Source organism: Lissotriton helveticus, chromosome 4_1 (genome assembly GCF_964261635.1).
Source record: "Lissotriton helveticus chromosome 4_1, aLisHel1.1, whole genome shotgun sequence".
NCBI lineage: Eukaryota > Metazoa > Chordata > Amphibia > Caudata > Salamandridae > Lissotriton > Lissotriton helveticus.
The window spans coordinates 581,262,838-581,551,195 of record NC_136063.1 but is presented as its reverse complement, the minus strand read 5'-3'; the positions used below and the strand labels follow the sequence as shown (position 1 = coordinate 581,551,195).

The 288,358-nt window shown below is 46.5% G+C and overlaps 1 protein-coding gene across 1 annotated transcript; it reads right to left on the bottom strand.

Annotated features, from left to right (window-relative positions):
* Positions 1-90,164: 90,164 nt before the first annotated feature.
* Positions 90,165-275,187, bottom strand: LOC144828756 (COP9 signalosome complex subunit 5-like). The gene is made up of 8 exons (XM_078687201.1): positions 274,389-275,187; positions 227,206-227,440; positions 164,472-164,600; positions 139,526-139,591; positions 130,185-130,270; positions 103,061-103,172; positions 100,282-100,430; positions 90,165-90,512 (listed from the first exon to the last, which is right to left on the bottom strand). The coding sequence occupies exons 1-8, from the start codon at positions 274,541-274,543 to the stop codon at positions 90,425-90,427; spliced, it is 1,020 nt and encodes a 339-aa protein (XP_078543327.1). The 5' UTR covers positions 274,544-275,187; the 3' UTR covers positions 90,165-90,424.
* Positions 275,188-288,358: the final 13,171 nt, after the last annotated feature.

The following is a 288,358-nucleotide window of genomic DNA, read 5'->3' as shown; positions in this document are numbered from 1 at the left end:
GAAAACTTATTTACATGAGAAATTGGAAAACATAAATGCAATGCATAACTTGTGCAGGTAACCATCAAACTTAGAAACAATAGAAAACTTAGAAAAACGATACATCGGATAGAGTTTTGGCTAACTCTCTCACTATGGGGGTCTATCTCATACATGTCAGAAACCTGTCTAACCGTTTCACCCGAGGGGGACTTAGACAATTAAACTGGCTGACTTATTTTACTAGACCGGAGTTTTAACTTATACTCCTGCTGCGGAGTTTTCTCTAACAGAGGAACTTTCAGTTCGGGATTGAGATTAATGTCTGATTTAGAGTCTTGTTTCAGGCAGTCTTTAAAAATGGAACAGTCTTTGGAATTGTCATTAAAAGTCTTTTTCCGGACTCCATGAAATTTCTTGATATGCGACAGATGGACCCAACCCTTGCGGCCTTCCAACTTCACGGCCGTACGGGTGGTCAGAAGGACTAGTCTCGGCTCCTTCCAGCGAGGCTCCAGCGGACTTGAACGATCAAAGTTCCTGACCAGTACTAGGTCACCTGGGATGACCTCATGCGGTTTCACTTCGGTATTATCTGGAAATGCAGCGGCAACCTGTGAACGACAAGAGTGTAGGGCAGACATCAAGGAAGCTATGTAATCTGTCAACATATTACTGGAAACATCTGTAATACTGCGGGGTCTAGGTGTGCCCCACATGTTTGGGGGGCGGCCGAATACGACCTCATAAGGGGACAGACCTGATCTGGAATGTGCAACCATCCGCATGAAGAATAAAGCAACTGGCAGGGCAACTAGCCAGTCTACACCTTTCTCTTTACATGTCTTGGCAATACGGATTTTCAAGGTCTGATTATGTCTCTCTACGAGACCGGCTGCTTCAGGATGGCGTACACAATGGAACTTCCACTGGTACCCTAACAAAAGGGAAACATGTTTCATCAACTCAGATGAGAATGGCTGGCCGTTATCAGAATACACGACCCTAGGGAGTCCATAACGGGGGAAGAATTCACGAACCAGCTGCTTGGCAGTGGTCGCGGCTGTGTAATCTGGAACTGGATATGCTTCTGTCCACCTGGACAAAGCGCATACAACTACGAGGACATACTTGAAACCTCGACATCGCTCCATCTGAATATAATCCACTAGGAGGACTTCAAAAGGGTGGTCAGGGGGCTGGAATCCACCTTGTTCCACCGGGACACTTTTACCTGGATTGAACTGGCAACATATCATACAGGTACGGACTTTCTGCTTGGCTGCAGCTCGTAAGTGCTTGTTGAACCAAAGGTTCTGTATACTGTCTAGCATGGCTTTTTCTCCTAGATGTGCTGGACTATGTGCGGTATTGATAATGACTTGAACCATAGAGTCGGGGAGAAACCATGTGGCTTTTCCCTTCGTCACCCATCCCTGATCTGTCTGGACCCCTCCTTGTTCGGACCATTTCTTGATTTCTTCAGGAGTAGCATGTAACTGTATGTCTATGACATCTTGTGTAGGGTCCTTAACTGTCATACATGTAGTCTGTTCTGGAATGAATGTCTGTGTCTTGTTAACTGGAATGTCTGGTGTCTGAGCTGTAAGCTTGGCTGTTCGATCTGCTAGATCATTACCTTGGGAAATGATGTCAGTAACTTTCGTATGTGCCTTGCACTTCATGATAGCGATAGCTGTCGGTAAATGTATTGCATCTAACAGAGCTTGAATGAGGAGACCATGCTGAATCTTGGTTCCATGAGAAGTCATGAAACCTCTCTCCTGCCAGAGTACTCCGAAGTCGTGTACAACTCCGAATGCGTAACGTGAGTCTGTATATATGTTTACTTTCAGGTTCTTGGCACGTATGCAGGCTTGGGTCAGAGCAACTAGCTCTGCTGCTTGAGCAGACAGGGTGTCAATACGGTGTGTTTCAATAACTTCTGTATCAGTAGTCACTGCATACGCGGCTACTAGTTCTCCTGTACTAGTTCTCATACATGAACCGTCCACATAAAGTGTCAGGTCGGGATTAGGTAATGCAATGTCTGTCAGGTCTTGTCTTGGCTTAGTCATAGTGTTAACTACTTCCACGCAGTCATGTGTGGCAGGATTTAAAGTAACTGACGGTAACAGAGTAGCAGGATTTAAAACGTTGCAGCGTCTGATTTCTATGTGTGGCTGGAACAGTGTCAGTTCATAACCTGTTAAACGTGCAATGGTCAAGTGCTGAGTCTGTGTTCGGTTTAAAAGAACTTCCACGGAATGTGGAACTTGTACTGTCAGGGAGTGTCCTAATACTATGGAATCACTTTGTCTGATAGCTAGAGCTGTAGCTGCAACTGACTTGAGGCACGCAGGCAGAGCCTGGGCTACTGGATCTAGTGTGCTCGAAAAATAAGCACAAGGCTTGTACTGTCCTGCTTGATCTTGTGTGAGAACAGATAATGCAGTACCATTACGTTCAGTGACAAAAAGTGTAAAAGGCTTACTGTAGTTCGGTGTAGCTAGAACAGGTGCTTGGCATAAGGCTTTCTTTAATTCATTAAAACTAAGTGTATGTTCCTGGGTCCAAGGGAGGACAGTCGATACGGCTGCCTCCTGTGTCGTTAACTGTATCAGTGGCTTTGCTAGAAATGCATACTGAGGAATCCATTGTCTGCAGTAAGAAGTGAGGCCGATAAAAGCACGTACCTCCTTCTGTGTCTTGGGCTGTGGAAGAATCGCTATTAACTGGATACGGTCTGGTGTCAACTGCCTACCCCACTTGGACAGTAAGTGGCCTAAGTAGATCACTTGCTGGACACAGAACTGGAGCTTCGAAGGGGACACCTTGTGCCCCATCTCAGCTAGGAAATACAGAACTGTAAGTGACGCTCGCTCGCAGTCACGTTCAGAACGGGCTGTGATCAGTAGATCATCGACATACTGGAGCAGGGCAGTGTCAGCTGGCATGTGAATGTTGTCTAGTTGTCTCTTAAGTGCTTGACTGTAAATGCTAGGACTTTCTGTGAAACCTTGAGGAGCTCGTGTGAATTTATAGCTCCTTCCATTTAAACAAAAACCGAAAAGGTACTGGCTGTCTGGATGAATGGGAACACTGAAAAATGCATTCTTGAGGTCTATTACAGTAAAAAATGTAGCTTCAGAATCAATGGCTGTTAATAGGGATGAAATATCTGGGACTACTGGATACTGAGGTATGATACATTTATTAAGTTCTCGAAGGTCAATCACTAATCGATATACTGGAGGTGCATTTGGATCAGTACGTTTCATGACTGGAATGATAGGAGAATTACATACATTGGAGTCAGTTTCTACGACCACTCCTTGAGCAATAAGCTCGTCAATAATTTTGGATAAGGCTGCTACAGCCTCAGGTGGCAATCTGTACTGTCTGATTCGTGGCAAGACTATACCTTGCTTGAGAGTCACACGATGGGGTGTGATTTGCATAAAACCTACATCAGTTGGACCTTGCGCCCATAAATGCTGTGGTACATTTGATAATTTTGGATCAAAATCGCGTAATACATAGTGACCTTTAAAGTCCCTCAAGAACAATCGGATTCCTTCTGGGGAACAGCAAATTACTGCACCTAATTCTTTCAATGTTTTAATGCCTAACAAATTTTCTGGACATGATTTCGTAAGTAATAAATCAGTAGTTCGGGACAATGGACCAATTTCTAGAGTAACTGGCTTTGATATCTCGTTTACAATAGGCTTTCCTGAAAATCCAAGGGAAACATTTCTAGAGCCTGAGAGCGGAGCCCCTGGAACCTCGTCATGACTGATAGTAGTCCTACTTGCCCCTGTATCAATCAAAAACTTTCTGTCTTTCCCCAATACTTGACTGTGTACATAGGGACCCTCTTGATCTACAGGTATCTCGATGAGAGGCAAGCCTACCTCCCTCTCTAGGCTGTTTCATGAATACGGTTGATACTCTGGATACTCTGTCTGGGCATACTGGTACATCTGCTGTGTAACATGCTGTGTTGCAGCGATAGGCTGCGGTGCTGGAACTATCTGTTGTGCATTCTGTAGTGGCTGAGAAGTCGGTGAAACTTGTTCTTGTCTAGGCGGACGTGGTCTTTCTTTAGTTTTTCCAGTAGCTATGTTGTGTTTCAGAACTGCACACTCGTTTATAAAATGACCTGGCTGTTTACAGTAATTGCATGTCCCTTTAACGGGAGCTGTAGGATGACTGGCTTGATTCGGACCCCTCTTCTGACTGTCTTGTGGAACAGATTGTGCAACTAGTACTTTCATTTTCGTGTCTTTCATACGTCTTTTTTCGTGTTCTTGCTCTTCCCTGATTCTGTTCTGGTGATACTGGAGCATCTGAAGCATTTGTGACGGGGTACTAGCTTGCCAGGTACTTTCGACTTTCAAAACTCGATTTTTAACTTGTGGACTTGAATTCTCGACTAGTTTAGTAACAAAAAGATGAGGGTATGATTCGCTACCTGTCTTCAAACCACTGTTGATAATGAAACATTTTTCGAATCTAGAATAAAAATCACTAGTATCTTCATCCTGTTTCTGTTTGCATGCTGAGATTGCATCCCAATCTTCCTTTTTCGTGGCTAGTAACCTTGGCAAAACTTGAATCAATAACTCGGGCAATTCTTTACATTTCTCCCCAAGACCGGTACCTGGTACTCGTATTTTATCTTCAGCTTCTAGAGCTGTCCAATCTATCTTCTTCTCTCCCACCTCCCATTCTTTTTCCTTGAGTTTCTCATATACCCCTGCGGGCAACAGGACCTTTAACATTTTAATGATATCTGGATACGTGTATTCTCCCATACGGAGCATGTCTTTTAATTCTCGATGGAACCCTGCTGGATCTTTGTCGTGACAGGGAATTAATTTCTTCATCTCTAAGAGTTCCATCTTTGTGATAGGGGTGTAAACAAATACTCGTTGCATTTCACCACCCGGTGTCCTAACTGGATGTACTTCTCGTAACGGATTCTGTCTATCTATGTAGAATGATTTACTTTCTGGGGGTGAGACGTGAACAAAATGTGGATTCAGAAACGTTCTATATTTGTGGCGCTGTTCTAGAATGACACTAATTAAATCGGTACCTAAACCTTTCCATTTATACTGGAGTAACTCGTTCAGAACATCATGTAACGGACCTGGATCAGAATGTTGACCCTCATACAGTGAGATGAGGTGCTGGATCATATACATACCCACCAGTCGCTGCTCGGCTGGGGGCAGTTTAAGAAACATTTGTGCCACTATTTCGTCTGGAAAAGTGGTAGAATCAGTAGCCCATCGGACTGCTGATCGGACTAGTTCTTGTTCATGCATGGTACTGAGTTCACTATAACCGATTCGTGATTTCAGAATGTGATCGGTAGCTTGAAATACTTGCTCAAGAGAACCTTGTTCTGGTGCTGGAAGATGAAAAACTTTCTTGTGTTCTAGGCGTGAATGTCGGTCTGGAAGTCTAGATCTACCTACATACGCTATTCTGGCGGTATTCTCGTCTTCTACTTCTTCAGTATCAGTGTTGTCTTCTTTCTCGCTTACTTGTGCTGCTATACGTTTATCATGTAACCTTATTATTTCCTTACGAATTTTCTTGTACATACTCTCTATACTACTGAGTGTCTTGTGTCTACCCTCGGCTATATTATCACTCCACCTTGTCAGGACTTTCATTTCGGTCGGATCTTTAGTCGGACAATCTTGTTCCCTTATTAAACAATTGATTAAAAATTTCAATAGCATGAGCTGGGTCTCAGCTTTCCTTAGAGACATGATTTCACCAATACTTTCTGAATCGTCTCCTGTACGGATGAAACGATATATTCTGTCTAGATCTTCTTTCATATTCGGTAGGGTGTCCAAATACTCGGTCACCCGTCTTACACGCAATGAATATATAACCATATTATCATCGCCTGGGACTGGATCATAACGGCATTCGGTGAGAGCTCGTCTGATATCTGCGACGGACTGATATTTGGGCGTACGCTGTAACGCACGTTCATGTAACTCGACTAACGTTACACGTTTGTGTGGCGGCGGGGTACCAGGAGGACCTCCCCCCGCGGCCCCTATACTAGAATCGTCGACTGATACTCTTCGTGCTGGCAGAGTGACCGATGTAGCGGGTACTTGTACTACTGGCTGGACCGGGGGTACCGTAACAGGTGCTGTAACAGGTACCCCGGTGGCTGGAGGAACAGGAATTACATTATTTACAGGAGCTGGCGGAGCAGGATTTGCATATTCTGGGACTGTGTCGTCCAAATAGGACGAGAGAAAAATATCAGCTGCGGTCGGTTTGTGACGTAGCTTAATCGGAACTAATGGCGGCGGAAAATTACATGGTGCTTCCGGGGTTGCTTTTGGCAAACCCTCGGCAAGAAGAGGATACATACCCTTAATGAGGGCATTTCTCTGTCTGTCTGACTGTTCGGCTTTAACTCGTTCACCTATTTCGATCAATTCCCTTTCTTGGGCTCTTTCTGAGGATTCTCTACTTAGCTCTGACTTTCTGATTTCTTTTTCTGTTCTTTTATGAGATTCTTTGCGCCATAACTCGATGGCATCTTTCTGTGACTGTCTGGATTTCTTTTTCCATAATGCTTCTTCTACTCGCATGATGCACTCGGCATCCCATGTACCTGACACAGGCCATCTATATTTCTCTTCTAGATCTTTAGTATACTCGACCCATAAGTCTAGATATAATATGGCACTTATGCCATGCTTGTGATACATAAAATGACCTGGACTGTCCCTAGGCGGGACAGGAACTGCTTCCTCGAGCAGACCTTTTCTAGTTCTTAACTGACGTAACTTCGTGAACAGAGGCATAACTAAGGCTGGACACAATACAATACACGATAACACAATAATAACTGAAAAACGAATCATTCATACCACGACATTGAAAACACATGGAATAACATTTAAAATAACAGTTCGAACAGAATACTACCTGAAATACTGAAAACAGAACACATGAATTTCTCGAGAACAGAACAGAACTTACTGGAATGACTAGATGCACTGCTAAAACAGTACGAAACTTACCGGTCCCATAAAGAGACACGTCAGGACCCGCATCCACCTAAGTGGACACTTCGTGTTGGATCTGTGTACCCAAAGCCACGGACCAGAGACAAATTAATTGACCCTGTCTAGATACTACCCCAGCAACGGTACTCACCGGGCAGCAAGAACGGAAGGCCTCGGACTGGACTGGACTGCTACGACGACGGACGGACGCACTTCGGACTTCAGTTACAGGTGGGCCTCCGGATACCTCGGACCTTGGACTCTCGGCTTGGGCTCTGGTCGGGACTCGCTGCGTTCCTCCACCGCCTCGTCTGGACGCTGGACCGCATCCTCCGTCTCCTCCGTGGGCCTGAGGGATACTTGAAGCAGAAATATCTGCACGTGCACGGTATGGTTCCGTCACGGCTGCAGAGGATCAGGGGGCCTGCGTGGCTTCTCCGGCGCGTGGGGAAAGGGCAAGTACCTATTCGGGCGCCATTATGTGGTAAATAAATAATTAATTACCTGATCTATTTTTGACTATAATCAATAAACGGTTAGCTCAATAAATAAGAGTCAAGATACGAGGTAGCTAGAGTGTACAGGCTTTAATCAGGCATAAAGGACTGGAACAGGACAGCCTGCATGGGAATGGGATGGCAGGGCCCGACAGCTGCCGGGCAGGGTCTGGGAATGATGCGCATGACTTTTAATAACAGTACATTGGTTTATATAGTTAAACAAAATACATTGAATTCAATACAGTAGGCGTAGCAGTAGGCGGAGTTTGTAGCAGTCGCGAAAGATAAGGCATAAAGTGGGTGTAACAAGAGGTGTGTACAGGGCGTATACATAGACATGTGATGTAAACGTAACAGAATATGTCATAAACGGGGCGGAAACATGGAGGGGGCTACCTGAGCAGCTGGGACCTCTAACCTAGTGGTGCGCGCAAACTGACAATGACGTGTTACTAGGGAGAACTGGGGGCTATGACTTCTGCGCTAGAAGAGGAGACTAAAGTCTGGAGTGTCAGAGCGACATGTACCTAGGCATATCTAGTATCTGGTGTTTATAGTACATGTTGATAGAATCCAAAAGTTATCAGGGTAAAGGCTAACAGACATTAAGACTGGTGCATGCATAATTCTATATGTAGTGTGTGTGCGAGGAATATTCTATGAATATTAATACAGTATTTCTCTTACATGGAGACATAAAGGCTAGACCATGACGGAAACTATTGATGCGATTCAGTAGCTTAGGAATGCAGAGAAGGAGGGCTGGACTGATAACTAGAATCATAACATACTCTTGGCAGACTGGGAGGCAGAGCCAGTAAGTGAAGGGTCAGGGATACAGGTGGGGGCTGTATCGCTCCTCAGTGAGGGTTCAGGAAACAGGAGCTGAATCTGAGTCCGGGCCCTTTTGAGGCCTAGAAACGGGGACAATTCAATGAATTAACGTGCACACTGTAAAACGTGGCAACGTAGGATTACATAGGCCTGATATTCGTTGTATTCACGAAAACTGGAAACTGACATACTAGAGATGGACACAACTGTAATTGCGTCTTTAATCGATCAGGGGGGAATACATGCATATCGGTCATGCACATATAGCATAAGATGGGGAACACGTAGGCACATACAACATGGCAAAATGTACTTTTCCACACTGATTACGATAGCAGTCGGATCGGCTTCCGCGGTCCTGTCTGAGGCAGCCGGACCTCCACGGTCCCAACGGAAGTGGTCGCTACGACCGGCGTATTACAATGCTAGCGTAAGAAATGACCAATAGAGCCAGTAGAAGGCGGTCCGCTCTTCAACTGGCTCTATTGGTCCTTTCCAATGCCACTGCGGTCAGAATTTCCTGGCAGAGTTGGAGGGATTGCGGCGGTCAGATTTATGTCCTTACGCTAGCATTGTAATACGCCGGTCGTAGCAACCACTTCCCTTGGGACCGTGGAGGTCCGGCTGCCTCATAAAAGTCCATTCCCAGTGTTGTTAGGTCAGGTCTGAAGCATCACCATAATTATCATGCAATTAAGTCTGTTTTTAGGTCGAGCCTAGGCATGCCTTTTATTTATCTGTTTTAAAAACAACACATAAATAAAAGGCATTGTCATTTACAATGCCAATAGCTCAAACTCTCGTAAATGTGAGACCTATTGCATTGCAAATGTTTGTTATTAATATACAGTTAAATAGACATGTTTTTTTTCCAAAACCTACTTGTATCTTGTTTAGTGAAGTTTTATCTTCCTGGAACCTTTTTCTTCGTCAAGCTTCTTTTTCAAACAGATGCTTTTTTCTGTTAGAGAAAAGGTAGTTTTATTTATTGAACATATTATATTTTTGATGTTTAAGGATGTTTAGGTTATTCAGAGTTTTAACTGTTGCTGTTTTAGTAAATTTAAAGCAGTTTTTTAGAAATACGTATTTTTTTGTGGTCTTTGATGTGTGATTTTTGATGGAGTTTAGTTGAAGTTTGAATAATCTGTAGAAAAGGTTGAATGTTAAAAACTGTGATAGTAATTGTTTATTAAGAATGGTTTCTTAAAGTTACAATTATTTTACTTGGAGAAGTGGATGTACTGTTGTATATGTTGCAGGTGTCTCTTTTGCAGGGAAAATCCGGCAGAGTTTTGTCCTCTTCAAATGTTTGGCATTTTCTGAGCTATTTTTTGGTAAAATTACTGAGGCTTTTATATTGTTTGTTACATTGGTTAAGCTATTTTAATGGGTACAGTTTTGTATAGTTTAATATTACTGGTTGTTTTAGCTTCATTTTAATTACTTTTGCAGTTATGTCCTCATTTGGAAGGCACCAATTAATATTTTTGTATGCTCGTATTAGAGATAACTTATTTTATTTACTATTATATGTATTTATTTTAAGTAAAGAAATAATATTGTTTGTAAATATAAATATGTGTTGTATGTAAGTGGGATGTAATTATGTGTAATATATCATTTAGAGCATTTTTATGTTGATATATTTTAAATGTAATATTTTGGTTAAGTAAAATATAATATTTTGTTTAAAAATTGTAGATATTAACGTGGGCTGTATTTTTTGCTGTTTGTTTAAATAATGTGTTATTTGTATTTTTTACTGGTTTCTTATTACTTGTTTTAATGATATCTATGTAGTCGATACTCTTGATTTCGATATTTTTCACATAGTCTATGCTTAGTTATGTCACAATATTTTGTTTCTGATCATTTTGTTTTCGATATATGTTAGTTTCGATATTTTTGAAGTCAATATTTTTTGTACGATATTAGTGAGTTTTTTAATTAAGTATAGGGTCTCAATATTTTTGTTACTGATATTTAGGTTTTGATCATTCTGTTAACCGATATTTGTGGTGTCAGTGATCCAGAAAATTCAGGTGGGTGATTAGGTACAGATTAAAAAACCATGCTATGTCCCAAACGGGTCATGTAGGTTCACGGAACCCGCTTTGGCAGAAGCAGTCAAAGGTAATGCGGTCATGATAAAAGGGAATGAATAGTGGAATTTATGTAGGGTTGTCAAAGTGACTGTGTGAAGTGATTCACAAAATACCCCTCAAACTAAACCATACAAAAGTACTGAGTCATCATGTCATCCCGGAGGATATCAAAAGTATGTCAGAAAGAAGAGTGATAAGAAAACTGGTAAGTTTTCATACTTGAGATGGTGGCAACACTTTTGTTGTAATAATTATATTAGGGCATCCCAAAGAAATTTACATTGAAAGGTGTATAAGGGTGGCTTAATACCGCAATGAGATCTACAGTTTGTGATGATATATGTGTTGGATTTATGTAAGTTAATATTTCAGTTAGAGAACTATTAGGTTATTAAAGGGAGGAAGATGTGTAGTAATGTTTTGTTCATAATGTTTTACAATAGAATGTTTAGGTAGGGTGCTCTACATTCTGTATGGAATGGAATGCTTTGGTTAAGGTGACAGTTGCTTCCTGGTGCTGTTGCATGTTACTACAATAAAGCAACTCTCCTAGAAATACCAGTGTTGTAATGTCATTTATCATCAAGAGAACCACCACGATGACCCAGGCCAAGAGGCAATCAAATCAGAGCAACAGCTGCAGTGCAGAACTCTAGCTCTAGCAGAGATACATAGACGACCATAGTCCATTGAGTTGCCCCCATAGTTATCTGCCAGCTATCTTGGAAAAACAATGCAGTGTTTAGCAGCATCTGCCGACCACCTCCACCACTGCGGGCACGCCTGCAATATTCTGAGTGTGGCAGTCAGACCGCAACAGGACAGCCGCATCTGCCAGTATCCAGGATCCTGTGGCAGTCATGCAGCGGAATGGGACAGGAATAGGCTGGTGGTTCCGCTACGGCATGGCTGAGTATAATCTGAGTTGGCTTTCCACTCCCCATTTCATGGCGGTGAGCCCGCCATGAAAAGGGTGGCGGAGAGGCAAATAGGAGGGTCCTAACAGGACCCCCTGCCGCTTCTGGGCATGGGGGTACATTCGGGGGGCACATGTTGTGCCACCCTGGAATTGCACCCCCATTCCTACACGGTGGACATGCATACCACACCGTGCAGGAACATGCTGCGGGCACTGCCACGGCGCAGTCTGCTATTAAGGCTCTCCTATAGGCCTAACACAGCCGCTGCCGCTGTGAGGCCACGGCAGCACTGCCTGCCCACCCTAGATTCAACTCCAAATCCGGCGGTTGCACAACTGGCTTGGTGGTCCTCCTGTTGGCGTGGTGGTGGCTGGCTTACAGGAGGACCACCAAACTAGTACTAATGCTCTAAGTGCTTAGTTCCACAGGGGTTAAAAACCGAATTTCCGGGCCGTGTATTGGAGAGAAGTCTAGAAAACATATGAAGGCAGTACATGTAGCAACACCTCTGTCAGTACTATTCAATATGCTTACAAAACTACTATGTGAATAATATCCAGTCCTAGTACTAATACTTTTAAGAGTGCGTTGATTACTGTTGTCGCGGTACTTTTGAACTTAAAGACGTTGATGCTACGATATAAAAAAATTTTTTTGTCTCTGGCAGGTACTTTAGCCAAATCTGCTTGTGGTGATGGAGCAAGGATTCGCATATTACGCGACTTGCTTGAATTCATGAACCTCGAATAATATGTAACAAAGTAATCCAACCTGTTTGTCTTACTAATTTCCCTGTTATTCTGACATTTTGGGTGTCCCAGTGAAGCTTGCCTATGTGTTTACTAACATTAATACGCTTGCCACTGAAAATGGCCGCTGCTTGGCGGGGTTTCTTCTGCGCATGCGTTAGTCACACTCACGTGACGTGACATACTCGCAGTTCTGGTGGGAAATGTTTGCTCATGCGCAATACAGCTAAAATGGCTGCATTGTCTCCTCATATGCTCTGTGCTTGCAAAGCTGCTTTTGCAAAGTTGTTTGTTTCTCATTTACCCTAACGCTATAGATATTATAAAAATAAGGGGTATAGAGTAGCAATTCATGGTATACAGTGTATACATTTATTTCTGTGTTTTAATTTGTTTTTGCTTACTTTTCATGTACCGCGATTCTGAGGGTCTGAGGGACACTCGTAACGCCATGTTGAGCATCCTTACTGCGCATGACAGTCTTCTGCCGGTGGCATTGAATCCATGCCAACCAGAGGTCCCTGCCAGGAGGCTCCTGAGAAAGTGACCTGCGACCTAGCAGAAGAAACTGAAATGTTCTGCAAATGCAACAAATGTATTATTTTCCATTGTATTCTGTAGAGCATGTCATGGGAACCCGAAAATCAATAGGCGGTCCCAGAAATGTGAATACCGGCTTGTAGAAATCAAATATGATTTGTGTGTTGACCTATCCTACTTGGGAACCAATCGAAATTGGGGATTCTGACACTTGCAACATTTGGGGGGTGGTACACTGACCCGAAAACAGTATAACTAGCCTAGGTTTAGCTAGAGAAATTGTCCGAATAGCTGACCTGTCACTGACCCAACGCACTCAATAGGTGACTTGATACAGAGGGCTGCGGAGCACTCTGTCCGAAATTTCCATAGACTCAAGGGTTTTGTTAAAGAAACCTTAAGTGCTGGCGGAGCACTTTGCTGGAGAAATCGATAACCCAATCGGGGTTCTGGCCGATAGCTGCAGAGAGGGTGGAGCGCAGGCGTTTCTTCCAAACTGCGGGTGCTGGTCTTATCCTGGTGGTCCTGTCCTGATCCTAATCTGGGTTTCCTGTCCTGTCCTGGGGTGTCCATTGTGCACCTGCTGTCCTGCTGATGACGGGTTTCCTTTGGGGTCCCTCCTGTTCTTAACTGACCTGTGGCCAGGGTTGGTCTTCACACCATTCTAGGTAAAAATAGTGCTGAAACTCTATACTGCACTTTCTATTTTCCTGTCTTTTGCTTCAATAAAGACATATCTTTGCATATTTTGATTTTCCATGCTTTTTCGCAAACCCACTGAATGAAAGCTCATGCGATATTTGACGTTATTCTAGCATGTTCCATTTTTCTTACCCATCCTTAGTAAATTTCTTTTCAATTTTATGATACATAGATGTTCTTTGTTTTTCCCATTGTTTAGTCGATTTCAAGTAATTGCACCAGTTTATTAGTATGGTCTATTTGCATTTTATCTATAGTTCCTCTTTATGGGGAAATATTTCACTGTGACATTCTAGTATGCTCTTTATTCTTCCCCGTCTTTTAGTCTCTCCAAACTGAGTTTAAATTCTGAAACTGCTGCCTAGCATGTTCCTTGTTCTTACCTCCCATTAGATTCACAAATGGTTGGTTTTATATACTTCCTTTATGGATACGTGCTCTTTGTAATTCTGGTTATCGATTGCTTGCTCGTTGTAAATCTCATGTTTTCTGAGCTGGTTTTCAAAACTTCCTGAGTTTGTGGTTATTATAGTACAAATAGAATATAAAAAGTATAAGTATTCTGGTATCTGCCTTTTCTTCACAGCTAGCTCCCTGATTCATCGTGGTCATTAGGTACCCGTGACGGTGGATTGGTAAGTCGGGTACAATAGAAAATATAGGAAGGAACTGGGTTACTGGTAGTAGAGTGTAAGGTCACCTGATTAATGAATATGATAAATTGAATTTTATGGGCCCGATACGTATATGGTAAATTTGGTTGGTTGGGTGACCTGCGCGCTCTATCAGTAATTTTCTGGTAGCCAGAGGATGGTTAGGGACTAGTTAAAGAAATGGTTTTAAGGACTAGTTAAAAGTTAGGCAGGATTAGTTAAGATAGCTAGGTAGTCGGATGCTGCTAAAAAAAAAAAGTTATTGCTGCTAATTGTGAAAAAAATTCTGCTAAACTTTTTTTGCAAATGTTTTATTGCTTTGAAAATTATGAAATGTTTTAAATTGTTTTTCTTGCTGTTGTATTGATAAATGTACTAATATTACTCGTTAAGTTGATGTTACATGTTGTCTGGAATCCCCGGGGAATTGAATAGCGAGTGGTGAGGAGAATCCACTTCGCTTTGAGGTCATTGGCTAGAGGAAAATTGGTGCAGGTTAGGTAGAACTGGAAGCACTAATTAGGGTTCACTGAATGCATGTTTGAATAAATGATTGCAAAGAGTTCGCTGGCAAAACTTCTATTGTGATATAACCTAGCAAGGGTCACACGGAAGGAGTAGCAGGTTCCTCGGAGCTTGAGTGATAGCAAAAGGGTCCGCTGGTGAAACTTTAGACTTAGTATATATCCCGAAAAGAAGTGGATGAGTCAAAGAAGTAACAGGTACTCTGATGTTTGAGTGAAGGGTAGGCAGAAGAGATCTACTCGTAGTATTTGAAAAGTAGACAGAAGAAGTTTACTTGCAGTAAAACAAATCTTTCTTTCTAGACACTCTAGTACAGTGGCGAATGTTTCTACTTTGTAAAATAAATAACGCACTTGCACTTTAAGAAAGAAATAAAAGTTTCCGTTACCTTATGAGGGAAGGAGTCAGTTGCGGAGCTGCTCTGACGTCACTCTGTGCCGCGCTGGTATTGGTCGAAACAGCGGGTGTGTAGCGGAGCTGGAATTGTGAAGGAGGGGTGAGTGCCGGAGCGTGAGAACCTGTCTCGCGAAAAGGCCGCGCACCCATTGGTCGAAATTATTTGAAAACGTGCATTTGATTGGTTGCATGAAAATAAAAGCCGCATTTGGATTGGGAGTGATTTTGTAAACAGAGTCGCTTGCAGACATTTTGTATGTGGCATACGTATACTCCAGAGACTAGACCTGGTCCGAGATATCTAGGGTTTGGAAAAGATAAGTGGAAAAGTAATAGATACGACATTATGTACGGGAATAAGAGAAAAATGACTTTAATGAGCAAAGTAAAGAATTATATCAATAAGGACAAATCTATCAAAACCAGAGAAGGTGTTGTCATACCGCCACCTAATACCCCCGCATCTTTCATGATGTTTGATAAAGGGTACCACTCGTGTGTATGGTTGGAAAATTGGGCGGAGTACACAAAGGACGACGGAATTTTGGCTTTTCCGTTGGAAGGTACTTTTAATGGCAGAATCCTTTTTAATTTGAGAACGCGAATGAATGATTTACATCCCAGACCTAGATTAACGCAGTACGAAGCATTAGAGGAATGGGAGATAGAGGCTTTTGAAAGAGATAAGCCCCGAATGGATAAAGGGTTAACCAAATGGTATCCGAAACAGAAGCAAGAGACCCGAGATAAAAAGATGAAACGGTGGAGACAGAATATGATTGTAGAATGACTGTATCCAATGATGGCAATGGGTGGTCCTGTGGGAGAGAAAAAGACAGAAAAGACCAAGCATTGGGTGTCCAGTGGGGATTCAGATGACGATTTGTTGGATGACATGTTTATGAAAAATCCGCCTCCTTATAATGAAGGACCCAGATCCTCTAGTGTAGAGGATACTTCCCAACGACCCCCGTGTCAGGAAGGGAATAGATCTGTAAACGCAAGAGACAGCTGTCAAATACCTCCTTATAATGAAGGCCTAGGACCCATAGGTGCCAGAGACACCTGTCTAAGACCTCCATTTAGTGGAGAATCAAGATATTCAGGTAAAAGAGACTTTTGTCCAAGACCTCCTTATCAGGAAGGACCGAGATCCGTAAACACAGGAAGCCTGTTCCCAAAACCTAATTATGGTGAAGGACCAAGTATGACGCATCCAACCGCCCCAACATTGAGTCCGCAAATAGTACCTGAAATAAGCCTGGAAAGAATGCTGCAGGAAAGAGAGCGAGAGGCTCTAGCCAAACAAAGAACCGAAATAATTCAGAAACTTTCCCAGTTAAATACAAGCCCCGAAGCCTTGACAATCCCAGTAACTATTGGACCAGTTGTTCCTTTGTATGGGGATAGACAAGGGAGTCCAAAGGCCCCGATCATTACCCCAACTATAGTGCAGCCAAGAAAAGAGCCCTTAATAGTAGATGATCAGACGAGTGAATGTGAATCTGAAGCTTCTTTAATGGATTTGCCGATTAGGAACTCAGGAAGGAGTTTGCAGAAGAGACATAATCCTTTCAATACGAGAGAGATTCAAATGGAATCGACTTCAGGTACCAAGAGTGTCACATTGGTGACTCCTGAAGAGATTGAGAGATGGAGTCGAGAACTAGAGAAACAAGCTCCTCAGACAAAACCATTAGATATTTACAAATTAAGAATTGAAATGGAAGAACTGACGGCCGGAAATGTGGGGTTAGACAGATTAAATACCTATTCCGAGGAAGAGCTGCTGTTTATCGGTAAGAGTCTTACCCGTAATACCAGAGTGCTCCATGAGAAATTAACAGACACTGCAGCTAGTATGGGAATAGATATTTCGAAATCAAAGCCATTACAAAAACCCTATAGAGCTGACTTCTCAGACAAAGATCTGGAAAATAAGAATGTGTCGGGAAAAAAGGTGCAGATCAAAGAATTGTTAACCGTGTTGCAAAAATGGGGAGACGTAGAAAAGTGGAAAGCCAGGTGGGCAAAAAAAAAGGAAGAGGTTAGGTCCAAACAGACGACTTCTGAGTTTGTTTTAAAAGAAGCAGACAAGCCAGAACAGTTATACCCAATGCGAGAAGTGCCAGGTGGGAAGTATGTGCACGTTCCATGGTCCCGACAGGATATTGTGTCCTTTACAAATGATTTCCCTAAATTGCGAGAGAAGCCTGTAGATTGGTACCGACAGGTTGAGAGGTTCGTGAAAGTACAAAAATGCCTGTGGAAAGATCTTGATGGGTTTTTCGACATAGTTGTTCCAGTAGATTTGTGGACAGATTGTAAAATTGCCATTGGTTGGCCTAGTGAGGAATACCCGAGGGATCCTATTTCAGGAGCACCTTCTGATGAGGTAATGAAAAAATACCAGCAAGTAATGTTACACCTGAAGAGAAAGGTGCCTGCAAAGGAAACTGATTGGACCAAAATAGATAGAACTACACAGGAAAGAGATGAGACTGTGCATTCCTTTTATGAAAGACTGTTACAGGTGTTTAAAACATACAGCGGTATAGATAACATCGAGATGAAGGATATGACCCACTTCATTTACAGGTTTGTAAACGGTTTGAGACCTGAAATTTGCCAGTGGATCAAAGACAATAAAATCTGTTGGCAGTCAAAGAAGATTGATGAGGTCTTACGGTACGCAAAGTACTGTGAAGACGAGATGGCTGATAAGCGAAAGGTTCTGAAAGAAAAGGTCATGTGGGTACAAGTAAAACTAGCGGAACAGCAGGAAAAGCAATTGGGTAAAATGAATAAGAATTCCCAAAATCAAGGTTCTGGGGGTGGAGGGAAGCCCAGAGTAAAAATGAGTCGAGAGGAAGCCAAAAAGAAATTCCCCTGTCACCAGTGCGGAGACATAGGGCACTGGATAGACGAGTGTCCATACGCACAGAATAATAACCCTCAAAACCCTGATTTAAATCCACAGACGCAGAATGAAAAACCAAGAAAGACCCAGCAACAGGTAAAGGCGAGTCAGTTGCCTCGTGCACCTAAACCGAATTATAAGGGAAAGACACCGCAAGGTGAAGACATAGAAACTTGGGGAGGAAGGGAGGATAGAAATGCAGCAACTTCGCAATTTCTGTTGAATGACATTTCCCTCTGCGATGAACCTTACTGACGGGGCCTGAGGGGGGAGGACGAGGAGTGCGTACTTGGCGCCTCCTTGCCGGTAGACCAGTCAGGGCCATACATTGAGGGAAAGGTTGAAGGCAATGATGTCACCTTTCTGTTGGACACTGGTGCTACCCGTTCTACTGTGAGAACAGCAGACGTTCCAAACCTATCCCTCTCGGGAGAAGCAATCCAAGTAGTGGGTGTATCTAATCAATTGATTAGTACCCCAGTTACTGAACCCATGGAGATTACCATAGGGAATTTCAAAGAAATGCATAGATTTGTTGTCTTTGATACCAGTCCTGTAAACTTATTAGGACGTGATTTGTTGTGTAAAATGAACTGCACCATCTTTTGCACACCAAAGGGCGTCGAAATTCAAACCCCAGACGAAGATGGAATATACAAATTAATGTTAATCAGACCTGACTCAGAAATTAAATGACTGACAATACAAGACTTACCTGAAGAACTCCAACAGACCGTGAAACCAGAAGTATGGGACTTTACTGGAAAGGTTGTAGGACTAATGGCAAATGTTGATCCAATTAAGATAGCCATGAAAGAAAATGCAGTTTACCCCAATACCAAGCCTTACAAAATGAGTGCAGAAGTGAGAGCAGGAGTTGCCATTGAAATAAAAAGATTGCTAGAAGCGAACATCATACAAGAAGTGATGAGTAGCCCATGTAACTCACCCATAATTGGAATCAAGAAACCTAGTGGTAAGTACAGAGTAGTGCAGGACCTGAGAAAGGTAAACAAAATTGTTGTTCCATCCTGCCCTATTGTTCCGAACCCAGCAGTGATTCTTTATCAGATTCCCTGGGATGCTGAGTGGTTCACCGTGATTGATCTATGTCACGCATTCTTTTCGATCCCATTGCATCCAGATAGCAAATTTCTTTTCTCATTTGCCTTCGACAGTCACGTGTTCGTTTGGAATCGCGTCCCTCAGGGGTACACAGAAAGCCCCTCAATCTTTAATCAGATTCTGAAAAAGTGCCTTGAATCCCTAGTCTTACCTGGAAATTCAGTTTTGGTGCAATATATAGACGACCTCTTGGTGGCGTCTAAAAATCAGAAAGACTGTGTTGTTGACACCATTGCCTTACTGAACCATTTAGGTGAAGGAGGACATAAAGTATCACCTGAAAAACTACAGTTCTGTACCAAATCAGTAAAATATCTGGGGCACCAGATAGAGAAAGGTATCAGGAAAGTTACTTCAGAAAGAATTAGGATAATTCGAAACATGCAGTTACCCAATACTCAGAAAGAAGTCAGAATGTTCCTTGGAGTCGTAGGTTATTGCAGGCAATGGATAGTGGGATTTGCAGTCCTAGCAAAACCATTAATCAAAATGACAAAGAAAGGAGCAAAAGACCCAGTAGAATGGGACGAGGAAAGTCTGACAGCATTTACAAAATTACGAGAATGCGCCTGTACAGCCCCTGCTTTAGGAATGCCTGATTATTCGAAAGAATTTGCACTGTTTTGTGATACACGAGATAATTGTGCACTGTCAGTCCTAACCCAAGAGCATGGTCTGACTAGACGTCCAGTAGCATATTTTTCTGCTACCTTGGATCCAGTGGCTGCTGGATTGCCCGGATGTCTGAAAGCAGTAGCCGCAACTTGCATGAGTCTAGAACAGAGTGAATCCATCGTTATGGGACATCCTGTAACTGTGTATGTTCCACATGCAGTTGTAATTTTACTGACCAGAACTAAAACTCAGTATCTTACCCCTAGTCGGCTGACTAAATATGAAAGAATTCTTGTAGGTGCTGCGAATGTGGTCATTACTAGGTGTAACATCTTAAATCCAGCTACCCACTAATTGCAGAAGCAGAGGGAGAGGTTGAGCATGACTGCATTGACCTGACTGAATTTAGTACCAAACCCCGACCAGATATCAAGGAAATGCCCCTGCCTGTAGAAGATTATGAGTTGTTTGTGGATGGCTCATGTCTGAGACATGAATATGCAGGCCTAAGTGCTGCTTATGCTGTAGTCACGGTATCACGCACTATAGAAGCATCTTGTCTATTTGGAGTAAAGTCTGCACAAGTAGCCGAATTGGTTGCATTGGCAAGAGCCTGTAAAATTGGGAAAAATAAAAGAGTAACCATATATACTGATAGTCAGTACGGTTATGGAGTTGTGCATGACTTCGGACAATTGTGGCTACAAAGGGAGTTTCTGACATCTTCAGGTACTCCTATCAGAAATGGGAAAGTTGTACAAGAATTGCTGGATGCAATCCAGTTACCAAAAGAATTGGCAGTGGTCAAGTGTGCTGCTCACAAATCTGGAAATGACCATGTGACAGTAGGAAATAATTATGCTGACCAAGTAGCCCAACATTGTGCCAGACATCGAATGTCTGTCAATATCAAATTGGGGGATACGGAAACAGCTGCCAACTTATGGTGTTTGAGGATGTGCCTACATGGGATGAATTGAAAGATTGGCAGCATGCTGCTACACCAAAGGAAAAGGGAAAATGGAGAAAGTTTGGTTGTTACCAAAGAAGCGAGGATGGTGTCATTGTTGGCCCTGATGGTATGCCTGTGTTACCTAACCGCTTGCTTGCTTCTATGGCCAGCCTTATACTGGAGATACACACATTGGTAGGGACGCCATGATACGTGTTTTCCAACAGACATGGTACAGCTCGAAGTTCAGGAAAGTAGCAGAGTCTCTCTGCCAGAGGTGCTTGACATGTCAACAGTTCAACGCTGGGAAGAGAACAGTAGTTGAAATGGGTAAAATTGGAAAGTCAGGAGGTCCTTTTGTGAGATTGCAGATTGATTTCATTCAGTTGCCCCTTTGTAAAGGAATGAGATATGTCCTTGTCATTGTCTGCCTATTTTCAAAATGGGTAGAAGCTTACCCAGCCAAAAAGAATGATGCCATCACTGTAGCCAAGTTGTTACTACGAGAGCTAATACCTAGGTACGGGGTTCCAGTCACAATTGAATCAGATAGAGGTGGGCATTTCCAGAATGAAGTAATTGACCAGCTCTGTAAAGCCTTCAAGATTACACAAAAGCTGCACTGTGCATATCGTCCAGAGGCTTCTGGAGTGGTGGAACAAGTAAATGGCACTATCAAGTCGAGACTAGGAAAGATGTGTGAGTCTACTAACATGAATTGGATAGAGGCTTTACCTCTTGTTCTGATGGGAATCCGAAGTATTCCAGACCGAAATACAGGCCTGAGTCCCCATGAGATCCTGATGGGAAGAGTGATGAGACAAGCATGGGTACCAGGACACAAACTGATAAGCATTTCTGATGATTTGGTACTTGAGTACTGCAAGCAACTGGGTGACCAAGTGCGTTCTATCTCTCGCCAGATTGGGGAAGACGCCGTCGCCAGTCCAGCAACTCCAGTCCATGAATTGGTTCCAGGCGATTGGGTGGTACTCAAGAAGCACACCCGTTCGAATTGCCTTGCACCGAAGTGGGAAAAGCCAAGACAGGTGATCCTGGTGACCACGACAGCGGTGAAGTGCGCAGGAGTACCAAAGTGGATCCATGCCAGCCACACCAAGAGAGTGACAGAAGACGAAAAGAAGACTGACGCTGAAGGTTGCCCAGCTGAGGGGCTCCAGACGTAAATCCTGAAGTAGCTGATGACGAACAACCGAGCACCAGTCGAGATGAGTGGATACCCATAATCGACCTGACTGATGACTCAATCAGAACAAGAAGTCAGACCTACGCAGACAGAGAGTGGAATAGTGAGGATGAGACAGGAATAGAAGAAGACAATCAGATTATCGAAATCCATGTAAAATTTGAAGAAGAAGAAGATCAGATAGGGACAGAACAAGTGATCGACACACCTCCAAGAACTCCTGAAGTTGAAAAGGGACAGACAGGAATTAGGGCGAAAGTTCAAGCGGAAGAAAATCAAAGGTTCGAAGTGCTTGAACAGGATCAGATAGAATTAGACGAATGTGTTCAGGACACAGAAATTGAAACGCCCAAAAGTCAAATCCAGTCTACACCTGAACGAGGCCAGCTTAGAAACCAGCCAGAAGAAAAAGATACAAGACCTGGAACTAGTCAGACAGGAAGGGAAAGAGAAGAAGCAGAAGTGCCACAAATAAACTAAAATAAAAGAGCATTAGACGAAAGCCCAACAACAGTGCCAGTTAAAAGACTCAAGAAAAAGAAAAATACAGAACCAAGGTACATTAAGAGACTGAGACTGAGACTGAAAACAGTAGAAGAAAAACTTGAGCAAAGGAAACAAGCTTTAAGTAAAACAGAGCCAACTGGAGAAAACACTAAGCGAAGAAGTGCCCGAGTAAAAAGACAGAACGAAAAGTACCAGGATCCTGAATGGACATTCCTGGTGTTGGAGAAATTTGAGGATCTTGAAATAAGTGACAAAAGTGACGAAGAAGTGACAGCTGATCAGTCTGCCGAAGAAGATGAACCAACCTGAAATTGCTCAGTGTAAGCTACCTGTGCAAAGTTACAAAGAGGGGTTGAGAGAAGCTTCTTTTGAGCAGAAATGTCTGATTCAAATGTGAATGGAAAACCTAGACGTAATTGCTGTAAAACATGCTGTAAAGTATGTATATGTAGTATAGCTTTAGTGTTAATATTATGGATAGGACTAACAATTACTATTCCTTATATGATGAGTAAAAGTACTAATACTGACACCACAGACACTGTGACGAAAAATGCAAGAGAAACGACATCACAAAGTGTAGAAAGACATGAAAGAGCACTTGAAGTTAGACAGACTCAAATGGACTTAGAAGCATCAGATGAGGAAGGACTGCATTATCATGGAGTGAAGAACCAGAGTCATTTAAATGTATTCGCTAACCTTTTAGTGCATTATGTAGAAACCATGGAAATAGAGGACTGTTATGTTTGCATGAAGCTACCTACTTCTGTAGCTGAGGGAGTGACATACCATCACTTGCCATTAACATATGGAATTTCTTGTAGTATTTTAGCTAGTTTATTTTACAAAAGAGGACCGTTACAGTACTACTACTCTAACTCAGACGTGATATTTTCTGAACTTCCTATACGTGGAAATCTGAACCCTGTACATACAAAAAGTGACGTGACACGTTATATGGGAGAATATTTCCTGACTATAGGTACCATAGATTTAGGTGAAGCACATAGAGATAACTTGACCTGTTCATTACATGAACAAGAGAAAATGTTTCTAAACATGGCAGAGAAAAGAAGAGAAAGTTTCCAAAGAAAGGCGAATGATAAAAGGCAGAAAACACCTAAGTGGGCTGAAAACATGGGAAGCACCTCAAATGGTGGGGTTAGTCCTGCTTTGTTGCTGGATTTCGAGAGAAAAGGGAAGCTTTGTCTTCACCGAGAAAAGACTAGTTATTATAATAACATTTTCATTGGTTCCAGTCAATGTGAACACAATTACAAGGTAATTGGAGGTTGGGGTTTCAAAAATGGGTCAGAACCTGTGTTTCCCGGAATTTATTACATATGTGGAAACAAGGCTTATTTCAAATTGCCGGATCACTGGTATGGAAGCTGCTATTTTGGCATTGTCTTCCCGAAAATATACCATGTGAATGAAATTGCTGGAAGCAGTGAAAACACTAACAGTTTAGTACGTAGTAGAAGAGAAAGTGTAGGTGAAATAATGGGTAGTATATTTAGTGCATTGATACCTGCAGTGGGAGTGGTTCTGAACACACACAGAATTTGCAAATTGTCTACAGTAGTGGATCGGTTAGCTACTGACACTGCTAGTGGATTTCTGATGGTCAATACCGAAATGGTTGCGATCAGATCCATGGTTTTACAAAACCGACTTGCCCTTGACACTCTATTGGCGAAAGAGGGCGGAGTCTGCCGAATGTTGAAAGCGCAACATTGTTGCACTTACATACCAGATAAAAGTGTGTAAATCAAAAGGTATGTGAGGAACATTACAAATTTGGAAAAGGAACTCAAACCACTGGAGGTTGATAGTGCCTGGAAGAGACTCACTGATGGTCTCTCCTCTGTAGGTCATTGGTTTTCTAATTTAGGTAAAGGGTTGTTGTATAAGGTGCTGATGCCAATTGCAGTAGTAGGTTTTATCATACTCCTTATATTTGTCTGTTGCAAATGTCGCAAACACCAAAAGAAGTATACTGTGAATAAAAGAGGTGTGAAAATAGTGTGGATGAACTTGAATTGGAGGAACTGAATAATCAGATTTATAAAAGGGTGAAGAATTCTCACCCTAACAAAGAAGTTAAAGAAAAATTGAATCGAATGTTAGAAGAAATTGAAATGAACAAAGTGTGAGAAAAGTTGGCATCTGATTCCATTGGTTTTGTGATGATAGTAAATATCATCAAAGAGGGGATTGATGGAGCAAGGATTCGCATATTACGCGACTTGCTTGAATTTATGAACCTCGAATAATATGTAACAAAGTAATCCAACCTGTTGGTCTTACTAATTTCCCTGTTATTCTGACATTTTGGGTGTCCCAGTGAAGCTTGCCTATGTGTTTACTAACATTAATACGCTTGCCACTGAAAATGGCCGCTGCTTGGCGGGGTTTCTTCTGCGCATGCGTTGATCACACTCACGTGACGTGACGTACTCGCAGTTCTGGTGGGAAATGTTTGCTCATGCGCAATACAGCTAAAATGGCCGCTTTGTCTCCTCATATGCTCTGTGCTTGCAAAGCTGCTTTTGCAAAGTCGTTTGTTCCGCATTTACCCTAACGCTATAGATATTATAAAAATAAGGGGTATAGAGTAGCAATTCATGGTATACAGTGTATTCATTTATTTCTGTGTTTTAATTTGTTTTTGCTTACTTTTCATGTACCGCGATTCTGAGGGTCTGAGGGACACTCGTAACGCCATGTTGAGCATCCTTACTGCGCATGACAGTCTTCTGCCGGTGGCATTGAATCCATGCCAACCAGAGGTCCCTGCCAGGAGGCTCCTGAGAAAGTGACCTGCGACCTAGCAGAAGAAACTGAAATGTTCTGCAAATGCAACAAATGTATTATTTTCCATTGTATTCTGTAGAGCATGTCATGGGAACCCCAAAATCAATAGGCGGTCCCAGAAATGTTAATACCGGCTTGTAGAAATCAAATGTGATTGGTGTGTTGACCTATCCTACTTGGGAACCAATCGAAATTGGGGATACTGACACTTGCAACATTTGGGGGGTGGTACACTGACCCAAAAACAGTATAACTAGCCTAGGTTTAGCTAGAGAAATTGTCCGACTTGTCTGAATAGCTGACCTGTCACTGACCCAACGCACTCAATAGTTGACTTGATACAGAGGGCTGCGGAGCACTCGGTCCGAAATTTCCATAGACTCAAGGGTTTTGTTAAAGAAACCTTAAGTGCTGGCGGAGCACTTTGCTGGAGAAATCGATAACCCAATCGGGGTTCTGGCCGATAGCTGCAGAGAGGGTGGAGCGCAGGCGTTTCTTCCAAACTGCGGGTGCTGGTCTTATCCTGGTGGTCCTGTCCTGATCCTAATCTGGGTTTCCTGTCCTGTCCTGGGGTGTCCATTCTGCACCTGCTGTCCTGCTGATGACGGGTTTCCTTTGGGGTCCCTCCTGTTCTTAACTGACCTGTGGCCAGGGTTGGTCTTCACACCATTCTAGGTAAAAATAGTGCTGAAACTCTATACTGCACTTTCTATTTTCCTGTCTTTTGCTTCAATAAAGACATATCTTTGTATATTTTGATTTTCCATGCTTTTTCGCAAACCCACTGAATGAAAGCTCATGCGATATTTGACGTTATTCTAGCATGTTCCATTTTTCTTACCCATCCTTAGTAAAAAAAAATCAATTTTATGATACATAGATGTTCTTTGTTTTTCCCATTGTTTAGTCGATTTCAAGTAATTGCACCAGTTTATTAGTATGGTCTATTTGCATTTTATCTATAGTTCCTCTTTATGGGGAAATATTTCACTGTGACATTCTAGTATGCTCTTTATTCTTCCCCGTCTTTTAGTCTCTCCAAACTGAGTTTAAATTCTGAAACTGCTGCCTAGCATGTTCCTTGTTCTTACCTCCCATTAGATTCACAAATGGTTGGTTTTATATACTTCCTTTATGGATACGTGCTCTTTGTAATTCTGGTTATCGATTGCTTGCTCGTTGTAAATCTCATGTTTTCTGAGCTTGATGAATTTTAGATAAAGGTTTTCAAAACTTCCTGAGTTTGTGGTTATTATAGTACAAATAGAATATAAAAAGTATAAGTATTCTGGTATCTGCCTTTTCTTCACAGCTAGCACCCTGATTTATCGTGGTCATTAGGTACCCGTGACGGTGGATTGGTAAGTCGGGTACAATAGAAAATATAGGAAGGAACTGGTTACTGGTAGTAGAGTGTAAGGTCACCTGATTAATGAATATGATAAATTGAATTATATGGGCCCGATACGTATATGGTAAATTTGGTTGGTTGGGTGACCTGCGCGCTCTATCAGTGGCACCTTTTGGACTTCTGGTTCAAGCTGGCCTCAGGCCAGCTATGCAGAGAATGTGCTATGGCAAGAGGCCATGCCTTCTGACTCATCTGGGGAAATCTGATCTATCATATTAAAAGTCATTCCACATTTGCACAAAGCACATCTTAATATGCACGTTTTGAAGGCTAATTACAGGACCGGAATTCATTTAGTCGTTTAATTGTATATGCCTCTGGTAAAGAGTTCAGGAGAAACGCTGTGGTTGAAATTAACAAAGGGGCTGCTCTGAAAGTCTTAAATTTCCAGTTGTAGGGTGAGGTTACTTCTAAATTTGGAACAAATGTCCAACTTTCAAATTAATCCCAAGAGTACTCCTGACAATGTGAAACAGCCATAGATTTCCAATAGAACTTGTGTGCACAAGAGGCAGATTTCCAGGAGAACTCACATGCATAAGTATTATGGCATGAAAACATGTAACACGGTGTACAGTTCTCTGTGTGAAAATGTATTGAAGTGTGCATTAACGCATTATACTTTGTTATTGTTCCTTATAAGTTTGGGGGCGTTCACCAACTTTTACAGGTAGACCCCTGCCCAAAATTACCAACAACCCTGCCTACTACTAAATGTGTGATTACATAAACTCCACTAAAGTAGTGGAATTTTGTATTTGCAAATACCCTTTTGAAGGTAATGGCACCATTCCTGATTCATTAAAAAAAGAATGGAACTTTAACCTTGCAAATGGGGTTCTCTTTGAACCGCTGCTGTCTAAGAAACGTGTGAATCAACCCCCTTGTGTTGTATCTTGCAGAGCACTGACAAAACGAAGAAGAGGCAGTTATTGGGTTCTTAAAGAGGTATTGGCACCAGTAGACTTGGGTCAATATCCAAAAACAAGTCTATTTATTAACTTTAGTTTTACATTTTCATAAAGAGGTACATGCTATAGAGGAAGCCTCAGTTTATGTTTATGTTTAGGGAATTTGTTAAGCGCCCCTATACCAAAAGGTCTCTTGGCGCTGAAGGAGGGTGTGCATAGGGAGGTGCAAAAGGCGAGAGAGAAAGATTAACGTCTAATTGTCATAATAGCTTGTCATTTGACCAGTGGAAGACTGATGTCTTCTGTTAAGAACCTGCCTCCTTGTGTGCAGATGAACAATGACAAAGCCTTGGATGGAGTAAGCATGTGGTCCTAGCAACTGACTTTGAGTTTAAAGTAAGAGCCAGTTTCAAGCATCTGACTAGGAAAGAAGCAAGATCAACCCATGGACAGCCCAATAATATTTAAGACTGAGTTGATGAAATCTAATCAGAGAATTTTCAGAGTCCACTGGAATTTGAGGTTGTCTTATCGGTGGAGGCAAGTAGTCCACAATGAGGCGCCTTGCATACGGAGGGAACTTCTACTGAGTTTCATGTGTTTGGTCATGTAGAGAATGGCAAACGCATCACACCTGAAGTAACTCAAAATATCTTTAAATGCACAGGTTGGAACACCACATTACATGTTGGAAATGTCAACTATAAAACAATAACTTAATAAGCACTAATGCAATGTGATTCCTAATTTATTGATCTACTTTTATTTTGCTTTTTATAGACCGCCTCAATTACTTTACTTCGCTTGCACAGCACCCCCTGGCATCAAGTTTCGATCCCTGGCTTTTGCCACTACTGTGTATCTGCATCGGGTTAATGCATCTCAAAGGCATGTTGTACATGCATTGTAGACAGACGGGAGGCTCAGTCTTGCAACGAGAAGTAGTATACACATGATTTTTGCGCCCATTTTATAATTATTTATTCGTTTTTACCGTACTTTTTCATTACACCATAGATTAAGCACCCTCTTGTATGACTTTACTTAAGAGTTAAATAAGGTAAGCAAAAGGCTAATTTGATGCAAACATTTTATATTTAAAAAGCTACTTCCTTTCATCTGATATTTTTGCAATTAATGTATTAAATTACCTTTCGAAAAAAATACGATGTGGCATTCATTTATTTAACATCATGTTTCAATATTTTTCGAGCTATCCTGGTACTTGAAAGTTCACAGTCTCCCAGAGGTTTTATTAAACGGAGTTTATCCAAATGTTTTCGTTTCCATTTTTTTTCTCCATATTTCTTGTATGTACTGCTGTTCTGCGTATATTTTAGATGATTAGTGCTTATGAACTATGCTCACTTGAGAGCACAGGAAGGTGGAACTCGCTCTTCCTTCACAGAAGGCATACACAGGCATCGGGCGAGCCAGATCCGGCCCCACCCCCTTCCCCCCCTTCCCCGTGCACCCTCCCTGCCCTTTTCCCGTTAAAAGGACCGAGCCCCGTTCCAGAGGGACAGCCTCGAGCAGGTAAGATGGCTCCTCATCCTGTGTTATTCCCTCTTAGATCTCAAAAAGCTGTTATTAGGCAAAAGTTTGATTCAAGGTTCACTCATTCCCTCAAAAGCAGTGGAAAAAGTTTATTTCACAAACCGCACTTATTTACCTTAAACTGGTAGTGAGTTTGGTTTACACCTGACCTGGGCAGAAAGTGAGCTGGTTGATGTGTCATGCTCGCTAACTCTCTGTCCTGTCCTTGGCCGATGTTGTACATTTAAGCAAACCAATTATTGCAAGTCCATTATGGATGCGTAAAATGTTGAAAAGATTATTTTTTCAAACAATGAATATTTCTTGCAAAAAGTACCAAAAAATATAGAAAAGTTGAGAAATGTCATGTAAATTAAGCATAGGTATGAAAATATGAACTATTGCAAATTTGTTATATGGAATGTGTGTTGAGGTAGTGGCATGTAAAAGGTGAACGTCCTGCATGGGGACGGATGTGCACCCCACCTGCCCTGAGAGCCCCAGCTGCATGGATATCTGGACCCCTGGTAATGATTTTTGGTCCTAAGCACAAACGGATCTTGCGTGTTCACCATGACTTAGGCCTGTCTCATGGTAGTGGACCAGGAGGGGTGCACCAAGCTCTAGGGACATGGGGCCAGATGTAGGTAGGACTTATTTACCGATTCTTAATTACTGAATTTTACCGATTCGGTAATTAAGAATCGGTAAATAAGAAGGGGGGACATGTAGGAGCATCCAGATGTTTCATTTACCGAATCGGTAAAAATCTGTATTTACCGATTCGGTAAATACCGACCGGTAATGCCCATTAATTCCTATGGGCTTTGAAGCCCATAGGAATGAATGGGCATTACCGATTCGGTATTTACCGAATCGGTAAATACCGAATTACACAAGGGTGCAGGGGGTGTCACTTTGACACCCTCTGGCACCCCCAAAAGAGGCTCGGTGCCATGTGGCAGGCATACCTGCCCTAAGGGCAGGTCTGCCTGTCATATGGCATAGGTGTGCATGCACACATGTGCATGCACACCGGAATCGGTATTTTACCATCAAATTGATTTGATGGTAAAATACCGATTCTGTAAGGCTTGTGGGACTCAGGAGAGTCCCACCTACATCTCAATTTTACCGATTCGGTAGAAATACCGATCGGTAAATTTACCGATCGGTAATTTTACCGAATCAGTTACACATACCCCTACATCTCATTTCTGTAATACCGGTCGGTAACGGCCGAAAATACCGATTTTCGGCCGTTACCGACCGACCTACATCGGGCCCATGATCACTGTGGTGGCAGGATCCATGTTCTGTGTTTCATATTGATCAGTAGAGCGAATAGGCCTTTTTAGGTCTCGCCTGAGCCAGTGCATGCGCTGCCAGACATTTAGTAAGTGGGTTTCCAAAGTGCTACCACACGCTTTTGCTGGCCTCAAGCTTGCGGTTACGCGCACGTGAACGTGCACAGGCACCATCTGGCTTTCTGTAATGGCTCATTAAGGCTTACAGTTCGTGAATCATCCTCCTCCACCCCCATGCTCTCTGCTCTCACTACCCCCTTCCTTCTCCCCCCCTCCTCTTCAACTTCATGGCAGCGCGTGAATCATGCTCCTCCACCCCTTGCTGTCTGCTCTCACTACCCCCTCCCTTCTCCCCCTCCCAGGGCCGGACTGGGAACCACAACCGGCCCTGGCAAAGTGCTCAGCCAGCCCCCCCTGCCCCTCCCCACTCGGGGGTTGGAGGTGCTGCCGAGCTCTTTGCCGGGGCCGGTATACGGCCGATTTTGGTACAGGGCTGATTTTGCAAAAACGTCCCTGTAACAAAAACGTCCCCCAAGGGCCCAAAACCGGCCCCACCCGTGCGATGCACCGAGGTATTGCCCGGTGCCCGCTATGGCCAGTCCAGTCCGGCCCTGCCCCCTCCCTCCTCGTCAGCTTTATGGCAGACTCTACAAGGCTTATTTTAAATTGGACATTGATCACGCACACAAAGTAAACATTTCTGAAAACGTTACAAAATATTGATGAGCCCTGTGGAAATTTTATTTTATTGTTAGCCAAGTTCAGACTCTCACAGTACACACATCTTTCACAAAAAAACAACGCATGGTACATATTTAGGCAATAATACTATACATCCTGCCATTTACTTTTATGGTAAACAAAAGTGCTGAAAACCCAACTTTCTTTCCTCCCAATGCGAGCATTTATTGGAATTCTACATCCTGTCCCCAATGCTCTGAAGCAACAGAAGACAGCGTGTGACACGTTAAACGTCAACCCTTTTTTATACCCAATACCATTGCACGCGCTGTATCCAGTACTCCAGTCTCTGCTCCAGTAGATGTATAATGAACACATAAAAATAAATATACGAGAAGTTGGTTTGCTCGTCATATTTGCAGAGTTTAATTTAGTTATTTCGATAGGTGCACTCCATTCGCTGTGTAGTATTCTGTAAACCTTCATTTGTGAAACTGAAAAATCAAACATAGAATTACTGCCTGATCAGCAGCCACCAGGGCCATTTCTTAGATTGATTTTAATGTTTCTGTGCCAGCTTGCTTAGGCCTTGTGGCGCACTTCCAAATCTCTCAGGGTTTCTTCTGCGAGTCCGAAAACAACAATGGGCATAAGGCTGAAAATACACCAACTTGCATTTGTAAAGAAAGACAGACCAGTTTTGAGGCAACATGGTGTCCCTGTAAAAAAAGCTGAAAGATTCACACTTCCCTCTTCCTGACCTCTCACCCCATTTTTAGGTCTCGCCTATCTATCTATCTATCTATCTCTCTCTCTCTCTCTCGCTCTCTCTCTACCTCTCTACTGCTCTACCTGTCTCTCTACCTCTCTCTATACCTCTCTCTATACCTTTCTCTCTACCGTGCTACTTCGCTCTACCTCTCTCGCTCTACCTCTCTCTACCTCTACCTCTCTACCTCTTTCTACAGCTCTCTCTAGCTCTCTACCTCCCTCTCTCTATCTATCTCTCTATCTCTCTACACCTGTCTCTCTATCCCCCTCTCTCTACCCCCCTCGCTTACCCCTCTCTCTCTACCCACCTCTCTCTGCACCTCTCTCTCTCTCTCTACACACCTCTCTTTCTCTACCTCTAAGTGGCAGCCGGAGCCTAATAGCACTGCTTGTCCTTAAAAAAAAACAAGCATTGGCATAGCCAATAGCTCTCGTCTTTGGGGCCTTATAAGTGTTTAACCATGCAACAGACAGTGTTGCACCAAGGATATTGTGCTGCATAACTAAATACTTATAAGGTCCCAAAAGTGAGAACTATTGGCTATGCCAGTGCTTGTTACCTATAACACAGGATTGGTCCCTCAAGACCCACTCATGTAAAGTTCTGTGGCAGAATAAAATTCAAAGCTCTTACCCTGGCGTTTAGAGCACTAAAAGGGACCTGCCCTAACTATCTTAAACTAAGACTTCCCCGCTACCATCAAGAAAGATACCTGCTATCCAACTCCTTGCTTCAGTTAGCTGCTCCACGAGTTAGGAAAGCCAGACTTGGGGGCAGGTCTTTCTCTGCTGGCACGGTGAAACTCTGGAACACCCTCCCCTTTGCCATTCAATCTGCTACGACAGAAGCTAGTTTTAAGCAGCTTCTAAAGACCTGGCTCTTTTCGCAGAAAACCTAAGCAATTCACCATGCATCCTGCCCTGCAGAAGTACTCTTTTAGCGCCGGGACACCTCCTCGAGAGGTAGCTGTTCGTGCTCTACAAGAATCAGAATTATTATTATTATTACTGAACTTACCCTCGCCTGTATGGATTGTGTGTAGCGCTGGATAGCGTGTGATACTTGCATGTGGGTGCTGGGATGTGTTTGTGCCTGTGCATGGTGCAGACAAGGGTAGTGTGGTGCTGATATTCCTAGGGACTGGAGAGGGAGCACATCATCCTGTGTGCACATCAAAGGTCTCTTTGATTCCAGGAAGAGTTAGTGGTCAGTGTGGCCTGGGCTCATTGTCAAGGAGATGGTGAGACTGATAAGGCTGGCACTGTCGACCAGGGAATCTTGATTGAGAGGAAGGCGTAGGCATCTGAATGTCTATGAGGCATATTTCAGTGGAGGTTGACAGCCAGGTGTGATCTCCAGTTACTCACTTAGCCGGTGTTGTGGGTCAGTTAGAAATAGAGCCACATTTGCTGTGGCAGACAGTGCAAAGAGCAGTGCAGAGAAGATAGTGCTCCAAAGGAGCTGACACCCCAACTCTAATTTCAAAGGGTCAGACGCCAAATCACATTTGTTTCCGGAGTTGGACTATAAAGATGGGAGCATGAAACAGCACTGTCCATCAGGAGGAAGAAGATTGCGAAGACTTCTACCTGCTGGACCAGTACTAGGGATCAGGCTCTGCCAGTCTCTCTGCTGGGCTAGGGGACATCACCTAGGAAGTCAAGGCAACTTCCCTTGAACCTGTAGCACCAGCCTTTTGCTTACCTGCCAAGACCATTGGACCCTGTGTTGAGGTGAGGAGCACCTGGAGGGGGCGAGACTCAGAGAGAATCCTACCGAGTGGATCCCGATGAGTGAAATGTGAGATGCCCAGTCTGGTTGGTACTGCTGCCGGAGTGCAGGCTGTCCACCCAATCTTGACCCCCATGTGACCAGGATGGGCAGGCACCATGAAGTATGGGTGTCTCCGTTGTGTGAGCCAAATCAAACGATCCTGTGTGACCAAGAAGGGGGCCACAGTGAAGTGTGTGTCATCACTGTGCAGCCGCCAAGGTCGGCAAACTCCATGTCACCAGGAAGGGGGTGGACTGTGAAGACAAGGACATAACCTGTGTGTGGCCCAAGGTTGGCAAACCCCCATGTGCCAAGGAGGGGATCCACCATCAGTCAGGGCCGTTGCCCTGATTCACCTGGCCAGGAAAGCCAGGAGAAACACTTATCGATCACTGCAGGCAGCTGCGGTCCATGCAGGTAACACCGGTGGGGTGGTGGGGCCATGTAACTGGAGATTCCGAGGGACGATGCCAGGGGAAAATTAAATAAATAATTACATGGCCCCACCACGGTTACCTGCACGCCCCGCGGCTGACTGCAGGAGCGAGGCAAGGATGTCCGAAAACTACATGGGCCATCTGAGGACTGAGGAGATCAATTCATCATCAGGGAAAGGTCGCAAGAGGTCGTGAGCCCTCAGTTTTGGGAGACCGGGGCTCACAAAGGCATTCCCCCGTCCTCCCAGGATTACCGATGCCATCAGGTCAGATAAAACTCAGTGGCTGCTTGTGGAATTTGGAACTAGTGTGGCATATGAACAAATTAATGAACTTTGGCGCACATGCGAGTGAGCAGGAAATTTTCTAGAAAAGTTTGGGAGATTTCTGCCCCTGAGAATTTTTTTAAAAAGCTGTGTAAAATGATGAATTTTCAAACAAAATTTCTATAATAAATTAACCAACAAGCACTTTTCTTATAGGTATTTATAAAGAAAAACATAAAACATATTGCATTGAATTTCTAATTTTTAATCTGCAAATTTGAGAGGTAGAGGTGAGCAAGCCATTGAAAGCTTGAGCCACGGCTCCTCTACCAACTACAAAATCACCCGTATAAAATAGGCCCGCAGTGGTTCCGTGGTGTCAACTCGGTGCTGGGCAGATTTCTGTGGGCCGGGGGTGCTTCTAGGGTGGCACTGCGTACCTGCTTTCTCTCTGCCTACTGTGGCGGCTTGGCGTCCGCGGACCTGCTATCGTATTACCAGGCCTCCCACCTTCTAGTGCTCAACGAGTGGTGGTATGGGGATCGTAGCGATCCGGCCTATGCACTGGAACACTCCTTGATGGGAGGTGCCACACTCCACACTCTGCTGTACTCGGCCAGGCGGAGGGGGGCTTTGCCAAGGGTCACCCAGGTGGTCTTCGCGATCTGGCGGCAGGCTCTGCGCCGTATGGGGTGGTGGGGCAGGCTGACGGCCGAGACGCCGCTGTGGCATAACGGTCTACTACCAGCGCTGGCCTCCTTGTCCGGGTTCGGCGGCTGGGATGCGATCGGGATCTCGTCCCTTGGTAATGTTCTCAATGGAACCACACTTAAATCCTTCCAGGACCTTAGCTCCGAGTATAATTTGTCCAGGTCCCAATTCTTTCGCTATCTTCAGTTCCGCCATGCCCTTGGCCCCAGCCTGGTGGGGTTGGAACAGCTCCCCGACTTTAGTCCTATTGAGGCTAAACTGTTTATGGGCGACCTGGGCGACAAGAAAGTCTCTCAGATATACCGCTCCCTGGTCGTGAACTGCTCCCCCTCCCTCTCGACTTTGAAGGCCTCCTGGGAGAATGATGTTGGCCCCTTGGATGATGACGATTGGCGGGAGGCCCTCGAATCCCCTCGTGGCGCAGCTATAGCCGTCCGTCTTAGGTTCATTCAATTTAAATACCTCCATAGGGCCTATTATACTAGGGAGCGGCTGTGGCGTGCGGGCCTCATAGCTGCCCCTGAATGTCTGAGGTGTGGTACTGAGAGGGGGACGCTCTTCCATACCGTATGGTCCTGTGAGAGGCTGACCCGATTCTGGGCGGGTGTGTGGGACTGCCTGTCGGAAGTACTGGGGTGGGACGTTCCCCGTACCCCTAGGCTGGGTCTCCTTCATATTCTGGAAAGCTTGAGCCAACTGCCTGGCTCGGGCTAAGTTCAAGATCCTTTTGGACTCTTGAGCCCAAAATGAGCAACGCCTTCACGTGGCACCTGCCTGCTGCCCATGCTCTAATCTCATGTGCCAAGAAAGGGAGAAAAAAATGACGTTCAGTATAAAATAGGGCAGCAAGAGAAATATCCATTTACTTCCTTAACGGCTCAATGTGACACCAAAAAACCAAGGATCGATCCTGGTTAACCCACTTAAACAAATTTTGTGATCCTAGGCATCAGTCTGGCTGCTGCCCTCAGCTGGATCAGGGGGTCCCTGACACCTCTCTATACCTGCACTCAGACCCAGTGGCAGTAATTACAAGGCATCAGAGGAAACATAAAATGAGGAAATATGAAGAGCAGACAGGACGAGAAAAAGAAAATTATCAAATTGCCATGAAATAAAAAGAAAGGACATGCTAACAGAGAAAGAAGGAAACAGAGAGAAATTATGAGAAAGGCGGCAAGAGAGAAAAAAAGATGTAAGAACAAAGGAGGAAACAAGTGCAAAAAGCAAGAATAGGGCAAGTAATTTTTTTTTAAAACACGAAAGAAGTCTGAAGAGTGCAGAACGCCTCGCATCACTGGCAGCTGCCTATACCTGATTATGGCCCCTCCACCGTCTGGGCATCCTGCTCCAAGCATCCACTCTCCACTTAGGGTCTGCACACTTCATTACAGCAACCCGGCACAGCCTCCAGTTTAATCTGTAAACTCACCCTTTCCTAAGTCATCACATGATGCCGTGAGGCCAATGAAGTCTGATGACCCCCCCCTCACCCCCCACCCTGTGCCAATTAGGAAAGGGAGAAAGATCGGTTATGAGACAGCAGTGAGTGGCAGGCAGCGCCAAACAGTAAATGTCCCAGATGTGGGTCCCTTGCTCGCTGCACCACTGGATTCAAGCTAGCCTGGCTGATGAGGGGTGATGCCCTAAAACCAGGCCCAATACGCTTGTTTCCAGTCCAGGTAAGTCCTGGCTTGGCAGTTCAGACTGGATTGTTCCCATATGGAGCATGGTCAAGACTAATTTGCATTTGGCTGGGTCCAAACTGGGGTGGCATAGTGAGCAAAAGAACGATGGATTTAACTCAGATCTCTTGACTGGAGTGGCTGAAAAGTTTCAGCACTCCATCCATCATCTTGTTGTGTTTCCAATATACAAGTCAACCATTCAAATCACCGTGAGACCAAAATGCTCCCGTGCGGGAGAAACACAAGAATAAAGAGTTAGGCCATCAAATCAAAAAGAGACAACTGAGAAAGCCAAAAAAGCTATCCAAGTACGAGAAAAGGGCTGACAAAAAGCCCACTCTATGTTTATTGGGAATAACAGGACGAGCCAACAGAATGCTAGAGCTAAAGCTGCCTATAGTCGCCAAAAAAGCGATCCAAGTACGAGAAAAGGGCTGACAAAGAGCCCACTCTATGTTTATTGGGAATAACAGGACGAGCCAACAGAATGCTAGAGCTAAAGCTACCTATAGTCTAGATCTAAAAAAATGAATGAAACTTGATTTGGCAGCACAGAATGTTCAGAAAGCAGATTAAAAGCAAAAAAAGTAGATGAACAGCTCATAACGGATCAAACAAAGAGATGTTAGAACATGGATAACAGGTAGGAGGTGAGGCTAGAAAACGTATATATTGAATATAAAGAAACTGAAACTGAAACAGAGAATATATAATCTCGTGTGTTGCTGTAGACAAGAAAGTATGAGCAGGGTACAAGACAGACACTAGACAGACATTATTTCTGAATGGCTTGTAGTAGAACAGTTATAGATTTCGGCAACTGCTATTGAAAATAGACCTTGAAAACTAGATCTGTTGAGAATAGTGCAATAAAGGGCTAAAGATGAATAACAGTTGTCAGCAGAAGAACAAGCATTGGCAAAGTCAGTATGTCTGGTATTGCCAGTACTTATTTTTTATTGTTTTTTTTAAATATTCATTACAAAAACATTATAAAGATGAACACCTGTGTGTACACATGTATGTGCATCCACTGGTGGACATATTGGAATACTTTGACAGTAAAGATTTACAGAATCATTCAAAGATGGAAGCTTATGCACGCATGGCTGGCCATCTTTAATCTAGTTAAAACCAGTTTAAAAATGTGCGGGGCGGGGCATGGTCTAAGCCAACATAGGGGTGGACGCATAGTCCTGTCATTCTGCTCTGACTGGGAGTACCACAAGACTTCCCACCATGTGCAGAAGCCCACTAGTGAGGGCCCAGGGTGCTACAGAGTACCTGGGGCTTTGAGACGGTGAGCAGAGGAAAAGCAGACACTTTGGATTAGGTCTAGACAGCTCGACAAGAGCTGAGCAGCGAACAAGCACTGGCAAGATGCTGCCCCCAAAACAGAGCGGACACAACTAATAACGCCTGGGGGCGCTACCCTCTTTCCGCATTCCTCATGGAGTAGCTGGGGGGTCCCACACAGCAATTGAAGAGAAAAACTAGAGATCAGTGAGGCATGGTCGGACAATGGTCCTCCCGACAGCGGACCCTGGACATGGGGTGTGCCAAATGGGCGAGAAGGGGCCCGAGCAGTAGGGAGGAAAAGCGTGCAATATTTGTTTGAAGTCTATGAGACCAGGGGGCATGACACAATAAAAGACCAAGGCCCTAGACAGCTGGAAAAACTAAATAATGAATAATAAATTATTAACTTAAACTTGAACCTAACTGAAGCAATGATTGTATGCATCGAACCAGAGTTCAACAAGTAGGTAGCACTTTGGGAGAATTTAAGTGATTCTGGACAGGATGGGCCGTGGCGCACACAGTGTGAAGCATAAGGAGCTGGGGCACAGGGCTGTAGACACAAGAGGGATGCTGTCTGAGCAGACTCCCCCCATTGGTTATTGTGAGGCAACCTAAACTCCTGAGGCGCTTGGTGGTAGGTACAGATGTGACGCCCAGGGCCTACAATGAGTGATGTAGGTCAGACTAAACTTGGTGGAACCAGTCCACGCCTCCCATGCAAGAGCACAGGAGTGGCACAAACATTATACATTTGGTATACTGGAGGAGGAGGGACGTTTTGATGTCAAAGGTGCCGTTGGTCACAAACGGACTCATTAGCTTTCAGAATACAGGAGGGGTGGGGATGAGGTTCTCCCAGATACACCTGCTAGCCCGAGCTTGCTATCAATGGGAGAGTGGGCCGGGCAATGGGGGGGATTGACTCCAGGTATTAGGACACATATGGAGTGCCCTGCCCCAGGGGGGCTGGATCATTCTTGCTAATATGGCATCATCTGTTAGGTGCAAAAGAGACCACACCAATAATTATTAACGCACTGTAACTCCCATCCCCAACCCCTATGAACCTAAAAAACTGAAAAATAAATAACATTTATAATAAGAATACATTTAATAATGCACTTGAGTACATTACCAAAACAATCTGCAAAATAAAAAATACAACACAATTTAATAAACTACCCACGCAAAACCCTAAAAAATCAAAAAGACAAAATATTTAAAAAAACAATATCTAAATAAAAACACTCAAATATAAAACAATATATAAATTAAATACAATAAATCAATGTCTACCAAAACCATCCTAAAAACAAAGAAAAATAACACAAATAGCATGCACAAATTTATTTAAAAACAGGCATAACGTTAAGATTACCGAACACAATTTTTTAAAATTCAATAAAACAAAAATATTAATACATTACCCACATAAACCCCTACATACCAAAAACCCGAACTATAAACAATAAAAAACGTTTTTAAATATTTAAATGAATAAAATCCAAATAAATGTAATTTTTAAAAAATACTTTAATAAATTATCTACTCAAAGCCCAAAATAATCAACAACCCAAAAAATAAATAACACTAATTAAAAATAATTCATTTAACCCAAAATATGTACACTTTTTTATGTTAAAACATGGATAAAATGTAATGCACTACCCATTCAAAAGACCTACAAAACCTGACCAATAAAATCACAACTGCATTTTTAGATGCAAACAAATTCCCCACGATTAATTAAAACATTTAAGAATTTAAAAACTACCCACTGAAACCCCAAAATAACCACAACCTAAAAAATAAATAATATTAAGTAATAAACAATTAATACAACAAAAACAAACATCTCATTCCCAACAATACCTAGCTTCCCCAAAACAAAAAAATATAGATATGCAACACACACATATATACATATATATACAGTAACAAGCATGTTTACAAATATATAAACACATTTAACATTCAAATAAACATTATAAAACCTACATAAAATCACCCTGAAACAATATTATACAACAATATTAAGGTTTTTGATATTAAAAACTTTGATATTATATAAAACAAACAATTATATACTTACCAACGATAATACTTATCTTGATATAATGATACCGAATACCAATGCTACGCAGCCTATATTCTACCTCCGGACTCTATCAGCCACAACCAGACACTCCCTGCCTCATTATCTCACTCTTATTGGTTTCCTTCCTTTTTTCCCCGTCACTATTTTTACATAATTCTCTTCCTCTTTCTTTCTCCTCTTTTGTGTTTTTCTCTCTCTTCCACTGTGTGAAAGTCTGATAACGAATAATAAGTGCTGGTTCCTAAAAATGATTGCTGGTGGACGCTTCCAGCTCAAATTAAGTATTGCCATACTATAGGCAAAATATAGTGTAACAAACCAACCAACAGAAAACTCCGAGTTAGAGCTGAGGGCCAAGCAGACACTTCTCCCTACTATATCCTCACACTCACGCATATAACAATTGCAACTGAGATTAAATTCATTCAGCTAGCAAGCAAAGCCATATTCCAACGAGGAAAAGACATTTTACCTACACAAGCTGGAGATGTCAGAAAAAAAAGAAATTCATAGCAATCAGGCAGGTAATATGTACACAATGGAAAAGTTGGAAAAATAAATGCAAAAGGCCTATGTGGAGTATCCACGATCAGTCAAAGAAGAGGCCAAAACAAAATGTCCACAACAGTGTAAAAGAATGCCAAAGACAGGAATGATTGAGCAGAGTCGCACCAAATTAATATCTATTGTTCGCTCTTACTAAAAACATACTATCCATGCTTACTTACATGGGCTTCTGGATAACTGGCACCACGGGAGAGGCAATTTCAAAATAGAGTGCTCTGATTGGCCCAGGGAACTTTTTTCCTTTGGCACATCTCAGTCTCCCACGAGAGAAAGCACTGTTTGCCTGTAAGCAACTTGAGAAAAATGTTGCTGCTAGCCATTACAAGACTCTGGGACTTAGTTCCATGTCCTATTTTTTTTCCAATAGTATAATGGTTCAGGGTAGGCACACCCAGACCCGCTAGGTCAGGGTATCCAGGACAAAAAAGAATACCAATCTGCAAAAAATGCTGCGATCCTACGAGACTCTTGCGGGATTGGAAAAAAAAAAATCCAACAAGATGGCAACCGGACCACATTCAATAATTTTAAGCCCCAGGGAGCATACCCCCGGGCTGTATTCATGAAGGGGAGGTGGGCTGCGCAGCCCCCATCCCTGAGCATCGAGAGGCCCCGGAGAAACCCTATCCTGGGGCCGAAGAGGTTTTATATGGGGTGCACGGCCCACCTCCCCAATCCCACCCCTGGCCAAAATTTAAGAAAATGGGGAAGGGGCAGCGCTACCCCCATCCACGAGCTTCAAAAGGCCCCAAGAAGTCCACCCCCAGGGCCAAAATATAACAGATGGGGAAGGGGGCTCCTCTTTAAGCCATTAATGGCCCTGGGGACCCCATCGTCCATAGTCGGCTCAGTAGCAATGTCTTCGGAAGCTCACACCAGGGACACAGCAGTTTACCAGCCTGGCAGGAGAATTTTTTTATTTCCCTCCAAATGGGAGCAAGCACTAAGTCAGGTCACAGCAGGCGAGAGCTTTGAAATTACTCCCGCCTGCTGGGAGCGGACTTTTTATCTGTTTCCCTGCCCGCAAAGAAGCGGGCAGGGAAACAGGTCAAAATATTACCCCCACCCAGAGGAAGCAGAATTAGTAGCTGCTCCCTCTATATGGGAGGACCCGGCTGAGGCTGAAGGCCACAGGGCTCCCCCCCGTGGCCCGCAACAAATGTATGGTGGGTGCCCTGAGTGGGCACCAGGGCACCCACCTTTAAAGTGTAAGGGCCACGAGAGATTAGGTTCCTGGGGTCGAAATGGCCCCAGGGAGGGGGGCCGCAGGCGTCTCCCCCCCCCAAAAAAAATCACGTTGGGTTCAAAGGATGGCATCCCCTGGGTCAAAATCGGCCCAGGGAAGGGGGCCACGTGTGCCTGTCTCCTTTTAATAAAAGGATTGGTCCTGGATGATTGGGTCCCCTGGACTGAAATCGTCCCAGGAGGGGCCGCCTGCCTTCATCTCCCTGATCATCAAGCTGGGCCCCATGGGATTGGGTCCCAAGGCCAAAACTGGCATGGAGCGGCATGTGCGCCCCTCTCCCCTATATTTAGAGGAATGGCCCAAGGGGATTGGATCCTAAAGCAAGAATTAAGGGACCCCCTCTGTTTAATAGTCTAGACCAGGGAGAAAAGGGGTTAGGAAAAACACAATACTGAATATATCCCTCACAGCCTGTTATACTTTCTCATTGAACAGTGTTCATATGCATTTAAATAATCATCAAAATACAACAGTGACAACTATAATTATCTTATCATTCTTTTATTTTGTCAAAACATTTATTTTCATTATTGTTTTATTTTATCAAAAAGTTTTCTTTTTTTCTTTTTATCTTCTTTTTAAATTCTTATTTTCATTGTATCTTTTTGATATAAAAACACATTATACATTATTCATCATGGTTTGTAGAATCACAAATACATTTCTTTTAGTCCGTGATTGTTCAAATCCAAAAACAATACATAGAAACATACCCAGAATCAATTTATAGAGCAAAACCACCACAAAACCCTGGATTCAATTTAATAAATACAATCATACTTCAATCACACCAACTCATCCACTTTCACACCAACTAGAAACATCCAGTATCCGTACACAGTTGAGTACCATCTGTGACAAGAGAAAGCCCCTGCCACGAACGGAATTACAGTGCAGGGCACGAGGCTCAACACAAGGTCGACACGCATTTCGGTGGAGTCAAAATGTTGGAACCACCTTCCTCAAGACCTTTCCAGATACCTATCTTTCAAATACCAGGGGACCTGAAACAAGTAAAGCGGTATTGGTTCAAGATGATAATTTTTAAAAGGAATCAACTTAGGTTCCCAAACTGGAATCCATCCGAATCACCAGTTGTATCTCTGTATTCCCCAGATTATATGAAGTTGTTATCTTTATTTTCTTGGATAGAGAAAGACATCTCAAATAACTAATGATGGGCAGATGTGCCGACAAATAATCTTGAAGAGTAGTGCACTCTTGTTGGACTACTTCTGTGTAATAAATATAGTGCTTTTCCTCGACACCCAAGCGTTATGTTTACTCACTCCTCTTAGTTGTTCCGCTGGTGCTTCAGTGTCAGCTGCCCAGAGACACAAATACGACGAAAAGGGAGAGATTTGGGCGGCCGACACTGAAGCACCAGCGGAACAACTGTCTTTCTCTTGCCTACTCCTTCGTTTGCCAAACACGTTTCGGAGCTGGAATGCTCCTTGATCACTGGCTCTGCAAGAATGAAAAAACAACGGACTTCAGTTGAACTTAATATTTAATTAATTACAAGGTCCCGCCCATGTGGGCGCAATGCCTCCTGGATAAAGTAGTCCATAGAATGGATGCCTTGACCTTAAAGTTCCAATAGTATCACCAGTGGGTGCCGTAAGTGATATATATATATATATATATATACACACACACACATATATAGATATCATCTTTTGTGAGTGACATACGTACCCAACTCTCCCCAAGTGCTCATTCCCTGACTCCTGCCTCACCTCTGTGCAATCGTATCTCACCAACCCTTCCATTTGGTGTGTGCCTCTCTGGTAAAGCTCACCATCCAGCCCAACTTAGAACTCTATTGCGTGCATCTATTCCTAATGTATTAGCTCCAATATGGCCATATGTGTGGTGGTATGTTAAATAATTGTAGGGAGAGGAAAAGTGGAGGGAAGAAAAGAAAAACTTGAGACACAGCTTCCTAGTGCCTAGTAACAATGTGAAATAGCAGTATATAGCATAGTTCCTCTGATAGCATTGGCTTAACTCCAGGGGCTTCATTCAACATCTGGATCATCCATGTCTCACTCCATGGTGGATTCGGTTGTCCTGGTTTCTGAGTCAGTCAGTTCTTCATCCAATGCTTCCAAGGAGGACCTCCACAGGCTGATCTCTGCCACCACTTTTGGCTTTAGGGTCACCCCTTACTATTCGGTGGCTTGCATTCTTTTCTTGGCTCCCATCTTGTGCGCTTCCATCTACTCCTTCTTCATGGGAACTCATCAATAGTTCTTTTGTGTTCCATGGCCAAGTCTTATGCCCAGTCATACACCACACCCAGCACTGTGAAGAATTGTGATGTTGTTCCATCTAGAAATTTTAGCTTTGCAGGGAAAAGCAGCATGTACTTTATTAGCTGGTGAGACAGGAGGCCCAGTTTATTTGCACAAATATGCCTCCCCTGTCCACAAAAGGAATACCTTTCTATCACCCACTATGAACAGGTCATCATACCAACTGCAGCAGGTTATCCTTGTTTCTATAACTTAGGAGCAGGACATCACATGGTGGGGGCTCGCCTAGAATGATACCTTCAGGAGGCTCCTTCATGGCCAGGGCATGTCAAATCTTGATGCACAAGATGATCCACCTGGATAGGGTTTTCTTGTGGACGGCATCAGTTAATGTCAAGTTTGTCCATAATGTTCAGCACCAAAATGACTACTTCCGTCCGGTAGTGCAATTTAGTGCATCGTAACTCTTATGGACCTCCTTTCGGACTCATTTTCCCTCTATTTCAGATACCTCGCTCTTTCTTGCACAAACTTTATCTTATTATATTTGCACATCCAAGAGCTGCGCGTCCAGCACTCACACAGAAGACCTCACCCTGACTAGCAATGACTCGATGTTTGCCACCCTCTCAGTTACTTTGCAGTGATCTGCCTTTAGTAAGGAGAGATCAATGCCCACCATAACAAGTTTCAAATCCACGGCCTCATGTGTACCCAGTTGTAGCCAGTATTGCATCCAATGTGTCTGCCAACAAGGTTATGGTGGCCTCCTGTGGTCCATCTCGCATCAGTAAATAAAAAAATAACAGCTTCCATCTTATTTTGGACACACGCGTGACAGAGCATGGTGTACCTACAAAATTAGGTAGACATGTCAACAAGCCTTTTTTCTTTTAACTTTTCGCCATGCCACACAGCATCTTGTCGTTGGTGCCAGGATAGCTGAGAGGCTATGGCAAAGCTAATAGGTCGAAAAGTTGTGACTTACTGGCTTTGTCAATGCTTCTTTTCCCTGTCCACTCTCGCTTACATACAATATATCTGTACAGCAATGATCATCTCTGTAGGTAAACACTTGACTGTCAACATTGAACTCCGTCTTAGAATCTCACCCACTCTTCTAGCACTGCATATTAAGGATGTTTAGCAGACCCTCTTCATACTACAAAGTATTAAATCACCACTCCTATTTCCCCAAACGAATTCACCGCTAATTCTTTATGGGTTCCGCAGTAGTGTGCTACTCGCCGAAATGCACTTCAACACCTCATTGAGAGTAGCAAGCACTATATAAACGCAAACCCTTACCCAGGGCCGGACTGGGAACCACAACTGGCCCTGGCAAAGTGCTTGGCCGCCCCCCCCCTCCCATCCCCACTCGGGGGGGTTGGAGGTGCCGCAGAGCTCTTTGCCGGGGCCGATTTTCGGCCGATTTTGGTACAGGGCCGATTTTGCAGCTGCTGCAAAAAGGCCCTGTAACATAAACGGCCCCCAGGGGCCAAAAACCAGCCCCCACCCGTGCGGCGCACCGGGGGATTGCCCGGTGCCCGCTATGGCCAGTACGGCCCTGCCCTTCCCTCTTCTATCCCTCCAGTACCCTTGTCAATCCAAATAACAGACTAGCTTGTCCACCACTCAAATCAATTTTCATATTTCCTTATACTAATTCACCAGTAATCCTCTTTGGATTCCGGAGTAGAGTGCTTCTCGCCGAAAAGTGCTTAAACCCCTCATCAGATGTAGCAAGCGCTTTATAAATGCAAACACTTTTGTCTTCTATCCCTCCTGTAGGAGAGTAGGGTCAGCTTCCTATGGTCACCCCCACTTTTTGCTTTTGCTTTACTGGTTTTCGACTTAGATGTGGCTGTGGGCCTTCTAATCAGACCCACAGCCCAGATGCACTCTCTCTAAATTCACACCATGTACTCTAGGTACATCCACAATTGGGAATTGGTTCACCTTATCAGCCCCCGTAGAAGTGTACCCTAGGTACTCAGGGCATAGGTGTAACCAAGGCCTACCAGGGGCTGCAGTATGTATTATGCCACCCCTGGCTAGCCACTCAAACGGACACAACTGGCTGACCAATCAGCTGGGGCAAGGTCGTGTAATCACCCCTTGCTTAGGTATAGTATTCCTATATCTACCCTTAAATATAGACACACAGTAACCTATAAGTCACTCCTATGGCAGGCCTTAACAATCCTTAAAGCAGAGTGCTTGGTTATGTGTGAGATGGTGCTCTAGCATGAGCTGAGCCTGTCTGCAGCTTGTGGAACTGTCCTTATAGCTGTTCTATGATATTGCCATACCATATACTCTTAAGTGCATTATAATCCTCGCGGTTGAATGCTAACTTTGGTTTGGCTTTATCTAAAATGTCGTGTAAGGTGTCATACGCTTTGGAATACTACCCCCTCGCCAATTCTGGCGACGGGGGTAGCATTCCACCCTTCTAGAGGGAGAAGACATGTTGTTGCTGACTATCCCGGTTAAAGTTAACCAGAGCCCCAGCGTCACAAAATGGACGCTGCTGCCACAGACACAAGTCTGACCTCCTGCTGCTGGGAGTCCTTCCAGTCACGGAGGTTTGGACAATAGGTTTCCTGCCTGGAGAGGTGTGAGCACCACCCCAAACAGGACTTTGTGTATTGGGACAGGGAGGGCTGAATAGATTGAGACACTGCCTGGGGCACACTAGGTGCTCCATGCATAGTCCAGTTCAAACCGGTGCTGGGGCACTCCAGCCCCAGCTCTGGCACGTAACTGGACAAAGGAAAGGGGGTGTAACCACCCCCCTTCCTGGTCCCACCCATAGGAGGGACCTAGTGAGTAAACCAGCCCCCTTTAGTTGTATAAAGGTAGGAGCAGACCCAGGAGACTTTAGATTAATCCTGGAATCGACTTGAAACGAAACTCTGGACCCTTCGACATTCACCTGAGCTGAAGACTGAAGAATCTCCCTTGTGGCCAAGGAGTGACCACCCTGGGCAACCAGGCACCATCCAGCAACTCGATGGCTTGCTTTGTCCCCGTTCCCGCCGGAACCCGAGCAAAGAGCCTGACAAGACCTCGACTCCCGGACCTCTCTGACCCCACTGCACAACTCCAGCACAGCTGAGCCCCATGGAGGACGTCGGAACCCGTGGACCCAGGCAACTTGGAAAGTCTTCAACTTGCTAACAGCGCAGCTCCTGAGGCATCCTCGAAGCTGTGCCCTGGGGACTGAGACACCCCAACACGAAGCTCCACCTGCACCGAAGACCAGCCCTCCACACTCCACGAGATCTGCGTGGGGCCCTTCTGCTTGTGTTCTGCTTGACGCGTTGTCCCGGTTGCTGGCCAGTTGGCTAGTAGCCCTGTGACGACGATCCTTTTGAAAATCCATCACTAGTCTGGTTGCTCCAGACTGGCCCTTGCTTCCCTGAAAAGGTGAAGTACCTCAGACCCTCCTGGTCTGCACCAGAAGCCTTTTGTGTATCCTGCGTGGGTTGCCTTTGCCTAGGCTTGTTGGCTCTGATCTTGAAGTCGACCCCTCCATCTGCGAGAACCTTCGTGGGACAGCTCCTCTCCAGCACCTGGTCATCCTCGACGCCTCCTGGTCCGCGTGGCTGCAACGACAAGCTTCACGACAGCACCTGATTGCTCCTCGATGACATCTGGTTCCTTCCTGGTTCCACCCGGTCACTGGCTAGTGACCTAGACTCTGTCCCCTCAGCTTTCAGGTCTTTTTCAACTCCGATCCACCCTTGGATCCACCCAGACATCTTCCTCCTGGTTGCCTGCAGCATCTTCTTCCAAGGCTCAATAGGAATCAACGAGAAAACCCGACACACTTTGACACCTATGCACCCGCAGCCCGTGGGTGAGGTAACACGAGTACTTCGGTGCTCCTTTAGGGATTGACTATCCTAGTGTCTAGTTTTGTTAGTTGTACATTCCTAGTTAGACCGGAAGTGTCCTAAAACTCCACTTACTTACCTTTTAAGTTCCTATTGACATTCTATTGACTCTCGCGTGAGTGTACTGACACTGCACGCGCCGCCTGTGGGCCTCCTACTCCTAACCTAAGGTTCAGATAGTGTAGCCCCAACGATCCTTTAGGCCCTAGGCCTTTCCTTTTCCCGAGTCATGGTTCTTATACCACTTACTTAGTATGTGGTTTTACGCGCCCCTAGGGCCTAACTGTAAATTGTGCTATTTAAAGTATTTCTAAGAGTAACTTGTTATGTGCTTTTGCCTCTGATCTCATAAAGAGTTCAGAGGAGTGTGTTAGTAAATAAATACGTATATATTTTATATATATCCTGTGTGGTGTCCTTTCATTTGGTATTCAAGGGGTTACATATGGTAAAACAGCTGGCTTTAGACGCCCTCAAGAGTCTTTTAGCCTAAGACTGTTCTGTCCACGCTACCACTAGGATAGCTGGTCTATAAGGTTGACTTACAACCATCACCATAAGGGTTGTTTGGACTGGTGCAAGGTGCTCACTAGAATAGTGAACATCATATACCAGGCCAACTTCTCACATTGGTGTGCAGCGGTTGGGATTAGAGCTTGCTGTTGTTTTACCACTTGTAATCTTGAGATATCATTTGAAAGATCACATAGGTACCTGTAGGTACATATAAAAACAAGTCTTAGTATACTTAAGTTCTACTGAACTTAGCTGTTGTAGAGCCTGGGCCTAGCACACCCAGACTACAACTCCTAGAAAGGTTCTGTAGGAAAACACATAGTGTAGGTAGGTGCAACACCACACCTCACTAGAAACCATGTTTCATCCAGTGAACCCCAGTGGTTCTCTGCCTGAAGAAGTAGATCCCTTGAGGACTGCTTCAAGATATGAAGCCTTAGCCTTAGCCTTCCAAGAATTGAGACAATTGTGTACTTCTAGAAGGCTAAAACAGGGTTCGAACCCTACCCTCAAATTCCTAGTTGAGCTCTTAGAAGAGTATGATGCTCGAAAGGCACCTGACTCAGGTGCTTCAGGTAGCTCAGATGAAGTCCTGCCCTCCACAGAGGATACCACTGATACTATAGTACCAGATGAGGTAGAAGAGGTAGAGGAAGATGATTCTGATCTAGAGGCAAACAGCCAGGTCCCAGTCAGAAGACTTAGCCAGGCTAACTTAAGCATACATGGGAGTCAGTATGGGCAGCCCTAATACAGACCCCCAAGGGGGCTTAACCAGGGGCAGAGAAGAGGGATATCCCACTCCAGGGACTCTCTCAGATCTCATGCTTAAAAATAGCTCTCATGGCCTTACTCGGAGAGAGATGACTTCCCCTCAGAGAAGGGAACATGAGGCTAAGATGAGAGAGGCTGCTCTTAGGATTGAGAGGCAAGAACTTGAGGTTGCCCTGGCCAAAGAGAAGCTTGCTCGTGCTAGAGAGCATAGAGAGAGTGGGTTAGAACCCACTGGTGGCAGCAATATCCCTAAGGATAAAGATAGGTCCTATGAAAATAGACACCTGAGCAAGATTGTGCCCCCCTATAAAGAAGGGGATGACATCCACAAATGGATTACTGCTTTGGAGAGAGCCTGCAAAGTGCAGCAGGTACCCCAAAGTCAGTGGGCAGCAATCTTATGGCTCTCCTTTTCTGAAAAAGATAGAGATAAGCTCCTCACAGTTAGTGATGGGGATGCTAACAACTACTCTGTCCTGAAGAGTGCTCTGATTGATGGGTTTGGCCTAACCACTGAACAGTATAGGTTGATGTTCAGAGACACCCAGAAGACACAGACCCAGGACTGGACTGATTTTGTTGATTGTGCCACTAAGGCTCTGGAAGGCTGGTTATTGGGAAGTCAAGTTAGGGACTATACAGGATTGTATAATTTGATCATGAGAGAGCAAATCCTTAGCAACTGTCAAAACCAGCTATTGCATCAGTACCTGATTGACTCTGATCTGACCTCTCCCCAAGAATTGAGAAAGAAGGCAGATAAATGAGTCAGAACCAGGATCAAGCAGAAAATCCAGAACCAATGGGGTGATCAGAAAAAGGCAGACCAGAAGGGTAATGAGCAGAAACAAAAATACCAGAAGTCTTCACCAGGCCCCCAATAGGCACAGGAGGAGGGTGGCTCCAAAAAGAACAAACAGAAACAAGAAGGTCCAAAGAAGCCCTGGTGTGGATACTGTAAATCAGTCTCTCACTGGTTTAGTGAGTGCACCAAGAAGGGCACAGCACCAACCACCATTGCCCCTAAGGCAACTGTTCCCCCTAGTCCAGCTGTTAGTGGTGGTTCCCAGCAAAAGGGTGTAGTAGGGTTAACCCTGGGAACTGAGGTGGACTCTGGCCTAGTCAGAGTACCAACTCAGGCTGTTCTTGTCTGTGATGGGGACATAGCAATGTCCTCTACTGTAAGTCCCAGTAATCTGAGCAAGTACAGACAGACACCTTTTATTAATGACAAGATGGCTCAGGCCTACAGGGACACATGTGCCAGTGTCACTATGGTGACACCTAACTTTGTGAACCCTGACCAGATCATACTAGGTGAAACCTACCTAGTGACCAACACTAGCAATGCCACTACCTCCCATAGTATGGCAGTTGTTAACTTCTCCTGGGGAGGGGTAATTGGCCTCAAAAGAGTTGTTGTGAGTTCAGACCTTCCAGTAGAGTGTCTGTTAGGTAATGATCTTGAAACCTCAGTTTGGTCTGAGGTGGAGTATAGGACCCATGCAGAAATGCTGGGAATATCAGCACATGTCCTTGCTGTGACCAGGTCACAGGCCAAAAAGTGCTTACCTGAACAAGTGCTGGATCTTGATACAATAGACCAGACACTACCCAAGAGAAAGAGCAAGAGGGTTAAGGCAGTGCCTTCCCCCCTGCTTCAGGTTGAGGATCAGCCCTCCCAGGAGGATGATTCTGAGATCCAAGAGGGAACTGTCCTAGAAGAGCTTGAGCCTGATCAGGAGGAGTTTCTTGGGACAGGGGGACCCTTAAGGGCAGATCTGAGGCAGGCTCAATTAGATTGTTCCTTTCTTGAACCCCTCAGACAGCAGGCTGCTGCTGAGGCTGCTGGGAATGCTCAAGGTACCCATAAAGTGTATTGGGATGATGGGCTCCTTTATTCAGAGGCTAGAGACTCCAAGCCTGGTGCTTCCAGGAGGTTGGTTATACCTCTGCAATTTAGGGGCTTCCTTCTTACCTTGGCCCATGATATTCCCTTAGCAGGACACCTGGGCCAGAACACGACTTGGGACAGGCTTGTCCCTCACTTTCACTGGCCCCATATGTCAGAAGATACCAAGGAGTTTTGTCGGTCCTGTGTCACCTGCCAAGCCAGTGGCAAATCAGGTGGCACAACAAAGGCTCCCCTCATACCACTACCTGTGGTGGGGGTACCCTTTGAAAGAGTGGGTATAGACATTGTATTACATTACATTTACAATTTACATTTACATTACATTACATTTACAATTTACATTGTAGGACCATTGGACCCCCAAACAGCATCTGGGCACAGATTTATACTGGTGGTAGTGGATCATGCCACCAGGTATCCAGAAGCTATTCCCCTGAGGACCACAACAGCTCCTGTTGTGGCAAGGGCCCTACTTGGAGTTTTCTCCAGAGTGGGGTTTCCAAAGGAGGTTGTCTCTGACAGAGGTGCAAACTTCATGTCAGGATATTTAACTGCAATGTGGAAGGAGTGTGGTGTCAACTATAAGTGGACCACCCCCTATCACCCACAGTGTAATGGGTTTGTGGAGAGATTCAACAAGACCCTCAAAGGGATGATAAAAGGGTTACCTGAAAAGCTGAGGCGAAGATGGGACATCCTTTTACCCTGCCTTCTGTTTGCTTACAGAGAGGTCCCACAAAAGGGGGTTGGCTACAGCCCTTTTGAACTTCTTTTGCTTGGGAATCCTGTAAGGGGACCCCTATGTCTTGTGAAGGAAGAATGGGAGTTACCTCTCAAAAAGCCTAAACTTGACATAGTGGACTATGTACTTGGTCTCCTCTCCAGGATGGCTGAATACATGGAGAAGGCTTCCAAAAACTTTGAGGCCAGCCAAGAACTTCAGAAAGCTTGGAATGTTTAAAAGGCTGTGCTGACTGTGTACCAGCCAGGACAGAAGGTATGGGTGTTGGAGCCAGTGGCCCCAGCAGCACTCCAGGACAAATGGTCTGGACCCCATACAATAGTTGAACAGAAGGGAGATGTCACCTACTTGGTGGACCTTGGGACTCCCAGAGGCCCCCACAGGGTGCTTCATGTCAACAGATTAAAAGCATTTGTCGACAGGGCAGACATGGGCTTGCTCATGGCTACAGATAAGGGGCAGGAGGAAGAGAGTGACCCTCTCCCAGACCTGCTTACTCAGAACCCTGATGATGGGTCCGTAGATGGTGTAGCAACAGGACTGCAGACAAGTTCTTCAGTCCTTCAGACATCTGTTTTCACTGACCCCAAGTCAGACAAACTGGTGCACCCATGAGGTGGACACCGGTGACAGTCTGCCTGTCAAGAGTAAAATCTACAGGCAACCTGACCATGTCAGGGACTGCATTAGGACAGAGGTCCAAAAGATGTTGAAGCTGGGAGTTATTGAGCCCTCAGAGAGCCCTTGGGCCAGTCCAGTAGTCCTGGTGCCAAAACCTCACACCCAAGATGGTAAGAGAGAGATGAGGTTTTGTGTGGACTACAGAGGTCTCAATGCTGACACTAGGACAGATACCACCCCATCCCCAGGGCAGATGAGCCCATTGATAGATTGTCTTCTGCCAAGTTCTTGAGCACATTTGACCTGACAGCAGGCTACTGGCAAATCAGGTTAGCTGAGGATGCAAAAGCCAAGACAGCATTTTCGACCCCAGGAGGACATTATCAATTTGTGGTAATGCCCTTTGGTTTGAAGAATGCACCTGCCACTTTCCAAAGGCTGGTGAATCAAGTTCTCACAGGACTGGATGACTATTGTGCAGCTTATCTTGATGATATTGCTGTCTTTAGCTCCACCTGGGAGGATCACCTGGTCCACCTGAGGAATGTTTTAGAGGCCCTGCAAAAGGCAGGCCTCACTATCAAGGCCACTAAGTGCCAGATAGGGCAGATCAAAGTTGTGTACCTGGGCCACCTGGTAGGTGGGGGTCAGGTTCAACCACTGGAGAGCAAGATCCAGACCATCAGAGACTGGACTCCTCCAATCACCCAGACACAGGTCAGAGCTTTCTTGGACCTGTCTGGGTACTACAGGACGTTTGTGAAAAACTATGGGTCCATTGTGACTCCACTGAATGACCTCACTTCCAAAAAGATGCCAAAGAAAGTTCAGTGGACAGTTAGCTGTCAAAAGGCATTTGATGACCTGAAGCAGGCCATGTGTACTGCACCTATTCTGAAAAGTCCAGATTACTCCAAAGAATTCATAGTACAAACAGATGCTTCTGAATTGGGTGTGGGAGCTGTACTTTCACAACTGAATATAGATGGTCAAGACCAGCCCATTGCTTTCATAAGCAGAAGGCTGACAACTGGAGAGAAACGTTAGTCAGATATAGAGAGGGAGGCCTTTGCTGTGGTTTGGGCCCTGAAGAAGCTGAGGCCATACTTGTTTGGCACTCACTTCAAGATTCAGACAGACCACAAGCCCCTCCTATGGTTAAATCAGATGAAGGGTGAAAATCCCAAACTTCTTAGGTGGTCCATTTCCCTACAGTGGATGGACTTTACAGTGGAACATAGACCTGGGACTGACCATGCCAATGCAGATGGACTCTCCAGATATTTCCACTTAGAACATGAAGACTCAACTGGTCAAGGTTAGTTTAATGTCCCTAAGCTTAGGGGGGGGGTTGTGTAGGAGAGTAGGGTCTGCTTCCTACGGTCACCCCCACTTTTTGCTTTTGCTTTACTGGTTTTCGACTTAGATGTGGCTGTGGGCCTGCTAATCAGACCCACAGCCCAGATGCACTCGCTCTAAATTCACACCATGTACTCTAGGTGCATCCACAATTGGGAATTGGTTCACCTTATCAGCCCCTGTAGAAGTGTACCCTAGGTACTCAGGGCATAGGTGTAACCAAGGCCTACCAGGGGCTGCAGCATGTATTATGCCACCCCTGACTGGCCACTCAAACTGACACAACTGGCTGATCACTCAGCTGAGGCAAGGTCGTGTAATCACCCCTTGCTTAGGTATAGTATTCCTATATCTACCCTTAAATATAGACACACAGTAACCTATAAGTCACTCCTATGGCAGGCGTTAACAATCCTGGAGGCAGAGTGCTTGGTTATGTGTGAGATGGCGCTCTAGCATGAGCTGAGTCTGTCTGCAGCTTGCGGAACCATGTCCTTATAGCTGTTCTATGATATTGCCATACCATATACTCTTAAGTGCATTATAATCCTCGCAGTTGAATGCTAACTTTGGTTTGGCTTTATCTAAACATGTCGTGTAAGGTGTCATGTGCTTTGGAATACTACCCCCTCGCCAATTCTGGCGACGGGGGTAGCATTCCACCCTTCTAGAGGGAGAAGACATGTTGTTGCCGACTATCCCGGTTAAAGTTAACCAGAGCCCCAGCGTCACAAAATGGACGCTGCTGCCACAGACACAAGTCTGACCTCCTGCTGCTGGGAGTCCTTCCAGTAACGGAGGTTTGGACAATAGGTTTCCTGCCTGGAGAGGTGCGAGCACCACCCCAGACAGGACTTTGTGTATTGGGACAGGGAGGGCTGAATAGATTGAGACACTGCCTGGGGCACACTAGGTGCTCCATGCATAGTCCAGTTCAAACCGGTGCTGGGGCACTCCAGCCCCAGCTCTGGCGCGAAACTGGACAAAGGAAAGGGGGTGTAACCACCCCCCTTCCTGGTCCCACCCATAGGAGGGACCTAGTGAGTAAACCAGCCCCCTTTAGTTGTATAAAGGTAGGAGCTGACCCAGGAGACTTTAGATTAATCCTGGAATCGACTTGAAACGAAACTCTGGACCCTTCGACATTCACCTGAGCTGAAGACTGAAGAATCTCCCTTGTGGCCAAGGAGTGACCACCCTGGGCAACCAGGCACCATCCAGCAACTCGATGGCTTGCTTTGTCCCCGTTCCCGCCGGAACCCGAGCACAGAGCCTGACAAGAACTCAACTCCCAGACCTCTCTGACCCCACTGCACGACTCCAGCACAGCTGAGCCCCGTGGAAGGCGTCAGAACCCGTGGGCCCAGGCAACTTGGAAAGTCTTCAACTTGCTAACAGCGCAGCTCCTGAGGCATCCTCAAAGCTGTGCCCTGGGGACTGAGACACCCCAACACCGAGCTCCACCTGCACAGAAGACTAGCCCTCCACACTCCATGAGATCTGCGTGGGGCCCTTCTGCTTGTGTTCTGCTCGATTATGTTGTCCCGGTTGCTGGCCAGTTGGCTAGTAGCCCTGTGACGACGATCCTTTTGAAAATCCATCACTGGTCTGGTTGCTCCAGACTGGCCCTTGCTTCCCTGAAAAGGTGAAGTACCTCAGACCCTCCTGGTCTGCACCAGAAGCCTTTTGTGTATCCTGCGTGGGTTGCCTTTGCTTAGGCTTGTTGGCTCCGATCTTGAAGTCGACCCCTCCATCTGCGAGAACCTTCGTGGGACAGCTCCTCTCCAGCACCTGGTCATCCTCGACGCCTCCTGGTCCACGTGGCTGTAACGACAAGCTTCACGACAGCACCTGATTGCTCCTCGACGACATCTGGTTCCTTCCTGGTTCCACCTGGTCACTGGCTAGTGACCTAGACTCTGTCCCCTCTGCTTTCAGGTCTTCTTCAACTCCGATCCACCCGGACATCTTCCTCCTGGTCGCCTGCAGCATCTTCTTCCAAGGCTCCATAGGAATCAACGAGAAAACCCGACACACTTTGACACCTATGCACCCGCAGCCCGTGGGTGAGGTAACGCGAGTACTTCGGTGCTCCTGTAGGGATTGACTATCCTAGTGTCTAGTTTTGTTAGTTGTACATTCCTAGTTAGACCGGAAGTGTCCTAAAACTCCACTTACTTACCTTTTAAGTTCCTATTGACTTTCTATTGACTCTCGCGTGGGTGTACTGACACTGCTTGTGCCGCCTGTGGGCCTCCTACTCCTAACCTAAGGTTCAGATAGTGTAGCCCCAGCGATCCTCTAGGCCCTAGGCCTTTCCTTTTCCCGAGCCGTGGTTCTTATACCACTTAGTTAGTATATGGTTTTACGCGCCCCTAGGGCCTAACTGTAAATTGTGCTATTTAAAGTATTTCTAAGAGTAACTTGTTATGTGCTTTTGCGTCTGATCTCATAAAGAGTTCAGAGGAGTGTGTTAGTAAATAAATACATATATATTTTATATATATCCTGTGTGGTGTCCTTTCATTTGGTATTCAAGGGGTTACATATGATAAAACAGCTGGCTTTACACGCCCTCAAGAGTCTTTTAGCCTAAGACTGTTCTGTCCACGCTACCACTAGGATAGCTGGTCTATAAGGTTGACTTACAACCATCATCATAAGGGTTGTTTGGACTGGTGCAAGGTGCTCACTAGAATAGTGAACATCATATACCAGGCCAACTTCTCACAACTCCACTATCCTTGTCAATCCAAATAACAGACTAACATGTCAACCCCTCAAATACTTTCATATTTCCCTATACTAATTCATCACTATCTTTTTGGGGTTCCGGAGTAACGTGCTACTCGCTGTGCCTCGTCAGGGGTAGTAAGCGCTATATAAATGCAATTACATAGGCTGCTATGTCCCCATTTCTTCTTACCCCTCCCACTCAAATGATGCATATCATTTGATTCATCAAATCTCCTTAAATACTGGTTTCACTTCATAGCTTCTAGTATTTGTCAGTGCTTCTTCCTTATATCCGCTTGATTGCAGTTCTGCTCGATGGTGTAGCAAACGGAAAAATAAGCAGAAGCACGGCTAAGGTTTAGAACTGCTCAAACCCTCACAAGACAGCTGCACCTACATTGGCATGAATTTAACGAGTACGCTTATCACCAATGTGAAACTCGTTTTATGTTTTAGTATAACTGCATGTGAATTAGTCGAAACATACGTGCTTGCTCGGCCCGAGCCCAGCTGGATCAGGGTCTCGGTTGTGACAAGGGGCCTTGCACAGCGTGGGGATACCTGCTCCTCGTCACGCTTACGCCTACCCACAATCCCCCGCGGCCGGCCGGCCTGCCTCTCTGCGGTGCGATGGCGGCACTGCACGGCACGACGTCAAACTTTGGTCCCTGACTCAGCGTGGCGCGCCGTTCAGGCCTGTGTTTATTTGTAAGGGGCCGCACAGTAGCTTAGTTTATTATCTTTTATTATGTCATGCTATGGCTGGGTGCTCAGAAACGTTAAACTTTGGCTAGACAATAACAGTTTATATAGTTGCTCGTCATCCTTTAGATTCACGTCATCTTACTGGGCACGGTGCTCTCTCGGTATGTTAACATTTACGAGAGCTCCTGACAACATAAAAAGCTAAAAATATAGTACATTGAACATGATGTCCAGTCCTCGCTCAAAGTCCAGTTGATTTATGTAGCACTGGCCATCAGCCTCAGACTTTAAAATCTCTTTAGTCCATCATGAAATCAGGGCTACAAGCCCCAGAATGCAAAGAGAAACGTTGGTCTGGCTGAGCCACTCAGGCACAGACTGCTGCAACCTGTGTCTAGGTCCGGGTATTGCAGAGATGCCAGAGGAGCGATGGGTCCGTATACACACTTTCAGCACGTAACAGGATCAACAGCGCCAAGAGGCGACACCTTCGCCACTATACGTCATCTCACGGGAGCAACAACCAACAGTCCAGACTGTACATCAATGCATTCCTATGTTCATTGTGAAAAGAACTAGCATTCAGGTAAGAACTAAAAACAAACAAATCCTACATTTCAAACGTCAGCACCAGTGCCTTTACTGTGACGTCACCAAAGAAAAGCGTTAAGACCATGGGCTGGCGAACACACTACAGTGTGACTGCATCTATACCGTTGTGCTAGACGAGCTACTTTTCTTTGAAGTAGTATTTTCGACTGTGAACCTTATCGTGATACTTCCCTTTAAAGCCGCAAAGCACCAGGAGGTTCCACCTCAGGCTGGGTGTTTCTCCTTTGGGTGAGAGGCTGTTCCGTAGTTGCAAACCATTGTGAAGTCTGTGTGTGAGTGTGCATAGCAGGATTAGTGTGCCAAGGAAACGGAGGTGGAATGAGTATCAAATATTTACGAGCTCGGCCTGTGTGGTAGGTAATGGTCCTAAATCAATGGGGAAAAGATCACTCGTCCTGCATAACCAAAGTCTGCAGGTTGGTAGATAGGTGTCTCCCAAGTAAAAGACCCTCATACACGTGTTTTTATGAATAGTCTCGTAGCAGCCAAAATCCTTTTTGAAAAAGAGCAACGTTGGGTCCACAGGCTCAAAACAGACAGCACTGGGCTGAATGATGCCATCCCTTGGTTATCCCTAAATCGATAAAGTGATACACCGTGATCAGATGCACCTGCCATCCCTTCCTAAATGGATAAAGTGATACACCGTGATGAGATGCACCTAGCAATGTCCACCCCATTTTTGCCTTCTCTACTAATTCATCAGGATTATTTACGCATCTTTGAACTAGACCAACAATGTGATAGACCCCAGAGTCGTTCATCAGGATTATTTACGTACCCTTGAACTAGACCAATAATGTAACAGAACACAGAGTTTATCGATACCTATGTACAAAGTGCGATCATAACTACGAAGAGATGTCATCCAGTTCACCTAATCTATGCAACATTCTCATGATTAAGGTTGATAATTGTTAACATTACACAAGCATGTTGTCAGGAAATTTTCCGAAAGTCTGGAAATACACCTAATTATCGGTACAAATGACGAAATAACTCGTCTCTTTCTATTATCTCGAGAGTTAACTAGCCCGGAAGCACACCCGCGAGCTATTCCGGGTGACTACGGGCAGAGACAGCACTAGCTGCGTGAAGGGCGGCGAAGGCCAGAGGTATAATGCAAGAACACTCATTTCTTACTGCTACCACTGGAGGGAGCCCACGAGCCGCGAACGGAAACGCCAGAAACACCAACATCGCCGAAGCGAGACGGACGCTGTGGCTGCCTGCTCCTGTCTCCTGACTGCCGCTCCCTGAGCCGCGAAAGTCGTGAAGTCCGTGAACGCTGAGAACGCTGAGCGGTCGGGGAGAAAAAGCTCGGACACGGGGAGGCTCCAGCCCGGTATACCCACGGTCGCGCTTATGCACCACAGGCGGCAGGTGAGCAGCTGAGCGGCTCGGTGTTCAGGCGGCAGACGAGCGGAGCTGGGGGTAGAGTCATCCAGGACTGGGAGCCGAGGGGGGTGAACAGCAGAGCGCCAGAAGCAGGTTGGGGCTCATCTTTCCATCTTTCTTCAACTCACCCCCTGCACCTGCACGACCTGCCACATTAAAGTCATCCCCCCAACGTGGCCCCTCCACAGCCAGAGACCCGCTGCAGGGTTTCTTGACGGGTCCCCTTGGAACACCGCCGCGCCCGCTCCCCCACCCCAATCAAGCGTCTATCAAGGAAAGACCCCATGAGAACTGTATTGAATCGACTCTGGCAAACTCAGTGGGTCAGAGAGACTGCGAGCGCGGCTGCCGTTAGAGGCAGCTGCGAAGTAAGAGCCCGGGAGCGGTGGCCTAGGCCGGTCTGACTAGGTCCGACCTCGCCAGCGGTCCCCCCCTGTGTGCCCCGCTCGCTCCAGCTAGACCTTCAGTGGTCGCCAACAGAAGGGCAGACGCCGGGGAAAACGCCTTGCAGTTTGTCACTGATACATTGCAGCGACCTCCTTGCTGTAGGAAAAAAAGAAAAGTGACAGCCAAAACAGAGCAAGAAAAGCCCCGACCACATAGAACAGCCAGAAGACGGAAGGCAAAACTTTTCTACCCCCCCAGGCGCGGGTGGCCTTTACTCCGGATCTGGGCTGTCGGAGGGGGGAACCCCGGGAACTCCGGGTGCGACCGGTGCAACACCGACGTCCCTAGGATTACAAACTGCGTTCCCTGCACTGACATCGTCGCAAGCAGGGCAAGATGGGAAACGTCATAAACCGGCTCACTCTACTCTCAGCCCCGGGGCAAACATCTCTTCAGGAAACAGAGACATAAGAAGCTTCTTTAACCCTCTGGCCACAAGTCCAGGTGCACCAATCAGATCTTCAAGCTGCACTCCACCCAACAAAGCCACAGAGGACAGCCCACCCTCCAGCTCCACTGCCTCACGGGCCCCAGGAAGGCCCCTGTCACCAATCATAACTACGCTACAGGGTGGCATACCTTCCAAGCCAGAGGCTCCGGGTAGGGTTGCACCTACACCCGACTTGTTGTTGTTGTTGTTGTTGTAAAGCTTTTATTCGACACTTTGTCATAAAGCCGACACACACATTTAATACATACAATTTAGTCATCAAGAAAAGGAAAAAAGAATGTTTTGATTAAAATTAGTAATACATTATCAACCATACTAATGTGCATATTCAATAGGTACAAGTATACATAAAGTGCAGGTCCAGTGCCATTCTTTACAAAAATTCATAACGTGATTCCATACATTTATAGACAATCTTCAATCCGGATATCTTAAAAGACCATAAGTTAAAAACGATTAAAACATTATAAATAATTAAAAATGCCAGATAAAACAATCTTATAATAACATTCCAAATTTCTTTCTAATTATGCAAACACCATGGAGATACCTACTTAAACCAAATATTAATAGTTTCGTAGTAGAAGTTCTGAGTATACGCTCTGCCTCTTTGAATGACCTTGTACCCATATCTCTACAAAGAGGTATAATCCATTTCTTACGTAGTGATACATATAACGGGCAAAAAAAGAGAATATGAGCCTCGTCTTCTTTACATTTTAAGTCACACAATTTGCAGTCACACACCCGACTTAGATAGACCAACGACGCCCCCACATCGCTCATGGGAAGATTCTCATTCGAACTCGATCCTAGATGGGGCCCTCGAGGCTGACATATTGATCACCACATGTAGTGCCCCCCCCCCCGGCAACCAGGGAGCACACGCCTGACGCAACCAGCCACACACATGAAATTTTTGAGGGAGGAACCATCACAGAAATACTGGCCCGGCACTCCCCACCTGCGAACTTGATGCATCAGAGCCCCCGGGCCCAAGATAAAACGACCTTGTCACCGTCTTCAATGAGTAGAAGCTCGGATAGGGGGGAGAATCCCCCAGTGATCACAGACCATCTAACTTTGATCAATGAGACACTCATCTCTATGACAGGTGCGGCAATAATGCACGCCGACAAGCTCGATGCCCAGATAAATATCCTACAAACTGTCGCAAACTTAATATCTGGAATCGACTGTAAATTGGACCATCTGAACTCCCTGATTCGCAGAGCACAGGACAGCACACACTTCAAGCCCGTACCATGCTGCTGCAGTCCAATCCTGAACAAGCTAGGTAAACTTCCGGACATCATGACCACACTAGTTGAGGACCTCAAGAATGAAGTCGGCAAAATCAAGGACCCAATCTCTCAGGAACCACCTCCGCACCCTCCAAAAACAGAAGGTTTAAGAAACCCAACAAACCACTCTACACAGATTAATAAAGAAGATATAACTGCCTGGGAGGCACCACTACCCATGCTCAGCATGAGCAGGCCAGACGCCATCACAACCAAAATACAAAATCATGCGCCCCAGCATATTACCACATCAACCAGCCCAGATGCCCACATCTTATCTAGGAAAAACAAGAAAAAATAAAAAAACTCAACAAGGTAAACAGAAACAAATCTCTCGCTCCCAGAACTATCCGGGATTGGCTACGGCCTGAGAATGCGATGTCTGCCCACATTGTGAAACAGGAAACGACCATACTGGGAGCAACAGTGAAAACACCAGAAACAAACAAGTCAAACGCAGAAGACACTCATCTGACCAACTCAGCAATAACCTCGCTTGTCACCCCCCCAGCGAGTCTTAACAGCACCACACCTAAAACAATCAATGGAGCCCTATGGCCAAAGCTCCGCTGAAGCAACTCAAGCAAACCCAAACAGATACGACCTTCGGGTCGCTGCTTCATCAACATCCGCGAAGGGCTGCGCATCACAAGCGTCCCTGACTATCACGATCTCAGGGAATTTGAACAGCCGCTACTAACCGTAAGCGCCCCCAGTCTGTCACAGATGGAGGCCCAATCGCGACACTTGGGACCACTGGGGTTAAACAGGCAGGACACAGTACAAATACCACAAATAGGAGGCCATGGGGCGGACTCCCTCTGCCGAACAAGCCACCCCCAGGATCGCTAGATAACGTTGTACCCTGACTACGCCTCCCAGGGGTCGTGGGATATTCTTAACCGTGGCAATTTATTAAAACTTTTTGCAAATATCCCAGGATTGGAGGGAACTAACACTACAGACATTGATACCATCTCTTTTCTCGAGCCAGAAGCGGAGGAGAAAAACAAATCCACTGAGCTAATCTTCGTGAGCCCGCACAAGGCCGAGGTCCTGAGAAGCCAGTACAAGCTATTGGAAAGCTGGGGCATAATAATAAAATCTACGCGCACACAAAAATACCCACTCCCTCTAAAAACTCAAACCGCACACTCCCAGATGGGAAGCATAGTTCAGCGAACTGGAGGGATCTCATGCCTGCATGCCCACCCCATTGATGGGCCTCACATGGTGTCCACCCTCCAGGGGTCCAAAGGTGCCACAAATACTGGACCAACCATCAGCACCCCAATTAAAATAACAACTAATACGAACCAGGGTACACGCATATGCGCAACCTTGGGACGCGCAAGTAAAGATTGGTCTTGGCTGCCGCTAGCATTAAACTCAAGATCCTAACACAGCCACGATGCCTCGAGCCATCTCTCTGCAACATGACCATCGTCCAATAAAATCCTCCAGACAGGGTTTATCCCTGGGCTGTCTGAAAATCATGACCTGGAACGTCGCAGGGCTCAGGAGGCTGCTTCTTAATAAAAACGCAGTGAGATTCATGGAAGAGGCAGACATCCTCTGCACACAAGAAACCTGGCAGCTCCAACCGCTTTCAATAAGAGGATACGCAAAATATGGAAAACCTGCAAAAAAGCCTAACATATTCGGAAGACCGTCGGGGGGGAATATGCGTTCACATAAAGCATTCACTCAAGCAGGAAATTTGAGGTAATTCCTAATCTCCCGGACAATTTACAGGCAGGCATCCTGAAAGGCTGTCGCCTGACAAATGGTCACAATGCGCTCTTATTAATTAACCTCTATCATAACTCACATGGGCCTATATCCAATCTGGCCACCCTGACAACGCTCCTTGAGACCTTAATCCTCCAACACCCGGCCTTGGAATGCATCATCCTCGGTGACTTCAATACCCATAATATAGGGATATCAACCACACGAAGACTTCAGCCTGGGGCTACCACTGCTTTGAATGACCTATTAAAAACTTACAAGCTGGCGACAGCCCACTCGGTCCTCTTAAATCTGAGCCCAGGGTCCTTTGTCGGCCCTACATATAGCAACCAAACAATGATTGATTACATCATTCTCAGTGAAAAACTACAACCTCTCATGTCAGATTTTACAGTTCAGCCGCGCAACGATAGCGACCACGCTGCCTTAACCATCACATTGAATCTCATCGCGGACACTCGCCACAGGCTCGAATACATTGGCGCATCAAATGGCGAAGATCTGATAAAGCTGCCTAGAAGAATTAAATGGGCACAGACCTCTATCACATCCTTTAACAACTGGGCAAATCAGTGACCAGGCTGGCCACCGAATGAACAGATAAAGGGCGCAATAGCAACCTGGAATACCATCACTGAGACCCTGGCTGCGATCCTTCGTGGAACCTCAAACAGCACATTTAACAGGGACTCTCAACCCACATATGGACACAAGGTGGAACTTAACATCAGCGCCAAACAACTGAGCAAGAAACGTAAACTCTTCTATAAACATGGCACTAGCCCAATGAAGAAACAACTCCAAGAGGCCAGAAAAAGTCACTCAAAGAAGGTCTGGGAGGCAAAACGAGATCACTGCGAAGCACAATGGCTGAAAATCTTTGACCTACTGAGCCCAGGAAAATCGCAGGAGTTTTGGCACTATCTAAGCACACTCGGACGATGTACAAACCACCGAGAAAACTCCCTCGAGGCTCCTATCTGGGTTGCTCATGTAAAAGCACTCTACATTGAAACCGGCCCCGTCACCAAGCAAAATGAAACAATCAACGTTGGAGCTGACTCAGATCCAATCACTGAGATGACTGCCCCGCCGGGAAAACTGTCGGTGTCAAAAATTCTTAAAAACATCAGACAAAATGGTGCCCCGGGGCCTAATGGCCTTCCTGGACACTTATTTAGGGCTAACATCGACTTCTGGTCAAAGACCCTGACCCACCTGTACACCGAATGCTGGCTTCTGGGGGATGTCCCTGATTCATGGAGAGGCTCGCTACTACAGCCAATTCACAAAAAGGGCCCCAAATCTGAACCATCAAACTATCGCCTGATCGCCCTTCTAGACATCGAGGGAAAAGCATATGCCAGTGCGATCCTGAGGGACCTTACAGACTGGACGAACGCTGAAGGTCTCATTCCATTCTGTCAAACTGGATTTAGACCAGGGTCCGCCACAGTCGACAACATTACTGCACTCGCTTACCTGGTCCACCACGCTCGGACAGGCAAAAGCCCCCCCTTATTCGCCTGCTTTATTGACTATTCGGTGGCGTTCGACGGGGTAGATCGTGCAATCTTGTGGAGAAAGCTGGCCCAATGGAACATCAACCCAGCTTTGTTGAGGGCGATCCAATCTTTGTATCACAAAACGTGGGTAAGAATTAAACTCTCGAGGGACCACGCATCAGCAAAGATCAACACGGATCGTGGGCTAAAACAAGGGTGCGTGCTAGCTCTAATGCTATTTAATCTATATACAGCTGACATGGAAAGAGCCTTGTCTGGGGCAGCACTGCATATCCCAAAGATCGGCGGGACAAAAATTCACTTTATGCAATACGCCGACGACCTGGTGCTCTTGGACCACACGAGAATTGGGCTACAAAAGGCGTTGACGGCACTCGCCGCATACAATGACAAAAATAAGCTTGTAGCAAACTCGTCCAAGTCCAAAATCATTATCTTTGGAAAGCACCCAAAGAAAAAATCATTAAAATGGTGGCTTGGCAACCTTTTGCTGGAAAGCACTCAGCGGTACACTTACTTGGGCATTTGCTTTCAGGAGTCGGGGCTCTCTAGCGCACACCTAAATACTATTCAAGGCAAAGGCAAATCTATAACTTACGCCATTTGCAAGCTGCACGCTTCTTTATATAGCCCGTCCACAATGGCCATCCAACATGTACTCAAAGCAAAATTAATGCCGGCCCTAAACTATGCTCTCCAAGCATTTCCAGGGATTCTGCATAAAGAACTAGAAAAAATCCACTGCAGAGCCTACAAGAGATTATTCCATCTTCCGAGGTGTGTCAGAAACACTCTCGTCCGATTGGAGTTCTCACTCAATCAGTAATACTTGGAAGAGATGGCAGCCCTAAGCAAGTACTACTTTTTAACAACGACGGCCAAGGAGAACACACTTAAGGCAACGCTGAATTGCATCTTCAGAGAATCGGGGAATCCTTGGTCGGCCACTCTCAAGGCGGCGAAGGACCAACTCAATCTTGCCATTGAGTCTTGGAACCCCGAACATGTCAGTTACAGTGCCATCAAAAATTCCATCAAAAAACAAGTGCGGGCACGGTCAATAGAACTGGACCTGGAGTCGCTGGCAAAAAATAACCTACACGTGTCCTTGGTCCTACCACATATCCTGCATAATCCCAAACATCACCTCAAGCAGGCCGTGGGCCGCGCAGCCCTTCACAAGATCTTAGCCTACAGATTACACCCACTGCCTCTCAAAGAACTATATGCCTTCGCCATGGCCTGCTCAGGATTCCGGGAATGCAGGCTCTGCAGGTACAAACGTGAGTCACTGGCCCACCTACTATTTTGTTGCCCTGCGCGTGGCCCGCAATTTCTATCTTAGGCCAATTCTAAGACAATCAGGATTCCGCACGGCAAAGGAGGCGACCACCTACCTCTACACCTTGACAACGGTAAAGCACATGGCCTCCTTCGGAAAGTTCATTTATCAGACACGAACTCTGCTGATGGCACGGGAGGGCCTCCCCTCATAGAGACTTAGCAGACCCACGCCTTAATATGACCCTCCCTCATCGCTACCCCGCCCCTTCGGCGGCACAAACTCCTTTGGTTTTAACTTTTGTAATTTTATAATCCTGTATTTTGTTTTAATGTAATGGTTTTGAGTAACCAAACAATAAAATAATTAATTAATTAATTCATTCATTCATACTACTACCCTTTAGGAGCTGGACCAAATCGCAAGTATACAAAAAAAAACCTTTTATTAATTTTGTCCGCCATTTCCAACAGTCGAGCCTCCCCCCTATTGCCGTACTCCCTGAGGAAGTAACACTTCGACTAATTGGAGGTACGCATAATTGCTTCATCTGCCGCACGGCGCTTCAAACCATAATAATTGCATGCTCTCCATCAAGTCAACACTCCAATAATTGTGTTCGCAAATATAACCCCCCACCGCAAGCGCGCGCTGCTTAAAGTACTTAGAGCCTAACGATAACCACACACACCTTATGCCAAATTCGAACATCACGATGGGCTCATATTAGTCATGGAAACCGCATGGACAACTAGCATGCTAACAGCACCAGGAATGACTGTGTGTCCTTGAAAATAAATAATGAGATCATTCATCTAACGTACACAAAAGGGCAGTACTCTTAGAACGTAGCACTGCGACATACGCTAAACACTTCCCACTGAAGCATGAGAATGAGAGAGTTGACGCCTGATGCGACCGTGATTCTGCGCAAAGTATTGCTATATTCCTTTTTTTAAAGTTTCGTTTCCAAAATCAACTGATTAGGATGAAAATATTAATGTACTTAATTGTGCGTTCTCCCTTACCCTCCCCCCTACTTGTTGTGTGTACTTTTCACCTTTCGTTACAGGTACAGTGTGACCTTCCACTATCAGAAGAATCAGGTTCTAATTTTACCTATTCTTTCACATTCACATTATCACCCAGCGGTCCTGAAGAAAGCCTACTGACCAGATGGCAAATAAGGCTGAAACATGTCGACCACTTTTTAATCCCACTAACTAAGTGCACTTGAATTCATAAACAATTCCATAGTTGCACGAATATTAACTCATCTCGCCCGAATCCAGACCTATTAAAGTCGAACCTCTGGCTGTCCGGGTATTTTAATATCCTCCCCTTCTTTAATTTTTCACTTACTTCACTACCCCCATCCCTGATCACTACTGTTTTAACCAAAGGTTAAACCTCCTGGAGGAGGGTGCAAAAAACTGACCCAAGGATTACGCACAAACACGTGTAATATAGAGCGGGGACACATCATATACCGCTACGAGACTATTCATAAAAACACGTGTATGAGGGTCTTTTACTTGGGAGACACCTACCTACCAACCTGCAGACCTTGGTTATGCAGGACGAGTGATCTTTTCCCCATTGATTTTGAATATCTTAAGGAGATTGAAAAGATCCGTATACTCTCTCTCCCTCCTCCATTTGATCATACGTGATAAGCAGCGTGCAGCTGTGGGAGACTTTTCCAAGGAACCCAATACGTGAGATCACTCACAAGAAACAACCCCACCATGGCATCCGACCATGGCGGGACGTTTGGGACTCAGTTACAGTACTGAAGAAATCGAAGCAATACTAGCCAGACCACCACTACTCCTAGAAGGAGACCTCACTCAAACTCTATCTTCCACCGCATAATGGGATGAACTCAGCGAGGCAAAAAAAGAACAAGTAAGAACGGCTGTACATGGAATTATAATGACAGAGTACCTTCGGGTCAATGCTGCTCCCAGAGGACTATGGGTGACAAACGCCCCTCGGATTTTCCTAAAAGACCTAGCCTTTCGAAAAGATTGGTCGTCCATTTCTTGGAAGTGCACTAGGGATTACCTAGTGTTGATAATTAAAACTGCCACGAGACTAACGGAGGAACTCACGGTAAAAATAGAAATCCTGGAGACTAAATTAAACAACACTGTGAATGTAACCATCTATAAGAACCGTCTGGAAGAAATAAACAAGGAAATGAAAGAAAGTCAAGAATTTCTTACCCAAACGAAATTGAAAAAAACTGGCCAAGGAACTAAAAAGGTTCTCACTAGAGCGCATACACCCGTATAGTAGTAAGGATTACAATCCAAATGATAACACCTCAAACAACGATTCCAACAGTATATCTTCCAATGAAAGCTCGGACCAGAGCAGTGATGAGTCCAGAAACCGTGGGAGAGGTAATTACCGTAACAGAAGAGGCAACAGAAGGGGACACAACAACTTTTGGCGCCCTCCATACTTTCAGAGTGGCCAAAACATGCCATTCCTCCCTTTCAATCCACAATTCCAAGGATGGCCCAATCCATACTTTGAGATTTCAATGAATCATCAAATGCAGCAACAAGGAGGCCATAATTACCCACAAAGACGTCCTTTTTTAGGGAATGGCCAGTCCAACCGGCGGCCCAGACAAAAAGGAGTAACCTGGTCTGACCAAACGAGACAGGTGGAAACCAGGAGTGTAACCAAGGCCAAAACGGTATCGGGCCCAACGACCTCATCGTTAACCTGACAGAGAAAATCCTTACTAAGGACCAAACCAGTGTCCTGAATAAAGGCCTCGGGTATGTCCCTACTCCAAAAACGGGCATTTTCAAAATGAAGTGCGAACTATCAGCTTTTTGTCGCACCTTGAAATTGAAAGCATTCTTTAAAGATGAACAAAAACCACCACAAGAAGGTGATACCAACCTCAGGAACAAGTCGACATTCTGCCCCCTCAACTCACAAGTACCAATCGAAATATGCACCTTTGAGCAGGCAATAATGAAAGAAGTGGACCAATTGAACCTACAATCACACAAACCGTTCCAGAACATCACTAGGGCAGAACGATTGGCCCCAACAGACCTCCAGAACGACAATGAGATTGTAATAAAACCGGCGGACAAAGGGGGAGGAATAGTCCTATTATCAACAGCCAGATATGACAAACAATGCATGGATCTCCTCACGGATACCAAATTTTACGAGATACTGACTATAGACCCTACTGCACGTTTACAAAGAACCATATCTATGATGGTCGAGGAAGCGGAAACTAATAATTGGGTGTCAAAGAAAGAGGCAGAATATTTGGAAACAAGAGCACCAAGAACACCATACTTGTATTCCTTGCCGAAAACACACAAGGGGAGAATACCACCTCCAGGGAGACCAATTGTCTCTGGAATAAACTCAATTTTGGAGCCACTCTCAGAATTTGCAGACCAATACCTGAGACCATTGGTCCAAAAAACACCTACCTATCTGAAGGACACATGTGACCTTCTGAACATGTTACAAAACGTTGAATATTCTGAAGAGACCATTCTCTTAGTAGGGCTAGACGTAGAAAGCCTTTATACTAGCCTGCCCCAGAAAAAAACTCTTGACACCTTAGAAACAATACTTGATCATACAGGTAATGGTCCTAGTCACATCATGGCGACAGGACCCCCCGCCCCACAACATACCAACTAACCCACAAATAACACACAAGACACCAGTGTTATGTTGGGAAAAACTTGCTGCAGGTTTATTACATACAACATTATGTAATCATGATGGGTTATCTTACGGGTGATCCAAGGGCAGGCGCATTCTCGCCACCTGCCTGCCTGATGAGCCAAGCAGCACCGTGGCGAACCACCTGTGTGCTGCCCCTTATGGTAATTCTTGTACTCACGCCCTTAGGGGACGGAGCGCAGTTAGGCAAGCCCCCGGTTGCACAGGCCCACAACCGCCCGAAGGACTACTGGGGCGCCGACACGTGTTCCAGGACCTCCCCTGAGTTCCAGGTCTTAGGCTGTGGCACCCCTATGTGGCTGCTAAGGTACAGTGCTGCACCTCTCTGCTTCCGGATCACCCTGTAACTCCGCCTGCAACGAAAAAGATATACATTATAAAGTTCAACCAATCCCCCCCCAGCTGACACACAGGGTAAGAGGTAGGGAGGGAAAAGAGTGTCCTGGTAGCGTCTAGAGGCGTCCGGGGTGGCAAAGAGGCATCTAAGATGGCGAGGTGAACTTAAATACCCCTCGCCCTGCCTACCGCCCCGGACGCACGTCACTAGCCCTGCACCATTCCTGCCAGGACTCCTCCTGCCCCAGGAGGAGTGGGGGCCAAGCAAAGAAGGAGGGCGGGGGGAGGCCCTCTGTAACTACGGTGCCGCCCTCCTGATGGCCACCGGATGGCCTCGGGCAGCCGCATAGTCACATCATGGCGACAGGACCCCCCGCCCCACAACATACCAACTAACCCGCAAATAACACACAAGACACCAGTGTTATGTTGGGAAAAACTTGTTGCAGGTTTATTACATACAACATTATGTAATCATGATGGGTTATCTTACGGGTGATCCAAGGGCAGGCGCATTCTCGCCACCTGCCCGCCTGATGAGCCAAGCAGCACGGTGGCGATCCACCTGTGTGCTGCCCCTTATGGTAATTCTTGTACTTAGGGGACGGAGCGCAGTTAGGCAAGCCCCCGGTTGCACAGGCCCACAACTGCCCGAAGGACTACTGGGGCGCCGACACGTGTTCCCGGACCTCCCCTGAGGTCCATGTCTTAGGCTCTGGCACCCCTATGTGCCTGCTGAGGTACAATGCTGCACCTCTCTGCTTCCGGATCACCCTGTCACTTCGCCACAGCCCGGCCGGCGGCAACCGTCGCCACCCGGGCCCCCCACCACCTAGCTTCCTATACTACCTACAGCCTTTGCCCTACAGTGCTTCCTGTAAGTCCAATAGAAACAGGTCCATGCCGACTGGAGAAAGGTGGACACCATCAGGTTCAAAATAACCTTTTATCTTGTCCTGGATCATTTCATGCCTGATGAAACCAATGCCCCTTTGTAAAGTGAATTTACGCATGTCGCTGTTTATTCTCCTCCTTGACTTCTCTATTGCTTCGCCTGACTTAGCGCCCTGCCATACCCTGCGTGGTACCAATTCGGACCACCATACTTCACAACTTCCCAGCAGTCTGCAAACTTCTCCCAGGTCCACTTTCATTTTTTGCAAAAGCGCTGACCTTCCCAGGTTGGTGATGTCATTGCCCCCCAGGTGGATGACCAGATGATGGGGAGGTGCCCCCCTTACAGCTAGAGAGTCCTTGAGCCTAGGCAAAAGGCTGTTCCAGCGCATGCCTGGGAAACCCAGCCACACGCACTTCGTGTTGGAGAAACCGCGCATCCAGTTCCTGATCGCCGCCCATCGGCCTAACCTTGCGACGGTTGAATGCCCCAAAACCCACACTCTTGAACCTGTTAAAACAAAGGACACAATTCACTTTATGTTCTTTTATGAACACAAATGGCACAACACAGCAAACAATGCACACGAAAATATCACCTAGACCATCACTGCAAACTTAACATCAACCCCTGTCTCAAGGGCGGATGTAACGCTTATAACAAAGGGATTCCCAGCGCCCAACCTTTTGTATGCTTGCAGCTGGCATGCCAGTGCAGGAAGCCGCAGTGGCCGCCCCTGTTCGAAAAGAATGGCTGGAGAACTTCTTTCCCTTGTTCGCAAAACCTGCTCTGGAGAGACATGCCAACGTAATTTTGTCCATCTGGTACCTGGTGAGCGGGCTTAGATCCTCATGCATGAGGAGGTAACCTGCTACTGATGGTCGAAGGGCGAGGTAGGCACGGACCGCTGAGACTGGACAACCTATCTGGTCCTCTAATGGAGCCAGCACAATGACAACCCCTTTCCTAGCCTGATCCGTCTTTGACTTCCTGAGCGTGATAGTTAGGTTCGAGTCTACACTGACGTCATCCCTGCCAAGAGCATCCCCTGAAAAGTCACTCTTGGAACGTGCAACCAGCTCGCTACTACGAAAAGCTCCGAAGAAAGCTAGGCAGAAAGCTGCCGCAAACAAAGAGGATTCGAAATGAGAGTGTGCCACGGCATGCAACGCCCCCAGCATAGACTGCAGAGTGCGAAAATCAATGGGGGCTCTATTGTCCGGTGTCCTTGGTTCGTCCCTTGCCCACCCTTACAGGGCTGCCCTGATAACGAAGGACTGGGCTGGATCCCTCAAACCCTTCAGCTTGGCATCATTGCGAACAGCGGCTAAGTGTCCGCAGATCCAGGAGTGAGATTTGCCCTGCTTCTTTGCCCAGACAGTGAAAGCCTGTACTCTGTCTACAAGGGGTACTCCAGCCAATCCCATGCCAATGACTGCCTCGTTGAAATTCGCCAGGTGCCTCCCATAACGCTTCCTGGTACCTGGCGCCAATGCTCTCTCCCCCATTGCTCTGTTCTTGCTCCACTCCAAGATGCGCCAGAGTGCCGGTGGGAAGGGGGTCATCTCCTTTCTCGCTTGCGGGCAGGCCGCACGGAAACGGTCCCACTGGAAACGAGAAAGAGCATCAGCTGCAACGTTAATGACCCCAGGAATGTGTCGCGCCCTGAACTCCATGTTGCAGCGCAGGCTCCTTCTTGCTAGCTCCCTCAGCAGGCAGAGGACCAACGGGCAACTGGCCGTCTGTCCGTTGATAGCTTGGACGACCGCCATGTTGTCAGACCAAAGGGGGCCTTTTTGTCGGACAAAAGGCTGGGTCAGAGATGCAGAGCAATGACAATAGGGAAGAGCTCCAACACTGTGATGTTGGCAGTGATGCCTCGCTTGGGCCATTCTTGCGCACACCATTGTTCGCCCAGAATTGCACCAAAGCCCTCCCTGCCTGAAGCATCCGTGAACATGCTGAGTTCCGGACTGTCAGCCCAAGGAGCCCTCCAGATGACCGTGCCGTTGAAGTCATCCAGGATCTCCTCCCACATTTTCAAATCCTGCTTCAAGCCTGCTGACAATTTCACAAAGTGGTGGCGTTTGACTACTTTTGCAGTTGCCCTAGCTAATCGTCTCGCAAAAACCCGGCCCGCAAGGATGACACGTGCCGCGAAGTTGAGTTTGCCAAGGAGGCTCTGGATGACGCCTAGCGGTGCCTTGTCCCTCCCCAGCAGATCGCGGATGTCCCGTTGCAGGTCCTGCACCTTCCCGGCAGGGAGTCTTGACACCCCATTAACTGTGTCTAGCTCGATACCCAGAAACATGAGAACCTGTGCCGGGCCTTCGGTCTTGCCTGGAGCCAAAGGCACCCCAAGGTGTCTTGCCAGATCCATGAAGCATGAAAGCCCATCGCTGCATTCCTCAGTACCTTCCCTCCCAATGAATAAGAAATCGTCCAGGTAGTGAGTCACCGCCCTGACCTCATATCTCACCGAGAGTGACCACTGCAAGAAAGAGCTGAATGCCTCGAAGAATGCGCAAGATACTGAACAGCCCATGGGCATGCACTTGTCAAAGAAATACTGGCCTCCCCACTTGAACCCCAGCAGGTGTTGGCTCTCAGGGTGAACCGGCAAGAGTCTGAATGCTGCCTCAATGTCGGCCTTCGCCAACCACGCCCCCCTCCCTGCTCTCCTGATGGTGTCTATGGCCACGTCTAGTGAACAGTAAAATACAGAGCATGCCCCTTCTGCCAACCAAGAGTTAACAGAGTCCCCCTCCGGGAAGGATAGGTGATGGATAAGCCTGAACGCACCCTGTTCCTTCTTAGGGACCACTCCTAAGGGGGATACCACGAAATCCGGAAGGGGAGGGAGGTCGAACGGGCCTGCAACCCTCCCCAAAGCCAGTTCTTTTCGGATCTTCTCAGACACTACCTCGGGGAGGTCCCTAGCTGATTTCAGATTCTCAGCATCCCTGCTGACCCTCGGCGCCAAGTAAGGGATTTTGAAACCTTCTAAAAACCCTTCAGACAAGGTTGCCCTGTCTTTCGCAATGGGATATATCCTCAGAAGGGGCAGGAGGTTGGGAATAACAATTGGGGAAGGGCCTTTTCGAATGAAGGGAGCAAACAGCTGTGGAAGCCCAAACAGATGTGGTGGCTGCCCTGTCGAGTTGTAACAAAAGGTCAAGTGGAGGTGCAGGAGACGGGTCGGTTGGCAAAGGAGAATGGGCTGAAAAGGAATTGACGGGGCTGTTACTTTTCTTGTCTCTGCTGGCCCCCAGCTGGGTCCCGCTTGTCACATGACGAGGCAGGATGGGCGCCGCTGCACTTGCTGCATGTGTGAGCGAATCTACAAGCCTTGCCCCACGTGCAGTTCCCCGCATTAAACAACCTGCAAGTTCCAAAGAAGGCTCTATTGCCCCCCCTGTTGAAGCCACCTCGTCCTCGCCCCCCCCGAAAGGACTGTTTGAAATGACCTTTTTTGTCTTGGCTCTGGCCTTTCCCTGCCTCCCCTTTCTTATCAACGGAGCTGGCTTTAGCAATGACGTCCGCCTTACCCTTGCCCATGTACTGCATCCATAGCCTAACCTCCAATTGATCCCAGTTCAGTTCAGGGCACACCGCCATCTTTTTCCTGGATTCGCAATCGTACTTGTACCCAACCCATGCCCCGCTCGACTACGCTTCATCAGTGATGACGGCTTGCGTACTGAAAAAGGCCCTGCGCATGCTCTGGGAAACGCTCTGTGATGACTGCGGCTAAGATAGAGAAAGCCTGCCTCCAATTCTGGATAGATTTCTCAGGCCAGGCCTGATAGCGTACCTTCTTCTCCTCATCCTTAGCCCCCATCCTCCTGATGTCCACCCCTTTCGGCCCCGATCATGAGGAGGGAGAAAATATCAATAAATTCCCTACGCCAGATGCCTTCCTTTGCCGCCTGGGGTACCTGCCAAGCTAAAGAGCACTTCCCTGAAAGCATGGGAGCCATGGACATTTGCGGTGCTGCTGGCACGCTGGGTGATGATGTGCTTGCCACAGGGGTGGATGCTGAAGGTGGCGCGGGGGTGCCTGTGCGGCGGGGACAGAAAGGAGACAGTGCTGAGGTGAGGGGCGCTAGCGCTACGCTTTGCTGCTCGGCGGGGGTGGAGGGGCCGGTAGGACTGCTAGCTGGGGGACCGCGACGCTGCTTCTGCCAGTTCCTACTTGTGAAATTTTGCTTCCCCACACTTGTGTAAAATTTGCCTCTGCTGCGGGCAAAAGAGCAGGTGCTGATACCCCTATCCCGCCCCCCGCAACCATATTTTCGCCGCCTGCTGGCTGCTCAGCTGTCTTAAGTCCTGCTCTAATCTCAGCCATAAAGTCTGTGAGTGTTTTGGTGAGCTTAGCAACTCGTCATGTGTGGCAAAGTTTGTGGGGGGGGCACTGCTGCCCTGGGGGGGGGGGGGAGGAGCCCTGACCACGGTGGGAGGGGATGCCGCTGCATGGACTATCACATTCCTGGGTGGCTCTGTAGTGCGGCTTTTGGCTGGAGCCGGTTCCGCAGGAAAGTCTTTGCATATGGGCCTCTTCAATCTCTTGGACCTCGTGGTCCCAATGTCCTCTGTTATCTCGTGTTCCGCCGCTGGTGGAGACAAGACCACCCCGGAATCCCGGGACCGTTAGTACACAACCGCTCGCTGGCCCAAGCCACCCCTTTGGCTTTTATCAGGTCCATGAGTGCCTTCATTTGTGCATCGTGGGAAGGTCCCGGCTGAGAATCGTCAACTTGGGACATCTGGGAGAAAAGCGTGGGGGATCCCCGGCTATCCATTTCGTCCCTTCAAGCTCGGATCCTGAAAAAGAAAGTCTCCATGAGCGTGGTGCAGGGATAACGGTGAGAGGCCTAGTGCAAGGACTATCCCTTGCTGATGGTACAAGCCACAGGCCTACCACCCCCAGCCAAAGTGCATCACCCTTACCCCTCCCTTAACCTGCCGCCTTGCGGTAAACCATGAGCAACTATACATACCTCCTAAAATGTCTCACGAAAATGCTGTGCGGGTGCGTATGCGAATGTTTTGGTACGACAGGTGTCTGAAAGGAAAAAGGATCTATGGGTATAACGTTGACCCTGGTGTGCCACTATGCAAACAGCCCAGGCCAGCTGGATGCGCACTATACAACAATCTCACATGGTAGGTAACTGGGTGCCGCCTAAGGGTCCCTTTGCACCCGCGACCTAGGCCCAACTTCCACAGTATTACCTGTACTTTTGTTAAGCACTGTGTGTCCCTGCACGCCCAGCACGTCGCCTCCTTCTAAACCTGAAACAGAAGAGACCATGAGCACATGCAACAAAAATTGTATGCCGTAATTACATTGCATGAACTAAGCAGCTTGGCCCTCCCCACCTTGTGCGTATACGCGCCGCCCCTTCCTTGAATTTGCCCGCAGCTGCCGGTTGTTCTAATTCCGTGTGGCTACATTACGTGAGGGAAAGCCTAGTCATATATAACTCAGAGCCTTCCCTGGAAACGTTCAACCCGGGCACCATACTACGTCATTGCAATGCGCACCGATGGAGAGATGGGGTGGGCGTGAGGGGGGGGGGGTGCCCAACCAGCCCCTGGTTGCCCGCATGTCGCAGCAGGCAAAGGCCACCCCGACAGGCCTGGCCCAGCCAGCACCGCGAGCCGGTGAGAAAAACGGCCACTTCCTAGTGCGGGGTGCGGTGTCGAGGCCCTGCACCTACCAAAGCGCGTCCCGGCATGGGATAGGTATAAGGGTGCAGCATGTACAATGACAGTTGTTTAAGTATATTGCAAAAGCTTATTGGCAGTGAAAGGATCCGGACCTGATGTCTCCGAAGAGACTGGAGCCTTAATACCGTGCCTAGGACCACTCGGCATGCCAATATGCCTGCCCACTCGAAAGCCGCCCGAAGCAAGAGCCTGGACCCAGTGAAGTGAGGGGGGTGGGTGCACCAGGCTTGGTGTGGCCCGCACCGAACCTGCACCCCCCCAAAGCGTATGCGGGCGGCAGCACGAGAGCGGGAACAAGACAAGGAGGGGGGTGGTGGGGGGGGGGACGGGACACACATGCCCGCCGTAGCCCCCCAGTGCTGAATCGCTATGCTGTGTTTCATGCGACTGCCAGGCCCGAGGCAGATGCGCGGTCAACCGTCCAGGTTCGCGGCGCGGCAGGCAACCGTGCTCGCCCCCCCGTTCCCCAGGCACCGTGGGTAAATCGTGGCCTGGCGCCCCCCACGCAGCACAATGGGCAGTGGCGTCACACGGAGCAGTGGCAACATGGGCACATGAGAACAGCCGCCATTTTGTATTACCGCGGGGGCTGGCCACGAGGAGGAATAAGGCAAACAAAGGAACCTTCGCCGCCTCGCCTGCCCTTGCATGGGTGAGGGGGGGGGGGGGAGATACAATCAACTGCCAGAGATAAAGGCAAAGCCCAGTGACAAGAATCTTAGAACCGTTACCCGCACTCCGACTAATTTGCTTTCTGGACTCGCAGCGCGACAGAACGGCTCTGGGTGGAGGGGGCGTATGAATGATGCAACCCTGCGCGGATCGAGACACTTGTGCTTTCGTCTGGTGCCACCACTCGGCCAGTTCTGAAGCTGCTGAGGTTAGCGTTTCTCATGCCCAGTGACTCGCGCACACACCCAGGATAAACCGCGAGGCCATACTCCCGGTGAGCGAGTGGCGTGTGAGCATAGCTGCATGATCGGGTGCCATGGACCAACCACCCAAACCCAGCAGTATGCTAACTCTCACAGGGGCGCGGCCGCACATGGGGGGAAACCATCTACTTGAGACATGCCCACCCCGACGACCAGCGAGGCGCTCAAAATGGTGGGCGCCCGCCCCACCCCGACCGCCACAACGGCCCCCAGGGACCCCTCAGCAAAACTCGGTGAGGTCTGGCACCCCCACCTCCACAGCGGCCCGCTAACTAAGCAGGCCGCCTAGCCCCGCTCAACCTCTGCAAAGAGGGAGTAGGCGGAGGGGGGGTACCGGCCAGCTAGGCCTGCACTCACCGGTGAACTGCAAAAAGAGTGTCCTGGTAGCGTCTAGAGGCGTCCGGGGCAGCTAAGAGGCATCTAAGATGGCGAGGGGAACTTAAATACCCCTCGCCCTGCCTACCGCCCCGGACGCACGTCACTAGCCCTGCCCCATTCCTGCCAGGACTCCTCCTGCCCCAGGAGGAGTGGGGGCCAAGCAAAGAAGGAGGGCGGGGGGAGGCCCTCTGTAACTACGGTGCCGCCCTCCTGATGGCCACCGGGTGGCCTCGGGCAGCCGCATTCTTGCATCTATAGTATGCAACGCCCTTTCTACAGGAGACTGGCTTTGGTTGGAAAACTAAAGTGAGTAGATGGATCGACACAAAAAGGTGAGGGTGTATATGTAACACTACCCTGTCCCTGTGTACCTGCATACATGGTTACTCACAGGGCTTTAATTGGGGGGGGCTGAACCCCCCCAGTTTGCTTTGGAGGGCCTCGAAAGGGGGCTCTATTTTCGGGCCTCAAAGGTAGGGTGAGCGGTGAGCAGACGTCCCGGTTAATGTTTGGTGTTACTAGTGTTGGTAACATGTCTTGATAGTGAAATACTGCCAATTTCGTGTTTCACTATTGAAAGGCTATCTTGCCCATAGGATAACCGCACCCCCGTCGTGTGTGGCAGCCCGGGATGAGACGCTTCCCGGGCACACACACAGCCGCACCCAAGCACTTCACAGGTCTTTAAAAGACCATTTGCATATTAATAAAGTATTAATGTTGTCTCACCCCTTCTAAGAGCCCCTGCAGCTCCGCTCCACTCTGACTATTGCTTAAAGATTTAGACCCCCCTGAATTTTTTTTTTAGCCCCCCCCCCCGAAATTTGGCTCTAGTTGCGCCTCTGCCGGAACTCAGAATTGAATAACACATCCTTTAGGGAAGATGGTTTTTAAATTCTAAGTTTGGAAATAGCAAATGTTTTTTTAAAGTGTTTGGTATTTTATGGCCTATACTTAATAAATATACTTTTTTGCCTATTTTATTATCCTTTGCTGGCTGCGACTTTATGATTTTCTTAAGCACACAATGCTAGTTATCTTGATTTAGACCACGCCCCTACTCGGATAGGCCACACCCCTTAAAGAAATTTGCCACGCCCCTTTTAGAGCACCCCCAGTTTTTCCCCCCACTTAAAGACCTGGATACTCACTCTGCTGAAAGAGCCTGTCATTCACAGACCTTGTGGGGGGAAGTGAGGCGTCAAAGTCCCCCCTCTCTCTGGCCGATGAACCCTTGTGGCAGAGGCTTCAGCACTGGAGGCAGTTTGACTCTCGATTTGTCTCGTCGCTCTAGCATTTGGGCTTGGAGGAAGACTTGGCCTGGCGAGCACTAGGCCAGCAGTTTGTTTCTGTAGTTGGGTTTTTGTTGGATGGTTAAACCCGCCTTTTCTTCAGTGGGCTCCATGTGCTCTTTTTAATAAACAGCGTAAATAGATTGTGTGTGGATGAAAAGGACTTACTATTGTTTTTGTTCCTTTGCTTCTGGCAGCGTTTCAGTTTCCTTTTGCTGAAGTGGCTGCCAGGTTGTTTGGAGGCGATGGCCCTAAATTCTCAGGGATGGAGCCAATGGACAAGATGATGGCTTCTAATTTATATAAGTTTTCACGCTTACTATCAATCCCTGCCGTAAAGACAGCATGGGATTTCAAGAGGTTGACTTGGAGATCCAGCTTGCCAGAGTGACGATTAAGGGCGGAAACTTTGGACTGGAGGTTTTGCATAAGTTGTGTCCAGATGGAGAAAGAAGGCCTGAGTTGGCATTGCCAGGTGGCAGGGGATGCGAGGCACCTCTGGAAAGAAAAGCGACAGCTTCAGGAAAAATTGATTGTTCAGTTCGGTGCTGAACTGAGTATTGCCAGAAGCTTCAGGTTGAAGTGATTTAATTGGGGATAGTAAGGCACAGTTTCTAGCTGGGCACCTGGTGCATTGGGCAGCTGAAGGGACAATCTATGCATAATTCTGTTGTGGGTACCAGTCGAGATTGGACCACTGGTTGTATTTGGGCACCTATTTGGGTGCCCTAGACAGCTGGACAAGTGTTATTCTCGGATGGAGTAGATGAAGATTCCGGAGCACTGGTAGCTAGAGCTGACTCTGGTGAGAAATGACCAGCAGGATAGACCGCAGGGATTAGCCACTGGAGAGGGAGGCGAAGAGCACAGTGTAGGGCTTGGAGCTAGTGGGACAGATGAGGTGGGTAGTTTGTGAGTAGGGCCTTTAACAGCATTACCACCATTATCGAACTTGTATGGTGACAGCAGGGCTGCATGGACTGCAGCTTGGACTTGGAGCATCAGTGGCCTGGTCTCAGCCAGTGCTGGGCAATCGCAAGCAAAGCCCCCCCCCCCCTCTTCTTTGGGGATGAATGTGCTAACAGCAGTTGAAGCCTTCTTGAAAAAAATCAAGGGGTGTAGTTTTGGGTAAGCCCGTTTGGCCTGCCCTTCCCTAGGGCTGGCTAGGGCATGGCCAGGTACAGAAGTTATGGCCAGGGACTGAGGGCTAGACTCAGGGCCTGTAGACTTCCCTTTCATGTCCAGGTTGGCCGAGCAAGACCGTGGAGGAAGCCGGTAGGCAGAATCATCTGCTTGCAAAACAGCTGTGTGGTAAAAACATGTTTAGCTGAACTGATGGCATTAAGTAAGTATAAATGATAGGGTCTGAATATTGATGGAGGCATTTTATTAACCAGTTCTTTTTCTGAATTTGAATGGTCTGGGACCGATGAGGTAAAGAGATTAATGTATCCTTAAACCAGAGTAGGGTGGATTAGGCAGATCCAGCCAGGAGCATGCAGACACGTGGATGTGCCATGATTCCAGCCCTCAGCTGTAAAGCAGAAGCATGCTCTGGACCTGGGGATGGCTAAAAAAAAAAATGACATACAGGATACTGGTGTTCAGAAGAAGAAATGTCAAGAGAAACAAACTCGAGCTTTTGCGAAAGCATAATTGTGAAACGCAGTCCACACATCTCAGATCTATGTCGAGAGCAAACTCAAAATGAGAAGTACATCTGGTAGGATGCAACATAAACAGGATGATCGGAGTATAGATCAGTACATGAGTCTCTAGGCTTGTAAACCGCATCCTTTGAGATGCCAAGTAACAAGCCCACCGCTATGTGACCATCCAGTCAGCCAGAAAAAAATCAGATTAAAATGAGATTTGATGAGCCATAAAAGGGATAAGACCATCGTCAACAGCCTTTTTGGAAACGTTAAGGCAGGCCGGTAAAAGGAAAAGATAGACTGACTGATACCACAATAACAGGGAACACTTAAGCATATTACCTGATGGGGTCTATTGACTTAAAAACTCCTTACGAACAACCTATACCTTTTTATTGTTAGCATCCTAGATACAGTTAATAACTGTTGCTTTGGTTTGGGAGCTTTAGGGTACCTTATTCTCCCTACACCAGGAAAAGACCTGATAATGAAGTACGCCACTAATAGAAAAAACAAAACAAATAAGGATTCCTGATAGAATTTTTTTTAAACCTATGCTCGATCTGAAGATGGTTAGGGCTATAGGATACCCATGTTAGTAGTATTAACCCAGGAATCGTGTCCTAATCTCCGGCTGGAATGTCCTATCTCCCCCACCCCCGAACAGGGTTGCCCAACTAAGGGAATTACTACGTGACGTTAGTCAGAATAACAGGGGGAATGGAGGTAAAAATACCTGCAGATAAGGTAAGTATTGCTTAATTTAAACTGGCACAATTTAATGTGCGGCCCTCCACCTGTGCATTTCCGGTTATGTTGCAAAGAATACATCCTGCTACTAGTGAGGACTACCCGAAATGTAAATACAGTGGAAGCACTTTCTTCCAAATGATGTGGGTTACTCATAACCAATCGACTAAATCATACCTAGGAATCCTCGGGGGGACCACCGATTATTATTTTTTTTAAATAATTTGCGTCAGCATTGAAACTGGTGAAAATGCAAACTTTGAATAAACAGCTACACTAAAAAACCCTGAAGATGGACACCTTTTTAAAGGTCTGAGGCAAAGGTAATAAATACAAAATTAAGAAAAATGAAAAGTTTGAGAAAGATTTAACTGACATGGAATTAATTTGCAGATGTGCCCTGTTTTTAACTGCCAGACCCAAAGCTGCTGAAGGGGGCCCGTGGGACGAGATTCCCCAATTAAAAAATAAGCCATGTAAAAAGATGTAGAATGAGTAGTAATATTATTGGGGTTCACTGCAATAAATTGGGAAATTCTAGTGTATACAAAAACAGGCTGTAATGTAACTGCTAAGAGGTACACTGAGATACATTTTGTTTATGGGTGGCCTTAAGCTTTTTCTATTGCTCCATAAGTTTACCTTCTTGTGCTTCTTTTTTGCATTGCTAATCTATGCAAATAAAGTTATGATTTAAAAACAGAAGTTTGTTTGATAACCTGTAAAGGTATTAGGGCAGAAGTCGTTTAAAACTTTTAGAACTAAAAGTTTAAACCTGCTAATATTCACAGTTCTATGTCGGGAAATTAACACAGAGTTTGTAAAAGTCCAGTCATCAGATCGACCCAAGGTCAACATGGATGCTTTGGTCAATCATGGCGAGTATAAGATGCTGTAAGCCCTAGAATGTCAACAATAGGTCAAAGGTGAAAACAAAGCAAAACCTGTAGCAATATTATTACACACGAGGCAGCGTTCCAGTTCATTGAACCATATTTGCTCGAGGCTTTCATTTGTAGTCCAGTTTATCTGAATGGTTTATGATACTAAATAAGGCCAAAAGGTGCACAGTGAGGTATAGTGAAATGAAGTTGGAGATGTTGAGATTTCAGCCCATGTTTCCTGGGCCATCAATTGGTAATTAGGACACTGAACCACATTATCTTCCCCGGTCTTTATTCCCACTATTGTATAGTGCTTCGTACATTGTTATTCTTCTAGATGAAAATAAGTACTTAACTTGCAAAATTATTCAATCTCGCATATTATTCAGTGTGGGGGTGGGAGGATTAGTCAGAAGTAACACATGAAAGTGCATCTTACAAGTACAAGGAGTGTTTTGTTCTTCAGATGCTTGACTATAAATGAATTTACAGGGTAGCACACACTCTACATAGGCGAGTTACCTCCCCAGCCAAGCCAAGGTGCTGAATGCCAGCACAGGCACAGCACCACAGTGATGCTTCTAGATGAACGACCGCGAGTGATGGCTTCTGGCTTAGGAGGTCCCTGGTCAAGATCAGCATGCATCTCCTTTTCTGTTCCTTTTTTAATTTTTTTTCCTTCTAGGAGCTTTCTGGCTCAACTAGCATGCACACATAACTATGATTTCCTCTACCAGACGTCTCCTTGTAACTTAAAGTATTCTTTTCGGATTTCTTGAAGTTTCTGCCCGGAAAGGATTATGTTCCTTGCCCAGTGAGCACCTGTTCTTGGCATGTAGAGGTGTAGATTCACATGCTTTGCATACTCCTTTCATCTAGTGTTTGGTCCAGATGTTTGCAAGTTGTTTTTCTTCAAAGAAGTCTTTCCATTCACGAGGTAAGGTGACTCCTCCTTTTGGTGCTAGTGCGTATGGGCATCAACTCCATTGTTAGATTGTTTTCCCGCAAGAGGGTGAGAATGGAGTGAGTGTAGTAAAGAGATGTCCATGCGTATATAATGTAAATAAGGAGAACTGCAACAACTACAGGTGAGGGGTGAGGACGCATGTGAATCTACAGCTTTACATGCCAAGAACAGATGCTTACTGGGTAAGTAACAATCTGTTTGAGGCATGTGTGCTGTAGATACACATGCTTTGCATATACTATATAGCAGTATTCTCCCAAAGCAGTGGCTAACCAGTAGATGTTAGTTGTCTGAAAAGTGCTTAAAGCATGGCTTATCCTACATTGGCTTGTTGTCGTGCCAACACATCCACAAAATAGTGTTTGGTAAATGTGTGTGGTGTAGACCATGTTGCTGCTTTACATATGTCAGCTATAGAAATGTTACCTAAAAAGGCCATAAATGCCCCGATTTTCCGAATGGAATGCTTTGTAGGGGTATAGATAAAGTTATTTTTGCTTTTGCATAGCAAGTTTGAATGCATTTAACAATCCATCTTGAAATGCCAGATTTAGAGATAGGATTGCCCTTGTGAAGTGGTGCAAATGCAACAAACAGTTGCTTTGTTTTACGAAAACCTTTTGTCCTTTTGATATTATACAGTAACGCTCTCCTGACATCAAGTTTGTGAAGAGCTCGTTCTGCTACAGAATCAGGTTGAGGGAAGAACAAGGGTAACTCAACTGATTGTTGAAGATGAAAAGTAGACACCACTTTAGGGATGAATTTTGGGTTAGCGCTAAGAGATTTTGCTACATAACAAGCTCTGGCCGTGGGCTTTCTTGCTTATTTTAGGATATACAGTTTGGGGGCAATATAAGTATCCAAACTCTAGGGCTTCAGGAGCCAAATTGCGAAGTTGAGCTCCTTCGGGTTTGGGTGTCTGATTTCTCCATGGTTCTGCGTGAGAAGGCTGGAATTGAGGTGTAGCTCTTGATGTGGAACTACTTAAGAGTTCCAGAAGTGTGTTGTACCATAGTTGACGGAGCCATGTGGGAGCTACTAAAATCAGTGTGAGTGACGTTTGCCTGAGCTTTTGCACCAAAAACGTAAAGGAGTGGGAGAGGCGGAAAAGCATAGGCAAATATCTTTGACTAATTGAACCATAGGGCACTGCCTTTGGATCGAGGTTGTGGGAACGTGGAGACAAAGTTTGGGAAGTTTTGCTTTGTCCACTGTGGCAAACAGATCTGTTTGTGGAAATACTCATTTTTGAAACTATGGAAGGAGATGAAGTTCCCACTCGTGTATTTGCGGTCTACTTCTGCTGAGTAGTTCAGCAAATTGATTGCTGATTCCTGGAAGGTGTCCTGCCAGAAGATGAATTGTGTGATGAATTGTCCAGCTCGAGATGGTCTGAGAGAGGTGTGACAGCTGGAGAGTGTGTCCCCCCCCACCCCCTGTTTTTGTATATAGTACATGGCTGTCATGTTGTCCGTTCGGTCTAGGACAACCATGTCTATGAGATGAGACTGAAAAGCTTTGAGTGCTAGACATACTGTTAGAAGCTCTAGATAGTTCATGTGGAGACCTATGTGCTTTTTGTCCCAGAGGCCCTGAATTGTGTAATTGTGGAGATGGGCACCCCAACCTCCGAGAGAGGAGTCTGCTGTTAGCACAACCTGTGGAACTGGGTCGACAAACGCAGCCCCTTTTGATAAGCTTTGTGGGTTCGTTCCACCACTGCAGAGAGCGATGGGTGCAGCTGTCCACAAACACTAGATCTGTTAACTTACCGTATGACTGGTTCCACTGACTTGCTAAGTATTCCTGTAGAGGACACATATGCAGTCTTGCATGAGGCACTATTGCAATGCATGACACCATCATTCCTAAAAGTTGCATAAAAGTTTTGGCTGTTAAGGTTAGATTGGCTTGAAACTGTAATAAGAGCAATATTGAAAATTCTGGCTGAACTTTAACACCTTCAGCGCTACCGCGTTTACCTGCCCTGCGCTGGTAGAGGAGCAAATGGCTTGTTTGTGACAAAGCCAGCTCGTCATGAGCGCAGGGCAGGTAACGCCCATGACGAGCTGGCTTTGTCATTAGCGTCGAAGTGGTTAAGAGGCTAGAACCGTGCGAGTGTTGAGGATCGCTCCCAAATAAGATTGTATTTGTAAAGACTGTAGATTAAACTTTTGTACAATCTCTGTGAAGCACCATCAGTGGAGTAAGCTTAGCATGGTCTGAGTGTGTTTTAGACACTTTTGGAGTCTGCTTGCTTTCATGAGCCAGCCGTCGAAGTAGGGGAAGACGGGAATTTGTTGTCTTCTGAGATGAATTGCCACTACAGCTAGACATTTCGTAAACACTCTGGGAGCAGTAGTTACTCCGAATGGGAGTACCATGAACTGATAGTGTTTGCCTCCTATCTGAAATCTGAGATATTTGGGATGAGCTGGATGGACAGGAATGTGAAAGTATGCGTCTTTTAAGTCTAGTGTGAATATAAAATCGCCTTGTTGTAAAAGTGGAAGCACCTGTTGGAGCGTTACCATATGAAAGTATTCTGACAGCATGTATAAGTTTAACACTCTAAGATCCAAAATGGGTCTCAAGGAGCCGTCCTTTTTGGGGATTAGAAAGCAGAGAGAGTACACCCTGAACCTTGGAACTGTAATGGAACTGGTTCTATGACTCCTTTTTCTGAGAGAGATTGCACTTCCTGTTCCAGTAACTAAGTGGTGTGACAACAGGTTGGGAGTGCGAGGTGGGATGTTTGGAGAATTGGTGGTAAGCTCCAGGTAATAACCATGTTGGATAAGATCGATTACCCATTATTCGGATGTTATGGATTTCCAAATGGGGAGAAATTGTGGAAGTCTTCCCCCTACAGGTGTTAAATAATCGGGGGAAATGCTGGCAGCTCACTGTTTGTTGGGAGATGGGGAGTTACGTGCTGTGGCACCTCTATCCCTACCTTTGGAATTGTTTCCTCTATATCCCCCTCCATAAAAACCTCAAAAGGGAGAGGATTGAGAGTGTTGCCTTTATACGAGGAAACATTTGGGTCTGAAGATGTAGTTTTGGACCCTGCTTTGTAAAAGGAGTGGCGAAAGGAGCCTCTATTTGATGGAGACGGGAGCGCTCCCATGGACCGTGTCCTTTTTCATTTTTTCTAAAGCCTGATTGACTTCAGGACCAAACGGGAGTTTTTTGTCAAAAGGGGTGTAAGCCATGCATGCATTCTGAGGGGAATGTTGGTATTTATCTCTCTAGCCGCGGTGTCAGCGACATCTAGAGCACATCTAATAGAGGAGTTAGAAATTAGTTTGCCTTCTTGAACTAACTCTTGTGCTTTGCTGTTCATCTGGGAGATGTTGGAGCAGATGCTTCATCTCATCCCAGTGTGCCCTGTTGTACCTAGCAAGTAGGCCCTATGTGTTTGCGATGCACCACTGGTTAGTGGCTTGAGCAGCCACTCGCTTTCCAGAGGCATCTATAAGCTTAGATTCCTTGTCTGGGGGAGGTGCATCACCAGATGTTTGTGAATTAGCCCTTTTGCGAGCATTGGACACTACTAGGGAATTGAGAGGTAATTGTTCTCGGATTAACACAGGATCATATGGAGAAGGTTTATATATATCGGCTCTGGGAGTTAAAATACGAGCTCACACATGGTCTATGAAGAGGTCATCTGCATGCTTCATCATGCCCTTTAACATAGGGAGTATTTGACTTGACCTGTGTGTGGACCTAAGGGTTTCAAATAAAAAGTCTTCTTCTAAGGACTCTCTATGTGAGGCCACCCCATGATACACTGCTGCTCCAGCAATAAGTTCTTGATACGCCATGTTATCATCTGGTGGTGATGGTTTTGCAGGGTAAAGGTCTGGGTCAGTATCCCCTGGGGTAATCATTCCATGGGTCTACAGACCAATTAGTGTCTTCTTCATCAGTATCATACCCTTGAGGTTGTGTATGTGGAGATCCCTAAGGTGTTATGTGTAAGGAATCTGGTAACTCCGGAGAAGATGGAGGTGGAGGGGATTGAGGGGCAGGATAAGCAGGGCTAGCCGCCATGTCCTTTTTTCTTTTCAGAGGAATTTTATCTACAGGGTCGTTTGAAGGAAGTTTGTATTTGACTGGTGTCTTGGCAGAAATATGTCCTGTATCAAGATGGATATAAAGCTTCTTCTGTTTAGGATCCAATTTAGCCTTGAGTACGTCTAAAATTGGTTCGGGAGCCTCAATAGTATTGCTTTTGTGAGCAGAAGGTTTCAGCTCCAAAGCATGTTTTGGATTCAGAGCAGAGTGTTTTGGCTTCAAACCAGATCGGTCCTTGGAACCGAATTGTTTCGGATCTGAAGATGATTTTGACCATTTCCATCCCGAGCCGGAAGGCTTGACGGTTTGTTTCGGTGCGATCCAGGAAGCGGGCCGTTAGAATCATTTACCCAAAGGCAGAGGGGGGTGCCGTAGCATTATGTTTTTGTAAAAAAGCTTTGGGGGGCAAGGGGTCCTGGGTACTCACAGCACCCCGTCCCGAAGTCACGTCTCCGCACTCCAAGTCTATCTCAAGTTCGGAATCAGACTCTGGAACAGAGATGGCCTCCTCTTCTACCGCCGATGCTTCGAGGTCTGCATGCTCGGATTCTTCGCCTTAGATATCCAGAGTGTGTTGAATGCTTTGGTGTTGCATTTCTTGTCATCGGTTTCTTCGACCGATACGACTTACAGGCGTCACAGTCTTCTTCCTTGTGCTCCGATGAGAGGCACAAGTTACAAACTTGATGTAGATCAGTGCGAGGGTGCTTGGTGTGGCACCGAGGACAGAATTGGAGTGGAGTTCGTTCCATCGGAAGAATGGTAGACCGATAGGCTAGGCCAGAGGGCCTACCCCGATGTGTCAAATGAAAGAGTGTTTCCGGATCGCTTCAATAACCGGAGAACAGGGAAACGTGTTTGAGAACAATACCATCGAGTGTAGAGTGGATTGTGCACCGATGGGAACCTGAAGAATGGTTTCGAACCGGAGTGCAGCACTACACGTCCGAACACGATGACGTAAAAAAATATAAATAATCTAACGAGTTGATGCCCATGCGCACCATTACCGAAAGGAGGAGTCACCTTACCTCATAACTGGAGAGACTTCTTTGAAGAAAAACAACTTGCAAACATCTTGACCCAACACTAGATGGCAGGAGTATGCAAAGCATGTGTATCTACAGCTCACATGCCTCGAACATATTATTTCCCTACTGAGATCATGAGGAAAAAGGAATTTGTTTCCTATGACTTTCAATCTTTTCTGTTTGGTTGCTGCTCTCCCATTTCTGACTAGCTTGTGGTTTACCCCAGTAGGCTTGCACCAAATTTCATCAGAGTCTCTGAATAAGAGAAGGGCATAAATGCCAGTCCTGGAATGAAGACTTGTGCAGTGGTAATTGCATTCCTCAATTTTTTATGACATTTCATCAACATCTCATTAAATGTACTGAGCTAAGTGTTCAGGAAAATTGTGATACATCTGGAAATCAGTGCAGCATATACAGACTATGCAGGTTATCCCAAGTTTTCAAATGGAATACTCCACACAGCAGGTATTTACTGCACCCGGTACAGACCCCACAACAGAATAAAACGGTAGTCATCAGGTGCAGTAAATAATTAATCCCATCCACTGAGTTTTACACCACTGGTAGTCAGTGACATAGTCACAGCTCTCAGCAGGAATAAGGTAAACGTTTCCTGCAATGCTTTCTTCTTACTTCCGTTGGGCGGTGCTGGATGACCTCTCATTACAAGTTATTATCAATTCACGCATCAAAGCCCAAAGAGACACAATTTAAATAATGGTGGAACCAGGAAAAGCATTGCATTCAACCCTCGAAGTCCATCTGCTCTCCTCTGTAGCTTGCGCTGGAGTTCTTTCAGCCACTAGGGTTCAGCAGACGAACTTTCACAGCAGACGAACTTTCACAGCAATCATCCCGGCTATTCGCTGAAGCCTTGAACTGACCACTGTCCCTGGTAATGATTGCATGCCATTATCAGAGAAAGCTCCATTCCTTCGCCACTTGCTATCTCTGTACTCATCCCCTCTGAGTATGAGCTACGCTCTCATCAACAAACTGGCTCGGAAAAAGAAGTCAACTTAAAAAATGTAAACAAGAGCAGCCATCTTAGATATCCATGTAACTCCACCCTACTACATACCTTTTAAGGCTAAACTTTAACATAGGTAAATTTATTAGAAGCGAACAGCAGGCTCGCAGTTACAATTCTCAAATGGAGCTGAGAAACGGTAGGGAAGCTGAATGTATATCAGGTGTTATGAATGAGAATTCTCTAGCAGTCTGCAATCCGCGCGTAAATAGGTAACTGGAGAAAAGCACAACATCTAACATTTATTTAAGGCAAAATGAAATTGAACTTTATGAATACCAAGTGAAAACTTCACAAGAACTATACATTTTTAATAATGATGCCAATAAGACATGTTTAGGCTAAATCGTGTTTTATTGCAGAATGTAATGGATCTTTAAAATGGAGACCTGCAATTGACAACTTTGCGGAACAGTTTCAGACTTAAAACTAAGAAAGAGGAAGGTATAAAACAAAGAGGACATCGGGTCATGTACAGTTGTAAATGCTTTACTCTAGTTTACAGTTCAACCAGTTTGAAGAGCTTGAAACGAATTAAATAGGGCACCACATTATGGAGGACGAGACTTCCAAGTCCAAAGCTTCAGGTAAAGCTTTAGGCAGAGGTGTTTATTTGGTTAAAAAGTTTATCCTTGATAACCTGTGACATCAGTCCATGAATCGCTTCAATTGTTGTCTTACAGCTGAAATGAAAAAAAATACTTAGTCACACTGGAGTATTTCAAACAAAAGTGTAGTTTACAAACAGAAGATAAATTAAGTTAGTTTTAGACTGTTTCTACAGAATGCAACTAATTCTATTTTGTGTTTGTAGATTATAATATATTGCAGTGCATAAAGGGATGAGCCATTTTAAGGTACTGAAGTCTAACTAGCACAATAAATATCAAGCGAGATCCATTAATACTCACCAAAAAACAACTAGCTACATGTCAAACTACAGAGGTGGATTCATCAACATTTAATAGAGGTAGTCATAATGCAGATGCTGACGAGTTACTAACTAGTGGTAAAATTACGAGCTTCTGGCGAGTCTTTACCAATACATTTAGACCTTGTAAAACATGGGCAGAGTCAGGAAACCGCTAGCGATCGCCTTACTAATTTAGGTCGATCTTTAACCAGACAGAGAAGGATAGTGTGGAACATGACAGTGCGGATTCCAGTGCATATTCTCTGAATCCAAAGCAATAGTGGTGTCAGCCGTGAATGCATAAAGCTGCAGAAAACAAATACACTAAAAGCTCTTCAGGCTGGTCTTACAAGCATATCTCTACCACGGTGGTCTTGCAGTGTCTCAACTTGACCATTTTTCACAAGGAATAGGACAACATGAATAAATAAATGTTGTGTTCTATTAAGGCCAGGCATTAGCTATCCAGGAGCACCTTTGACTAGCAAAGCCCTTCTATAACAACATATACATTCAAATATGGTTCTAAATGTTCTGCCTGTGGAAGTGCACTGCGGAGGGAAAAGGGAAACGGCATGACTGTGCAGCTAGCACTACCACAAAAGAACATCTAATTTTCACATCAGCCATGGTTCCACTCTTCAGTACTCCTGGTCGATTAAGCAACTTATAGAAGCGCTTTCCGCTGGAATCAAACCCTAATTTTTAACTTCCTGCAGCAGAACTTGAACGGCCAGTTGTACTTCAGTGACATCTCATATATTCATGTGCCTGAAAGCCGGGCACCTGCCAACAAACATTTGCAATGTCACTTGTTTAAGCTTTTGAGTAATGAAATGGGTGCGTCATGCTTCACTACGACACAGAACAAGTCCCACAAGGGTCAGTGGGTGCTTTTCCTGTGCTTGTGCATCTTCAAGTTCTTGTACTTAATGGCCTTAACGTGGGTAAACAGAATGATAAGGCAACATTGAGATCAAGAGGAAACCTGGGGTGTAGAGTTAGATATCTAAGGAAACAGAGGTGACCTTACAGTTATATATATATCACTTGCAGGGGTCACATAGACTGATGTCCAGTCCTGGACGCCCCATCTACAATATTGGGTCCAGTTCTAAACACCACTGGTAAACTGTATCCATGCCTGGAGGCTGCATTGGTCATATAGCGCTCAGTCCAGGAGTCACAAGAGGAGTGTTAGGTTTAGTTCTAGAGGCATCCTCTGGCATGGTGTCTAGTTCATGGGGGAGGCATGGTTGGTGCAGGAGCGTGGGAGGAGTTGGGGTTTATCTTAATGCTCACATTACAAAAAACAGGCTCTTATGTTATGTTATTTTAATTTATTCAGCGCACAGATACTCGGAAGTGTCCCGGCGCTAGCAGCAAAAAGAAGCAGGAGAAGCTCAAATACCAGATTAAAACAGAAAAGTTTTAAGGGCTTTCCTGAAAGGAAAAGTATCAGAAGTGGCTCTCAGGGCCAAGGGCAACTCGTTCCAGGCCAGACAAGCCTTGCGGGCAAAGGAATTCCCACCCAATCGCTGGCGCTTAAACTTTGGCGTCTGCATTAGCAGCAGCGAAGAAGAACGCAGCTGCCTCACTGGGGTGTAAAAGGCGAATCTCTTCTGTAAATAACTAGGACCAAGACCGTAAAGGGCCCGTTGCACAGTGGAGAGCATTTTAAATTTCATACGAATTTCAACCGGGAGCCAATGCAATGACCGTAGAAGAGCCCGGGCACTGTGCCTGGAAGACACTCTCCGGGGGAGGGTGGGTAATAACATGCAATAGGGATAGATCAGTTATTCATAACACAGATTGTTACATACCACACAATAGCACACTTATAGTACACATACATACAATTATAGACACACTGATTTGGGCAGAATCACACAGATTTTTAGTCAAGTGGAAAAGCGAACAGTAAATGGATACAAACGACTAAGCCACTAAACCAAATCTTTGTCTTCGGTGATTTTTGAAACCCATCAACATCAAAACCACTTTTCCACTGATTTTCGAGTACTTCATCTACGCCTTGGAAAACATTGTGTAGTGTGACCCAACCTCCAAATAAGCAGTGAAGCATGCTACATATAAAATCGTGTTTATTGCAGCAGGAGCATCACGAAAATGCTGCACACTGAACAGTACTGTGCAAATTTGGATTTTGAAGTGAGGGGCCGAAGTCACGGTGAAACCACACTACAGAAACCAGGATGTCATGAGGAGCATGGCTGGAAATATTTTGTAACCTGGGACAGTACAGTTATAGTTTTATATCACACATTTACACACATACCCCTACATACACCAACACCAACAACCTGTTCCATGTGCAACACCGCATGTCTGAGATGCTTCTGCTACAATAAGAAATGCGCTCTTAAGAGCACTCCACTGCTTATTGGATGAAGGTTTAAGATATGTTAAATTCTTTTAACATAATAAATGACAGATCTGTCTTCAGAGCTGACAGGGGAGGAACACTCTCTGTAGTGTTGACAGGGAAATTCAGTTTTGTAGGCAGTCTAGCTACTGCATCATCGAACGTTGTAATGCAGCCTATGGAAGACACTCTTGATCGAGATGTGGCCAATAATGTGTTGGTTTAATGTAGAGTAAAGGCTTGTATCTCTAACCACAGAACAATGTAATCTCAGAACATGAAGCCTTTACCTTCCATCAGGACAGTTCTTTGGTGGAGAATGGTGGACCAATGCTATATAAGTAACTCTTTAGGTGACATGATGCACAGAGGATGTCTCGTATGATTGGGCAGAGATAAATTGCAGAAACGACTATAATGTGCCGGGTGAAGTGAAGACCTACAGCGACACACAGTCTCCAAATTCCACGCCATTTCCATGGAAGAAATCCCTCAGGAATACACATATGGAGGTATCATGGTGCTCCGGCTGCAAGTTTGGACTCCATCGTCTCTGAAGGGCCAATACATCAGTCTTTGGGAACTGGTTACCACTGCTTCCTCTGAACAGCAAGAAGCAGAGTAAACAACGCACGATAATAAAGTCATCTGATCAACACCCAGTGAATAAAGATGAAAGTAGGTCTGAGAGCAAGTGCTCGCCAAGGTCTGTCCAAGTGTTGTAATCACCAAAGACGGAAAAAATTGTCGTCATCATCTTTCACTACCTTCATACTTCTTCTCCTCACTCTTCCTTGGGACAGCTGTGGGCCTTTTATGCACCCCTTGGCGAGATTGAGGGTGTATGCGCATAAGCAGTAGACTACTACAACACCATTCAAGCCAGCCAAGTGAGTTTGAAGAAGTGACAAAGAAGCGATAATGTTATGGGTCACCCAAGAGTGTGTGCACTGGGCTGAAAGGGCAGCTGGGCAAGGACAGACATGGTGAACTGGGACGGGCCCATGAGTGGAGAGGCAGCATTCTCACCAAGATGGCACTGAGAAAGATTGCCATGAGGAGCATAGTGCACAGATCAGGCACATTACAAGCTTCCATACCGTTCTCACTGAGAGGCAAACACCACAGAAGAGGGGGCAGCTATATAAATGAATTCTGTACTTCGATTAAATGGCATGCGGGCAGAATTGGTAGCAGTGAACTCTGAAGGCGACTACAGGCGTGCATAAAAAAAAAAAAGAGATTAGCAGAGATATCTGGACCTTTTGCCAGCCACAGTTGTTGAAAACCAACTAAAGTCACCCTGAGATGGTGTATAAGAAAAATCTGCAGCGGGGTTGGATAAGGGTAAAAAATGCGCATGAATTAATAAAAAATTTAAAAGAATTATTGGAATATACAGCCAGAGGCAATATTCTACATCGAGAAGTGAAAGCCAGCGGAGACAGCATTGGCATAGCCAATAGGTCTCGCCTGTGGGACCTTCTACGTGTTTAGTTATGCAGCACATTATAAACAGGCTAAGCGCCATGGGTGGGACAAAGAGAGGCTAGCCATTATTATGAGGAAGGGTGAGGAGGAAATAAACAAGCATTCACACTATTTTGCTGTTACCCAACACAGAGAAAGCCAGGAGACGCTGCATGTGTTTGGCGAGTAAGCGATAAAGTTAGGGTACAGCAGCACAGCTATTGTTTCCATATACTAACGGGTGGTTGGGAGGGCTAAAACGGAAAATAAGGAAACTCCTTAAGCAGCGTGTGCGCACATTCCCACAAAGTTTATTGTGAATTAATTAAAAACGTCCTTGTAAAGCTTCAATTGAGATTAACCACTAGTATAAAGAGAATCAGCGCTCCCTTCACTCCTTCCTCTTAACTTCCTAAAACAATAAGCGGGTGCTGCACTGATGAAAGAAAGGTGGAGCACCAAGCTGAAAGATGAAGCTTGGGGGCTGTGCGCCTTGCTTTGATCAACACGGCTGCAGCGCTTCATTAAACATGAATTTAATAAGCGCTTTATCGATATGCACAATGAAAGTGAACGTGAGCTGGGTGGAAAATGAACGATCGCCGAGAGGCGCAATCCTAAGTTTCTCCATGTTTGGTGCATAAAAGGGACTTCTACGGTGCTCTGATCTAAGCATTCCCTGCTTTCAATGTAGCATTCTATGTGGAAGTTCTAATCTAGACTGAGGGCAGTGCAGCGCTTCACTTTTCAGAGATGGTGTTCATAAGAACAATGTATTATTTATGGGGCTGACAAGACAGCTTCAGAAGTCGCAACAACTGAATGATCTAATTATGTTGTATTGCCTAAGTGAGTTTGTTTATCCGGAAAACGTTTATATGAGCATTTCTCCTTATAATACATCAGCGCGGTTCATTTCCACGAGTTTGCTCCTACGGCCGTATACGTTTGCTAGAATAATTTTGTTATAAGTTTTATTTGCAAAGCGCTTTGTCATGGAGAGATGTGTCTTGGTAGCGCTATATAACAAGAGTCCTGCGCTGTAAACATACACCTTCAAAGCCCAAGCCATCGCCCCCGGACTCCTCCCAGAACCGCACATAATTGTAAACAGCCTTGTTAACCTCATCAGCGCGGCGCAGATTCCTGCGCTGTGCTGAACATTCTAATGAGCCAACGGGCTCATGACGGAACGTTTCCGTCATGAGCACAGCTCAACCGACGCTCATGACGGAACCGTTCCGTCATGAGCATCGAAGGGGTTAAAGGCACCTGCTGTGGAAGGAATGCAGCTGCCACTCTGCGCGTGGTTGCTCGCTCCCGAGAGCAAAATGCAGTGGGAGTGAATCTTTGGAGAAGAAGTAGAACATGCACCCGCCTTTAGCCATTTGCATGCTTTCATTCTTGAAAGTCACACGCAAAACCCAATCTAATGTGTGGGAGGAGTCAGACCCACACGGAGAAAGCCGGAGAATCCACAAGATGCCTCGCAGTGCAGAGCACGCGCGCTGGCTCAGGCTCAACCTAAAAAAAAAAAAGGATATTAATTAGGTGAAGTGCAAAGTTCTGAGCCATAAATGTCTAACAACACCTGGCGGAGATAAAACACCGAAAACCTGCTACAAAAGCTCAAACAAAAGCCAGACAAAAGCCCAAACCTAAGTCTTAACTGTAGGATACCAGCTTGCGTGTACCAGAGACAAAGCAAGAGTACATAGAGGATTTAATTTGTTGGAAAACATTTTCCCATGGATGAGAGAGGCAGGAAGAAAACAGAAGGTACTGTGCGAGGCAACACTGGCAGTGCTGTGTGACTTTCATTGGAGATGGAACCTATTAAAAAGATTCGGCCACCACAAAATGTACTTGAGCGGACAGCTCATTTGTGGGTTCCCAAGCAGTTTAGAAAAGGAAAACAGCTTCAAGAGACCAGTAAAGAACGATCAAGTGGCATCAAACACAAGAGGAGGGTGAATATGTTTCCGCAAAGCAACAGTGCCCAAAAACTAGGATGGGCAAAGGCATTTTAGACCCCACCACAATGAAACCTGTTACCATTTAGCAATATTGGCAACTATACGCTTTAAGTATTCAAATATTCTTTTGCATTCTGAAGGGGTGCAGTCAGTTTCATCTCTTTTGCAAAGCCGTACATCTAATTTCCCTGATCGTAGGCACAAAACAGCTTGTCACACTACAGAGGGATCGATGGTAATGTGAATGTGTCATTCCTGGATGAGGACAATAAGCAAGAACCACACTTCTCGTATAGCTGCCAAGGTTTCAGATTGCTGTGTGTGACATTTTCATAATGTCAGTGAAATTATGAGTGACATTTCAATTACTATGAGTGACACTTGATCGCGAGCAAAATAAAGCAGTGAAGAGGAGGGAAACATAAATATCAGAAATTACACCCATTTGAGCAACGAGAATGTTGAAGTGAACTGCTTCAAAGCATAAGACATAATTGTTAAACAACTCATTTATTGGACTACAGTCAAAATTGACAAAAATAGATAGTCTGGAATAATCAGCTAGTAACTCGCAGAGTCACTCGATTTACGCCGACCACACGAGCTGTAAGCATGGCTGCATTAGAAAGCGGAGCGTGGGAGGCACTCTTTTTTGGCCACAGTTAGGCTGATAGCATAGTCTCACTGACTTACTTTCAGAAACACTTTCATTTAAGGAAGGCGACAAGCCCGCCGTGTGGTAAAGATTATGCTCAGTCCTGATGGCACACATGCTATGAGGCATCTTTGGATTAGGATTTGCACATTTATTATTCCCAAAAAAGTTACTGGCACAGGCTTTTACTTTCACCCACCTCTGCAGTTTAGACCACAGTTGCCAAGTTGAATTTTCCAGTCAGAATTACGTTTTAGCCAAAAGCATGTAACATTTTAGAGCCAGTAGTTTCACTTGTAACACTGCAACAATGACGGGCTCAAAACTATCTCGGAACATGAACTGCTGTTTTGTCATGGTTGTACGTGATATCCGTTTGAGACTTGAATAACACACTCACCACAATCTCAGCAGGATTCGAGAAAAAAACATCCAAGAAAGGATCCATGCACAACAGATGCTACTTGTGATAGAAACACAGCGAGGAGACATGAACTGGACGTGACGTTCCATGACCAATGTACAGAACATTCTCGCAACCTTTTAAGCGTCCCCCAAAGACACGTACATGCACAAAACCCGCCAATTATTGAAAAAGCACATTCAAATACAAAGGCAGACTTATGGCATTTGTTAATGTTTGCATCAATGTTCTTGTCATTTTGTAAATCATGGTTGTCCCGTATTTTCGCTCGTTTGTGAACAAATGGGTTTAATCAAATATTCAGCAAATACTGTTTTCGCTGGGTCGAATAAGCACACACACACTCGGGTGGCTGGTACTTACATCGACTCTTTTGCAGGCAGTTCAGGTTTACTGCAGGCCTCCATAGCCCGGGGGCCGTCCTCAAGTCTGATGTTATCCAATCAGTGACCGGTTGTCCTGGGCGGCAACTGAAACTGCCGGTTATGGACTCCATGACGTGAAGCTGAGCTCGTTGATGAATAATTGAATTGACCGAGGGGCAGCACGCGATAGCGGCCCGGGCAGGTGCGAGCAGCAGGCAGTTCTTCAAGCGCTAAGACGTGACAAGCCCCACCACGGCGCCAGACTATTGGATGTATCAGACTGGCCTGGGCACTACCGTGACGTCAGGCTGTGCGAGAGCCGCCCAGCGGAAATCAAAATGAAACATTGTTGCATTGTGCAGCGATCCTAACAGCAGCATCAACTCTGCTGCAAGACCAAGCTTGCAGCGGGAACAGCGCGGGCACGCCAGGTAGGGAGCACTGCCAGCTGCCACACTTTCACTCCATGATATAGTTTAGGCAGCGCCAGGAAGGCTGAGGTACAATGCAAATGCGTGACAATTCATTTCAGTGCGGCGATGCGGATGACTACACTGAAATGCGTTAGTCTAACGCCTGATGCGTGGTACTTGGCAGGATTGTTCTTGTGGTGAAATTAAAACAGGAAAGACGGAGATTAGGAAAAGATACATAGTCTACACTGAAGGTAGGAACGGTATCTAACTCTTAGTACATGCCTACCTGTGCACACTGGATATAAATAGGATTTAGAAAAAAAAGAAGAAAAAAAAAAAATCACAAAAAGGAAGAAATTCCTGGAAGATTTTCAAATGAAAACATAGCTATATCTTGCAGACCACAAGCGACTTATGGTCAAAGTAGAAATAATAGACAATTAGCCAGAGCACAAGGAGGAGACTTGCTGACTATTTACAAGCCTAAAATAATCCTACTGTCAGTTAAAGTCCTTTGCAACAAGTTAGGGGCTAAGAAATACAAATGAAGTAAGCCAGGTGGAGAGCAACATGCTCTTCAGCTCTTCCTCAGCTAGTGAGTTACTAATTTGAGACATTTTTGCACCTGCTTAGTTTCCAAATTTAACGATGAAAAGGATGGAGAAACTGAAAATTGTTACCAAAATGTCTACTCTTGGTCTGTCCATCTAATAATCATTTACTGCTAGTTAGCTTTATCAGGTTACACATTTTGAAAATCGAAACAGAAAAAAACTGGGAGGCACATGCATTGGGCCTTACATTAAATTATTTAGCAACATCGTCAACAGTGAAAATCGGGGATGATTGTCACCAAGGGGTTCAATGCAATATTTATGAGAGCAAACCTCCTGACTATGATGTTACCCAGAACAGCAAAGTGAAAACATCCCAGATATTTACTTTTTACCCACCTATATATGAATGCCCCCAAATGATCTGCCCCTATGTCAACCGATATGCAGGGGGAGAGGAGTAATGGGGAAGCCAAACATTACATGGTCTTTCCTCCCAATTCCAAACCCAAAAAACACATCTAGCCTCTGCCAGCCACTCTATGAGCCTACCCCCTCCCTCTTCAAAAGCAGTGCTCCCCGATTACCATCGAGGCTTGTCAGAGGAGCCCAGAGTTCCTTTATGACGTAGCACCAGCGGGTAGAAGCTTTTAACCGTTACTATGTCATAGGAGTCGATTACCAGTTTTAGAATCTGGAATTCATGATGGCGTCTCTCAGTGAGAACTGTACATAACATAGAATTATGGATGGGGAAATGTGAGTCACCGGATGATTTTCACCATGGGGTTCTCTGACATCAAATAGACGAAAGCAAAGCAATTAGGCTGTCACTCAAAACCCCAAGGTGAAAGGCATCCTGGTAACTCAGTTATCCATCAATAATTTTATTTTTTATATGGCCCTGAAAAATCATCTGTCAATGCTTATAAGTGCTAGGCTGAGGCAAAGGAGTAATAGAGGAGCCATACACAAAATGGCTTCCACTCCCTAATGTGAACAAAATACCTTACCTGCCATCCTCAACCAACCCCCACCACCTTCCATCTCCCTTCTGCAGCTGTGCTTTCTGCTTTCATTCAAGTGCAGCAGCACTGACAGGCTCTCTGAGAGCCCTGTCAGCATGGTCTGGAAGGCCTTCAAGACTTAATAACAAAACGTGTTACCCACGGTTGCTAACTGTTGCTACATCACAGCAGTGAATTACAGGATTTATAATCCGGTTAGGCCAGCTCATGGTTCGCGATTAGAGCCATGCATAACAACAAAACAGACATATACATCTCTTACCTGTCTCTTGTGGCTTTAGCTAATTTGTCTTCAGATTTTCGGTCGTGTGTCTCTAACCCCAACATAAAACTTCCACGACCGAGCTGTGCTTCAGACTGCTCAAGCTTTTCAGACAAATCGAAGACCTGTCCTGTGGTGTAATCTGCATTCTTTGGAGACACACAAAAGGTATACAATGTATAAGAGCAGCATTGACCATGTAGTCTGCATACACAACAGTAGTCATCACTATTAGTTCAATTCCCAACAAATCCTAAGCGTAAAATGTTCCTGTTTGTGCTCTGGAGCACACGTTCCGACACAGAATATATAGAAGCACTGGACAATTAAATCTGCAAGCTGTTTGATGGCATTTTGCTACTGGGTGTCGCTTTTTCATTCAAAGAATATAGCTGCCTCCTGCACCAGTTTCCCTCTTCCAAACTGAGCTTCAATCACCACCACTGTTAAGGGAATACATGCTTCTAGATTGATAAGGTCGTACTTTTGTGCTCACATTATACTGGACATAGTATGCCTTTTTTAGCCCTATGTATTTTTATAATTCATGCCCCCCAGCTTTATGACTTCACAGGTGGCCTGTGAAAGGAGGAATGTTACAAACAAGCATTGGCAAAGCCAATAGCTCAAAACGTTTTGATTTATTGGCTTTTGCTTATTTCTGTTGCTGTGAAGCATTGGCATAACATGGGTGCCATTTAACTCATTTTTTATTGACCCTTCCAAGATGGTGGATGCCATTCTGAACGGTAAATTAAAAAAAATAATTTCTACTTGAGTGAAAGCTTTTTTTTAAATGTATTTACCTTTTTTTTTTAAGGAAATAGAGTGGCACGGTAGCTAGTGAGAATGAATGGGAATGATTTTGAGGAAGTGTCAGCAACAAAGAGTGAGCATTAGAGGCAGTGATGGAGTGAAACTGCAAGTGAGAATGAATAAGTAAGAGTGTGAGTATGAATAAGTGAATATAAGTAAGCACAGACACCTGTGACAAATTGCTACCAAATGAGGAAACACTTGGCACAGGGGGACACAGAGGAGACAAACTCTTGCACTGGCAAACTTGAATACGTTTTTTGGCATGGGGGTAACCATGGCAAAATGCTGGAGCTTGCACATGGAAGGTAATTTTTTGCATAAAGGAGGACAACCAAAGTATATAGGAGAGGGCAATCATGACAAAATGCTGGAACTGACATCCTAGAGATAATTTTTGACATAAGGGCCACCCATCGTTTATGAACAGCTCCACTGGCAAACTGTCAGTGACATATGGTATGCAATTTGTTGGACTAAAGGGTCACCCATAGCATGAAAATATATTACATCTGGCATAACGGAGGTATGTTTTTAAATATGGTGGCACCCCTATCACATTTGAGAAACAATGGGGTCAACTCTTGGAGGGAGTCAGGTTAAATTGGCATGGCATTACATCAAAGACTTGAATATTTAATCAGTGCTTCTACAGAGCCTGTGACTTTTTAACTAATTTATGTGGAAACTGTACTTTAAAATGCAATATCTGGTCCAATTTTTTCAAAATGTTCTCAGGGGTGGGGGCTGGGGGGGGGAGGGGGATAGGAGGTGAGAAGCACCCTCTTCAGGAACCCTGCCTAGAAGTTGTCAGGCGTTCTCAAGGAATCAGGCCCACCACTTTCAAAAATCATCAGTAGCTACTCTAAGAACAGAAGGTATACAGTGTCTTTATGAGCACCGTTTACTTTCTGCAGCTTCCATTGGGACAATACTAAGCCTGGGCGTAGTTTGTGCAGTAGCGCTACGCGTAGCTACGTGAAGTGCACTACGTGAGCTACGTGAACTACGTAGTGCACTGTGCAAAATGCTGTTCGCACTGATTGCCCAGGACCGGATGCTTGTCCGCACTGTACAATCAGTGCGAACAGCATCTTGCACAGTGCAAGCGGTCGTTTTCTGCTGCTTGAGTAGATTTCTACTCCAGCAGCAGCTTTCTCAACGCAGATTGGTAGTTTCTCATCGTGAGCGGTCGCGAGCATACGCGACCACTCGCAATGAGAAACCTGACCTCCCTGCGTTGAGAATCTTGCCAGGAGGTTTATTTTCCAAGCTCACGTCCGGCAACTTGATGTTGCTGATCGCGAACGAGGTAAAAGTCTCACCGAGATGTCATTTTGCTTGCTCGCGGTCGCCAACTTGACCTGCTGGATGAAACTCCAGCAAGGGAAGGTTGACAATAGGCTTCCTGTCACAGGGAGGTGTGACCACCTCCCAGACAGGCTTTAGTGTATTGGGGCTGGGTGGGTGCACTCAGAGTGCTTTGATGTCTGCACTGGGGGCAACAGGGGGATACCAATGGTGGAGAAAATAGCACTAGAGAGAAAATTGGAAAACACATGCACTTATGGAGTGTGCAACCAAATCTCTAGTAGTTGCCCAAATTTAGGGCAAAAGTCGATTTTAAATGCAAGTGCACTGTGAGTCTGGGTAGCAAACTAGAACCTCCCGCAGTAAATCAGCATCAAGGAATAAAGGTATTGGCTTTACTGGTCTAACAAGTACTTATACTGCATTACTAAAGGAAAGAGCAATTATGCAAGACTGGTCTCTATTATATTTAAATATTAATTCATAAATCTGCTACCACGACAGACAAACGTGGAGAGGAGAGTGGTCGATCAGAATACAGAGTACACTTTGAGAGGTCAATTCATTACAGACAGATAACAATAGAAATAACTGCTTTCCATCCTAGAAATACCATGTACATAAAAGCCACATTATATTGCACAGTACTTACAGTGAGCAAGCTAGAGGAGCTGAGCGTGTTCACCCAGTACTTGTTCCACAGGAGCTCGAGCAACTTGCGATCCAAAGACGACTTGAAATATGTGACCTCTAAAGCATAATACCTAAAAAACAGAAACGCAGATGATGGGGCATCAATCCGTTTATTGCTCTTGAGGGCAAAAGGTCAATGACAACTGATCGGGTAGAAAAAGGAGTGATTTTCCTATTTTATTTGCTCAATACACGCTTTTCAGCCAAGCAGGACTTCTCCATCTCAGGGAGTACCTGCGTCCAGGCAGCCGCCACCTCTATGATAATGATACACCAGTTTCTCTTACTATTATGGGATTTTTAAAATGTTCTTAAAATATTCACATTCATTGCCCATGGTTCGTGTTTATTTTTACATGTGGCACCAAAGATGTATAGCTGATCAGTGAGAGATCTGTTATTTTTATTATTATAACCTAGAATAATAAGATTGCCATTCGGGGAGCTTAACCAGCCGGAAACGACTTACCCTGGTATAGGTTGTTTATCTCATTTTTTATAGCTTGTAATTAAAGATTTAGGAGCCAGTCACTTAAGGCTTGATTAGGTGATTATGCATTTCCCTGTGACGCTAAAACAGCGATTGGATCTCCAGAGGCAATTGATAGTAAAAATCTGCAATCACCTCTATTTCCCAATTCCAAGCAGCCAGTGAAGTTTCAAAGGATTGGGTGAGATGTCATTCTGTTACCACAGTCTGGTCACAATTCTAGGTGCTGCATTTTGTACCAACTACACTGCAGTTAAGTGGATTTAGTACAATCTCAAGAACAGTGAGGGGTAGGTGTCAAGTCAGGAGACCGCAAATACTCTTGAGGACTATTGTGAGATTTTTGAAGTGAGGGGCGAATGCGAGTTAGCCATAAAAGATTTCGGTCTGCAATTATGTGGGCATTTGGTCATGTGGGAGAGGTGAGAAATAGGTGTTAAAAGTCAGATACTACCTAGCTCGGGCAACAGACCTATCATCGGGGGCTCAGTTTCATTATAATTTGGCCAACCATTTCTTGCTTCGGAAGACACAATTGTCTATCTGCGGCACATGAAAACATCAACACTTCTGTATTTATTTTGGACTTCCTGTTTATTATCCTAGTGATTGGTTCCGCAAACTTGTGCTACATAACCAAATAAATTCAAATTCAAAAGTGCTTTATTCGAGTGTTACTCATAAAAGCAGACATACAAACACGTAATAAAAAACAATTAATTTACAGAGGTCATATTTGACATAAGCACATATCACAGTAAAAAACAATTATAATTCAGCAGAATTTGCATAATCACAGGTGTAAAGTTCATTACTGTTAAGAATCAGGTTAAAAACAGATACAATATCAATGCTAAAAATCAATGAAATTTCAATCCGAAATGACACAAAGTGAGCCAATACAGAGAATAGATAATCTAGCAGTCTCTGATCAACTAGGCAGAGAGTAGTTACCCTACTAGCAATCTCTGCCTAATTACCCACGCCCACCCCAGGTACTTTGCAGTCGCAATTATAATCCAGGTCAAAGAAGTAGATCTAACAATACGCAAAGCTACCATACTACTTTTAGTACCCAAGTTCCTACACATAGGTGCCAACCAAACTCGCCTTGGAGCAGAATATACATGGCAGGAGAACAAAAAATGACCAAGTGTTTCATTTCCTTCCCCACAAACTGGGCAGGTAGCTGGTCCTCCTTCTCTCCACTTAGATGTTAAATTGCGGAGAGGGAGAGAGCCAGCCCTTAGTTGAAAAAACAGTTTCCTATCCATGGGTTTCGATATGTAATCCCAATACATTTCATATGTAGGGAACAGTTTAACCTCGAGAAAGGTGGTAGTCATGGACCCGTTGTTAATACTGAGCAAACTCTTATTTGCAACCCGTTCCCAAAATATATTTTTTAGGATTGACTTAGAGGGGAATGATGACCCAGCGGGATCAGACCATAGTTCATTTAGTCCTAGGTCACATAATGCTAATTTTAGTGATTTAAACCATCTAATTTTGTTAAAACGATCCGCTTTAATGACATCAACAAACCCATCCGCGTAGTGGGAGAGCTCAGGTGTAGCCCAAAGCCTACGCCAATATAAAATCGGTCGTAGTTTACCCATTTCCGAGATTTCTCTCCTGCCAAGCTCGTATCTCAGAGGCAAAAGCGGGCTGCTCTGTGGGGTGCCTGTAAGTTTCCTTAGGAAGTTGTTCTCAGATGTTTGGAGCTCCTGCAGGTTTTCTTGCCCCCACAACTCAGCCCCATACAATGCTGACCCAATTGCTTTTGCCTCATATATGATCAAGGGTGGTTTAATCGGTTTGGTCAGCGATTTCCTATGCTCCTTTATGATGGTACCAGCTAGTTGCTTATGTCTTAATACTGCAATATTTAAATGTTGGTTCCATCTATTATCATTGGAGATAAGGATCCCCAGATATGTAAAGGATTTTACAACTTCTAGGTTGCGTCCACTCATGGTAATTTTGGATTTAAAATTTCTATGAGTTTTGTCTTAGAAGCATTCACCTCCAGACCGTGATCACCACAAAACTTATCAAATATTGCCAATGCTTTTTGCAGACCACTTGGGGATTTAGATAAAATTAAGGTGTCATCGGCAAACATTAAAATAGGAACTTTTACACCTGCGAGAGAGGGAGCATCCACAACCTGTGATTGCATGCGGGGGACAATGCCATTAATAAAAAGGGTAAACAATGTTGGTGCCATTGAGCATCCTTGTCGAACCCCGCGCTCAACAGGAAATTCGACAGTATCATTTCCGTACCCACCCCATTGAATTTTGGCATAAGTACCTTCATGCAATCTCATGATCAAGGTCAGCAAGGCCCCTGGAACCCCCAGAGCCGCAAGCACTTCCCACAATTTTGCCCGTGGTACCAGGTCGAATGCAGCCCGCAGATCAACAAATGCTGCATAGAGACTGCTTCCACCCAGCACCACGGTCCTCCACTGGATCAGTTGAAAGCGGAAGACCTGGTCCACAGTGCTAGTTGCCCTGCGGAACCCAGCCTGGAAAGGAGATAAAATATTGTGGTCCTCCGCCCAATCAATTTTGGAAAAGGGGGGTGGTGATGGACAGAGTTTCTGAATGATGCAGAATACTCTTACCAAGTCAATAGATCATGGTTTTAATCCATCACCGTTTTTTAGCTCACTGCACCATCCCAGCTCAGAACCTGGCTATATGCAAATTAGTCTGTTCCTGTTCCAGTGCATGATGGGAAGCTTGTTTCCTTCCCAGTATAAGAATTGGCTTGGTAGTTTGGTTTGCCCTGTTCCCATCATGCACTGGGACAGGAACAGACTAATTTGCATATAGCCAGGTTCTGAGCTGGGATGGTGCAGTGAGCTAAAAAACGGTGATGGATTAAAACCATGATCTATTGACTTGGTAAGAGTATTCTGCATCATTCAGAAACTCTGTCCATCACCACCCCCCTTTTCCAAAATCGGTTTTATCCACACTATGTGTGGGAGGGTATACTCAGACGTGAGTCCCTTGCTCATTGCACCATCAGGATTCAAGCAAGCCGGGCCGAAGAAGGCTGTGATGCCAGAAACCGGTCCCCGGAAGCTTGTTTCCTTCCCAGTATAAGAATTGGCTTGGTAGTTTGGTTTGCCCTGTTCCCATCATGCACTGGGACAGGAACAGACTAATTTGCATATAGCCAGGTTCTGAGCTGGGATGGTGCAGTGAGCTAAAAAACGGTGATGGATTAAAACCATGATCTATTGACTTGGTAAGAGTATTCTGCATCATTCAGAAACTCTGTCCATCACCACCCCCCTTTTCCAAAATCGGGTTTATCCACACTATGTGTGGGAGGGTATACTCAGATGTGAGTCCCTTGCTCATTGCACCATCAGGATTCAAGCAAGCCGGGCCGAAGAATGCTGTGATGCCAGAAACCGGTCCCCGGAAGCTTGTTTCCTTCCCAGTATAAGAATTGGCTTGGTAGTTTGGTTTGCCCTGTTCCCATCATGCACTGGGACAGGAACAGACTAATTTGCATATAGCCAGGTTCTGAGCTGGGATGGTGCAGTGAGCTAAAAAACGGTGATGGATTAAAACCATGATCGATTGACTTGGTAAGAGTATTCTGCATCATTCAGAAACTCTGTCCATCACCACCCCCCTTTTCCAAAACCTCCGCCCAATCAAGCAAACTGTTTATAATCACTCGCCCCACAATTTTTTGAACAGTATCAATTAAGCTGATTGGGCGGTAATTACAAGGTTGGGCACGATCTCCCCTTTTATATACAGGGATGATTACAGCACCCCGCCATGATACCGGGATTTCTGCACCCTTGGCAATGTGGTTTATTAGTAGGTAAATGTATTTACTCCACCTTCCAGTGTCATTTAGAAAAACATCCGCTGGGACCCCATCAATGCCAGGAGCTCGGCCACTATGTACAGTTTTAAGGGCAGACAATACTTCACTCTGTGCGAAGATGTTGTCTTCTGCAAACAAATAGGTAGGGCAAATACTATTTACAGACTGATCCCCAGTAGAGTACTGTTCACTGAAGAATTTGACCCAAGCGTCATGTGGGACATTGTTATTACTTGCTTCTTCAGACCTTTCGTGACCCCATTTGACAATGTGCCAAAATAATCTAGAGTGTTTACGATCACTTGCACATTTCAGCTTGTTCCAATGGGCTTCGTCCCAATCTCTTTTCGCCTTAGCAATACAGTTTTTATAGTGCTTCCTAGCAAATCGAATCTCCCCCAAATTATTGTTCTTGATCGCGGCTCCCAAGTTGGTTCGTGCCACCTTGCAATCATGATTATACCACTTAGCAGCTCTATAAGCACATACCCTCTTTCTATTTACGGGTTTTAGAAAATAACATTTAATTTCATTAAAGAGAGTCACATGTGCTTTGGTTGTATCGTCATGGCCCAAAGAGATCCCAGCCACGCACTCCAAGACCTTGATAGCCTTGTCAGTCGCGGCTCCTATTTTTTCTAGGACCTGCTGATCTGTCCTGACACCTGACCACCTCAACCTGCGCATGTCATTTGTTGGTGTAATCAACGGTGGTAAAAGATCGTGACGGGGGATAGATACAATGACTTCAGACAGCCACCATTTGTGAGAAACGCATAAAGGGTTATGGTCGCTCTCTATCCTTTCTGTTACTACCATATCACTAACAGATGACCATATAGACATGCTACAGATGACATAATCAATGCGGCTTTTGTTTCTCCCATTATTGAAAGTCATGGCTGGAACTCTATCTGACTTAGTACGACCATTCAGAGCTCTTAGCCCGTGTTCAAGGCACATTGCATTTATACCTAATATATCCGCAGTCCAGCGAGTTACTGGAGTAGTATCTAATGTGGGAATATCCCATTGCTTGTCTTCCTCTTCACCCAGTAAGGCCTCACCAGTGATCAGAGGTTCAAACGTACGATTTAAGTCGCCTGCAATTATTATATTCTTCCTTGCCGAATGTATCTCTAGAAGATTATACAGGCTCAAGAGAACCTCAGATTTTCCTGTATTTCCTCCTCTAACATATATGTTATAGATGTCAATGGAGATGGGTAGATCACTCATGAGTCTAATGAGCTGGATATCTTTTTGGTCAAGCTCCACACTTTTTACTACAACCTTTAGGGACTGCCTGACCCATATAGTGAGGGCCCCCCATCGGGCGCCCTTTTGGGCCCTTGGTGGCTGGAACGTAAAAATTTAAGTACCCCAAAGCAAAAACAGGGTCACAGGCCCAAGTCTTTTGAAAAATGCAAATATCGTACTTGCTTATAAATCCAAACCAGTCTACACAATCCAACTTGGAACATAGCCCAGCCACATTCCAAGACAATAAATTCCCCGTGTCGGTTTCCATGACAGAATTGGGACTAGAAACAAACCCATTCAACACCGTATCAACAATGTCATTGCAGTTTACATTTTCTTTAGTTGGTCCAACTGTAACCTCAGAAAGGGCCCTCTTAGATCGAGCTTCAACTGGATAACCGGTCTCCCCAGTGGTACATGCATCACAGGAAATTTGCAACATAGAATTATGGTTAAATGGTTGTCAGTCACAGGCATCTAGGTTTGAGAGAGCAGAGAATCTATTTTGCAAACCCAATCCCCACTCAGTAGAGCCAACATCCATCCTGCCTCTTTTAGTCACAGCATTCCATTTTGTTCTTAAAATACTGGAATTCGGTCCACTTCCCTTCCTAGGGTAGAAAAATTCCAAAGTCAGTGGAACAATTGAAGTTGCTCTTCGCTGTGGAGGTAAGATGTTGGGCAAGATGTTTGGCAAAACGCCAGGGTCTGAAAAGTGGAGAACAGCACACTCCCCCTTAAACTTTTTGACCCTGTCACCGATCCACTGAACCCTTCTCGCATTTACAAGCTCTTCAGAGAGTTGCTGCTTTCCCCAGGGAGAAATTACCATGTTGTTAGTGAGCCACGATAAGGATTTATTTATTAAAGATGATGTTGATTCATGTTCTCCTTGAGCTAGTGGGGGAACATTTGCAAGGACGAGAACCAATGGGGAGGCTTCAACTACAAGCTCAAAAGTCCCTTTCCCAGTGTTAGAGTCACCAAAAATGGGAACTGGGGGTGTAACATCTGAGGCACCACCTAAGGAATTAATCTGAGCAGCCATTGATGTATTTGGCGCAGGGATAGGGATAAATCCACTTTTTTCTACCGAGGCTGTTTTACTCACTAATGGCTCTATCCTAGAATGAACGACTTCCGGGAGTTTTCCTACCTCCACCAGAGTTTTTACTAGTAAACCTTCCAATCGACTAACCTCAGAGGTTAGCTTGTCTATTTTACTGACCAGAGGTTTAATTATACCTTTGAGTTTTGTATCCATCATAGTCAATAGTTTATTAAATTGAGCATTAGAGAGAGTAACATAAGCCTCGCTAGTCAAATCATCCTCCTCATCCTCTAGTGATTTCCTTGGTGGGGTTGCAACTTTATTTCTAGCTGACCTTAGACCCTCCCGTTTTGACGTAACCTTTGTTTTATCCCCTGTGATTCTCGGGGCTGGGACAGGGGCTGCAATGGGGATTGGGGACTCTTTGTTAGTGGATATCACAGTCACAACTTCACTGTCACTATTATCTTCAGTGCTAGCAACAATGCCACTAGGCTGGATGATAATTGTATCATGGAGAGAATCATGTATTTCACCAGATGGACTGCTAAATTGTTGTGCAAAAGGATCCTCAGTCTCTATATCGACGAAGGGAGATTGGTTAGATGAGTCTAATCCCAATGAGGATCTCCTGTCGCTGTTTATTCTTGCCACAACTTGAACAAGATAATTATCTATGGTGTTATTAGCAGGAGTTTGCTTTTTCGCAGGCATAGTTCAAATGGACAATACACTCAAAGCGAGATAGTTTCTCATAAAGCACAACAGTTATAATAGATACCCTGGGCAATGTCGTCCAAAATGGGCAGTATACTGCAACAGATCGAAAAGATTTTCGGGCAGGGTCCCAGGCCTAACCCAACCTAGTCCAACCTCGGACGGCCTCAGACGGCCCGCCCTTTGTCCGGGCTTCGTCTGGGCGTCCCGGAGGAGCAGCGAATTTCAAGCGCCTCCGGGCGCGGTGACCCCGCTGAAGTGTTCCGGGTCGCTGGGCAGGCTGGGAAGTGTAGTCTCCCTCCGCTCGGCGGCCGCAAAGATGACTACAGCGGCGGCGGGAGGGAGACCGGGGCACAGCCAGGTGAGGAGAGAGTGCAGACAGGCACAGCTAGTGTCAAGTGAAATTCCCTCGCTCGCTTGAAGACAGAACACCCGCTCCCCCGAGGGAGCAGCGAATTTCAAGCGCCTCCGGGCGCGGTGACCCCGCTGAAGTGTTCCGGGTCGCTGGGCAGGCTGGGAAGTGTAGTCTCCCTCCGCTCGGCGGCCGCAAAGATGACTACAGCGGCGGCGGGAGGGAGACCGGGGCACAGCCAGGTGAGGAGAGAGTGCAGACAGGCACAGCTAGTGTCAAGTGAAATTCCCTCGCTCGCTTGAAGACAGAACACCCGCTCCCCCGAGGGAGCAGCGAATTTCAAGCACCTCCGGGCGCGGTGACCCCGCTGAAGTGTTCCGGGTCGCTGGGCAGGCTGGGAAGTGTAGTCTCCCTCCGCTCGGCGGCCGCAAAGATGACTACAGCGGCGGCGGGAGGGAGACCGGGGCACAGCCAGGTGAGGAGAGAGTGCAGACAGGCACAGCTAGTGTCAAGAGAAATTCCCTCGCTCGCTTGAAGACAGAACACCCGCTCCCCCGAGGGAGCAGCGAATTTCAAGCGCCTCCGGGCGCGGTGACCCCGCTGAAGTGTTCCGGGTCGCTGGGCAGGCTGGGAAGTGTAGTCTCCCTCCGCTCGGCGGCCGCAAAGATGACTACAGCGGCGGCGGGAGGGAGACCGGGGCACAGCCAGGTGAGGAGAGAGTGCAGACAGGCACAGCTAGTGTCAAGTGAAATTCCCTAGCTCGCTTGAAGACAGAACACCCGCTCCCCCGAGGGAGCAGCGAATTTCAAGCGCCTCCGGGCGCGGTGACCCCGCTGAAGTGTTCCGGGTCGCTGGGCAGGCTGGGAAGTGTAGTCTCCCTCCGCTCGGCGGCCGCAAAGATGACTACAGCGGCGGCGGGAGGGAGACCGGGGCACAGCCAGGTGAGGAGAGAGTGCAGACAGGCACAGCTAGTGTCAAGTGAAATTCCCTCGCTCGCTTGAAGACAGAACACCCGCTCCCCCGAGGGAGCAGCGAATTTCAAGCGCCTCCGGGCGCGGTGACCCCGCTGAAGTGTTCCGGGTCGCTGGGCAGGCTGGGAAGTGTAGTCTCCCTCCGCTCGGCGGCCGTAAAGATGACTACAGCGGCGGCGGGAGGGAGACCGGGGCACAGCCAGGTGAAGAGAGAGTGCAGACAGGCACAGCTAGTGTCAAGTGAAATTCCCTCGCTCGCTTGAAGACAGAACACCCGCTCCCCCGAGGGAGCAGCGAATTTTAAGCGCCTCCGGGCGCGGTGACCCCGCTGAAGTGTTCCGGGTCGCTGGGCAGGCTGGGAAGTGTAGTCTCCCTCCGCTCGGCGGCCGCAAAGATGACTACAGCGGCGGCGGGAGGGAGACCGGGGCACAGCCAGATGAGGAGAGAGTGCAGACAGGCACAGCTAGTGTCAAGTGAAATTCCCTCGCTCGCTTGAAGACAGAAACCAATAATGTACTGGATACAAATAAACACACCAGGACTCACGAAAGGAACATAACCAGAAGGTTTTGGGAAAGATAAATAAAGAAAACGTTGTTTAGGCGTCTCTAAACTACGGGAGCGAATAAATTAAGACCACCATAAAATAAAACGCTATACGCTAATATTTTAAGCCGATAGGTTTAGGTACACAGACAGTAAACTGGAGACTGGAAGAATCCTCAACTAATTTTAATAATTGCATTATCTTGTATTGCTATAAGGTCATTACATTTCTCAATCACAATTTACTAGCTGTGATAAGGGGTCAATCAAAAGAGGGCAACTGCTAAAGAGCAAATGCAAATAGAATCTTAAGTACAGGTGTTAATTCGGTAAAAAAGCAGGCTATCGCAAAAGTATATTAGCGTTACTAGTACTGGTAGTTAGAAAAGTAAGGGTGTTGAAAAGGACTCACAATTATTGCAAGTAGCAGTTTTTTGGACGACCTCTTTTTTCTATAACAATTTGGGAGTTATCAGACTGCGATGTTTTGCCTGTATAAAATTTCCGTACTGCCACTTTCCACTATTGTAAGACAATCTCTGGCCATAGGCTACTTGCATGCCAGATACTTAGAGCGAACTGTTTCGAGTTGGTCTGCCAATATGCTACCAAGCCCCCACACTGCACTGGGAAGATCACAGACTTGTCCCAATTGACTTCCAGGCAGAAACCCTTCCAAAGATGTTACTGTCTTCATCAATCACTGGCCTGTTCGTCTGGGCCAGTACAAGAGAAGCAGAATTATGAGACTGCCTCACGCCCTAAATCTTTCACCAGCACATCCCATTGGATCCTTTACGTCAGCAGCATTATGGCAGGGGTGAACAAATAACGTGGGATGGAGAAGCTCTGTAGGGTCCCCCTCTAGTTGTGGAAAGGGAGGGTCAAGCTACATCCACTTTCAGCCTAGTTATTTATAGCTTATATAAGATTCTGACATACCGGGGTGAGGTGGGGCAAAGTTCCTCAGTTCCTTTTCAGAAGGGTCTGAAAGAGGTATTCCCAAACAAGAAAGTTGAATGTCCCCTCAAAATAAACTTGAAACAATGCACCTGGTCCGGAAAGGTCATGAGCTATTGCCAGGGGATTCTGAAGACGCATAAGGTTGTGTCTGGTTGCATGGTCAGGTATTAAAACATTTTGATTGGGTTAACGCAAAGAGCTGACCATCCTAATTAACCCATCTGCAGGAGCATTAGTAATTAATAAGCAAAATTGCATATAGAAGGTACATTGTTCAGATGGAAGACCTGCCCTGGGTTTCATAATAATCGCTAACACTTGAATAACTCGGGAGGACTTCTGCATTTGGCATGGGGAAAACATTGAGCAAGGGCGAATACAAGAGAGTAACAGGTTTGAAGAAATAAGATTCATTTAGGGAAGAAAATCAATTGTGCTTCTCTGGAGGGTTTCTGTGTGAGGAGAGCTGAATGGTAAGCACTCAGAATTAGAAGAAATTAAATCCTCTCCTTTGCAGTGCGTGGTCGCTCAAGATGGTGTCAGCTGGGCGAGCACTGGGCAGAAACTAAGTTGGCAGAAAGGGAGCACCTGGTCGGTCGATGCCTGGGTGGTGGTCCTGTTAGCACTGCAAGTACTGAAGATGGGAAAGGCTCGTGGGTAACAGTTAACTCTTGAAGATGGGCATCTCAGCTATAAATGGGCGAGAACTGCAACTCCAAAACCCTTCCTCGAGGTGGAAGAAAAGTGGGGAAACCAGCAATCAGGTCATCAAGCAACACTGAAAGAAAGAAGGGAACAATACGGCTGGCAAAAAGATAAGACTGAAAGGAGCATAAGGCTGGTTTCCTGCAACACAGTAATGGACCTGAAGACTGCCAAACCTTAAAAGGGTATTCTACTACATTATCAAATATAATATCCTGCAACAATACCGACTATCAAAAATCAAGGAAAGTATGCATGTCTGGGTATGCTAGGTCTACTACTTTTAACACCTTGAAAATAGGCAGCACCAAACCAAAGGTCATCAAGAAGGGCCAAACCAAAGTGCAGCTGACCAGTACATAAGAGAAGGCAAGTAGGGCTTGAGGGAAGGAAGGTGTGAAAGACTTGGAGGAACAAATAGAGATCTGGAAAGAGACAATAAGGATGTAAAGACCAGATTGTTAAAGGTAGTCTGTTTGGGAACTCCTGAAGGCCAATGGAAGCCTTTCAACCAATGCAGAAACATCAAACAATGAGATACATCCAAAAGCGAATTATAGCCCTAACTTACTCTACAAGAGCAAAAGGGGACGACCCCTGCCACCTTTTAATTCTCAGTGGCTAATAGTCACTTGACCTAGACGTCAATGAAACTTAAAGGATGTGTTGATGTCTACTGGAATCAAAAGATGACAACTTTAGTAGTGACAGGTGATACCCACCTTGCTATTCAGCATGCCTGAAATTGGATATAGTGAACTGATATAGTGGAGGCAATTGGATAACAAAAAGTGGAGTAAACATATATGGCACTGTGTTCTACTATACTCTGATCTGGTCCTGAAAACATCACGAAAACGGGTAGCCCTGAACATTATTAAAGAGATTTACTTTGCAAACAGAACGAGGAGGGCATCCTCTGGCCAAACAAGCCACGTTATCATCGGGGAGGACAATGAAATGTTTTGGGAGGTAAAAAACCTGAGCCTCTCCTGAAGTCTTTCTATAATTAACTGATGGCACAAAAAGTATTTTCAAGCTATGGACCTGCTGAATTTTTGGGATATGAAGGGCTGCAAACGTGAAAGAAGAACTGACATTTACACCCACATTTCCGCAGAATCTCATTATCCTTTCTTGCACACATAACTATTATGCAACACGGTTCAACTATATTATTCAGTTGCACATTGAGACGGTAGCAGTCAATCTCAATTTACTTAATATTTACATTGTAAGCAATAGGTCTGAGCTCTCAAAATCTAGTCCTTATAAAACACAGACCCTGAAAAGATCAGAGTCTGTTTCATAATGTCCCTATACCCCTACCCCTTTTTAACAGCTCTGGCTGCATCTCGTATGAGATTTGAAATAAAGTAATAAATCAAACGTAACAAAACGTAAGACCACAAAACTCAACACTTAATACAAGTAACATACAAAGTGATAGAACAGTGCATATCACCAAGTGACTGGAACTAGTGATGCGACAGAAAGTGCAGTTGATAAGGATGTGATTTAAAACTGGTGACCTTTTCAGGCACAGTAAGTCGGTCGAAACATGTTGACACTAGCAGTACCAGGAGGGGTGTCTTGAGAAACCTCATCTTCTCTTCTAGACACTACCCATCCTTTCTTTCCTTTTTAATCCTGGTAGGGGAACCTTGGAATAAAGTTTTGGTTGGTATCCTCGAACCAGTTTTAAATCACATCCTTATCAACTACACTTTGTCGCATCACTAGTTCCAGTCACTTGGTGATATGCACTGTTCTATCACTTTGTATGTTACGTGTATTAAGTGTTGAGTTTTGTGGTCTTACGTTTTGTTACGTTTGATTTATTATTTTACCCCCTCCCTTATGCTCCACCCTAAGTGTGGCTACACCAGGGCGTTTTGTAAGCAGGCCCAATGATGAAGCATGTCACATACTTCGGTATGAGAGTGAGGGCAGTTTTTCCAAACAGATGAGTTTTTCTGTTTCGTTATAAGTGTTGTTTTGTGCTCTCCACCCCTCATTGTGCGTTTAAATGAGAAATAATGGGGGTTCGGGGTGGTAGAGTGAATTTCTAGACCCTCTCCCCTTCTACGTGTAAAGTGATTTGAAATAAAGTCCCAGGCACAATACATCTATGGCTTATGTGATTATTTCCTTTTTAAAACTCTGAAATTATTCATGCCAGCTCACCACTCGGAAACAGGGAACAGAAAAATCCTATGCTGCGGACAGCCTGCTTTAGTCACTTTGCAGAGTCTGATGGCTCTGTGGACTAATGCATCAATTCCAGGTATCTGTGTTTGACAAACCAGGCTAAAGGTTTTGACTTATGATTATGCTTCGTTTCTTCAAGTTATTCCCTTGTTAGCTTGCACATTTTAATCATGTAAAAGTGAATATACATGACTAATATGCAATGCACATTTATCACTTATTCTTTTGCACGTGATAGTCAAGCCAGCTTACATATATATTCACCGTATTTAGGGGCCGATTAGGATGGCGGACGGACTTTGTCCGTCCGCCATCCCGTCGTAAGAAGGGGCACCCCTCCACAGGGGCGGAGGTCCCGTGCGGCGAATTAGGATGCACCCGCCACAGTGGCGGGTGCATCCCGCATTTTTAACATTGCGGCGGGCGGTGCTGAAAGCACCGTCTGCGCAATGCTAAAAATGCATGTTGTGCGTTTCAAAGCACAACATGACAGGCACCGCGCGGTGCCTGCCATGTTGTGCTTTGCCCCCCACCCCTCCTTCACCCTGGCGGCCCAAAACGGGCCCCCAAAGCAAAGACCGTATGCCTTTCCACGGCGGCAATGCCGTCGTGGAAAGGCATAAGACCGCCGGCATCGTAATATGGTTGGCGGTTTCTCGCAGACACCGCCACCATATGTAGGCATTTTTTTCTGCCGGTTGCGATGGCGACCGGCGGAAAAGCGGCGGACGGTCTTGCCGTCCACCGCGGACTCCCCCGCCATCCTAATGTGGCGGGGGGTCATTTATGTCAGGATGGCGGACGGATTGCCCCCAGCCGGTGGCTACCGCCAGCCCGGCGGGGGCAATCCATCCACCATCCTAATCGGCCCCTTAGTCTGCAGTTCTAAATGAATATTATTAAGCTGTGAACAAAGCTTTTTGTTTGTTGTTCTTGTTCACATAACACCATCTCACAGAATGAAATTACACAATTAAAAGGAAACAGCCTGGTGCTCTTTTACTTATCTTGAAAGATTCAAAGACTACTAAATAAGGTTATATAAGCTCAGCACAGAGTTTAAAGGGTTAGAGAGGGGATTCCGTATCAGGTGACAGACAATATAGACCTCGCTGCATTGCCCAGATCCTTTCTGAATGATACCAAGAGGGACGCAGGCTCCACTTGCTGAGCTTAGCAACCTTGTCTTTGAGGGCAGACGAGAATAACAGACCGTGCTATTATTCGGAACAAAAAGAACTTCTTATTTAATAAAAAGGCATGCAGGTGTGACCCATCTGAAACTCAAATTAGGCTTTTTTTGGTGCTAAGTTTAGCTTACTAAGTAAACAAACGAGAATGTGATAGTTTTAAAATACACTGCCAGTATGACGGGCAATTGCTTTCTGCTCCCGCTTGCAGCAAACATTGCAGTTAATAATCGGTTTGATTTATTGTAGTAGGAATTCACATTGTGTGCTCTAGAATAATACTTGGATTTTTAAAACAAATCTTTAACATTATTTATGGCTTCCTAGTAAACTTCAGTGTGCTCTTCATGGAGTTCCACTAACTAGTCCTGTAATTTCTTATGAGATTGATTGTTACCATAAACACTTCACTCAAATATTGCTCAGCGGGTTGTGTGTGGGGGAGGGGTGTGGGGGCGAGGGGGGCTGCAGCCCAACTGGTTTTCTGTCTTGTGTTGCTACATTGACCAAGTTGATGAAAGAAAACAAAATTCCTGATTGTGTTCGAGAATCTAGAAAATTGATCATTTGGCGCTCAGCTGCCGGGCACACAATTTTCTAAATCCTTGAGTACTTTTGGTTGGGACACTCAATAAACCACGTATTAGAGTTAGTGGTTACGCCTACAGTTTTTATAGGTACTTAATATTTGTTGAAGGTTTGTCAGGCGCTTGACTTACAAAAGATTATTCCCCATTTTAATTTCGGTTTGATGCTCATGTTTGTTGAAGGGTTTGTTAAAAATGGTCAACTTTCTGTTCCAATAGGAGAAATATTCAGAGCACCAGTCATACAACATCTCCTTGCTAGGGGTGTTCCTAAAACAGCAGGTGGGGTAACATTTGAAGTAAATGCACATGCTGCATACCTCTTTGGAATGGTTTATGGGTGGAGTTGAATGATTTAGTTCCCAATACTGTAAACTTTCTTAGATACCGACCTGAAACATTGTCAATTCATTATGAACCCTTTTACGGCGTAGAAGCCCCACTAGGATATCAAGAACGCCATGCATGGTTTGGAGGTCAATTATCCCATGTTGTGTAAACAGCAGGGTGGGTCTCTAAGCAACAGAGGGGCCACCTGGCTGTATTGGCTGGGTATACACCATACACTGACACAGCACATTGAAAACTCGCAGAAGTAAGACAGTTACTCTATTTACAACTTTGACAGTATATATATTACAAAGGCATCGCTAAGGGGCGGTTGCTCCTGGACTTGCACAGCTTGTGCATGCCGCAGAGCTGGGGGATGCCCTCAGTCTTTCTTTTTCCGGAAATTAATAAAACGAGAATCGCTTAGTTGGGTAAAAATAAACCCCCTTTATCTGTCTATAGTTCCAAAAGATATCAGGTGGGGTAAGCACGTGCATCACAAATATAACCAATATTTTAAATCATAATGTTCTACTGTCTCTTTTAAACTTCGACTACAGTTTACATAGCGAAGTTAATAGATAATAGAAAATTCATTATCCCGGCCATCAAACAGCTACAATCCGTCATGACTGTATCCTGCCACAGGGCCTGGGCATGGGTGGCCATAGACGGGACCCATTCATAATACACATATAGAAGACTCGCGCACGCTTTCCTGCTATGGGTTAGCAACAAACATTTAAGGATTTCTGCTTGCAAAATGTGCTTTACATTGTAAAATCCAATATAGATTTTATTGAGTTTTGTTCTTGTGTAATTCTCTTGCAATGCGCACATCGTAAAATGAACAAAACCAATAAGAAAGTGTTCACCTTGCTGCAGTAGCAGTTTAGGTCATGCAAAATGAATCACTCATTTGGTATGTATCTTCTAAGGTGAGGAGGCTAAAGGTTTACAGCTGGACTTTCGTGTGAAAAGGTCAAACCACTTTAAAATGGTTTCCTATTGCAATAGAGCAGGTTCTTGGTACACCTCAGGCAGTATGAGGGTAGGACAGCAAAATCATGTTTTATGACGGGCTACTTTTGAGTGGCCATCTTAGCTTGAACTTCAGCCCTTTGAGCTATATGGGGTTTGAGATGTAGTTTCAATATTTATTTTGTTATTATATTACCATCCCTGTTCGGGGCCCTTGGTTTCTCCAACCTCACCACCATGCTGCACGCAGCAACTCCTGGTTTCTGGAGGGTCAATATGCATGCTCTTGGGTATGGGTAGGAGTTGGACTCTTTCTCCTTGCAGTAGTTTGTTTGATCATAGCACGGATTCTTCCAGAATGTGAAGGACACTACAAACAAGCATTTGCAATGCAATAGGTCTCGCATTAGGAAAGTGTGAGCTTTTGGTATTGTAAATGACACATTTTTTAAATATGTGTAGGCCTTGAAAATATATAAAGTAATAGCATTGTTATTCACAAAGCCAATAGCTTACACTTTCCTAATGAGAGTCCTATTGGCTATGGCAATGCTTGTTGGTAGCAAGCAAGGACAGTGCTGTTATGGTGCTGGGTGATGATGTGGTGGTGCCCCCGAGTGATGTGGTGGTGCCCCCGAGTGATGTGGTGGTGTCCCCGAGTGATGTGGTGGTGTCCCCGAGTGATGTGGTGGTGTCCCCGAGTGATGCGGTGGTGCCCCTGAGAGGTGCCCCTGAGTGGTGCCCCTGAGTGGTGTTCCTGAGTGATGTGGTGGTGTCCCCGAGTGATGCGGTGGTGCCCCCGAGTGATGGGGTGGTGCCCCCGAGTGGTGCCCCCGAGTGGTGCCCCCGAGTGGTGCCCCCGAGTGGTGCCCCCGAGTGGTGCCCCCGAGTGGTGCCCCCGAGTGGTGCCCCCGAGTGGTGCCCCTGAGTGGTGTGGTGGTGTCCCTGAGTGATGTGGTGGTGTCCCTGAGTGATGTGGTGGAGTCCCTGAGTGATGTGGTGGTGTCCCTGAGTGATGTGGTGGTGTCCCTGAGTGATGTGGTGGTGTCCCTGAGTGATGTGGTGGTGTCCCTGAGTGATGTGGTGGTGTCCCTGAGTGATGTGGTGGTGTCCCTGAGTGATGTGGTGGTGTCCCTGAGTGATGTGGTGGTGTCCCTGAGTGATGTGGTGGTGTCTTTGAGTGATGTGCAGTGCACCAGGTTAGGCATATTCTAGTTAGGCATATTCTAGTTAGGCGGCTATGTATGTACCACAAGCTAAGTGCATACGGGCAACAACAGGTGTGCACTTGTCAAGGCAACTGTGGAAGCAACTAGTCCAGCGGGAAATATCACAAAACAGGGAGGACCGCACCCACACACGATACATGCATGAGGTTTGCTGGAGCAAAGTGCATGTTCATCAGTAAACAACACGAGTGATGACGAAAAGCTTAAACAAGTGAAGAGCGCCAACCGAACAGAACGTGGGAAGAGAGACTCAAGGGGGCGTTCATCCCTCGGAAGGTATCGCTATCAGCTAGTTATCCTGCGTGTGATGGAACGTCAGGAATGTAGGAAACGGCCTGATGCGGCGAGGCTTCCGCAGTCGGCATCGCTCCCAGGCAAAGTATAGGGCATAAAAAAGAGACTAATGGATAAAGCAATGCACACGAAGAGAACGCATCGGAAAGCGATGTAAGGATATTGAGCCCGCACCCAAGATTACTTTGGTGTTGGCATGTTTGAAAATCAGAAACCTTCGTGCGGAATGCAGCAAAGTAATATGCTAGTCAGGATGAAGGAGAGAAATAGTGTGGGGGCGGGGGGCAGAGAGTGGTGCAGCAGCACAGAGACTGAAGCTAAAAATAAAAAAAAAGCTCTCGGCATTGCATTGCGCGGGAGCGCATTCCTTTGAAGTCTGATGTGGGGGCGCGGGAGCGGCAGCCTTTGAAGTCTGAAGCCGAGGCACAGACAAATGTCGGTGTATTATGTGGCTGGCGATGGTGTGCACGCGCATAGATCACATGAACTGTATGCGATCCGCAACCGTTTTGGTAGACATTTCTTTTCCGCTTACTATAATCTCGCCGGAGCAATGGCAAGCGCATTGGCTCAGGCGAGACCTAAAAAGGAATGGCTGAGCCAAAAAAGCAGGTTAAACAGAAATTAAATTTAAGTTAAATGATACTTGTGAATCTATGATTTGATGAAAAATGGTTAAAGGATACTAGGATTATGTACTGGAAACTGTTGCAATATGTAGGTTATAACCGCTCAGCAGGAGTGATAAAAAAAAAAATGCATTGAACAATTGATAACATTTCCAAAAGGCTCCCAAAATAAATAGCACATGCAATGAGGGGGAAACGGAGGACAGGACAAGGTTTGGCCTGATTCTGAATTATAGGAAGGTGCTAGATAATAAGAAAAATAGAAAGGGCCACATGATCACACTGATCCACAAGTGATGCTAGGAGTAGCAAAATAATTTCGGCAGGACATTTTAGGACAGGAACGAATAGTTTCTTACCTGTCGGTGTAGTTTTGCAGCTTGAAGATCTTTCTGGATTCACTATGCCGTGCATATTCCGCAAGCTGGTGGTTGGGTCCGGAATCGTAGTCTTTTTACTCTTTTTTTTGTCGTAGCCCAGGTGGGCGTCGACGTCCCACCATTTGGTGTACCTTCGGTGACGTCGCCGTGCTTCCGGCGGAAGCTACCACCCTTGGGCGCCATCTTCGGATTCTTTTTTCTGTCTCTTTTTCTTTTTTGTCTTTGTAGTGAATCCATGGCTATGTTTGTTAATCGTTTTTCAACGTTAGTATTTCCACGTATCATGTAATTGTCCCAACTTGCTTTCTTTTCCATCTGTTTCCACCCTCTTTTCCAGCCTCATCTTTCTGGCGGAGGCGGGTGGGTTCGCTAGTGAATCCAGAAAGATCTTCAAGCTGCAAAACTACACCGACAGGTAAGAAACTATTCGTTTTGCAGCGTGAATCTTTCTGGATTCACTATGCTGTGCATAGATTTTGTAGCGGTTTTCGTTACTTTTGTGGCGGTTGGGTGGAAGATGAGCGTTGGTTGTTGAAAATATGTTGAAGCACCTTTTGCCCTACTTGTGCTTCTTTGTTCATCTGTACATCCACGCAATAGTGCTTAGCGAAAGTGTGCACTGAAGCCCATGTTGCCGCCAGGCATATGTCCTGAATTGGTGTGTTGGCCAGAAAGGCAATTGTTGCTCCTTTCTTCCTGGTGGAGTGGGCCTGTGCCCCTCCAGTTAGCTCCTGGCCAGCTTGTTTGTGGCAGAATTGAATGGTCTGTGCGATCCATCGAGCTACGGTGTTTTTAGTTACTGGTTTGCCCATGTAACTGTTTGCGAAGGACACGAGGAACTGTTTTGTCTTCCTGTGCTCCTTCGTTCTTTCAATGTAGTGCATCACAGCCCTTCTTGCGTCTAGGGTGTGGAGCGACCTCTCAGCGCTTGTGGTGGAGTTTTGGAAGAAGCTAGGGATCTGAATACTCTGATTCATGTGGAACCTTGACACCACCTTTGGCATGAAGTGAGGGTCAGTTCTCATCACGACCCGGTCACTGTGTATCTGGATGTAGGGTTCCTGCAGTGTGAGAGCCTGCAGCTCACTCACCCTTCGTAGCGAGGTGATTGCTACCAGAAAGGCCGTCTTCATTGTCAACATTTGCAGTGATGCTTTATGGATGGGTTCGAAAGGTGCTTTCATGAGCTCCGTCAGTACCACATTTAAGTTCCAGGCCGGCGGCGGCATTCTTTTAGGCGGCGCTATTCTTTTAGCTCCTTCCAGGAATCTTTTTACGACTTGGGATGTGAAGAAGCTTCTCCCGGTTTCTCCTCTTGTGTATGCCACAATCGCTGCCAGGTGCACCCTCAGCGAGGATGACCTTAGTTTAGCTTTAATTAGGTGCGTGAGGTACCTTAGCACCGTGGATTCCTTGGTCAGTTTCCTTTGGAGCTGTTTCTTGCAACACCATTGAGTGAATCTTTTCCATTTTTCCCCATAGCACTTGCGTGTGCTGGGCCTTCTTGCCTCTCGCAGCACCCGCAGGGTGCTCTCTGGTAGTTTTAGGTGTGCGAATTCTAAGTCCTCAGGAGCCAGGCTGAGAGGTTGAGGCTCTCTGGCTCTGGGTGTAGAACTTCTCCGTTGTCCATGGAGAGTAGGTCTCTTCTTTTTGAGAACTTGTGGGGTGGCCCCTGCGCCATCTCCATTATCTGAGAGAACCAGGTCTGTCTGGCCCAATGTGGTGCCACAAGGATGAGCGTCATGTTGCTCTTCATGCATTTGTTGAGAACCCTGGGGATCAGTGGTATCGGGGGAAAAGCGTAGGCAAATGTTTTTGACCAGCTTATCCATAGGGCATTCCCCTGGGACAGTGCCTCTGGTTGCCTGGATGCAAAGTATTGGCATTTTGCATTCCGGTGTGTTGCAAATAGGTCTATTGTTGGGGTGCCCCGTTTCCTGAATAGACTCTGTTTCCTGACGGTTGAGTTCCCACTCGTGGGACGCTGAAGTCTGCCTGCTGAGCCAATCCGCTTCTACATTGTCCTTCCCTGGCAGGTGTATGGCTAGCAAGTCTATTTTTAGTGGTATAGCCTATTTCCAGATCTCCTGTGCCAAGTTTTACAGAGGGAACGATTGAGTTCCCCCCTGTTTGTTTATATAAAACATCGTTGTGGTGTTGTCTGTTTGTATTAGCACCTTCTGGTTGTACAGGTGCTTCTGAAAGGCCTTGAGGGCTAGCAACACAGTTTTCAGTTCCAGGTAGTTGATGTGCCTGACTGCATCTGTAGGGCTCCACAGACCCCTCACTCTGAGCCTGTTCATGTGTGCGCCCCACCCCTTCTGGGATGAGTCTGTGGTGATGGTCACTGTTGGGTCCGGTGGTGTTAGAGGTTTCCCTTCTGTTATTCTCTCCTTGGTCCACCACCTTATCTCTTCCTGCACCCTGTGCGTTACAACCACTAGATCCTCCCAACTTCCTGTAGCTTGTGACCATTGTTGTTGCAGCCACTCTTGGAGTGGTCTCATTTGCAGGCGTACATTGGGGACCAGGTGTATGCATAATGCCATCATCCCCAAGATCTTGCTCACAGTCCTCACTTTCAGAGCTCGCCCCTTCTGGTAGTGACGTTTCTCCCTCAACAGACTGAGCGTTCTCTTCTCGCTCGGTAAGACTCTGCATTGGACGGTGTCGATCTGGGCTCCCAGGAAGATCTTCACCTGCTCTGGTTCCATCGAGCATTTTCCCCAGTGTATGGAGAACCCCAGGTTTGTTAGCGTTCTTGTCACCTGTTCTGCATGCTCTTTGCATGTCCTGTAACACCTTGCCTTTACCAGCCAGTCGTCGAGGTAGGGGTACACGCGTATCCCCATTCTTCTTAGATGTGCGGCCACTGCTGCGAGGCATTTGGTGAACACCCTTGGTGCGGACTTTAGGTCGAACGCCAGGGTCGTGAATTGGTAGTGATTCTGGTTTACTGTGAACCTTAGCATGTGCTTGTGCTGCCTGTTCATGGGGATGTGCAGGTACGCATCTTTGAGGTCTATTGTAGACAGGAAGTCCCCTGCTTTTATTTGTGGGATGACCTCTTGTAGGGACGTCATTTTGAATTTTTGAGTTTTGGCGTATTTGTTCAGGAACCGTAGGTCCAGGATGGGTCTTAGACTTTCGTCCACTTTTGGCACTAGGAAGTAGTTTGAGTACACTCCCTTGTTCCGTTCTTTGAAAGGAACTCGTTCGATGGCCGCTTTGAGGAGCAGTTCTTGGGCTTCCTCTTGCAGTAGTTGCAGCTCTTTTCCCGAGTGCTGTCTTTTCTTTGGTTTTCTGTTTGGTGGCCTCTTTTCTAATTCTTTGCAGTATCCGTACTGCATGATATTGAGTATCCACTTGTCTGTTGTTATTTTGCTCCACTCCTGGAGAAAAAAATCTTAATCTTCCTCCTACCGGTGTTACATGTTCCTTTGCGTCTTGTCCGTGTAGCCCTCTCCTCTTTGTTTTCCCGTGTTCCTCCCCCGGAGGGTTTGGGTGGTGGGGCACCTTCTCTCGTCTGAAGTCACTTAGAGGGCTGTTGTTCACCGCCTCTCCTTCTTTGGCCTCGTCCATTTCCTCTTGACCGAAAGGACTGGCCCCTGCTTTGGTAGTTCCAGCCTTGCCTCTGCTGGCCCTGGTGGCCCTGGTTGTCACTCTGTTGCCCCTGGTGGAAACTTTGGTGAGAATCTCCTCGCTGTTTTCCACCTCTGCCGTTCGGCCTCCGTGTAGGAGTGCCCCTTCTCATCCCTCTGAACTGCAGGGCCCCCATGGACCTTGCCGTCTCGTTGTCTTTCTTCAGTTGGGTGAGCTTATCATCACCTGGGGCTCCGAACAGTGTTTCACCGTTGAAGGGTGTGTTCAGGATGTTGTTCTGAACCTCAGCCTTGAATCCTGAGATCCTGAGCCAGGCTTGCCTTCTTTCTGTGATGCCTATAGCCATCAGTCTGCTGGAGGTTTCTGCCCCATCCAAGGCTGTCTTCAGGCACGAATTGGAGATGCTCTTCCCCTCTTCCACAAGGTGTGATGCCCTCTCACGGTATTGTTCCGGAAGGTGCTTGAGCAACTGTCCCATCTCCTCCCAGTGCTGGTATTGATGCCTATTCAGGAGGGCGTTGGAATTCGCCATCCGCCAGTGCGTTGCGGCGTTCCTCTCAATCTTCCTGTCAGTTAGATCCATCCTCCTGCTTTCCTTGTCAGGTGGGGGTCCAGACGTTGTTGGGACGTTTGCCCTTTTCCTGGCTGTTGCAGCGATTATGGAATCTGCTGTGACGGATCCCTTGATGTAAGCTGGGTCTTGGGAGGAGAATTTGTATTTCTTCTCCGTCCTCGGCGTTACTGATCTGCACGTAGCCGGGTCCTTGAAGGCTTCCTTCCCCTGGTCTGTGATACTCTTGAGCATGGGCAGGAACTGGCTTCTTGTCTGTATGGGGAGCAATGTCTCGAGCAGGAAGTCTGCTTCTGGCTTCTCCTCTTCCATCTTAACCCCATAGGCTGCTGCCGCCTTTCTTACCACCTCATTGTATGCCCCAATGTCATCCGGTGGTGAAGGCCTCGAGGGGTATGTTTCCACCGCCTCCTCTGGGTTTTCGGCCTCGAGGTCCTGCCATTCCTGGTCTTGGGCCGTCGAGGAACCTGAGCCGTAGCTTGACTGCTGTTCCCCGTAATCCCCTTCTGTATAGTAGAGGTCTTCCTCCTCTTCGTGCTCCGAAGGTTCAGGGGTTTTCGGCGGCTCTTCGACGTCGAACTCCTCGGGCTCCTGTACCTCAGCGACGGACGTTGCGGCTTCGAGGGGATCTTGTAGCTTCTCATTTTTTCATCGAAATCCTTTCTTCTCTGAAGGATGTTCTCCGTTTCTGCCTCGAGCCTCTTTCTCTGCATCTCTGCGGCCTGTTCGTCATCGAGCGTTTCGGCCGCCCTTTTCGGCGGCGCCGTCGAAGCTTTCTTTGGCTCCTTTTCTTTCGACGTCGAAGTCGAAGGCCCTCTTTCGGGAGCTTGCTTCGATGATCTTTGCTTTTCGCTGGTCTTCTGCCGCCGGGAGTCCTTCTCGGAGGATCCGCTGGGCTCTTTTTCGGAGGATGCAGCTTCGGTCGTCGATTTGTTCGACGCCGGTGCTCCTTTCGAGGCTTTGGGCTCAGACTTTCGAGAGTCTGCCTCTGGTTTTCGAGGCCCTGTGGGAGTTTTCGGGGTCGTAGACTCTCCTACCTTTTCAGGCATTTTCTTATCGGTCTCAGCGACCGTGAAGTCATCTGGGCCTTCGGCGATGTTGTCCTCGTCGTCTGTGGAGAGGCCAAGTTCATAAAGCGTCGGGGCTTGGCCCTTGCCCTGCATCGTGTGATGAGCCGTCCTCTGTCTTTCTCGAACTCGGAGTGTCTTCGGCTTGAAGACGGAGCAGGCGTTGCAGTCTCTGCTCTCGTGGTCGATAGGTAGGCAGAGGTTGCAAACTGGGTGCTGGTCCTTCTGTGCGAACTTGTGGTGGCAGTTCTTGCAGAATTTAAAGGGCGTCTTGTACATCCCTGCACTCAGGGGGCCCCCTGTGTGTGCAGTCCTCGAAGTACGTCGAAGATTTCGAGATTTTCTCCTTTCTTCGTCGTCTCCTCTCTAAAGGACCTCTTCTCCCGATCTTCTCAGGTCTTCTCGGTTGAAGATTTGCAGTATTTTCTCCTTTCCTTCTCCAAAACTTCTGCAGCTTCACGCGACGATCCAGACCCAACGGCGGAAAAAAGAATCTGAAGATGGCGCCCAAGGGTGGTAGCTTCCGCCGGAAGCACGCCGACGTCACCGAAGGTACACCAAATGGTGGGACGTCGAAGCCCACCTGGGCTACGACAAAAAAAAAAAAAAAACACAAAAAAAAGAGAAAAAAGACTACGATTCCGGACCCAACCACCAGATTGCGGAATATGCACAGCATAGTGAATCCAGAAAGATTCACGCTGCAAAATGTCCCTTACATGGCTTTAGTGAACATGCACCTATGTCCAATGCTCAGTTTGTCGCAAGTTAAAATAGTTGCTGCAGGTTTCTGGACTTGTCCCTGGCGAACATGATAATCATGGCTATTTACAGTGGGTCATCAGTGTAATAGCACAAAACGAAAAGAGGTGTTCCGAGGTCTTACTCAGGTGATGTGACTTGTCTCTCTGGGGGCTGAGAGACTGAGAGTGGTGGAAGCACTGATGACAGTGGAAAGAACAGGGCTTTTTGCATCTTTCACCTACAGGGGAGAGATGCACAATGGCCTTGCCTACAAGTCGACCAGAGGCTCCATTCGCACCATCCATATGCAACATGTGAAGTAGAGAGTGCGCGCTGTTGCAAGCAGAGTTGGGTGAGTGCTGAGCCTGTGTCTATGTGGGATCAAGTGAGCATGGGCAGGAATCCAATTTGAAACACTGTGAATGTGAATGGTTGTCGGAATTGAGGAAAAGGTGGACCTGCTCAGACACATTTATGATCTGGGAGAATACCCTGGAACATTTGTACGCTTCAGCTTTGAAGTGACCCAGATCCCAGTGATTAGGGAAGGGACACAATTCTTTGAGTGCATAGGAATATCTAGTCCATTATGCTTCCCTCAGAGGCACTGCTGCAGATTATTTTGTGTACAGGCTGTGCAGCATACACCTCATCCACTATGTACCATTATTTTAAATTGCCCATTAGGGCACACAGAGGTCCACCCCACCTCCATCGAATGCCAGCACCCCTAAAACCAGAACAAAGAGGGGCTGCTGGAATTCACATTTGTGTCTGCTACAGGGCCTAATCACTAATTGGGAACCCAGGAGACTGATGACAAGATTCTCTTGAACAAGAATGGGGACCCAGTTATGCGTCCGAGAGATATCTGGCTCCTGGGCTGGGCATCCCTCACTGCTTGCATTCCTTCAGCTTATGAACAAACTAGGACATTCTAGCATTCTGCCTGAACTCCTCTTTGGAAGAACCTGGAGGAAAGCAGCCGACTTGCTGACGGGAAAATGGTAGTGGAGTTATCCTCGCAGAAGAGCGCTGCATAGAAGAGGAATTTACAGCCCAAGGGATAGAGAAGAGGAGCTATGCATAAGCGACTAAATGATCGACCATGTGAACACTACATGTTGCCAGGCAGCTGCCCAGAGTTTCGGTATGCCCCTTTCATCCTAGACCTCTAAAGTGCCACCTGGGTGCCCACATCACTTGGATTGCAAAGCTCTGCTTAGTTCCCCCTTCTGGCTTCATTATGTTTTGGTGGGCTAACGAGTGAACAAACTTCCTGCTGTCGAGCAGTCCCCCAGTGATGATCAACCAAGTGAACACTGAACTGAGCTTGTATTGCAGACACCGCACCAGGAACGTGGCCAAATTCAATCAAGGCTGTGGCCTAATGAGCCCATTGCACAACCAGATGGTTCAACTAGAAGCCCCCATCAAATTCCCACCAACCACAGAACAAGCAACTTAAAACACAATTTTTGCCGTCGATGGGTCACTAGTATACCTGTGGTGGAATTTTCCGTCCAGTTTTGGAAGGTGGGTTTGTTTGTTCCAAGTAGACAGCATGGCTCAAAATACCAACAGGGACTAAGGGAGTGTGGCAGTTACAATGGAAACAGGTCTGTCTGCACTGCACCTGCGTTCTAGCTCCCCTAAAGTGTGCTGTATTGGAGATCACAAACACACAAACCAACACACAAACATACACACAAACCAACACACACACAGCTTGAACACAGAGCAGACACTGCTAACAAGGACTTAAGGACACTATCCTTCAAGGAAGAGAGTTTCACAAGTATGACAGAAGTCAGGGATAGTGAGTTATGGGCATTAGGACATGCACAACAAATCACCCTACTTCTTATCACTGCACCTGTATATTCCACTTTCCCATTGCACTGTTTTTCATGAGTAGTATTGTGTTGGGAGTAAAGATAAAAAATACTTTTTTAAAGATATATTGATGCACGTGAATGCATTGTGTGCTCTTGTATGTACACTAGTTTTGAGTCTCTAACCCACACCCCCTCCAAAAATAAGCCTTATACTGCTGTCTTCACTTCCATGAGGGTCAAATTCTTAGTCATCACTTTTGAGCTCATTAGTATGGTGCTCAGAAACCAAATGTAAAAGGCTCTCAATGATGCAGTTGGTTACCAATAATCCCTGAATGCCCTGGGACCCCGCATGGTACGAAAAACCTTCAATGCCTTTACCACACCTGGAGGTTGTTGCCTTGAACCCTCTCATTAATCATACACATAATTGCAGGAATCAGCATAAAGTCATTATTTGAATGTGCTACTTTGCAGGTATTGAGTATTTCACAATGGAATACTTACTGTTTACAGTGCACACCGAAGTCTTCTATCTTATTTAATGGGATAGTCTGGTATTCCGATGGACCTTCATCCGGAGGCTTATACCCCTAAAATTTCAAATAAAATACATTTTGGCATCACATAAAGGAATGATATGGCAAGGCAAAACCTATTTAAATACCACAATTATGAACACAACCAAAATAGAAAAGAAGGAATTGCCTATCATTACTGGCTGCGCCCTAATGACATTCCTAAAATCCACATATAACAAAGTAAAAAGCCATAAGTAGAAATTAAAGTCATAAATTACTAACAGAGAAACCTAATTAGCCCTAAAACAGAGCACTTGCAGGGTCATTACATTTTTCCACAAATGGAAAGCCACAACAGGAAAATCGGATGTTGGTGAGAAGGTATATCCATGTGTAGGTGAAGATTCTGAGAACTCCTCACACCCTCTGCAGTAATCTAACTCTGAGATTCCAATTAGTGTGTTACTATCACATTTATTCCCTGCACACATTTAGGCAGGTAATATATGGTTAAGTGGACCATGGCAAAACCTCAATATTCCATGTAAGTGTACATTGGAATGGGGAAAATGGGATGTTACCACATTATCTCCCATTCTGAAGTGCGAAAATCATTTACCAGATGTGACATTAATAGCTTAAATTCTCATAGGGATTGCAAAGAGGCACTTGTTGAGTCAAGTAAATTGCAAAGAAAGAGCTGGTGAACAGACTATTCTAAACAAAGGCATTTTTAAGTAGTCTGCTACAGAATTTACTCCCCATCACCTGTATTCTTCTGCACATTTATAAGTGGAATGGCAGAAAAGTGGAAATGTAAACCAATCCAATTATCGAATCCTAGAGTGAACAACAGACTGGTCTGGAAAAATGAGGCATGGATTTGTGGAACAGGATGTGATCATTTAGGTACGATTTAGGTACAAGGCCATGAACCTGGTCTACAGAAATGCTGCAGCACAACAGCGGGTGGGACGGGGGTAGTTTTACAAGTTACTAAAAAGGACTATTTTGTTAATCATATCTGAGGACATCAAAGCTGGTGAATAATGTGACAAGACCTTGGACAGTGCATACAAATGTTAGGTTGCACGGGAATAATTATAAGCCGACAACCTGGACCTTTTTAGGACTCACTATAGACATATTTGGCCATTTGCCAAACTTCACGTTTCTACTACACACACCCAAACATACAACACAACACAACAAAATGCACATCATATAACAGACCACATTCAGAAAGGAAACTCAGGTCTTCTATTCACCAATGCCATGGTCAAGTAAGCCATCATCATTCACTGGCTACATGGATTGTCAGTCACATTGGTGCCCAAAGCAAATCGCAGAAGCTTACATTAATAGGTATTGGCAAAACCTGCAAGTCTCCCATGAATTGCATGCATGTGTCAAGATGCATGACAAGGAATAGCTAGCAACCTTATATTGGATGTTGTATTTAACAAAACCCATTCCAAGATGGATACTAATGTGATACATCATGACACGTTGTGATGCATGCATCGTAAGGCAGATGGCCTCATAATTCATCCTTCTAACAATGTGGGTAAAAACTGCTGCCATTAACATGAATACTTGAAGAAAAGCAGATACTCTGCCCCCCTCCGCGCTCTGTTAAGAAAAGTCATGCAGCAAGCCTACAATCACGACGTGTGCTTTCACAATCATTAACATATATTAGTGATTGTGAAAGCACACGTTGTGCTTTTGGGATTGCTGTGTGCTTTTTCTTAACAGAGGGCAGCAGTTTGTGTGCCTTTTTGAAAAGTTTACATGGTAAATGCAGCCCAGAGTGTAAGCATGTCGGGCCCTGCAATGAACACGAAAGCTTTCAAAAAGGCATGCAAACTGCTGCGTTCTATTAAAAGGCAGGCAACAAGCCTAACAGCACAACGTGTGCTTTCACAACCACCAATAAGTATTAGGGATTGTGAAAGCACACGTCGGCTGATAGGCTTGCTGCGTGCCTTTTGTTGATAGAAAGGGTGACTAGAATTTTAAAACCAAAAATCGGGAAATTTCACACGAACGGAAAAGGGACTACACATAGCTGCCAAGGTTTCAGATTGCTATGTGTTACATTTTCAAAATTTCAGTGCAATTATGAGCGCATTTCAATGACTGAGTGACACTTTCTTAAGAGCAAAATCAGCCTTGCTCTACCCGGTACAATAGAACCCCTTTCCCGACATGAAGCAACCTGCCCCACCCAGTGCATTCAAACACCACACAGCCATTAGAACCAACTCCATTCATATCCACCAGAACCAACCTACTCCTTCGCAGTCAATCTTAACCACATTCACATCCGCAGTGATCAGCTCACCTGTGCCAAGCAAGACTCGGGCCAGGTTGAGAGGGGGCTAGGGGTCATTGGCATTGCGTTGCTGATTATTGCCGGAGAGAGGCCAGGACTGGCCTCAGATTGTATGGTGCTCTGATATGGGTATTACATGCAGCCTTTGGTCTGTGTTAGCAGAGAGGGGCTGCTGCCTGTGTGTTACAGGGGTTACACGGAGTCCGAGTCCTAACGTATACTGCACTGGGTAGCTCGAAGTCTCAGCTCTCTGACACCCGGACCGTGATGGGGACCCTGGTGCCAGTACAGTGTAACTGTGTCATGCGATTGAAATGGAAAATGTGGTGAATGGTTGTTCAGTCAACAACTGAACAACATTCAGCAACATTAACCTGTCTGAGATGCTGCAGGGGACTTAAGAAATGAGCAGTTAAGATTTTAACAAAATTATTACATATAGCTATTCTGGGCTGCGCCACACTTTCTCAGTTTCTAACACAGTCTACCAAAGGCCCGCAAGTGACTGGCATGGCAGGCTGTACAGGAAAAAGCATTCATACGTGAGCTTTGTTTATTTAAATACCACAGAGCTGGGATAGTTTTAGCACAGTCCTCGGTGTGCACAGCCCGAGTTACGGCCGACATCCTTAGGCTGCTTCAAAATCATGTCTGGTATGCGTATGCGTGGGCAGGGTTTACTATCAACATACCGGACTCAAAGCTAGTTGCACCCTGGGGTCTCACCTGTGACTTTTGAAGATGCCAGCAACCGTTGGACGACTTCCCCTGCGCAGGCCAGGCTGCGGGCAGATGCCGCGGTCCAGGACGCAACGACTCGTGCAAGCTGTCTGCTAAACATGAATTAGCACCACTCCCGCGGTGGCCGCAGTCTGGGTCAGGTTGCGGGCAGCCAAAGGCATATTAGGGCTGCGCGGATCGGCACAACAATGTGCGGTTTCCACTGCCAAATGTAAACTGCCTGTCATGCCACACGATCGCACAGCAGGTGGTAGGGCACTTATAGCTAGGTGCATAATCTGTCTCAGTCTATCCGACATTGGTCGCAGGATAAATCAAGCAGACACTGATTCGCTCGCGTTGTCACGTGTGGTCAGTGAAGATGAATGCTAGGCCAGCCCACTATGAGTGAAGTGGTTACACTGTAGCCACCAAAGGCAGCCCACATCTAGCTGAGCCAACCCCCAAGTCTGCGCAAGTAAGGCTGACCGCACGGTGCCAGCTTTCTGTAAGTGGTGCTAATTACCAGATGGTACTGGGTTTGACATCGGAGGAGGATTTATAAACGTGTGACTTTGCATTTCAGTGTGGTGATGATGACCACCATATTAAAATATGTTAGTCTAAACCGGATACGTGGTACTTGGAGGGCTGCAAAAGGCATGCAAGAAATGCAGCGGGAGATAAAACTCATAGAAGGAATGTTCTGTGGTTGGCTAAGGACAGAACACAACAATGCATTTTCCCAGATTCCATTGTGGTGCAATCTTGAATAACACTGACACCTCTCAAGGATTTAGCATTCACATTTGACAAGTGATGGTAAGGGACACATTGTTACATTAAAAGACTTTTAATGTGTGCTGTTGGGCGACTTAAATCTGCATATGGATTTGTCAACCGATGCTGAAGCGTCCAAACTTCGGGATATCACCGAGATGTTTGGGCTTGTCCCTTTCATCGATAGTCCCACCCATGTTAAGGGTCATACGCTTGATTTGATCTTTTCCACAACACCGATTAAAGCGTCCCTCCCTCTACCGGTTCTATGGACTGATCACTTTTTAATAAATTTTGTTTTGTTGTCTGAGTGTCAGACTAGCCATAGAGCTTTTAAAGATGGGGCTCGCCTATCAAGAGCGTTCCACTTGGTAACAGCTGATATGCTCGCTGACGCTCTCTGTTTACATCCTTGTACCTTGACAGGGAACTTAGAAGTTGACCTGTCGCTAGTCCAAGACTGGCTTCTAGCTAGATTCGAGGAGCTTGCCCCTCGGAAGCCAGCCAGGATAGCTCCCTGCCAGGACTCTGCTCCTTGGTTTACCTCCACTCTACGGAAAATGCGCCAAGAATGCAAAAAGGCGGAAAGACTCTGGCGGCGCAAGTATGACCCTGAGGAGAAATTGAAGTACAAGGATGGTATAAAATTATATCATAAACAGATTGCCGAAGCTAAAAAGATCTATTTTGAGCGTAGAATTGATCAAGCTGACAATACGAGTAGGGAACTATTCCGTATTGTGAAGGAATTTGTGGATCCCGCTGCTGGCGCCCGGGTACACTCTCATACTGAGGAGTGGATCAGGCAGCTTGCTGACTTCTTTGCTGCTAAGATCGTAAAGATTCAGGATTCCTTCGGCAGGGTGGGGCCTCTGAAGGCTGATGTGGCCTTGACGAACGATCAAAAGCTCTTGTCATCTGCTGAAGCAGAGGCTGGGCCCACGTTATCGGCGTTTCCCCCGCTGTCTTGTGAAACCTCACTTGAGTTGCTTTCCCGTTTGAAATCTGGATCCCCCTTGGATGCTTGTCCGGCTAAATGCCTGAGCAATGTGGCTTCAGCTGTAAACACCTTGCTGAACCCCTTGCTTAACATGTCTCTGAGCTCCGGGGTGGTCCCTAGAGAGTGGAAACATGCTCTTATCCTCCCGTTGATCAAAAAACCTCTCCTTGACCCCCTGCAGCCGGCCAACTACAGACCAATTTCCCTCCTCCCTGCTCTGGCGAAGGTCACGGAGAAGCATGTTCAGCACACTCTTACCACCTTTATTGAGAATAACAATCTGCTGCATGACTCCCAATCTGGTTTCCGTGCTAATTATAGCACGGAGACAGCTCTTGTGGAGGTGACCGACGCCATCAGGGAGACGCTTGATCTAGGGGGAAAGGCCATGTTGGTCTTGCTTGACCTGTCGGCGGCATTCGACACCGTCCCACACGCAGGCCTCCTTTTAAGACTCAGGGAGATAGGACTGCGGGGGACGGTGTTGGATTGGTTTCAATCCTTCTTAGCCGACCGTCGACAGGTGATCTGGGCTCCTCAGTTTTCCGCGGAAATGCCTTCGCTAGAGGTGGGGGTACCTCAAGGATCTATCTTGAGCCCCACCATTTTTAACATTTATATGGCCCCTCTAGCGAAGGTCGCGGAAGCATTTGGAGCCCGGGTCATTTCATACGCTGACGACACCCAGCTCTTGTTTACCTGCAGTAAGGGAGAGGATTTTGACGGCGGCAGAATCAAAGACTGTCTGAGTGCAGTCTTTGCATGGTTTCAACATCAGAGCTTGAAATGCAACTCGGACAAGTCCGAGCTGCTCTTTTTTGGCTGTGCCCCTGATCCTGGTTGGAAGTCGTGGTGGCCCCCGGACATGTTTCCCCCTGAGAAACCTTCTTCCCAAGCAAAAAATTTGGGAGTCGTGTTTGATGACGACCTTTCTTTTCGTCCGCACATCACGAGTTTAGCTGGGAAATGTTTCGGCATCCTCAGGATGGTGAGGAAATTTCTCCCACTGCTCTCCCTACAGTACCGCAAGAACATCGTTCAAGCGCTTGTGGGATCGCGTTTAGATTATGCTAACGCACTTTTTGCTGGACTGCCTAAATATCTCGTGTCCAGATTGCAAATGGTCCAAAATTCAGCGGCCAGAGCAATTTTTGGCCTCCCGCGGAGAGTTAGCGCCTCTCTGTTGCGTGGCAGGCTGCACTGGCTACCACTGCCGTGTAGAATCAGGTTTAAAATCCTTACGTTGGCGTTTAAAGCCCTCCATTCGACGGGCCCTGCCTACCTCAGGAAGCGTATTGCTTTCTACGTTCCCCGGAGGCTGCTGAGATCGGCGGATCTGGCTAAGGTGGTGGTGCCAGCGATCAAACGAGTGCGGATGGGTGGTCGATCTTTTCAGTCCATGGCGGCTCGTTTTTGGAATGAGCTCCCTCTTTCACTTCGCAAGGCCAATAATCTTCTGGCCTTCAGGAAGGAGCTGAAGACCGTCCTTTTCTCTGCACAACCTGTGCGCCCATAGTGTATCCGCCTTTGGGGTTTCTTGGTTCTGTTCAGGCCTCTTTGCTAAAGCGCCGGGACACCCTTCCTGGGTAGCCGTGCGCTCAAAAAGTGTGGTTTTAACATAACATAACATAACAATGGAGAATATGCTTTTGAATACTGTATCATTTTATGTTTGTTGCATGTTCTAAACCTGCCTTAAGACCCTTCATGTGGTGCTGTATGTGTAGAAATAGTCTTTTCACTTCATTAAGCAAATGATTGAGTGTTATTTCCACCGATATTTGTCGTTGCACCCACACACACAGTTGGGTTCTTGGCGCACATAGCCTTGGCTGCAGCGCAGAGACCTTATACTGCCGCACACAAAGAAAAACATAGAGGGAACATTGCTGGTGAGTCCCAGAAAATAAGGAATAATGTCTGCCTTTCGGGTGTGTGGCTCTGCAAACGTCTATATGACCTAACAGGAGGGTCTCTGCTGGGAGCCCAGCTGTGCCAACATGTGATCTATCTAGGATCTTGTCCATTACCTCGTTGAGGTCTCCCTCCACAATGTGTAGATCAGAATCCGTCTCTAACCAGAGTGATCCAACTGCATCTATATAGAGGGTGCGTAGATGCTTAAGGCAAACAGGTGGGTGCATCCTCTGGAGTTCTAGACCCAAACCAATCGCCAGGTCTTTTCTGGCGATTGGTTTTCGCCAGGATCACCAGTGCTCTGGTGACTTCGGAGTGGGCCAGTACATAGATTTGCAATCTGTTGGTTATGTTCCATGCTAGGTGTGTCTCTTGCAGGAGTATCAGGTCAGGGGATTGTCTTCTAAGATATTGGGCCACCACCCCATCTGAGCTTATCAAAGAGGCCAATGATGTTAAATGACAGGACCTTCAACAAGTGTGTCTTGCCTCCTGGGTGTCATGTGTCTCAGTCATGCTCTACATGCTCCAGCGTATGTGCCCATGCGTAGGGATGTGGGTCTCGATAGAGTCCCTCTGCAAGGTATCCTGTTGCTCTCCATCCCTTTTCCAGGGGAAATGTGTGCCTAATAAGAGCCTGGTGGACATCGAATAAAAACTACCCAAATGTGGGAGGTAACCGACCATCCTGTAACTAATCCCCCCTCTCACCCCACACGTCATAAACGGAAGCATCTGTCACACAAACGTATAACTTCCCCACATATTAAACACTTGGGGGCAAGTCTGGCATCAGCTCTCTCTACTTCTAACTAAAGTAGCTGGTGCCCCTGGGGGGTCCAAATGAGCTATGAAGAGGTCCCAGAAGCGGACCATCCAGTCAGTCGCTCCCCACCCCTTGTCCCAGAGGGACCTGCACCCGGACCTCCCTTTACTTGGCCATCAATAGGGGCGACCTGGCCCGCCATGGTTCTGAAATCCTGGGCTAGTCTGGTTGTGACTGATGGCTGTTTGGATCATTGATGTTAGATAAGTGGCTGGGGCGGAGTGCGCTAGTTCCTCTCTTTCAGATGGAGAGGGTTCCCCACTCACAAGTGTTCCTTCTGGGGACAGACGTCACCCTGCCCCAGCGGGGGGAGGGGAGGGAGGAAAATCACCTCCCACGTGTTCAGTTACCGTGTGGAGCGAACTTTCTGTGGGAGGCCTTCAATGGCGGCCTCTCTTCCATTCATTGTCAGGCTTTTCAACTGTGAAAAAGAAGTGAGTCTTTCCTTGGAGAATGCCCTTGAGTCTGTCAACTAGAGGAGCATGTATTTGATTTGCAAAGCTTACCTTTCACTTCCATGAACATGTACCATGGCTACTTGACTCGGAGGGTATAGTCTGGAAAAACCTTAATTCATACAGACTCCAGTAAGACCGTGTGGGCTTCCTGTGCCACCTGGAAGATGGCATCTCAGAGTAATTGAGCAGATTGCACAATCACCGCCCCGGAGGACAGTTGGGGGTGGGAGCCAGAGCTCTGTGGAACCTCTCGGTTATAAAACAGGAGGAAAGTTCTTGAGCTGGGACTCCGGATTTAAAACATTGCGTAAAGTAATGTTCTGGGCGTGTGCGCTCAAGTTCTTCTAAGACCCCCACCAAGCACAGGCTGCTCCGCTGGGATCTGGTGAAAGTCACTGTCCGTCAAAGGGGTTCAGAGGGTGAGCGCTCCAGTTGGCCGCTGTCCTCTTCAGCTCCCCGAAGGTGCAGTCAGTGCTAGAGGCCTAGGAGGGACATCTCTGCTATATCCAGTGCCCTCTCTGTAATGCGCAGGGATGTCTGCACTACAGGGCTCGCACAGAGTGGCTTGACCAGTGCGCTTTCACCCCTCACATATGGTCCGGGTCTGCAATTATTACACCTCTTGAAACTTATTATGCAAGTTATACATTCCCTGTTGAAATGGCAGGTGATCCGTCCCTCCATGCTCCCATTTCAGAGATGGAGGGACTCCTTTGCAAGGGTAGGTAATGGCACTATTGCAGCCCAAATCAATCTACCCATTTATTAAATTAGTAAGGTGATTTTGCAATGGAGTGTATGAACCCTCAACATGCATGACGCACAAAGCAGATGCCAGACAGAGAGGAACAACTTAATTCCACATATTTAGAGAGAACCTCCAAACGCAGAGGACAAGATGCAACCTGTGAGGCAAGTGATGAAAGCATCATAGTGAAAGGACAATTTATGTTGAGCCAATAACCTTTCCATATAAGAGATGCTTGTTAACTATAGGGTTTGTAAGTAAAAGAAACAGTATTTTGTCAATCCCCGATATTTAGTAGGTCAAGAGAATACGTTTCCCATAAATAATAATGTGACTGCCAATTAAAGAAGTAGAAAACTCATTACACTTTTTCTCTCTGTTTGGGGTACCAGTGGCCATATTATGCAAGGTGATCTGCTGTTCAATAATAATGTAAGCAACCGACACTAGATACCAAAAGATGTATCACCATGTGTATGTACTGATGCTAGCATGACACAAAAAACTGCATTAGCATTAACATAATGAATGATTTGTTACCTTCGGGTAGGTCCTAAATGCTCCAAGGTTTACTTTTCCTGCAGATATTGTTCTAGTAGGATCAATCTAAATAAAAAAGGAAAGCAAGTGTTAATAATGCTTACTGCACAATATTTGCATATTTATTATCCTCCCTTCTCATCAAAACTACTTTCCTGCAAGGACATACTACTCATAGCCACACAAAGACATTTGACACACAGTCTAATGGATCATGGTAATGTCAGGCAGTTTAGCAAAACTACTGCGTTCTATCTTGGAGGAGAATTGTTTGCTAAACTAAGGGAGCACTAAACTCTATGTTTTCGTAAACGTGAAGATCCTCAAGTAAGAATGTTTCAGCGCTTAAACAGTTTTTAAACTATAATCTTGAACACTCGTTTGGAACAACAATCTGGGCTTCCTGTGGCGTGCTGAAAATTGACTTGAATGATCATACTGTCGGATCATCTGCAATGCATTGCAACTGCCCAGTGTCAAAGTTGCTGTATTTGTCTCCACTTGCGCAGACATCTACCAACATGTGTAGGACTGACAATCACACCTTTTCTGATATATTTACTGTTGCTTCACGAAGTACTTCAACAGAGGCACCTTAACTCCACCATAGTCAACTGTGAATTCGTCATCACTAGACTGGTATCTATTTCTCTCTTGTCCATTTTACCTCAAAGGCTTGTCATCAAAGCTTTCCCTTTATTTTTTGCCTCATGAGGTGACAGCCTGAGTGGCACAGACGCCACACGAAAGCTCAACTCATTTTGGGCTTCAGGGGTTAAGAGGACCTCGAGCTGAGCCAGAGCCAGCTTTCAGTGGCTCACCCACCTCTTCGAGGTGGCTCACTCACCTCTGAGGTATATTGAGCGGTCCACATGTTTTTAGAAGCCCACCATTATAATCATTTACTGCTTTATCATTCTGTGAGGTTTGTGAACCCCCTGATTGTGTTTAGGATTAGCTAAATACTAAAGGCAATCAGCTCCAACAGCTTCATCATTGTTCTGAAAGTCAGGTGTCGAGACCTGTGGTGGAGACGAGACTGTCCTTGCAATGCTTGTACTCTTTTCAGAGTCGGGTTTGCGTTTGATTTCAGAGCATCGAGCTTTGGTCTCAGGAAAATCTTTTATCATCTACGAGGAAGAGGAAAACTTTTTTCAATTATTTAGCAGGTTCTTCTTGCACGGTTTGAATGTGTTTATCTTCACCTGCAAGTTGTCTAGATAGGAAAACAAAGGAAAAGATTGGGCAGATTTTATGCTAAAGGTGTAACACTTTGAACTGACAATCCCTCTTAAAAAGAAACCAGAGGTATTTCCCTGTATTTGCCAACAGTCCTTACTTCCAACACGAGAACAACATCCTGTAATGAAGTCATCCAGAACCTTTGTGCCCTTGACAAACCCCAGTGTTTTGTTCCTGTAGGGCTACAAATTCTACTACTTCCTTTTCCAATAATTCCTGCACCTCTTTTTTTTTTTTTTTTTTAAATATTTTTATTGTTGTCGTGCAACATTCATGTAGAAAAGTATCGATAGGCATCAGTCTGGCTTCAACATTCAGCCATTATGAATCGTGAATGCACTTTACATTTTTGTTTTAACAACTAGTAACTAAGAAAAAGGTCCACTGATTGGATATCTGGCATCATTACCGACAATCTACATCACAACGTATAATAGCTAAGCAATAGTACAATCGGTATGTCTTACGATCTTTGTGAAAGGTATCTCCATCAGGCATGCACAACATGTTGTAACCCTCCCACTACCAGTCCCCCATCCTCCCTCTTCAGCTCTGGTCTTCCTCATCCTCGTCCCCCGAGCTATCCATGTCTTCCTCCTCTGGCAGGGGCTCGCAAATATCCCCCCTATAGGTGTTCCAGGGCAGCCACAATTTGTTCCACTTGCGTGGGTTAGACCTTTGTTTATACACCGCTCTCTCCGTCACCATAGCCATGTCCATATTCTTACTCCATTGGGCCAGGGTAGGTGTTGCCTCCGCCCCCCATTTTTGCGCTATATCGCGTTTTGCCAACATCATACCCACTCCTATCCATTGTCTCCCATGTGTCGACAGATCTGTAGGACCCCACACATTGAGTAGGCATAGCCTGGGTTCAGGCGCAATGGTTATCTGTAGAGTTTGAGCCATAGTGCGTGTGATTCTTCTCCAGTATGTCATTATTGGAGGGCATTCCCAAAGTGTGTGGAACAGGGTCCCCTGTGCTCCGCATTTGCGCAGGCAATGCGGAGGGTCGGCCCTGTGTATTTTGTGTAGTATACTCGATGTAATATTTTGAATTGTACAAGTCTAAACCTTGCTGATATTACGGCCTCCCTGGGGGATGCCAGTGCGGCATTCCAGCTACTCATCTAATTCCCCAATCTCCTCCTCCCAAGCCTCTTTTAATTTCTGCAATGGGTCTGGCAGGTTGTTTATCAATTTACGATAGGTGAGTGAAGTGGCCTTGCTCTCCATGTAGTCTGTCAACAGTCGGTCCTCTAGGGGAGCCGACTCCGGGACCGTAACGCCGGGTTCCAGCGCTGCCCTGCACCTCTTTTTGCAGTTCCTGTTCTTTCTTGTATGTATGAGTTGGAGATTTAGTAGGAGGTGGTTGGATGACCTCTATGGAAACTCATGATTTATGAAGTTTAGCACCAATTTGTCCATTGTAATGGACTTGCGGGTGCATACAGAAGCTATTTCTCTTCCTCCTACAGGTTTCGTGTGCAGCAGATTGTGAGGCTGTGATTCTAGAGGTGCTGCCTCTGGCAAGGCACAAAGCTATTGCTTTTTTGGTGCTGTTGTTGCCACTCTTGGGTCTGCTCAAAGTGGGTCTCTATAGGTTGCTTTTGGAATGTGAGAATGGACTCGTCTATGTCCTCCGTTAAGAGAAAAAGCTTTTTAGAGAAATACCTATATTTCTGCAATGCTCCTAGGGCTGATCTGTGTTTGCCTTTTTCATACTCTTCAGGTTGTTATCTACTACCTCTGGTCCAAAGAAATGGTTTCCTATATGAGGCATATCAATTATACTGGCCTGTACTTTGTACTTAAATCCTGAAATGCTTAGCCACTAATATCTCATCACAGTGCACTTAGCCAATTGTCTACTCACAGTGTCAGCTGTGTCCAATGCACACTTAAAGTGGGACCAAAGAAGGCTTGGGTCTATTTACTATCTGGCCTAGACTACTCTAATTTATTAAACAGCAAAAGGATGGCCAGATAAATTATTCCAATGTGTTCACACCATACCTGGCTAGGTGTGGTGTGAACACATTGGAATAATTTATCTGGCCATCCTTTCACGCACACTTAAGGCAGGAGTTACATCAGGTTTTCCACTTCTTACCACTGTTTAGGACTTCATCTGAAGAGAAGGGCATTTGAGTTTGTGCCTATGGCGTCTTTGGGTCCTCTCCCAGACAAAGACAGCAAAAGGTTAGAAGTAGTAGGTAGAAAGATGGAGGGCAATGGCTACATAGCATTTCTCAATAATCGGTCGCACAAATGGGCCAGCCCTGGAGCAGGACGTTTAAGTTTGCTTAGCAATTCTGTTTCCTAAACTGCAGCAACTCACTGGCTCATTGAGGCACTGTTTCCAGCCCCCATAGCCCAAATCTCGTTGGCCCTGGAGAATTCCTTCCATGGTGCAGTAACGGATTGATAAACACCCGCCTCCTTCCGCTGGGGTTTCATGCTGATCCTGGAGGGTGGTAGGGTCTTTGGAGTATAATGTTAAGTAAAATAAAAAATATTTTTTTAAAACTTTGCTTTTTCTTTGTATACCCTACACATTTCCCCTTCAATGTTGCTCACCTCTTCCACATACCTACGTCCTTGTTTAGCTCTGAATAGATTAGCACACAATTTTCCAAGCTTATTACCCAATTTGTAGTATTTTTTTATCCAGCTTCGCTATTATAATTACCTTTTTCCGTTTCTATGGTACAGATTAGGACTTCAAATGGCAACAACGTTTCTCCATTGCTTCTGTGAAAATTTTTTTGGGTGTGTCACTTCTGTACTTTTCATTTTCTCTCTCTCAATTGATACTTTCCTTCACCTTTTAAGATGGGCTGCCTCTGCTATAAATTGACCCTGCAGTACCATCTTTAGGACATCCTACTATGTGGCAGCACGGGTGTCATTATTGCCATTTTCTCTCTTTGATATTCTCTATCACTACTGGGTCTCTTAACAGGGACTCATTTAGGTGCCATGTTCCATCCCCCTTTTCCTTACCCTGTACCGCTGTGTCAGAATGCCCTGCACTAACCCATGATCTGATAACATAATGGATTCTTTACCTCTGCTGGAAGTCTCTTGTTCAAGAGATTGTAGGCTATTTTAGTGTAACTTTTGAACACTGCTGAGTAATTGGAATATTCGTGACCACCCGTCCACAAGTTGCAGGTAACTTAGCGGTCCTCCCCTATGCATATGTTTAAGTCCCCTCTAAAAATTATGGGGCACACCGCACACTTAGCAAGAGTCCAGCTGCACCATGTCTAGAACAGCTCTGATGAAAGGGAGAGTCTGAGAGCGTGTCAGATGTGAATATGGCGCGTTAATAGTGAACCCCAGTAAAGCGAGGAGGTCCTCCGTAGTCTGGAGGTGTAAGACGAAAGCCTGGGGAGAGACCACCTTCAACATCTAGATGTCAGGATAGCGAAAGACTGTCACACCTCATCTCTGCAGATGACCAGCAACAACCAGCATCACATTGGTGAAAACCAGAGGGGCGCTGGTAAGGCCAAAAGGGAGCACAGCTTACTGAAAATGCTTGTGGCCCACCGTGAACCGCAGGACGGTCCATCGTGAACTGCCTGTGGGCACGCAGACAGGAATGTGGAAATATGCGCCCTTGAAGTTCAATGCCACCAACTAGTCTCCAGAGTCCAGGGCAGATAAGACATGAGAAGGTGTCAGCATTTTTAATTTCTCCTTCCTGAAGAAGAATTTGAGAGGATACAGGTCTAGTATAGGACAAAAGCCATAGTCCTCCTTGGGCACCAGAAAGTAGCAGAAATAGAAACCACAACCTACTTCTGTTGTCAGCACCCTCTTGATGGCTTCCTTGGACAAAAGAGCAGTCACTTCCTGGCAGAGCAAATAAAGATTGTCCTTGTCGTCCTGTGGCAAGCAGGTGACATGGGTGAAGGGGTAGTCTCGTAAAGGAGGGAATAAACTCTCATGGATAAATTGCGAAATTCATTGGACTGATGTTATAGACCGCCAGTGGGGCAGGTGATGGCAGACCCTCCAACCCACTGGATGCCCATGATGACAAGAGAGAAGACTAGAAGGGCTTAGAGACTGCGGCTGCCGGGAGGGTTGGTGGGCTGGGCCAACCTCTGGCTGCCCGACCCATGAGGTCTGTGGGTATCGTGTCCTCAGCCACGCTAAGGCTGGGAAGCTTGCACGCCCCTGTGGCTGCGCCGGGACAGAAGCAGCTGGAAACCCCTTCCGTGGCCACGAAAAGAGCGAATGGTGGATTGGGGATGGCGAGAGGCCATGGAAAGACCCAGGAACCTGGTCGTAACCCTGTTGTACTTGTCTCCGAAGAGATGAGAGCCATCAAAGAGCATGTCCACAATCCTTACTTGGACATCCCCAGAAAAGTCAGTTGTCCTCACCTAGGAGTGCCACCATAAGGCCACTACTGATGAAACTGCTCTGCCCAACGAGTCAGTGGTATCCAATCCACAACGTATGGTGAACTTGGCTGCATCTCTCCTGTCAGCAAAGGTCTGGGAGAGGACGGCACCTGCTCAACTGTGTTCCACAGAGCATTGGTGTAGCAGCTCAAAAGGCATGTGGTGTTCACTGACCGCAGTGCCAGGCTGGAGGAAGAAAACATCTTTTTCCTTAAGGTGTCCAGTCTCTTTGATTCCAAATCTGGGGGTGCGGAAGGAAAAGCACCATGGGAGGTGGAGGCTTAGATCACCAAGCTCTCCAGGGTAGGGTGTTGTGTGTAGAAGTTGGGGGTCCCCTGCTGCTGGCATTGGCAGTGGGCATTTGTCCTGTTCACAGAAGCCCCTGTGCTGGGCTTGGACCAGGTCCCAAGCAGGGCTTCTGTAAAGGCTTTATTAAAGTGGTTCTGAGGGGGAAACACCCAGCTGAAGCACCTCCGTCAAGACGTTAATCCGGACTGCCACAGATGGCAGGTTAAGGTCCAGGACCTCGGCCGCCCTCCTCAACACCACTGCGAAAAATGCTCCCTCTCTGTAGCCGCAGTAGGGGGAGAAAGCATGCCAATATCTGGAGAAGTGTCCAGTCCGTTGGCTTCTGCTAAATCCTCAGACCAGTCCACATTGGTGTCAAAGGGCTGTAATTCTGCAGGGTCCAGCGATCCCCCCCCCAGTCCTTCCCGAGTCCTAGCCCCTTAGGATAGGGCTTGGGCCACAGCCAGAAAGGCATGGCTCCAAAGGGAGCTAGAGTCTGTGTTAGGCGAAGCCCGTCCAGCTCCGTGTCAGTCAGGAAGATTAGAATTGGGGATGCCGGGAGCGTCGGCATAGGGACTGGCATCTGGGAAAGGTTGAGGTGGCACAACCGGTGCCAGTCTAGATCCACTCAGGATCCAAGGGGCCCAATTGGTACCAAGGCCTAACCGACGGCAGAGATCCAGCAGGGGATCCTCCCGAACTCACGGGACCCAAAGGTGGGTCAGATGGAGCGGGCCGCTCAAATATGAGGAAAATGACCTCATAAAACTCCTGGAGTTGAGCTGGGGTCACTCTGGCTCCCGAAAACTCACGAGAAGTGCAGAGCCTACCCAGGCGCTAGCTCAACCGGGGAGCCATGTCTCGACTGCAGACGCTCCCTTTGTCTCGTCGGCCAACGAACGGGGTGAAGTTGAGGACCTTTTCTACGTCTTGCTCTTCTTACGATGGAACTTACCCGAGTGGCCCGACAACTTTGAATGCAATGAAAATTTTGGGCTCCGCAACCACTCCCGGGACCTTCCTCTTGACCGGGATCGAGATTGTTGTGGCATCGCACGTTGGCCACCAGGAGATTGATAGATCGCTCTCTCAAGGCCTTTGGGTTCATGGCCTGGCAATCAGAGCAGACCTTCGGATCGTGGTTGTGCTTGAGGCACCAAAGGCATACAAGATACAGGTCTGTGACCGACATCAGTCAGTGACAGGAGCCACAGGGTTTGATGCCGGCCATCCGGGATGACATCTAAAAAAAAAAAAAACCCCAAAAAAAAGTTTGACAAAAGTCACAAAAAGGTAAGGTCTCTCCAGATTCGCGCTGACTGGATCAGAAAGAAAACGGTTATCAGCGTGCTGGGGTGCCACCTATATAGGCACTGCACACATCACTTCCGGAGCCACGTGAAGCCGATCAATGCCACCTACTGGCACGCAAGGCTACCGCTCACGAAATGTTTCCGGATCCAGTCTGATGCCTGGGTATATTTTTAAGGTAAGGCATCGGAGGCTAGAAGTTTCTATCAGATAAAAAGAGTAATTGCTATAAACTGGGGTCCCCCAGGAGTCTGGGGGAAAGATGTTTGTAAAATAGATTTGTTGGAATGGGCTCTGACCGATGAAAGTCATATGAAGCAGTCTTGTCAAGATGACAAAGTGACAGAGGAAAAGGGAGAAATGCTGTTGAAACTTTTAGACCCCTAGACAATAGTCCACCTTGAGGGAGGGGAGGCCAGTATTTCTTGAGATATCCATCATAAAGAGACTTAAAGAGAACTTTGACCCGGTAACTCTGTCCCTGGGATGATTACACCCCTTGACTGGAAACGTATTTTGCAAACCGTACACTGAATGTTAACGGTCTGGTCGAAGTGGTATACCTACTACTGTAATAACACCAGAATAACGTTTTTTTTTTTATTCCATGGAGATTCTTGCAATCCATTTTCGCAATGTTGGTCCTCTGGTCCTGAAGAATGTGCTGAAAATACCAGGGCAGTGAAACATCCAACCCAAATTCATAAAGGTCTATCATGCCATATGCTTTTAATATGTAGCAGGACACAATGTAACTAAAGCCTCTTAAGTGTTCACTAGACACATTTTTTAGCTCTAAGTATTATTTGGCACACTCCAAAAAGAGGACATACACTATTAATTATACTATCCACACCACATTATCCGGTTGCTCCAATAATAGGGGTAGTTATGAAATAGCTTTCCCCTTTTTCAAGGAAATAAACTGGGGGCTTTAGTGGGTTGACCACAGGAAATGATGCTCTTGATCCCTCTTTTAGAAGGCCTGCACCAGTAATGAGAAACCTGAGCTATAGAAACCTGTCCATCTGTGTACCCACTGGTTGCTCCTGTAAACGTTTCCCTCATTTCTGGTTAATCAACATTGGCCTATAAAAATGGATACAGAAGAGTACACACACAGTTGAAATACCAGGGTCCAGATGTTAATATAGCGAACGTACCAGCAGTGGTAGCAAAATACATCTCGCCACACAAATAAATAACTTACCTGACTGGGGCCATTATATCTATATTACTGATTGGGAGGCGGGTCCCCCTCCATTATTCTTCCAACTCTATTAGATCAATGACACACAGAAGAACGTTTGTGCTTTGTAAAGAGAACTGCATGATTTGAAAGGTTAAGCCACCTACACTGTTTTGCGTTTGGACTATTAAGACAATCATAGCACTGTCAAAAACAGAGGCTGCTTTTAAAGAAAAACTTGGAAGCACATGAATAGTTATATGCAACAGCGCAAATATGCATAATTTCATTATACAAAGAGATGAACAGATGACCATTGGTGGAATTTAATCTAGGACATGGAAGGGCAATGGATGGAAAAAAAAACATTGTGATTAAACCATCGATGAAGCATGAAAGGCTACTGCACTATGTAGTAAGGTGTCCAGAGACTAGCAGAAGGCATAAAAACGTAGTAGTCCCAAGAAAGAGCATGCATTTGCCTTTAGCTACTGCGATATTAGCCGTGCAGATGTACCTCTTGATCTACAGTTGGGTTTGCTGTAACTCTTGATGCTTTGTTCTGGGAACTTAAGCAGTTAAGGAGAAGCCAAATGCCTACATAGGAGCCCTGGTTCCTACACAATTCACGGGTGTTTTTTTTTTAAATAAAAGCAAATGTCTACAAATTCTTTCACTTTGGTCAATAACAGTTACTCTATTTTGGCACCAAACGTATGAAAGACAGTTTGTGCCGGGAAACCATGGCAAAAATGGGAGCCAGAGGAATGAATTATGCTAAAAATAAGAAAACCCAAAGTAGATGAGAAGCGGGGAATAGAAGAATGAAAAGCCACTCAATAAGAAAAGAAAACTAAAATTAGAAAGCAGAGTTGGGTGGTGAGAAAAAGGGTATAACAGGTGGGGTAATTTGATGGAATCTGTGGCAGTCAGAATGCTTGATCTATTCAGTATTTTTAGCACACAAACGATAAAGGCATTTTAATTTCCAGTTCGCTTAGTGCTAAAATAAAGGAAGACATGGGACTGGATTTTGCACTTGCCAAGCTTTACAGTTCAGTGCTGTGATATATTCTACTCAGAAACTAGACGCTTTAAGTGAATCCCTCTCTAAACTGGCCTCTCAAGTCAAACGCCACGCCATCATGTTGGACCGAAGTTCGAAATACACATTGGAGTGGGAAATAAGGTACACCATCTCTCATAATAAATACCACATTCATTTTAATGCAAAAATACTGTAACACCTCAATGTATTTTCATTCAAGATTAAAGCATGCATATTTGATGAGAACAACAAAAGAGTGAAGCCAAATACATGAAGGGCTGGCAAGAGGAATCACTCTTTAGGTCAAATGTAGGACTTAAGGTTTCCCCTAGAAGGGCACACACCATGACTCATTATAAGACTGTCTATTTGTAAACTGTAATGTGACATGTTTGTCTGCCCATGTGTTATTTTGTCTTACAGAGTCGTAACTCTTTCAGAAGTCCTGAAGGTGCCACCAGAACCATAAGTAATACGGTTCTCTTGAGGCCACAGGTTAGGGTGCACCTTAGGGTGTGCATACCGCCGTGGCCCAGAGTGAGTGAAGGTTCTTTTAACAAACAAGAGTGATTCCTCTTGTAAGCCCATCATGTTTTGGCTTCACTCTTTTGTTGTTTAGTTGCTATTCCCTAGGGGGACCAAGAGTGGACCCGACAATTTCCCTCTCTCTCTCTTGTTGTTTATATTTATTTGATGAGAACGTCAGAAGCCACGTTCTAAGTCACTTGTTACATATTGCCAAAAAAGTAAATAAAATACAAAATGGTCTTATAAATTCAACTCGACTAAAAAGGTTGAAAAGTTATTGCGTGAAAGGAGTTGGAGTGTTAAGCAGCTCCAAGCTGACACTGGGTCAGAGCTTTCTTTGTCACGATAGATCAGAGAACGGTACAACTCTTGTGACAAGTGCAAAGAAGAGCACAACACACGCCAAGGTAACCACTTCCAGCCTGGTGGAAGGCTGCACTGAATGAAGGAAGCCTGTGCCACACTCCACTTCACCAACAAGGTACTGGCCAGCTTCTTGGAAGGCAATCAGCCATTTCTTCTGCTACTCGTTACTGTATTTGGAGCAGTAACAGTTAAGAAGACTTATTTGGCATTAAAAAAGTGGAAATAATAGGAGCCACAGGTGTCTGACTAGCACTGGGCAAGACTAGAAGTGGTAACACTATTTCAATGCATCCACTACAATCACAACAAAGTTTTAACAATGCATTTAACACTACAAGATGAGTTTTGATGAGGCAAGTTAAAACAAATAAAAATTACAGCATATTTTAAGAGCGGAAGCTTTAGGGGTACCTAGAGTTCAAGTGTGATACGTAGTGTATGTGGTACTTGGGGATGGGTACCACTTAAGGGTTTTGCTGAATTCTTTGCACTCTGGGATTAGTGGGCACAGGGGACATGAGGTGTTTTAGGGGCTTAGAAATGGGTGATGTAAAGTTGGTTTTAGAGCTCATAGATAGATATTATATAGGGGTTATGAGTTTTTTTTTAGGATCAGGTATGTGCATTATATGTTATGTTATGTTATGTTATTAGTTCATTTTTATAGCGCACGGCTACTCAAAAAGAGTGTCCCGGCGCTTTTATTGGAGAAGGCGAAGAAGCTGCACCATAATAACATAACACCAAAAGAAAGACTAAAAGAGCAGTAAGCCAAGAATTCAAGAGAGAACGGCTACTGAGTAAAAAGCCACGTTTTAAGGCCTTTCCTAAAAACCAGCAAGCTAGTGGCTCCCCGCAGGGCCAGCGGCAAAGAGTTCCATAGCTGAGATGCCAGCAATCCAAAAGAGCGCCCACCAAGGCGCGCTTTCTTTACCCGAGGGACAACAGCAAGGTGCAGGGATTCCGACCTCAGAGATCTGGTCGGATGATAAAAGACCAGTCTCTTTTGAAGGTACTTAGCTCCCCCCTTGTGAAGAGCTTTATAGACCAAGGTCAGAGCCTTAAAGGCGATCCTCTTGCGGATGGGCAACCAATGTAAAGTTACCAGAAGGCCCGAGGCACTAGAGCGCCTACTAAGGCCGAAGATTGCCCTAGCCGCGGCGTTCTGCACCACTTGAAGGCGCTGCAGCAAGTACTCCGGAAGGCCCAGGTAGAGAACGTTGGAATAATCCAACCTGGACCCAATCAGAGCCTGAACTGTCAGCGTCCTATGTTCCACGGATAACAGAGGAAGAAACCTCCGCAGCATCCTAAGGATGCCAAAGCACATGCCCGACACCCCCAGGATCTGAGATTTCAAGGTTAACCTGTTATCCAGCTTCACCCCTAGATTCTTTGCAACCTGAGAGGAACAGGATGGAGGGAACATATCCCGAGGCCACCAAGTCTGCCAGACGGGTTCGGTGTCACACCCGAAGAACAGTACTTCGGACTTGTCGGAATTGCACTTGAGGCTGTTTAGATGGAACCAATGGAAAACAGCCCCAAGGCAATCCCGAATACTCTCCCCATCAAAGTCGCCTCCTCTCGTACACGAGAAGAGGAGCTGGGTGTCATCCGCATAGGATACGATCTGGGCACCATGCGACTCCACCAGTGCCGCCAACGGGGTCATAATGATGTTAAAGAGGGTCGGGCTCAAAACAGAGCCCTGCGGGACCCCAACTCCCAGAGGCGGCATCACGGCGGAATCAGGCGGGGCCCAGATCGTCTGCCGGCGGCCGGCAAGAAAGGAAGAAAACCAGTCGAACACCGTCCCCTGTATGCCTATCTCGCGAAGTCTTGCGACTCGTAAAGGGTTTTAGGGTACAATGATGGGTATTGCTGACCGGTAGAAAAGTAGTTTTTAGGGTAGTTTTGAGGGTTAGTAAGCATGAACAAGTTACTTACCTTCGGTAACGATATATCTGTAAGAAACAGTAGTTAGTATTAGATTCCTTACCTTAGAATATCCCCAGGCGTCAGTCTGGATCCGGAAACTTTTGCGTAGCAGTACCCCTGCGCGTCGGTAGGCGTCGTCTGCAGGCGTCCCCTGCGGCTCCGCGTCGTCGGCGTCGTGCGCCGTGATGACGTCGCTGGAGTATATAGACGCCGCCTCCGCGCGCTGACGTCAGTTCTTTGCACACAGCTTTTCCGCGCCAGAACACGCAGAGCCATGTGAGAACCAACACTGGTGCCATTTGAAACTAGGGCCCTGAAAGGGATGTCCTTAACCCTAGGTATCAGTTCGCAGAACGGGGAGGATGGGCGGGGCGGTAAGGAATCTAATACTAACTACTGTTTCTTACAGATATATCGTTACCGAAGGTAAGTAACTTGTTCATCTGAAAGAAACAGGTTAGTATTAGATTCCTTACCTTAGAATAGATACCCCAGCAATACCAACCCCGGTGGTGGGTCTGCGAACCAATACAACCTACACCAGAAAGTCCTGGAGGACCGAACGGCCAAAGAAGCCATCCCTCCGGACTTGACTGTCCAGGCAGTAGTGCCTCGCAAAGGTGTGCAGCGAGGCCCACGTGGCCGCCTGGCAAATGTCCTGCAAAGGGACTCCCCGGCCCAGGGCAGTAGTAGCCGCCGTGGCCCGAGTGGAATGGGCCCTCAGCCCAACAGGAGGCTCCTTCCGAGCCAAAGAGTAGCATGCTTTGATGCACAGGACGACCCACCGAGAGATGGTCCGTTTCTGTACCGCCCTTCCCTTCTTCTCACCCACGTAGCCAACAAACAGTTGGTCATCCACCCGGAACTGGCGTGTGCGATCCATATAGAATGAAAGCGCACGTTTTGGGTCCAGACGATGGAGCCGCTCTTCATCCTTTGAAGGATGCGGAGGCGGGAAGAAAGAGGGCAAGGTGATGGACTGCCCAATGTGAAAAGCAGAGACTACCTTGGGCAGGAAAGAAGGTCTAGTCCGAAGAACCACCTTATCAGGATGAACAGACAAGAAAGGAGGTTGAATAGAAAGAGCCTGGAGCTCACTCACTCTCCTGGCAGAGGTGATGGCTACCAGGAAGGCCGTCTTTAAGGTGAGAAGACGGAGAGGACAGGAATGAAGGGGCTCAAAGGGAGCGCACATCAGGAAAGTCAAAACCAGGTTCAAGTCCCACTGAGGCATCACGAACGGAGTTGGAGGATACATGTGCGTGATGCCCTTCAAGAATCTCAACACAATAGGGGACTTGAACAAAGATGGCTGATCAGGTAGCCTCAAGAAGGCGGAAAGGGCAGAAAGATAGCCCTTGATAGTGCCCAGAGCAGAGCCCTGCTGGGCAAGGGAAAGGAGGAAGAGGAGAACCTCAGACAGAGGGGCAGAAAGGGGATCCACAGCCTTCGCTGTGCACCATGCCACAAATCTGTTCCACCGGCAGGCGTATACCGACTTTGTGGAGGGACGCCTGGCTGCCAGAATGACATCACAGACTTCAGGAGGCAAGTCAAATGGCCTCAACTGTCGCCGCTCAATCTCCACGCATGGAGGTGGAGACTGGACAGGTTCGGGTGGAGGACCGTCCCCTGCTGCTGCGACAGAAGGTCCTCCTGAAGGGGCAGGCGGATCGAGGGACCGACTGTCATGCTGAGTAGCTCGGGATACCAGTACCTTCGAGCCCAGTCCGGAGCCACAAGGATAACTTGGGCCCGGTCGCGCCTGATCTTCTTCAGCACTCTGGGCAGAAGTGGTATAGGCGGAAAGGCGTACAACAGACCGCAACTCCACTCGCGCCGAAAGGCGTCGCCGAGCGAGTGCCGTCTTGGAAACTCCAACGCGCAGAACTGATGACATTGCGCGTTCTCTTCTGTGGCGAATAGATCTAACCAAGGCTCTCCCCATTGCTGAAAGAGGCCTCTCGCCACATCCGAGTTCAGACGCCATTCGTGATCCACCGAGCACCGACGGCTGAGTTCGTCCGCCCTGGCGTTCAGAGAACCTGCCAGGTGTTGAACCGTCAGAGTCACGCCCTGACGTTCCAGCCATAGCCAGAGGCGCAGAGCCTCTTGGCAAAGGGTCCACGACCCCACACCGCCCTGTTTGTTGCAGTACCACATGGCGGTGGTGTTGTCCGTGAACACCTGCACTACACTCCCGTTGACAAAGGGGAGGAATGCCTTCAGTGCTAGGCGAATCGCCCGCAGCTCCAACATGTTGATATGGAGCCGGGACTCCGCCGGAGACCAGAGGCCTCTGATCTCCGCCTCTCCCAAGTGGCCACCCCAGCCTTGGAGGGACGCGTCCGTCACAACCACGTGCTCCGGTTGGGGAAGGGAGAGGGATCTGCCCCTGACCCAATCGCGGTCCGTAAGCCACCACTGCAACTGTCTAGCAGTGCCCTCCGAGATCAGGACATGGTCGGATAGGTTGCCCTGATGCTGGGCCCACTGAAACTTCAGGTCCCACTGCAGAGCCCGCATCCGCCATCTGGCGTGATGCACCAGAAGGATGCAGGAGGCCATCAGCCCCAGAAGCCGCAGCGTCAACCTGACCGAAACCCGGGATAACGGCTGAAAGATGGGAATCAGAGCCTGAATATCCCGGACCCGCCGTTCCGGAGGATAAACCCGAAACTGCGCCGAGTCGAGAACCGCTCCGATGAAAAGGAGCTTTTGAGAGGGACACAGGTGTGATTTCGGCACATTGATGGAAAACCCCAGCTCGTGCAGGAGGTCTGCCGTCATCTGAAGGTGGTGGACGACTGTCTGGGGCGAGCCCGCCTTCAACAGCCAGTCGTCGAGGTAGGGGAAGACTGAAACCCCTAACCGGCGCAGATGAGCTGCGACCACCGCCATCACTTTCGTGAACACCCGTGGGGCGCTGGTAAGGCCGAATGGGAGCACGATAAACTGAAAGTGCTCGTGGCCTACCGTGAACCGCAGGTAACGCCGGTGGGCCGGCAGGACGGGGATGTGAAAGTACGCATCCTGCAAGTCCAACGCTACCATCCAGTCTTGGGGGTCTAGAGCAGCCAAGACCTGAGCCAAAGTCAACATCTTGAACTTCTCCTTCCGGAGGAAGCCGTTGACGTTCCGTAGATCCAAGATAGGACGCAGGCCTCCCTTGTCCTTCTTGGGTACCAGAAAGTAGTGGGAGTAGCAACCACACCCTACTTCTGGCCCAGGAACGCGCTCGATGGCCCCCTTGGCCAAGAGGGCCGTAACTTCCTCCTGCAGAAGTGTCAAGTGGTCCCCCGACACACGGTGGTTCTGCGGTGGCATGGCTGGAGGAGTGGACTCGAAGGGGAGGGCATAGCCCCTTCGGACAAGCTGCAGCACCCACCTGTCCGACGTTATCGCGCGCCAGCGGGAGTGGTGATGGCGAACCCTGCCACCCACTGGCGTCACGTGAGCCCGAAAGCTCGGACTAGGAAGGCTTGGATGCCGCAGCGGAGGGAGGCGTGGACTGACCACGACGCTGGCCTCTACCGCCACCACGGCGGAAACCACGGGCGCCACCGCGCTGGGGAGCGCTCTGCGCCGCGTGGCTGGCAGCACGTGTGGGACCTCCCCTCCCTTGGCCACGAAAGGGCCGAAACGAACCCGTCTGCTGGCGCTGGGTCGAGAGACCCAAGGACTTGGCCGTGACCCTGGAGTCCTTGAAGCGCTCCAGCGCGTGGTCCGCTTTGTCACCAAATAGGCGACTGCCATCAAATGGCATGTCCATAAGTGTATTTTGGACGTCTGGTGAGAAGTTGGCAGATCTCAGCCAGGCATGGCGACGAATCGCCACCGTAGTGGACATGGCCCGTCCCAGTGAGTCCGTGGTGTCCAGACCACAACGGATCGAGTACCGCGCCGCATCCCGGCCTTCAACAAAGGCCCGGGTGAGCTTGTCCCGCACTTCCTGGGGGCATTGCGGCAAACACTCCTCGACCGTATCCCACAGGGAGTGGGTGTAGCGGCCCAAGAGGCACGCGGTGTTACAAGACCGCAGTCCAGCGCTCAAAGAGGAAAACACTTTTTTTCCAAATTGGTCGTACCTCTTTGATTCCCGGTCGGGCGGAGCCGACGGAAATGCGGACTGTGAAGTGGAGGCCTGGATCACCAGACTCTCCGGGGAGGGATGGGTGGACAGGAAGGCAGGGTCGTCCGAGCAGGGACGGTGGCGCCTGGCAACGTTCCGGTCAACCGGCGCACCAGAAGCGGGCCTGGACCAGGTGCCCAGAAGGACATCCGTCAGGGCCTCATTAAACGGCAGCAGAGGCTCCTGGGGGCATGACTGCGGTTTAAAAACTTCCGTCAGAATATTCGGTTTGACCTTCGCGACGGGGAGCTCAAGGTGTAAGGCCTTGGCAGCCCTCATCAGGACCACCGAATAGGCAGCACCCGCCTCGGACGCCACAGGGGACGGAGAGACAAACCCAGGGTTGGGCGACTCGTCCAGGCCACTGGCATCACCCAGATCACCTACCCAGTCCACATCGTACTGGCAGGCACGGGATAGAGGGTCCTCAGACCCCTCCCAACCCTCTCCATACTCCTCCTCGTCATACCCATATTCTGGGTCGACGATATAGACATCGGGGTCAACGGGCCCCATCGGCGTCGGGTCCGGCGTCGGCCGACGCCGGTCCGGCTCCGAGTCCGGAGTCGGGGAGGAAAGGGGGGTGGCGCCGCGCGGCGTCGGGGACCCGACGCCGGCCGGAGCCGACGGCGGAGTCGCTGCACCACGCGGGGGCGGTACCACGGGTTGGCCCACAGGAACCGACGCCGGAGAGGCCGGGAGACCAGCCGGCGACGAACCAGAGGGAACCAGCGGCGCCGGGGCCGGAGCCACCGGCGGCGCCGGGGCAGGAGCACCCGAACCGCTCGGGCCCCCAGACGGGACCGACGGGCCCGCAGGCGCCGAAGGCCCCGCCGGAGAAGACCTCGCCCTCATAGCAATGAGGAAGGCCTCGATCTCCTCACGCGACGCGCCTTCCCCAGGGACCGACAGGTGTGGGGTAGACGGCGTCGGCGACCCATGCGGGACCGCGGGGGTGGGGTCACCCGAGCCCCCGGCCGCAGCACACGGGCGTCGGGGGGAGTCGGGGGTGCGATGGCGACGCCCCGACTTCTTGTGCTTACCTGACGAGCCGGAGGAATGGTGGCGACTCCCGGAGCGCCCATGGCGGCTCCGCGACCGTTCCCTCGACCGCTCCCCCGACCTCCGACCGGACCGGGACCGCTCTCGACGCGGGGCCGACAACCGGAGCTCGAGAAGCTTGCGGGACCGCTCCCGCCTAGCTTTTCCAGTCAAGGCCCGACAGTCGACGCAGGACTCCACGTCGTGGTCCGCGCCCAGACACCGGAGGCAGAGTCGATGGTGGTCGGTGACCGACATCAGGCGGTCGCACTCGTCACAACTCTTGAAACCGGGCATCCTACCGGCACCGTAAAGATCAATCAGTTAACAAAAAACTTGGTCAAAAGACCGGAGTACTGCTCTTCGGATCTGCGCTAACTGGCGCGGAAAAAAGAAGAACTGACGTCAGCGCGCGGAGGCGGCGTCTATATACTCCAGCGACGTCATCACGGCGCACGACGCCGACGACGCGGAGCCGCAGGGGACGCCTGCAGACGACGCCTACCGACGCGCAGGGGTACTGCTACGCAAAAGTTTCCGGATCCAGACTGACGCCTGGGGATATTCTAAGGTAAGGAATCTAATACTAACCTGTTTCTTTCAGATATTAGGGTTTCGTATTAGGGGTTCGTACTCCTGAGGCAAAACAGCCGGGAGCTTGATTTTAAAAGTGTATTTTGTGTATTTCCTGTGTTTTATGAAGCCTACCTGATTGCTGCTTGCACTTTGCACTTTACCCCCCGAGGGCGCCGTGTAGCGGATCCAGCGCTCACGTGTCACCCTCCACGCCGCTTCCTTGGCGCCTGGCCACGCCCACCCGGAGGCCACGCCCCCTACCCGCCCTACTTAAAGCGCTGACACACAAGCGCTCAGTTGGTTCGTACTCCTGAGGCAAAACAGCCGGGAGCTTGATTTTAAAAGTGTATTTTGTGTATTTCCTGTGTTTTATGAAGCCTACCTGATTGCTGCTTGCACTTTGCACTTTACCCCCCGAGGGCGCCGTGTAGCGGATCCAGCGCTCACGTGTCACCCTCCACGCCGCTTCCTTGGCGCCTGGCCACGCCCACCCGGAGGCCACGCCCCCTACCCGCCCTACTTAAAGCGCTGACACACAAGCGCTCAGTTGGTTCGTACTCCTGAGGCAAAACAGCCGGGAGCTTGATTTTAAAGTGTATTTTGTGTATTTCCTGTGTTTTATGAAGCCTACCTGATTGCTGCTTGCACTTTGCACTTTACCCCCCGAGGGCGCCGTGTAGCGGATCCAGCGCTCACGTGTCACCCTCCACGCCGCTTCCTTGGCGCCTGGCCACGCCCACCCGGAGGCCACGCCCCCTACCCGCCCTACTTAAAGCGCTGACACACAAGCGCTCAGTTGGTTCGTACTCCTGAGGCAAAACAGCCGGGAGCTTGATTTTAAAAGTGTATTTTGTGTATTTCCTGTGTTTTATGAAGCCTACCTGATTGCTGCTTGCACTTTACCCCCCGAGGGCGCCGTGTAGCGGATCCAGCGCTCACGTGTCACCCTCCACGCCGCTTCCTTGGCGCCTGGCCACGCCCACCCGGAGGCCACGCCCCCTACCCGCCCTACTTAAAGCGCTGACACACAAGCGCTCAGTTGGTTCGTACTCCTGAGGCAAAACAGCCGGGAGCTTGATTTTAAAAGTGTATTTTGTGTATTTCCTGTGTTTTATGAAGCCTACCTGATTGCTGCTTGCACTTTGCACTTTACCCCCCGAGGGCGCCGTGTAGCGGATCCAGCGCTCACGTGTCACCCTCCACGCCGCTTCCTTGGCGCCTGGCCACGCCCACCCGGAGGCCACGCCCCCTACCCGCCCTACTTAAAGCGCTGACACACAAGCGCTCAGTTGGTTCGTACTCCTGAGGCAAAACAGCCGGGAGCTTGATTTTAAAAGTGTATTTTGTGTATTTCCTGTGTTTTATGAAGCCTACCTGATTGCTGCTTGCACTTTGCACTTTACCCCCCGAGGGCGCCGTGTAGCGGATCCAGCGCTCACGTGTCACCCTCCACGCCGCTTCCTTGGCGCCTGGCCACGCCCACCCGGAGGCCACGCCCCCTACCCGCCCTACTTAAAGCGCTGACACACAAGCGCTCAGTTGGTTCGTACTCCTGAGGCAAAACAGCCGGGAGCTTGATTTTAAAAGTGTATTTTGTGTATTTCCTGTGTTTTATGAAGCCTACCTGATTGCTGCTTGCACTTTGCACTTTACCCCCCGAGGGCGCCGTGTAGCGGATCCAGCGCTCACGTGTCACCCTCCACGCCGCTTCCTTGGCGCCTGGCCACGCCCACCCGGAGGCCACGCCCCCTACCCGCCCTACTTAAAGCGCTGACACACAAGCGCTCAGTTGGTTCGTACTCCTGAGGCAAAACAGCCGGGAGCTTGATTTTAAAAGTGTATTTCCTGTGTTTTATGAAGCCTACCTGATTGCTGCTTGCACTTTGCACTTTACCCCCCGAGGGCGCCGTGTAGCGGATCCAGCGCTCACGTGTCACCCTCCACGCCGCTTCCTTGGCGCCTGGCCACGCCCACCCGGAGGCCACGCCCCCTACCCGCCCTACTTAAAGCGCTGACACACAAGCGCTCAGTTGGTTCGTACTCCTGAGGCAAAACAGCCGGGAGCTTGATTTTAAAAGTGTATTTTGTGTATTTCCTGTGTTTTATGAAGCCTACCTGATTGCTGCTTGCACTTTGCACTTTACCCCCCGAGGGCGCCGTGTAGCGGATCCAGCGCTCACGTGTCACCCTCCACGCCGCTTCCTTGGCGCCTGGCCACGCCCACCCGGAGGCCACGCCCCCTACCCGCCCTAGAGATCCCCTATTTTAATGTGCAACCCCAGAACGCGCAGCGGACGTGCGCAGCGGGCGCGCCGTTTGCGCGCCGAAGGCGCGCCTAAGGCAAGCCCGTCTGCGCCCGTCCGCGGCCGGACGGGGCTAGGGGCACGTCCCCATGCCAATTTTATGTGCTACTCCTCTGAGGAGCTGACCTCTCTCCAGGGCCACTGGCCACTCTCTGAATCCATCGGAAAGCACATTGCATCGTTAAAACTCACTCCCTCTTCTACCTCTATACCGCTGCCGCCATTGCAGGCCCCACCGCTGCTTTGCCCCTCCGTACCTGACCCCCCTCCCTCTACTCCTCCGCTATCTGTCATCTTACTCAATACCAGATCTGCGGTCAAACACCACCATGAGCTATCCGTCCTCCTCGACTCTGAGAAACCGGATCTATTGCTCTTGACCGAGACCTGGTTTTGTGACTCGTCCCTCCCCGTTCTCCTGGCCACCCTTCCCCCTACCTATGTTGCCCTACGCACTGACCGCCCGGCGGGCAGGACAGGCGGTGGTGTGGCATTGATTGCCCGGGCGGACTTTAATTTTCAGATCCTTCCATCTTCCCCTATTTCCTCCTCTGAATTCCTTGTTGCCCGATCCCTTTATTTCTCTCCCCCCATCACTTGCCTCTTGATGTATCGCCCACCCCAGCCCTCGCCCCTATTCCTACCTGCGTTCCAGGACCTACTGGCCACCCTGGTGGTCAACTACGCTTCGATCCTGGTCCTCGGTGATTTTAATTACTGGCCTTCCGACCCTTCCGAGTGCGCCACTTCGAAGGAATTCACAGATTCTCTGCTCTCCCTGAACTTGGTGCCGCATATTTCGGTTCCCACCCATTCTCACGGTCACATTCTCGACCAGGTATGGTCCCTCAACCTCCCAATTTCCCCGGTGACTGTCTCTCCCTGCCCCTGGTCGGATCATGACCTCATTTCCTTTTTCATCTTAATTGAACCAGCGCCGAAAATCCCACGCCCCAAAAACACATGGGCCAGAAATTGGAATAGAGTTGACCTCCCTGCTTTGACCTCCCTGCTCCGGAATTCCCCTCCAACCCTTGCTGGCCTCTCGTCAAACTCTCAAGCCGAGGCAATTAATGCCTGGCTAGCCAGAGGCTGTGACTCTGAAGCCCCCTTGCGCCGTATTTCCATCCGTCGACCCAAGGATTCTAATAGATGGTTTGATGGCAACTTAAAAGAACTTAAATTGACCGTTCGTCAAGCAGAGAGACACTGGAGGAAGGACTATTGTCCTTCATTAAAAACCCTCTACCTCTCTGCACTTGCCAAATATAAAACGGCAATCCTTGATGCCAAAACCGCCTATTTTTCCACCAAAATCACGTCAGCCGAAAACAAGCCCAGGGAGATCTTCAACATTGTGAATGATCTAGCCTTCTCTGACAGAGCCTCACCCCAAATTCCTCCATCCCAGTCTTTATGTACCCAACTTAACTCATATTTCCTAGACAAGATTATTACCATCAAGGCTAACATCCCTCCCCCTTCATCTGCCTTCGTCGATCTTCCCCCTCAGACCGTCCCAAGTTGTCTTACCTCTATTCCCCCCCTTACCCAGGAAGTGTTCTTGGAGATTCTACCTAAGGTTAAATCGGGCTCCCCTGCAGATGTCTGCCCTGCACGCATTCTGCAGCAAATTTACTCCTGCTGCCCTGAACCCCCTGTCACTGTCCTGAACAACTCTCTGGCCCAGGGAGTCGTGACACCCGCACTCAAAGCTGCCACCATAGTGCCCATACTAAAAAAGCCTGGCGCGGACCCAACCATCTCAGCCAATTATCGCCCCATCTCCCTACTGCCCTATTTAGCCAAGGTACTAGAGCGCCACGTCACCGCGGTACTCAGTGCCCACGTAGAGGCAAATGGGGGGCTGGCTTCCCGCCAGGCTGGCTTTCGTCCCAGGCACTCGACCGAATCAGTCGTGGTATCGGTCCTAGATGAACTCAGGAAGGGAATGGATCACAACCAACACCAGGCGCTGGTGCTCCTGGACCTCTCCGCCGCTTTTGACACGGTTGACCATAACATCCTCTTGTCCCGTGTCAAGGCGGCCGGAATCCAGGGAACAGCCCTGGTTTGGCTTTCCTCCTTTCTGAGGGACCGTACCCAGGCGGTTCGGCTGGGAGCCTTCACGACCACCCCACTCCCCGTCACTTGTGGTGTCCCCCAAGGTTCTTCCCTTTCCCCCTTACTTTTCAACCTTTACATCTCCCCTCTTATTTTCGCTCTTCAGCAGCTGGAGGTCACTGTATTTAATTATGCAGATGACCTCCAGCTCATCTTCGACCTGTCTTCTTCCTCTCTCTCTGTTTCTAATTTTCAGTCCATTATGATTTTCATCAGGGATTGGATGAACCACAACCACCTCAAATTGAACCCGGAGAAGACCGAGCTGGTTCTCACTGGTGGTTCATCCAGTCCCTGGAACCCCCACTTTTGGCCCCCCTCTCTTGGTCCCGCCCCTACCCCTTCAGCCACAGTAAAAACACTGGGAGTGAAAATGAACAGTCACCTCACTCTTCACTCCCAAATCAGTTCCGTAGTTTCCTCTTGCTTCCTCACCCTTCGGACAATCCGTATTGTTTCCCGTTTTTTCTCCCCCCAGGCTCTCAAACTGATCATGGCCGCATTGGTAATCTCACGGCTGGATTACGCCAATGCCCTTTATAATGGCATTCCGGCATACAGCTTACGGAGGCTCCAGGTGGTGCAGAACCACGCGGCCCGGCTTATCTACGGTCTCCCACGTTACCATCACTCCTCCCCCCTTCTTAGGGAGCTCCACTGGCTGCCTATCAGGGAGCGCTCCCTCTTTAAGACCGCCTGTATGACCTTCCAGGCCCGGCAAGGTACTGCCCCGGCCTTCATCGCTTCGCTGATTAGCGACTATGTTCCCTCCAGAGAGCTCCGGTCCTCCTCCAAAGCTTTCCTCCAAACCCCCCGTTTTAAGCGGAAAAAGTGGGGTGGTGCCAATTTTTCCACCCTGGCCCCTGCTTTGTGGAACTCTCTGCCTGATCACCTACGTTTTGCCACCCACTATGCCTCTTTTCGAAAGGATCTCAAAACGTTCCTGTTTAGACAGGCCTTCCTTTTATAAACTTGCTTACCCCTGCAATCCTCAGTGAACCGGACCTTGTTAGCGCCAAGAAACCGCTCGGTGGACGTTGCGCTCTACAAATGTTTTAAATTAGAAATTAAATTAGAAATTAGAGATGTGTAGTGTTCAGGGATAGCATGAAAATTTACATATGTATATGTGATTTAATGCGATGAAATGAATGTAATGATAATCGTTATTTTGGCGAATATGTTGTAAATGCAGTTTCGGGCATGCGTTATAATCGTGATGCGTTTGTGTTCATTGTAGTCACCTATATTTGTGCGCTCTTCAAACTAATGGTCTGTATCCCTAATGGCAAGGCACGAGTCGGGGGTACACACGGGTGGACAGCGTCCACCCACTATTTTCACAGGGTGAACGCCGTCCACCCTGCCAAAAGGTTGGGCCCCACTGAATAATGTGCAGAACTCATCCTGGTGTAATTCCCAAACACAAGAAAACTTTTCGCAGCGCCTGCACGTTGTCTGCTTTTCATCTGCAACAAGCAACAACGTGCAGGCGGGGATGGGGCTTTCTTATTTTAGACACCCGCTGGGCCCATAACTAGGGCCGAATTTGAGGGGACATCATGCCTCCTTTTGTCAGTCTCTTGTGTGGGAGTAGTCCGGAGCCTCACACCTAGATACAAATGAAGGGGAGGGAAAACAAAGGTAAGAACTTCACACATACTTAAGAAAGGTAGCTTTTCACTTTGTTCAGTCACTGTTTAGGAGATATGCATACACTGTAAGAAAGTCGGATGTGTTGGTCTTTCCCAGTATTTACACACAGCAAATTGCATTTATGTCGAGCTTACTACAACTGAGGAGGCGTTTAAATCATTTAAGTACCACTATTTTTTCTGGTATAGCCCTACTCATCCCAATGCAGGTGTCAGAGCGCTTTACATCAACACGTGTATATTACATGTACAATACATTATATACGTTTGTAAATGAATGTACAGGGTGTGTTACATAAAACTGGGGGTTGCAAGGTGTAGAAGTCACATATGATCTTCCATAGTTCACTGTGTTATCCTCGCAATGCGCTCAAACGTACTCATGATAGACATGCCAAACATATATGTGAGGGCTTTAGATCGGATGTCACTTCTTATGATGCCACTTCCGGTAAGGTCGTGGCTTTTGATGCCACGTGTGATGTCGCGCGCTATAAACTACGGCGAATCCTGGATATTGAATACAGTACATAGGAAAGAGCTAACTGTTGACAGATGTGAAGGAGGCAGCACGGGGGTGAACACTGCACTAGACTTGAGGCAGCAGAGGGGGGCAATCAGTGTAAGAGGGCATTGATGAAAAGGGCAACCTGCAATTGTAAATCCGGCAACATGCACGAGGGTGGGGCGCCTGAAGCAACCCTAGAAGCTCATATCTTTATTTCAGGTCATATTACAGAAAAGCAATGACAAGCCAAACAAAAATGCTGCAGACACTTACCACGACAGCGACGAAAGGCTCCTGGAACTGCTGATTTAGCATCTGTGTGCTGACATCAATCCCGGAGAGCCAGCAGCCGTAACCAGGGTGACTATGATACCAACCAATGGCATTTTCAAGACGGCCGACCTGCAGAAGGAAAACAAATAAAACGGGAATCCGTTATTCGCAAGAGACTGCTGCCCTCTCGTGGAACTTTTAGAAAATGCATTTAAATTCTAGGCAGTACTAAGAAAATAAAACTCGTTAACGTGAGGTCTTCTTGTACTTGGACAGATGTAGGACTGCTTAGAGTTGCATAAAGTTCGAAAATATCAAAGAGGGGGGGGGGGGGGGGACGGAAACGTTTGAAGTCCCAATACTAGGAATGTTCAAAGAGAATAAAGAAAAAGATCATAAACAAATAGCAGTACAAGCACTTTTCAGTTATAAGTCAGACATTTTGGAGTTGCCAATGAATGTTTATGCATTCGATTTCTCAAATACCAGAGCATACGATTACAACAACGCAATCCATTTCGATTGGCAAAGTTGAACTATCAACTTTCAAGTTTAACTAATCAACAAGCAAGTTGCTACTATTATTGTAAGGACATGATATTATTGCAGGCTCTGCGCTGCCGGCCATAGGCACTCATTCATTTCAACTCCCTCAAGAACACACTGTCTCGCCCAATAACCATTCACACCCGCTCACAGTTAGGCAGTCATGTAATCACTCAAGCAGTGGCAAAGCAAGCAGGCCTGGCTTATTACAGATAAAGGTTTTCTTTGTTGTTATGGTCGTATTTTGAAGATAAAATGATATCACGATTGTATATGAACTGGGTCTTTTTTTTTTAGGAAAAATAAAATGTGATAGAGTAGTTATACACTTCAGAATACGGCGCGGAGATGTAGCCACTGGCGATTTTGGCTGAAGATCACAGACCTGCCGGCATGTGCCAGCACAATGGGAATCTAGGGAAGAGATTCTGTCTCAGGAGAATAAAGTCACTGCATCTGCTGGCTGAACAAAAAGCTTGTGAAATCGAAAAAAATACAACTCTCCAGTGTGAGAGTTATTATTAGAGGACTGCCCTAGCCTGCAGGACAAAGTGTGCAACTCAACTGCAGCCCTTGTACTCAGGACATTTCTCAGTGAACACCACTCCCACTCTCAGGTGTATATCTGACACACTGCTCAGTAACAATCAATCAACCTGGACCCTGCTTGTAGAACGCACTGCACTGCCCTGGATATACCCTGCTGGACACAAAAGCACGCCACAATGCCCAAAGATAACCAGCACTTTCTTAGATCACAACCAGTACAGCAGCCACAGGTAGGACACAACAGACATCACGCCAGCACAAAACACTGTTCTGATACCAGCACTTCAGCCCTTTAACATTCCACAAACACCCCAGCACAAACCTGTACAACGCATTCATGAGACACAACCAGTCCAGAGTTTCATGGGCAAAACAATACAATAAAAAAGGCAGCCCCACTTTCCACCCACGATGGTGAACTGGAGACATTTCCCTTCTCCACCAAGGCACCTTCATGGATATTTATTACCACTGATTAGGGAGGAGTTGAACAGGAGAGATGATGCATATCTCACCATTCTTCCAATATCCATTTCCCCTTGTATCGACCTTACAAGTGTTCTAACAGTCATGCAGGCAGCCCTCTTCGACCCCTCTTCGACCACCATGGGAGGCAGATCCTTTTCATACCTGGCTGCCAAAACTTGGAACTCACTCCCCGCTTACCTTCGCCTCACCCAGAATCACCTAGCGTTCAGAAAGCAGCTTAAAACGTGGATATTTGACAAATAATCCTCCTCCCCTTCCTAAGCGCCTTGAAACCCTCTGGGTATGTAGTGCGCTATACAAATTTTATGACTTGACTTGACTTGACTTGACTCAACTGTAATACACCCATGCATAACTCTTCTCAATCAAACACTGTGCCATGTATGCACGTCTCACAACTATTCCCACAATCATGAACTCATCTTACCCGTCCCATATCCAGGCAGTCCTCCAACAATCTTCACAGCCATGTATGCACTCTCACACAACCCTTCGTACAACTATGGAACTCTGCTGCAGACGGGTTTTCTTTTATGCATCCCCTATATGGCCCTTCTTACAGCAATGCATCGTTTACACCCTTCTTACAGCCACGTGCTCCTCTTGTACAGCCAAGTATGCACCCCATTAGCAGAACTGTTCACAATAATGCACCTTATAACTTAGATTTTAAGGCATCTCTCTCACAGCCATTAACACAACTGTGCACCAATCTAATATTCTTGCACACAGCCAAGCACCCATCTTACAGCACACCACACTGCCATGCACCTCTCTTTCAGCCCTTCACACTACCACACGCCTGTCTTACAACCCTGTAAAAGCGACCAAAAATGAGAAGGACGCTTTGTTAGAATTACCATACGGCATTTATTAAGATAAATGGTTATGCTGACGACCTCAGCCACAGCCTCCCTTCCCGGACAGCATCTCACACTCCTCTGGCGCTCGCCCTGGAACGCTGGTCGCGGTGACATTCTAAGTGATGTCACCGCGAGCAGCTCCATTACATGCGGAGCCGCCGGGGGGGATTACAGGTGGGAGATACCACACATCCCCCTCCCCTGCGGAGTGAAACATGAGAATTAACCAAAAGAACAACAGTATTGCAGAGTATCACATCATAACATATTGATCAAAATACCTGGGGGGGGTCTGGTCACTCTCCTGCTAGACCTACCACCTGGGTGGGGGACCGGCAACAGCTTCTTAGTGTTAGAACCTTTGCTCTTCCCCACATCACCTTCACTACTGGAGTCATGCCCGGGTGGGTGAAATCTCACTACTCTTCCCAGGTTCCAGATCTTCCCCTCTTGAGTCTTCACAGCATTCTTGAACAATTTGGTGATCTTGGTTGGACTACTGTATCCTGACCAACTTGCTCTACCAGTAGGGGTCCAGATCTTGATGCTATCCCCTACTTTGAACCCGGCCTCCCGTGTTGATTTGAGCCGGTCATATCTTTCTTTCCTTTCCACCATGGCTCCCTCTTGTTTCTCCAGGCTTTTCGCTTCTTTGGAGTGATCCGACCATCCCTTGTGCCACCCCATCCATCCTGGGGATAGTTTGGTGTTTGGTACTCTTGCCCGGAGCAACTCGAAAGGAGTGACCCCCGTTGTTTGGTGCGGGGTGAATCTGTACGCTTCTACCCGCCTCCATATTTCTTCCTTCCAGCTTAAACCATTAGCCTTGGCTAACTGGATGCTTTCCTTGAGGGTTTTATTAAAACGCTCGATCATGCCGTTGGTCTCGGGGTGATACAGAGCACATCGTTTGTGTGTGATACCTCTCCCTTCCAGGAAATCCTCCATCTCTTTGGAACATAATTGCACCCCATTGTCTGTGAGTAGGCTGCTGGGTAGCCCTTCTCTGACAAACAACTCTTGCATGAACTCGATGACAACCTTGGTTGTGACTTCACTTACTAGTCTCACCTCCGGCCACCTAGAATACATGTCCATGAGCACCAGAATATACGGCGTGCGCACTTCTCCCGTCAATGGACCCACAATGTCCAGTGCCAATTCCTCCCAGGGTCCTGACGGTGGCGGCCTGCACACCATTGGGGGTGTCAGTTGTTTCAAGATTTTGTCACTGTTGCTGCACGGTATGCAGTCCCTAATTTTCCTTTCGATGGCAAGGTCCATGCTTGGCCACCAGTAGTTCTCTCTCAGCCTTTACTTGGTCTTTGTGATACCCATGTGGCCTTCGTGGGCTATCTCGACTAGGTTCTCTCTCACCGACGCAGGTGGTACCAGTCTTGTTCCCCTGAACAGGCATTCATCGACTATGGACAGCTCGTCTTTGACAACCCAGTACGGCCGCAGAGTCTCCTCCCTTTTATCTTCGTGTTTCCACCTGCCCTTTATTCTTTTGCACACCTCTTCCAAGGTTTCATCTTCCTTCATTGCATTTTTCCATGTCTCTTCTCCTAATGCCCTCTGTATTGCGCAGACATTTTCCATCTGATGTTCATCCGCTTCATCATCCGCCCTGTCAAGCGTCTCCTTCGCTTCCTCTTCATTTACGAGTCTTGACAAACAGTCTGCTGCAAAATTACGTGTTACCGGAACGTACTCGACGCGGAAGGTGTATTCCTGAAGACTGACCACCCACCGCCTGATCCTGCTGGAGATGGCATCTAGGCCCTTCTTGCTGAAGACTTCTACCAACGGCTTGTGGTCAGTACGCAGGGTGAACTGTGTGCCCCACAGAAAGTCTCTGAATTTTCCCAAAGCCCAGGATACTGCCAGGGCCTCTTTTTCGATCACCGAGTAGTTGTTTTCAGACTTCTGGAGTGATCTAGAAGCGAACGCTATCGTTTCTTCACCGTCGTTGCTTACTTGAGTGAGGACCGCTCCCAGCCCTTTAGCACTTGCATCTGTGGTGACCACTGTCGCCCGGTTGGGTATGTAGGACTTCAGGCTGGGGGCTTCTGCCAGTGCCCTCCCTACATCTTCAAACTCCCTCTGACACTCCTGACTCCAGTTGAACTCCGTCTCTTTCTTTAATAGCAGCCTGATGGCGTACGTTCTTCCTGCAAGGTTCCGTATGAATTTTCCGTAGAACTCTAGAATTCCCATAAATGACTTGATCTCGTCCTTACTTGTGGGGGGCATCAAACTTACAATGGTGTTCTGGAGCTCGGCCTTGGGGCAGATTCCTTCGGCCGTCACCTTGTGTCCCAAAAAGTCTAATTCTGCGCAGCCAAAGACACACTTTTCCTTTTTTACTGTTAATCCTTGCGACCTGAACCTTCCCAGCACGCGTCTCAGCCTATCATCATGCTCTTCATGGTCTTTTGCAAATATCAGCACATCGTCCTGATAACACACGACGCCTGGGATGCCTTTCAAGATATTCCCCATGAGCCTCTGAAACACGGCAGCCGCCGAGACTAACCCAAAAGGCATCCTTTTGAACTTGTACGCGCCCATGGGTGTCACAAACGCTGTGAGTTCTTGCGACTCTTCGTGCAGATTTATCTGGAAGTAAGCCGAGGTGAGGTCGAGGGTGGAGAACACCTTAGCCCCCTCTAGCATGCTCATCATCTGGGTGATGTTTGGTAGGGGAAATCGATCGACCACGACCTCTCTGTTCAGTGCTCTCAGATCAATGCAGAGCCGAACCGACCCATCCTTCTTCTTTGCGGCCACGATGGGTGCCAACCATTCCGTCGCTTCCACCGGTTCGATGACTCCTGCCTTGCACAGTTTCTCCAGTTCAGATTTCACCTCTTCTTGGATGGCAATGGGAAGCTTCCTGACCTTGGCCACGACTGGCTTAGCGTTCTCCTTCAACTTTATCTTGTGACAGTAGTTCTTTAAGCATCCTAGCTCTTCTCTGAATACTTCTTTGAATTCAGACACTACGTTTTCCTTTTGTTCCTTTATCTCCTGTATCAAGATCTGTGGATTACAATTAGGATTGAGATAGACCCCCAACTCCTTCTGTGCTTGCCACCCCAAAATGTTGTCCCCGACTGTAGACACATACACCTTGGACACTGTTGACCTGTTCCTGTATTCTATTTTGTCCCAAAAGTACCCTTTCATTGAGATAGGGCGGCCCGCATACCCTCCAGGTCTCACATCCATTTTTCTCAAAATTATCTTCCCTTTGGACACAGGCGAATTCCCTGGCATTAATGATAGATATTCTAGAGCAGGAGTCGAACAATGCCTCTACCTCAGTGCCCCCCACTTTTACGGTGTCTTTGGGGCTGCTGACCTGACCCTCATCAACCTGCACTACTATTTCTTCACACATGACGTCATTACAGCTTTTGACCTGACTCTCGTTAACTTGTACCACAATTTCATCACAGACTACATTCGTCCTGTCTCTACTCTGTCTACTGAACCCTTGTCCACTCTTGCAAAACTGCTTAAAGTGACCTTTCTTTCCACACTTATTACACGTGAACCTGAGGGCCGGACACTCTTTGTCATTGGCTAGGTGCCCCTGCTTGCCACATCTGTAGCAGGTGCCCTTGAGTGATCCTCCTACTCTATTTTCCTTCTGTTCCCTCCCCGTTACTTTCTGGCCTTTGATCACAGACATAGCCTCGCATTCGGTCACCACTTCGCTCACGCTGGGCTTTTCTTCGTTTCTTTTCTCCCCAGTGTCTTGCTTTATTTCTTTGACACATTGCAACATGTGCTCAACTTGTTTTGCTATAATTAACACCTCCCTCAAGGGCGGATCATCCTTAAGCCATAGCTCCTCACGCACACGTTCCATTCTGCAAGCTAACACAAACTGATCCCGTATCCTTTCTTCGCTTGCACCACCAAACTTGCAAGTCGCAGCTAGTTTCCTTAACTCGGAGACAAAATCTTCAATAGATTCCCCCTCCTTCTGTGCTCTCTTCCCAAAATGGTACCTCTCCATTATGGTGCTCGTCTTGGGGAGGTAATGTAAATCCAATTTCTTCAGACTTACTTCTAGCTCGTTGAGGCCCCTTGCTTCCTGCGTCCCTAACTCAGGAAGGTGATCTAGGACCTCTTCCCCCTTCTGCCCCTAGGTAGTATGCTAGTAATGCTACCTTCCTTTCTAGACCAAGGTTTGGCCCACACACAGTGGCATAGTTCAAGAACACTTTCTTCCATTTTTTCCATTGAATAATAGGATCACCTGGGTTAGTCAGGAAAAAGGGTGGAGGAGTTACACTCTGCATGGTATAGTGTACAGAGTGTTATAGCACAAAGTACCCCAAACGGTGTGTGTTATGCTAGGCTACCATGAAAGGTGGGGAACAGTGCTAGGCACAGTGTCACAGAGCGCTATATTGACAAAAAACAAACCCAGAATGCAGGGTAAATAGCTAGTAATAAGTGTACAGATGAGCACGGTGCTATTCTCCACCCACTAACATAGTAAGGTACATGTAATCAATTACCACACATTTCCTTTTGTGAGCCTTAACCACACTAGTAGGCACAATGGCGAACACGCCAGTCCATGGAGATGCAAGTCATACACTAGAAGGTGCGTTTCCTTAGAATAGCACAGGGTAATACTGTACAAGCAGTGAAAGGGCCCACAGTTACACTTATATGTTCCGCCAAGGCGTCCAACACAGCCACCGCCCCTCAGAGCAGAATGCCACAGGCCTGTGAGGGGAATTCTGCACAAGTTCCAAGTTTGCACAAAGTCTTTGGTTCACAAAGTCATGGTGTCAATGCCACTTACAAAACAGAAAAAATGGCACCGGTTGTGCTTTTCAATCGTGCGAAACAGCAGGGAATGGCACGCTGCTACACTACCAGCGCTTCACCAAAGGCATTCAAATACAGCGATGATCATTTAAGGTGAGTCCTGGCGCGCTGGCGACTTCCTGTTGAAGGCAATCTGATAGCTACTTGAGGCGCGGGGCTGGCCTTGCAAAATCACGTAGTGCTGCCACAAATCCAAGTTACATCCTGCTTCCCTTCCTTGGCGCTACGCTGCACAAAAGTTGGACATGGATTGGAATATTCTGCCCACTACGCTTCCGTGACTGCCTGTCACGAGCTCCCTCAGGGTCCCCTTTGAGGGTATGGGAACTGCGCGTCTTGCTTTTACAAGCCAGCTGGCTGTCAAATGCCTGTTTAAATTTGATGCAGTTTACGTTACGCTTTACAATTCGGCAGACACCCGCTACTTCATTCGCCTCGCACACTTGATGGACCAAATAGCAAGTTCACTTTAGCCGGTTCCTCACTCGTGGGTTTATGCACAGCGCTACGGACAGATTGAAGGAATACCTTACTTCTGGCTTCAATTCAAACGGAAACTTTTCTTTCCTCCGACCTGCAATCGTTATTCTTCACAGTCCGTGCTTCACTTCAGGCTGCCACGGGCTCTTCACTTCGACTCCGCTGATGTTCCTCATGCGATAAATCCTTCCCGACACTGTGCCTCAGGAGCGTCAAATTATTTTTTTCCCGTCAGCTGTCATCTTCCTTTTTTCCCCAAAGCGTGTTGAGGTCGTAGGTTTACTCACCCTCGTCGCCAGTGTAAAAGCGACCAAAAATGAGAAGGACGCTTTGTTAGAATTACCATACAGCATTTATTAAGATAAATGGTTATGCTGACGACCTCAGCCACAGCCTCCTTTCCCGGACAGCATCTCACACTCCTCCGGCGCTCGCCCTGGAAAGCTGGTCGCGGTAACATTCTAAGTGATGTCACCGCGAGCAGCTCCATTACATGCGGAGCCGCCGGGGGGGGGGAATACAGGTGGGAGATACCACAAACCCTTCACACTACCACATGCCTGTCTTACAGCCCCACACTGCCATGTACCCCTCTTAGATCCCTCCACACTGTCATGCACCCATCTAACAGCCCTTCGCATTGCCATGTACCCCTCTCTAAGCCCTTCACACTACCACACGCCTGTGTCTTACAGCCCTCCACACGGTCATGTATCCCTCTTACATCCCTCCACACGGCCATGCAGCTATCTTACAGCCTTCACCTTGCCATGCACCCCTCTCTCAGCCCTTCATACTACCACACACCTGTCTTATAGCCCTCCACACGGTCATGCACCTATCTTACAGCCCTTCGCATTGCCATGTACCCCTCTCTAAGCCCTTCACACTACCACACGCCTGTGTCTTACAGCCCTCCACACGGTCATGCACCCCTCTCTCAGCCCTCCACACTACCACACACCTATCTTAGAGTTTGGCACACTTGACTTGCATCCATCTTGAAGACCCGTAGGTGCCATGCACCCCTTTTACAGGCCTTCATACTACCACGCACCCCCCTTACAGTCCTGCACACTACCTCGCATCCATCTTACAGACCAGTGCATTGTTACAGACCACTCTCGCGGCCGTCTTACAGTCATACACGCAGTCATGCACCCATCTTACAGCCCACCACACTTCCATGCACCCCTCTTTTAGCCCTTCACACTGCCACACACTTTTCTTACAGACTTCCGCATTTCCACGCACCTGAGAGTTTGGCACCATGACTTGCATCCATCTTGAAGACCCGTACGTGCCATGCACCCCTTTTACAGGCCTTCAAGTGTTTCCAGAGGCACCTATCCTTAACATGTCCGCTGAATGGTCTTTTTTTTTTAAAACATATTTTATTGAGTTTGAACAATACCACTGGGCGAAATACCCACTGTGTTCAGATTGACAAGTTACCACACAGGGTAAGAATATCTGGTATGGTGCATACATATGAATGGTCCTCTTTTGAACAAGGTGAATAGCATGCATCAAAATAATGTAAGTAATCTAGAGGACATACCAATTTCTCTCTGAGTCTACTGTAATTGCAGAGCATATTTCAAAGTCGTCACTGCACGTTACAGCAATTTAGACCATTTTTGCTGGAGTATCGTCAAAAGTCCAGGTAACTGAATTGATTTTTATCTTCGAAAATGTCGAGTACTTATAAATATTTAATCTCCTGCGGTGCAGGCAAACAAAACGTTACTAGAAACAAAAGTTCTCCGTTTAAAAACATGAATTTGAAAAACGTGACTTACTAAAACCAACCATTCGATTAATGGTCCACTTGTAGTTGGTCATTGATTAGGGAACAGCTCATAGCAGATTGTTGCTCATCAGCTTAGCTGTGTCTTATTCTAGAATCTTCGACTATTATGGGCTGAAGGCACAAAGGCTCTCCCGATTAAAGCCTTATGAGATTTAGTGCCCTGTCTAGTTCAAGTTTACCTCCTCCCTTTTTGGTGGCGGAGGGGGCACCCATGAAAAACTGGGGCGAGGAGTATCTTCCGCTTCACAGTAGGGGGCTCGCTACAAGGAAGAAGGGGGGCGCAGCTCCCTTTAGAAAGTGGCACAACGCCGTCCACAAATGAAACGTTCATGGTTGCGGCCTGGTCTGCATTAGCCTTCACCGCTTAGTACCGACTTGGCCTGTAACGAGGCGTGCGTCTTAATAGTTTTTTTTATTAATAACAGTAGTTGGGCATTTTAAAGGTAATTTCCAAACGATTTGTGATGTTGGAATATGGAAGCATAAAAAACAAATACTTATCAAGTTGTTTCAATGTGTTTGCTATTATATAAATTCAGTTCTGACCGTACAGATAGGTTTGTTTCAAGACCTATCATTGGAATTCGGCATAAGTATGGGTAGATTTAAAACCGGCCTGTTACTTTAAGGATCTGGTGGATGGAGAACAGAGCACACACAGTATCCTTTCACAGACACAGATCACAGAGCCTGGCATGGAGTAGACCTCAGTCAGAGTGACGCAAACAACTGCCGGCAGCCTGGTTACCCGAAGCACGGCTTATAAGAAAAACTTAAAAGAAAATACCTTGGCTGGGTAAAGGGGCACGCAACCAGAGCCTCCAAACTCATCTCACGAGGGCTGCAAAGCGGCCATGCAGCAGTTACTTTCTGTAAACACTGTGAGCCCTATTCACAGAAAACGTAAACCATTCTCGACTCAAAATAGCTCCATACTTAGAAGAGAAGTATTTTTGGTATTTTGTTCCTAAAGTTCAGTCATCTTCAACTTGCAGTTCTACCAAATATTATGTTTAATTTGCAAATGACCTAACACTGATCCTTCATGTACAAGTTCCTTCCAAACACTAGGCAACACAATTTTTGTCGCTGGGCAAATCTTTTCCAATTGACTTCCTCAGAGATAGAAGAGGTAACAACACATTTAGAATATCAAACTAGAACCAAAAATCATAAACCATCACCCAAAGCGCCATTAACTAAGAAAGACAAGTGTATTCCGGGAGGAATTGAATTTATTTTTCACTTATGAAATAAAAAGTTCATGTTTTGATGTCAATCCTAGCCTAATTTCCAGATTTAATGCAGTGCCAGTTATTTACTCACACGTCACACCAGAGCTGTTGACAAAACCCCAAAGTATTCAATCTCTCAGCCTTCATTCAGGACACTAAACACATCCTTAACCTTTTGTGTGATATCATTTGCAAGGAAGGGATTTAACTGACCACTTTGCATATTGGTTCATTATACACAAAAATAAAACATGACTTTGGACAAATGGCAATTGAAATTTTTAACAAAAGACCCATCGAAATCATGGCACATACAACTAAGATTCTTAGTATGATTGGATTGACTGAGAATGTGTTATTGTACAATGGACGGTGGCTCCAGGCTTTCCCCTTCGTACGCAAATCTATTTATGGGTTGGTTCAAGGAGCGGTATATCTGGTGTCCTGGTAGCGCAAACAGATACAATACATACAATACTGGAGAAGATATACAGATGCAGTTTTGATTATTTGGATTGAAATTGTTGCATTTTTGAGTTCCAATTAATAGATTATGAGCTTCACTTTAGATTATCACTATGGCAGTATTACCTTTCTAGATGTGGACATGTAGGTCAGTGATCGGACACTACAGAGTTGGATGTACCACAAGAAAACATAACGCAACTCTTTATTACATGCATTTAGCTCACACCTTAAGAGTTAACTTATGTCTATTCCATTTGGGGAAAAGATTCGGGTGAGGATGAATTGTAGCAAATATTGTGATTTTTAAAAATAATATCAATGACACTGAAGAGATATTTCTGAGGAGACGGTATGAGAAACTAAGAAATGGGCCTGCTACTCTGAAAGCTAAAAACCTGGATAGATGTGCCACATTAAAAGACAAAAACGAAAAAATATCACAGGACCAAAGAAGTAATTAGATAAATTTCATGTTATGGTCCTGAAGCCAGTAAACTTAGTAGAATTCTTACCAGACATTGCTACTTTCTGATAGAAGATACTGTGATTAGTAAATATGTTACCCCTTGCCCCAGATTTATTGATCGAAAAGGACAAACAATAAGAAATATCATTAGTCCCAGCTATCCAGGAATAAGGATGATCGTACCTTGCTGGTCCTTAAGAACAAAGGGCTTTTTTAAGTGTTGGCATTGTTCCATTTTCAGACTAGCAGTTGATAAGGTAAAAAACTTTAGTTTTTTATAATAACAGTCCAGTTTATGAGATTAAAGGCACCATTAACTGTCACACATTTTGTGGTATATGTTTTGATTTGTAAATGTCATGAAACATACGTTGAATTATGGCCTAACACCACATGGGCTATTAGGGCTGCAGTGCGCACTACTTAAATAAAGAAATTCAAAACAATTCTAAGGTATTCAAAACATTTGACCAATGTTATACCATGTTATAACATTTATTTTTTAAATCATCTGCAAATCATGAACATAAACATATTCTGTTTTTAAGTTTCAAGCTTCAAACATATACATCAATATTTACAAATTCGTCAGAACCACCACCCAATGCATTTCGGGACATCTTTGTCCCTTCGTCAGGGGTTCCAGTAGTCAACTGTAAAAGTAACAAGGAAACAATATGAAACGATGCCTACTCGCAAACAATAATATCAATCATCACAATACATCAACATTAAGTATATACAGCAACGTTCACATGGATGTTATTATGCCCACACTACATATGTTTCTACTAGTATAATCTAAAACACGACATGTATAGTCAACGACGTGAAAGGACTCATGCTTAAAAAGTGCCCAGCCACCAAAAGTGCCAACGTGAGAAAAACATACCTCGCAAATATTTGAAGAATTATTTCTGGAATGAAAATATCCAAAACATCACTTCAACCAATCACGGAAAAAATGAATGAATGAATCACCAATGTTATACTGATTGACTGCTCACCTTTTTAACCAGTACTACCACTTAGTCCAAACAGCCAATCTCGTGGTCAGATGCTGACTCTACAAAATGCAATGACTGAAATCAGTAACATAATCCTTAACCTAACAGTTCGTGATGCCTGTAGTCGCCGACAATTGCTTACCTCTATTATAACAGTAAATCCCAACAAGAGTCCGTATATTTAGTCCTTGGTGCCTACAAAAAACGTAAAGGTAACATAAATACCTTTCTGATATTACCCGCTCGTTGCCTTTACCGAAATAAAACCCTCCTCGCATACCTCTTACATGCGCCGAGTGCCTTTCAAAATCATCCGCCTGGCTGTCTGATGCACTTCCGTGTCATCATTAACAGCTTATAACGATCCCTTCCGGTCAACTTCCAATCCTAAACATAGACGACAGACTATACCTGACTACAACAAAAGAGTTGTAGAACTACAAAAAGTCTACTCGAGCCCGCAATTGTAATATTGCTAACAGTACCTTTATATGCATCAATCATTCTTTCAAAACCACCGCGTTTTCGACGGACGGTCATCGCCGATGACAAAAAGCGAAATACTCACTGACCACTAGTGTGTCTCTAATCAACAAAAACTTTATCAAACAGTACTAGACCCAAGGTCTAAATATAACATAAAATACGAGACACGACAGCAAAAGTGACATGAAGAAAATAAATAGTTTAAAAACGATAGATTAGTAGGATGAAGTGAAATGAAATAAACTGAGTGCATCCCTGCCTGCTATTTACACCTAAACACAAATAAACATTAATTGACCTGCCTGCTATTTACAACTTTTGCTTCCACGATCTGTATACATTGATTTCAAAACCTTTTAGTTTAGATTGCTATATGTAGTGTGATCATGTGATTTTATCGGATTCCTTAAGGCAAACTGAGGCTGTCCTCCTGCCCTAATTATTAAAGGAAACAACTGAATTCAAATTTGTCATTAAGCCCCCCTGGGGTCAGAGTTTGTAGTTTTTTGATCCAGAAAGCCTCTCTCTGGAGGAGTGCCTGGTCATTGTCTCTACCTGCATGCCGAACTACTGCTTCGATGATCTGGCACTTCATCTGCGCAATGGTGTGTCGCTGTTCGATCCAATGTACTGCCAATGGAGACGTGCGATTTTGATTGCGTATCCTACTCTTATGCTCTGATATTCGTGTTTTGAATTTCCTTGTGGTTTTACCAACATATAATAGCCCACATGGACATTTGATGGAGTAAACAACGAAATCAGTATTACAGTCCGACGTGTGATATAATGGGATTTTTTCACCAGTTCTAGGATGTAGTAATGTGGTCCCTAATATCATATTGTTGCAGTTGTTGCAATTCCAACATTTCATAGTGCCCCGAAATGAGCCACTTTTTAGTTTAGCTTTTGCTGGTTTTGTTAAAAATTCTTTTAGATTTTGGGCTCTTGAATATGCGCATAATGGTTTTTCGCTAAACAGATTTCCAAAATCTGGTTCAACTTCCAACAGTTCCCATCTATGCAGTAGGATCTTTTTAATGTCCCTCGAGGCAGATGAATACTTTGAAACGAAAATCATCCGGTTCGTGCTAGTTTTTTCTTTTTTAGTCAATAGCGAGCTTCTTGTCATGTTGTTTACTTTTCTCAATTGACTGTCAAGTATGGGTTCTGGATATCCTCTTTGCATGTACCTTGCCTTTTGTTGAATTAAGGATGCAGCACAATCAGTTTCGTTCGAAGAGATACGTTTGATCCTCATGAATTGAGATATGGGTAAATTGTCAATTAGATTTTTTGGATGGAAGCTGGTATATAACAATGCATTATTTCTATCAGTTGGTTTCTTAAACAGCTTAGTTTCTAAGGTTTGCTCCTTCAATTTTACCACAACATCCAGAAATGAAATTTCATCATGATGAATCGTAGAAGTAAATTGTATCCTCGGATCTATTTGGTTAAGACGAGTGATGTTACTCCTGAGTGAATCTTCAGATAGACGCCAAATTAAGAAAATGTCGTCGATATAACGTCGAAAGAACACAAGACCTTCTTGCCATTGTGAATCCAACATTATGTGGTCATGTTCATATTTCGCCATGAAGGTATTAGCATACATGGGTGCCCCTGGAAAACCCATAGATGTCCCGTTCATCTGATTGTAGAAGACATATTGCCACTCAAAATAACTGTTCATAAGGCAGAACTCCAGTAGCTGTAACACAAAACATTTCTGGCTGTCTGTTCCTTCTTCTTGTAGGAGTGCCCATTCGACTGCTTCCATACCTGATTGGTGTGGAATAGATGTATATAATGCCACGACATCTATCGTGCATAGTATCCAATGTTCCTGAGTTTTAGGGATTGCTGTTAAACTCCTCAAGAAGTCAGAAGTGTCTTCAATGTAGGTTGACCATTTCTGCACAAAAGACTGAAGAAAATGATCAATATATCTCCCTGGATTTTCAAAAATTGACCCACAGCCAGATACAATGGGTCGGAATGGCGGATCCTGAAGATTTTTATGAATCTTGGGTAGGAAATAAATCCTAGGGCGTCTTGGGTGAATTTGATGTAGATATTTCCTGTTTTTTTCATCAATCCAATCGAGTTGTACTGCTTGCTCAAGAATCTTATCGAGAATTTGAGTAATTTCACTGGTAGGATCTTGACCCAACTTTAGGTACGTGTTTTCATCCATGACATGTTCAGTCCCTTTCTTCATGTAGAAGTCACTATCCATCATGACAAGCCCTCCTCCTTTATCAGCCTTCTGGAAAGTGATAGTTTTGTCCTGTGATAATTTTTGTAGTGTGCCATATTCTGCACGAGTCATGTTTCTCAACTGTCTTTTGTATTTCAATTTATTCAGATCGATCTTCACCAAAGTTTCAAAATTATCAAGCGTCTTATGAGAAACTGGAGCTTGAAATTTACTTTTTGGTTTGAAAATGATGGTTTCTTGTGGTGTGACATTTGGGCAAACATTAGTGAAGAAGTGACGCAATCTCAACAGTCTCATGAATTTAAAAAACGAAACTTCAGTCTCCAAATCTGTAGTGTGGTATGTACTCACAAAAGAAGTGCCCTTGTTTAGTACTCTCTCCTCAAATGAGGTTAACTTTTTAGTGGAAATATTTATTATGAGAGTTTCACTTGACTCCTCAATCCGGTCTTTTTTTCTATTTCTTTTTCTTTTCCCACGTCTTGTCTTTTGTCTGAATGTTTTGATGTGGAGGGATCCGGTGGTTTGGTCAAATCCAGGCCTTCCTCTAAAAAAGCCACTGTAGGAATGCTTTCAGAAGATGCATCAGCTTTATTGGTAGAACCCTCTCCTTGTCTTTGGTTACTTGGTTTATGCTTCAAATGTGAACTGGCCGACGGCCTTGATGTATCGATGTCTTGATCTGACACTCCACTTTCTTCAGACGATTGGGTTTGTGATTGAGGTTTCCTTTGGGTGTATCTTCGCTGAGCATATACCTCGGCCCATGTGTAAGCTTCATTCAGCTTATAATCGATAGTGTCTCTTTTGAATTTCCTCAGTTTCGTTTCCTGGAGCTCTTTCCTGTATTTATCAAGCTTAATTTCCATTTCTGCCAGAAAAGCTTCCCATGGTTCTGCGTCCATCCTTGCTGCCAAATCCTCTTTAATGTGGTAAATCTCTTCCTCTAGATCTTTAATGGTGGTAGATAATTCCTCAATTAGTAATAAAATCAGATCTAGTGAGCATTTATTTAAAATGCTATACCACTTTTCCATGAATTTACTGTTGCTGTGTAATCGAAATAACATTGGCCTGATGGCCAGTCTCAGACCTCGCGGAATCCTTTTTACTCTGTGATACTGGATTAAAGTTGAGGCGTGTAGTCTTTGATTCAATTCACGCCTTGTCAGATATTCAAGTTGGCGTAACTGTTGCGTCACAGTTCCACTTTGGGCATCGAATTTTTTTGCTTCCTTGATTAAATTGTATATTTTGTCTGCTTCCTCAGGTGTATATGATTTGGTTGGAGCTCTATTTTCTGTGATTGAAGAAATACTTTCGAAAGACATTTTTAACTTTGGTGCTGACAATCAATTTTTTGCAGAAAGTCATAAGATATAAATGTGGATGATTGTCGCACAATCATCCACATTTATATGAAACATACGTTGGCAGTACAATTAAACACCTGCGAGACAGAATTTCGGAACGCTTCCGAGCAGTGAAGCAGGGAGATCCTAAACATCCGATTGCAATGCATAATTTGGAATGTAATGCACAGAATACACATCAACATTTTCAATTTCATGGATTAGAGACAGCACCAGTTGACCCCAAAGGTAGGAATTTTGGCCTCAAACAGAGATGTCAGGAAGTGTTATAGATCATGAAATTAAAATCAGCAGAACAAGGAATAAATATGGACAATGAACTGCATTATTTCTTAGGTGACTGCGGAAGATTACTATAAGGATGACAGTCTTGTTACTCCAATTTTTACTCGTATACGATTCAACTTTAAATAACATGGACTCTATACACCCAAGCTCAATTCTACTTTGAGATTTTAACAGAACTTCTTTGAGCAGCACTTTTTAGACAATATATTGCTATTATGATTAATAGACTTGTTCATTAGTACTTCACACGTATACTGAGAGCAAATGACAAAATACTGAGTAGTGGTAACCCGTACGTTTATGAGGAATAACAAGGTTACTCGGAACACTATGAAGACTTAAACTTGGTAAGATACAGAACACCGCCTCCCCCCAGTGTGACACCATGTACACAGTTCATTAGTTAGTGCATCATACAGTCAGTTTACAAAGTGGACCACCTTATCATACAGTTCATATCAACATCACTCATGTGGATCCAGAACTCCTGTTGCATCTTGAGGGCTAAACAGCAAATAGGCGGTCAGGGGTCACCAGATATCTTTGGGCTGGGAGGGGACAGGAAGCTCCTCCGAGTAACACGGCAGCTGATCTCTGCAGAACGCAAGGTCCTTAATCCAGTCTTTGAATTGCAGCGCCTGTTTGCCGTCTCATGTTTGAGCCACTTTCTGTTTTGCCAGTAAGAGTGCTATCAAGACCAGCCGTCTGTTTTTTGGTTTTAGGCCCTTCACCAGCCCTAGCAAGCAGATCCTGAGCGAGCAGTTCACTGTCTCCATCACCATGTTTGTTAAAGGTTGCATAACCAACAGCCAGAAGTCATGCACCTTAACACAATCCCAAGCCAGATGGTGGAAATCCGCCTCACGTGTCCCACACCGTTTAAAACTACCTACCTCCCGCAACCCGTACCTTTGAAGCTGAAGTGGCGTGCAGTATATTTGTTGGAGGCATTTAAAGTGTATGATGCGCATATTACAGTTGGCTGTAAGGCGTCTGGTCATGTCACAGCAGAAGTCCCAATCTTTCTCATCCAGGGTCTCACTCAGTGTCTGCTCCCAGCGCACACGTGCCAGGTTGGAAGCGGGCGCTGTATCAGCTTGCAGGGTATATTATACAGCCGTGTAACCAATCTCCCTTGTGATGGCCCTGATAGTGATGTCTGAAGAGAGGCTAATGTGTCTGGTGCAGCAGGGTGTTTGTCGTTAAAAACTTTTAGGGTTTCCCACAGCTTATAATAAGCAAAGACTGACATTGGGGCAGATCCATGATTATCCTTCAATTCGGCCATCAGGATAAAGTTGCCCTCTGGATAGACGTCCCCAATTGTAACCAGGCCCATTTTTGTGAGCGTGCCCAGCGTTTTTTTTTCTTGAGTAACAGAGATCAGGATGGTGCGCTATTGAAAGAGCCAGAGCAAAACACAAGCTGTACGCCTGCGCACCTGATAATCACCCGCCATGCTTGCACTGTACAGGACACATGTCTCTGAACGGGTGGGTGAGTTTTATCTTCGAAATAAGGGCCACCAAGGGATCAGGAACCATATCATCAGCCTCTACTGCCATATGCGATGCGGAAGAACCGGAGGATGGAAGAACCAAGTGTGCGCAAATTGGACTTGCGCACATAAGTAATAAAAATATAAATCAGGGGCCGCGAATCCACCCTGTGAATATGGCTTGGTCAGCGTTCCCCAGCTACATCTGGGGGCCTTATTCGCCCAGATCAAGAGCAATATTATCGAGCAGAGTCGAGTGAAGAAGACCTTTGTTAATTTGATAGGGACATTGGTGAACAGGTACAAAAACCGGGGGAGAATGACCATTTTTGTGACTGCTATTCTGTCCGCTAGAGAAAGGGGCAATCCCAACCATCTAGTCACTTGGTCCCCCGTGGCAGGCAGAGCCTTACCATAGTTCTCTTTCAATACTGTCACCGGGTCCAAGTACACCCATACCCCAAGGTAACTCAAGGGCTCCGTCATCTATTCTAAAGGATACTCCATCAGGAACTGCGCAGTGAGAGGGAAAATAGAGGACTTCCCCCAGTTGATTCGGAGCTCAGAGAGATGTTCATATCTCAGGTACGCTCGAATGAGAGCATGCAAGTTCTCCTTTGGGTCACGGATATATAACACCATGTCATCTGCATACATGGAGAAGATCAAGGGGCGCTGGCTAAACTGCAAAGCTGCCTTTGCATACCACTGTCTCACAACACAAGCCAGCGGTTCCATCAGGATGGCAAAAAGGATGGTTGACAGCCGGCAGACCCGTCTGGTCCCTTATGAATTTTAAAGGGTTGCAAGTGACAGTTATTAATACGCACCCTCGCTGTCGGTGCCAATAAGAACTAAACACAGCAGCCCGTAGGCGGCTAAAAATAACGAACTGTTGGGAGACAACGATCTCCCCCTCATCCCTCGGCCCCCAACTCCCCCACCCTACACTTCTGAAGTGGAAGCATCTGTCGCCCTGAAAAAGTCCCAACCATCAACTACCCCACAAAGAGGTGCACCGCTTATCTAAAACGGTTAGCAACACGCAAGCAAGGACATGGCTGAGCTGGACCCCCCTCCATGTTTTCGGATGAAATGCTAACAGCTGAAAGCTTAGAATGATAAACGTGCGACTAATAGAGTGCATCAGACCCGGAATTGCAATGGAAGATCAAATCCCGACCGGACCACTCAGTAGAGCCATGTAGGCCCTGGCTCGTGGGGTCTGGAACAGTCACGTTGCAGGGAGTCCCGAGGAGTGAATTGTGAGTTACACATCATGTGGCGTCGGTCATACTCCCTCCTCCCCACCAGATCCACGGATCACGGGGCTCCCGGACAGGTCCGAGTCTGACATGGCCCGTCGCAGAGTTTCACCGGGCTCGGGGACCCTGCCTAAATCAATCAGAGAAGTCCGGTTGGGGGAGGCAGATCCCTGATTTGGAGTCTGGGCCGGAGAGCGCTGGGACTGCGCTTCCGGCGCACGGGAACCCCCTCCTAGGCGGCCGCCCCGCCTCCGAGACCCGATTCGGTGCCGCTGGAACTTGGGCGCCTCCTTGTTTGGCTGCGTCGGGGCCCTCCGGGCAGGAGAAAGGGCAACCCCTGGCAGGAGGTGCCGCTCCTCCATGAGCCAGGTCCATGCCGCCAGGGGGGTGTCAAAGAAGAATGTCTTTTCCTGGAAGATCACCTTGAGCCGAGCCGGGAGGAGTAGACCATGACGAAGGCCCATAGCCCTGAGTTTTTGTTTAGCTTTGTCATAGGATCGGGTTGGAGTCTGCACCTCCCTGGAGTAGTCCGGAAAGACCATAATTCTGGAGTTCTGGGAGTGTAGGGGCCTCAGCTCCCTGGCTGCCCCCAGTATAGCGTCCCTGTCCTGGAAATTGAAGATTGTGAGAATGATGGGACGAGCAGGAGCTCCAGGCGGAGGTTTGGGAGCGAGAGAGCGGTGAGCCGGCTCCACCGCGAACCAGGGGGAAAGTTTCTCTTTGGGCATCCAGGAGCGGACCCAGGTCTCTGTAAAGGTGTCAGTACGACCCTTCTCCACGCCCTCCGGAAAACCCAGGAGGCGCAGGTTGTTTCTTCGCGCCCTATTTTCGGCATCTTCGGCCCAGCAGTGTAGCTCCGAGGCCTGCGTCTGAAGACGGGCCACCTGAGATTTGAGGGTGCCCATATCATCCTCCACCGTGGAGATACGGGACTCTGCCTCCGTGATGCGCTCCATGGCATTGCGGAGGTCCTGGCGAATTAGGGCCACATCCGCCCGCACCTCTCCGATCTTGCTCTCTACAGAGGCCTGCGATGTACTTATCGTCTGTAGGATGGTGGAGAGAGATTCCCCCCCCCCCCCGGCGATTCCATGCACGGCCGGAGGTCCTCCACCTGGATGCCAGTCCGACGTAGTGACTTGTTCTATTTTAGTTTGGGTTGTGGGAACGGGGGTTTGAGTGGTGCGGGTTCTTCCCATGCTCCCAAGGAAAGCGGCCAAATGTGTCCAGAGAGGGAGGGGAGGGGGGCCGGCTGACGGCACCCAAGTCCTCAGAGCTCTTCCATTGGGGGGGGGATGCCACCCGATGCGATGGCCGACGTGCCTCCCCGCACCGAACCGCGGAGCAGTACTCGGCTACTTAGTCGGGGAGATGAAGTGGGCCTCACAGCAGTGTACCCGGGGCAGGTTGATGAAATATCGGGGGATGGGGCACTCAGCAACACCTGTATCTGGGTAGCCGCTGGAGGCACTGCACCGCGTCAGAGGTAAGTAAGTGCAGCCCTGTGCCTGCCCCCAGGGAAGACAGAATGACCAAAGTCCACTTGAGACCTCTTGCCCACACGGGGGGGGGGAAGGGGGATGGAGAGGGGGGCGGCACACGTGCGCGACCCCGGCTGTCTAGAGCAGGGTTCGGGGAAGGCGGCACGGAGCTGAACTCCTGGTCCCCACTCACTACACAGGGAGACCTTGCACAGCAGTCCAGCCGCGACCCAGACAAAGGCCCACATGTCTGGCCGGCGCCGGGCACTCCCGCACCAGAGCAGTCCAGACGCGGCGCACCGACTCCGCTTCCGCTCACCGCAACCCCGTCCGCGGCCTCTCTCGGCGCAGGTCAGCTCATCGACTCAGTCCAATCTGGCAGTCTTTCGCCGCCTCTCCATCAGCACCAGCGCAGCTTGGGACTGTGTCTTCGCACCATGTAGCCCCGGGAGCAGGTCCAACAGCTTCATGCGGCCGTCAGTACCTCAGGGGATCGAGCACACCTCCCATTGCTCCGGGGCGCCTCCACCGTCCCCAGGGACCTCTCCTCGTCGTCTTCCGGACCTGCAGGCCAGGGGGATGAGCTCTCCACAGCAGCCCCGGGCTCCGAGGCGAGTTAGCTGGTCGCCGATCCAGTCCTCCACTGCCAGGTGAGTCTCATGCAGCGGGGGGCAAGGAGAGTGCCGGACCGGCAGGGCAGAGACTTCAGGCCCAGAGACGGGATGGCAAGGAGGCCGCCATTTTGAGTGTTCAAGGCCTCAGGGGGGGAGAGAGGATCAGCAGAGGCACTGAGCAGCCCCAAAAGGGAATCAGAGCAAAGCAGGCGGGATGGGGAGTCGCCGTGGGCAGATGTGGAGATCTGATGGCAGCTGTAAGCGGGCGGATGCGAGGCGGATGACGGAAGGGGTCCAGAGCACTCTTAGAGTGCGACAGCCAACTTGACGCCTCAAGCCACGCCCCCCCAAGTTTTAGTTTTATAAGTTCTGCGGAGAAACTTCCTTTTCATCTGAATGGTTCTTTATTTTTGGGGTAAAAATTGATTCATGGTATTTCTTAATATTTCATTAACCCCTCCCACGCTTATGACGGAACCGCTCAGTCACGCCCCTCGGGTGGGCTGTGCTGGTGACGGAGCGGTTCCGTCATGGCCCGCTCGCCGCTGATTTAGCGCCTGCGCGGCGCGTTCCATTGAGCGGGCTGGGCCCTGACGGAACTGCTCCGTCACAAGCACAGCCCACCTGAGGGGCGTGGCGGAGCGGTTCCGTCATAAGCGTCGGAGCGCCGCGTGGCCCCCCACCCCCTTAGCGCTGCGGCAGAATTGCCGCCACAGCGAAAGGGTTAAAAGAGTTAAGTAAGGCATCGGGATCTGAGAAGATAACAGCCGTAAATGTTTTTATCAAAATCTTTGGAGATTCTCTCAATCATATCTGAATCGGATTGCCTCTTCTAGAGACATGGACTTAGTTGGAGAAAAAAAATTGCAGTCAAGGGGAGGAGGAAATCGAAATTCGGTGTGGTGCTTGTGGGATAACAGCTTATCACCTGCAGGGAGGTGAGGCCTAGACAGCAAGGAGTGCTGTTGTGAGCACTGTGGGACACCACTACTGATGCCAGTGTTGAGGACCTGACCTGCCACAGGTAGGAAACGGTCAGAGTGGAGTGGTGAAGACACATTGCTATTTGTGGCAGAGGCAGAAGACTGACACCAGGGGTGATTGACCCCGCCTTCATAAGCGTGCCTATCTGGGCCACGAAGAGGAGAAGGAGAGAGAAAGGGGTGAGATGGAGAAGATATAGATAACAGATAGCAAACAGATAGAGCGAGAGAAAGAGATAGAGAGAGAAACTTCTGCAGTACACCCTTTACGAGGTGTGTGGTAAAAGCTGCCCCAGAGCCAGAGAAGAGATATCAGCACTGGCAGACACACAGGTAGGAGGGAGAAGAGACAATCTGGACTGCTGAACACAGATGGAAAAGTGAAGTCACTGCAGCACCTTACAGAATAGGCCAGTGACTGGGGTTGGCTCCCCCACAGCAGCATGGCCTGGGGGGTGTAACGGTGTATGCATGGATAGTCGTGGACTGGTCCTAAGCTGAATTGATGCAAGTGGAATCCTTGTGGCCGAGTGCTCTAGCATTACAGATAGAGACAGTTAAAGCCATGCTCTGTGACCTGGCATAAGGAAACATATGGTTGATGAACATTGGACTATGGAGTACAACAGATTTCATTCTATTCATCATCCTCAATAGAAACTGAAGGTGGCAGTCACATTACTTAAGGACCAAATCCAACCGCCTGCACATGGCCGTCTTGTGGTGGTGTAAATTCTGCGGCTGCCCACTCTATAGAAGGGGAAAAATGGACCATAAGCAGCCCAAATTATCCTTTGACATTCGGCACTCAGTCTGCATTGGAGACAGGCATTAGAATTCATAGGATAAAGCTGATGTCCTGCCTGTCCCAAAGATCAGGATATCAAATCTCTCATAGACGATACGGGGTAAGCTTATAGACTATCAGTGCAAAATTGATGCCTCGTCTATGGGAATGGATTCTTTGTTTGAACACCTTGATAACCATGCTTCCAAACATGGCAAACCATTGCATGTCAGACATTGAGAACAACATGTTGATGAAGACTGGGAGGAATCTTAAGATGGAAAAGGTATTGAAGTCTTCTGTGCCAAGAATGAGTACCTAGACACACACACCAGCAGCAATAACTTTAGAATAACTGGTGTCCAGAAGTCAATGAACACAGTCAATATGGAATAGTTTGTGGTGTCACTCCTGACTAATCTGTTTGACAGAGACTGATTTTCCTCAGATTTAATTGTCAAGAGGGCACACGGGATGCTTTCTCTGAGGCCAGTCCCAGGGGTGTTACCGCGGCCAGTCATAGCAAGACTACTGAATCACAAGGATTGTAATGTAGCATTGAGATTAGCCTGAAAAAAAGAGAACTTCAGAATGCCTGTTCGTCAATTTCACTTTTCCCAGACTTCACAAGTGCCACCCAGGATGCCCACAGCACATTTGGAGCTAGCAAAAAGGAATTGCAATCCATGAACGTGTCATATGTGATGGTCTACCCTGTTTGGCATCAATTGTGCTGCTTAATACACACCCGAAGGGGAAGTGGCTGACGCCCGACACTGAGGATAAAGAGCAGACAGGAACTGGAGACAACAACAGAATGTATGAATTCTTGATGGGTAATAGATCTGCAAGTCACAGGGGGAAAGGAACTGCTCCAACCAGGCCTTAATGTGTCTGCACAAAATATGGAAATTTCTTCCAAAATATTGTTTGAAAATAAGTAATTTTGTGCAAAATATTTATCTATACCAAGAGTATGTATGATCTTCCTGGTTGAGATATAAAGAACCACATTTATGCGCACATGGATTTGTTGGTGGGGCTGCCTCACCCATATTTTTGACTGAGCAGCTACTACCACATGTCTGTGGTGATTGTTGAGACCTGTGCCTTCTGTCCCTAGTGTGTTGAGCACTAGGAGTTCATAGATGGCAGCTTGCTATCTAAAGTTTGGAATATATTGGGTGGGGATTGTTCACCGTTACCTCGGGGGGGGGGGGGTGAGGGGGCCAGTGTGGGAATGAGAATTATTTTTTGCGAAACACAATATTCCTTGGTTTCGAATCAAAGTGGCCCATTGACACTTGACATTATACATTGTGACACCTATCATGAAACATGATACAAAGATGATGCACACTGCTGCTGAGACTATTGTTTTGAAACAATAGGTTTATTTGCGATACCTGGAAGACACTACCATTTAAATAGGAGTGGTGTAGATTTGGTGGACCTGCAGGAAACGCATCTGTTCCAACAAACTAAAAGGATGTGACAGAGCAGGTTGGGAGGATGAGTTCACCATTTCTAATAAGACACATGGACTGGGGTACAGATATGAATAAGGAGAACCCCCTTTCGACTGCTCGGAGAAGTTAAGCTCCCAGGGTGGTAGGAATCATTAATAGTTCAAGGAGTGATGGAGGGAATGTATGTTACCTTCCTAAATGTTATGGTCCCATTATAGATACTCAACAATTTCCATGCACCATCATTTGGAAGGTGAGTGGGTGGAACTTTAAATAAGATCCTAGATGTTAAGTTGGACAGGTCAGGTGAATCAACTGAGGGGCTGTCAGCTGCAGCAAAGTACATTCATCAAATCATGACTGCGGGTGAGCTGGTTGATACCTGGAGACTCCAGCATCCACAGGATTACATTTTATGTTCTAATCAGCATTGCATGGTATGTACTTGCAGAAAGACTCCTGCCTGGCCTCACATGTGGTGTGTGGATTGATATGGATATGCATACATTTGCGGTGTACACGGTCAGACCACTCCCTAATTGTACTGGAGTTTTAACACTACTGCTTACTCAATGTACCCTATGAGGACACTGCTCCCAAGGAAGCCTTGCTAGATTCAGGCTTCAAAAGTGCAATTGTGGAGACAAAGTACATAGCTATAGTGTTCTAAAGGAAACATTTAAAGTCACATTGTTTGTATTGCCTAACAATCTGGGGTCTTCAAGTCTAATCGGGGAAGCATGGAAAGATTAAAGGGAGACCTTCAGGAGATGAATTAGCTTTATGCAACAACTGCCAATGACTGATTGCTGGCAACTATACATGCCAGGCAGAGTGACTTTGAGGAAAATGTAACGCTTTCAGAATTTTTAGCAAATCTTACCCAAACTGGATTTTGCCCTTTCCAAAGCACAGAAACTGCTTTTCTGGCTGTGGCAGAAGAAACGAAAAGGCCGCTAGATCAAGAAAGATCAGCAGCCATCATCCTCCTGGACCACAGTTCAGATTGCAACACTGAAGGCCATGACATTCTTGCTGAGAGATTACAGAGTGTTGGATTCTCTGGCACCGCCCTAGCCTGTCTGAAGTCCTTCCTCAAGGACAGGACCTTTCAGGTGGCTGATGGTGGCTGTATATCAGAAATCCTCCCCCTAAAATGTGGAGTTCCCCGGGGTTCCTCATTGAGTCAGGCTATTTTTAGTTTGTACACGAGGTCAGTTGCTGATATCATCCTCCCCTATGGGGTCTTGTTAGTCTGTTACGCTGACGATACACAACTGGTCTTTTCCCTCAATCCGAGCTAAGACTACCCCTGTTCCTCCCTGGGCCCAGGCTAGAGACAGTGGCCAAGTGGATAAATAGCTCCCATCTCAAATTAAATGGAGACGAGATGGACCTGATGATCCTAGGCAACAACTTTAACTCATACTGGGATCTGGGCTGGCCACACTGCCTGGGGATCTCTCTCCCTCTCCGAAATCAGCCGTAAAGAACCTAGGAATGTAGCTGGATAAATCTTTCAAATTCGGCTACCAAGCAGAAAAGCTTGCAGCCCCCTGCTATGGCATGCTGAGAATGCTTCTGAAAATTGTCCCTCTTCTTCCTTCTACCTCTAAGAGGTTGGTAGTCCAGGCACTCATTCTTGCTCATCTGGATTACAGTAATTCACTTTACTTGGGTGCTTCGAAGGCAACAATAAGGAAATTGCAGATTGTACCATACAATATCCCCAAACATCAATCTGCCCGACAAGCCGCGCAGACTCTTCATTAGCTCTCCATGACATAGAAAATCAACTTCGCATTAACCACAGGGTACTTTTTGGTAAGGCCCTCGGATCTCCTGTTTCCTTGTATTTCCCTACACTCCTGGGAGATCTGTGCTCCTCGAATGCCTTTTTGGCCAAGATTCCAATCATCAAAAGGGTAAATTATGGAGGGCGATCCTTCGTCTACAATGCGGCCAAGTTGTGGACCAGCCTCCCTAAGAATGGTCAACAAGCATTTGCAATGCAATAGGTCTCACATTAGGAAAGTGGGAGCTATTGATATTGTAAATGATTTTTTTTTTTTAATGTGTTGGCTTTGAAAATATATAAATTAATAGCATTGTTATTCACAAAGCCAATAGCTTACACTTTCCTAATGCGAGTCCTATTGGCTATGGCAATGCTTTTTGGTAGCAAGCAAGGACAGTGCTGTTGTGGAGCTGAGTGATGATGTGGTTGGGCGGAGTGATGTGGTGGTGCCCCAGAGTGATGTGGTGGTGCCCCAGAGTGATGTGGTGGTGCCCCAGAGTGATGTGGTGGTGCCCCAGAGTGATGTGGTGGTGCCCCAGAGTGATGTGGTGGTGCCCCAGAGTGATGTGGTGGTGCCCCAGAGTGATGTGGTGGTGCCCCAGAGTGATGTGGTGGTGCCCCAGAGTGATGTGGTGGTGCCCCAGAGTGATGTGGTGGTGCCCCAGAGTGATGTGGTGGTGCCCCAGAGTGATGTGGTGGTGCCCCAGAGTGATGTGGTGGTGGTGCCCCAGAGTGATGTGGTGGTGGTGCCCCAGAGTGATGTGGTGGTGCCGCAGAGTGATGTGGTGGTGGTGTCGCAGAGTGATGTGGTGGTGGTGTCGCAGAGTGATGTGGTGGTGGTGTCGCAGAGTGATGTGGTGGTGGTGTCGCAGAGTGATGTGGTGGTGGTGTCGCAGAGTGATGTGGTGGTGGTGTCGCAGAGTGATGTGGTGGTGGTGTCGCAGAGTGATGTGGTGGTGTCGCAGAGTGATGTGGTGGTGTCGCAGAGTGATGTGGTGGTGTCGCAGAGTGATGTGGTGGTGTCGCAGAGTGATGTGGTGGTGTCGCAGAGTGATGTGGTGGTGTCGCAGAGTGATGTGGTGGTGTCGCAGAGTGATGTGGTGGTGTCGCAGAGTGATGTGGTGGTGTCGCAGAGTGATGTGGTGGTGTCGCAGAGTGATGTGGTGGTGTCGCAGAGTGATGTGGTGGTGTCGCAGAGTGATGTGGTGGTGTCGCAGAGTGATGTGGTGGTGTCGCAGAGTGATGTGGTGGTGTCGCAGAGTGATGTGGTGGTGTCGCAGAGTGATGTGGTGGTGTCGCAGAGTGATGTGGTGGTGTCGCAGAGTGATGTGGTGGTGTCGCAGAGTGATGTGGTGGTGTCGCAGAGTGATGTGGTGGTGTCGCAGAGTGATGTGGTGGTGTCGCAGAGTGATGTGGTGGTGTCGCAGAGTGATGTGGTGGTGTCGCAGAGTGATGTGGTGGTGTCGCAGAGTGATGTGGTGGTGTCGCAGAGTGATGTGGTGGTGTCGCAGAGTGTTGTGGTGGTGTCCCAGAGTGAGAGGGAAAAACGAAGGCAAAGTGCATGGGAAAAATGAAGACGGACAGCAAGGGAGAAAGGATGGGAGAGTGCATAGGAGAAAGGAAGGCAGAGATTATGGGAGAAGAAAAGCAGAGTGCATGAGAAACTTGGGGCATGAGAAACTTGGGGCACAGTGCACACCTGCGGGTGAAGATGTTGGGATGGAAGTTTTATACTGCACATTTCTGGCAACATGTATTCATTTCGGATGCCAAAATATCGTTGATGAGATGTTACACCGTTTTCTTAAACCATGAACCATACACGATAGGTCCAATCCACAGATTTGTGCGCACACCTGTTTCAATTACTTGCTCAAACTGTCATCTTCTGACACCGGTGACGAAGACGGAAATTAGCACTGTAGGACATCCACCCTGAGGTCAGAGGGGATGGTCAGTGGTCTTAGTACAGGCAGTATCGGTGAGCTACATGGCCTCTTTCTCTGAATGTGTACTGTGTGCCTGGGCTTGATGAAATGAGCATTTTTCGTATTTTCCAAAACAGGCTGGAGCTCTGGTAAACACTGAATGAACGATGCAAGGTATTTAACTCCAATGACAAACCCTTTTTACAACAAGCTTTGTTCTGGTGGTAGTGTTTGCTCTCGTAGTGTCAACCTGCTCACTAAACTATGCTGCACTGATTGAGCGTAGTGCCCACCTACCTGTTAAACCATTCTGCACTAACTGGGTACAGTGTCCACCTGGTCACTAAGCCAACAATGCTGCAGTGACTTTGCACGCTAAACCATGTTGTACTGACGGAGTATAGCATCCTCCTGCTCACTAAATTATTTTGAAGTGACTGGACTGGGTGTAGTGACAACTTGCCCACTAAACCATGCTGAAGTGACACTCTGTCCTCCTGCACACTAAACCATGTTGCAGTGACTAGGGTGTAATGTCGACCTTCTCACTAAACCATGTTGCAGTGACCGAGTATAGTGTCCATTTACCCGCTAAACCAGCAGCAGTAACGCCTGCCCACTAAACCACGGTGCCTAGGTCTATTTCTATCCCACTCTGAGACCGACATTGCTGAAGCCTGCCCCAGGCAGCGTACCCATTTGCAAATTGATGAGAAATGGTGTGAACTTGTTGCATTTCTAACGAAGACTCAATCAGCTGTGTTTTCAGCTACATTTGCACTACGATGGCAGGCAATTGAGCGCCATTAACGACAAACAATCCTCTGCGGGACACCGCTCAATACTGAGGCTAAATTATAACAGGAGCTCCCCCTCTGCAGAAGATGCAGTTAAATGCACGGAGACAGTCAGACGAATAAAGAGCGCACAGCCGACTGTGAGGTTTAGTTCACAAACTCCAGCCATTGTCCTGGTAGGGGAATCGTTGCCGTGGGTAACAAAAGTGGGTAGATAAGTGTCAGAAGGTGACCAACGGGAGGGCGGTTAAATGAGTCAGAAGATACCAATTGGGGGAGGGGTGTTGGCATGGCGTCAGATGGTGACCAATGGAGGTGTGGCACGGCGTCTGGCGGTACAAAGGGGGAGGGGCATGGAGCAAGATAACTAGTGGGGATTGGGGTCCTAGGATGCACCGCATATTAAATAGATGCTCACTAATATGTTTTCCTGGCCCAAGCAGAGACCTGTTCTAACTTCCTCAATGTAGAGACTAATTTTTCTAAACTTTGTTTTGCAAATGCGATGTAAAAGCATTTTGGAGGGACAGGCCATAAATAATATGTATGTATATGAGTTCTGGATTAGAATGAATGACGTGGCTTTATTTCCGCACACCGATTGGGTGGGGAAGTGTCGGGGTAGGGACTCACTTCATCCATAACAAGTTTGGACACCAGGGTATGCACTTTTCTTTTTAGGTCAATGCGCTTGCGCATTGAGCTTGCTTTTCACGGGCACAGCATCAAATCGCCCGATGGTTAAGCTCTCGTTAAGCCCCTATAATCTCGCAAGCGCATTGACAGGCGAGACCTAAAAAGGAACTTGACTTTCGAAAATCACTTAGGAGTTGGCTTTTCCAAGATGGGTCCCTCTAAATCTCCTTAACGAGTCTGTGCCACACTATCAGCGATGGGATGCCTATGGTTATCTATGCACTCTACAAGTGCTGTATAGAATAGAATAGAATAGACTGTGAGGTCAAGTTTTTCAGTACATTTACAGGAGTAAGGGCTTAAGGTAAGGGTGAAAGACCAGGAAGAACGTTGGCTAGATTTCAGCAGCCAACAGGGATACTAAAACTGATAAGCACTACGATTCTCCTAGCATTCTCAAATGCTTCAGGCACTATGACAAACTGTACTAATCCCAACTCACTCACTCCAAGGCTAAGGTTTTGCAAAATTTTGAGAAGTTGACAATTTCATGTCTTGAAAACTCATAAATGGGGATACGGTCACAACCCATTCCAATAGATGATATAAAGAAAGCCGCAGGAGACATGCCTAATGGCCGAACACCAGAAGCAGACAGCCTGATTGGGACCTTCTATAAGAAATTTATGAACAAGTTGGCCATACCATGTCCTGGAAATGTTTGCTGAGGTGGACGAAACTGGAGGCCTGCATCCATCACTGCAAAAGTGCACCTTCAGAGTAGAAATACCAGCATCATTTGTACTAAAACTTGGGGGTAATCATGCAAAAATAGGCATTTCCTTACAGTCCAAGATGAGCAAAGCTAGTGGTGCATACAATTTGCAATGGTCTGGTGATTAGCCTGGTTTGGGGGATTATGACCACTTCCACCTCTCTCATATTTGTGCCTGGCTCATCTTTGAAGGACAATTTAGTAAAGGGTTCTGTGAGAAGAGCTTTAAAATCTCTGTATAAAATTGTGAACATACCTGGACCCAGAGCCCTGTTATGGTGCATAGCTTTGATAGCTTGCAGAATTACTTGCGTTCAGATAGGCCTATCTAATTCTTCTCTTCTTTTGGAGGAAATAGACAGGAGTTGGACAACAATCGTGAAGGCTTGGATGGCCTCCCTAATCTCCTGCCTACAGTTTTAGGACATGTGAAATCTGAGGAACAGGTCTCTCCCCCCCCCTCCAAGTTTGTTATTTCTTTTCCATCCTGGGACCTCAGCTTCGCCGTGTGTTCCCTCATCCTCTGGGCTCTTAGTCTGTTAACTAAAGTTTGTTGGCTTTATCACCTTTCTCATAAAAGAGTTGCTTCAACCGCAGTAGCTTTTTTTGTGCCTTGCTGGTCCTTAAGATTCTCAGCTGGCCCCGTAGGCATCCCATTTCTCTTTCTCCATTTTTGTTGGGTTGAAGTTAGTGTCATCTTTATGTTGTTTCTAGTAAGCAATGTTCCCTTCAGACTTGCCATCATAAAGCTAGTTTTTTCCTAAATGTCACCTTAAAAGTGTATCAGTTGTTATCAAGAAAGGTGTTTTGTGGGTAATTTTCCATGAAGTATTGCATGATGCTTTGTGCCAGTTCTTCTTTGTTAACCATATGCCTCACAATATTTGGCTGGTATTGCAATACAGAGACGTCACTCTTTGAATAGGCTCCCCCTCTCCACTCCAATTCACCCTCCACCTTGCCATGATCGAAGATTGTGCCTCCTCTATCTCTGCCCTGTGCAGTTTACAGATTAAATCTATATACATCAAGCTCATGTCGATCCTGCTATGAGATTTGTGGATATGTAAAAATTAGTAACTAATAGCATCTGGGTTGAGAAATCGTCAGCTGTCCACTAGCCCTTGCTAACTGAATTTTAGTTTCAAGCACTTAGACATGGGCAAAGTGTGTTGATTGGGCAAAGTGTGTTGTCCTATTTAAGTTATGGTCCAAGATCAGATAGTGTCAAGTGGATGTCAATATCTATTTTGAAGAGAATGGCATCCCTCCTCCTGTGTTTTCCCTGCGGCCAATAACTGAACTGGATAAGTTGGTTCTTGTGCAATGTGAGTTAACTGAATAAATAAAATGTCTGCATCCTCTTGTTTAGGATATTTCCAGACAACGCATCAATTGGTGGGGTAGTTGAGATACCTTACATTTAGGGTTATAAGCATGAATTGGAGATGGTATATTCGGGCATTACCAATGGTTCACCCTCAGTAGTGTGTGTTAGGTGAAGGAGTAAGTGCCGAAACATGTAATAACTCCTTTAACTTCTATTTTAACAGTAGTAGCAGAAACCTAAATGTTTAGGGCAACAGTGCCCATGTTTCCCTCACTAGGAGGCTGTGTGCACATTTTCCATGATACTCAGCAGAGTTGCTGGTGTTAGAGTGGAGAATCAATAAAGCCTGTGCTGTGGCACTCCTTAAGTAAATTTGGCCACACGCGCCTCTCTCCACCATCAATTTTAACCCCACATAAGGCAGAGGATCCTCCAGTATGTCAAAATTATAGATCTAATTGCCAAAGAGCTGAAGGGAAAACACATCCTGGATGGGTACAGTAGTCGACATTCCAGACTCAGTTCTGTGTAACCATGACATCCTCATGTCCAGCACTAATAAATGTATTTTTCCACAACTGTTTGATGCCGCAATATATGCTGTTAGGAGTCTTCACCGATGTTACATCTGCTATGCAAAGCAGTTTCTTTGGGGAAATCATTTTAAGACCCCCTGGGTACAACATAACCAAAAATACTATAATATAGTCTAGTATGGTCTTACAGCCATGTTGGATGTATCCTTGAATTTGTAACTCAGGACGACCCTGTGATAAGGCAATATTTTCTTCTGCAGATTGATAGGATTCCATATACAAATGTACTTAATCTCAGTCTAGTGTAATTCTGTAAAACATTGCTGGGCATTTGTGATAAATATATATCTTAGTGGCTCTACCTTTTTGCAGCATGGATCTATAACAAATACACTGTACAGCCTTTAATAGCAAAAATACTGATATCTGATGCATGTTGGATTTAACCTGATGGTTTGAGGAAACCGAACACTCAATGCATCTAAAATGGCACTGTTCCATTACCCCCTTTTCCTTCCATACTCTATCAGCTTGTGTTGGACTAGTATAGGTTACTGCTAAGAGGAACCATTCCTAAAGTCAGATTGATTTTCTGAAATTCCATACAAACTCTAGAAATCCTGCATAGAGTTTGTAGGCGGGTTTAATCTTTCTTGATTATATTAAGATTCTAAAATGTGCCTACTGTCATAAGGACTCTATGTTTCAGTTGCTGCTTTTACGAAGGCATTTTCACCAGAGACTAGTGTCATTAACCTAAGGCAGTGTTCCAACTGCTCCATATTAATAACAATTATCTCAGGCAGTGTTCATTCTCCTTTATTACAAGGAAGCTTTGCTGTGCTGTGCTTTAGGTAATCTTTTGAGCTTTACAAACCCAAACAAAATATAGAATCTTTGAATAAGTTAAACAACATCAGATCATTCAAATTGGGAGTGCGGGAAACAGAAAGAGCGCTTTGGCACAAAATCATCGATAGTATGCAGAAATAGTAAGAGCACTTCATATCACAAGAACAACATCCAGCTGCAGCTACTGCCCTGAATGCCAAAAAACATTTGACAAGGTAATTATGTACTTTACTGTAACAGGTCTGAGCAAACTGGAGCTGAAACTATTCTATTAGGCATTGTGTTTGGCCTCTCTCTCACTGGGCACAAACACAGCAAACCGACTCGCATCCTTTCTGTAAAACAAAGAACCAGACATCAACTCCACTGTCATCCCTTTTTCTATTAACTCTCAAACTCTTGATATCACCGAGAGGCTAAGCGATTATAAGGAAAATTACTAGTATGCAATTCTTATAAAGTGTCTGCATATGTAGGCAAGATCACCCTGCTTGACGCGGATGTAAAATTATAAACAGCAACCCTTCTGAACATCAGCTCAGAATTTCCCACCACCATGATACACTCAAAGACAAGTCAGAATGTAAAACCTTCAAAGTTCCCATTGTAGTGTAGTTCCTATTTTCCCAATAGGCTCTGCGCATTGGAATAGTACCTACAGCAGTAAAGGCCTAGGCCAGACGTTAACTAGGTCTACTACTGTCGATACTAGACTTAATTTTTGGGTTTGCCAGCTAAGCTCAGAGTTCGCTAGAAACTTTCTCGAATGTTCAAGGAAGGATTAACTCCCCTGATTAGACAAGAAGGGATTTAGTTTCTGACAACCATAGAACATGACAACTTTGCTCTCCCCTAATCAAGAGTCAATCTCGAGAGTCGTGTGAGCACAAGGCAATTATTTTACTCAGTCAGTACGTGCATTCTTAGTCTCATCAGAATGTAGAGAAAAGGAAGAGACGGGCGTGTTCAATAAAAGATGTTATTTATTGATCAGTCTCTTTTCTCGTACAAGAGAAATGGATCGATATTATTGCGATACTTATAGTTAAGTAAAGTGCATACATTAGAAGCAATAGTATAAAATAATACTGTAAAAACATTGATATGGTTTCTGAGCCATATGATGTTTAAAATGATTAAAATATATTTACATACACATATACATTTGACTAAACGTGCTCAACTGGTGTTTCTAAATACGCCTACCCCGTGTACCTGACCTAAGTCTAATGCGTGGGCGGGAATAGAAAGTTACAGTTTAAGTTAAGTTTGTTTTTGCCAAGTGAATAACTAAAGAATTCTCTAGGAGGGGTTATTCAGTTCTGTACCTGGAATTTAGGATGAATGAGGAATGGTATCTCTTTCTCTGCTCTCGATATTCCAGGCTGCCTGCGAGGGCTACCCGGAAGCGCCGGTGCTGGGTCTCTCGGCTTGAGATAGCAGCGCGTCTCTCAGCGCGTCAGGAAGGCGGGGCTGCTGCCTGCGGGGTCTGCTTCTGCTCTCGGCTTCGGCAAGTATGGCTGCTCCGTCTTGTCACCACGCGTGTGTTTTGCATAGGGCAAGATCGGCAATATTTATACCTTAAAGGTGCCGGGATTGACGTAAGGATGGACATAGGTACGTCAATAAAGATGTCATACGACTTGCTCGTTAGCACATTCTTTACTAAAGTTCTCTGTGAAATCAAAACAATGGCCGCACGGATTATCCAGGTTGTCATAGGTTTGATTTGTTATGAGAACGTCGTATGCCTTATCAGGGGCTGGAGGAATATCGCTTGTCTAATTAGATCTCAAGCGTTATGACCTAATCAGATAACACGTTCCTGTGCCGTAGTGTGACTGCGTCAGATAACGGTATCTGCATCATGGGGAATTTCTTGCCTCATGGGCTGACTGTTAGTTAACTAGCTAGGTAGTTTAACCAGAATAGGGTCAGGAATAGGGGGATCGATTCAGAACCTATAGAAATACACGACACCCACTCCACGCTAACTATGGTCATATCTACTAATCTATGCATAGTATAACATAGTACAACATACTATAGAGTATAGTGTATACCTTACCACCCCAAAATACATAAATGCATTTTGAAATTTTCAAATATACTGAAAAATTGCAGTCATATATATCGTATGCACTTAAGCTATGAATCAAATGCAAAAGTAAACACGCATTGTTATGCATTATTGTTTGTTGGTATATGAGAAATACACATGAAATGGCTCTTAATATGGCTATACAGAAAAAAAGTCGAAACCATTTCATCACATAAAATATATTGTGAACATACCAGTGGGCAGCTAAAGTCTATATAAAGTCTATAAAGAATCTAAAAAAATAGAAATCTTAGTTCTCTAGGAATAGTTTCTTACTTTAAGCAGAAGATCAGTGTCCCGGGAAAAAATATATAGAAGAATATTTTAGGGGCTTGCTGAAAAAAGTTGCTGTCCGTGAACTGGATTGTAATTGTTCATGTGACTTTATTATTAAAGTTGAAGGCCGAATTCAGGGAACGCCGCGTGCGAGTTTACTCAAAAGTCTCTATTTCTGTTCCGGAGAGAACATCATATCATTCAGGCTTTCGAAAAAACTGTCAACAGCTTCATGGGAAAGTTCCACTAAGTCGGAAATAGGGGTAACCATGCATTCGTGCGCATGATTGTCTCCATTGACATTCTGATTTGCATTGCTGACAGAAGGTCGTACCTGTTCGATGCTGCTTTCATCTTGAACTTCACTACTCTTCAATCGCAGTGGTGAAGATTCCAGGAATGCCGTCATCAGAATTGGCAGCCTTTGAGGGCAGCACAGTGCGTGAACCTTGGTAGGAACCAACAGTGTATCTGCATCCACTGGCGCATCCGATTGTAGCGTCAGACAGGTGTCTAACACGCATTCTTCTCCGCATAGCAGACACCTTAGTACAGGTAAAACACACCTTTGCCACATTGGTCGAAATGATAGAAACCAAGTCATGTTTAGGTCTCTAAGCCGGGAGAGTCCCAGGATTTTTGATATCCGGTCCCGGTATCCAATGGCTAGGATCGTATCTTCCATTGTCGTGAGATTTTGTTCTGTGACATGGGTTGCCATAACGAAAAATAAGGACCAGGAATAGGATTCCTGCAATTAGTCCTAGGATCAGGGGAAGTCCGCCAAAAATCGAATGGACGAAGTCTGGAAAAATACCCAGTATGGCTTTGAATGGTGTTAATGCCATCGAAAATACTGTCTTAAATACCTTTGAGACCCCTGTGGTATCAGAAATATTTAAGATTTCGCTCAGGATTTCCGCGAAATGTACGGGGGAATTGGTTGATAATAATGTATGTATCTCTGCAGTCGTCCTTGCGACTTGTAGATCATACGTTTCTTTAGATGACGTGAGCCTTGTAGGCGTCTGAAGAAGCACTGTTTTCATTCTGCTTAAAGTGTCTATTCGAATAGAAGTAATTTTCAGACCGGGCCATGCCCTTGCCTCCCTGTCTGGAAAGGAGCTGGGGAACAAAGAACGTCCACAGCACTTGACCTTCGCCGTCGTAGTGACGAGATAAGGAGTCCCGGGCATAAGACTACAGCATCTGCGGTCTACAATAAGAATGTAACTCCCATTATAGAGTCTTTGAACGAATGGTTCTATTTCAGTTGCAGGTGCGCCTTGCTGGTGACATGAAAGGTTGTATGAATTCCCTTCACAGGCTCCGTGCAAACTAATACCGTTACACAGAAGCGTGCCGCTCAGTGACATAGCACAATCGTTGCCACTAAGAAACACTTTCTGTCCTTTGTTACTGACACATGCATGTGAATAGGGCAGGTTCCAAGTTGTTTTAAGGTACCCTTTTCCCAATTTCTCGTACATGCCAGCCTGTATATATTTTTGGCAGTATTGAAACCTGAAGGTTGAGATTGGAATATTTATGATTCCGTGTATTATCCATTCACTGACAGGTCGTTCTGACATTGTCATTGGTAATCTTTCTAGTTTTTCAATGCTCAAGATTGTATAATCAGCACCCTTCTGCGCCATACCGATTTGTCTATCAGTAAGGTTAAAGATTTGGAATAGTGACGTTGTGTTGATTAAACGCCAAGGCACATAGCCTGAACGCAGATTTTGTAACGTCCAACCAAGCTGTACAATAGAACGCAATTGTGACTGACCATGTTGTAATAACAGTAAGTCTTGCGATAATATATCGATTGCTGAAGACACAATGCTGTCCAATGAAAATATTCTGGAGGACAGAGTCATTAACCCATTGTCCACTACAGAAAGTGATTTTTCCAAATTGATACGGTCAATTTCCCGTATTCTTTCTGCTGTCTCAATTTGAGTAACCTTCCAGGCCTCATTGTATGCTGCATATACAGAGGCTGCTATGAAACGCTTTTGACGCTGTTTGCGTGGTCCCATTATGAAATCACGCAAGTCAGCACCATCAGTAAGTAAAGTTAGGTGTTGCTTAATTTCAGGCAGTGTGGAAGTTTGTAGCCATTGAAGGCATAATTTGCCCACACTGTAGGTTGTTATTATCCCTGGGTGATGTCTTTGAGGATATCTAGGGTCTGGCCTGGTCATTTTGAAACCCTGTGTTTTATTCAGGAATCTATCTTGACAGTTATTTGTATCTGTGGGCCAGATCAACCATTGTTTCCAATCAGGATGTGTTCTGTTTTGGTTAAGTATATGGTTTATGTCTATTTCTTCATCTGTACCAGAGTTATTGCTAAACATTGTTGGCTTTGGAATAGACAGGTTATTTAAATCTTTGATTTTTGCTAGGCCAAGACAGGTCGTTTGTTGGACGGTGTCATTTAAAAATATCATTTGTTCTGGGATCATGCAGGCTCTAAACAAAGCTTCTAAACCCTGTACTTGCCATTCTTTTGTACCCCAAACACTTTTCAAATCAACATGTTTGTCCCAATAATCAAATCCAAAAGTATTCATTTTTTCAAAGAAAGAATCTGAATATATCAATTTTGTGTTGGTTATCATGGTTTTCATCCCTGTCTTGTTTGACAATTTGTAATAAAATGTTTCAGCATTAGTTATGTTAAAACCTGAAAAATATGAATATTTGTCATATACGGTTCTAGAGCTCCCTTTTGGAGGTGTAGCACAATGTTCCCATTGATTATAACTTAAAACATTTCTAGGTTGTGCAGATTTATGCAAGAAATGGTTACCATAGTGGTTATAGCAATACATACTATCATAATTTGTAGAACCCTGCAAATAATCATGTTTTGTAAATTTAGCAGACATTACTAAGTCAGACATCATATTGTTAATACTTTCAAAGTCCCAATCATCAGCAAATGAGTTTGGTTTTGCAAAGTCACTCAAAGAGATCTTGATTTGGTGTGGATATTTCAGGATCTCGACCGGACCATAAATTTCATAGTCAGTGTTGTCCCAGGCTACCCCACCAGGTATTGGAATTGCTGTGAAGTTGGCTGAAGAAAGTTCTGAAGAAAGTTCTCGTTTCTCGACGTGTGAAGATGTGTGTGGTTTGAGGACCAAGTTGATGTTCTGACTTGCTGTGTCCATTTTAGCATATTTTCCCTCAATGAAGCGTCCCAAGGTAAATACCATGATGAGCCAAAGTATGAGGATAAATGCACCAAAACCCACCCAAAATTCAATCCATGGAGAAATCAGATATGTTTCTTTTAGTTGTTTCAAAAGCTCCTTTGCTTTGTCTTTAAAGGATTTTGATGATGGCTGTGTCTTTTGTTCGCTGAAGCCTTCAGAGGAATCATCGAAGTTGATGAAGTAACCGGATGCAGTTCTGTCAATTGTTCCAATTGGTTCAGGATTTTTGTTTCTTGCATTTTCACTTGGTACTTCTGTATAGATTGGTGTGTCTCTACTAAATGTCTTTATTTGGGTTTTCAGAGGTCTAAGTTCTATTGCATTGTTGCATAGTCCTTGTTGTTCTTCTGTAGGCGTTTCGAATGTGATCAGCCTCTTTGTTAGGACCTCTGTACTGGTAGCAAACCTTGGTGTTCTGCTACTTATTGGGAGTCCACTTGGCCTACTGTTTGTTATTGGCCACATGTTGTGGTTTTACCAGGTCGATGGATACAACTCGGTTCTCCTTTTTTCCAGCAAGTGGCGGTAGTACAACTGATCTTGTCCCGTTGACAGACAAGACAGGAACTGCTTTTCTGTAAGAAGGCCCAAATTCCTTCTTTACCGCGATCTTTTCCCTGACTAGATCCCCGACTTTTGGAATCCAGACAGGTCTTGCTGGGACAGGTGGTGAATCTTCAGTGGTTGTTGGCTGTTGTTTCAACTGTATGTTGCTCAGGTCTTTTCTTGTTTTGTTTAAGTCCTGCAAAATAGCCAAACGGTCTTTGACATCAAAGGTTTTTTCTGTTACCACTGAAGTCTGACTATCAAGGTCAGAGATCAACATCCTAGTTCCGAATAATAATTCGTACGGACTGAATCCCTTCAGAGAATTTCTTGGCAAGTTATTTAGACTACGTTGGACACTTATTAGATGTTTGACCCACCCAGCTCCCGAACCTAATATCCTTTCTATTATAGATTGCTTTCTGTCTTGGTTTTTTCTTTACACCATCCCATACCCTCAGGAAGGAAGTGAGAAGATTCCCGCTGGGCTGTGCTCATTTGGCCATTCCTTCCCCCCCCAGGCTGGATTGCCTGAGAAAAAGAAAAATTGGTCGAACGTAGCATGCTCTTAGCGTATATGCCATTTAGACTCGCAAATCTTGTATAACAGTCCGGACGTCAGCCGAGTGCTGTGGATCTACATTATAAGTGGAACTAGCCTGTGTATGTTAATCGCAAGCCATTCTTATTGCTGGTAATATTATCTGCCTTGATACGACGAGGTATTAAACTGCTTCTCTCCCCACTGCGATCTCTGTTACAGTTTGGGCAGTTTTTTACAAACATGGTGTAGTGCAGGCTCATGCCTGGCCACCAGTACCGTGATTGTAATTCTTCCAGAGAATCTTTTAATTTAAGGTGTCTGAGATCCTCGCCCATGTGTGCGTCTGCGATTAACAAGTTTCTCCTGTCCATGTTTGGAATCACTCTATCCCCCACTCCAGGGATTCGAGCAAAAGGGACGGAGTTTGCATCGATTATGTATGTATAATTGAGTGGATAGTTGATCGGTAACGCTGAGCAGTCGCCTTTTGATGACGTTTTCACCGCCAGCAATGTTTCGCCGTCAATGTATTTTAATGTACGCTTTTTTCGATCTACGGGAGCCGATTTAGTGGCTGCCGCTGCGGCTGTCTCAGCCAATGAATTCCCCACAACGTGAACGCCATCACGTTGATGACTCAGTGAGTGAGTCACGTGAGTCTTTGGTAGTTCTTTCTTCAAAAGAGCTACTTGTTCCCAGAGAAGTCTCTGCTTTATTGGTGCACCTGTGTCATCTTTGTAACCGTTCTGAATCCATGTCTGCAAATCCTTGTTATATGCTTTGACGCAGAAATATGAATCTGACACTATAAGTGTCGGGAATTCGCGATCCGCATTATCTAGCGCCATTTTCAAAGCTAATATTTCAGTTTGTAGTTCTGAATTAGTTTCTACTGAGTGTGATTTTGTTAATAGAGGTCTTAGTTTACCTCCGTGCCACACTTCTTTTGTAATCTCACATGTGGGATTGTATGCATGTTCTCCCCAAACGGAGGGTTGAGCATGTCCGTCTGTATAGATTACACAGGCGTAATGTCTTAGAGGCAGAATGTCGATTGGCAGAGGATACGTTTTTTCATATTTTAGATTTTTTAATTCTTCTAGTTCTTAAAAGACTGTCAACCAGGCAATACTTGATAATTCATATCCTCCGTACTGAATTTTCAGATGGGCAATTCTGGACTTTTTGAAGTTGAATTTGTAACCCTCTGCAGCGAAACCAAGTATTATCGTGTTCACTCTTTTCAAGTGAGTTTCCAAGTCATCATCTGTTAAGTAAATGTCATCGACATAAGATAATGCTTCATCATCATATTGTTGTAGTAATTCTGTTACTCTCGCTGAGAATACCCCCGGGCTATTCTTGTACCCCTGGGCTAACCGACAAAATTGTTTTTGAGTGCCATTTACTGAGAATGCAGTTACATATCTGCTCTCTGGTGCTATGTTTTGACAAAAGAATCCGTTGGAGATGTCCAAGGTTGTTTTGTATTTTTTGCGCACTATGTTATTCATTAGTGCAGCACTGTGTGAGTTTTGTACTGCAAAAGTTTTGCAACATGTGTTAAGGTGTCGGTAATCCAAAACTAGACGGTACGAATTGTCTGGTTTGGAGACCGGAAACAAAGGATTGTTCATTTGTGAGGTGCAAGTTTCAATCACCCCTTGGTATTCTAGCTGATCTAGTATTTCATTTACTTGTTTTTTAGCTTCTTGCTTAATTGGGTACTGCCTTTGTGCAGTTGGTTGTGATTTTAACTGGACTTTGTGAGGAGGAGAATCCTCATCCCATCCTACATGATTTTTATATAAAGCAGGTGCTAAGGCCACTGCCCACTTTCTAGCAAGTGTGTATTTTTTATGAATCGGTATTTGATTCGAGAAGGCAGGCATAATTACTTCTTCGCCATGAGGGCACTCCCTGACAAACTCCGGTGGCCAGTCTTTTTCAGCTAGAAGGATGTCATAGCCTTTGGATAGGTTATCCCAAAATAGTCCCCTTATTTTCCTAGTCTTATCTCCCTCTATACGTAATGTTATCTCGTATATTTTGTGGGGCTTGCTAACTCTGGTATCTGCAGTTTCCACTTGAAGGTATTCATTCGTGTCCACTGTCTCCAGATGATTCATAAGGACTTTGCGAGCTATGCTCACCTCTGCTGCGCTGTCTAGCATTGTCTGAGCCCACTCTCCGTTTTTCAATTGTGTCCTCAGTATTCTCGGCATTGTTAACTACCTTGATACTGGCTACCTTCTTTTTTGGAAATTGTGATTTCTTTTTCAGTTGAGCAGGTTCCTTGTCTTTGGACTTGGCGTGCTCTTCTGATCGTCCTCTTCTTTCCGATTTCTGCGAGGAATTCTGAAAAGATTGAGAGGGACGTGTATCAATGTCTTGATATCTATCAGGTTTTTTAATATTATCCCTATTTCTAAGGTTATATCTATTCCCAGAGGGTTCACTCTGAGGTGACCTTTGTCTCGGGTTTGGAGATTTCTCTCTTCGCCTAGGAGACCTTCCTCTGGACTGGAATTTCTTTTCTTTTGGATTGGATTGTTTGTTTCCATCCCAGTTCTTTTTTGGTGAATTATTATTATTAAAAAATATTTTTTCTGGACTTGTAGTCAGTTGCGGTTTTACTGGTATTCCACCTAGACTATCTCTGCCTAGTTCTTCATAGGATTTTTCTATGATTCTGGCAATTTCAGCTGGTTGGTCTGCTATATCTGTCTCTTTTAACCTCTGGCGGATCGCCACGTTTGCTGCTTCACCTTTTATGTTGGCTAGTAATATAGCCGAGACCTGCTTGAAGTCTTTCAGTAATTTCATACCAAGAGTTAAAGCAGGTTCTGGACCGTATTCATCTTGAATTTGTTTTAGCACATCTGGTATCACCGAAATGGATGGGACACCGTGCGTTTTTGTGTAGATGGAAGCAAAGACTGTACCCCAAGTGTCACAGTCCTCAATGTGTGGTGCGATTCCCATTGGGAGACATATAGTCAGAATCCTGTGTTTTTCTAGCGGGGTGGTGTCAGGAAACACCGCCTCTATTTGGGTGATTTTCTGTGCCAACCAGAATGGTATCTGTTCCCGTTTAGCTGGAACCTTACCTAGGCAGGATTGGATGTTCTGTGGTGTGATTTTATTTGTGTTCCCCTGGTGAGGGGTCAGCTGTGGAATTTTAATCGCTGGCTGAATTGTAGAAGTCCGCATTACATACTGAACTAATTGTCTGTGAATTTTTAGTAGTTGTTTTAGCTGTATTAATAGCTCTGGTGCAGGCATCTCGTCGATGTCTGGATGTGGTGTGTATCCGGCTAAGACCGGCCACGTTGCTCCTGGTCTTCCTAAAGGACCGAGCCTTGTAATGTGATTATTATGTTTTAGGGCGCCATCAAATAAGAGCAAATGCTCTTGGAATTTGAGTGGTACTTCCACCTCCTCGAAAGGAGTGTACGTTTCTGGAGGAACCTCTATTTTGTAATAGTGGAAGTACTTTGTTACAGCATTTGCTGCTGGAAAATGTATCCATGTATAGTATACCTCTGTCTGCCGATATTCGTGTGCCTCGATTACGAATATGACTGTGCCACCTTTAGGTGTCAGTCCATTTTCTATAAGTTTTAAGGTTATAGATCTCCTTTTGGCGACCGGAATGAGTATTATATCCGCGTCCGCATCTAGTGCAGCATTATCAGCTGCTGCTATTTCAGCCGCTAATCTAACTGCTTCTCTTTCTCCATCACTGTCTCCCATTTTACAGACAGGATGGTATTATGTTTATTTGCAGATCAGGTTTCTTTATGGAAACAGAGATTAGGTGCACAATATTTTGGAACTGTTTTATCCTTCAACGTTGACTATACCAAGAACCATACATAGGAGTTCCCTCCTGCGAGGTTTTGGAGGATTTTATAACCTTTCACCCACTCCAGACGTCTTTGGAGTATTTGGGAAAAGGGGTCTGAGTGAGAAAGCACGACTGAGTTACTCTAAATGTCTTACGTTAGTTTTATCGCCCTTTCCAAACGCGTTGGGCGCCATGTAGTGTAGTTCCTATTTTCCCAATAGGCTCTGCGCATTGGAATAGTACCTACAGCAGTAAAGGCCTAGGCCAGACGTTAACTAGGTCTACTACTGTCGATACTAGACTTAATTTTTGGGTTTGCCAGCTAAGCTCAGAGTTCGCTAGAAACTTTCTCGAATGTTCAAGGAAGGATTAACTCCCCTGATTAGACAAGAAGGGATTTAGTTTCTGACAACCATAGAACATGACAACTTTGCTCTCCCCTAATCAAGAGTCAATCTCGAGAGTCGTGTGAGCACAAGGCAATTATTTTACTCAGTCAGTACGTGCATTCTTAGTCTCATCAGAATGTAGAGAAAAGGAAGAGACGGGCGTGTTCAATAAAAGATGTTATTTATTGATCAGTCTCTTTTCTCGTACAAGAGAAATGGATCGATATTATTGCGATACTTATAGTTAAGTAAAGTGCATACATTAGAAGCAATAGTATAAAATAATACTGTAAAAACATTGATATGGTTTCTGAGCCATATGATGTTTAAAATGATTAAAATATATTTACATACACATATACATTTGACTAAACGTGCTCAACTGGTGTTTCTAAATACGCCTACCCCGTGTACCTGACCTAAGTCTAATGCGTGGGCGGGAATAGAAAGTTACAGTTTAAGTTAAGTTTGTTTTTGCCAAGTGAATAACTAAAGAATTCTCTAGGAGGGGTTATTCAGTTCTGTACCTGGAATTTAGGATGAATGAGGAATGGTATCTCTTTCTCTGCTCTCGATATTCCAGGCTGCCTGCGAGGGCTACCCGGAAGCGCCGGTGCTGGGTCTCTCGGCTTGAGATAGCAGCGCGTCTCTCAGCGCGTCAGGAAGGCGGGGCTGCTGCCTGCGGGGTCTGCTTCTGCTCTCGGCAAGTATGGCTGCTCCGTCTTGTCACCACGCGTGTGTTTTGCATAGGGCAAGATCGGCAATATTTATACCTTAAAGGTGCCGGGATTGACGTAAGGATGGACATAGGTACGTCAATAAAGATGTCATACGACTTGCTCGTTAGCACATTCTTTACTAAAGTTCTCTGTGAAATCAAAACAATGGCCGCACGGATTATCCAGGTTGTCATAGGTTTGATTTGTTATGAGAACGTCGTATGCCTTATCAGGGGCTGGAGGAATATCGCTTGTCTAATTAGATCTCAAGCGTTATGACCTAATCAGATAACACGTTCCTGTGCCGTAGTGTGACTGCGTCAGATAACGGTATCTGCATCATGGGGAATTTCTTGCCTCATGGGCTGACTGTTAGTTAACTAGCTAGGTAGTTTAACCAGAATAGGGTCAGGAATAGGGGGATCGATTCAGAACCTATAGAAATACACGACACCATATTCCGCTGCACAAGAAAGACACCTTGTTTCAACAGGCAGACCGGTCCACCACAGGATAAGTTTTAGTTCTAAAATCATCGCAAACTTTCTACTTGAGCTGATTAGCCAGAAAAATTACAACATGCCACTGTAACAGGAAGATATAAGATGGGCTATAGAAAACATGAGTAAAGGGTAGAAACCTTGATGATGATGATGGATTTCCAGCATAGTACACACCGGAACTGTACATACAAATCTTAGCAGTGGGCAAAAGACAACCTAGAGTATGAATGAATGAATGATAACATTTGTAAAGCAGCTTTCCCTCCAGGGAGCATCATGGCGCTAATGCAGAAAAACAGATAGGAGAGCTGCAGAGCTTTCAAACTAATCAAATGAGTGAAAACACTAGGTTGTCTGGGGCTACAAAGAGCCACGTTTTCAGGAGTTTCTTGAAAATAGATTCTGACAGAGTATCAATCACCACTGAAGAGGACTGGGATTGGTATAACCTTAGTGAAAAGTACCGAGGCTTTCTAAGTTTGGGCCAAATGTTTGGTCCCTTTATTCAAATTACGCTAGGGGGAACATTACCGTTCCCCAGCATAAGAAAGGACGCCAACAAGAGCCTGGAAACTATCAGCAAATGTAACTTTTTTTTTTTAAAACTATTTTTATTTTATAAAAAGAAAACAAGCAATCAAGGCAAAAAGAACATTACAACACAGGCGCTTTTTCGGAGCAGGAAGGAAAGGGCAATAGCATTACAATGCAAGTCAATGAACAAAAATCAAGGGGGGGGCAAAATCGGGGGAAAAAGACTAAGGATTTTAAAACATATGAATCAAAACAAGTCATGGATCATCAGGATTAGGGTGAATGTGAACTATCGGGTACATCAGGAAGGGGTGGTGTGCATATCTCCCCTCTGGAGGAGTTCCATTGATTCCAAATTTTCCCCCATTTTTGGGGCCTACCTCGTGCCACATACACCGTCTTCTCTCTAAACATACACCAATCCATATTTTCCTTCCATCCCGAGACCGTCGGCGGGCGGGGAGCGCCCCACAATTGTGCAATGTCTCGTTTAGCAATCATATTGGCCAGGGTCGCCCAACGAGTCTGAGCCACGTCATAGTCATTTGGTTCCCATACATTCAGCAGACACCGCCTAGCTTCCGGTTGTATCTCGACTCCCGTAACCTCTTTCATGACAGCATGCACTCTATTACAAAATACAGCAACCTCCAGACATTCCCAAATGATGTGAAGGAAAGTAGCAAGTTGACCACAACCACGGATACATAACCCATCAACTGAATAACCCATTCGAATCAGTCGCGGACCAGTAACGTACACACGGTGCAAGATCTTGAGTTGGACTAGTCGAAGACGGGCCGGTATCGCGACCACTTTGGGTGAGGAAATCGCGGATTGCCAGTCCTCGTCATCTAATAGTAAACAGTCATTGGTCAAGACCTCCCTTAAATGCGTTAACAGGTCAGACCGATCATTAATTAATTTCTTATAAATCAAAGAAATCGTGCTATCAGGCACATGTCCATCAAGTATCCGATCCTCCAACTGGGAAGATTCCGGAATAACGGTCCCAACGGGGAAAACAGAGCCCAACGCGTGACAAATCTGTAAATAGCGGAAAAATTCCCGATCACTCAAGTCATATTCCGCCTTCAGGACCTCAAAAGTCTTAATCCTATCTTTAACCCAGAGATCGCCCACTCTACTGATACCAATCATATCCCATTTCCCAAAGCCTTTCGTCTGCCATAAACTTCCCAGCTTGCAAGAATCGTACAAGGGGGTCGCCCGGGTCAGTCTCCCGCTCCACCCAATTGCCGCATTCGCACAATTCCACACCTGCACGGCGATCTTGGTAGGACCATTAAGCGTCTGAATTGCCGATCTAGAGTATAGCGCCCTATTATAGTTCCCTCCAGGTAAAAGCCACCTATCCATCTCAAATGCAGGATCCAAACCCGGACCATACATACTGTGATTAATTGCACTCAATTGAGAGGCCCAATAGTAACGCCTAATATCGGGAAGAGCAATACTGCCGTCATACCAGGGAAGAGTAAGTTTAGGGAGGGCGATACGGGCACGCCCATCCCAAATCAGCTGTCTTTGTAAACTCCCCACTTCCCGGAAGTATTTTGCCAGAACTCCGTCAAACGTATTCTGGAGCGCGTATAAAAATCGCGGTAGAGACATCTTGAAAAGGGCTGCTCGCCCGAGGGGGGACAGAGGAAGGCCGCGCAAGCCCACCACGTCGGAACGCAACCGTTGTAGCGGAGGGAGTAAATTACGTTCATATCTTGCTACGGGGTCCAAAATGATAAAAATCCCCAAATATTTGAAACCCTCCTGTGTAATCTGTATTGGACAACCACGCGGCAATGCAGGGGCGCCACCCGCGAGTACGTATATACAAGACTGGGACCAATTGATCACGAGGCCAGAATTGCGTCCGAATGAAATCAACACATCAAACAGCACATTTAACGACTTTTTGGGCGAAATGAGGTACAACAGAATATCGTCCGCATAGAGCGATATGCGATCTTCAAACTCAGGGGTCCACTGTATACCCCTCATCGATGGTTCCCAGCGCAACCATGCAGCCAGAGGCTCCAAGGCGAGTGCAAAGAGGAGCGGAGACAGCGGACAACCTTGCCGAGTACTCCTTCCCAGAGCGAAGGGACTGGATACCCGACCATTGACCCCTACCTGTGCCAACGGAGCCTCATAAAGAAGTTTCACCCAGCTAATAAAGCCAGGACCAAGGCCGAATTTCGCCAGAGCGGCCCATAAATATGACCACTCCACGGTGTCAAAAGCCATCGTGGCGTCAAGAGAGACTAAGATGGCCGATTCCAGAAGATATAGGGCTCTCGCGAGAACGCTGTGTAAGCGTCTCAAATTCAGTGCTGTGTTACGGCGCGGGATGAATCCAGATTGGTCCGGATGGATCAAGTAACTAATCACATTAATGAGACGGTTAGCTAGTACCTTAGCAAGGATCTTTGGCTCTGCATTAAGAAGCGAAATGGGTCTGTAGGACGTACAACAAGCCCTTGGCTTCCCCTCCTTGTGAATCACTACTATCGATGCAAGACGCTGATCATAAGGGAGGGAGCCAGTATCTCTCGATTCCATGAACATACCACGGAGATATGGTGCAATCCTATCCGGACGCAACTGGTATAACTCAATAGGGAGACCATTGGGACCCATAGCATTTCCCGAACGAAGAGAACGTATAGCAGTAGCTATCTCATCTACCGAAAGTGGCGCTTCCAGCAGCTCCCTATCTGAGTTCGATAGGCACAGCAGTGAAATATCTCTCAACAACTGGTGAGAGTCTTCTTCAGGTCCCAGGATGCTTGTTTCCGGTCCAGGGAAGACATGGCTTGGCAGTTCGGGCTGGACTGATCCCATGAGGCACAGGGTCAGACTGATTTGCATATAGCCATGTCTGAACTGGGGTGGCCGAGTGGGCTAAAGAATGGTGATGGATTAAACCCAGATCAGTTGACTGGGGGTGAGTGTTTGATTTGCTCAAACGCTCCGTCCATCATCCCCTTTTGTATCGCTTTGTTCGCCCTAAGTGTGGCAGGGTATGCTCAGACGTGAGTCCCTTGCTCACTTGGCCACTGGATTCAAGATAGCCTGGCTGATGAGGATTATGAATCCAAATCCTGTCCCAGGATGCTAGTTTCCGGTCCAGGGAAGACATGGCTTGGCAGTTCGGGCTGGACTGTTCCCATGAGGCACAGGGTCAGACTGATTTGCATATAGCCATGTCTGAACTGGGGTGGCCGAGTGAGCTAAAGAATGGTGATGGATTAAACCCAGATCAGTTGACTGGGGGTGAGTGTTTGATTTGCTCAAACGCTCCGTCCATCATCCCCTTTTGTATCGTCTTCTTCAGGTCTAACAGAAACTGGTGAATAAACCTCACAAAAATGATCAGCGAAGCACTCGACTATCTCAACCGGGTCCGTCACACGCATTCTATCAGGCCTCTCAATCACCAGAACCACTCAACTAGCTCTCTCTTTCTTGTCCAACCAGGCAATCAATTTCCCAGCCTTGTCCCCTACATCATACAGCCGCCCCTGTCGCTCCCTACTCATGAGTTTAGCGGCATCAGTCACTAAGGCCCTATAATCAGACTGTTTGAGACCGAGGACATGAAGTTTGTCTCGGGTGACCCCCCAGCTCCAACTCTCCTTCCAGTTCAGTAATATCAGCCTCCAATCGGACCACCGCCTCGTTCCTGCTCTTTTTAGCACCAGCAATCAATGATAAGGCCTGTCCACGAAGGACAGTCTTAAACGCTTCCCATAAGGAGACAGAAGAGGACACCGATCCCTCATTTTCAAGAAAGTAGTGATCAAGGAACTTGACAAGTTCAGCACGGGTCTTAGGATTATGAAGATACCAGGGGTTAATCGGAGCCACTCGACCCCCAGTGCCCGGATTAATGTCCATATGAAGCCATACGGGAGAGTGATCTGAAATCCCCCTAGCTAAGTGCCTAATCTCTTTAATCAATGAGGCCTGTGCTGCCGGCATCAAAACATAGTCTAACCTAGACAAGCTGCCATGGGCACCCGAGTGGAAGGTAAACTGTGTCAGACCAGGGTGCATCATCCTCCAACAGTCAATCAAGCCCAGAGTTTCCAGGAATCCACTCAACCATGATTGGGACCTCACAAGATCCCGGGGGGAAGGCGGTCTTCCACACCAGAAACAACAGAATTAAAGTCTCCGCCCACGAGCAGCATACAGTCCGGGAGTCCCAGAACCACCCTCCCCAAATCAGAAAAGGTCGAGGACTACAAACCAGGGGGGACGTAAACAGAAAGCAACGTGATGGTCTTCCCCTCCCACCTATCAGTGAGGGCAGCATAACGCCCTCTATCGTCACACATTACATTGTCGACCTCCAGGGGAAGGGAGTTCCGAACAAGAAGACCCACCCCCCTGGAACCGGAGGTGAAACCAGCATGGGCAGCAAGATGGTACCCCCGCCTATTCATAGCATGACAAGTGTTCCCAATCAAATGTGTTTCCTGTAATAACACTACATCAGGGGAGAAACGTTTCAAATATTGCAATACAACACCCCGTTTTATCCTGTCCCCCAATCCATTAACATTCCAGCTTGGAAGTCTCAACCCCCTACCCCCCACACTCGAAATGACAGCAGAGCCCTCCCAACCCGCAGCGCAGCACCCAAATCAAATAATAATTCAATACGTTGCCTTGAAAAAGAACCAAAAACACACCCCAAACACTCCCGCCCCTCCCCCCACAGTCCCAAGAAACAAACGCCCCCCACCCTGCACCCCTGCGTTAGACTCAAAAGCCACCCCAACTTGCAGTGTGCCTGTCGCCCTGACATGGAACTAATCTACAAAAAGAAACCCAGAGGAGGAAAGAGTCACATCCCCCGCCACCTCGGGGTATACACAGAAGTCTTAATACGGGAGACGTCTAACCACAGTGACATATCATGAACAGTGTCAGTAACTCGGGAGCACAGCTCATTCCTGTTCAGGTTGGCCACCCTCAGCTCCGCCGGAATGTTCCGTGCGATCTCGTCGCTCAGGCAAGGAATCAAGCCAGTCACTCACTCAGGGCGATCGAAGAAAAAAGTCCGGTCCTCATATTCAATCCGTAGTCGGGTCGGGAAAAGCATCGCATATTTCAGTCCCATATCTCTCAGTCTCTGCTTCACTCCTTGGAACTCCATCCTCTGTTTCTGAACAGATTGTGTGAAGTCCGGGTAGAAGCTCACAGTGGTATTCTCAAACTTCACCGGGCCACCCGTTCGCGATGCCTGCAGGATAGCGTCTCTATTCCCTGAAATAGAAGATTCTAGCAATAATTGGGCGCGGTGGGGCACCGGTTTTAGGTTACCAACCCGGAACTCTATGCGCACGTTCAACGGCAAAGAATTTGCTGAGGCCTTTAGGAGCGAGATGCGTGAGGATGAGGTCTTCAACAAGGAGATTTGTGGAAGTGCCCGTGGAAATTTCTGGAACACCAATGATGCGCACGTTATTGCGTCGCGCCCGGCTTTCAAAATCCTCCAGTCGACGATTAAAGAGATCATTAGAGGTCCAGAGGGTACGCACCTCCGTTTGGAAGTCAGCGACATCCGTAGTGAGGCTGGAAGTTTTTAAGTCCAAAGATTTTACCTTTTCATTGGTCTTCGATAAATCCATTCTGATAATATTGACGTCGATGGCCACTGTGTCTAGCTTGAGGGCGATGGCCTCATATTGTTGGTCCATAGAAGTCTTCATACCAGTGATGGCGCTCATGACGTCTTGCAGTGTAAGATCAGCCAACATGGCGGGGTCCTCGGTCACTTCACCCCGGTTCCTATTCGCCCCTCCGGGTGACACCTTAGGTCCATGACGTTCGTTTGAACGGGACCACCTCGGAGAGGGGTCTTGGTTTTGCGTTTATCGCTGTCGGGTTTGCCCGCCATGGCGGGCGGCAAGCCCCCAGGAAGCGCCCTGGAGAAAATGATTTGTGCGTTTTCCACCAAAATCACCGATAGCAAGCCAACGGGCACACGGCGTAGATCACCGACACGCCGCCTTGGGCTCACAGTAAATCCAGGGTCTGGGCGCAACACAGGCTATTGCAGCAGGGTAGAGATGCGTGAGGGTGAAGACCCAAAATCGAAACCGAAAGTGAACTCGGGGCAGCAACCAAGACTCCGCCGCCGTTGTTGTTGAATTGGAGCCTGGGCACTCAGACCACCCGAGGCTCGGAGGTGTCCATGGGGCAGGCCTCAAAGGTTCGGAGTGTCATAAGTTCGGTTCCCGGAGTCCAAATCGATTTCTGAAAACAGCTCGTATATCAGCTGGGTTGCGTCTTCAATAGCCCGTCGATGTTGGCAGGATAATATTCAGGATAATTGCGGAAGGTGGCGAGGGTCTCGGGAGCCCTGGGCTCACGCGGCCATCTTGGATGCGCGCGTAGCCCCTCCTCCCTCCAAATATCACTCTTAGATGCGGTGGGAAAGATTTTCGCAGTCAGCATCTTGAAAAATCTTGATGAAGACTATTGTGCTTCCATGGAAGTCTATAAAACAGTGTGCACAGATATTTCACTGAGTGGCTCAGCCCTAGTTTTCTTTCAGAATCGGTCATGTTATCAAACGTTTTATTATGTGCTTCCATATAAGAAATATTCATCTAAACAGAATTTTGGCAAGGAGGAATAAGAATTCTAAAATATATTCCATTTGTTAACTCTATAAAAAAAATACAGATCAAAATACATTCTATGTTTTGCACTTATGTCCAGCAGTGAAAGAGGCCAGAAACCAACAACGACTTCTTCTAATAAAAAGCCAGATTCCGACCAGGATCTGATGGACTTGTTAAAAAAATCCGCCAAATGAATTTATGTGTTTTGAAATGTACATTTTATTAATGTTTATTGTTTTTTATAAATGAAAAGTATTACATTGATTTTGTGAGTGATGAGGCTTATTTTATGTATTCTGATTATTTATAAGGTGATGCTGCAGATTTATTTTGTTTAATATGTTGAAGGTTGTAGAATCCAGGTCAAGTAAAATAATAAAAAAGTAAAAAAATTAAACTTGTTTGGCAAGTTATGGTTGAGACAAATTCGTAAAGCCATTGGATTCAGCTAGTTTAGTTTAATTGCACCATTGAAAGATGCTAAAGTTAGAACGGAAAGAAGCGTGGATTTAGGACATATTGTTATGTTATGGTATATGGGTATTGTAAAGTGTGCGGCTACTCATGAGAGTGTCCCGGCGCTGGCCTAACCCTATTAACAGAACAGGAACTCCGCTTCTCATTGAAACAGCCAGGTTTTTAATTTTCTTCTGAAACGGAGGAGAGCTTGTTCCTGTCTTGGGAGAGGTGGCAGGTTATTCCACAACTTAGTGGCGGTCACCTGGAACGAGCGCCCGCCCAGCCGAGTGCGTGCAAATTTTGGCACGACCAACAGTTTCTGCGTTGGGGATCGCAGGGTTCTAACAGGAGCGTTTGGCTGTATTCTAGTCCTGATGTAGGGTGCTCCACCATTATGAAGTGCTTTAAAGACTAACACCAAAGTCTTAATAATCACCCTTTTTCGCACAGGAAGCCAGTGAAGAGATGTCAGGAGGAGAGTCATATGCGTACTAGGATCAACCAGCAGGACGGCTCAAGCTGCCGCATTCTGTACCACCTGCAAGCGGCCTAGTAGGTAGTCGGGGAGGCCTATATACAGAGCATTGGCGTAGTCCAGCCTAGATGTGATCAGACCTGGTCTCTTGTATTTTTTTAAAATTAATATTACATACACCTATATGTACATTTAAATACATATTCTTGAGAATTATCAATTGCACCTGGATTTAGAGGAGACCACAGGATTGAGACTGATAAAAACTACTGAAGAAATAAGAACCTCTCTGGATAATGGGGGGGGGGGGGGGGAGGGGCGGTCAGCATCCCTCAACTTGTTGGACCTATCCGCAGCGTTTGATACTGTGGACCATGGGCTTCTGGTCCTCTGTCTGAACGCCACAGGAGTTAAAGATAAGGCCCTTGCATTACTGTCATCCTTTCTTTATGGAAAAGCTCAAACTCAGAATTTGGGCTATTTTAAATCCTTACCTTTTACACTACCTTGTGGGGTCCCCCAGGGCTCTTCATTGAGCCCAACCTTATTTAATATATGTGTCTCAGAATTAGCCTCCTTGATTAAAAATGTCAACCTAAGTCCCACCTCCTATGCTGATGACACCCAGCTGGTGGTGTCAGCAGTGGATAAAGATGTCTCTGGCTCTTTAAGATTACACGACTGCATGGTGGCCATAAGCGGCTGGATGAGCAGATATTGCTTAGAACTAAATTCAAGTAAAATTGAGGTTATACTCTTTGGCAATCTCTTTCCGGCATGGTCTCCTGTTTAATGGCCCAACAGCCTGGGACCACCTCCCTCACCTGTGATGAAAGCTAAAAACCTGGGCTTCGTTATGGACGATAAGCTCAAATATGAAGCCAAAGTATCTAAGGTAGTCTCTTCTTCATTCTTCACAATTAGAACGTTGAGAAATTGTTTTCCTTTCATTCCTAAAAATACCAGGAAAACTGTGGTCTCAGCATTAGTCTTCTCAAAACTAGACTATTGCAATAGACTGTTCATGAACCTTCAGGAAAAACTGCTTAGGAAACTTCAATCTGTTCAAAATGCAGCAGCTAGATTGATTTACTACATTCCCAAATTCCAATCGATCTCGTTGGTAGTTCGAAAACGCCACTGGCTCACAATTCAAAAGCGAATCAAGGGGCGTGGCCAACCAGCATGGACGCTTGGACGTGAATCCGATCAGCTCCGTCACTGGCCCTGTGGAAGGATTGAAAGCGGCACCTAAAATTACGCTGACACTAACCGGAAAGGACTGAGGGGCGGGAACACAGGAGCGGGGTTTGGCATCCCCGTTCGATGCCAGATGACTGCCGTCAGGAGCCGGAAGCGGTGAGGCCTGCGCATCGATAGACTCTCTGAAATGGCAGACCCCGCTGGAGTACGAACACAGGCACTGTAACTGCGCTCCGATATCCGGAAAAGGAAGTAAGCGGCACATAACAAGCCCCCCGCGGGACAGAAGGCATCGCTCACCCAGGCGCTCGAAGTAGGCTGTGGTGGTTTAAGGAGGACGTCAGCGTAGGGCAAAACAGGAAAAAGAATATACCAAACAAATAGTGGATGACACTGGGGTCTCCCATCTCAGCGAGGAGGGAAGAGCAAACGCATTTCGGAAATTCTATGGCACCCTTTACACCACGATTCGCTAGAGGCCCAAACCCAAGAGAGATATCTCGGGTCCCTTAACCTACCGCATGTCTCGGCCCCTACCAATGAGGAAATTAGTCGCCCCATCTCCTGGGAGGAGGTTCCGAGGGCGATCGATGCGCTCAAATTACAGAAGGCCCCTGGCCCGGATGGGCTAAATGTGCAATTCTACCATACATTTGCACCTGAGCTGACTCCCCATCTGGTGACCCTTTTTAATGACCTAGCAACCTCCCAGACGGTAACAGCTACCACGGGGAGGCTCTGGTCACCATTAAACCAGGGAAAGACACGTAAGCATGCGCCTCATTTCAGCCTATTGCACTTTTAAACCTCAATGTGAAATTATATTCTAAAACACTGGCCAGCTGCCTTGAATATGTTTTACCATCTCTAATAGATGCCGACCAATCAGGGTTTATCAAGACAATCTGCAAAGAATGGCTCACATCATAGAGAAGGTGCAGAAGAAAGGCATATGCGGGTCAACTACCACTCTCCTAGGTCCCAGGTCCTAGTAAACGGGTGGCCTCAGACTTCTTAATCTCTTGCAGGGAACAAGGTAGGGATGCCCACTATCCCCCCTGCTCTTCGCCCTAAGCATAGAACCTTTGGCGTAACGGATCAGGGTAAACCAAGACATACGAGAGGTAACATTTGGTACAGACGAGCACAAGATCTCCCTCTCTGCGGACGACGTCCTGCTCCCCATCACTGACCGGCTGAACATCCCTGCCGGCCATACAAGCGGAGCTCAATTGCTTTGTAACAGCCTCAGGTTTGAAGGTGAACCTATACAAGTTATTTTTGCTCAACCTTACTCTGACCCAGGAGGTGATGGGGGAAGATAAAGCAGACCTCCCCTTTCTGCTGCACATGCAAAGAAATTACATATTTGGGTTCAGGCGCACCCCTAAATTAGCCAACCTTTATAAGGCCAATTACCCTCCCTTGTTACGACAGCTTAAAGCAGACTTCAGTAGGTGGAGATCGACAGGGAGCATCAATACCATCAAAATGAATGTCCTCCCCAGGCTACTATTTTTTTTTCCAAGGCTTATCGATACCGATGGACAGGGAATTATTTATAGAACTGAAAAAGAGGACTACTAAATCTATCTGGCAGGGACAAAGGCCCATTTAGCTCACCGAGTATTAATTAGGCCGCGAACAGAGAGAGGCTTGGCCCTCCCGGACTTCTTGGGGCACTATAGAGCTACCCAACTTAGAGTAATAACAGAATGGTCCCTCAGAAACTCTGAGCAACACTGGCTCCATATGGACCGACAGATAACATGCAGGACCATTTGGGATTTTCTGTGGAAAAAGAAGCAGCATAGGCCTCCAAATACTTACCTCAGCACCCTCATGGCTACCACCCTCCAGGCCTGGGATATCCTTACTAGAAGTCTGCCCCAGACAACCTTTCCATCCCCTTACACCCCCATTCACTTTAATCCGGAGGTTACCCCAGCACTTCAGGAGGGTCCATTTAAGGAGTGGTGGGTAGGGGGGATGTCATATTGTCGTGTATTTCTATAGGTTCTGATTCGATCCCCCTATTCCTGACCCTATTCTGGTTAAACTTACTAGCTAGTTAACTAACAGTCAGCCCATGAGGCAAGAAATCCCCCATGATGCAGATACCGTTATCTGACGCAGTCACACTACGGCACAGGAACGTGTTATCTGATTAGGTCATAACGCTTGAGATCTAATTAGACAAGCGATATTCCTCCAGCCCCTGATAAGGCATACGACGTTCTCATAACAAATCAAACCTATGACAACCTGGATAATCCGTGCGGCCATTGTTTTGATTTCACAGAGAACTTTAGTAAAGAATGTGCTAACGAGCAAGTCGTATGACATCTTTATTGACGTACCTATGTCCATCCTTACGTCAATCTCGGCACCTTTAAGGTATAAATATTGCCGACCTTGCCCTATGCAAACACACGCGTGGTGACAAGACGGAGCAGCCATACTTGCCGAAGCCGAGAGCAGAAGCAGACCCCGCAGGCAGCAGCCCCGCCTTCCTGACGCGCTGAGAGACGAGCTGCTATCTCAAGCCGAGAGACCCAGCACCGGCGCTTCTGGGCAGCCCTCGCAGGCAGCCTGGAATATCGAGAGCAGAGAAAGAGATACCATTCCTCATTCATCCTAAATTCCAGGTACAGAACTGAATAACCCCTCCTAGAGAATTCTTTAGTTATTCACTTGGCAAAAACAAACTTAAACTAAACTGTAACTTTCTATTCCCGCCCACGCATTAGACTTAGGTCAGGTACACGGGGTAGGCGTATTTAGAAACACCAGTTGAGTACGTTTAGTCAAATGTATATGTGTATGTAAATATATTTTAATCATTTTAAACATCATATGGCTCAGAAACCATATCAATGTTTTTACAGTATTATTTTATACTATTGCTTCTAATGTATGCACTTTACTTAACTATAAGTATTGCAATAATATCGATCTATTTCTCTTGTACGAGAAAAGAGACTGATCAATAAATAACATCTTTTATTGAACACGCCCGTCTCTTCCTTTTCTCTACATTCTGATGAGACTAAGAATGCACGTACTGACTGAGTAAAATAATTGCCTTGTGCTCACACGACTCTCGAGATTGACTCTTGATTAGGGGAGAGCAAAGTTGTCATGTTCTATGGTTGTCAGAAACTAAATCCCTTCTTGTCTAATCAGGGGAGTTCATCCTTCCTTGAACATTCGAGAAAGTTTCTAGCGAACTCTGAGCTTAGCTGGCAAACCCAAAAATTAAGTCTAGTTTCGACAGTAGTAGACCTAGTTAACGTCTGGCCTAGGCCTTTACTGCTGTAGGTACTATTCCAATGCGCAGAGCCTATTGGGAAAATAGGAGCTACACTACAATATCTGACCTATACAAAAAAGGGGAACTCTTGACTTTCGAGGAGTGTGTAAAAACATTCCAGCTGCAACCTACAGAAGGCTACCCTTACCTACAGCTCAAAAATTGGGTGCAGCAACCCCAGGTGGGGCTGGACGCGACCAGGGATCTGCTCCCAATTGAGAAATTCACACAATCAGGGGCAACCACCAAGGGGACCATTTCCTTCCTGTACTCCCTCATTCGGGCGCTGAGCCCACAGTCAACCCAGAGACACCGAAAATTCTGGGACTCTATCCTCTCCAGCCCCTGGGTAGAAACAATGGGGCTTCCTATACAAAGACATTGCCAAATACAACCACTCTATGTTCTTGAGAGAGGCCCACTATAAAATGATGTATGACTGGTACCTGCACCCCCGAAAGCTACACAAAATATTCCCTAACACTACAGACAGATGCTGGAGGGGCTGTGGGCTCTTGGGAGACTTTTGTCACATCTGGTGGGACTGCCATCTATTTAGCCATTCTGGAAGGAGATACGGTCTCAGATTAAACGGATACTAGGCTACCCCATTCCGGACACCGTAGACCATACCCTCGTGGGGATCAGTCACCCCACCGTGAAACATCAAACGTGTGGGGATCGCTCCATCATGTGGCTCTGCCTCGCTGCAGACAAGATGGCAATAGCTGCAGCTTGGAAAAAGGCAGAGGCCCCATCCCTCACGCAATAGCACGTTTGGCAGGCATAGCAGATGGGTCAAGAAAGGGGTTCGAGTATATTTGGTCCCCACTGGTGGAATACTTGTCAGAGGGCCTGTCCTTGTTTGGATGTGGCCCCAGACTGAGAGCCCTTCACCTCTTCCACATCTAACAGACTGGGGACTCCCAGCAAGCAGACATAAGGTGAGAGGGATTCAAGACCTGCCCTCCGAACCACCCCACAATTTGGTCTGAGACATAACATGACCACCATGATACACATGCTTTGTTTATGCTGTTTTTTTAAATTTCTTTATAGTTCAACGTTTGGGTAAGGTGCACTCGTGCACATCAGCAACTGTTCCACATCAGGGCAAACTTAATATATGGTGCAATGCAATGTATAGAGTGTTTAGATAGGGACACAAACGTAAGTCTTTAAATTAGGTTGAGACCTTGAAAACAAGCTGTGTGTACTTTTTGGATATCTGAAACTCTTGCCCTGTAAACGTTACATATTGCAACTACAACATTTTTCTTTTGTACTGGTTTAAAATCAATAAAAGGATTTTGAAACAAAAGCGAATCAAATTCAAAGCACTCTGTCTGGCCCATAAAGCCCTGCACAGAGGAGGGCTGGAATTTCTATGGAAGCTGTTTAACTGGTACACTCCACACAGACATCTTTGGTTGGCCGGTGCTAGAGTGGTCACCACCGCTAGATTCAGCAAAGTGAACTGGGGAGGAAGGAGCTTTGCCAGTGGCATGGCCAGGCTTTGGAATACTCTTCTTTCACATCTTAGGGGCATCTCCTCCCTGCTTGCTTTTAGAAAAAAGCTAAAGATATGGTTAACAACTAGCAGTCCCCGTCTCAGCATGTTTATGTTCAGCAAACGCCAAGACACCAACGGGTAGATGTGCGCTATAGAAGTCTGTTTAACATAACATAACATAACACATATGTGCATATATGAGAATTGATTTAACAGTGAAACCACTCTAGCTATGGCAAGTTGAATTTACATAAGAAAAGTATTTTTATTTGTCTAACAACTTTTTCCAGTTTTATTAATAATCTGCATGAAAAGTTAAAAAGTAAGCATTCACTGCAGCGGATTTTATGTGCCAATTTCTCTTGGTGACATGATCTCCTCCTTTCATTTCTCATATCACCTTCATGTAGACCACCCACACATTTTCTAATTCCACACCTTTACATCTTACGTCCAGTAACACATCTTCCTGCTTCCCAACCATACATCATTAGATAGCACTACACCCTCGGATAAACATCATACAAAATCGAAGTCTTAAACTTCCCCTCCACAACTGAACCCCACCCCTCGAGCCAACCCTGTCCTCCTTCCTTCAGACTCAATAAAGTTGAAACCTCTGTGTTCGCTTCAGGCTATCAATGAGGGCGGAAACATTCATCTTAAGTGCAGTTTCCATAGCATGCTGTCAACTGCTTAACATACACAAAACCTGCTCACTCGTACCCACTAAGACAGACAAAACACTAATTAACTCATAAGTCTTCAGTAGACTGAACTAATCAAAGAGTTTTTAGGTCGAAATCCCCAATTACTCCTACGCACCTTTTGACTAGGTTTTAAATGTTGCTTCTCAGACTCTATTTAACCCACCTAGCACACCCTATTTCAGTTTGCTGACATCGGGCTGCCCAGCTCAAAACAGGACCCTATGCAAAATACAAGTATTAGTATTCATATCAATCAATCAATCAATCATGCCATTTGTATAGCGCACTACTCACCCGGGAGGGTCTCAATAAACAACCTACTATCTAGTTACATCTCCAACAACTTATCAGATTCATCTACCAACTTTTAACCTTAGATCTACTAATCATAACCCTCTGACTACACCTAAACCATTACGGCACCTTGAAGCTCAGACTTCTACCTGGTGGGGCCCATTCATTGGATCTCCCTAAAGCCCGACAACTGTGCTACCGACTTGTTCCAAGAGTTCAAAATTGCAATTTGAAAGAGAAGAAAACCACATACTCTGTTGAAAAGATGCTAATGGCACATCTCCTACAAGCCTTTTGGGTTTCTTTATCTAGTGATAGGTTAGGTTCCTTGTTATGTGTTGGCATCACCACCCAGATTAATACACTGATGGAACTAATGATGACAAACTACTACTAGCACAGTTATGCATTGCATTTATTACCTATGTACGGTCATCGATACTAAATAAAAAAAAGATAAAATATTGTTCAACGGAAGGAAGGGAGCAGATGCGTACTAAAGAAAGATCCTGAAAGTAGCATATTCTCATTATAAGAATAATATTGGCGCAACAGCACAGCAAAACCTAATAAGAGTGCTGCTAACCATAGGTACATTATTCTATTTCGCGTCAACGTTTACTTTTTTTTGGTGCTATTTACAGATACAATATGTCTAAGACTGGGTAAAAAGGTTTACTTATAATGCTATCTGTACAAATAAGATCAAGAACTGATTCAAGTAGTATATTTTCAAACATGAATTATATCTGGACTGGCCAAGACTTTGAGATTCTCACTATGGCTTTGGAGTTGGAGAACTGCATCGCTCCTGCCTGACAAAAACACATTTTTCACTGCATGTGCATTGGTTTGTTTTTTTTGAACAGCAGTGGCAGATTCAAGAACCATTATGGTCACTAGTAACACCATAACATTTCCACGGTCAAGCTCTAATGAAGATAGGCATGGATTTGGGGGATGTTATGGAGACCGGGGGGGGGGGGGGAGGGGGATAGCGGACCTATTTTAGAGGTTTTAGTTTTCATAACGTAATTATATTGAAGCCCAGCAGTGCTGGGTAGATTTGGATGGCCTGAATATTTTATTTAAAAAAAGGGAAAGAATATGTTAACCAAGCAAAATCATGCGACCACAGCCCTTGACTTTGTACTTAAAACAAAAAAGGACAGTGTTGTATAAACCATTGAACAAGTCACAGAAAGGCATTACACACATTAATAGCCAGTGAGCAAATGTTTTAGCTCTTAATGCTATTCCCTGCCATTGTGCAGTTGCTCAAAAGAAAAAAAAAAAAAAAAAGTTATCCGATTATAGGGCACATTATTCATTAAAATCTAATGCATGTACATTTTCAAGTACTGGGCGAAAAATGCTGAACCGCATTCTGGAGTCCCCCAAGCCTGAAGTTACAGGTTAGTGCTAGAGAACATGCAGGATTTAGGTCAGAACGAAGCATACTATTTTCGCATTGTTATCTACAAATACTTATGGTTATTTGTCACAAAGGATTTTGACAGTACCTGCTTTGCATTTTCGATATATGCCGCCATGTACTCGTAGGCTGCTGCCTGAGCATTGACTCTGGTCTCTGTTCCTTCCACTGGTAAGGCAAAGCTGTCCATAATGATCATGGTTTCACCGTCCACCTTTCCAAGCATTAGCCCCATGACTTCGAGACTGCCTCCAGAACGAGCATGCATCACCATCTTCAGCAGGGCAAGCGCCGAGATTTTGCAATATTTGAAGTAATGATGGCTACAAGAGACCGGAAGCAAAGATGTAATTGTGGAAATAAAGCCACTTCTGAAAATATTAATCATATTCTGAACAAAAAAACGATACACAGTCCACATAACCTCTTCAGCCACGTAAGTATGCCGGATGTCCCGCTCTTTGCTTGTACTAAAGAACAAGCACTGGCAAAGCCAATAGGTCGTGTCTATGCGAAAGCTATTGGCTTTGGCAATGTGTTTTAGCCATGTTGTACACCAGTATGGCTACTCTTCAGCATGACTAAATGTTAATGGTGTGGTATGGAGGAGTGTAGATTGGAGTAGCGTGGAGCGAGGTAGTGGAGTAAAGTGGAGTGGGGTAGATTGGTTTAGAGTAGCATGGAGTGGAGCAGATTGGGGTAGCATGGAGTGGGGTAGATTGGGAAAGAGCGAAGTAGGGTACATTGTTGTGGTGCAGATGGGATAGATTGGGGAAGATTGGTTTGGAGTGGAGTATGGTAGATTGTAGTGGGTATATTGGAGTAGAGTGCACTGGTGTAGAGTGGGTTACAATGGAGTGGAGTGGGGTAGATTTGGGTAAGGTAGATATGGAATGCTGTGGGGTAGATTTGGGTGAATTGTGGTAGACAGAAGTAGATTTGGGTAAACTGCGGTAGATAGGAAGTCAGTAAATAGGGGTAGAGTGGAGTTAGGTATACTGGGATAGATTAAAATGGGACAGATTGGGGAAGAGTTCGGTGAATTGAGGTAGATTGTGTGGGGTGCGGTGAGGTGGAGTGGGGTAGACTGGGAGCATTAGAGTAGCGTAGATTGGAATGGAGTAGATTTGGGTGGAGTGGGGCAGACTGGGGTAGATTGGAGTGGGGTAGGTTGGAGTGCAGTATATTGAAGTGAAGTAGATTGTAGTGGAGCAGATTGGAGTGGGCTAGAGTGGTATAGATTGAAATTAAGTGGAGTGGGTAGATTGGAGCGTGGCAAATTGAGGTATAGTAGAGTAGGGTGGGGTAGACTGGGTGGATTGGAGTAGGGGAGATTTGGGTGGAATGGAGTATGGTAAAATGGAGTGGAGTAGAGTGGGGTAGATTGGAGTAGAGTAGCATGGGGGTATATAAGAGAGGAGTGGGGTGGATTAGAGAGGAGTAGGGTACATTAGACTGGAGTAGATTAGGTGGATTAGAGTATAGTAGATTGGAATGGTAGAGAGTGGAGTGGGGTAGATTGGAGGGAAATAGAGTAGGGTATATTGGATTGAGGTGGAGTGGGGTAGAATAGAGTGAGGTACAGTGGAGGGGTGTGGAGTGGCAAGCTGTGTCAGAGTGTCTTACTGTGGAGTGGGATTGCGTGGAGTGGCATTGTATAAAGTGGAGCCGTGTGTTGTAGAGCGGAGTAGTGTAAAGTGGAGTGACTAAGGGCTATATGTATCAAAATCCTCTTTTGCGCTTCTCAAATTGTGATTTCTTGCGAATCGCAAAATGCTATGTATGTAGGATTTGCAATACATTTTGCGAATCCTACATATTCCTTAATTGCGAATCGCAAATTGCGATTTGCAATTAAGGAATACCTCCCCGACATTCTCAATTTGCAATTAGAGAATCGCAAATTGAGAATGCAATTTCAAGGGTGCAAGGGTGTCAAAAGGACATCCTGTTGCACCCCTGAAGTAAGCATGGGTGCACATGTGGCGCACATACATTACATGCCCTAAGGGCATGTATGTGCTTCACATTGCACTTTGAAAAATGCAAAAAAGTTAATTTTTCAAAGAAAATCGCTAATTACCACCAACTTGAAGTCAGTGGTAATTTGCGATTCCTGAAGGCCAAATTGCACTTTTTTAGTGCTTCTTACATTGCATTTAAGGAACCGCAAAACTTGCGATTCCTTAAATGCAATAGCAAAATAAGGAATCGCAAATTTTGCGATTCTTATTTTGCACGCAGATTTGCCTTCATACATACCATTTAGCAAAATTGCGATTGCAAACTCTGAAATTCTGCGAATTTCGGCGTTTGCGATCTCAATTTTGCTTGACACATATGGCCTGTAGTGTGGAGTATGCATGGTGTGATAGGGCACGGATATTACAGACAACTCATTTCCTATTGAAAATGGCTTTAACATTTGCATAGATATACAGTTTTACTGCGCACACATTATGATGTTTGGAAATGTCATCACCTAGTGTATGGATTTGTTTTGATCACATTAAAATATCTGTTTCCACCAGAGTTCAGACTTACAAACAAAAATGTGCTTTATTTCTACTGTTCCCGTTCTGATGTATCAGCACAGGTCATTTTTGTTGTGCGCTAGAAAAGATGACATCCTACAGCCTATCCTGGGTACTCAGCATGATGGATTGTTACATAAATTCTATGTCAGGACCGTAGGCTTCGGATTATGCTATATCTTCCTTCGCTTTATTAACATAAAACTTCCACAGCAGCTTAGGAAAATACTCAAACAGTGAAAAAAAAAATGCTTCCAGTCCAAAAAAGCATTTCAAGAAACGAATTAACAGTCCGAGAAACCACAACTCCCAAGAGTCTCCTCTGTACTTCCAATCGACAGTCCTTCCACCATGTCTTCCTCTTCTTCCTCTTTCTTCGCTGCTCCCGCAGCCAGATAAGTGCTCTTTGATGTTTCCTTAAGTTGTTGTGGTATTTGCTGTTCGTAACATTGAACGGATTGTTGGGGGCTCGCCGCGTTATGTTTGTGGTTTCCTTTTCAGAGCCCTCCGTCACGGGAACGCTTTACTCGTTCCTACGCGACTTTCATTTCCCAGACTAGGTGCGGTATCATAGAGACCCACCAGAGGGCGTCCCCGCGTCTCGCCGACTCCTCAGCGCATCTCTACTCTCTCACTGGAGCCGCACTGAGGAGCCTGCCTGTGCCGGAGCCTGCCCTCGCCTACCCCTCTTACGCCCGGTTGCCGGGTCAGTATTCTTACCAGTTGACGCCCCGAAGGGGTCTGTATTGCGGCGTGGACCGCGTTAACGCCTTCGGGCGCTTTGGTGGCACCAGTAAACACGTGTGGCTTAGCGCGCTCGAGGGGTGGCTGGACTCGGTCCCGGTGTGGAGAGTCAGCGCGCTGGGGGTTGGTGCCTCCCTATCTGCCACTTCAGCTTGGCCCACAAACTTAATCGCAGTCATCCTGTCTGCCCATATTAATTCACAGTACACCCAGTTGGGTGCATAAAGTGCTAGGGTTTGCCCCTGTCTGGGGGTTTTTTCTCTCTCTTACCTGTATAGTGGTTTGGGATTAAACTCTGTTGGTATGGCCCAGGAAGGGCATTATGAGGAGGAGCCCTACTCTTACCTTCAGGATGACGAATTCTACCAAGCGGTGGATAGTTCCATATACCGCTGCGTGACTGAGGTGGTGGGTCCCATGGAGGACCGCCTCTCAGCACGCATTGTGGAAGAATGTGCTAAATTAGCGTCAGCTCATTTGGGAGCACCTACTGACCTTCCGGGGTCATCTGGCGAGAGACCGCCAGCACCCAAGAAGCCCTGCAGGGAGGGACCCCCTTCAGGGACGCAGGGGGTGGACAGGGGCGCCTTCGAACGTCTCCGCGACGCTTTTTTGGCTAAGGAGACTGCGCCCCCTGCGCCTCTGTCGGGCCCAGAGCCCACAGTAGACATGGGAACTGCCCCCTCGTCTCCGGTGTATGATTCTCCTGACACGGATGATGATGGGGAGTCGGTGCGCTCTTGGCGCCCCTCGGGCTCCGCCGTGGCACTTCCTCGGGACGAGTCAGGCATGTTGGACCCGGATGAGATTGTTCATCCGCGGCCTGGTCGCCGGGGGAGACTGTGGCGAAGTTCGTTGCAGGTCGCCTGCGCAAACCGTTAGAGAAGGAGGCCAGAGGTTGCTTGCGGGGTGAATGTCCAAGGCCCACTCTAGACGGCAAGGTGGCTATGACCCCTGACTTAGACGCTAAGATGGCCACCTTCCTGGCCAAATTCATGAAGGACCCACGCAAAGGCATTGATCGATCCTGGCGATCATGTCAGGATAAGTTGTTGGATGCAGTCGGGCCTGCCACAAAAATCCTCGATATGGCGGAGGAGGCGAATGGCACGGTCATTTCCCCGGAGGTGCTGTCAAACTGGGCACAACGCTTTATCGTGTTCCTGGGAAATGCCAACTGCGCCCTGTCGACCGAGCGTAGGCGGTCCTTACTTATTAAGTTGGACCCAAAGTTGGGAGACTTGGCCTCTTCGGAGGCGGGTGCGGTGGCCCAAGGGGGCCTCTTTGGCGAACCTTTCATCAGGGAGCTGGGCAAGTTTGTGTCCACCTTTACCTCGCTAGACAAGGCGCAATCCAGCATCAAGCTAGTTTTCCACCAACGTTTCTCTGGAGGGGCCGGTCGCGGCAGGGGCCGCGCGACCGGCCGTGGCCAAACGACCAATACTAGAGGGCAAGGCTCCGGCAGAGGGCAATACCAGACCTCTGCGAACTTCAATAATTTCTACCCCACCAGAGGACAACGTTTTGGCGGCAGAGGTTACCGAAAAAACTCCGGACCCAACAATACCAACGTTGAGTGTCCTTTGTTTGGATCAGATCCCAATAGGAGGGAGGTTGGCGTCCTTTTACGAGGAGTGGGAGTTGCTCACTGCGGACGCTTGGGTCTTGCAAACCGTCCGTGGTTTTCACATAGAGTTCTACGACCACCCCACTCAGGAGTGTTCTCCACGGCCGATGGTGTTTTCAGAGTCCAATGCGCTTTTGATAGACGGAGAGGTCGCGGAATTGCTTCGCAAAGGGGCCATCCGTCAATCAACGCGCCACCCCAATGGTTTTGTCAGCAATGTCTTCCTAGTGGACAAGACGGATGGAGGCAAGCGGCCGGTGATCAACCTCAAAGAATTCAACGGATGGTTGGTCTACAGGCACTTCAAGATGGAGGGTATCCACCTCCTTCGAGACGTGCTTCTCCCGCGGGATTGGATGGTGAGGCTCGACCTCAAGGATGCTTATTTGGTAATCTCCATCCACCCGCCGCACCGTCGTTTCCTTCAGTTCCTGTGGAAAGACGAGGTGTTCGAGCTCACGGCCCTTCGGTTCGGCATTTCTTCGGCCCCCTGGTGCTTCACGAAAGTGTTGCATCCGGTGGTGGAGTATCTGAGAGGCCAGGGAGTTCGGATGTTGGTCTACCTGGACGACATCCTTTTAATGGGTCAGTGTCCGGTGATTTTAGCCGGGCAGTTGCAACAAGCCGTGCAACTCCTTCAGCGACTGGGGTTCGTCGTCAACGGCTCCAAGTCGTTACTGGTTCCCACTCAGAAGCTTACCTTTCTAGGATTTGTTGTGGATTCGGTGGAGGCCGTTCTCAGCCTCCCGTCCAGAAAGATCACAAGAATCCGACATTTGTTGCGGCAGACGGTCGCGAAGGACAGTACATCTTTGCGACATGTCGCCAGGGTGGTAGGACTCCTGTCGTCTTCCATCCAAGCGATCTTTCCGGGGCCCCTACACTACAGGGCGCTTCAACGCCTCAAGGCCCAGCACCTCCGGAGAGGGATGAGCTACGATCAGTTGATACCACTCACGGAGGAGGTGAAAGAAGAAATGTCATGGTGGCTTTCTCACATGGAAGCATGGAATGGTCGGGCGATCTTTGGGTCGGTCCCGGACCTCATCATAGAATCCGACGCCAGCAGATCGGGTTGGGGCGCCCGGTGCGGGGACTTCTCCACCGGCGGCGCCTGGTCTTCAGACGAAAAACGGTTGCATATCAACTGTTTGGAGCTCCTGGCGGGCTCCTTCGCAGTTCGTTGTTGGACCAAGGATTCGGTGAAAGCCTGCGTTTTACTCAGGATGGACAATGTTTCAGCAGTTCGATATGTGAACCATCTAGGGGGTCCTCGCTCTCGCGCTCTGGCGAAGGACTTCTGGGACTATTGCCTGTCACGTCACATTGCGGTGACAGCGGAGTACCTGCCGGGTCAAGCCAATCAAGTAGCGGATTGGCACTCCAGGCACCTCAGGGATACCAGTCAGTGGAAACTGGATTCAGGAGTCTTCCAGTGGTTACACGACCTTTGGGGTCCGTTTTTAGTGGACCTGTTTGCCTCCCGCCTGGATCACCAACTTCCGAGGTTTTTCAGTTGGAGGCCGGATCCCCTGGCGGAGGCCACAGACGCCTTTCTACAGGATTGTAGTCGGGAGAAACCCTTTGCTTTTCCCCCGTTCGCCATGGTGGTGCGGACGGCGGCCCAGGTTCGCCGCCAAGGAGCGGAGTTGGTGTTGATTACACCGCTTTGGAGGTCTCAAGTTTGGTTTCCAGTTCTTCTGGAACTTTCTTGGGATTTTCCAATCCTACTCCCCCTGTTTCCTCTCCTCCTGAGGAATCCGGATCAGGAACCGCATCCTCTCATCCTGCGGAACTCGCTCCGCCTCATGGCGTGGAGGCTCTCAGGAGACGTTGGGCGCTCCCAGGCCTTTCGAGATCGGGTGAGGGCCTTCTCTCCAAAGCTTGGGCCGATAGTACGACGAAGCGTTACAGATCCGCTTGGCTTAAGTGGATGCGTTGGTGTCTTCCAAGGGATTTGGATCCCTTGGTCGCGGGCCTTGTTCCCATCTGAATTTTTTGGCGGAACTGGCCACCAATGGCCTTGCCTACAGGACAATTAATGCTATCCGATCTGCGATTTCTGCGGGTCACCATCCGATCGACGATTCTCCGGTCGGGGAGCATCCTTTTGTATGCCGGCTTCTGCGAGGTATTCGTCTTTCGTCGCCTCCAGAACCTCGGTATTCCGTCCTTTGGGACGTCAATGTGGTTTTGAACTTGTTCCTTTCATGGCCGGCCAACACCTACTTGTCTCTAAAGGAGCTCTCGGCTAAGTTGGCCATGCTGTTGTGCTTGGTTTCCTGTAGACGTGTGTCTGATGTGCGCGCTCTGGATATATCGGCGCGAGTTTTCTCCCCTGATGTGGTCACTTTTACTGTGGGGCGTCGCACAAAGTCGGCGTCGCGATCTATCTCCTACCCAGCTTTTCGGGACACTCCGAAGTTGTGTGTTGTGCAATGCTTGAAAGCTTATGAGGATGTAACTTTGGAACTCCGCCCTCCGGGCGAACGTCAATTGCTGATTGCCTTGCGGAAGCCACACAATGCAGTCTCCTCCCCCACTATTGCAAGGTGGGTGCGTTGGGTCATGCAGGAAGCAGGCATCGATACGAAACTTTTTGGAGCACACTCGGCCAGGGGGGCAATGGCTTCTAAGGCGTTTGCAGTGGGTGCTCGCTTGGAGGATTTACCGCGAGCTGCAGATTGGTCCTCGGGCTCCACGTTTAAAAGGTTTTATTTTAAACCGGTAGTGGATTTGGCCCAGTTGGTGGTGAGTAAGTTTTGAACTAGCATAATCCGAAGCCTCCGGTCCCGACATAGAATCGAAATGTGCCTAGCTTACGTAACGGTAAGTTTCAATTCTATTAAGGACACGGAGGCGAGGATTATCCCACCCGGAGTGCACGGTGGTTCACACCCGCCCGTATGACAGTAGGTAAAGTCTTTTTCCTATATGCGGTTAGATTATGTTGCCAGTACATGATGTTCTTCTGTCTCATGCTGTCCCACTCCTGTGACACCCCGTTTACGCTGTCGTTTTTTCTGACAGGCAACGAGGGGAATAAACAGGATCAGTGAGGCGGATGCGTGATCTGCGCGAAGAAAGAGGAAGAAGAGGAAGAGGGGACTGGCTATCTATCTGTGGTAGACATGGTGGAAGGACTGTCGATTGGAAGTACAGAGGAGACTCTTGGGAGTTGTGGTTTCTCGGACTGTTAATTCGTTTCTTGAAATGCTTTTTTGGACTGGAAGCATTTTTTTTTTCACTGTTTGAGTATTTTCCTAAGCTGCTGTGGAAGTTTTATGTTAATAAAGCGAAGGAAGATATAGCATAATCCTCGCCTCCGTGTCCTTAATAGAATTGAAACTTACCGTTACGTAAGCTAGGCAAATTTTGATTCTCTCACTTTGAATTCAGCAAAATTAAACACCAAGTTCCCTCGGAATAAAAAGCCTCACATTTGACTTCGTTTTTTGGAAACAACAGTGGTCCCATGCATAAATGATAACACACAACCAATAAATACAGACGAAATCAATTCTATATTTTTAGAAGGACATGTCCAGCCGGACAGAGGTCATTCAGGTTTACTTAATAAACAAGATTCTCAGAATAGAAATTAGGAATACCTTCCACAATGCCCCTATGTGGTACACAAGCCTGTGCCCAACACTTACGGGGTGATTACAGTTGGAGAAAACAGGAAAGGTTCAGGCAAAACAAACGTTTTTCTGTTTACATATACATTGCACAGAAAATATCAAGCTGCACCATTACAGAAAATCAATCAATCAGATTTGTATCGGGTGCATGAGCAAGTCGACGGCGTTTCGGTTCCACTAAGGAATCATAGGAACCATCATCAGGACAAATAAATAATTTTGCCTTTTCACTAAACCTCAATTTTGCCTATAAGAAGAGATAAGAAGAGATAAAATAAAGGTGTACTTTAGGAACAGAATACATATAAGGAAATACGAAAAGTGACTCTTTGTGCACCGTGCACATGCTCATTCGTCAAGAGGTGAGGTCCTACTTTTAACAAGAATGTAGAGGCAGTGACCTTAATCTTAACTATAGGCATGCGTCCAGAGTTGCTATAACGTGTCTAAGGGGCCTTAGTGGTTGCGCAGGCGATTGACCGGAGTGTCAGTGAACTAGTAATGTGGTAGAAGTGTACTTAACACTCGCCGAATAGTGGGGCTATTTTGGAGACAGTGAAGGAACCGCACTGCTTACCGAGGCAGTGCGCATTAGGGCACAGTACGGTTGAAACTCCGTGTGTCCCGGACCGACAGCCCTGTAAAAGGATACCGTATGTTAAAACAAGAGGGCTCGAATAATACCGGGTGCCGGTAAGGACAGCCATGCAAGCAATCTTACCAAGGTGGGGCGTCAGGTTGACCAAGTTACACGATCGTAACCGGACGACGCCAGGGCAAGCCTAAGTAAAACAAGGACCCGTTTAAAAAAAAAAAAAAAGGATCGATAGGCTAATATACAGAATTAATTCTTAGTCATGCTAGTACACTTACCGATTTCTTCGGTCATGGAGATATTCCCTGGCGTGCTCGTGTGCTGAGAGCAGGAAGTAAAAAGGGGGTTGGTGCGTTGTGATTGTTTCACGCGCACTGCCCAATCACAACGCACCAACCCCCTTTTTACTTCCTGCTCTCAGCACACGAGCACGCCAGGGAATATCTCCATGACCGAAGAAATCGGTAAGTGTACTAGCATGACTAAGAATTAATTCTGTATATTAGCCTATCGATCCTTTTTTTTTTTTTTAAACGGGTCCTTGTTTTACTTAGGCTTGCCCTGGCGTCGTCCGGTTACGATCGTGTAACTTGGTCAACCTGACGCCCCACCTTGGTAAGATTGCTTGCATGGCTGTCCTTACCGGCACCCGGTATTATTCGAGCCCTCTTGTTTTATCATACGGTATCCTTTTACAGGGCTGTCGGTCCGGGACACACGGAGTTTCGACTGTACTGTGCCCTAATGCGCACTGCCTCGGTAAGCAGTGCGGTTCCTTCACTGTCTCCAAAATAGCCCCACTATTCGGCGAGTGTTAAGTACACTTCTACCACATTACTAGTTCACTGACACTCCGGTCAATCGCCTGCGCAACCACTAAGGCCCCTTAGACACGTTATAGCAACTCTGGACGCATGCCTATAGTTAAGATTAAGGTCACTGCCTCTACATTCTTGTTAAAAGTAGGACCTCACCTCTTGACGAATGAGCATGTGCACGGTGCACAAAGAGTCACTTTTCGTATTTCCTTATATGTATTCTGTTCCTAAAGTACACCTTTATTTTATCTCTTCTTATCTCTTCTTATAGGCAAAATTGAGGTTTAGTGAAAAGGCAAAATTATTTATTTGTCCTGATGATGGTTCCTATGATTCCTTAGTGGAACCGAAACGCCGTCGACTTGCTCATGCACCCGATACAAATCTGATTGATTGATTTTCTGTAATGGTGCAGCTTGATATTTTCTGTGCAATGTATATGTAAACAGAAAAACGTTTGTTTTGCCTGAACCTTTCCTGTTTTCTCCAACTGTAATCACCCCGTAAGTGTTGGGCACAGGCTTGTGTACCACATAGGGGCATTGTGGAAGGTATTCCTAATTTCTATTCTGAGAATCTTGTTTATTAAGTAAACCTGAATGACCTCTGTCCGGCTGGACATGTCCTTCTAAAAATATAGAATTGATTTCGTCTGTATTTATTGGTTGTGTGTTATCATTTATGCATGGGACCACTGTTGTTTCCAAAAAATTGTTCCCCGAGGTCCCTGCCTGACTGAATTGGGGTCCCTTGTTGTTAAAAAGTGTGTCACATTTGACTTCGGTCTTGGAATGCACATCAAAAAAGACCAGATAAAAACAAGAATTAAAGCCCTGTTTACGGATAGCGAGTACTCACGGGAGAGACAAAGTCTAGCTGGACACACTAAAACAACAGGCAAACGGAAGAGCCAGCTAGGAAAGATGCACTCCTTGGAGTAACTCAACAAAAAGGTAATAAAAATAGGTCCCAAAAGTGGGAGCAGTGCAAGGATACAAGTACTTGGCTATGCTCTAGGTGAGGGTTACATGCAACAATTGGGAAGCGCTGACCGTAGAACTTTTTTTTTTAGATTTTTATTCATAAGTTTCAGTGAAGAACAACACGATTCAGAATCCATTCGGCAATATACAGTACAGAATACATAATCGCAATGCACAGCAGTGATAGTATAATCAGTTACTTCTTAATAGCATAGATTGAGATTGCAAATCATACAGCTATGGCAGGAGATCGTGTAGGCCAGTACAACATCAATCATATGGAGAATGAGCCAAGACTTAACTAGTTGGTCCCGACTATAGGCCATATCTTTCAGCCACTGCACCATCCGGGGTGCAGGTCTACCATCCAAGTGAATAGAGACCCTGCGCCGTGCCAGCAGTAGGCCCATAGCAATCAGCTTTCGAGTGGCAGATTTTAACGTCAACACATTACCCAGGAGACAGACACTCATGGTACAAGGTATTGGTTCGCCAACCATTTCCCCCAACGCTTTTGTAACCTCTACCCAGAAGGTTGACACTTTTGGACATCGCCATGCTAGATGGCAAAAGTCAGCACCCTCTACCCCGCAGCGCTTGCAGCAGGACGAGATCCGAAGCCCATACTTGTGAAGCTGTAGCGGCGTATAATACATTTGGTGCAGATACTTGTAATTAATTAACCTTAGATTACCATTAGATGCATATTGACCTGTTAATCTGCAGCATGCCTCCCATTCCTCATCAGTGAGTGGCTTTGGTAATACCTCGTTCCTCGTTCCAACATCCCAGAGGCCCCAATGCCACGGCCGCTTCACCAGCCTGCGCAGCGCTATATAGCCTGGTAATCATTTTATTTCTAAGGGGGGAGGAATACATTAGCTGTAGCGCTGTCAAAGTAGGGGGTTCAGGAAACCCAGGATACAATGCCCGTATCACCGCTCTTAAGCGGCTGTAGATAAATGTCACCATAATGGGCCTACCATCTCCACCCACAAAAGTTAGCAGATCAATAAATTTGCCAGCAATGTAGAGATTCCCCATTGTGTGTATCCCTGCCTCATGCAATATCACCAGATACCGATATCCCTTCATGGTGCAGTAGCGGCATGGACGGTGCATATAATGGCAGCCGAGGTGCACGTTTCCCCAGCTCTCTCCATGTCTGAGTCGTACAGTGTACTGTATCGATCTCACCTTTCTCATAGACAGATGTGCTATTGACAATCATCGCCTGTAAGGGAACCGGACGGACTGCCCCAGCCTCAACCGCCACGTGCGGCGTACATGGAGGTGCATTCTGCCAATAAAACGCATATTGGGCTTGCGCACACAAGTAATATAGATTGATATCAGGAACCTAAAGGCCTCCAAACTCATAGGGGCGCGTAATAACATCCCATTTTACACGTGGCGTTTTCCCTCCCCAAACCAGAGTGATCAATATGCCGCGGAGTGTGGTAAAAAAGGCGGGTTTTAACACTATAGGGATGGTAGCGAATAAGTATAAAAATGTAGGTAAAACTACCATTTTTAAAAGGGCTACACGATCCGCAAAGGTCAATGGCAGTGGTATCCAACGGGCCACCTGTTCTTCCAGCCGTGTGATCGGAGTGCCACAGTTCTTGCTGAGTACCAATTGCGGATCCCTGTGCACCCACACCCCTAAGTACTTAATAGGCTCGCCACTCCACAGTAGCGGAAACTCCAGATCAAAGCGCTGCGTGGAATCCGTCAGGGAGAATATCACTGACTTATCCCAATTTATCCCCAAACCAGAGTGCCGCTCGAAGCGGAGGTATTCCCTAATAAGCTGTTCTAAGTATATAGCAGGCTCCTGCACATACAAAACCATATCGTCAGCGTACATAGACGCTGCCAACGGCCTTTGAAGGAATCGTAGCGCCGCCTTAGCATGCCGCTGTCGCAAGATGCAGTCCAGGGGTTCCAACACTAGAGTAAAAAGTATAGGCGACAGCGGACAACCTCACTGAATTGGGAATTGGGCCGACGTTCTACCATTTATTCTTACCCTAGCTACAGGATTTTCATAGAGCAACTTAATCCAGTTAGTGTAGATATAGGGGACCCCCATACGATGTAGCATTGCAAATATGTAGCGTCAGGAGACAGAATCGAAAGCCTTCGTAGCGTCCTAAAGGACTGCCGCAGCCGGCAGAGTAGGCTCCAGAAGGTGCAGAACCGCAAACAGCGTACGCAGGTTATGCGCTGTAGAGCAGGCTGGGACAAACCCCGACTGATCTGGCAGGACCATGACCAGTAATAGCAACTGCAGCCTCGTAGCTAGCACTTTAGCCAGTATTTTAACATCTGTATTCATTAAGGATAAAGGACGGTAGGACTCACACCTGTCAGAGGACTTTCCCGGTTTTAATAGCGTCCCAATGAGTGCCTCCCGCAGTGTGCTAGGCAGCATTCGTTGTTCGTAGGATTCTTCAAACATGAGATGTAGCTGGGGCACCAACAGATCCACATCTTCTTTAAAAAACTCCGCAGGGAGCCCATCCGTGCCCGTGGCTTTACCATTAGGCAAGGCACTAATTGCATCTCGGATTTCACCAGCTGTAATCGAGTGCATTAAAAAGTCCTGTTGCCCTTTGGAGAGCCACACCAAGGCAATATCCTCTAAATATTGAGCTATCTCCTCCTCATCCGCCGTTTGTCTAGCCCCATACATATCTGTGTAGTACTGCACAAACGTTGCAAGAATACCGGCAGTGTCACAATGTCTACCATCCTGACCCTCAATAGCCTGTATTACACTCGTGTGCCCAGGACCCTTTGATTTTGTCAGCAAACGCCCTGGCGGGCCTGCCGCCCTCTCCATAATATCTAGCTGTCCATCGTTGGGATAGGTGCTTAACCTCTGAGACTGCCAGGTCATTATATTCAGTGATTTTGGACCTTATTGACGCCAGGATCTGAATATCGTATTGCCGCTCCAGATCTATCAGGTCTTGCTCTAAGCGTGTCATAGAACCCCGTATAGACTTTAACACCCCCGCTTGGAGCCCTATACATACCCCTCGGATCGTAACTTTAAATGCCTCCTATAGCGTACTAAAGGTATCCACTGAGCCAGTGTTTTCCGCAAAATACTTAGTAATGGCATCGTGCACCCCCTCCCGGAATACCTGATCCTGCAAGGCCGAGGCCTGAAGCCTCCAATGAAACTGTGGCGGTGTGTAATTGGGGATAGTGAGCTGAATTAGGGATGGGGAATGATCAAAGCGAGTTCTGGGTAAGTGTTGGGCCTTCGTGATTAGAGAATTCACCTCATCTGTGACTAACCAGTAGTCCAACCTGGACCAGGAGCTGCGTGCATAAGAGTAACATGTACCTTCCCTCTGCCCTGGATGTCTCAGTCTCCAAACGTCTATAAGAGACAGCGTCTGCATCCCATTCCAGATGGCTTGTGCGGCTTTATTGACTACTGGATCCGCCGTGGATGGACGATCCATATATAGGTCCAAGACCACATTAAAATCTCCCCCACAAACCAAAGGGGCCAATGGTAAATGATAAATCTTGTTCTAGTGTTCGTCATAGAAATCAGGGTCATCAGTATTAGGACCGTAGAGATTAAGCATAGTCAAGAACATACCACAGAGTTTTCCCTGTACAATAATATACAGACCATTGGTGTCGATATCCACGTGTCGTCTGGAACGGACAACCTTTTCGAATTAACTGACCGTAGAACTTTCCAGCAGGAAACAAGCAATTGAGAGTGGCTTTGAAGTCCACCCATGGTAAGTAATGGGAGGGCTCCAAGTTCACTAACAGTAAACAAAATGTCTCGAAGAGACAACGCATGCACTGTATAGGCGACACGCAAGTATGAAATGGCAGTCTACATAGTGTTTCAAATATTTTCATCACCAAAAATAGGATTCCTGCCCTCCTCTACCCAAACTTACTCCCAACCACCTTTTCAGTTATAATTTGTACAACCGATCAAAGTTCAATTTTGTTGCCTATGAACTGAAACATTACAGGTTGAGGTTAAAATCCCACGAGGAGTTTAAAAAAACGTGCTTAGAAAACCATCAACACATGATTTCAAAACCATGTTAACAACAATGCTTTCCTTCAGGTTTTCAAGTTCAAATGACCATCTTTCTTGTTCGCCATTTAAATTGAGGGTTTGCTTTTCTTTTATCATTTATTTACACCTTTGCATACCCCAGCATTTCGTTTTACTAGTAAAAGAAATATAGCACAACGAGAAGCAGTTTTTTTTAGAGAGGATAAAACAGATTTGACACTTCCTTGCGCATGGCACACTGTGGGCTACCCAGGGTGCTGGAGTCAGTAGTTAACTAATCTAGCCATGTTATGAACTGACTTGTGAATTCCAATTGAATGAAAAAGCTAAGGAGCAAAATATAAAAATACACCTTCCCCAAAAAACAGCGATTCGCTTTTTCTGGAATTTTCAGAAATATGGTTCAAGTTCTGCCTTTGCTTTAGGCCATTTTAATAAGTTTTTACTTGCTCAGGGAAATATCATTGTTCATGTCTAGTAGCATTCTGCCCCCTCTATTTGTCCCTTTGTTCTCACTTGCACTTAATGAGCTCAAAGGCATTCTATGCTCTACATGCTAAAGTTTTAGAAATGCCAAATATATATAATTAAAAGTAATGCATAAGTGACTTTAGATGGTTTCTCTTGTCTACCAATTTAAATACTTCTTTGCAGACTAACATCACTCGCTATCCACCTTGCAGCACATGCTTCTTCACTGGCCCCTCAGTGTAACCCCTCTACGACTGGAGATAAGACCCAATTTCCTTACAACCAACAATTGAATCCACATCAATACATACTTCCTCACCTCCAAAAATATAAACTGAAACGACTGTAAATACCCAATGTATTCTTACATATAGTATTGTTTTCGAGGCTAACCCACCTCCACTTGACACCACGTCTCTTTGGTCCTGTTTTTAGGTCGAGGACCTTAGGCTGCGCTTGCGCAGTCTCGGTCAGAGATTTAATGTTTTCTAGAGTGGGGCTTGAACCCGCCCCTCTTCTCCATTGTCTGGCTTCCTAAACGGAGGCCAGCCATTGGAGGAGAGGGGCATCACTCCGTTCAAGCCCCCTCTTTTTCCGATTCGGGCCGTCTTTTTCGCTTCTTTCTTGTTTTCTTTCTCTCCTCTTCCCATTGGCTGGAATTTTACCTTCCAGCCAATGGGAAGAGGAGAGAAAGAAAACCACGCCCCCGAATCGGAAAATGTCGGCGCTTTGCTGAAGCCATTTCAGCTTGACCGCCGCCGGAGAAGCAAGGGAGAAGGTCGGAGTCCTCCCCCTCTTGGAGACAGGAATGTATACACCATAGGCAGGGACAACATGAAAACATGGTTAACACGGAGCAGAAAGATAGCTGCAAAGCTATAGTCACACTAAGGCAACATTGGTTTGGATTTAATGATAGAGCGGACGATTTTGGCTGCGTGATAACAGGCCGTCCTCTTTGTAAGATCTGATGGAATTATATTGGCCAGGTATCTATGAATGAGACCGAACACTTAAAATTAATCCTTCCCTTAATTGGTTCAGCCTTGGGTGTGGGTTACGTGGTCACATCTGCGCTGGCTGGTGACGAGGCACACTTCAGTATAGTATTCTAGGCTGATTATAGCTAAAATGCCTTCCCGACCTTAATTGTAGATTGCTCTCATAATCTGTACTAGAGTTCAGTATGGATCCAGTGATCATTTGTTGATGCAAAACAGGAACAAAAGGTTTGCTGGGCACCATAGCGTCAAAGTTGTTTTTCATAGTCTACTGTTTGCACATCACCGCCGCTGCCCGGGATGAAGAACAGCCGAAGAACCTCACTGCCATCAGCCCCTGGGCCGCTGATACCACCGAAGAGGCCGCGCTGCCATTGGTCCACTGCAAGAGGAAGTCACACGGTGATTGGGCCCCGACGAAAAAGAAGAGTCACGTGGTCGCGGGGCTCGTCGACAACACCGCGCTGGGATTGGCCCAGCGCCCGTGACGGCCCAGCTCTTGTGCCCCCATTCTCGAGGAAGCCGCCGTCGCGGGAGATCGACAGCCCGACACCGGAGGCCGGGCGAACCTCGCAGGGGAGAAGCCTGTATCAGAGGTTTCTAGTAAGTCTCAAGGTGATGGTGAATAAACAAGTCAGAAAAGAAACAGGTTTGGATTTAATGGTAGAGCGGACGATTCTGGCTGCGTGATAACAGGCCGTCCTCTTTGTAAGATCTGATGGAGTTAGATGGGCCAGGTATCTATGAATGAGACCGAACACTTAAAATGAATCCTTCCCTCAATTGGTTCAGCCTGGGGTTGGGGCTACGTGGTCACATCTGCGCTGGCTGGTGAAGAGGCACACTTCAGTATTCTAGGCTGATTATAGCATTCTAAAATGCCTTGCTGACCAGCAAGAGTAATGGCGACCAGTAGTATGACGTCATTGCACTGACAGCAGCACTGTCGCGGGGAATGGTGGCAGTAGTATGACGTCATCGCCCGGACAGCGGCACCGTCGAGGGCAATGGCGGCCAGCAGTATGACGTCATCGCACTGACAGCCCACCATTGTGAGGAATGGCGGCCAGTAGTGTGACGCCATCGTACTGACAGCCACACTGTAGAGATGAATGGTGGCCATTAGTGTGACGTCATAGCACTAACATTAGCACTGCTGAGGATAATGGTGGTCAGGAGAGTGATGTTCGGTCTACTTGGCTGCAATGGAAATGCTAAAAGAGGAGAAGGACAAGCAGCAGGTATGCATTTTCAAAATATTGGTGACTTTAAGGTATTCCTTTACGTAGATACCATACAGCAAACGGCAGTGTTAGACCCCCCTGACTTCGAGAAGCCAAAAAGTACATTTGGGTTGTGTATTGAAGTCTCTCGCTGAAACTAAATTTTGTGACCAGCTTCGTCATAGAAACTTACTGGCAGTTCTGAATCACAAAAGCAAGGTAATGTCTGATCTGATAGAAGTGTTGACTGGCCTGCTTGTGTTCCGGTTTTCGTGCCTCTGTGCCCTGCCCTGCTTGTCACCTGGTTTTTAGTGCCTCTGTTCCCTAGGGCAGTGTTTCCCAAACTGTGGTCCGCGGACCCCCAGGGGTCCGTGACACATTCCCTGGGGGTCCGCAGGCAGCAGTTTTAAAAGCACTTGAAAGTATCTTGTACAATTAGAAGTTTTCAAACAACAATAAAAGTGTCAAGATAACACAAGTGATTAATGTACCTGCTGGAGAGAGATGACAGTTTAGTCCAGTGACAGCTTTGAATGATCTAATGTAGCACAGAGGGTTAATATGCCTACTGCAAAGAACTAATGTAGCGCAGAGGGTTAATATGCCTACTGCAAAGAACATGTATAATGCATTTTAAAAAACTGATTATTTTGGTACTGTGCAGTTCATAAGTGGCAATCGTAGCACAGTGACCTATAAACTGTCCTCAACGAGCTGCTTGCAAACTGCAAGGAACAAGTTAGTGACATGTTTTTCCTAGTCTTTCATTATCCTGATACTGCAAAAAAGGTTTATTTGGGTGGAAATACATTTTTATTGTTAAAGTCAATGCTAACCATTGTGTTATGTTCTGAATCCTGAGTTTGTGCTTTTCCAGCACTATTTAAAAATGCCTACCAGTATGAATGACATGATTTCTACACCCTGTCCCCATTGCGACATTTTCTATACACTGATTTACATGTATGATTCACTGTCTCTATATGTGTGTGATGTAAAGTGCTCTCTCTCATACAATGGTATGAGAGATGCTATAAAAATATTAATGCATGTGACAGAGGGGCTATGGTGAGATGAGAGGACTGTTGGAGGGTGATAGTGGGGGAATCATTGAAGAACCCTAAAAAAAGATTGTCGTATTCTGGTGTATAGTAAGGACTTAATTTACTATTCTTTAAAAGCTAATACAATTCAATATGTAATGATAACTGTGTAGTCTGGACCTGTCAGGAGCAGGAGCCACGTACTGTGAAATAAAACCAACCATTTAAAAGTTAGTCATGGAGATGCAGCACCAACCTTCCCATTAATTTTCTTCATTTTTTCCAACTTCTTTCAATATAAAATACAACAGAAGTGGCAGAGAGAGTCGTTAGCCTCCTTGGCTTAACAAACGCTACACCACTTTAGAAATGCAGGGCTGCACCTATATTTACACGAATATGATGCAGCCCTGTGTTTCCCCTGCGCTTGCACTAAACTTAACTTTGTGGCGCCAACGCAAGCACCCTTGCACCATAGTGCAAGGGTGTCTGCGTGCAGGTGAATATTGTTTATGTACAGTAAGGTCACCCTTCCTGCACATAAACAATTTTGAAAAACCGTTTTGTCACTTCTATATGTGCTGCTTAATGCAGCACACATGGAAGTTACAAAATGTCATTTTTTTTTTTAGAGATGGCTTATGTGCAGGGAGGGTCACCTTTCTGAACATAAACAATCGAAGGTACTTTGCAAAACGAGGAGAATTAAAGCATTTCTCCTTGTTTTGCCAAGTTAAGACCAGGTTTTCCCTGGTCTTAATTTTGGCACTGCCTCCCATTTACGCTGCCCTTGTTAATAGGATGCAGTGTCAAAATCACTGGGTGTTGCTGTGGAACGCCCACCGCAACACCCACTGCCCACCCCTTTCACGCTAAACATTCGGTGAAAGGGGGTGTTATTTACAAGCCAGCGTTAAGCCATGTTAAGTGGCTTAACGCTTATTATTCTCACATTTCATTAAAATATAATTAAAAGTGATTAAAAATATTATTAAAAAAGATTTAGCTTAGTTGACGATTTCAGATTCCTATATTCCAAATATTTATCATAATTCACATATAGGAAAACACTTTCTTATATATTCATACAATTCTATACATAAATTGTTACATCCTTCTCTTTACAAACTGTGCAAATGTCTTTAATGATAAGTTCAAATTATGAAAACTAATATCATAATTTGGACTTTGCATTAATGAAATTTGCACAGTATTTGAGCATAATTATGTATTTCTATGTGAATTTTTATATAATAAATGCATTTAAATAGATTGCAATCTTTAGATATTCATTTGCGAGGTTTTGGTTCAGTGGATCATTTTATCAAAATAATTCTGGCATAGAAGAGAAATCTTGTTTCATTGTAATATATTTACACAGTCCACCTTGGCCTAACTGGGGTACATGTCTTATTTGGAGGATTTGACAAAAGAGAAGCCTCTATGTGGTTAAAAACAACAACACATTTTGACAGAGATGGGATGGCCATTACTTCTTTAGCCATATTACCATGTTATAGGTGATCCTTGCATTATTTAGAGCTGTATTTCTCTTGTTATGTTCTCCCTCAGCTAAAACCTAAAATTGCTTGGGGCAGTTGTGCAACAAGTAAAGTAACATGAACACGGAGCCTGTTACAGCCAGAGTGGTAAAGCATGTGTTGCACTCAAGGCTACACATCTGTTTTTGCAGTTTGTAATCCTGTGGCTACCCTTATGTCAAGGGAGTAACTATCAGTGATACAACTGCTGGAGTAGCACTGGGGGCAGGGGCGTGAGGCATTGGCTGCAGTTTATTTGGCCTCCTCAATTGTTTAAGATTTCAAGCATGTGTATGTTTTTCTTCCACAGGGCTTGAAGTAGTAGTTAGGAAAGCTCTGTGAGGTAAGCGGCTAGCAGAGTAAAGATTGAGTCCAGAAGAGAGAAAATGAGAAAGCAGATAGAAATGATAGAGAGAAGTGATGAGAGTGGAAACGAGAAGAAGATAAAGAACAAAAATATAGAAAGTAAAATAGGAGAGTATCAGAAAGGAGGAACAGAGAAGAAAGAAACAAGCATTTGCAATGCAATAGGTCTCGGGTTAATTAAGTTTGAGCTATTGGTATTGCTAAATATTGGAACACCAACTGAAATAAACTTTTTTGGGTGTTGCATTATTTAGCAATGGCAGATGATTTAGAGGTTGCTAATTTGTTGTAGTAAATAAGTATGCAAACAATGTATATTTTGTATATTACATTTTAATGTTTAATATGGCATTTTTTAAAAGGTTGTTCTTTGTACGTAATAAGGTGATATTATGAAGGCATAGTAAACATGTAATGCATATTTAGTATTTGGAAAAGCATGTGGCGTACCAGCCAGTGCGTCGTGGGTTCTTGGGCAAGGAAGGGGATTATCGATGTAGCTGCTGTTATTCTTAGAATTCTTAGAATACACCAATAATCTTAGTTTAGTGTCCCCTGAATCCTTTGGGCCCCGGTGCCACTGCACCTGCTGCACCCAGGAACTGCACGCGGCCTTTAGAGACGGCTAGAACCGGGAAGGTGCCATGGGACAGGCTCTGGGGATGAAGACAGAGCAACCTTTAAGCTTTCATGAAAACATCATGCTTGTATTGTCGACACCACGAGGATGAATGGCGTGAAACCAACGGCCTGTAGGTGGAACACAAACCTCTTCAGCAGAAGCATTTACCTTACAGTTTCCTAACTGTGAGCGCGCGCAGCCCAGATAAGGGCTGAACTGGAAAACTGAAGATGGGAATGTTTGGGGGAGGGAGAGGGGTGGTACACATTGTAAGCCTTCCTGGGAAAATTGAGCTTCGCCTTTTTTCCATGAGCAGCTTGCGGCGGTCATATAAAAAGCATTAGCCGCTGCTCGGTGTCTTGTGGCTGCGCAGAGCACCGTGTGTGTGTGTGTTTACAGAGGGCAGCAGAGGCCGCCTCGCGGAGGCGCATTACAGTACCAGCTCTGCTCTCATAGCAACATGTGCCCGGAGGCGGTGGCGTCAGCCAGGGAGCAGAGTGCGCTCGTTAAGTACACTATGGTGGAACTTCGTCAGAGGGGCTCTCAACTAGTTTTAGCCGCGCTTCTGACTCTCTTCCCATTTCATACATATTCACAATGCTGCCAATAATAAGGCACACAGTGTGAGCCGGTGCCTCTGGAGAGTTTCCTAATGCGCCTGGTCATGACATCACAAGCAGTCTAATCAGCACGACATTGAAGCACAGCTCAGGTGGTGTGATATGCCCTGAAGAACAACACGAAAAGGCTACAAGTGTTTGATTCAATGGGGGCTGTGCTCCTGGCCACAATAGGGGGAGAAACACTGAAACGAAATTGCAAACCAGAGCTGCTCCAGCAACAGGAAGGAGAGGGCCAGTCAGGGAAGCTGTTATCAGCGCCGCGCGCCTCTCTGCAGACTCCCCCTGCATTCCAGAGAGGCGCGTGACGCGATCCGGACTGCCATGCAATGCCGTGTAGACAAGACCTGGCCGCGCGCACAACGTTATCCTATGGGAAAACGCTGCGCGCGGCCAGGTCTTGTCTCACTTCGGTGTTCTCAGACTGCTGAGACGCCGACAATAGTTCTCTGGCGAGAACGCGCTTTCAGCACGTTACTAGCCGAGACCAAAAAAGGAATGGTGTAAATGAAGAGGGCACAGAAAAAAGAGATAGATGAGGAGTTATGTAGGGGAGAGAGAACAAGGAAGAACAAAAGAAGTGAAGAGGATAAGGGCTAAACAGAGTCTAGGGATAAAAGAAAAGGGTGAAAAGTAGCAGGCAGAGGAAAAGATGAGATAAGGGCAAGGACGAGAAAGAGAAAAACATAGGCAAAGCCAATAGGTCTCGCTTTTGGGACTTATTCGCTTTGTCAATGTTTTGGCCATGCTGGCACAGCATCCCCGATGCGGATGCTTCTTTTCTTTGTAGTTGAATACCTTGGTAACATTTCTGCAAAAAACTGCACACTTCACATCCCAAACATGCAAGGTAAAGGAAACCAGAAGCAACTGAGTATATTCAAGTGTTCAGTCCCAACCTAGGAAGTTAACATCTACTAACATATTTTGTTTGTAAATTAAGATATATTTGAGTTAACTAATCTAGCCTTGGGACAGGAGCACTTTGTGGGATGGCGCTGATGATGCCAAGGAGAAACACCGGCAAGACACTGGTGAAATCAGGTAACTGGTTGTAAGAATTTAGCAAAGTAATTATGTCAGGGTAGATTCTTTAAAAATCTTGATGATGACGGACAGGCATTAATAGTTGGAGTGGTTAGCGAGAATGAGTGGAGCAAAGTTTTGGGAATTGTGTTGGTCACATGGCAATTTGGGGGTTCCAGTACTGATATTTTGGTGGAGATTCAAAAAGAGGAGGGTAATAATAAATATGAGTTACACTCATCAGCTTCGCTACCGGATCTTACCACCAATTCTCTCCCAGCAGGTTAGGTTTTTTGACTCGCTCCCGGGGTCTCCTCCCATTCACGGGCTGAGCCTTCCGTCGCCTATTTGCTTTCTTGCGCACACATGGAACGGGTGCTGCAATGGTGAAGCCAAAAGGGGGAAGCGGAACCACTACGGCCATAAGCCAACAGGGGTACGCTAAGTGGCAGAACAGGGACATGCAGCATGCTCAGGGGCAGTACAAGCAGCGATAAGGGAGGGGCAGCACAGGCAAGCGACAGACGATCGTGTGCACATGCGCAATAGACGGCAGCAGGAGGCGCAGAGAAGGCATCTACCTACATATGTAGATATTGAACAAGATTCAACTGCAATGCAAAACGAGCCGATACAAAAAAGCAAAAGCACGGCGCTGTGCGCGTAGGAATGTCACTGCCATCCTGCGCGCCGCTGCTCGCTCCCACAAGCAAAACGCTGTGGGAGTGAACATTTGCCAAAAAGATGGGACATGCGCCCGCCTTTAGCAGACTACCATAAGAAAATGACACAGGCAACAGCTAACCAAATGCGTGGTGGTGTCAGACCCACACAGAAAAGATTAGACTGATTTCAAGAAGCCTCGCAGAGCCGCCCATGTGCGCTGGCTCAAACTCAACCTAAACAGGACAAGAACAAGCAAGAAGGGATTTGAAGAAAATAAGAAAGTGGCAGACATAATGGTGCCTGGGGCAATGGACGAAGTCTAAGACCATATGAGAGAAGCGAATGAATAAAAGATATAGAAGTGAAAGAGACAGGGTGGAAATTGATAGGAAGTTAAATACCCACTGGGGAGAGAGAAGGATAGGCTGTAGATAGAGGAGGAAGACAGAGAACAGTCAGGGATGAATAGAATAAAAGGGGAGCAAGAGAGGGGAGGATGGATAAGCGGTGGAAAGGGATAACAAGGAGAGAGAAAAAGATGGGATAAGATACGTGAATATAGGAAGAAAAGACAAAACAGGTAGAATAAAAAACATATTACCAGTATTTTATTTACCACTAGTGCAGTGGCATTGGTGTTGTAGGTGCAAGGGGCCCACTACACATACAATTATGGCTGTGTTTTAATAACCGACTGGGAGGTCAGGGGCCAATTTTCTTGCTAGAATTAGGGCTAGTGACACCCTTGCTGGGGCACTATCTTTCCTGCTCTCAAAAGCACTGCAAAACTATTCTAGCACCATCACCTTATGAAAAAGTTATGGCACGCATCCAAAACATATGGTTCAGACTATTTATACAGTTGACAAAACAATTCTGGTGAGCACAGTCTTTATTTTTTGTAATCTTCAGTGTGACACCCTAACTAGGATGCGTAAGCCCATATATGTCACTGGAATTAAGCTATACCGATTGATGGGGTGCCGCTCGAGGCATTGGATTGTGCTGAAGCTGTCTGTTTCCTGACTCCGGGGCTTCCCTGCAGAATCGTGACGAGGGGCTGAAGAGTGTTGCTGTAAACGGGACTGCGAGGGCCAGGCTGCTTAGCGGCGAGTCACCAGCCGCACCTGGCTCCTCTTCCCGCCCCGCCTCTCTCCACCTTATAGCGCCTCGCGGCCCCCGCTCCGCGGGGGGCGCTCGAGGCATTGGATTGTGCTGAAGCTGTCTGTTTCCTGACTCCGGGGCTTCCCTGCAGAATCGTGACGAGGGGCTGAAGAGTGTTGCTGTAAACGGGACTGCGAGGGCCAGGCTGCTTAGCGGCGAGTCACCAGCCGCACCTGGCTCCTCTTCCCGCGCCGCCTCTCTCCACCTATAGCGCCTCGCGGCCCCCGCTCCGCGGGGGCCGCTCGAGGCATTGGATTGTGCTGAAGCTGTCTGTTTCCTGACTCCGGGGCTTCCCTGCAGAATCGTGACGAGGGGCTGAAGAGTGTTGCTGTAAACGGGACCGCGAGGGCCAGGCTGCTTAGCGGCGAGTCACCAGCCGCACCTGGCTCCTCTTCCCGCCCCGCCTCTCTCCATTTCCACTCCTTCTTAGTTTCATCCTCCCACGCGCACGCGGGACGCGCGCGGGTGTGCGCCGGGCGAAGCCCGGGCCCGTTGTAGCCCGGACCGGGCCACCCCTCTTGGTCCCCCCCGTGACTGACCGCGATTGCCTGTTCGGGAATAAGCCGATATTGCAAGACCACGGCAACGAGGGAGACCAGAAATAAACCATCAGGTTTATCCATTAAGGATACAGGTACTTTGGATGGTTTTTTCATCAAACATAATACTGCTGTAAATAATAGCATGACATCCCCAGAAGACCAGTCTGTGGAAGGATCGGACCTTTCCCCATGTAAAACCTTGATTGCCAAAACTCCTGACACTGAGAACGTCCCCCATTTTTCTCTTCTGGACAGTATAGATCAAACTATAGAATCTGTTCTGCAGCATCTGCGGACCCCTTCGAATCCACGTCGAGACTCCTGTCCTACGCCACCTGAGGTCTCCATTTCTCTAATATCTAACCTAGTTTCCATTGTGGATGAGGGTAGTGACTTAAACACAGTTCATTCACGGGGGCTCCGGGAGGATGCTGTTCCAAAGAGAAAAAGAACTAGACAGCCGAAGGGCAAAAAAAGGCCCAAACTGGATCAAATCCCAAAGACTACTGGCACTGGGCCTGAAACGACGGAACACACTGCTAGCGTAATAGCCACTGAAACAGCAAGCTCATTGCACCCTGTTGGTGCACAGACGCACGTATCGGCCCGCCCATTTATATTTGGTGAAGGGTCTTGTGGTGCAAGGGCTCAGTCCATTGATTGCGTTGTTGATGCTATTAGGAAACTTCTAGATCCCCTGTTGGCCAGGCTTGATTATATTGATATTAGACTACAAGCTCTAGAAGTAGCGACTGGGGGGATGGAGGATCAGCTAAGGACTCTGACAAGCGCTCAAGGCACCACTATGATGAGCGCGGGGTCTCTTTCTTCCCTCAGTGTTTCTAGTACTCCAATAGCGAAGAAGATCAATGCCCCTTCTAGTGACAGTGCACCTATGGTCACTACACCCAAATCCAATCCAGTACCCCTACAAAGACAACTCCCTCCCGTGCCTTTAGTGCGGAAGTCAAAGTTGCCCACTACAGCGCCTACCCAGAGGAAAGAAAAGACGCCCATTAGGGTGCCCGATCATCCTCGACGGGTGGCCAATAGTTTTAAGCGCCCAAATATAGTTAACCTACCCCCAGAGGCGGCAGCTCACACCGTGATTCTGATCGGGGTCCCTGAGCTTCCCGACTCTGTACAGGAACCCTTTGATTCACTTAGAAATAAAGTCATCAGTTGGCTGAACATTCATAGGGGACTCCCACCTAATATGAGAGGGGAAATTTTGATGGTCAGGAGGGTTCCTTGGGTAGGACACACTGTAAAGAAAACTGGGGGCGACTGTATTTTGGTGAGTTTTAGGAACTCTAACATTGTTTCTCACATTTGTAATTGGCTGGGGAGTGGAGGAACTTCATCTATACAATTGGTGCCGCTGTCCTTTTTCTATCCAAGAAACAGTAACTTGCATTTGGGAGGGAATGATGGCTGGACTAGGGTGGGCTTTGCTATTGACTGTACAAGATATAGACCCCAACGTCATGAAACAACAATGCAGAGCAACTTTATCCATGCCAATAGGTACAGCTGCCTCGACCAGGTGGATTGACTTCCATGGGTCGAGCCTACTGGGGAGAGGGCGGTTGCCCACGCAGATCCTACACATCTTGCCACCATGGCGGCCGGCAGTGATGTACCAGGTATCCTGCCCCAGATCCTGCCACCCCCAGATATAATAGATACTGAGTCTCTGGTGGGACCGACATCTATGGAAGGGGCATTACTCAACCCTCAAGATCTGGGTCGAATTAGCGTCCAGGGAAATCCATCAAGCTCTGGGCCAAAAAGGATGAAGGTACTATCATGGAACCTTGCAGGTTTGGCTAACAAAACAGATTGTAGTGACTGGGGCTCCCTAGCGGACAGTAATGATATCTGCCTATTTCAAGAAACATGGGCCAGGGAAGCTTCCCCCAGGGTGGGCTTCGAAACTTTCTATATCCCAGCTAGGTGGGGAGGAAAAGGGAGGCCTTCAGGGGAACTAGCAATCTGGGTGGCCTTCCATTTGGGCTGCACAGCAGAAATTATGGCAACCCAATCGGAAGACATCCAATGCGTTTGTTTAAAATGGCCCTGTACCTACAATCTGGCGATTATTAACGTCTATTCCCATCCAGTCCATGTGTCCAAGGAATCATGTACTTTAGATGATCTATCATCATTTCTTGGACTATTACCAGCAGATTGTAAAATCTTGATGGGAGGAGATGTTAATAGCCACTTCGAACCGTTACATGGTTTAAAGGAAGGCGCCCTTACGGCAGAGGACGATTACTGGGGGGTTCCACCTTGTCAGTCGCCAAGTCCGAAAAATTGGTCACCCTTGGCGCTGCAGATCATGTCACTCACCTTGAACTACGCACTGCGGGCCTGTAACGGGCGCACTCCATCCGACAGCCCCTCAGTGTGTACTTTCAACAGATAAGGCCATGAATCGCGCCTAGACTACATTTTTGTAGATACTAGTATGTGGTCCAGTGTCTTGGACTTCAGGGTGGTGATGAGAACGGATAGCGACCACAATACTCTTTTACTCGACTTGGTTCACCCAGGCCCCAAAGATACTTTACCATCAAATAATTTAGAACTAGACACAGGGGCACTAGTTCTAACTAATAATAGACGTAGGGTAAAATGGGGAAAACTAGTCAATTCCACAGAGTGTATTAGGAAAATGTATGATTTGGCGCTTCCCAGATTAGTTGAGCTGGACAACCTGATAAACAAAACCAATTCAACCGCCCACCTTGAGAAACTAGGAAAAATTCATGCGGATTTGGTAGACAGCCTTGGAGATGTCTTCTATCCAGTTACCACGAGTAGGAAGAAAAGGACACCATCCCCAGCATGGTATAATTCTACGTGTAAGAAGATCAAGGCTGAGTTGATCTCCCTGGTCAAGTCTGGTACGGCCAAAAGTAAAATACACGAGGTGAGAAGGGAATATAGGGAAGCCATCGCCCTCACTAAGTCAGAGTGGGATTGGGACAGATGGCACAGTCTCACAATGGCGCTTGAAACCAGGGACTCCAGAAAGTTTTGGTCATTGGTACACACAGGTACTGGGGAACTGAAAGCTGCCGTAGAACCAAATATTGCAGCCTCAGTATGGGAATCCCATTTTAGTAAACTGTATGAAGACAGTTTCACCTCATCTTCAGAGTTAGCAATTGACACTTCCCCCGAGCGTAATGAGAACGAGAAAGAGAATCTTGAGTTCACCTTGTAGGAGGTGCTGAATGCTATAGGGAGACTTGCACGAGGGAAGGCTCCAGGTCTTGACAAACTTCCTAGGGACCTATTTATACATCAACCAGAAATTTGGGGTCCTTATCTGCATATTATCTTTAATTCAATTCTGAGAGGGATGAGATACCCTGTACTTGGCTGGGAGCTGAGATAGTACCAATTTTCAAAAAGGGCTCTCCTCTCCTCCCAGCCAACTACAGGCCTATCAGCCTCATGGATGTACCCCAAAAACTTTTTGCTCGCCTTCTGCTGGACCAGGTCCTGGACTGGATGGAGGACAACGCGATTCTCAGTCCCCTCCAAGCAGGATTTAGGAAGAACACATCCACCATGGATCAGATTTTCCGCCTCGTTCTCCTCTATTGGAAAACGGCGGGGATCGAGGGGGGAAGCCTGTACAAGGTGTTCGTGGATCTGAGGTCCGCATTCGACCTAGTACCCCGTGCAAAACTTTGGGCGGGACTCCGAGAGCTTGGTCTCCCACCACAGCTCCTGCAAATAATAATCCGCCTCCATAATGGTAATTTTGCCCAGGTTAGGTGTGGGAGGGACGGGGCATTGTCATCCAGGTTTCCAGTTGGCAGGGGGGTAAGACAGGGCTGTGTCCTAGCACCGACCCTGTTCTGCCTCTATGTCAACAACGTAATATCATGCCTTGACAATGTCCCCAACAGCGACGCCCCCAGGCTGGCAGGCAGGAGGGTCCCGGCAATAATGTTTGCCGACGATACTCTCCTGCTTTCAAAATCCCCGATGGGGATCCAGCGGATACTCGACGGGTTTGGGGAATTCTGTAGGGCGCATGGGCTAGAGATTAACGCAGATAAGACCAAGTTCATGGTCTTTAACCCCTCTGCAAGCACTAGGCCAAATCCAACTCTGGGAACGGAAAGGCTCGAAAGGGTTAGAACGTTCCAGTATTTGGGGGTAACCCTTCATGAAAATCTATCTTGGGGCCCACAGATAGCAATATCTCGCTTAAAGCTATCACAAATGGTGGGGGCCACATTGAAGGTCTCGAACTCATCAACCTTCAAGCCAGTTAGTCCAGCCTTGGAAATGTACAAAAATCAAGCCAGGGCAGCCTCACTTTATGGGGTGAACTATGGGGTAATAAGGTGGGGACAGAACTAGTCAAGGTAGAAACCAGCTTCCTTAGACGACTGCTGTCGCTACCTCAAGGTACGCCCCTTCTACCATTGAGACTGGATTTAGGGCTCCCCTCAATAGGTGAGGATCTGGCCCTAATGTTATTGAGGTTCTGGCATAGGCTCTGGTCGACCCCCGAACTGCTCCATTATAAGCAAGACCTGAAGCACATTCTAAGCTACAACTGTTCAGATAGAATACCGTGGCTGGCCTATGTGAGACGTGAGCTCTATCGATTGGGTCTAGATGATTTGTGGGATGATCCTGAAAGAGGTTGTTCTGGGGTATCGCGTAAAATGCTCAGCAAGATTTTCAAGGACAAAAGATTAGATATGCTTCTGTGTGCCCCGATTTTAGGCACTTGCACCGAACAATTTCTGGTTTCCAAAAGTTCATTTAAATTTGAGGATTTTATGGATATAATTTATCCCACTACAGCAAGGAAACTTCATCCAGTGGAGGCTTGGTACACTACCACTCAAAGGATTTACGAGTAAATGGACCACATCGGATAATAATATTTGTCCAGGGTGCAGCACGTGCGTGGAGGACGAACTACACGTGCTGTTTTTCTGCCCGGCCTATAGTAGATCAAGAAAGTACTGGTTAGTACCTATGTGCAGGAATCTTGGTTTCAGACATTGCCTACAATCATATAGAATTCTGAAAACAAGTACTCTCGATTACATCGTCTTTGCACCTGCAAAGTTTCTAATGGCTATGTGGTGGAAACGGAGTAGCATTCTGAAAACGCTAAACCATTAAGTTGGAAATGAATTGTAATATTAGGTCTGGAATTTTATGTATTGCCACACATATTATACTACTGTCTCTTTCTTCCCCTGCTGTTTTTACACTGTAATTTGATATGTGATTTTACTGTTTGTTTTTACTGTATCTTTTATGGCCGAAATAAAGAACTTTTGGATTGGATTGGATTGGATTGATAAATCCTAGTAAGGATTAAACCTGCATTGTGTTGCTAGTGCTCTGGTTCAGGGAGGATCTGGCATGCCAGTTTGGGCTAGACTGTTTTGGAGCAGGGTCAAGACTGATTTGAATATGAAGGGCGTGGCCAGCAGCATGACGAGGTAAGTCGTGCTTCTCCGGAGCTCCTGCTGGATGCCTCGTAATCTGACTTACGAAACTACCTAAACGACACCAAAACCGGAGGTGCCCCTGACTGCCCTGACCTTGGCGGACACGCCGGTAAGCGTACAGGATCGCGGTGGAAGGAGCTGCGCCGGCCGGACAGTGACCCCCCTGGCGACTCGGCGATCCGCAAGATAGCGGCGTGCCTGCAGAGCCGCGAGTGGAGCTGATCGGGACCCCCCCCCCCCGCTGGACACGCGGACATCCTGCGGGCCAGTGGTGCGGCTCCCCAGTCTGCCCGAGGGGGTACACGCGCAGAGCTGACCTCGTTGGGGGCCGCAGGGGGGGGAACAGGGAGCCCCGTTGAATGTACCGATACTTCACCAATATGGCGGCGGCTCCGGAGACGCAAGACGGAAATTGTCCCTGAGCCTGCCGAGAGCACTCATCCTGCGACACTCCTGCGGCGAGGAAGAGGGGGGCTGGACGGCACCCGGAGCCCACAGCTAATGAGGAGGTGGACCCCCTGACTGCCCTGGTGATTCGGCGACCTCACCAACATGGCGGCCATCCACAGCAGGTAGTGTGGACCCTTCGGCAGCTGCTGCCCAGACGAGGTTCCCACCGCAACTGGGGGGCGCTTACAGTCACTACCGAAGGCGGAACCGGCGCAGAAGGGAGCATACTGCTAACGAGGGGGAGCGCTGGGAGAGTCCAAGAAACGGGCGGAGGACGCCTTGGGGGTCACGGAGGGAGAGCGACCGGAGACACTGGACAGACCTACTGGGTACACCACTGCCCCGCGTGAGTGGGGGCCCCTTGAGCCCGAAGTAACTCTCTGGGGGGTGGCACGCCTGCCCGTCCTCGTGCTCTGTCCAGCTCCTGTGCCCTGCAGTGGGGCCACCGACCGAAGACGGCCAGTCCTTCAGGCCGCAGCTTGCCGGAGACGGCTGGCCCGGAGGACTAGAGGTAGGCCAGGCGTCTTGTGCGTGGTACGAGCTGGGGCCTCCCCCCCCCCCCGCCTGACTTCTCTGGGCCGGGTGAGACCTGCGACTGGTGGGGACTCGGGAGCCTCCCAGGCTATTCGACCAGACCCAGCGAATCATGGGGAAAAGAGACATACCACCTAAAGTGCCCAAGCAGGGAACAATGGACAGGTTCACAGCTCCGCGTCCGGCCGCAGTAGGCCCCAGCGACGCGTCTGGTGCGCGCTCCGACACTGCGCTATTAATGGAGGCCATTCAAGCGTCCCGAACAGACATTCAGGAATCGAGGGCTGCACTGGAAGTGAAAATAGGGGAAGTGTGCTCGGAGGTGACACTTCTGCGGCAGGACTTCCGGAACCTTTCTGACAGGGTCAGCTCGGCTGAGACGCGAATAGGAGAGGCAGAGGACTCCATCACCACCCTGCGCAAGGACATGGCGGAACTAAAAGCATCCCACCGCCAACTACTATGGAAGGTTGATGATGCTGAAAATAGAGCAAGACGGAACAACCTCCGCTTCGTCGGCTTTAGGGAAGGGATCGAGAAAATGGACATGGTGTCCTTCCTACGCACGTGGCTCCTGGAGACCTTCCCTGCGGTGCAATTCTCCCCCTGCTTCATCATTGAGAGGGCGCATAGGGCTCTTCTGGCGAAACCTCCGGAGGGAGCTCGACCACGACCAGTCATTGCACGCTTTCTTAACTTCGCCGACAGGGACCTCATCCTCAGGGAGGCAAGGAAGATGGGAGAGATACGACTGGAAAACGCTCATTTTATGGTCTTCCCGGACTACAGCCAGGAGGTGCAAAAACAACGCCGCGCCTTCGACTCCGTCAAAGCGAAGCTCAGAGACCTACGGATCACATATATGCTCCTTTTCCCAGCCAAGCTCAAGGTGATCTATAAAGACCAGTCGCTTTTCTTCACCCACCCGGAAGACGCATGGCAATGGCTGGAGGAACGCCCGATCCTGAACAGCAGGGAAAGAGTCAGCAGAGACGTATCAGAGAGATCCCAACATGGCGCAGCCCAATGGGACCTTCCTAAGGCGCAAAGACAGAGAATTGCGAGGAAGTCGAGGAGACAGTTCCAGGCGACACCCTACCATGGCCGGGATGTGGGACCCACGCGAAAAGGACGCTTGGTCTCGCCGACGGGGACGGCCAGGACAGATTCCCTATCTTCGAGGTTACGATCACACGCCCGATCGGAGGACGGCGAGGAGGAAGACCTGACAGGCCACACGTCTCAGGAAGAGGACCTAGGGGGAGGAAGCCAATCCGCGCACCCGCTTGTGGAGGAGATTCGTGTGATGGAGCAGGACATATCTGGACAATTGAGCGCACCGGAATCAGAGACACAGGATTCCAAATCGTGAACCACAGGGACACGGAACATTGATTGCCAATAGTGAGGTGCAGACGTCACCTATCAGCCACGTCCTTTGAACAATGATGTCTACGGGTCGTGGGATTGGCATCTGGTCGGAGGATTGGAGAGCACGCAAGTTGACACGCTTCTTTGTTACACAAGTTAATAGTTATTTGACTCTTTGTTCTCTGGGTACTTGACAGGGAGGGTGTTTGTGGGTGGGCGACAGGCCTACTCCTGCGGAAAGTCATGTCCTATATAGGGACAGTACTGGAAGGGGAGGGAGGTGGGGAGGGGGGAAGAAAGGGAGTTCTCTTGTTTGTTCGGACGAGGGTCCAGGGGGGGAAAGTTGGGGGAAACACGTTTTCATTGAACACAGACAGCAGCACGCACGGACCACACGCTTCACCTTTACATGCCGGGGTCCAGGCGATGGTAGATCCTATGCGTTCCAATGGCGAGCACAGTAGTCACTCCACAAGGGGGAGATAGGAGACTGAGCATCCTGACGTGGAATGTCAATGGGCTGGGCTCCAAAATCAAAAGAGGCCTAGTAAATGCCTACATTAAAAGGGTGGACCCAGACTTCACTTTTTTGCAAGAAACGCACCTCAAGGGCACTCAATGTGCCTTTATCGCTCGGGGGAGGCACAGGGTGATAGCCCATGCGGGATACACTTCGGACTCTAGAGGGGTGGCAGTCATTGTTAAAAAAACGTCCCCATTCTGCGTCACACGCACCTGGCTAGACCCCCAGGGAACTTACGCGGGAGTCCAGGGTACCTGGAACAGACGTACCTTTACGCTTATCTCGGTCTATGCACCGCCCAAACTACAGCCCCGTACACTCACGGCGCTTACACATATACTCATGGAAACCTCTGATACTGTACAAATAGTGGGTGGGGACTTCAACGATGTCATGCACACTGGCAGCGACAGATCTGGTGATGTGGCTAGGAGCGGACACCAAACTACACTCTGCAGCAAGATGTCAGCCATAGGTCTCACGGACGTCTGGCGGTGGCTCCACCCGACACAACAGGCGTACTCGTACTACTCTGGGGCTCATGGGGTGTTTACGAGACTTGACTATGTCTTTATGTCCCGTCAATACCTGAAGGCGGAGGACATTGCAGAATACAGAGCCAGGGGTATATCGGACCACTCTCCACTGTACATTGGGGTGGGACAGGCCCAGGGTAGGCATCCTGGATCGTGGCGCCTAGCGGCATGGGATTTACAGAACACGAACATACTCGGAGGCATACGGGCCGACATTAAGGTGTACCTGGCCGAAAACACGGGCACGGTGGATTCAAGCGTTACCCTATGGGAAGCCATGAAGCCGGTCCTTAGGGATAGGATAAACTCCAGGTTAGGTGAGGAAAGACGGAAACTCCAGGCCGACGTGGCCGCATTGGAACAGGCCATTCTAGAGAGGGAAAGGGACCACTTGGCGCGGGCAAACACCGAGACCCTTAGGAGGCTTCTAGACGTACAGAAACAATACAGGGAACTAGTGACTGACTAAGCAAAGACCCAATCCCTCGCCACGCTACACAGGTTATATGACGTGGGGGACAAGTCAGGGAAGCTACTGGCTTGGCTTAGCAGGAAAGAAAGTGCGGAGAGATGGATAGATAGTGTTGGAACCATTGGGGGCGACAAGGTCAACACTGACACGGAGATAGCCGAAACTTTCGCCGCGCACTTCGAGGCATTCTATGCAGCCCGAGACCTTGCAACTACAGATGAGGCGCTCCGGTATCTCGATGGAACGCTCCTACCGACTCTGTCACCCGAATCCATGGACGCCCTGGAGGCGGACATTTCGGTGGATGACATTACCGAGGCTCTCGCTAAAGTGCGGCCAGGTAAATCCCCGGGCCCCAACGGTTTCCCGGCGGAACTCTTTAAGCGTACGGCAGACCTACTAACGCGGCACCTTAGAGACCTCTTTGTCGGTGCCCTTGGAGAAGGAGAACTACCCCCGGACTGGACTAGGGCCACCATTGTCCCGATATATAAGGAAGGCAGACCTCGGGATGAATGCGCCTCATACCGACCCATTTCCCTCCTGAACACGGAGGTGAAGATCCTAGCCACCATCTTGGCAACCCGCCTGAGGACAGTTATTACGGGCCTGGTACATATGGACCAGTCGGGTTTCCTACCTGACAGAGCCACTAAATTGAATCTCAGACGAACCCATAATTGGCTCCAGGAAGTCAGAGGCCGTAGTGCCCCTCACTGGTTCCTCTCCCTGGATGCTGAAAAGGCATTCGACGCAGTACATTGGCCCTTCCTCTTTTCAGTTCTATATAGGTTTGGTTTTGGGCCGAATTTCATCCAATGGGTGCGGCTCCTCTACACCGCCCCGAAAGCTAGGGTACGGGTGAACGGGACGCTATCACACGAGTTCCATATTCAGAGAGGCACTCGACAAGGATGCCCCCTGTCCCCCCTCTTGTTTACCCTTACGATAGAGGTGCTTGCCACCAGGGTGCAGCAAAACGTGGCAATTCACGGCTTTATGAGCAGTGCCACGGACCCGCAGTCTGAAAAAATCTCACTATACGCAGACGATGTTCTGCTTTATGTCACCGAGCCGGACACCTCGATTCCGGAGCTCTTTCGAGAAATAGAACGATATGGTACGATGGCGGGACACAAAATAAACTGGCATAAATCGGTACTCTACGACCCGAGGGGCCAGAACCGCTGGGGCCCTATACCCGCCGATCTCCAGACAACCTCGGAGGGTTTCCAATATCTCGGGATCTATATAATCGCGGAGGAGCCTCTTTCCTTCAGTAAGAATTTAGAACAGATCATACTTGCTGCGGTGGCGGATATGAATCGGTGGAGGCAGCTCCCGTTGACACTCCTAGGCAGGGCGGCCATGTTTAAAATGGTCCCACTGCCGAAATACCTATATGCTCTGCAAAATTATTATTACCCGTTACCGGCAGCGGTCTTCCGTAGGATCCATGCTGACATGCGCTCCTTCCTCTGGCTGGGCAAGCATGCTAGAGTGGCCCTGTCGACGCTCCAGAGGCATCAATACAGCGGGGGGATCTCACTTCCCAATCTAGAGGCTTACTATTGGGCTGAACATCTCATACCGATAAATGATTGGCTCCATGCCCCAGCCGATCACCCAACCTACGCTCTGGAAAGAGCGAAAATGTCATCCAAACACTTACTATCATATCTATATGGACCCTCTCGTAGTACTTCACTCCTCCCGGCGATAGCCTTAACTATAGCTGCCTGGACGAAGGCCAACCGTCGTATGGGATGGGATAAAAGGCCTACACGACAGACTCCACTGTGGCACTGCCAGTGGCTAGTGGAACTCCACAAATTACGGGGCTTTCAAAGGTGGGACGACATAGGCATCTCCACGATAGGGGACGTAATTGCCAAGGGAGAGCTCAAATCGTTCCAGGTACTTAAGGCGGAATTTGGGCTCCATAACACGCAATATATATACAACTACGCCACGCATGGAATGCCCAACACATTACAATCACAAAAATTCCCGAGTATGCCCCTCTGGAAGGGCGGCTCCTTCAGGAACAGATGACGGAAAAGGCGGTCTCCCTGACATATAAAACACTAACTAACCATATGTTGGGTGACTTAGCAAAGTTGAGGGCCACTTGGGAGGCAGACGTGGGAATGATGGAGGATGTGGACTGGGATACGGTTCTGATGCACCACCGAGAGGTGGCGGTCAAGTCCCGGTTACGTTTGATTCAGTTCAATGTACTCCACAGAACTTACTATGACAGACAACGGCTCTGTAGAATGGGGAAAATAGAGGACCCAGGGTGTCTTAGGTGTCATAGCGAGGTGGGCGACTTCTTTCACACGATATGGTCCTGTAGTGTCATACAAACATATTGGACCCAGATATTCAAAGAACTGGAGGAGGTCCTAGAGGCCTCGATCGTACAAGACCCCAAGATAGCGTTATTGGGCATGACCAATGAGGTGGATCTGACGCGCCCCCTCCTCATCTTCCTGGTCCTAGCATTGGTGGTAGCGAAAAGGGACATCGCAAAATACTGGGGGGCGTCGGACACACCGACCCTTGAGGAATGGAGGAGAGGGCTTGACCTCTACATGGCAGCTGAAGGGGTGACTTATAAAGCCAGGGCATGTCCCAGAAAATTCCGCAGAGTTTGGTCCAAGTGGAGACGATATCACGGGCTGGATGGGGGGTTGTGAGGGTGGATTTCTCTATCGGGAGCGGGACGGGCCATCGGGGTCAACAGGGCGTCGACATTGACAAGCTGTAATTCATTATTGTGTTAATGGACCGGCATGGGGCAAGGGAGACTTGTCGCGTGGAACAATGTAGTGTGCTAGTGGCGTGGGGGAGCGGGTGGGAAGGGGCAGCTGCTGCAAGGTTCTAGGTTCATAATCTAAAGGAAGGTTAAAACGTGTTTTCTTGCTGTTTCAGGGGTGGGAGGGGGGGGGGGGGGGGAGTTTAGTTCACGAAAAAGCAGAGGCTTGGAATGCTCTTTGATTGCTCAGAAATGTATGTGGGACATGTCAATTACACCCTATCAAACTTTGCCGCCCAACCTCCGGGATGTGGGCTGAATGGCCGTGTGTCCACATGATGATGGGGTGAGGCACTACGTGTGTCTCACGTCAGAAATATCGGAGTGTTAGTCACCGATTTACAGTGAATCTGCAATAAAAACAAATTAAAAAAAAAAAAACTGATTTGAATATAGCTGGGTCCAAACTCAGGTGGTATGATGTGCAAAATTACAATTGACTGGAATGGTGAATTAGCAGTGGCTGAGATTAATGCACATTCTATCAATCACTTTTTTGTATACTTCAGTTGAATTCTTGTTTCAAATGTTGAAGCGTTAGGGATGCAACTACATAATATTTATTTCATCTAGATTTTGAAAATGTACCTTTCAATATGTACATAAAAACTGATTAACTGGGCAGAAGGACATCAATATGTATGCATGCACTGCTCAGAATTATTTACGGTCCTGATGTAGAAAATCTAAGAGGGAAGGGGAAGGGGGATGAAAGAATTAGGAGAAGAGGCACATTGATTTACAACGCTCACTACAGTCCCCAAAAAATGCTGCTCGCAGCTAAATTTATTGCAGGATTATCACTGGCCGAGATAGGAGCAAGTGTCTTTGGATTTAAAGTTTACATAATCCCAGTAGCGGGCTGTTGTAGAGTAGAAAAGTGGGCCAAGGATTTTGAAGAACTTTAGTCCTCCCACAATTTCCTTAACTGTGGACTTTAATGAGGCAATCATACCTTCTATGTTGCCTCATACAAAGGGAAATTAAGGACTATTGGAATATCCCTTTTGACAACTTGGGGTTTCAAACAGATAACTAGAAGGGAATGATTATGAGAAGAATTCACCTCCATTTCCATAACTGGAAATTACGAAGTATTATTATGGTTTAATCCCCAAAAAAAAGAGGGGAGGCATTTTATCCATGTTCAAACTACAGTATAAATTCTGGCTTTAGTGATCGTTAGCCTCAGCCACCACTGCTTACTACAACATCTCTGACTGTAAATTGATCTGACGTTTGTTCTTGAAATTTGTTAGAAAGCAAAAAATAACTAATCAGGGAAGATTGCCAACATTGTCCCTGGAGGTCAGAAGAGTCTCGGGATTAAATGGGCAGGTGTTAATCCATCTGATTTTATAATGAATTTGGTGGTAAAGATCTTGGACCAACTATTTATTGGGCTGGAGTCTGTAAATAATCACAGGGAGACATGAGATGCCCATGTAATAATAGCCAACTTTATCACTCAATTACTTACATTAAGGGTTAAATCTCATGGGAAGGAAAGGTGTGGGTCGTTCGATGGGGAATGCACAAAGGCTAGGACCAGGATGATCAAAATCCTAAACCAATATCCTAGGGATAAGGAAGCAGTTCGGACAGCTAGAATAAACTATACAAAAACCGGTAAATGCCAGGAAGAAGTTCCTATAGGGGGGGGGGGGGGTAAGGGCGAACCTGGTGCAGGCTGCTGAAACTAAGGACAGTGTTCTGTTTTGGAGAACTGTTACGGCCCCCCTTTTTACATAGGGAACTGACCCAGATTTGGACTCTGCAGTCACCCCTACCAAAGGGGCAGACCATTTTGATTCAATATTCTCTAAGTCTGACCAACAAAAGGGTGATCTAGGTGGTTGGGCAGGCGAGCTATCCACCAGTATAACATTTACTGTAGAGGAGGTAGTTAGGGTTATTAACAACAGCCCAAAGGGTAAGGCCGTTGGACCGGATAGGGTCCCAATGGATTTGTATAGATCCGAGCTGAATTTATGGGGCCCTTTTTTAACCAACGTTCTTACTGCAGCAAGAGCTGGGCATATACCCCCTACGTGGTTAACCTCACTAATTATACTGATTTTTAAGAAGAGTTCTAGAAACGACCCAAAATGTTATACGCCCATTTCACTGCTGGACTCTTCCGCTAAAATGTTAGGTAGAGTCTTGCTAGAGAGATTGGACTTATGGGTAGAAGAGAATGACATTCTCTCTAGTTCCCGGTTTGGGTTCAGGAAAGGCCTGGGGACGGGTGAGCCATCGCTTAACTTGACCCTATTAATGGGGAAGTATACCCAAGCTATGGATGGATCACTGTATATTTGCTTTATCGACCTTAGTAGCGCTCTAGATTTGGTTGATCATAGGAAGCTGTGGAAATGTCTGGATTAAAAGGGGGCCACCAAGGAAATTATTTCTTTCTTAGCCTATTTGTACAAACATCTAGAGGCAAAAGTTAGATTTGGAATACAGGAAAACCAACGGAACCTTTCAACATAAGAAGAGGGGTTCCACAGATGTGTGTAATGGGGCCCCTTTTTTTCCAATATAAATAAATGACGTAGAAAAAAACACCTCAAGCAGTGGGTGCGGATACCCCCAAGATTGGTAGGCGGCAGGACCAGATACTTTTTCTTCCTGCTAATGCAGCTGTATTAGCAGGTACCCCAAAAGGTCTGCAACTTCTAATACATTCTTTTACAGATTTTATGGAGGAGAGGAGCATGGCAATTAATATTGCTACAACTTTTACAATGAGTTGTGGTCGTGCAGAAGGGAAACAACATACGGTTTATAATTAAGGAAGTAAACTACAAAGCACTAATACGTTAAATTATTTGGGGATCCAGTTATCAAAATGACATTGGGAGCGCCATGAGAAGCTCTGTGTCTCCAACATGATTGGAAATAATGAAGGGTGGGTGAGGTTTGACGCTAAATTGGGTAATTAACCTATTGTCCAGATGCTCACCCTCTATCTAGAACACAAACAATTTCATCCGCAACGTATCGTGCAGCGATCTGGGCCACAGGGGACAAGAGTGTTTTACAGATAACAGAAAACACCTTTTAAGAAGATTACTGTTGATACTCTTAAAACGTGAGGGTTAGTAGGTTTGCACAGACTAACAAGCATTTACAATGCAACGGTTTCGCATTTGGAAAAGTTAGAGCTAATGGCATTGTAAATGACAACTTGACTTCCTTCCCTATGCGTGCATTTCTCTGCCCTCATTTGTACCCCCTTATCATTAGGATCTCCTAACCTGTCACTTTTTTAATGTTTTTGCCTTTTCTCTCCTTGCTCCCTGCCCTACCTTTCTCTGTTGCACTCTTATTTCTTGGCCATCTGTTCTCCCCACATGACTTCTGCTCTGACGATCCCTTCCAGTCTTCAAGCGCCCCCTCACCTCTTTCTGCTCTCATTTGACCTCCCATGAGCTCCCCAACATACTTTCTTCTAGAAACTGGTGCTTTGTGTGCCTTCCTATATACCTTTAGTCTCACAATTGTTGATTGGGTAAGTGTTCCATGTACCTGGGGATTCTCTCCTCCTCTCTGTGTCTGTTTATAGCTCGTTGCTTGTGCTTGCTGTCCTGCCCCCTCGTTCGTTGTGCTTGCTCTTCTGCCCTGCTATTGGCTCTGTAAATGACAATGCCATTTATTTATGTTTAAAAAAAAAAACCATAAATAAAAATAATGTCATGAGCAATGCCAATAGCTCTAACTTTAAAAATGCCGAGACCATTGCATTGTAAATGCTTGTTTTTTTTCTTTTTGGCAAATCCACTAGTTCTCCTTTGGTGACCGAGTTATAGTTTGCATGACTATTTTGCAATTTATGGATTGTTAATGTCAGTGGGATTTTTAGGCTTTAATTCACAATCATAACTGCACCGTGCGTGTTTTTGTGCGTTTCCAGGTTTTTTTTATCAAAACAGTTTTTGGTGCGATAACCTAACCATAACTTCACTTCAATAATTTTCATGAAACTTTACCAAAAATAGTTCATGTAACTAAAGTTAATTAAAAAAAAGGCTTATGCAAATTGATGAATACATATTGAAGGGGAGAGAAGGAATTCTAGAGCTGAGAAATAGGTTGTATTTGCCCTTCATATTCCCATAAGAGTATTTTGCCACACCATAGCTAAAAAACGCTTAAGTGAATGATTCCAAATTAGCACAGGCGCTAATTTTTTGTGTTCCTATATACATGAATAATTGGTTACCTCAATGAATATTCAGAATCGCTGGCCTTTGACCTACAGAGATTGTCGGGTATCGAATGTCAGATACAGTCTACTCTTCCACTGTCACTAACGACAGTTGCTGACCTCCATGTGCTTTTTCTCATATGTAGCAAATAAAAAAAAGATGCTGACCGTTGATACCATTTAGGCTGTAATCTTTAAGCTCTTTCATATATATAATACCTTAGCAACCAGCCCGCCTCTCTGATGGATTTTTGTTGGGGAAAGCTAATAAAATCCCCAGATTCAAATTTAGTTTTGTACTACTTTTGTCAATGCCAATCCGTCAGCTCGCCTTGAAGGCTTGGAAATAATGGATGGGAACTGAATGTTGTTACACCAGGATGTTTAGTGATGTCATCTGATGCCTCTTCCGGCATCGATACAAAGCCAGCGTACCACTAACAGCAGTCTGAAAGCTTTGAAGTTTCCGTATCCAGTGTGATCCTTGGGATTATTCTACAGGTAAGAAATCTGCAGGTAGACCGAGCATCCACCAGATAGGTCGTTACCACAGGCATGTAACTTTTTCTTCACATACTCACAATACACATGTTATAGGGGGAGTCTAGGGTAACCGCTGTGCACCTTACAAAGTATATTGAGAATAGTACTCCTAAATTGACAACAAATGTTTATACTGAACAAAATAGAACACATGTTGCAATGATTCCCATTTGCAACAAGAGTAGGAGGCCGAGTCTGCGAAGCTACTGACACTGCAGTGAGCCAGGCAGAGGAATAGGGAAGGAGCTGGGGCTGTCATGAGCCATACATAAATCGGGGGATCCAAACGACTGAAGTGCGCAGGCCTATGGTGTATGTGTTGGAGGGTGGAAGCAAAATGTGAATAATGCAGAAACAGACCAATGGATGAAAGGAGCTATCCCAAAGGTCTTATAAGTACATTAAATATGAGAGGGTAGAGGAAGCACACGGACTACGGAGGGTAGGCAGAGCACATGGACAAGGAAGGGTGGGCAGGAGAGGGTAAAGAAAGCACACGGGCAACAGAGGGTGGGCAGAAGAGGGTAGGGAGAGCACGTGGACAACGGAGGGTGGGCAGGAGATGGAGGGGAGAGCACATGGACAACGAAGGGTGGGCAGGAGAGGGTAAAGAAAGCACACTGGCAACAGGGTGGGCAGAAGAGGGCAGGGAGAGCACAAGGACAACGGAGGGTGGGCATGGGAGGGTAAAGAAAGCACACTGGCAACAGAGGGTGGGCAGGAGAGGGTAAGGAGAGCACATGGACAACGAAGGGTGGGCAGGAGATGGAGGGGAGAGCACATGGACAACTAAGGGTGGGCAGGAGAGGGTAAAGAAAGCACACTGGCAACAGGGTGGGCAGAAGAGGGCAGGGAGAGCACAAGGACAACGGAGGGTGGGCAGGGGAGGGTAAAGAAAGCACACTGGCAACAGAGGGTGGGCAGGAGAGGGTAAGGAGAGCACATGGACAACGAAGGGTGGGCAGGAGAGGGTGAGGAGAGCACATGGAAAATGAAGAGTGGGCAGGAGAGGGTAAAGAAAGCACACTGGCAACAGAGGGTTGGCATGAGAGGGTAGGGAGAGCACATGGACAACGGAGGGTGGGCAGGAGAGGGTAAAGAAAGCACACGGGCAACAGAGGGTTGGCATGAGAGGGCGGGGAGAGCACACGGAAAATGGAGGGTGGGCAGGAGAGGGTAGGGAGAGCACAGGTCAACAGAGGGTGGGCAGGAGAGGGTATGGAGAGCACATGGACAATGGAGGGTGGGCAGGAGAGGGTAAAGAAAGCACACGGGCAATAGAGGGTGGTCAGGAGAGAGTGGGGAGAGCACACGGACATCGGAGGGTGGGCAGGAGAGGGTAAAAAAAGCACACGTCAACAGAGGGTGGGCAGGAGAGGGTGGGGAGAGCACACGGACATCGGAGGGTGGGCAGGAGAGGGTAAAGAAAGCACACGGGCAATAGAGGGTGGGCAGGAGAGGGTGGGGAGAGCACACGGACATCGGAGGGTGGGCAGGAGAGGGTAAAGAAAGCACACGGGCAATAGAGGGTGGGCAGGAGAGGGTGGGGAGCGCACACGGACATCGGAGGGTGGGCAGGAGAGGGTAAAGAAAGCACACGTCAACAAAGGGTGGGCAGGAGAGGGTATGGAGAGCACATGGACAATGGAGGGTGGGCAGGAGAGGGTAAAGAAAGCACACGGGCAATAGAGGGTGGTCAGGAGAGAGTGGGGAGAGCACACGGACATCGGAGGGTGGGCAGGAGAGGGTAAAAAAAGCACACGTCAACAGAGGGTGGGCAGGAGAGGGTGGGGAGAGCACACGGACATCGGAGGGTGGGCAGGAGAGGGTAAAGAAAGCACACGGGCAATAGAGGGTGGGCAGGAGAGGGTGGGGAGAGCACACGGACATCGGAGGGTGGGCAGGAGAGGGTAAAGAAAGCACACGGGCAATAGAGGGTGGGCAGGAGAGGGTGGGGAGAGCACACGGACATCGGAGGGTGGGCAGGAGAGGGTAAAGAAAGCACACGGGCAATAGAGGGTGGGCAGGAGAGGGTGGGGAGAGCACACGGATATCGGAGGGTGGGCAGGAGAGGGTAAAGAAAGCACACGTCAACAAAGGGTGGGCAGGAGAGGGTATGGAGAGCACATGGACAATGGAGGGTGGGCAGGAGAGGGTAGGGAGAGCACACTGACAACGAAGGATGGGTAGGAGATGCTGGGTCAAGCAAAATGACAAAGGATGAAAGGCAGGAACAGAATGAGTGAGAAACACAGAGGGGGAGAAGTACACAAGGGAGCCAGCTGGAGGAAACACGTACTCTCATAAAGTGGTGCTTAAATAAAAAGAAAAAAGTACCACCTGAAATAGTGAGCCGTGGATGGACAGCAGTGCGTCCATAACGCTAAAGAAGAAAAAAAAAAACAGAAATAAAGTAGAGGGAGGAAAACCTACCGAAGCTAAGAATTCCAAGCAAGCAAAGGAGAGTGACATTGAACCGAAGTAGAAATGTGAACCGAAGTAGAAATGGGCGGGCGCTAAGTCCACTGTAAAGTACCAAAACGTCTGGCAACAGACAGAGGTGAGACATAATAAAAATAAAATGATGTACACAGTGGGCTTTGGATCCAGTCAGAGGAGTATTGGTCACTCACCTCCTGGTACAGGACAGCGAGGGGGGAGGGCGGGAACAGCACACGGTGTTCAATTATTCTCCTGGCGATGTGATTACTGCCAAAAGAGTCCACTTCAACATAAGAAATTCAAGGCATAGTGCATTTAATCAAAAGTTTGCTAATCCTCTTAATAGCACCATGCCCTGCTCCCAATTAGATAAAAGCCATACAGAAGAAACCATTTAAACCTTTGCGTTTTCAGTGGCAATGTAAACCGAGTGCATTCCAGATGATTTCTTGTTAACTGCAGTCAAATAGTAAGCCTAAACTTGCTCTAAATAGTATGGCAACCACGTGCTTGGGCGATACAAGTCTGAATGCAACCCCCTGGGCACCAAAAACAAACAAGCAACGGAGAGTGAAATGGGAGGGGGTTGGTAACGGGCACACGGGGAGGGGGGCGTAACGGACAGCGGGAGGGGGCGGGAACGGGGCACAGGACAGCGAGGGGGGGAGGGAACAGCACACGGTCAGCGGGAGGGGGGGCAGGAAGGCAAGGAAATGGAAAAACAAGCACTCACCCACCTGGACTTCCTCCAACATCGGTCGGCCGCAGAATGAGAGCAACATGGCGCCGAAAAAAACAAAAACAACTCCGCCCACCGCCGCATGACTCCACAGAGGGAACGCCCAGGGAAAAAAAATCAAAAAAAAAAAAAAAAAAAAAAATCGAGGGAACGCCCACGAATCTGGTCCGTGAATGACGGACAGATCTCTGTTCCAATGGCTAGCCTCCATTTATGGAGCTAGCCAATGGAACAGAGGGCGTATTCAAGTGCCCTTACTGTGAAGACTACAGATTTCTCTGGAGGCGGAGCTAAGAGCTCCGCGCTCCAGCGAAACCTAAAAAGGGCCTTCTAACCCTGGAACTATTGCCTACCACACCTGCTTCAGCCCCAGCATGTAGATCTGGGGAAATGTGGCAACATAAGCAGATTGCAAGTATTCAAACACTACTATGGTATGCGCCCTGGCATAATCGGAGAGGCTACATCAGAGCTCTTATATAATGAGATTGCTGCCATAATTAGTAGCCACACTTCATGGCACCAAAGAGACAAGTGGATTTTGTTACAGGACAACAATATTTATTAAGTAAGTAAGCAAGCAAGATTTATGAAGCAACCTGCCTCGTGGATAAGTAGATATGTTATTAAATTCCACACCCCTGTCTACCTTCTTCAAAGAGAAAGTAAAAACGATTTTGATGAATAGATTCCTTCACTAGTCACCCTCAGTCATTAAGCCTAATCTTTTACTTTTAGACTCCTTAAGATCATGAGCTTACAAATTGTTTTGATATGCTGCATCTGCATTTATTTGTGGTTTTTGCACCCTGCTCTCTCCCTCCTGCATCTTGTGTTTTATGTATGTCCTGACTGCCACATGTGCAGCGCTATGACACCCTGTAGGGTCATGTTCATGCTACATAAAACTCTGCAAATAAATAAATAAAGACAGCCTCTAGAGACAAAATTACATCATGTGAAGTGTTTAAAAGGGTGACCCTGTAAAGAAGAATAGAGAACGAATGCTTTCTTGGAGGGTATTCAAGGTTTACAAAGTGGGCGACTCCAATAAAGTGAATAGAGCTATTATTAGACGGGTGATACCAGTAAAAAGAGGGTGACATCCACCAAACGTGGTATGGGTTTAGTGATAAGCTGTGTTTTCATGTGGCGAAAGGGTATGTGCATTATCACTTGACTGGTGATAGAAAATTGGGCACAGGTGTAGCTTGGATTACTTCCAGTCCACAAGGCCTATAGCACACTGCCGCAAACATTGGATAAGGTCATCAAGTATATAATTTAACATCATGAGCGATATGTGCATCATACGCAGTGTACAGTGGGTGGGGCGCAAGTTATAGTTTGCTAACTAAACTATAACTGGGAATTTTCAATGATAATTGATTTTTTTAGCTTAAACTCTTGTTTTAATATATATATATATATATATATATATATATATATATATATATATATATATATATATATATTTCTACAGAGAGAGTGACTGCGGGGGGAAAAACTAAAATAAACTCACGTGAGCCGCCTCTCTACTAGCAAAACAAAAGAACTACAGCGATTCACATGTAAGAACATGTCACTATACAATAAAACAATGATTGCATTTTTAAAGTATAAAAGCCTGCGACTTTAATTTTTCTAAAAACCAAACTAGTGCGGTCTGATTAAATGGGATGGGCCGATGGGACAGAGCTATGCCCCTGCCTTCTAAAAGTTAAACGCACACCCAGTGAACAGCATCGGAGAAGCCACCACTTTCGCATTCTCATGCCCAGCATGCTCTCTTAATACCACCCTCCAGCTTGAGCCCATACTCACTCCTTAGTCCAGGGCTTGGCTGCCAAGATCTCCTGCTGCTGCTTCTTGTCGTACTTGTAGATCTCGTCGATGCTCTGCGCCTCCTGCATGCTGTTCGCCATTTCCCATGTCTTTTGGGCCACACTGCTCCCGCTGCTACTGCCGGCTGCAGCCATAGCTCCACGGGGCGAGGAGAACAGAGAGTATTGCACAGTGCCGGGAGAAACGGAGAGCCACTGAACTCTAGGTCCCACAAGCCGCCATCGTCTTCCGCTGCTGTCAACAGATCCCCGCCTTCTCTCGAAGAAACCACGCGGGGGTTGGAGAGACTAAAGTCCTCGGCCTAGCTCCCACACAGCTGTCAGCACTAACGCGCTGCAGCCTCTCTCTCCTCACAGGATATTACTGACCGATAGAACAAAGCTGAAAGGCTCGCGCCGGGTAAGTAGACCAAAACCCGAAGAAGGGGTAAAATAATGTATCCCCACCCTCAAGACATGGAGTGGTCGACTGTGACTCGCTTCGGACACCTGTCACAACTAGACCAATCAAAGCATTTTGTTACGTACCCAGGCCGCGGCCATATTAGGTAGAAAAGTTTCATTTGCAAGCAGTGCAACTCCAGGCTTTCTAGACTATGAAACTCATTATATGAGCCCTGTACCAAATGCGAAGCACAGGAAGACACTGCCTTGAATGTTTAAAAGTAAAAACAGAAAATACAATCCGACCGCTCCCGAATTTTAGGTGAAAAAGAGCCCTCGCATCTGTGCAAAGCCTGTCTGCCCAGATGTAGAAGCCGCAGTGACTCCTCCGAGGTGCAGAGGGCGCTGTCACCCACAGTTGCAAGTGATTCTACTGAATACCGGCTGCAGGCGTTGGTCTCGCTGGTGCTGGTTGCCATTGGCAGTGAGAGGCCAGCGGAGGCGGCTGTGCAGGGCGGCACAGGAGCAGGTATAGCGCGGGTAGGGGCAACTGTGGCGCATCGAAGGATGGTATGGCGAGCTGACCTGAGAGATAGGGAGCGCAGCAGCAAGCGGCCTGATTCAAATGTCTGTTATTTGAACTAATAGAGAGGAATGAGCAGACTGCATCAGTGAGTGTTATTAACTGTCCTGCTAGAAGTGCACTCCAAGAGAAATGAAGTGCTACAGCCTGCGTTTGCACTTATGTCTGTTGAGGTGGTGTGCTAGCCCTCTGAATGTGGGCTTCTGTATGTTCATCTCCAAGAGTCACGACTGATCATGGCTCACTGACATGCAGTGGAAATACATGCAGAGTGTGCTAATTCTCAGCAGCGTTCTGTCTTGTTAGATTTCTTGTGTACATGTACCGTGGACTTGGTGTATGTTCTCTGCACAGCCGTGACTATTTGCTTTCCTTTTTCTCAGTGGCTATGTTCAATGAGGTATTAACCCATCTAAGGTTTGTTGTGGATGGGTGAAATACACATGTGCCTAAAATGAAAGTGTGTTCTCATGTAACGTAACTGGTGCTATGTAAAGCGCTCTGATAACTGATTCGGTTCGGTTCTAGTTCGCGCTATATAAAAACTCTAAAAAAAAAAATTAAAAAAAACATGCGCAAGGCGCACCTACACGCACTATGCCTCAAAGCATATTTTTTTCCTGTATTGGAGACATGGACTGGCTGCTTTAAACGGGCCCGTCCCTTTTGTTGCTGGTAAAGAAACAAAGGAATGTAAGGTATGCAGAAATATCAACTGGCTATTAGCAAATTAAGCCTGGATGAGGTAAACTGATCAACATGCAAAAAAAATAGATTATGATGGTGGAAAAACCTTCTATATCCTCACACTGAGCACCTAGTGAAGAGTTTATTCCCTTTCCTTCTGAAAGGTACCAGGTCATACGAGCCAGGGTGCCATCCAAACTAGTTATTTCAATTATATATGCCATTCCCCAGCATAACCTTTTGCAGAAATGCAACATTTGGAGAATGTGGTGGCGACAGTGTTTCTAAAGCAAAAAAAGTGGGGCCATCTTACTCATGAGCTATGTCTGGTGACTCGGTGGACCCCAACATGCAGTGTTTGACCTCATGATCAAAAGTTCAAATCCCTGTGGGTTCACTTAGCCTTCCATCGGTTTGAGGTCGATAACATGAGTGTAATAGAGAAGCGTAACAACAAAAATCTTCACATTAGTATTTGAGTCATTATGTATAAAAAAACCTTGCAATCTACATCGCTGTTGTTGACAGTGGTACCTAAGTTCCAAAAGGCAATTACCAGGAGACATCATATTCTCTTTACTGGAGACCAAGGCCTGGAACTACATCCCGGTCAAAGTGAACACATTAACTTTACGCCTACATTTTCGAAGCCCAAATAAAACATTTTCTGATTAAGTTTACCAAAAGAACAGTTCCGATAAATCCAAGCACTACAGCCTTTTGGTCCATTAAGTGGCACCAAAAGGCCACTTGTTGGCTATGGTTACACATAAGAATCTCACCTTTTACATACTGTAACGGTCTACTACTTGTTTGACACCTGTTCCAGTAGTATATGTCCAATTAATAATTATGGTCTGCTTGTCAGCAGGCACAAAAAGGATAGCTTGATCAGATAAGAAGTTGATTCCACCCTCATTTGAGTGTTATATGTTGAATAATCTTCTATAGGATGGGGTAGATCATGGTGCCATGGTAGATTACTTGCTTGTTCTGCCTTGAAACTCAAGCACATCTTTGTGGTGTAGTTAGAGATGGCAAATACACGTTTAGTCTTTATTTGTGTATCAGCAGAGACGTCATCATTTAATTCTAGACTGGACTACGCCTTTTGGGACAGGGCCGATCTGATACCTTTATGGTTGTTCTCTTCAATAATGGTACTGATGAAATTAACAGTCATGCAGTGCTGCTTTAAAGGCACAAAAGAAATGACACCAATAGTTTTGACGCATCAGCTCATGCATTTTGTACATCAAAGTTAAGATCCTTTGGCAGTTCACGTATGATAATCGTACATAGGGGCATAGAACTCAACTTTCATAATTTTATCTGCTCGAGTATAAATGCTCTAAGCTGAGTTTTTGTTAGGACAAAAGGCAGGTTATCTATTAACTCACATAAATAAGTACATCTGTGATTACATAAATTGAACCCAATATTTGTGCCAAAAAAGAGTGACTACGATGTGAATCTGTGGCGTTCATTCTTTTACCCAACTATTCACTTATATTTGTTTTGTAAATGAAGCCTGATTCCATGATTGTTCAGACTCCAAAAAAGGGGGAGCTGGTGACAGCGTACAGATGGAGCCCACATACATAAATACAATGTGATTAGTAAAGTGTTTGCAAAAATGATCAAAAAAGAGAAAAGCCTGTTTTATTAATTATGCCTTTCTGTTCCCCATACTGACAATTCTAAGCTCAGTTTCTCTATCCCTTCAATAGACTCACCTTTTAATCACATACTGGTACTTCATCACTGTTTTCCTTTTTGGTACTAAACAATGATGCCTCAGAATGCAGGAGAAGGGACTTTTTTCCCATTGGTTATTGTTGGTGCAACTGTTTTACACACATACAATTTAAATCGAAGTCACAGTCCTGGAGCAGAAATTAGTTAGTTACTATATTTTACACGTATTTTATATTATGTAACATGTATAGAGAATACACCTGCTATTGCTGTGGCATCATAGCGCTCAGACTTTCTGGGGCAAATACCGTTGGCTTAATTCCCTGGAATGCCTTTTGGACTAAACGTACTGCCTAACACCCATTTTGAGAGAGATTGTATTCCAGAGCAGGGTCAAGAGGCTGGCATAGTGTGATCCCTGGGTTTAAGATGCAGGAGCAATATGGTCGAGAATTCTGTGTCTTTTGCAATTTGCAACAAAGTGGGTTCTCTTAGGTAAAGCTTGTTTGCATACTTTAGGAAAGAAAGTGGAGGAGCTGTTGTTGCTTGAACTCTGTACTGGAAGCTTAGCCCAAGGTGAATGTGTTTTATGATTCAGAGCAAATATATTGATGATTGCACTACAGATCGTTTGTTTTTCCATTAAAATAATCTGCCCATCAAAGGTTGCCTTCCTATGGGAAAATGCTCTTGCTTCGTTATTTTTCTGATCAGCGGAACATTTGTGGATGCCAGTGTTAAGTTTGACATTTATTTTTCATGCTACTCCACAGCACACATTCGTACGTGTGAGATTTGTTTAATATTTTGGTTTCTACATGCTCGGTCACATTTGAATGCCTGTTCTATTAAATTAAAATTATTCTTGGTGTTGTGGGGATCCAGCCCTTGGCTGTAATAATAGACATTATCAAGCATCATAGGATTTTGTTTTCTCATTATAGTTAGGAGAACCTTTGACTTTAAACACTGGGTAAAACAAATTAGGCTTAACAATAATGTGATGCGAATTATTGTCCGAATAAGTGCAGCATCAGATAATACATTCTTCGGAAGAGAAATCTTCAGGGTGGTCAGTTTTTGAAAGCGTCAAGATCAGCCAATGCAACCTGTTTGATTTGAAGGAATGGTTGGCCAACCCTTTTCACTTAAGTCCCCGCACGGACCAATCTGCTAGCCAATTTATAGAGTAAATGGTGTCTGCTGAAGTTCAGAAAATAGTTAAAACTTTTCTTTCTGCCTCAATTTCGAGAATATTTTGGAACATTGTGCAATTGTTGGCACTACTTGTTATTTAAACACTTCGACCGAATGTTTGGACAAGCCAAACAAATGAATAGATGGGTCATATTCTGAAGCCTTAATTGTTTTTAATGACTTTTACCTAGGATCGCACTATGTTGTTCTTGAAAGTTCCAAACATTGTTGCTTATTGAAATACTTTTTAATTAGAAAGTGTCTCTTACTTTTGTGGAACCACATGTATTTTGTATTTATCAACTCGGTGAAGATTTTCGAACTTGCATCTATTCCAATAACAACGAAACTTGGATATTGGCATCAGTATACAAGAAGGCATTAAGGAAGCAGATAAGTCTTACTTTAGTTAACTTATCTCTCAGCTGCTTATTATATTGCGATGGTTCCTGTTGCACCTGAACCAACCTAACCCCCTTATGAACAGGCACCAGGCATTCTCCTATGGTCTGTGGCATCTTCTTTCCAATGTTTCATTTCAGAATTTAGATCTCGCCTTGAGCTTACAGTGGCGTCACTTGTCGCATCCTTATCAATATATGCCATGTGGGACACTTATTTTCTCTCTGGCTTTACCTGTTTTTTTTGTTTTGAACTGCCACCACACCGCGCTCAAAGCATGCTTGCTTTCTAATAGTAGACTGCCCTTACATAGCACATTCTTGCACAGAGCCCTGTGGGAGTGGCGCGCGGTGTTGAGGCTCCCGGGCCTGCGTGGAGTTGCTTTTGTCCCGTGCAGTGGGCTGTGTCTGTCTTTGGTGTCGGGCGCCGGCTGCGCCTTGTTGTAGCCTGGTTGCCTGACAACTGGACAGGCTCTTCGAGTGACCGAGCATGCAGCTCCTTACGGCCTCCACTCTCCTCCTCCCTTCACCCACTTGTGTAACTTTCCCTTCTCACCCAAGTGCCCTAGAGAAGAGGCCCTTCGTTACTCAGGGCTTCTTTCAGTCATGGCAGAGGGGTTGGCACAGTTGCGTAATGATGTTTTTGCTTTGCATACGGATTCGGCCTTTCACACACCCGAACCGCCTCCTTGCTGCCTGAAACCTACAGTAACACATGGGTTGGAATTGGATTTTATCGAGCCGACGCCAGAGGGGTGATGGCTTTGACAAAACCAATGCTCATGTGAGAAACTAACCTCTCCGTTTCTTTCGCACCCGCCATGAGCACTAGCCACTAATAAAAGAAGCAAGCATATATTCACTGAGCCGGCATGAGGGTTCAGTGAGTTAAAAACGTCCTAGATATAATAGCTATGGGAATAAACACATGTACATGTCATATGTAGATGTATTAACATCAAGTATGCGGAGAGGTTAAGCATATGCTTCAATGTTGTCAGTCTATAGTACTCTCTTCGATAGTAGTGCACAGAGCAGTTCAGCAACTTGTATTTAAAATTTACTTGATTTCTAAGGGACATGTACTTAAAATCAGCTAGTGGTGGCTGATATTGACTCTTAAAATAGAACCCTATTCAGTCCTGCTCATCTTTCCTTCAGGACTCATGCCTCTCACACTTTACTATACAGATTCTATGCCACCGTTTTCTTTCTCCTACCTTGCTGCTTTTCATTCAACTTCACTTTCACCTGGCCCTTGTTCAAGTCCTCTATGCTGAGTGTTTTTCCTTAATGACCGGTTCCTCCTGGCGCCTTTTCTTCCATATGCTCTTTGAATGTTGAGGCATGGGAGGGAACAGGATGTCAACCTCCCCATACTCTCCGGCCCTATGCTTTTTAAATGGGTAGTTGGCCTGTCCTCCTTTTGCTTTGTTTTTCTTTTATTCTCCTCTTTTTAGGTCTTGCCTGAGACAGTGCATGTGCTGTCGCTTGCAAGACATTTTGTTAGCTTAAAGGTGACCTAGAGCCCATCAATTGCTTACAATTCGTTGGCTTAATCATCACTCTTATTTCTTATTTACATGCTTTTGTGATTAGCGCATGCTGATTTTATTTCCTCCTTGTGTGCTTGTCCATCCGGGGCGCAAGACAAAAGGGCTATTTATGTTGTCACTGTGCATGTTCACAATATTTTTCTGAATGTTGTTTGTTGTATGACAGGCATGTCTGTTCGTTTTGCTTTGCACAGTACCTCCCACACCCTTTCCCTCTGTCCATGTTGCCTTTGCCTCGCTCCTTCCCATCCTCTGGACTTGTGACTTTTGATCCCTTTCACGCATCTCTGCTTTGTTACTGCTTCAAACACGCTACACATAGTTGAGAACGTTTGTTTCCGGAGTACGCATATTACTTACATTTTTAGGTCGAGCCTGGGCAGCACTGTGAGGCATGATGTATTCAGGTGTGGACTTGAAGCTCTGCTCACTCTCCGCTCATATTTTTCATTGACTTGTGTGTCATTGTCCTTTGTAAATGTTGGCTTCTGAGTTGTTGATAGGCTTATTAGTTCCTCCTTAGTACCTCCATGTCTTCTGTTGTTACCTCCCAGTAGGACTGGCCTTTTTATCATGTGTCCTAACTCAGGAGCTTTCATTAGAAGTTTGGAGAACTATTTACCAATGGCAGCTGCTTCTATGTATTAGCCATGCGCGCTTTCACTGTGGCTGCCCCCCCAGCACTCGCAGTACGCAGGCAATGGCGGGCGCTTCTAGGTATTACGAGCGCGCCATGCACGCTTTCACTGTGGCAATGCAATAGGTCTCACATTTGCGAGATTTTGAGCTATTGCCATTTTAAATGACTATGCCTTTCATTTATGTGTTGGTTTTTAAAACATAAATAAAAGGCATTGTCATTTACAATGCCAATAGCTTAGGCTCTCCCAAATGCGAGACCTATTGCATTGCAAATGCATGGCCTTATTTTTGTTGTTGTTGAATAGCAGACATGATAATCTATTGTTTTGCCCTCTCTATTACTCCCTATGTCCACCCGTGTTGCCTTTACCTGCTACCACCCTCTCCCCCTACTGTCTGTGTGCCTTTGTCTCCCTCTCTCTCTCTCTCTGACCCTCCTTCCCTCCTGCTCTGTTGCCCTTTCTTCCCTCTATCCCTGTGGCTTATGACCCCCTCTCTGTATCTCTTTTTTTGTTACTGCTTCAAACACGCTACATCATCGCAGAGAAAGTTTATATTCGGAGAACGCGCCACTTACATTTTTCTGACTTTTGTTGTTTTTAGTTGTTTTGCAGACATGGTATTCCTTCATTGTTGCTCTCCCTCCATCTGTCCATTTTGCTTTTTACTCACTCTTTCCCTTCCACTGACCCTCCATCTGCCTTTGCCCCCCACACCCTCTGTCCCTGTGTCTTTTGACCCCTCTCTCCGTTCCCATATATACCAGGACATACCATACTATGCAATGACAGACCTATCATATACAGTGACAGACTATATGTCGGAAGCTGACTCTGCATATACTATACCAAAGTAAGGTATAGTGTGCACCGAGTCCAGGGGGTCCCCAGAGCTTTAGCAGATGCTAAATTAGATACTTTCTAATAGTTCTATTTGTGGTAGTGTGGTTGAGCAGTTAGGCTTATCAGGAGGAGGTGTTCAGCATTTATTGTATTCAATCAATGAAGGCTGATGTCACACACACTCTGAGACAGAATCCAGACCAATTAGATGCGTACAAAAAAGGTTTACTTAACGTTGATTTCAAGAACCAAGCAGGACTTGATAAAGGTTGGTAATAAGTACTTTCAAATGTACAACTGTTCAAGGAAGTGCTGTTCTTGTAATTGTAACAGTTACAGGTTGATATCACTTTTCAGAATACTTGGCATTACACAGTAAATACTTTGATTGCTTTTGGATTATGTTACAATAGGGCTCACTTTCCCCATACATTAGCAGTTCTGCATAGAACACTTTCTAGACCCCAAATCTCATGCTGTGAGTCCATTTGGGAGAAAAAGTGGTTATCGAACTCCGAGGTAAGTATTTGACTTACAAGGTTGTGGGTTCGGGGTTAGGACCAAAATTCCCCAAATTCCGAGCAGATACCATAGTTACACCTCCAGTGGCACTGGGGCGGCTGGGTGCAGAGTGCAGGGGCCCAACGTTAGCCAACGGGCTAAGGGGGGGCCTTTGGTTGGGGCCTGCTGGCAAGCAGGCTGCTTGAGTTTGGGAGTAAAGCTTTTCAGGTTGCGGTCAGCACTGCAGGGGCCAACGACTGACACAAGAACTGCACCACCAGTAGCACAGAGCCAGCTGGTTGCAGGAGGTAAAGCAGACGTAAAAGTCCCTGGGCTTTTCAGTGGAGACCATCTGTTTCGGAAAGTTGCAGGCTCAGTTAGGAGGACTTTTTGGAAGCGACCAACAACTGGGAAGGTGACTGGGGATCTGGGAGGATGCTTGGACACCGTAGGTTGGGCCACCCAAGGCCGGTAATGCGTCGAGGACTCGGGTGTCATAGGTGTCGGTTTCCTTAGGCTGAGACCGGTCGCAGTTGCCGTCAGTTGGACAGATGTGGTCAGACTTCCTGGACTGCTTCGGTCAAGGGAGCAGTTGTTTTACCGCCTTAGTTCGTTGTCGGGGGGGACACTCCATGTAAAGGCTGCAGGTTTAGTTTTGAAGCTTGGGGGAGGTCAGGGGTCACCGGATCCCAACTTTGGAGTATGGGGCTTTTCGACCTCGGGCCGTGGGGGCCGGGTCCAGAATCGCAGAGTCCGGACTCTGACGATTAGTATTTGGTCTGAGCAAATCCGATGCTCACTGGAGACAGTCTGTTAGTTGAGTGCTGGGCAGGTCTTCCGGGTTCTTAGGGGTCTGCTGCTGCAGGACATGCCGGTTTCTTCGCTGTAGGCAAGTCTTGGTTGGGACAGGCGGTAGGGCTGGTGTCCTCAGTTTCTTCCTAGATCAGCACGGATCTTCGGTCCTTCTTCTTTCTTCCTCGAATCTGAGGAGGCAAGGTTCAGAGTTGCCCCTAAATACTAAATTTACGCGTGTTAGAGTGGTGTGTTGGTTGGGACCAATGGGTCCCTTCCTAGGGGTGAGTACACCCCCTATTATGCTACCCTCACTAGGAAGTGGGCATGAGCCTCTCCCTTATTTGCTGAGTCCCCTCATCTTCAAGATGGAGGGGACTGAGATGTGTGCTTCACCATGCTTCCCTCACCAGAGGGATTGGGTTGGCAACGGTGGGAACACCTCTCTTCGTAACTTGGATTTTCCACCGATTCTCCCTCCCAAATGGGGGTCCGAACTGGTGGGAGCCAGTTGCTGGGGACAGCAAAAGACAGGGACAGCTTCCAAAGGCGGCAGGCCATTGAAGCTTCCCCTTTTGTGGGCGCAGTCCATCCTGGGGGAGGGGGCATAACACCTCCACCCAGGATGGGCTTTGTTTCTGGACCCAGAGAGCGGTTGCCCAATACCCAGGAGTCCAGTAAGCTGTCTGGTGGTAACAATGGCGAGAAGCCATTCAGGAACTATGCAAGGCTGGTTTATCTTTAGGGGGCATCTCTAAGATACCCTCTGAGTGCATTTTACATTAACTCCCACACTTGCATCAGTGTGGATTTAATGTGCTGAGAAGTTTGCTACCAAACTTCCCAGTAAAGCCATTATGGAGCTGTGGAATTTGTAGTGACCAACTCCCAGACCATATATTTTTATGGCTTTACTACACTTACAATGTCTATTAATGAACTTAGACACTGTAGGAGTACAGGGCTGATGCCTCTGTACCCTCACCCTAGGACTAGGGCACCCTGCTAGAGGGGTGACTTACCTGGGCTTTAGGCAGTGGAACGCAGGCGTGCCATGTCGACTCTTCACTTTTCTCTGCACCCAAACACGCAGCCTGCGTGTGGCAGAGCGTGTGGGTTATGGTGCAGGGCCTCTAAGGGTGCACAATAGGCGCTGCAGCCCTCAGAGGCATTCCTTGGCCTTAGTACCCTTGGTACCCGTGGTACCTTTTACAGGAGGCTTGCCTGTGGCCAGGGATGTGCCAATTTGTGGATACAAAGGTACAATTTTGGGAAAGAACACAGGCCCTGGAAACCTTATTGTCAGGGACCTAGGACATATCAAGTCTGGTTGCATCAGATGTCGGGCACAAACTGAGGGTAACCATGCAAAGAAAGGGCACCGTCCTCCACTATACAAGACTGTGACAGGTCGTACCTTACTATGACAGGCCATACCATACTGGTCAATGACAGTCCATACTATACTGTACATTGACTGGCCAAACAATACCATTCTATACAATGACCGGCATACTGTCATACTGTACCATACAATGACAATCCATACCATACAATGACAGGCTATAACCTTAAATCCCATAATACCATACTATACTATACAATGACAGAAATAAAATGTAAATTGTAAAGCGCTGTATTTGTAAAGCGCAAACTACTCCCCGTTACAGGTCTCAAGGCGCCTGGGGGCATCGTGGAAATTAAGTAAGCTATTGTCCAGAGTCACATGGTGCTGAGCTGAGCTGCCGCCGGAGCCAGGGATCGAACAGTGAACCCTGTGCTCCGAAGTCAGCTGCCCTGACTGCTGCACCACACCTCTCCACTATACCATACCATAATGTACAATAACAGCCCATATGATGCAGAGTGTACCCGTTACTTACATTTTACTCACTTTTGTTATTTTAGTTGTATTTCAGACACGCTATTCCTTCATGCTGCCGCTCTTCCTCCGTCCTTGTTGCCTTTACCTGCTCCCTCACACCATCCATGTGCCTTTGCACCCCACTCTCTGTTCCTGTGGCTTTTGACCCCTCTCTCCCATACCATTCCATACCATACAATGACGAGCCATACCATACAATGACATACCTTATCTATACAATGAACAGCAGCTGTGCTCTTGTACAACCTGGCAAAAAAAATAACAAAGCCAATAGATCTTGTGTAAGGGAGCCCTATTGGCTTTGCTAATGCTGAATCCTTTTGGAGCTGTACAGGCATCATATGCCTTGTCCCTGCGTTTTGCTAGCTCGTACTTTTTGTTTTCCTTAATTTTTTGGGTAACTTTGTTTTGCTCTCATAAATTTCTAGTCTTTAAAGGCTCCAAACTCTGTGACGAGCTCTGCCTTTTCAGTTTCACAAATAGTGGTTTTTGTCCCAACATGGCATTATCACTATTTCCCCCTTATCTTTGTGACTTTGATTTGTTTATTCTGCGATGAGAAACAAGCTTGACATTTTTCACACTACCTGGTCCACGCTCTTTGCCCGTTCTAGCATAGTATATCCAGTGTATGGGGAAAACACACACTTTCTTGTCATCAGTCAGGCCTTTCACCTCTTTCAGAATTGCGTTTGGACATGGAACCCCTGATTCTGGGTCTATATTTTTCTTTTCCCAGATTATTTTTCATAACATTATTTCATGGAGGTTCCTCAATTGTTGGGCCCTTCAATGCCAGGCAAAGGCAAATATCAGATTTGCATCCAAGTAGGAAGTGAAAAGTTTCATGTTTTGGTTTAAATGCACTGTTTACTGAGTGAGATCACTTATTTGGTCACGATTCATTTTTATATTCGAAATAGAGACACCAACAAACTTTCTGAATACAGATGGATCTTTCCAGTTTGCTTGTGTTCTTTGAGTGCTCTGCTTTTGTTTAATGAAAAAAAAATGAATTGGCATTTGAATAACATTTGGATGATTCACTTATAGTGGATTTCAAATTGTATACGACCTTAAATCTTAGCTCACTCCACTCATTACATATGGTAATTCAAGTAGGTATAACACTTCTATGCTTCATTCATGTGTCAACATTTTGGAGTTGTAGCATCAGTCCCAAAATGGTCTGAAACAGCAGTTATATTAGCCAACAATAGTAGTGCATTAATACAACAAATGTTTGTAACTAAGGTTGTCCTGGGAGTCAGAATCTTGGAAGGCAGGAAGGAGTAGTGGAGCTTGTTTTAAATAAGTTAGATTCAGGAGTAGCAAAAACATTCGCAAAGCTTCACTGAGGGTCTGGCATAGAGTGAGGGTTCCAGAATATTGCTCCTTACAAATCAAGTATTCCCAATTTAAGGGGTATTTCTTTTAAAGGGAGCTCTGCAGCAGCCTCACCTTGTTGTACACCATCTGCCACCTCACTTGTTTCAATCGGCATGCCTCGTATACCAAGCGTCTAGTACTTCTGACCAGAGATTTGCCTTTGTTCGATGCCTTAGTCACCTTCCATCCTCCCTCTACTGTGCTCTTTCTTCAGCTCTGGCCCAGGTATTGACATCCCTCTCCCATGTTCCCACTACTGGGCCTATGCCAGCCATCCATCTCATAGCTATGCATCTTCTTGTCAAGACTACAGCCAGCTCTCTAAACCTAGTGCCAGCCATGCCTGCTTAGGGTCTGGAAAATAACCCCGTCAAGTAGACCTCCACCTTAAAAGGGAGTGAGGGAGCCAGTATCCCATTTATCATCATGATTACTGCAGCCTGAAAGACCTGTAAACTCGGACAGCTCCGTGACGTGTGGGACTTCTGTGTCCAAATTTCCACATCTAGGACAGGCTCGCGACTCTGACCTGTAGTCTGTGGGAGGTCAAATAGGTCATATGTATATAATTGAACTGGACAGACTTGCATTTCATGTTGCTAGAAATATGTTTCAGGCTTCCTAGACTCTTAGTCCATTCCGGGATATACACAGTAACATTTTCAATTTTTCCAAAATCTTAACCAGTGGCTTAGTTGTCATTGCTATTTGCGCTTTATGAAGCCACTTCACAAGGTGTCTTGCAGACTCTAGGGACGCCAAATTCTGAAGAACAGTGTGGGTCTTCGGCTCTCCCCTACACTCGGGACACAAATACTTAAACATCCTCATGGTATGAGTTCAAACACTAGCCAGGGGGTAAGTCATAATGCGATTTGAGGTCGTCCAGTGGTATAAGTGCTCTCCGTTGAAAAAAACTCGCTGTAATGAGCCCCGCTGTCGTCTACCCAGACAGCTGTTGGCTCATGAACGAGGAGGGGGGGGGGAATCTTCATGAGGCAACCCTATTAATGTCAAGTCTGGAGCATAGAGGGGAGTTCTAGATGTTCGCCATAAGCATGGATTCCAGCTTTGTAGTGCCACTTTCAATAATGCCCGCTGATTGGGAGTGAACATTTTCAAATTACGGATTTTTGCCAGTAGAAGCCCCTAATTGTCCACCAGTCCAATGGAGCCCAGCGTTTCCAGGCCTCTACCATCCAGCCACTGGGCCAACCATTGGAGTTGGGCAGCCAGGTAGTGTAATTCAAAACCGGGGGCACCCAGGCCACCATCCTCTGGAGGCCTCTGAAGTACAGCCAGAAAGACTCTATTTTGCCCCCCCCCCCCCACCTCCCCCCCCATCCCATACTAATTCCTGGAGTAAGGAATATAGGTTGTCGAACCAAGAGCA

Coding starts and splice junctions, on each gene's coding strand:
- LOC144828756 (XM_078687201.1), bottom strand. CDS start 274,543: ATGGCTGCAGCCGGCAGTAGCAGCGGGAGCAGTGTGGCCCAAAAGACA. Junction 164,601..227,205: donor ATATCGAAAATGCAAAGCAG/GTACTGTCAAAA, acceptor TTCCTTCTGCAG/GTCGGCCGTCTTGAAAATGC. Junction 103,173..130,184: donor TTCGGTGTGCACTGTAAACA/GTAAGTATTCCA, acceptor TCTGTTTTTTAG/GTATTATGCTTTAGAGGTCA.